Source organism: Haliotis rufescens, unplaced genomic scaffold (genome assembly GCF_023055435.1).
Source record: "Haliotis rufescens isolate VD_foot unplaced genomic scaffold, xgHalRufe1.0.p SCAF_15, whole genome shotgun sequence".
In the NCBI taxonomy this organism is placed as follows: Eukaryota; Metazoa; Mollusca; class Gastropoda; order Lepetellida; family Haliotidae; genus Haliotis; species Haliotis rufescens.
Genome location: NW_025963835.1, coordinates 23,493,475 through 23,762,813, shown reverse-complemented (window position 1 = coordinate 23,762,813; position 269,339 = coordinate 23,493,475). Strand labels below are relative to the sequence as shown.

Here is a 269,339-nt window from a genome sequence, read left to right as displayed (position 1 = left end):
TCACCAGTAGATCAACTCCGGGATGGATATTCCAGGATATGGTATTTAGGTCCCCCAAACCTATGCTGGTCGTAAGAGTCAATTAATGGATCGAGTGGTACAGATCCGCGACTTGGTTGATGGTGGGTCATCGTATACCGACGGAGTAGACGGTTGCTTATTATATCAATCACTAGTTTTTCAGGCCTATTCGATTACTGACAGACCGCCGTCGTAAAGAAACAACTATAGTGGTACGTAAATACAGGGACACTGTATATCCAGTGATAACACTATCTTTTTTTAATTATATATACCTTTTATTCATGTTATCAATGCGATAAACGTTAAACTTGTAAATAGTCACCTAGCAGGAACTACTCTTGATCTCCATATACCGATTCAATGTCTGCTTGCTAAATAGACTATTGACTAACCTTATCGTTTCGATAAGTAGGCGTGGGTGAATAGTGGGTGATTAGTGATAGACGGTGAGATGCGTTGAAATGGGGTTTAACGTCGCGTTCAAGATTATTGCACTTATATAGCGACAACGTGCGTGTGTGTGTGCGCGCGCGTGCGTGCGTGTGTGTGTGTGTTCGCGTGCGTGAGTATCTGCTGGTGTTTCTCCGCCGTGATATTGCTAAAAGCGGTCTAAAACCATACTAACTCACTTACTAACTAACCACCCATGCACTCCATACGTCATCATAAAGAGAACCATACATTCCAAATTTCAGCTTCCTCATTCTGGTAATTTCAAAGACGTTTACAGATTCAAGACTGCGTTACTTATATAAAGATAATTTGATACCTAACATTACATTTTAGGCATAAATGATCCTTTTTTTCAATATGGCTGCTGTGGCCCTTTAAGTTTTTGAGAAAAAGATTTCTATTTTTGCTCTTGTTTTAACCAAAGATACCTGGATTACAATTCGAATATTTATGGCTTGAAGAAACTGCAACCTCCGTATAGTAACAAACATCCATACAATTTCAGCTGAATCTATCAAGCCGTTTCGGAGTAGTCGAAAAAGTCAAATGTTTGTGGACGACAACGACGGTCGGCTTGTGACGCCACTAGCTTACGTTGCCTATTTTTGGCAGGTGAGCTAATAAGTAGCGATTAGCCCAAAACCTTTGGAACAAGCGCCAGTGACATCTGTAAAGTTGGAAAATGCAAGCTTCATTGGTCTTGTTGTTTAAGAGAAGAATATGTTAAATGGCTTTTTGAATATTTATAATTTTTAATTCAGTTTAGGAAAAGCGCAACGATTATATCTAAATAATTTCAATAAATGGTAAGATCCAAAAACACAAGAGTTGAAAAAAATGAATTTAAACATACTGCATAAAATCACACTGTGATCGATAATATTTACATTGACACCTGTAAAGATAGGTGAGTAATAGTCCATTGTTATTTAAAATAACAATGCAGTTGTAATACCTTCATTGATCCATGCATACAATAAGCCCCAGAGGCTTCACGTGCGGTCGCTGAACCGTTCAGGTGAGCTAAGAAAATCATAACCGCGAGGGACCTAGAAATCAACCGTATAGACTCTATTAAGAGGCGAGGGCACGGGTCGCCCAGTTGTCTAAGCCGCTCAATTCGGTGTGCAGAGTCACGTCCCTTGGCACACCAGAAACCTTTGATCGTAAAAGAGGAAATACGGTAATGATAACGCCCGGGTGCTTATCACGACGGCGATCTTGTCAATATAGTACAGTGACACGTTTGCCGACAAACATGCTACATCCTCCATTTTATAATTATTACTGCTTAATATCTTTTTATTTCTGAAGCGTATATTGCATTCACAGATAAAAACTGGCTTATAAACTGTATGTTGGTTATAACCATGCTCTGAAACACTCTTCCCAAAAGCTCAATACTGTTCACGTTAGAACAAGCTCGACAGGTTTTGAATGGCGCTGTATTGGTAATATTCTGTCAAAATCACGACCGGGGTACACCAGAAATGTCCTTTACCTTCTTACATCAAACCCGGGCGTGACATATAAATATAAAAATGAGATTTCAATATCTATATAACGTACTGATGCTTAACAAAGGACACAGATGGTGCAAGTGGTTTTTTATGTTACATTATTTGCTCGCATTAATCCAGGAAAATCAATTACTCGCAGCTATGTTACTTTAACACTAATGGAGTCTTTGATGGGCATTTAGAAGTTGCATGGGAGAACATGAATACATGACACGTTTTTTTATGGGTAGCAACTTCTTTTATTCTTTATAATATGGATAGCAACTCCCTCATATACATTGTATTATACATATCTTAATATTTTATTCTTTATATTCTATATAAAGGATGCAAGAAGTTGCTATCCATAACAAAAGTGTCGTGTATTTAACATTAATGCTCTATTATATAACATGCTAAACCTGAGCAGTTGTATGATCTGCAATTCCTCTAATATTTCACATAAATTTCACCCGTGAGGTTCAGTTTGAACTAATATTCACCAACCCATGTTTGTCGGGGGCGACTAATGGCTCACTGATTCATGCATGTTGTCGTATCCGAATTGAGTAGATCGATGGCAATCACTGGATTGTCCGTTCCAGGCTCGTTTAACTTATTTCAAGACCGTCGTCTAATGAATCTCATAGAGTTGGAATATTTCTGAGTGCGGCTGTAACAAAAAACAAAACAAAACAAAAAACAAAAAACAAATACATACATTGTACTTCAAAACGTCGACGCTGAGGATTGTATAATGTCACGGTCAGTGTATACACATCTCAGTCAATTTACAAATTCTTTGATTCACTCATTCGCACTGCAAATTGCCTGAAAATGACACTGATGTACTGTATATTGACTGATTTCACGACTAACATTATCACGAATGAGTAAATCTCTATTTGTTTCAGAAATATGGGTAGAAATATCCAGGGATCGGACAAATAAAACGAGAAAAAATTAATGTTAGAGAAAACAATACCATATTTTCGACAAAAAGACAAACTAATAATATTGATTTCATTTATTTTAAGCACAAATTGTTTCCCGAATTATGCGGTAGTGTTTTGTCTCTCAAGTTCAAAATTTTGCTCAAACACGTCGAAATTTAGACAATTTGAAGGTTTCTTTATGTTTTCATTTTTATTTTATGAGCGCTTATGTCGTATCAGAAACGAAAACCAATGATACCGGGATATGTGAAGCAACAGAAGAATCGCCCTACGTGGATCGTCTGCTAGCGAGCACTTGTCAAGAGAGTTATCTCCTCTTGTTTATTTATGGACCAATCAAATCAACAGAAATCCGTCAAGCCCGATCCGATTCAGCATGGTTACAGGACGCTATTCAAGTTCCAGGTGACGTTAAGAAGTTTCCCAGGAAAGATATTATCGGACAACATGGGTTCTCGGATATTACATTCACAATAGCATGAGGTAAGCGGCATTCAGGCTTAACATTTTCACTTATTTCGCTATTCTTCTTCTGAGTTTAAATGTATAAAGAGAAGACTGAGAACTTCAAACAGTGCCTCGGTGGACGGTTTTGATCCGGTGGAGTACTAAATGTAAGGACAGCACATACTGGGGTAGACACTCGTAGATTAGGAAGGAAATCTGCTCCTTGAAAATGACTTCTATTGACCATTTTCGAAGGCAAGGGTATATTGCTCCAAACAAGTGAGCCCAAAATTCCAAAATCAACAATTAGTTTAAGTTCTGTCAGAATATTCTGAACAATAAATTAAAAGAAATACAAACACAATTGTCGAGTCTCTTAAGTTACCAAGTCATATTACAAAGTACCACTTACCAAATCTGGTGATAAGACGTGTTGACTGTACATCTGGCTTAATTTTTTTTATAATCTATTTTATTCGTTTTATTCAAATTTAATTAGATCTAAATAGTGTATATTGTTAACATAAAACATGAATGATATTATCATATTTTCTTGTGTATAATGTACTCATTTTTAAACAAATATTACAGAGCTCCAGATAAGCTTTTGGTGTTGTGGGTATTTTACCCATGCATTTTAAAATCATTGGGTATCAGTAATTCTATCTGGGTATTCAAATTTCTGTTACCCACTAGTTTTTACACATGTGGGTATTTAAGTAAAATATTTAAAAACACTATTCATCTAGTCCCTGCAAACTGGTGTCGTGTTGGTTTGAGAGCTTTATAGGACTCAAAAATATCACGATACTTCCACAAGAAAGTGTGATGGCAAATGATCATGATGTGACTGTCATCGTGGAGTTTGGCAAGGTTGACGGAATGCCCGTTTATAATTTCAAAATAAGTTGCTGATTTGCTAATCAAATACGCAGGGTTACTTCACAATATTTTGATGATACGCACAAGTTTTATTTTTGTAGCGTATCTGTAATGTTCGTTGCGTATTTGATACGCTTGGGTTTTATTTTACAGCGTATTTCTGCATTTCTGATGCGTATTTTATGCAGATACGCAGCTTATCTTGAGCTCTGATATTACCGTTGTGTAGAGTGGAATATGCCTCATACATGCAGACAATACGTTTTGATTACTGTCCCCAAGGAAAGACAGTTTTATAATAACCGCTAGCATAAAACATGGAAAATAGCATGTCAACAAATTTGTATTAAAGCACACAAATTTGTCCTGTTATTACACTATCTGGTGTTCACTGTACATCTGGATTTATGTTTTTTATCTTTTTTATTGATTTCATTTAAATTTAATTCAGTATTGGTGATGTTAATTATTCTAACCCAGATCTTTACGGGTGTATTCATTATACCAGTTATGGCAGCAATTTCAGTTGAGAAGAAGAGAAGAAATATTAAAAATCCACTTAATGTCAGCATTAACGTCAGCAATAATTATTGATATTTGTTTTAGCAACTTTTAAGTCAGTATTACAAATACACATATTCATGTATATTCTTCTGTTTTACAGCTGACTGAATACCACCATGTCTCGAACAGGAAATAAAGGCAAGGCAACTCGGCCTCTTGGATCACTCCGACACAATATCTCGGCACCAGACAAAATACTACACATCCCTCGACTGACAAGCAAGATAGATGGGACGTATCAGGGTATCCAAGGCAACGCAATGTCTGTACCCCCGCCAACATCGCGGGAATCAACTCAGCGGGAAAGTTCTGGAGATGCAGACAAGGGGAAGAATTCTGCCCGATCTACTGGATCATCCAGTGTCAAGTCACAGGACCTTGTGGATAGAAAGGAACTGAAAGATGCTTTAGTAAGTTCTGAAACCAGTATAGATGTATCACAGTATGAAAGATGGGATACAGTTTGTGGCACTTCTTATTCAGACTCGATTATCCAGTGTATTATTTTCCACTAAGCTTTGTTATCAAATGACATCTTCAATGATTCGTCCATGATTCAAACAAGCAATGATATCACCAGTGACACTTCTTATTCAGACTCGATTATCCAGTGATTTATATCTCCATTTTATTGTGATAAATACCTCAGACAAATTCTACACTAAGCTTTGTTATCAAATGATACTAAATTCTTAATTAGACCTGATTATCCGGTGTATTTCTTTTATGATGTCCCGGTTGGGTAGCCTAATGGTTAAAGCGTTCGCTCATCACTCCGAAGACCTGGGTTTGAATCTGGACATGGGTACAATGTGTGATGCCCATTTCTGGTGTCCCCCGCCGTGATATTGCTGGAATATTGCTAAAAGCGGGGTAAAACCATACTCACTCACACAAAAATGCAGGTATGGGAAATATTGAATGGTTGTTGATTGAGTGGGCGAAGGTCGGTGGGTTTTTTTGACGGTAAGCAAGTGAGATGGAGATGTTGATGTCATTTTCAAAGCCAAACTATTATTGATGAATGGGTCCAGGGTATTGATCATTATTGAATGGAGAAGAGTATGAGACCTGTTTAGTGTTGTCATCATCATGTTAACAATGTACTGGTATGCTGAAATGCAATTACTTTAAAATCAAGCCTTTTTCTCCAAATTGATACTTTTCTCTATGAAGATCTGACAGATCCTCCATAAGAGCACAAGTTCGGTGAATCCCTAGCTAACTGAAGGGTGCATAGCCAATCAGATGTCAACTCTCTAAAATTGGCATGCCAGACACCTATGATCCTGGGTTTGAATGCTGGTTCGTCCTGATTAATTTATGTTTCTAGGTTTGTCAGCAGCATTCCCATGCTCCTGGGTTTCCCCGAAGTGGTAAACGTCTCTGACCAGCATCACATCAGGCTTTCCTGCCACTTTAAGCTGACACGCTCTGATATAACAGGAATACTGTTTTAAGCTGTGTTAAATCCAACACACTCTTTTTGGAGAGGGGTTTTGAATTGGACTAAATTTGAATTGCATTGTGTTCTGTTCAACAACAAACACAAACACTCCATATCAACCAACATAGTTTACAACTTGTTTTGAATTGTGTTATGTCGATGAAATTGTTGACACAACTTGTTTATGAAAAAGACACAAGAAAGAAAAATACCCAAATCATATCTATTTTGCTCTGTGTGAAATGTCTTGGTGTATTGTTAGGCAAGAGAGAAGGAACTAAAGCTGATGATTGCAGACCTAGAAAAAATCATTGAGGAGTTACGGGCCCTGCTGGCCTTGCGAGACCAGGAGATAGCTGATCTTCAGGACAAGATCCGGACACAGGTTAGACATTATCAGATGATATAGCATTGATTAGAAGGCTTATAAGGGTCTACTGGAGTCAAATGATTTTATAAGTTTTTGTTTTCCTTTAATCTATTTTTGTATTCAGCTAAAATTTACAATTTTAAATGCTTTGGCTGACAATGGTGTGTTTTCAAGTCCTAAGTGTATCAAGTGAGACTGAATATGCCCCCTTCTGGATCTGTTGCTGGACTTTTGCAAATAATACCTGCATCACTCATTATGAAAATAATGTGATAGGAAAGTTGCTGTGCAGAGTTGCATCCCTTTAGTGAGTCCAGGATCCTATGAATGTAGTTTCAAATCACAGATTTGTCCTGATTATGATCCTTGGTTTGACAGCACCATAGTCATGCTTTTCGGATTCTTCAAGGTGATAAATATCTGAGACTTTCATCATCTAGGGCTTAAATCCCACACAAAGCTGATGTACTGTCAAACAAATAAAATATTTTTCATGGCGACGCAAAACGCAACTCGCACACCAACTACACAGTATCAAGTAACACTGCGCATCACAGTAAAGTGAAACGCTCTCAGTCACTGTGATAACCGTTCAGTCATTCGAGTGAAAAACAATGAAGTTTGCACTCAAGTATATGAAAGTACTTGGGTGACTTCATTGAAAACTTTGAGCCACTTTGAAAATATTTGTTATTGCATAATTTGGGGAATAATTTCAGACATGTTACGGAACCCAGATGTTGATTTTGTAAAATGCTCTCTGATTTGACTATTGATATGTGCGGTAATCCTCTCATATTTTAGCACAGAAAAGATGACTTCAGATGGCAAGGATGGAAACTAGACTTTGATGTAGGATAGTGTACATTCTTTCCTCAGGAAAATGGTTTTCAATAAAACAAAGGGCTTACTTACTTACCTACTTATTTGCTTGTTCAGGGGGAAGAGCACAAGGCTATCCTGCAAAAAGAGAAAAGTAGACACGCAGACACTCAAGCATTACTGGAGGAGACTCGCTCAGAATTGGAGGATGCACAGGATCGGGTAGATGCAATACGCAGAGACATGTCCCTCAAACTCAGTGAACAGAAGACAGAGGTGAGGATGTGTCCCATGTGGCTGTACAATACTCGCTCATCTGTACCTTGTGGGATAATAATAATGATACTGCATATTAATATTTCACCATGTCCACTCCTTATTACCCTGGTCAATGGATCTGTTCACATTTTAATTTTTTCTCAGTTCCCTGGGAAGTGTTCAATGTGTGTAGCTGTCAGGCAGGTTTAGTCATGCATTTGGGAGAGTTGGCAGTGTGGCATTGGTGAAACACTTGCAGAAAGTCAAACATTTGACAACAGCATGGATAGTTGCTCATGCGCCCAGTCTCATTAAAATCAGACCTTAGTTCTCGCTACCGCTAAACAAAGATCTGAGGACATCCCAGTAGAGGTCACGTCAGAACGACCTTTCATCCGACCAATCAGAACGTCGCTTACCAGATCATGAAAGTGACAGTCGGAATGTGATTTCATGCATCCTCGAAAACTTTAACACGGGGTATTCCGAACGACAGTTATAGGTTTAACGACTGAATCCATACAATCTGGACCATCTATTAGCGATTCCAGAATGTTCTTTTGTTCAGGTTTCAAATTTTTGATCGAAAATTTGTCAAAATATGTTTCGAAGCGTTGTCGCCAATTTGAAAATAGTGCCATCAAGCACAAGAAAGCTGCCTTCTGATTGGTCATTCCATTGGTCCGTCAAAGTTCGCGCAAGGTCGGTCTGACGTGACCTGTAATGGAATGTCCTCAGATCTTTGTTTAGCGGTAGAGAGAACTAAGATCTGATTTTAATGAGATTGCTCATGCGCCCAACCACTAGTTTGCCTCGTCCAGACTTGGTTAGTTACTCATGTTATAGCTAGTATACTGTTGACTGCAGCCTGTCATTCACTCACTAACTGGTAACAAAACATTACTGTCATGGTCAATTTATTCCATTATGTGATCTATTGTAGTTGGAGAAAAAATATGCAGAGATGTTGACAGAGAAAGACAAAGAGATCTCGATACGTGATGTCAAACTCAACAGGCTTAAGCAACAGATGGCTGACACTCTGAAGGGAAACTCCTGGTAAGTGGAGTGGACAGGGAGGGGTAAATTGGGCATGGAAGGGTGATGTGGACAGGAAAGGGTCTTTCAGACAGGAGGGGTGTTGTCAGGAGGACTGGGAGATGTCAAATGGGAGGTGAGGGGTCCAGTGGTCAGGGATGGTCAGATGGAAAAGGAGGGGTCAGGAGGACAGCAAGATGTCAGCTGGAAGGGGAGGGGTCAGGAGAACAGGGAGATTGAAGGGGAGCTTGTAAGAAGGAAGGGGAGGGGTCAGGAGGACAGGGAAGGATCAGATGGAAGGGGAGGGGTCAAGTGGACAGGGAAGGATCAGATGGAAGGGGAGGTGTCAGGTGTACAGGGAGATTGTCAGAAGGAAGGGGAGGGGTCAGGAGGACAGGAAAGGATCAGATGGAAGCGGAGGGGTCAAGTGGACAGGGAAGGATCAGATGGAAGGGGAGGTGTCAGGTGTACAGGGAGATTGTCAAAAGGAAGGGGAGGGGTCAGGAGGACAGGAAAGGATCAGATGGAAGCGGAGGAGTCAAGTGGACAGGGAAGGATCAGATGGAAGGGGAGGTGTCAGGTGTACAGGGAGATTGTCAGAAGGAAGGGGAGTGGTCAGGAGGACAGGGAAGGATCAGATGGAAGGGGAGGTGTCAGGTGTACAGGGAGATTGTCAGAAGGAAGGGGAGGGGTCAGGAGGACAGGGAAGGATCAGATGAAAGGGGAGGTTTCAAGTGGACAGGGAAAGATCAGATAGAAGGGGAGATGTCAGATGGAAGGGGAGGTGTCAAGTGGACAGGGAAGGATCAGATGGAAGGGGAGGTGTCAGGTGTACAGGAGATTGTCAGAAGGAAGGGGAGGGGTCAGGAGGACAGGGAAGGATCAGTAGAAGGGGAGGGGTCAGGAGGACAGGGACGAATGAGATGGAAGGGGAGGTGTCAGGTGGACAGGGGGATTGTCAGAAGGAATGGCAGGGGTCAGGAGGACAGGGAAGGATCAGATAGAAGGGGAGGGGTCAGGTGTGCAGGGGGATTGTCAGAAGGAAGGGGAGGGGTCAGGAGGACAGGGAAGGATCAGATGGAAGGGGAGGGGTCAGGAGGTCAGGGACGAATGAGATGGAAGGGGAGGTGTCAGACGGACAGGGAGATTGTCAGAAGGACAGGGTGATGTCAAGTGGGCAGGGAGGGTTCAGGGAGACTTTCAAGGAGTTAGAGTTGTCATTTGACAGCAGAAGGGACTTTTGACACAAACAATTCGTAGTCTACCATTATCCTGATTACATGGTAACAAATTCCCTATCACCATGGTTACATTGAATCTTGCTGTAGGGAACGGCAACAACAGCTGGAGGAGCTGACCAAGGAACTAGCGCGTATTCAGGACGAGGCCGACCTCCTGAGGATGAAACTCAAGGCTTATGCCAAGAACAAGGCGGTACAGTGATTACCCAGTTGTAAAATGAATGGAAGCATTTTGTGCAATCTGATTTGTTGATAGTTGTTGTTGGGATTTCTAACCCCCAATCTTCTGGACTGGGAATATTTTTCTTGATAAGCATCTTTTACTTCTCAACCTCAGATTTAGAAACATGGTAACAGCTTGGTGAAAAGAGTACCACATTCATCATATACTTATTTTCATCAGTATTGATCAAAAGCAATTTTGATTTAGCAGATTCTTCCCTGCATTATGATGACCGCCTCCATGGTCTAATGGTAGAGCGTCCGCCCTGCCGCGCATACAAAAAGACGTTAAAAGATTGTACTTGTTGTTACCCTGTCTGGCGCTCGGCATTAAGGGGCAACAGCAAGGACTGGTTCGCTCGGAGTCAGTATACTGTGTCTGAGTGGGGTATTCATGATAACCTGCTGCATGGTATCCCTGTGGCTTAGTAGCACTATAAATTGGCATCAGTCCGGACCAGTACAAGGAGCCACGCACTCGTGCATGCACGTTGCTATATAAGTGCAAAAAGCTTGGGTGCGACGTTAAACCCAATGTCACCTCACCTCACCTTCCCTGCATTATGCCAACCAGTCATGTTAAATAGTCACGGAAGCATATGATGTCATCCATTATAGCATTTGGTGGGGACATCAGTTTTGCATGGTGATAAACATTTTAGATTTGCCGTTATGAGTTATGAGTATTTGAAGCAAAGATGTGGGGTTTAACATTGCATTCAGGATTATTGCACTTATATAGCAATGTGTGTGTCTGTGCAGGGGGAGGGGCGGTCGGGTAGCCTAGTGGTTAAAGCGTTCGCTCGTCATGCCGAAGACCCGTGTTCGACATGGGTAAAATGTGTGAAGCCCATTTCTGGTGTCCCCCGCCGTGATATTGCTGGAATATTGCTAAAAAGTGGCGTAAAACCATACTCACTCACTCACTCACTGTGCAGGGGGATACTCTATTCTCTAGATCATGGAGGCAGTATAGGCCAGGAAATTTTATTTGCAACAGATTGTGTATGCTCCTACAGGGTTTAACCTTGACTTACAAAAGTAGGGGTCCAGGAGACCCCCAATAATTAATGTTAAGGGTCCTTGCAGGCAATATGAGGGTCCTGAAGTAGTTTAGTGAAATGGTAGTGTAATGTATGTTTAGATAATTACTCTAGAGCCTGGAATGAATGGAAGATCATGTGGACAGTGGTCATAATTGATGGATGAAATGATAGACATTCGTAACTGTTCTTTATTCATTCTACGTCCAATCTTAACATTTGAGCATACTGGACGTACATTTGTGTGTTGCATAAAACCCTGCTCCCAACTTCTACCTCCTGGCATGTAACACTTAACACTTTATGTACAGCTTAATCCCTCTGTGTTTTCATATCTCTGAATTTAACTTGAAACTAGGTTTCAAAATCAGAGCAAATTGGTTGAAACCTGTATTAAAAATCACTTGATCAAACCATCGTGACTTGATACCTTCAGCGATATATTGTATGAGAACTGTTAGTCTTTGATGCAAGTTTGTGATTCAGTGAATGTTTTTTCATGCCAGTCAGCGCTAAAATTGAAATATCATGTTTTGTGACATGCAGTTATCTCCCCTTGTAACTTCTACTACTTTCAGCCTAGTCACCAACAGTCCTCTGCAGAATAGGTTACCCAGTACTACTGCTATTCTTACTGCTACTGGTGCTATAGTGGCTTTACTGCTGCTACAATTTACTATAACTGCTGCTAATACTGCTGCTGCATCTTACTACTACTACTACTACTACTTCCACTATTATTATTATTATTTTTATTATTATTATTATTATACTGCAGCTATCCAGGTACTTATTTTATTTTCATTATTGCTGCTACTATTCCTGCAACTGTTAATATCTATTACCATGACTGCTTCTCTTCTCTTCTGCTTCTGCTTCTGCTTCTGCTCCAACAATGGATGCTGTCATTACAATTCATCAATCCCTTCACGGTAGTCTGCAGTGTGTTGTCTCCCCTTGCAGGGTAGCTGCTCTAACTGCCCCGACATGATGGCCAAGCTGGACCGTGCCCACCTGATGGTGAAGGACAGAGATCACACTGTGAAGGAGCTGAAGGCTGTGTGCAGCAAGATGGAGAAACAGCTGACTCAGCAGGACCAGCTCCTCAAGTCCTGGGCAGACAGCAAGGGCTATAAGGTGCCACCTCCAAAATGACCCACACTGAACTAGTGATTATCAACAGGGACTCATTGCCAGGGTTTGCTGCATGGCTGACAGCATGGAGATATCTTTTGCCTGTCAGCTTGACCAACTCTGCACCAAAGGGTATTACTCACATTGAGATATCATAAAAACATAATATGGACATATTAAGACATGATATTTCTTTCAGAAAGAAAGTGACTTTTATTGAGACAGCTAAGAGGTTCAATATTTCTGTCTGTTGTCTAAATAGATGAACAGAGGAATGCAGAGATTACGTTTTCTGACATTGGTGCATCTCAGATACGTTTAGCAATGGACAATCTTTGATGTCGTTCATTATGCAGATCGCATGCTATATTCTAGCAAGACGTGCCAGCAAAACATGATACATAGATTTGAAAACGAACATGCTCATTCAAGTGAAAATCCTTTGCTTCCCAGATTCATCAGATGAAAAATATTTCTGCCATTGTTGACTCTTGACATTGACAGCTCACCACAGCCAATACATGTAGGTCACATCTACTCATACTACATACCTCCAGGACAGCACAGGGAAGACTTGCCTCCAAGCATGGGACCCATGTGCAGCTCTGTTACACAGACTTTACATACATTGGTTCAGTTTGTTTTATGTTTTCAAGGATATTTTTCTGTCTGCTTGATTCATCTACTCACTGATAGTGAAAACTATTTGTTGATGAATATTTGTTGAGTAAATCAGTTGAGCATTACATTATAGCACAATCATAATTATGTTTCATATTATGTTGGAAGTGAAGTTGAAGGTAATTCTGAGTAAAGTAACATAACCGAGATAAGTGGTTTTGATTTTGTTTGAATCCCAGAATTTATCACATCTATGTTGTATGTAGCTCATTAAATTGCAATTGTTGTATTAATATGTATGCAGTTTGAACTGCAGACTCAACTTATTTGTCGATATCATTTTACATGCCAGTATTTTCTTTGTGCCACATGGTGAAAGAACATTTCATTGTAAACCACATATTTATATGAAGAATGGCTAATACAGCCAACCTCTCCGCCACATCCGTTGAAAACTGTGAAAGATTTTTCATCCAAACTTGGTTCATTTATTACAATGGGCTGAAGTGGTGCCTATTGCTATTGTGGTGGTCGGGGGAATTATTCTGTTATAATATTTTATTGAGATAATTTAACAACTGTTTTTTTTCTGTAAAATATGTTCATTTCAGAGACTAGATGTTAGTCTACCCTCCTCTTTCTCCCCATAAACATTCTTTGCCCCTGTATCCTACCCCTCCCTTTTCTCCACCCATCCCATATTTTATCTGAGAATCTGCAAATGAGGACAAGTCTGGTTCTGGAAACTGGTGTTGGAAATCACAGAAACCACATTATCATGTATCTTCCCTCTAGTCTACAATCTACACAATGTCATGTAGCTAAAGCATGGGATCAGTATTCATGTGATGTATTCAGTGTGTGCCTGTTTGTGAATGTCTTTAGCATAAGTGACACAATACATTACCGGGGTAGTTAATGAAGGTACTTTTTGAAAAGACAGTCTTTGTAAACCAGGCACTGAGGCATCGTGAGGCTGTTTTCACACATCACATATCATCAAATGTTTACATCAACATTGATGCATGCAGGAGTGAATTAAATGACTCAGAACTTCAAACATTCCTCATGCCAAAACAGTTTGATGTGTTTTCTTTGTCATTGACAAAATGTTATTGATTGTTGTATATACCACCATACGTTATACAATTCATTGCAAACCAGTGGTATACTTCCTGTTGTACTTTGTTATAGTTATTTTTGTAAATGTAGTTTCGTTGCTATATTTTTATTGGCCTGGCAAACCTGGAGTAGTAAATAACAGAAACACAAACACCTGGAATATAATCAAGCACTGCTAACTACAGCTTTCGATATTAAATAGGTGGCTCTTAGTCTGGTAGGCATATGATCTTTGAAGTAAGCTGTGATATTATAATAATAATAATTTGTACAGCACTCAAATGTCGTGAAGTGCTCATTGGCACTTTGAAATATACTAGGGTCATGATTAGCAATTGGATATGCATAGCAGGTGGGTTGTGCGGATTTGAAGGCTGGTATTTAATGCTGAGGTTCTGATAGAAAGAGGAAGGTTGTTCCAAGGCATAGATCTGCTGTTGTCCTGATAGAAAGAGGAAGGTTGTTCCAAGGCATAGATCTGCTGTTGTGCTGATAGAAAGAGCAAGGTTGTTCCAAGGCATAGATCTGCTGTTGTGCTGATAGAAATATCTGGATCCTGGATTGTTGCAATTTTGACAATGTTGTCCTCAGGCTCTCAATAGTTCCCATAGTAACCATAGTCACTATAGTACCAGTAAGTTGTAAAAACAGTACTAAATAGTTATGTTTTAATCATGTCTTCTTGATTTATCATATGGTAATACATTTAATATATAACATAAGTAATAATGTTGCATTAATGGCTATTCATTCAGTCACAGTTACCATGCAGAGTTGTCTCCTAAGGAGCTCCAGGATCTGCTGATGTCGGTTGAAATCCCAGATCTGTGTCACTATGGGTTTTTTTCTCCCATATTAAGTTGACGCACATTGGTTCTGACTGCTTTCCTGTATTCAGAGTATCTAACATTTTCAAAGCTATCTTTTTCATCTTAATGTCCTTATAAAGAAAGGAGAGAGTCATTGTGTATTCTAGTGCACTTGTTCTTATCTGGTATAACATAAGTTCATCATTCCCAATAGAGGTGTATAGGGAACTCACTTCCATTGTCAACAGTTTGGCATAAAAGAATAACAAATAATAACAAACTACTTAAAACATTTCAACCTCAATTATTGATAAAACTTTTATGTATAAGAAAACATCCAAATTTAAGTTGCAGTATGCTAATATTTTCATGCACTTTTGACAGCAGTAGAAACTAAGAGTTTTAGCCAACTAGTCCTTATAATGGTAACATAGCAAAACCCTGAAAAAGGACAAATTTCTACTTGTCCTTAGGATACCTTGACTATTGGGCAGTTTGGCAAGGACTATAGGACTAGTGCCAGTTTCTAACACTGCTTTAATATTTCCCTAAGTTCTAACATGCAGTGACATTTAGTTGATGACATCACTCAAAACACAATGCACTGACATCATTGTTTAGAACATTGTGGTCCTACTCGCATTCCATCTTCCCGAGGCAAGAAAGTTAGCTGACTATAAAAGTCAAGTTTCCACCCTTGCCGAACTAGGCTGGTATTATGAAGTTAGATTATGGCTGGACTAATGAGTCCATGCATAGTCCAATCAAAATCGTGCAATGAAAACAAAATCTGGTTCGTAAACTGAAATGCAGATTTCGGTTGATTGCAGGGTTTGCAAAGCATGTGCACCGCCAACTTGTAATAGCCACTGGTGGCGCTTTGATCGAGCCCAGGAATTCCAGCCTAGTTCGGCAAGGGTGGAAACTGGACTTTTAAAATCAGTTAACCTTCTTGCCTCAGGAAGGTGCTCGCATTCACCCTAAAATTGATCTAAAATTCAATGTAGGAGCTCGGAGAAAAATAAAATTAATTTTCAACTTACACATTAGTATGTTTATTTGTTGTTTAATGCCGCACTCAACAATATTCAAGCTATATCACGGCAGTCTGTAAAAAACAGTCTGGACCAGACAATCCAGTGATTGACATCATGAGCATCGATCTACGCAATTCAACATTACTACTGCGAATGAAAAACAAACTCGTAGGTCCATCACAGAAGTATGATTGTGAGATGATACAGAAAGATGAGATTGTTTTTTCTCTCTTTAGAATAAACTTTTTAATACATATTAATCACCATTTCTTACAAATAGTAGTGTTAGAATTTATTCATTTCACTTATTTGTAAAATAGTGTACAACAAATAAAATTGAGTCATGTTATTTATATTTTCAGGAATTTTTGTCAGCTGGTCTTGTAAACCTACGACAAAATAACATAAGGCCTAAAAAGGTATTTTTACAAGTAAAATGATGAACAACACACTTTGTATGGAGACCAATGCATCCTTTACAGACTGCCAAGCACTGACATAAGCAGGCACTGTATCCAGATATAACTGAATACTGCAGAGGTTGTGTATGCTATATACTGCAGAGGTTGTGTATGCTATATACTGCAGGACTACATGAGCTAACGCTACTGGTGTCTTTAATTGGAAAATTTAGTATCGATTTATTGACTCAAAAGTATCACAATATATTGACTAATAAGTTTCATTATTCTGCATGTGCATAAATAAACATTACAAACATAGACCTACAAGTTAATTCTAAATATAAACCAAAATATTGCCTTCTTGTTGTCCATTTCAACAATGGTAATCATGAAGGTGAAAGTTTTCATGGCAGTGAATGATTAGTTTTTTATATCTATACATATATGAGGGCACGGGTTGCCCAGTCGTCTAAGGCGCCGCGATTTGCTGTGCAGAGTTGCGTCCCTTGGGCATGCCAGAAACCTATGCTCATGAGTCCGAATCCCGTTTCACCCCGATTATGTTTCTAGGTTTGTCTGCACCATACTCGTGCTCGTGGGTTTCTCCGAAGTGGTAAACGTCCGAGACCTGCATCACTTCGGGCTTTCCTCCCACATTAAGCTGATCACCACGATATAACTGAAATACTGTTAAAAGCTGCATGAAACCAAACTCACTCACTATTCATAAATTTGTATGGATACAGTATTAACATAATACCGAAAAAAATTGATATGATATACAATGACACTGTTACCTATGTTGTACTGTCATCATTCTGTGTAATGTACTGAAGTTGGTTCCACAAATTTGTGATGTTGTCAATTTTCCATTGCTTGCTTTTTATTTTATGGCCATCATAAACAATAGATTTTCATCCTCATATCACCACCCCATACCATTTTATTGTCCCCAAGTAGCGAAAGTCTTGACTCTTGACATGTTGTCTTTAGTCATTGGATGAAAATATTCAAATATGGTGTACACATAATTATGTCTTGATTATTTTGCTAACAAAAATAAATGCCTTAAAATTAAATAAAAAGGCTGCTACTACCGGTATATGTTGTGTTTCACTGAAAAGACACAGGCAGTAATTGGAAATTGAAAACATCACAACCACTAGCCAGTAATTGAACTGCTGTCCATCCGTCCATCCTAACAATTGGTACGTGGGTGTGCCTAACTGTGATAAATGTTGATCTTGTGTTCCTTAATCAGGAATTAACATGGTAAAGGATTGAACATATTTTAAGAATATTTACATTTTTACATTTACTTTTATTCATTTAATGATTCATTATTTCTGATTTCAACCATTTCTTAATTCATGAAATAAAGAAATACAGACTACAGGTACAGTGTTTTAATATCATATTTACAACCATATATACAGTGAATCATGTTACAGATGGCAATATGATAGGCCAGGACTCTGCAGGCTCCATATCCTGGCAAACCAGCGGCTCCAGTTCAACATCTGTTCTGTAGGAGTTATGTGGGACTCTTCGGGCGGACTGTCTCAATTGTGGCTGAATTAAAAAGCCATTGCTACATGGCATCATTTAGACAATAATTTCATGTAGGATATGACACCATGCCGACAGTGACATCATCAGGATAAATAGATGTACAGAGAAAACTAACAGTTTCAGTCTGGACATGTAGTAGTTTGGTAACGTGTCATACATTTGAGAATCTGCACTTGATATCTAAATGACATCATACAATTGACATGCTTTGCTTGTCTTAAGAGGTGACTAACGGGATTAGGTGGTCAGACTCGCTGACTTGGTTGAAGCATGTCATCGATCTCAATTGCATGGATCGAGGCTTATGATATCAATCACTGGATTGTCTGGTCCAGACTTGATTATTTACAGACTGCTGTCATATAGCTGGAATATTGCTGAGTGCGGTGTAAAACAACAAACCAAACCAAAATCATACAATTGACTTCAAAATCGGCCATGACAACGCGCTTTCTGAGTCTGGCAAATAAAAATAAAAATAACCACATGAGCCGACACTTGCAGCAAACATGCCCAACCTCTGTACAGGCATCATTCCTGAAGACCAGAAGAGCCGACACTTCAAGAAACATATCCATCCTGTTGTACTAGCTTCACTCCAGAAGAGCAAACCATTCCAGCAAGGATGTCCATCTTCTTGTACTAGCATCACTGCTGTAGACCAGAAGAGCCACCTCTCTTTCAACCTCATGCTGCTTGAGACACCATGCTCCAACTCACATCAAAATAGACACACACAAGAGAGCTTCTATTCTCCTTGGTCATACCCACTGTCCACATTCTCCTCCGCTGGGTCAAGGTCTTCTGGGTCCTGAAAGTAAAACAAGGAGCGAGTGAGTGCTGTTTTACGCCAAAGTCAGCAATATTCCAGCTATAACCCAGTGAACTGTAAACTAACAAGCCTGGACCAGAAAACCAGTGGTTGTAATGGAGAAACATCACACATCATCAGGATTATCACAAGCAACTAATCGGTTACTTAACATGAAATGGAATATGACTAGTGGAATTCTGTAAAGAACTCTGCATGGAGTGTAATAGCACACTGTCCAAACAAGCAACCCTGTCTCCAGCTTGTCCCTATACCATAAAATCAGCATCAACCTACAGACCTGGAACCTACAGACCGGTACCTTCAGACTGCCCACCTGCAGACCGGTACCTTAAGACTGGCCACCTACAGACTGGTACCTTCAGATTGGGCACCTACAGACCAGTACCTTCAGACTGGCCACCTACAGACCGGTACCTTCAGACTGGGCACCTACAGACCAGTACCTTCAGACTGGCCACCTACAGATTGGGCACCTACAGACCGGTACCTTCAGACTGGCCACCTTCAGACAGGTACCTTCAGACTGGCCACCTACAGATTGGGCACCTACAGACCGGTACCTTCAGACTGGCCACCTACAGACCGGTACCTTCAGATTGGGCACTTACAGACCGGTACCTACCCTGGGTTCTCGAGGCTCCAGCTCATCCCCGTACTGTATGGCCAGGTCTATCTGCAACAGGATGTCGTTGATGCTCTCCTCATCCGTGATGTCCAGGGGCAGGAACTTCACCAGGCTGTAGTCGTCCACCTGGTCAGTGAGTGAATGTTGTGTTACATCACAGTCAGCAATCTCACAGTTCTATCACAGCCTGCAATATTTGAGCCACAGCCAGGCAAACGAGAGACTGTCAGCAGTGAAGTGAATGTGTTGTTTTATGCCACACTCAGGAATAGTTTAGCAATATCACAGCAGTTTGTACAACAAACTCCAGGCTTGTTTGTTAGCATAAGCAAAGAACCATTGGTGGTATGATGACACATAACCAGCCTTGCCGTACTGTGATCCTTATAAACTTGTGAAACTAAATCACACTCAAATCAGATTTGATACCTCTCTCTGTCGAGATCTGACAAGACTCCCATAGGAGGTCATTTTGGGTGAACTTTTCATTCATCCAGTCAAGGCTTCGAAACTCCTTGCACATGCAAGCGAAGCATTCAGAGCAGTAAATCTTGCTTTTGTAGTTAAAGAAATTTAAGGAAACGGGCAGTTCAGAATGGATAATAATTGTAGAATTTTCCTATTCGGAATATTCTATAAGTAATACGTTACCACTGTTATACCGAGGCTGTTGTCTCCCACAACTGCTGCTATAGCGAAATCTACCACAGAGATCTCAATTACCTCATGCAGCACGTGCGTAGCCACCTAGCTGCCATGTGACACCCTTCACTCTTGTCTCCTGCGAGAGCAAGTGCTCGGGGGACGGACGGGCGGGCAGCAGCCCAGTGGTAACGTATTACTTATAGAATATTCCGAATAGGAAAATTCTACAAATTACATTAAGTAATACGTTACCACTGTTATACCGAGGCTGACTACCACAGTAGGCGGTGGGGAGCACCTACAACCCGAATCCTGACTGCTAGCGTTCCTTCCGACCAGCGGAAGTAAACACCAAGGCGGAAGCACTCGATGCGCATGCACCTAGCTAGGCGTTACCCTATAGGAATACCAAAGCACTGTCAAGCGCATACCGTAAGGCTCAATCGTCATTGCCAAAACGATTGGTGACTCCAAACGGCCCCACTGGATAGGTATTTCATCGCCGCAGCGGATGAGAACACTGTATCCGCGTGAGCTTAATCTTAGATCAGGTTAAACAGTCGAAAAGAGGGAAATTAATTTCATTCAGACCGTATATCCCAGAGCAAGCCTACTTAAAGTATGCATTAGGCGCGTGACCTAATTCCAGTATTTGTAAGCATGCATCACAAGGTTGGGATACACGACAGACAATTAAAGACATAATTGTCAAAATACAAATAAGGACAAAGCACACAAAAAGCCGCCCTCACCTGTGGTGTGAGTGCGCTGGTTTGCGGGACCCCAACTCCTGTACCCACGGCAGTGGGAACATTGGAGTAGACCCAGATTGACCACCGTGCAAGGTCAGACGCCTGAGGAGTTCGGAATTGCGCTGGGCACACCCCTTAGGTGCCCGCTTGCGCCGCGATCCGCGGGCCAAGACGGTGCACACTCTCCACGACGGCATCAGCGACCTGTTTGAGGTAATGATTGGCAAAAACCGAGTCAGAACGCCAGTAACAACCTCGTAATATTCTGCGAACAGAGATATTCGAGTGTAGGGCAAATGTTGCCGCTAGCGCCCTGATCTCGTGCGGGTTTGACCCCGCTACCGGTAACCCCCGAGACCGGTACGCCAGATTGATGACAGAACGAAGCCACAACGCAATCGAGTTGCGAGGTATGGCAACCGTGCGATTAGGGTTACACGATATGAACAGACGGTCACGCCCTTGTCTACGTTCATTCGAAGCCTTAAGATAATACTTAAGGGCCCTAACCGGACACAGCGCTCTGTCCTCAGTATCAGCAGGATGTAAGATTTCTTTGAGTGATCTTACAGTGAATTCTCTCTCCGTTTGCCCGACTCTCTGATTCTTGGCGACGAAGCCCATGAGCAGGCCCAGGCGGACCGCTCCTTCGTCACCCCTATCGAATCGTACCTTGGCGACATCGAGTGCATGAATTTTGGATACACGTGCCGCCGTGGCAAAGGAGAGGAGAAATGCTGTTTTCCAAGTCACATGCCGGAACGAAGCACTATGCAAGGGTTCATACGGAGCTTCCGTAAGTGATTGCAACACTAGGGAAAGATCCCAGGCCGGTGCCCGAAGGCGGCCCTTCTTAAGATCGTGCTGTTTGAAACCCTTGATAATACCCCGTATCACCGGCTCTTTGGAGAGACTGGTACCCATAGCAACGTCCCGTACCGTAGCAACGGACGAGACATAGTTGGCAATGGAACCCCCGGAGAGTTTCCGGGTCTCTCGCAAGTGAGACATGAAACGAGCAATATCCTGCACAGATACCTTATCTGGCGAATGAATGTGATGTTTACAACACCACTTCGTGAAAATAACCCAACGTGCATTATACACCTTCTGGGTAGAATCACGATGCATACTAACGTATGCCCGAGACGCCCGGCGAGAAAAAACTTTACTCCTCAGACGCTCGGTGACAACATCCACGCGTGCAGATTGAACTGCCCTGCGTTTGGATGAAGCTGACGGGTGTGAGGGTGGATCAAGAGATCCGGTCTCACAGGCAGTGGAAGTGGCGACTGCGTGACCTGGGTCAGCAAGTCGGGGTACCACGATCTGTTCGGCCACATGGGCGCGATCAGTAACATTCGACAGCGAACTCCTCGGAGCCGGCTTAGAATGTGTGGTATCAATGCTGTCGGCGGGTAAGCATAAGCGACCAAGCCCGTCCAGTCTAACGCGAGAGCATCGTGATCGATGGCCCTCGGGACCGGGACTGGTGATACAAACAACGGGAGTTGATTGTTGAACCGCGTTGCGAACAGGTCGACCATCGGACGACCCAAACGTTCGCACAGCCACTGAAACACTACTGGGTTCAGCATCCACTCTGTGGGGCTCGGATCCTGAGGCCTCGATAGAGCATCGGCCAGTACGTTCCGCACACCTGGGATGTGACGGGCGCGTATCTGGCACGGGACACTGTCCACCAGAGCGTAAAACTCGAACGTGAGATCGAGTAGCGAGTGACTGTGGGTTCCCCCCAGTTTGTTCACATAGGACACTACCGTCGTGTTGTCGGTCGCCAGCATGAGCCGGGCGTCGACGAGACGATGCTTCCAGTGATTGACTGCGTTGATCACTGCCTTGAACTCGAGACAAGTGATGTGAAGACCTAGTTCGTCTAAGCACCACAGCCCCGAGCTCACCTCCCCCTTTAGATGGGCGCCCCAGCCCACTAGAGAGGCGTCTGTATACAGGGTCAACGTGGCCCGGTAGGGCCGCATAGAGACTCCTGATAAGACAATGTAAGGGACCGTCCACCACTCCAGATGCGGTCGGAGCCGATCCGGGAGGGCGACGGTCGCACTGTTCACCTCCGTTGCTAACAACTGGATTAAAAACCGTTGCAGCGGGCGGAGTTGGAGACGACCCCGTGCGGTGCAGTCCTGGGCTGATACAAGTAGCCCTAACAGCAGTTCCCAAAAGTGAACAGTCTGTTGCACCGCTAAGACTTTGGCAATCATCGCCTGAATTTTGTGCCACCGGTCTGGGGGGACAAAGAGGCGATGGGACACCGTGTTGAACCGACCTCCGATGAACAGCAAGTTCTGAGAAGGGGTTAACTCGCTCTTGGGGAGATTGATAATCCACCCAAATTGCTCCAAGAGCCGACGTGCGAAATCGAGATGGCGTGACAGGGTGTCCGTCATTCGATTTGCTACTAGCGAGTCGTCCAGGTACGCGAAGTACCGGACACCCCTCCTGTGGAGGAACCCCACTATGGGGGTGGTTAACCGGGTGAACAGCCAGGGAGCGGACGTGTGAATCATTCTGAGTTCGGCACTGTCCTACTTGGGAACGAGAAATATCCTGGAGTAAAACCCCGGTGTTATTTCTGGTAGAGCTAACTCCCGTACTGCCCCTTCTCCACCAACCTGCCGATGGCATCGGCGAGGATGGGAAGATCGGTTTCCGAATCGAAACCTGCCAACGGGGCAACGGTGAGCGGCGGATTCGCTTTGAGATCAAGCCGATAGCCGTACCGAATCGTGTTGACCACCCACGGGTCGTCGAACACTTGTTCCCAATTCTCCCAGTAAGTCTGGAGTCTGGCTCCCACTGGGGAAGGAGAGGGGGCCCTGACAGGTTGCGACAGGCGCAACTGTCCAGGGCCAAGTGACTCGGGTTCGCCTAAGGGCCAACCGAAGTTGGCGCTGTCGGCATACGAACCCCTCCAATGAGAGTCACCTGGAGGGGCCCTTGCCGTCCGTCGACGACTTGGGCTTCCCCCAGTTCCCCGTCTTCCCGCGAAAGGGCAGCTGATTGCCCATACCGGAGCCCTCAGGGCGGGGCTACTTCCCAGAGGAAGAAGAACCCGACCCCTTAGACCTACAGGCCGCAGCAGCCTGGGGCGCGCTCCGGTTAGGAGCGGCACCCAGGCGCCTATGCAGGGACCTAACAAGAGCAAGTGTGTGCCGAGAGTCCTCGGCAACGTACTCCAGGGAAGCATTTAAACTGAGCAGGCAGTTGTAAAATGCGCTGGTCACGGTCCGTGGGAGAACCTTCGACCAGACGGGCCGCTGCAGCCAAGTAAGTGTCTCCGTGAGACATGGAGTGCCGAGCGAGGGCGTCCAGCTGGTGCAAGGTAGCTTGCGTTACCGTAGCAGCCGGTGGGGCACGGACACCCAACCGCTCAACATGGGCCTCCGCGGTAGGACCAGCCTCGGGAAAGGCAAGGTCATGTACCGGGAATAAACCCTTTCTCCACGACGTCGGAGGCAACGGGAGACCCCGACCGGAGGCCGCCGCGAAGGCGTTCTCCAAGGAAGGCTTGAAACCGCGCAGCAAGGTTGATGCGGGGAAAGCCGTGTCGGAAGACTCATCGTATACCTCGGAGGAACCCACAATCGTGGATTCCCCGCGGTACCGGCCGGGGCATGTCCTCAAAGAGGTCATAAACCATGGCCACGCGGTCCTAAACCGATAGCGGGAGCAACGGTTCGGGGGAAGGACCGGTGACCACGGGAGCCGCCGCCGTACCGGTGGACCCCGCGTCCGACCCCGCGGCCACCGAAGTGGCCGGGGACGGAACAGCCAGCGGCCTATCCTGAGATAAGGCCGCCAGCTTGGAGTCCACAAGTTATGCAAGTAATGCAGCGACGGAATCCCCGGACAGCACACGGGCCGCCAAGAGATCCGCCGCTTTACCGGTGGACCCCGCGTCCGACCCCGCGGCCACCGAAGAGGCCGGGGACGGAACAGCCAGCGGCCTATCTTGCGATAAGGCCGCCAGCTTGGAATCCACAAGTTTCGACAACAATGCGGCGACGGAATCCCCAGACAGCCCGAGGGCCGCAAGGGGATCCGCCGCAGCCGAGGAGGTGGTACCCGCACGGGGACCCCGACCGGACGAACCGGCCACCACAGGGGTGGAGACGGACTGTACGTACAGCCGGTACCGCTCAAAATCCGCAGGCCCCAGACCTTCGCACAGGATGCACCGGGTGTCCCCGCAAGGAACCCTGCACCGCGGGCAACGATCGTGGGGATCCCGGGACGACAAAAACTTTCTGCACACCCCATAACTCCGAGGAGCAGGGGTAGAGGGGGTGGATACTGGGGACATATCCATGTCAGACATTGATTGTTTGCTATAAACAAAGAACAAAACATGGTTACAACGCACGCACCACAATGATTCACAAACGAACATTTTCACAAGAAAATAAACGAGCAATGTGAACATATAACATACACATATAACTTTTATTAAAGAAATAAGTTATGTTAACCCCCAAAACATACAAGAACAGGGGAAACGTAAAACACAACGTGCATACGCGAACCCCGCAAGTATATAGAAAAAAGGGCGGGAAAAATTTTCCGTTTGGCGGGAAAATTATAACCAAGCGTAGCTACCGCAACGCCCCATAAAAGCACAGTTTATTAGAGAATAAACTATAATAAATATCACCAAATCTTCAAGGAACGCTTCAGCAGGAGAAAACACGTCTTGCTAAGCAGACGAAGGAGACAAGAGTGAAGGGTGTCACATGGCAGCTAGGTGGCTACGCACGTGCTGCATGAGGTAATTGAGATCTCTGTGGTAGATTTCGCTATAGCAGCAGTTGTGGGAGACAACAGCCTCGGTATAACAGTGGTAACGTATTACTTAATGTAATATAAGGCCACATTTTGCTGTGGATATTTTACACCCTGTCATTTCAGTTGCATCTTTCAATCATCAAAATTTCTTTTAGCTGTGAGTTTGATTTCCATACTCCCCAGGGAGCTGGGAATGAGTGCACACTGATCTACTAACTGGGGTAATAATGTATCGCTTTGAGCATGGTTTAGGGTGTGGACTTGGTGCATTATAAATATGCATATTATTAGTAGTATTACTCCAAACAGTAAACCTGCCCAAAGATGCTGTTCAGAGACAGATATCAAGGTATTTAATATCTGATTATGATGAGATTGATGAAACTAAAAGCTTTTCTTAGATATCAGATAAACTTTGTATCAGACAAAAATTGATAACATGGTTTGTTTAATGACTTCCATAAATTATTTTCTAATTTTCTTAAGTCTTGCAATTGGGATATCTGACAAACATCATCAGCAACTGGACAATATCCCTTATAACTCCCTATGTTAATCACCCTTACTCTTCGGCAATATCTTGGCGATGTATCACCAGATAGTACAGAAGATTACTCACCAGCTTCGCTACAGCTTGGTTGAGTTTCTTGAATCTGTGGCTGAATTTCTCGTCCATGAATTCTTCCTGAAGCAAGGTTTCCATGTCTGGGTCCAGGTACCTGCAGAATACACAGACTTGAACAACTAACAAAGAAATTACAATGAAGCTCTGAGGATTTGTGTTTGGGTCTTGTGACTTACAATCATGGGACTTGCTTAATTGTCTACTGTCTCAGTTTACTGTGCTCGTGGTAGAGACAACTAATGGGACTAGGTCGTCAAGCCCACTGACTTTATTGATCAACATCATCATTATCATATCCCAATTGTAGATCGATGCTCATGTCAATCACTGGATTGTCTGGTCCAGACTTGATTTTTTACAGACCGACGTCATATAGCTGGAATATTGCTGAATGCAGTGTTAAACAATAAAGAAGAACAACAATGCCCAACACTAAGGATGATATGTACCAAATTTCATTCCTCTGAACACATAAGCAGTTTGTAAATATTTTCAAGTCTGGACCAGACAATCCAGTGATTGACATCATGAGCATCGATCTATGCCATTGGGATATTATGACATCAATTAATCAAGTCAGCGAAACACAAGTCAAGTTCTCGCTAACATAATACAGTTTTTAGTGTATGAACTTGAGAGTGAATCTGATCTCACCTGTCCAAGTCTTTCTTGGCCTTCTTACTGAGCAGGTCCAGTTTTGTGAGGATATTGACGTGAGTGATCTCCATGTTCACCATCGTGGACAACGCCGTCAGCACACCTGATGTGAACTTGGACGCCTCTATCATGAACTGGGAGTCGATGAGGAACACGCCACACACACGGAAGTTCCAGTTCTGCAAGGCTTCCACCAACTGCTTCATGGCTGGGATGTGTGTGTACAATTCAATCTGACCTGAAAAGAATCAATGGATTGAAATTTTGATTCTCCAGGTACCTGGACCCCGATATAGAAATCTTGCTACACGAAGGATTCATTAACAAGTACACACCTCAAAGTTTGTTTGTTTTACTCTGATTTAGTTTGTTTGTTTGTTTGTTGTTTAATGTCGCACTTAGCAATATTTTAAGTATGTAACAGGGTTCAGTGAATAATCGAGTCTGGACCAGACAATCCCATGAAAACACAAATAACTGGCATGTTCTTAGTTACTTCTTCTGTAGCACAGTCCTGATAATATAAAAATTTATCCCATTAAAACAATCAATGCACAGAAGTCCAACACTGACTTAACACAGAGAAGATTGAGACACTAGAGTTGGACTTTTGAACATGAAGGGGTATAGACCACAATCTAGAGGTTAGAAAAGGAGGTGTCTCGTATTTGAATACGACTTTCTGGATTTGGACAATTTGGTTTGCGATTTCCAGGATATCTGAGCCTCTCACTTACCGGGACAGTCAAAGATGATGTAGTCGTCTTCGACGTCATCCAACTGTTCACGGAGCCAGTCCAGGTTCTGTACCAGGTACCTGAAGTACAGACATGTGCGATATAAACAGTCTTATCATACCTCCATGTCAGAATGATGAGATCTGATTGGTTCACGTTATCTTGATAAAATACTTTGTATCCTGCCTTGAAATGAAATAAATTTCTCGGTGTGAGAATAAATCCCTTATACTCCAACATGAGCAAGACAGGCTGCACATGGATTTCTGAGAGGATGAATAAATCCCTTATACCCCGCTTCGAAGCAAAAAGCTGCACACCTTTTCCATGTCAATGAAAGTCACGTGACATAGCACAAGCTAACCTCCGCTCAACCAAACAGCTGTTTTCTATCAATTTTGAATTTGTTTTAATTCTCTGTCCTATGAATACATGTCGGAAAGATAAATTCATTGTAGCAGGATCACTCAGGGTACATGGGGTTTTATGTGTCAATTGTTAGGTTAGAACATTGTTACAACATTGATCTACAATATACGAACGATTATAGTGAACAAGATATATCATATAGCATGTGACAGTCCATCTTCCCGAGGCAAGAGCGTTAACTGACTTTAAAAGTCCAGTTTCCACCCTTGCCGAACTAGGCTGGAATTCCTGGGCTCAATCGTAGCGCCACCAGTGGCTATTACGAGTTATGTCCTTTCTATGCCTCTCCTATTGACCAATCAGATTCAACCTCTTGTATCACTTGCATTTGCTTCAAACAAAACGGTGGCGCCCAGTCAAGACGATCTGGTCGATAATCAAGATCTATATTGTGATAAAACGCGTCTTACATCGCGAAGTGCATTAAATCAGGTGAGCACCTTGATTAAAAACATGAAAAGATTTAGAAAATATCTGTTGACAACGAGTTAGCGGTGCACATGCTTTGCAAATCCTGCAGTCGACCGAAATCTGCATGACACTTTACGAACCGGATTTCGATTTCGGTGCGGGATTTTGATTGGACTATGCATAGACTCGTTAGTCCAGCCAAAATGTAACTCCATAATACCAGCCTAGCTTGGCAAGGGTGGAAACTGGACTTTTATAGTCAGTTAACTCACTTGCCTCGGGAAGATGGTGACAGTCTAGATACAGAGGTGTACTTACTCCATACAGAAGATCAGGCCTCCATTTGGACCAAACTGGAGGGCTTCATCCTCCATGGCATCATCAATGTGAATTAGCTCACGCACATCTGCAAGGGGAGTAAAGACATTTAAAATTGTGTCAGCAATGTTGAAACTGATCAGAGATGACGAGCTGGGACTATGATCAGATGTTGTCTGAATGCAACTTAAAGGTAGCTCATTCAAAGTGCTGCTTAATCTCGTGATGGGAACCTATTGAATCAGTGCTATTTAGACCCGTTAATCCGACAGTCTCGCATTCCGCCTCCGACACACCGCATTTGCAACGAATTACCGAAACTTGCTTTACAATAAACAATTAATTCTTTAAATAAGAAAACAGGATTAATCACATACTTTGATTACCCCAATCTCATTAAAATAAGATACAAGTTCTCGCTATCGCCAAGGACAACACATTACAGGTCACATCAGAACAACCTTTCGTGAACTATGACCGAACGTTGATACTACTTAATTTCATATACTTGTTAATCCGACATAATCATATGCAACCAACATTGTCAGATTAACAGGACTTGACTGTATCTAGGTCACGTGTTACTGTTACTTTAGGTCTTCGATGCATTCTTTTAAGACATTGAGATAGTCACCTGCAAGGACTGGGTAGTCAAACTGTTCAGCAGCAGGGTCCAAGTTAACCACATGGACCGTCCGCCCCAACACCTCACAGTGCTTCACCATGTTGCTGCAGTACGTGGACTGGAACATAGGTTACAGGTTGCCATAGTTACTCCAGAGTTTCGACATCATAGCTATCAACATCAAAAACATATGTCAGTTTGGCTCAGCTCTTTGTTGTATACCATTGTTATTATATACAGATTCTCATTCCTCGATCCTTTGATAGGTGTTGCTTCGTGCAGCATAGTGAGAATAGTTTCTCTATCGACCTGAACTAGACGGTCTGCATATTCATGATGACAAACAAGGTAACGACGTGACGTTGTCAGCACAGTTTTCCCGCAATGTGGTCAAAAATGTTTAGGATATTTTAAGGGCCATAACGCCATACTTTGCAATACATACTTCAAAATACTTCATAAACAAATTTTATCAAGTTTTGTGGAGAAAATGATTACAGCGAATGCGACAAAAGGCAAACAATCAGGTGCTGATGACTTGGTAAACGAGAACTAGTTATTTATGATAGTGCGCATGGTCCCGTGGTACGGTGTTGACTAATTACACAAATTCATTAGACCAAATTAACTTTAAGCTGGTAACTTGAGGTCCATCCGCTACGCGGCGCTTATTGAAATCCGAAAGTTGTGCCCGGCAAAGTGCACTTCTCCCTTTATGTCTTGCTTACAGCATTTGTCATTGTGGTTTCGAATGATTTATAGTAAGCTATCTGAGGTTTGATAAAAAGGTAATAAAAATTAATATCTTCCAGTTCCACCTGTGTGGTCCAGAGGCCAGTGTAGATCTACATAGTTCTTACCTTACCACTTCCAGCCGGCCCCATTACCAGCTGAGCAAACCTTGTCATAATGGCGTGTTTGTCGTATAAAAAAATCTAAATATTCGATTCGATCATCACCATGTCTTCGTAAATTCGTCAACATCGGTTTCGACACACGCCTCGTTGTTTACTTGCTCGCGACATGTTCAACTTCCGTTCTCCATGCCCCATATATAATTCACAAACTATTGTTTTGGCATTGTACAATAACATTAGAGTTTTATTATTACAGATTATATACATGAATGATGTTATGAGCTTGTTCAACCATAATATCAATAACATTGTTTTCTTAACACATGGGCTTAAATCATTGAAAAATGTCACGTGATGAGCAGGAAGTAAGGTAAGCGGAAGGAAGAAGTGCTGCTTTGGGCGGAGGTGGGTCTCTGACTAATATTTCAACGTTTGTAGAAAGCAGATTTCAAGATGCCAGTAAGTATAAACATTCCATACAGGAACCAACTCTTTCTCTCATAAACTGAAGCGTATTCGTGTCCTGCCAATGATTGTGATCACTATTTCATTTCTCTGCAAATGGACGTTTACATGTTGTCCCAGGCCTACCAGGAAGACATTCATTCTTAATCTGTCAGTTTATCATGTTCATAATCATATTAACAAAGTTGAGTTTATCTTCCAACCATAATATTTGAATAAGCATATGAGGAATAATCGTCAAATATAATGATCAGTGAGTTATCGTATTCCGTGACATCTTTAGATATTGAAAGCATTTAAATAAATAAACTAACTGATAGGTTAGGAAACTTGAAGAATAATTGTATTAATAATGTCAGTTTACAGAGATTTCATATTTTCATGGAATACTGATATTTAGGACGGAAGAATTTGACTTAAGTTGAATTTATGTAATTGTAATCAACTGATGAAAAAAGTACCTTTCCCATATGACTTTTTGAATTGCATTAAGGTTGTCTTATAGCTTATGGTGCTTATTAGTATTTAAATGATATGTTACAACTTGATATGCATGATATAAAGCAAGTAACATTTGATATACTAAACTTGCGAAAGGGAGTGGGTCTGTAACTAAGGGAGAGAACTCATCACACCATAATGTCCCAACAGCAGAGCCTGCATGTCAAAGTATTCAAGTATTGTCTGCCCCTAGGATGCCTCATCTGGATTATTTGTCTCTGAAATAAAAAAAAAATTCTAACTTTTGAGCAATATATGGGTCTTCTCATGTCAGTGGAGGGAGCCTTGTCGTAACTCATTGGTAAAAGATTAATGAAGTCCATAGATTAGAATGTTATAAACAGTGAAGCAGTGAAGCAGTAAACCTCAGGGATCCATGGACCTCCTATTTTTTACACTGATGTATGCCTGAAACATGGTCAATTACCCCAATTATAGGTCACTTCAGTAGGTCAAAAGAGACAACATTGACTTTATTGTTCTTTTTGTTACAAATGGCTTTGTCTTAGCAGTCTATAATCTCCAAAATTTGTCCACATACCGGATTCGACGTAATAAGTGCCCAGGGCGCACTCAAAATTAGAAATAGGGGGCTATTATTAGAATATTATTTTGATGAAAAAAACAGAGTTGAAAGATAGATTTTGTGATTTATGCTGACAGCCTGAAATGTTTATATATGACAGCTATATTTTTCCAGAATTTAATTGCCCATAATCAAGGGTGCATAAACACACGAGTGCGTATTATACGTGAACTAATTAGTCTTGTGTACATTGATCAATCGGAAGAGGTGCTAATTGAGATTGTTCACCAGCCAATATATTTGCAAATATCGTGGGCGGTTATTAGAGCGGGGCGCTTATTACGTCGAATACAGTATGGGAAATATCCCTAAGTGACTGTTGAAGGGGAGGACAATCAGAGCTTCAGATAAGCTGAGTATCTGCGTAAAATACACATCAGAAATGCAAAAATATGCAGTAAATAAAATCCCAGCGTATCAAATACGCAACAAAAATTACAGATACGCTACAAAAATAAAACTTGTGCATATCATCAAAATATTGTGAAGTAACCCTGTGTATTCGATTAGCAAATCAGTAACTTAACAGGCATTCCGTCAACTCCATGATGACAGTTACATCATGATCATTTGCCATCACACTTTCTTGTGGAAGTATCGTGGTATTTTTGAGTCCTATGAAGCTCTCGAACGCACATGACACCAGTTTGCAGGGACTAGATGAATAGAGTTTTTAAATATTTTACTTAAATACCAACATGTGTAAAAACTAGTGGGTAACAGAAATTTGAATACTCAGATAGAATTACTGATACCCAATGATGTTAAAATGCATGGGTAAAATACCCTCAACACCAAAAGCTTATCTGGAGCTCTGGTAATACTGTTAAAAGCGGCGTTAAACCAGACTCACTCACTCAAATGGATGACTGCCTGATTATGGTTTCAAATAGTTTTTAAGATATTCATAAATTTTGACATCAAAGGATATCTGTAAAGTATGCAGAGGGATCCAACCACATTGTTCTCTGGAGAAAATGACGGTCCATTGTCGACAGATGTTTATGAACTCTAAATGTATTTACTTTTGATATATAAATTGGTCTTGTCACAAAATGGCTGAAAATTTGCCGATGTGACGTTAAATATTACCTCACTCACTCGGGAGATAATGTCAACTTCTAAGTTTAAAGCTTGCACACAGAGGAAGAGTTTGACATGTTTTTTGGGTGTTGCCAGGCATATCACTCCCAGTTCACCAACCCACCCAAGCTGATTGGGAACATGGCCCTACTCCCACTGAGGACGACATACAAGGGACCAGCACCCCGGGACAGTGAGTACACTCAAGTGTCTGTCCAGAAGGCTTTTATGATAATCGCAGTATTAACAATAATATCTTCAAGTCCATGATGTTGTAATTGGGTTTTATTTGGGTCAGAATAGGTTCCCAGCACCTGATGCTTATCTCAGAGGGGATTCCAGGTCTGAATAGGTCCACAGCACCTGATACTTATCTCAGAGGAGATTCCAGGTCAAAATAGGTTCACAAGATGTGATGTTTATCTCAGGAGATTCCAGGTCAACATAGGTCCACAGCACTGATGCTTATCTCAGAGGGGATTCCAGGTCAAAATAGGACCACAGCACCTGATGCTTATCCCAGAGGGGATTCCAGGTCAAAATAGGTCCACAACACCTGATATTTATCTCAGAGGAGATCCCAGGTCAAAATAGGTCCACAGCACCTGATGCTTATCTCAGAGGGGATTCCAGTTCAAAATAGGTCCACAGCACCTGAGGCTTATCTCAGAGGGGATTCCAGGTCAAAATAGGTCCACAGCACCTGATGCTTATCACATCATTAGCATTACCACTCCATGTTATAATTAATGTCTACTTACTTTGTATGTTGTCCTAATTAAGGCCTAACAGGAAGTAAAATTGATTGATTGAAACCCTTGTGTTTCAGCATCCGATATGGACATCATAGATGAAGCTATTTACTTCTTCAAAGCAAATATTTTCTTCAGAAATTATGAAATTAAGGTAAGTGGATGGTTTTGTTAGGAGATCAAAACATGTATTCAAGTTAAGTTGTTTCATCTGGATTCAATTCTGCATTGATATACAGAGTATGTGGACTGTATGATGTGAAATGTGTCCATTTCAAGTGACCTCTAAATGCCTATCTAGAGGAATGAGACCGCAGGGCTCTGCTATGATTTATATAATAGATCATGATAATAATTGATGTGAACTATTAATCTGGTCATGCAATAAGAAATTACTTTTTCGATTATCAACCCAGTCTCATTAAAATCAGATCTAAACAGCGGTAGCGAGAACTAAGATCTGAGGATACCCCATTACGGGTCACATCAGACCGACCTTGCACAAACTTTGGCCGACCAATGGAATGACTGACAATTAGTCGATATTAGCCAATCAAAAGGCAGCTTTCTCATGCTTTACTGCACCAATTTCGAATAAGCAACTACGCTTCGAAACAAATTTTGACAAATTCGCAATTAAAAAATTGAAACCTGAACAAAAGAACATTCTGGAATGGCTAATAGATGGTCTAGATTGTATGGATTCAGTTGTTAAGCCTGTAACTATCGTTTGGAATACCCAGTGTTAAAGTTTTTGAGGTTGCATGATTAGGAATCACATTCCGACTGTCACTTTCATGATCTGGTAAGTGACGCTCTGATTGGTCGGATGAAAGGTCGTTCAGACGTGACCCCAAATGAGATGTCCTCAGATCTTTGTTTAGCGGTAGCGAGAACTAAGATCTGATTTTAATGAGATTGATACCCCACCCAACTCTCATTGTGTTATTGAACTTTAAATCATGTTGTTTGTCACAGAGTGAGGCGGATCGGACTCTTATCTACATCACACTCTACATCAGCGAGTGTCTCAAGAAACTTCAGAAGGTAACAGTTGTTAGGAAGACATCATTAGCTGTCATATAAGAAGTGAAAGGAAAATAGTATTTGTTTTTATTTTAGTCACATCTGACTACTGGTTTAGTATACAGGTGTAGTTGCTAAAACAGTAAGATTCAATAAATAACTTGAGAAGTTGTGTAAATATTTGTATAGAAATACTATCAGATAAAGGAGAAAATATTTTTAGCAGTTTCAATCAAGGTACACCATACCACTGAAAGCTTTAGAAGTTGGGACCGCCTCCGTGGTCTAGTGGTAGAGCTTCCGCCTGGAGAGCGGAAGGTCTGGGGTTCGATCCCTGACCGCGTCATACCAAAAGACGTTAAAAGATGGTACTTGTTGTTACCCTGTCTGGCACTCGGCATTAAGGGGCTAAAACAAGGACTGGTCAGCTCGGAGTCAGTATACAATGTCTGAGTGGGGTATTCATGTTAAACTGCGGCATGGTATCTCAGTGAGCTAGCACTATAAATCGGCATCAGTCAGGACTTGTACAAGCAGCCACACAAACACACACAAGTACATGCACGTCGCCCTATAAGTTCAATAATCTTGGATGCGACGTTAAACCCCATTTCACCTCACCTTTAGAACTTGGTGATATTACTTTAGAAATCCATCAGAGAGCTACAAAACTTTGGAATATGTATACACTTTAATTAGAAATAGATACACAAATTACAAAGACACAATCCCGATAAAATTAACCGGCAGATTTTCAAAGTAATCGAATACAGTAAATCATGTAACCAGCTGTTGTGTTTGGATTCTTTGAAAATGTGCCAGGTTTGGGGATTGTGTCTTTGTTTGTAATTTGTGTGGCCATATCTGTTTCAATTAAATGTGTGTACATATTCCATAGTTTGTTAGCTCTCTGCTAGTTTTCTTTGGTAGGCCTGTGATTAATGCTCCACACAAAGCAGGCTTTTGGTTACACATGTAATATGATTGAACATATTGAAAGTTTACATTTTGATGTTCACATAAGTAGTTTCCTCAAGTGTAATTCATGTTCCTCAAGTTGTCCGTTCCCTCCACAGTGCACCTCCAGGAACCATGGAGAGAAGGAAATGTACACCCTTGGGATCTCCAACTTCCCCATCCCAGGGGAGCCCAAGTTCCCCCTCAACGCCATGTACACCAAGCCTGCCAACAGGGGAGAGGACGGTACATAGGGGCAGAGCGTGGGGAGGGGGTCTATTGAGGTGTCTATCACAGGATTGCAAGTGATTCTACGGCATTCTCTGATTCTCGGACTTGTTGATGATTGAATGGGCAGAGCTTGTCTCTCATTGTTGTGCAGATGATGTCGGATTTCTTATCGTGTACAGGTTTTTCTGTGTTAATGATCAAATAAGCATTCTGTGAAGTTTTTATTGTTGACATATTTATTTATATGAATTGACTTCAACATATTTTTGCACTTACGGAGTTATGAATGTATAAATGTGCACGCTTTGTGTAAATATGCCAAAGGATAGACATAGTATGTACACTGGTGTTTATGCAGTCTCATTAAAATCAGATCTTAGTTCTCGCCACCGCTAAACAAAAATCTGAGGACATCCCATTAGGGTTCACGTCAGAACGACCTTTCATCCGACCAATCAGAGCATTGCTTACCAGATCATGAAAGTGACAGTGGGTATGTGATTTCTAACCATGTAGCCTCCAAAAAATTTAAAACGGGGTATTCTGAACGATAGTTACGGGCTTAACGACTGAATCTATACAATCTAGACCATATATTACCCATTCAAGAATGTTCTTTTGTTTAGGTTTCAAATTTTTAAGCGAGAATTTGTCAAAATATGTTTCGAAGCGTAGTCGTCAATTTGAAATTAGTGCAGTAAAGCATGAGAAAGCTGCCCTCTGATTGGCTAATATCGACTTCTTGTCAGTAATTCCATTGGTCGGTCAGACTTCGCGAAAGGTTGGTCTGACGTGACCCGTAATGGGATGTCCTCAGATCTTTGTTTAGCGGCAGCGAGAACTAAGATCTGATTTTAATGAGATTGGTGTTTATACATCCAAAACGAAAAATATTGGAGTCTGTTCTTAAGTGATGTGTGCGGTGGGGATCTGTAGGTGTGGGTGGGATAGTGTGTGTTGTGGGGGTGTTGTATATTCTTAAGTCTATTTTAAGTGATTTATGTAGCTAACCATGCTAACGTAGGTATTCATGATTTGTGATTGTGTTTCTAGACACAATGCGAGCCTACTTGCAACAGATTCGCCAGGAGACGGGACTCCGGCTGTGTGAGAAGGTGTTTGATGCTGCCACAGACAAACCAAGCAAGGTGAGCGAACTGTCTACCATCGTTAGATATGTAGAGAATAACCTATGAGCTACAAGGAATTAGCGATATCTACTGACTGAAGGGATGCTGGTAGCCCTGAGGCTTTTGAGGGACTTGCAACATTCCTTCACGAGGGACAAACAATCCATCAGTCATTTTATTTTTTACTTATTGTCATTGAAGGTAGATATTTATGAGATAGAGATTCCCTATATCTATGCTGATTCTGGACTAGGATATATTACCAACAACATATGCTGGTCGTAAGAGGCGACCAAATAAATTGTGTGCTCAGACTCATTGACTTGGTTGATTGTATGTCATTGTACCAGATGGCATTAATCTTTGCTCACAATATCGATCACTGGATTGTCCGGTTCATACTCGATTTTTAACAGACAGCTGCCATATACCAGGATGTGAAATCTCTGCGGAAATGCGGAAAATCCCGGGGGGGGGGGGGGGGGGGGGGGGTAAAAATAGTCCTCGGAAAAAAATCTTCTTCCCCTTTGTGTAAGGGGGAGGGGGGGTGAAATTTATGGCAGTATTGCTCCCAGACCCGGCGGGTAGCTTGGTGCGCGAAAGCTATGCCTGATTTTTTCACTTTTACTGCTCCCGCCATCTTTGTTTATTTGACTTGACTTTTGCAATTGACTTATTACATTTCTTAGTGTGAATGTCTAAACTGCACGAAATTGCTTAAAATGCAATCACACACCCCTAGATTTTTCCTCATTTTGGGGCAAAACCTGCTCACATCCCTGCTTATAGCTGGAATTACAAGCCTCTACTAAACAAACAAAACATGTCGTGGCCATTGGTCACAACCAAGATTCACCTTGATTATGAGCCTTGGGTTGTCAGCACCATTTTGGACCGCCTCCGTGGTCTAATGGTAGAGCATCCGCCTGGAGAGCGGAATGTCCGGGGTTCGATCCCCGAACAACGTCATACCAAAAGAAGTTAAAAGATGGTACTTGTTGTTACGCTGTCTGGCGCTCGGCATTAAGGGGCTAAAACAAGGACTGGTCTGCTCAGAGTCAGTATACTGTGTCTGAGTGGGGTATTCATGTTAAACTGCGGCATGATATCTCAGTGAGCTAGCACTATAAATAGGCATCAGTCCGGACTAGTACAAGAAGCCACACAAACACACACACGTACCGGTACATGCACGTTGCTTTATAAGTGCAATAATCTTGAACATGACGTTAAACCCCATTTCACCTCATCTCAAAGCACCATATTGTATCCCTCCACCTGTTCATTGTTAATTATATTTGTCTGTCACTGAACTGGGGGCAATGGAGTGATCCGTCTAAAAAGAGTGCCAGTGTAGAATTTACAGTGCACTGTTTATTTAGTAAACCTATATACATGTACTAATCTCTTGCTCACTCACCTCCAAATACCTATACATTGGAGGTGAACTTTTTTAAGGATTTAATATCAAGAACAAAAATGCTGTGAGTGCTTTCATAGAGGTTCTCTTCTTGTTTTCCATCCTGGAATCCTTGTTCAAAGGAAGATTAAGCGAGGGACTAGTTTGAACAGTTTGAAAATATGTTTGTATCCAAATGTAAATGTGTGCTGTAGGTAGGGCTGGGACGAGTCCAAATTGACTACCCGGGTACCCACATCGATATAACCCGACCCTACCCGGGTACCCGCTACAGGGCTCAAAAGTTTGGTACAAAATGTCCGATTGGAAATAGTTTGAGTGTAGCTCTGGTAGAATGTATTTAAATATATGTATAAAACGATCTGGTCATGCATACACTGAAGTTGACTGAAGTGTTATTTTTATTCAAACCTATAAGGTCAGAAGCAATGGTGCTTAGGCTGAAAGAAATGCGAACATTAGTGACTTGTAGTGTAACCATAGAGTTCTAGATATTTTTTTATGTTTAAATAATATATCACGAAACTAACCACGAGTCCGGGTAGTCCTGTGGGTACCCAGGTCCTACTCAGAACCGGCCAACCCGAGTACCCGAGTTACCCATCCCAGCCCTAGCTGTCACAACATAAGTTTGTACGCTTTTCTAATTGGTCGACCTGGAACCTCCAGTATACACATAGAACGACTGATAAAAATGATGAAGGGATGCAGCAACTGCAGCTGCAGCAGCCCCGTGCTTGTGGGTTTCACCCAAGTCATAACAATCTGCAACATCATCACTTAAGGCTTTCCCTACGCAGTAGGCTGATAAGCCGTGATATAACTGACAATACTGTTGAAAGCGGCATTAATCCCAACTCACTCACTCACCCAATTACATGCTAAGTCCCTGATAATGACTATCACACAAATCCATGTGTAACATTAATTCCTCCATTAAGGGGGTGGTACGGTAGCCTAGTGGTTAAGGCGTTTGCTCATCATGCTGAAGGCCTAGGTTCTATTCCCCACAAAGGTGCAATGTGTGAAACCAGTTTCTGGTGTCATCCGCCGTGATATCGCTGGAATATTGGTAAAAACGGCAAAAAAACAACTCACTCACTCCTTAATTCACAATGTTGATATCTTTCTTTCCAGTGGTGGCTGTGCTTTGCCAAGAGGAAGTTTATGGACAAGAGTCTATCCGCTCCAGGATACTAAGACAACAACCAGACTATAATATGCCTTGACTAATGTATATCTGCTGTCACTCATTATTGTCACTGCCTCTTCCACTGCATCAGTTGCCATGGCAACATGCTTAATCCTTAATAGTCACAATTACTTTAACCAAATTAAGAAAATATATCATTGAAAGAAAATTATGGGAAATAATATTAGGTTATTTCATGTGGTTTTAGAAGGAAAATGTTTCTATATTATATAAACGATCCATGAAACGGTTATTTATGGGACTTGACAGAAGCAAGAACACAAGATGGAAATGTCTTTCATTCCTTGCATGTTTGTATCATACATGAGGTGTTTATGTCACATTAAACATTATTTGTAATGAAGCATTGTTGTTTTGTCATGTCAACATGGACATCAGAACTTCTGGTAGCTGGTCGGAGTTTTGTCACAGCATGGATTCTGCCCCTTGGTACAAGACAGATTAACTATAGTAATATGAAAGAATTGGGTGTTCTTTTATATTTCTTTTAAGTAGTACATGACTCATATGACACAGAAAAACACAAGGGTAATAATGTCTTTAACATATAATGTCATGCTTAAAATAATTGAAGTTTAAGACACATTGCTATTCACTGTAGTCACTTAAGTCAACAATAGTCTTGGTTCTCAGGCACCGCCCGCATCATCATAAAGTTTGCCGCACGTTCCGTTTTTATTTCAATCTTAAAAAAAGTAAAAAATCCTAATACTACAGTTGGATCCACACAGTCACTTCCCTTTACATGCACGCTGCTTTACTGCGCATCTAGAGTTATGGTCATGGTGGCAATAGGAGTTAGTATGCTTATTAATGTAGGGAGGCCCATTCCCAGGTTGAGGATACACAACTGTTTATTTGGTTACATGCTAGTTATTGCCTGAGTACCAATTCTTTTATTTTTTTAAACCCGGGAGAACAGCCCCAAATCATTGGAAGCGATGCCGGTCTACATAAACTCTCACACATGGGGAACCCATCGTCTAATGATTCAGGGAATGTAATGCAATAGTTTTTGAGCCGTTGAACACAGAATCAATGTACAGAGCCCACTAAAAGTACTTCCTCCTTGGTGTGGGGCGGTTGGGTAGCCTAGTGGTTAAAGCGTTCACTCGTCACGCCGAAGACCTGGGTTCGAATCCCGACATGGGTACAATGTGTGAAGCCCATTTCTGGTGTCCCCCGCCGTGATATTGCTGGAATATTGCTAAAAGCGGCGTAAAACCAAACTCACTCACTCACTCCTCCTTGGTGTCCTCATTTGCATATTTACAGGATTGAGGATTGCGCTCCCTATGTTAGTGGGCTCGAATCCCAGTTCACCCCGATTTTGTTTCTAGGTTTGGCAGCACCATACCCGTGCTCGTGGGTTTCACCAAAGTGGTTAACATCTAAGACCTGCATCACTTCAGGCTTTCCTCCCACATTAAGCTGACTCACTGTGATATAACTGGAATACTGTTAAAAGCAGCATGAAACCCAACTCACCCAAACCTTACTCTGTCAGAGATTGATGTGCAGGGTCTTCCTGGAAGCAAACTGCTGCATCCTATGTGCATACAAATAAAGAATGGACACAAATTATATCCACTGTAAGTCTCACACGATGCGGGCTGCCTCCATGGTCTAGTGGTAGAGCGTCTGTCCAGAGAGTGGAAGGTCCGGGGTTTGATCCCCGGCTGCAACATACCAAAAATGAAAAGACGATAAAAGATGGTACTTGTTATCCTGCCTGGCGCTCGGCATTAAAGCACTAAAACAAAAACTGGTCGACTCGGAGTCAATATACTATGTCTGAGTGGAGTATTCATGTTAAACTGCATGGTATCTCAGTGGGCTAGCACTATAAAGATTAGCCTGTACTAGTACAAGCAGCCACGCACGCAGCCACGCACGCAGCCACGCACACACAAATAAGTATGGATAGTGGAATGACATCTTCCCAGGGCAAGGGCGTTAACTGACTATAAAAGTCCTGTTTCTACTCTTGCAAAACCAGGCTTGAGTTTCCGAGTTACATTTTGGAAAGGAGTTTATGCATAGTCTAATGAAAATCACATAATGAACTAGACATCCAGATCATAAAACAACATGGACTTCAATGTACAGATTTCGGTCGACTGCAGGATTTGTAGAGTGTGTTTACCGCCAACTGGGCATCAACAAATATTTTCAAATCCTTTCATGTTTTTAATCAAGGTGCTCTTGAAAGTGATTTGATGCACTTCGTGGGGCAAGACCCATTTTATGACAATATAGATCTTGATTATCCATCAGATCATCTTGACTGGGTGCCACCATTTTTCTGATTGGTCAATAATATGGACATAGAAGGGACATAACTCATAATAGCCACAGGTGGTGCTACGATCAAGCAGAGACCATATAATAGAATTATATGGTCTCTGGATCAAGTCTGGAAATTCCAATCTTGTTCGGCAAGGGTGGAATCTGGACTTTAATAGTCCGTTAACTCCCTGGCCCCGGGAAGATGTGGAATGATTGAAGAAGAATACAGTCGATGCTCTGATGCTCTGTTAACTCCCTTGCCTCGGGAAGATGTGGAATGATTGAAGAAGAATACAGTCGATGCTCTGATGCTCTGTTAACTCCCTTGCCTCGGGGAGATGTGGAATGATTGAAGAAGAATACAGTCGATGCTCTGATGCTCTGTTAACTCCCTTGCCTCGGGAAGATGTGGAATGATTGAAGAAGAATACAGTCGATGCTCTGATCCTCTGTTAACTCCCTTGCCTCGGGGAGATGTGGAATGATTGAAGAAGAATACAGTCGATGCTCTGATGCTCTGTTAACTCCCTTGCCTCGGGGAGATGTGGAATGATTGAAGAAGAATACAGTCGATGCTCTGATGCTCTGTTAACTGCCTTGCCTCGGGAAGATGTGGAATGATTGAAGAAGAATACAGTCGATGCTCTGATGTTCTGTTAACTCTCTTGCCTCGGGAAGATGTGGAATGATTGAAGAAGAATACAGTCGATGCTCTGATGCTCTGTTAACTCCCTTGCCTCGGGAAGATGTGGAATGATTGAAGAAGAATACAGTCGATGCTTTGATGCTCTGTTAACTCCCTTGCCTCGGGAAGATGTGGAATGATTGAAGAAGAATACAGTCGATGCTCTGATGCTCTGTTAACTGCCTTGCCTCGGGAAGATGTGGAATGATTGAAGAAGAATACAGTCGATGCTCTGATGTTCTGTGAACTCCCTTGACGGGAAGATGTGGAATGATTGAAGAAGAATACAGTCGATGCTCTGATCCTCTGTTAACTGCCTTGCCTCGGGAAGATGTGGAATGATTGAAGAAGAATACAGTCGATGCTCTGATGCTCTGTTAACTGCCTTGCCTCGGGAAGATGTGGAATGATTGAAGAAGAATACAGTCGATGCTCTGATGCTCTGTTAACTCCCTTGCCTCGGGAAGATGTGGAATGATTGAAGAAGAATACAGTCGATGCTCTGATCCTCTGTTAACTCCCTTGCCTCGGGAAGATGTGGAATGATTGAAGAAGAATACAGTCGATGCTCTGATGCTCTGTTAACTCCCTTGCTTGGGAAGATGTGGAATGATTGAAGAAGAATACAGTCGATGCTCTGATGCTCTGTTAACTGCCTTGCCTCGGGAAAATGTGGAATGATTGTAGAAGAATACAGTCGATGCTCTGATGCTCTGTTAACTCCCTTGCCTCGGGGAGATGTGGAATGATTGAAGAAGAATACAGTCGATGCTCTGATGGTCCATGTCAGATATTCCAAGCTCAATCACCAAGTTTCCATTCAAACAACGAAATCCTTTTCTTTCTTCAGCATAAGATATCACACATTTGTTTAGTTTGCTGTTGGTATAGTGGTTCAGTGGTTATCCTGACGATATAAAGACCCAAGGAAAATCCCTGGATGTGATGGACAGAATAAACAAGTAGTTCGAGTAGCCAAACCTGTTGTGAGACATCCTCTTCAGTAGATGCCACACAGTCAAAGAAGAAAGATGCCTTGAACAGATTGTTAAATAAATAAAAGTATAGAAAAAGTACAATGTCTCCTGCCTGAGGTGTTTTTATCCCCCGCCCAACAAAGTTGGCGGGGGATATAGAAACGGGCTCCGTCCGCCCGTCCGTCCGTCACGTTTCGTTTCCGGAGCATAACTCATACACCGTTCAATATCTTTTCATCAAACTTTGCAGGTCTGTCAGGTACATGCTGAACTGGTGCCTTTTGCTATTTAGAAATTTTAGAATTTTTTATTTTTTTACGTTTCCATGGCAGCAAGATGGACTTAGGTTCCAAACTCTTCTTTTTTTTACAATTTCCATGACAAGTTCCACCTCGGTTAAAAAAGGTTAGGGTTTGTTTAGATTTAATTATGTCATAAATTCTGCAACATGGGCGGGGGATATAGCCACGTTAGTGGCAAACTCTTGTTAATGTTAGCATGAATATCGTGAAAATCTTGCAATTAATTTGTTGTGGCCTTGTGTTTTTTTGTTTGTTGTTTAATGCTGCACTTCACATTATTCCAGATATATGATGGAAGCTTGTAATAATCGACCAAACAATCCAGTGACTGAAGATGATGAGATGAGATGAGATGAGATTAGATAAAATAAGACTTTATTATCTCGAGGGAAATTCATATTGCACAGTTGATTAGCACTGAAATATGAAAAAGAAAATATATGATATTAGAATATGTACATAAGAAAATAGGACCTTTACTAATATATCCACGAGTAAAAACGTAGAAAATTGAACACTATCACAGTGACGACAAGGAAGGGTATTTTAAAATATATGTATTTATATCCCAGGAAGAGTAAACTTTGATAAAAGGGATAATGACAGGATAAAATTTGAGTACAGACAACTGTTAAAACGTATCAAACAGATTAACATTTCAAAGACTAATACTGGCTGGCATGAATGATATATGAGTGATAATCCACGCCATCACGTACAAGACCCTTTTGATCCGTTTGGTCACCTAAAGACCTAACATCTGATATGCCATGACATAACTGAAATACGATTAAGAGCAGCATTAAATTCAACTCACTCACTCACCCTCTTACACACTATTTAATATTCAAAATTTGTGAGAAAAGAAATTGATGATTTTGTACCACAGAACTAATACTATTTACATACCATTACATACATGAAATAATCAAGGTCATCTTAGTGCAATCTGTGAATCCTTGATTTAATTGTATGAGCCGCCATTTTAAACAAATGCAAAACATCAACAAAGCATGCTTTTCCAGAAAAAAATTGATTTACAGATCAGAATATTTTCAGAAAGAAACAAATACTAGAAACTCGATAGATCTAAGACTAGAATTATACATGAGTTCAGGTACAAAATGGCAAAGAATTATGTTTTGAAATTTAAACTAAAGGAAACATAAGCACATTGATGAAAAAAGTTTCTTTTCAATGATGGAGCTATCTTTCATTGTCTGTTCACTGTACTAAGATAAAAATAATAATATTGCTTTTCAAAAGTAAATAGGCATCATTAGTGTAGTGTTTGATTAGATTTAGGAAACTACACTTTCTTACATATGAATGTATACATGTAATTCTTTTTATGACTAGTGTCCAGTCTATATATTAAATTAAGTGTGTCTAGTAGTTCACGCATTCAAACAGGAAACCAGTTTAACATTTGCCGTTCAGCTCGCGTATTGTACTACACGAGCTTAGTTTTTACAAAAATTGCAACTCGTGTGTGGAAAATACACACAAATCCGTGCGTGACAATATATGTACCTTTGCATATATCTCGATCATTTGGCAACTGTAACATGTAATTGAATTTCAAAATGGCAGTGCAAGATGAAAACGCAGAGAACAATGATGACTTTGGGGGGAACAAAACTTTAGGAAATATGCGTTCCTGCAAAAGTAACAGTTTCAGTTTTTGTAAGAGAATATTATTGCACAAGTTGTCAACGTGGGGCCATCAGCTGGACGACAAGGGAACAAGATATATTCACCAAAAAACATCTAGTGACCAGTGACGGTAGGTAATGTTACTCGGGCGTTAGTGACCGCTGATTCAACGCTTTTAGTTCTGATTTATGAATTGTGTCCACAGAAGATCTGTTTCGTGGGGAGCAAATGCGAAGCCTACCATGCCGCGAAAGCAGACGAATCATTTCTGTTTGTTTGTTTATTTACGCCGCACTCAGAAATGTTACTGCAAAATGATCGAGTCCGGATCAGACAAACCATTGCTGATGTTGTGAACGACGGACTCGGAGTAAGATGACGGGCGATCAACCAAGTAATCAACCGGAGGTCCGATCAATTTGTAATTTGAAGCATGGGCAATATCAGCCTGAATATTGTTAATCGGCATCAAAAACATTATACACGATGTTGTACGCTTGAATAATACGATTTTTAAATGCTTTTGTTTTAAAGGTATTCGACATAATAAGCGCCCAGGGCGCTCTCAAAATTAGAAATAGGGAGGCTCTTATTAGAATATTATTTTGGTGAAAAACAACAGAGTTGAAAGATTGTCAATTTTGTGGTTTATGATGACAGCCTGAAATGTTTATATACGACGGATATATTTTTCCAGAATTTAATTTCCCATAATTAAGGATGCATATAGCACACATATTATACATGAATAAATAAGTCTTGTGTACATTGATCAATCGGAAGGTGTGCTGATTGGGATTGTTCACTAGCCATTATTACGTCGAATATGTTATGTTGGATAAGAAAGGGAGAAGACAGAGAAAATAGACAGTCATTTCACTGTTAAACTCTTAATAACATAGGATTTTATAAATAAAAGAGTACTGTGGCAATTGTTGATAAATAATTAGTCGATTAATCTTAGTCAATTTATTCTTTTTCACATCTTCATGAAATTATTGCCTGCCTTTCCCCAGTTCCTTATGTTGAGCCCATGAAAGCATATTTATTTTCAACATATTCTTGTTTTCAATGTCAGCTTAATATTCATGAATCTAATGGGATCATAAATTGGAACAAATATAAATATTATTTTTTCATTTATTCGTTTTCATTATTATGCAGTCAATTAGATATTTATTTATTCAGTTATGCTGCACTCAACCAATCATCACCAATCTGAACACTATCTATCTACTATGGTTCTGTTTGTAAGGACCAGGATGGATAAGAGCTGTTTAGGGGGTCTAAGGGACAGCATGGGAGCCTAAATGTTAAAAGCTTGCAAATAAATGTACTTGTCAGAGTATTCTTGTTCAATTTATTGTTTTCAAATTTTCGCTTGTATACATATTACTTACAGATTGGTATAGAAGTTGACTGGAGGGTGGTTATAGGAGCAGGGCGCTTAATCAGGCGAATAATATAGAATAAAATATCCTGTATCATATGTTTTAACTGCTCCCTAACAATAACAGTGTGCGACATTTGGAACTTTTGTACCTAGACTTCCTTGTCTGTGTCTGATGCATGCTCCCACTTGGTGACAAGGATTACCAGTACCTGTCTTTGTTATGACTTACTGTAGCATATAGTAGGGCAAGGACAGGTAACTCAGATACTCAGGTCGGGTTGGTACTGCGCAGGACCCGGGTACCCACAGGACTACCCGGACCCGTGGTTAGTCATGTGATATATTGTTTAATGATAGAAATTATCTGGGACTCTATGGTTACAATACAAGTCACTAATGTTCTCATTTCTTTCTGACTATGCACACACTGAAACATTGTGTATGTCTAGTAAGGACTTTATTATCCATAATGCCCGTAAAGGCTATGCTTGCTGTAAGAGGTGACTATGCTTGTCATAAGAAGTGACTAGCAGGACCAGACCACCATCATATAGCTGGAATATTGCTGTGTGCGGCGATAAACAACAAACAAATGAAATAATAAATGTTATCCATAATATTCCTTGTCATTAATAGAGATGCCCTTATTGACTACAGCATAAAACAACACCCACCCACTAATTTATGGGACTGCCTCCGTGGTCTTGTGGTAGAGCGTCTGTCCAGAGAGTGGAAGGTCAGGGGTTCGATCCCCAGCCATGTCATACCAAATGACGTGAAAGATGGTACTTGTTGTTATCCTGCCTGGCGCTGATCATTAAGGGGCTAAGGCAAGAACTGGTTGGCTCGTAGTCAGTATACTGTGTCTGAGTGGGGTATTCATGTTAAACTGCACTATGGTATCTCAGTGGGCTAGCACTATTAAATCAGCATTAGTTTGGACTAGTAAAGCATCCACACACACACACAAACACACAAACACACACACACATGCATGCATGCATGTCGCTATTATAAGTGCCATAATCTTGGATGCCATGTTAAACCTCATTTCACCTCACCTCACTAATTTATGTTTCCTTTCTATGAAAACTGTAAACAGCGTAAATTATCAGGCACATGTTTCATAAACTCATATTAATGCTGGCCCACACCAGCGACCGCCTCCGTGGTCTAGTGGTAGAGCGTCATACCAAAAGACGTTAAAAGATTGTACTTGTTGTTACCCTGTCTGGCGCTCGGCATTAAGGGGCTAAAACAAGGACTGGTCAAGCTCAGAGTCAGTATACTGTGTCTGAGTGGGGTATTCATGTTAAACTGCGGCATGATATCTCAGTGTGCTAGCACTATAAATCGGCATCAGTCCGGACTAGTACAAGCAGCCACACACACACACACACACACACACACACACACACACAAGCACGTCGCTATGTAAGTGCAATAATCTTGGACACAATGTGTAACCCCATTTCACCTCACCACATACACCAGCTGATGTTGTCAGTATTGTGTATCAGCTGGTAATGAGCACCCGTGTATCTGCAGACTGGGATGGCTGCACAGCTGCCGCCAACACTCATCACAACCAGGATGGGATGTTAATATTTTACATGTTGTGGAACAGATTGAGACCTTTGTTCTGTCTGATTGCCAAGTTAGATTATCATCAGTTTTATAATTCATTGGGCTTGACAAGGAACTAGTGATTTAAGAGTAATCAATAATCTGAAAGCATTTTCCTGTAGTGACGTTGACAGTCATACCTGGACATGCTGTTAATATCACTGATTCTTACAAAGTGGGCCTGCTACCACGTAAGTCTTTTTCAAGCAATTTATACCATAAAGTCGTGACACTGAGACTTCTTTATTGTTTGTAACAATGTTTCAGGGCTATGCTTGGGACTTTTTATCCCCCACCCCAACAAAGTTCGCAGGGGATATTGAAATGGGTTCAATCCATCTGTGCGTCGTGTGTGCGTCCCGAAATCCTTTCTGGTGCATAACTCAGAAACCTCTAAATATTTCTCTACGAAACTTTGCATGTCTATCAGACTAAACTGGTCTCTATTGCTATTTTGGAATTTTAGAAATGTTTTATTTTTTACGTTTCCATGGCAACAAGTTGGACTTAGGGTGGTGTTGGTTGCCGGAGCGTAATTAAAAAAACGTTAAATACTTTCTTACAAAACTTTGCATGTCTACCAGGTGCATACTGAACTAGGGTCAGTTACCTGGTTTGGGACAATAACGTGTTAAAATGGGCAGGGGATATAGATGACTTTGTTGACTCTACGCTTGTTGCTTTGATTTTTGCAGGGGGGCTGTCACCTAGCTGGCTTCAATTTGCCCTTTGCTATGTCCATTATTTCACCTATCAGTGCTAATTAGTGCTACATGTACATAGATGTCTCTCTGCCTCATGGCATTCATTCACCTGATGAAGGAGTAAGCATATACTCCAAAACATTGTGTTCCTCATAATAAAGAAGTTGACATCCATGTATTTTTCTTCCTTATATAGACAATATTAACAAAAACTTCTTCTTTTTCTCACTTTTTCACTGACTGACCCAAACAATTTCATGCCAAACTTTTAAAATATTGAGCTAGCCTTCCCAAATCTATTTGTTTTTGTATTTTTAATTTAGTAGTCTCAGGCTAGTGGACTAGCGTGAATTTCAAAGCCTGACATAGTAACTCAGCAGTATACTGACAATAATTCATGGCCGAAGTGTCGAAAATCTTTTATATGGTAGGACCCAACTATCTAATGGTGAAATTGTTACATTGTTATGTTCAGTACCGGATTATCAAAAAGCCAAGTTTCGCTCATTAGTGCCCAGAACCCAACTGTCGAAAATGTGAAGGGCTTAGTTGATTAACAAAGGTGAGGTGGTGAGGTGAAATTGGGTTTAACGTCGCGTCCAAGATTATTGCACTTATATAGCGACGTGCATGCACGTGTATGTGTGTGTGTGGCTGCTTGTACTAGTCCGGACTGATGCCGATTTATAGTGCTAGCTCACTGAGATACCATGCCGCAGTTTAACATGAATACCCCACTCAGACACAGTATACTGACTCCGAGCCGACCAGTCCTTGTTTTAGCCCCTTAATGCCAAGCGCCAGACAGGGTAACAACAAGTATAATCTTTTAACGTCTTTTTGTATGACGCGGCCCGGGATCGAACCCTGGACCTTCCGCTCTCCGGGCGGACGCTCTACCACAAGACCACGGAGGCGGTCGATTAACAAAGCAATTAGTGATCAGCTGATAATGTTTTCTGAGATGGGGGCCATGCTTTACTACTCTCTATAACCGAGCTGGCGCTTTATTGAAGAGCGCAGCAACGAGGGAACACTGTACCTAATTAACTTACGGCCTCGTCAGCATTTCTTTTCTTGATACTTCTCCCTACTAGATTATTAAAGTCAAAATATACATGGTTTTAAGATCAAAGTGATCAAAGTTACTTGCAGACAGGACAGAGGAGACCTACACTCATGTCCGGTTAGATTTAGAGAAAACTACTCACAAAACTATCCAATCTCATTAAAATCAGATCTTAGTTCTTGCTACCGCTAAACAAAGATCTGAGGACATCCCATTATGGGTCACGTCAGACCGACCTTGCGCGAACTTTGACTGACCAATGGAATGACCAATCAGAAGGCAGCTTTCTTGTGCTTTACGGCACTAATTTCAAATTGTGACTACGCTTCGAAACATATTTGGACAAATTCTCGATTACAAATTTGAAACCTGAACAAAAGAACATTCTGGAATCGCTAACAGATGGTCTAGATTGTATGGATTCAGTCGTTAAACCCGTAACTATCGTTCGGAAAACCCCGTGTTAAACTTTTCGAGGTTGTATGATTAGAAATCACATTCCGACTGTCACTTTCATGATCTGGTAAGCGACGCTCTGATTGGTCGGATGAAAGGTCGTTCTGACGTGACCCCTAATGGGATGTCTACAGATCTTTGTTTAGCGGTAGCGAGAACTAAGGTCTGATTTTAATGAGATTGAAAACTATCGGAACTGTGTTCCCAAACTCACACTGGTGCATCGTAAGTTTTCATGCCATGATACAGTTCCAGACACATTTTTTTCTGTATCTAAACAAGACGATATACATACTAAAATGAATTACTTACTCCTCCTTTCATGACCCCCAGAGTTTTTTTTGTCAAATATCGCAGAATGTGTTGTAATTTAGCGTTTCAAGTTCATTACTAAAAATATCCCCTACGAACATGCTTTTCATAGTGAACCTGCTCTGAAATATTTTCCATGAGATTTGACGTAAATATGCATTTCGTGATATGTATTGTATTGTGACCTATGTATTGTGATACTATCATATCGTGACCTTGCTATATCATTTCATCCTGAATTTCTCAATCATTTTACATTTCAGCTTCATTTCCAACGCCAGCCATGAGGAGACGTATATCTGTTCCAATCTGTGCATTCCTGTCTCTGTCCGACCTTGCCATCACAACCGTCATCTTTTCCCACGGAACAGACTTTCGCTATCACTTCCTAGTTGAGACTTATGAGTACAACATCAGCCGTTCCCTGTTCGATCTCTGGGCACTGACCCTAATCCGTGTTTCGTTCATTCTGGGACTGGTCACCGCAATAATACGAAATCCGTCCCCTTCAGTGTCCCGCAGTAAATATGTCAGTAAATACATCGCAGGGCTGTGTATAGCGATGTGTATGTGGACTGTCATCCGACTCCTCACCCTCGCGGACAGCAGCAGCAACCTGCACAACCCCTGGATGTGGGGCATGCTGGCCTGGGCCTTTGTGGCGGCCATCTTGTTTTATATACAATGGCGTATTCTGTGTCAAACAAAAGTCTGTGATAAACCAAACTTGCTTGGGGACGATGAAGAGAGAGAGCCATTGATTAATGACTCAAAGACTAAAGATAAGGATGATTCAAAGGAAGAGGACAAAGAGAAAAATGTTAAATTAACCAGAAAAAAAGTATTTCGGTTGTTTTCCTACATGCGACCTGATTGGCTCCTGTTATGCACAGGGTTCACATTTCTCATCTTAGCTGCCGTAGGTGAGAACTGGGTTATTTATTCATCCAAAAAACTAAGCCAGAGTTCAAATTCGATTTAGGCCTGACCAATTTTTTGTTCTTGTATTACAAATTCTTTCGAATAAATTGGTTGGATGGAAGAACGAAAATACTTTTAAAAATAGGCAGAAATGAATGTTTTTTATGTTGTGTTATGGTTTTATGAGGCCAAATTTTGTGGATAGAGGACCGAATAAACTTGACCAGGTTCAACGGTCTCTGCTTTTATTGTGTTTTGAGGTAACTACCCAATTCAGCTATGTTTTTATTTCAGTTTCATTTTTATTATTATTTTTAAAATCTGGAAAATACAGGAACAAAATTTGGGCTGGTCTGACTGATAAAAGCATTTCATTGTTATTATCATTTTTCAGACAAAATATAGTGTTGTAGCTTTTAGTCCATTTGATGATTTAACATTTGTTTACAGGATCTGCTTGTGTTGATGAATTCTTTTCATAATAACATTGTATTATTGAGGTGGTATGCCTCTGTAAGGCATCGCTGCTGCCACAGTTGGCTGCTCAACCACTTATGACAGATGTTAGAGAGTTCTTACCTGGTATCCTTCATTTTATTGTTTATTTCTTGTTTAACGCCTCACTCAGCAATATTACACACACACACACACACACACACACACACACACACACACACACACACACACACACACACACACACACACACACACACACACACACACACACTCCCATTAGTCGCCTTACATACACGCGCGCACGCACGCACGAACACACACACACACACGCACGCACGCACGCACGCACGCACGCACATACACACACACACACACACACACACACACACACACACACACACACACACACACACACACACACTCCCATTAGTCGCCTTACATACACGCGCGCACACACACACACGCACGCACACGCACACACACACACACACACACACACACACACAGAGCTTTATAAATGCAATAATCTTGGATGTTGCGTTGAACCCCATTCCCCCTCACCTATTAAGGTGACTAGAGGCATGGAGTTTTCTGTTTTAGAGTTTCACTGTGTTTTGACTTTTTCTGTTTCATAGTTTCACTGTGTTTTGACTTGTTATTAAGGTAGGACCATGTTGTAGTGCACTAAACAACATTAGGGATCAAAGATAAATAGAGATAGATATTGGTGAGGTAAACTGTCAACCGATTTGGGAAAGTGAAAATGGTTGATGATGCAGGTTTCTGGTGACAAAGTTTGGGGGCATTCAGGAAGTAGTGGGATGGGGCTGCTACTATGTTCTTGTTCCTAATTGTGAATGGTCATACAGGGTTGTGTACTACTGATGTATATATTCCAGCGAATGTCTTCATTCCATACTACACGGGTCTTGTGATTGATGGAATCGCCATCGAGAAGTCTCGGGAAAAGTTCACCCATGCCATCATCATCATGGCCTTAATTTCAGTCGGCAGGTAAGTTAATAAGAATAGTCATTATTTACTTGACCCGTGAAGATTCCGGGGTAGAATAGGTCTTCAGCAACCCATGCTTACCGTAAAAGGTGACTATGCTTGTCGTAAAAGGCAACTAACGGGATCGGGTGGTCAGGCTGCTGACTTGGTTGATGCATGCCATCGTATCCCAATTGCGTGGATCGATGCTCATGATGTCAATCACTGGATTGTCTGGTCCAGACTCGATTATTTTACAGACCGCCGTCATATAGCTGGAATATTGCTGAGTGTGGCCTTAAACAACAAACAAACAAACAAACAAACAAATAAACATTATTCACCTCAATTAAAACAAATAGACTGATAGGTAATTTATTGTAAACCACATTTATTGTAAACAGCAATTAATTAGCATAAGGTTACATTAATAATGTTATTTAAATAGATCAGGTAAACAGTTTAGTATACTGATTTCTAAGTAACATAAATTAGTTAGCAAGGAAGCAACAGTGTCTGTAGAATGTATAACCATGGTAGCAACCATTTCAGCCTATAGCAACGGGTGTGCAGGAAGGCTGCAGTATTTCTATACTGTATAACCATAGTAATGGAACCGATTCTCAAGGGCAATAGCAACAGGTGTGCAGGGAGGCTGCGGTGTGTCTCAATACTGTGTAACCATGGTAACAGAACTGATTATTCTGTGTCATAGCAACAGGTGTGCAGGGAGGCTGCGGTGTGTCTCAATACTGTGTAACCATGGTAACAAAACTGATTATTCTGTGTCATAGCAACAGGTGTGCAGGGAGGCTGCAGTGAATCTCTATATTGTGTAACCATGGTAACATAACTGATTATCAAGTGCCATAGCAACAGGTGTGCTGGGAGGCTGAAGTGTATCTCTATACTGTGTCACCATGGTAACGAAACTGATTATTCTGTGTCAGAGCAACAGGTGTGCAGGGAGGCCGCAGTGTCTCCATACTGTGTCACCATGGTAACAGAACTGATTATTCTGTGTCATAGCAACAGGTGTGCAGGGAGGCTGCAGTGTGTCTCTATACTGTGTCACCATGGTAACAGAACTGATTATTCTGTGCCTTAGCAACGGGTGTGCATGAAGGCTGCAGTGTTTCTATACTGTGTAATGAGCTAGAAACTAACATTTTCAGTCCACTAGTCTTTATAATGATACCATACAGCAAATTAAACCCTTAAAAAAGGCAAATTTCTGCTAGTCCTTGTGATACCCGAAATATTGGGCAGTTTGGCAAGGACTACAGGTCTAGTGCCAATTTCTAATGCTAGTAATCATGGTGACACAACTTTTTCTTCAGTGCCATAGCAACGGGTGTGAGGGGAGGCTGTCTGTTCCTGGCGCTGCAGAGACTCAACATCCGCATCAGGAACATTCTGTTCTCCTCCATCATGACGCAGGAGGTCGGTTTCTTCGACACTGTCAGGACAGGTGAGGCGCCGTCAAGTAATACAACCTAGTCTGTCACTGTGTCACATGACATACACTCACCTGTCGGGAGCTACCGTAATGTGCTCATAGGTTTCCATCATGACAAAGGAGGTCGGCTTCTCTGACACTGCCAAGACAGGTGAGGCGCCGTCAAGTAATACAACCTAGTCTGTCACTGTGTCACATGACATACACTCACCTGTCGGGAGCTACCGTAATGTGCTCATAGGTTTCCATCATGACAAAGGAGGTCGGCTTCTCTGACACTGCCAAGACAGGTGAGGCGCTGTCAAGTAATACAACCTGGGAACTAATGGTCTGTCACTGTGTCACATGACATACACTCACCTGTCGGGATCTACCGTAAGGTGCTCGTAGGTTTCCATTATGACGCAGGAGGTGGGCTTCTTCGACACTGTCAGGACAGGTGAGGCGCTGTCAAGTAATACAACCTGGTCTGTCACTGTGTCACATGACATACACTCACCTGTCGGGATCTACTGTAATGTGCTGGTTGGTGTCACCAATCTCATTAATATCAGATTTCGCTACAGCTAAACAAAGATCTGAGGCCTGCTTTCTGATTGGCTAATGCCCACTTCTTGTTAGTCACTTCATTGGTCGGTAGAAGTTCACGGAAATGTTGTTTTTACATGACCCGTAATGGGATGTCCTGTAGCGGTAGCGAGAACTAAGATCTGATGTTAATGAGATTTAGGTTTCACCAAAGTGGTAACCAACTGACATTATTTCCTCCCACATAAGCTGACATCATAGGCGGATCCAGTTGGGGAAGTCCAGGGAGTCCACACATTTTGAAAACCAAATGTAGTGTTGTAGGCAGTAAAATTATCTGAGAGAGAATTTTGATATATTGGACCCCTCCCTTTTAAAAATGCTGGATGCTGTAAAAGCCAGCTTACTCACTCATACAATATGTTAAGAGTTGTGTATTTTTATTAATGTATGGAACTGATGTTTTAGGTGACATCACATCAAGGCTGACATCGGACACGACGACCACAAGTGATGCCATCACACTCAACGTTAACATCTTTCTCAGGAGCCTCATCACAGCATGTAAGCCTCTAGTTTAAAACTGATGTATCACTGATTCATGAAGATAGCATATGTCTATAGTGAGTGAGGGACCAGGCACACCAAAGGGCTCACTCGACTCGACTCGACCTGACTAAATCACCCACCCACCCACCCACCCACCCACCCACCCACTCGACTCGACTCGACTAAATCCACCCACTGATTGTCATGTGCCATAACAACGGGTGTGCAGGGAGGCTGCAAGTCTCCATACTGTATAACCATGGTAACAGAACAGATTATCCAGTGCCATAGCAACGGGCGTGCAGGGTGGCTGCAAGTCTCTATACTGTATAACCATGGTAACAGAACTGATTATCCAGTGCCATAGCAACAGGTGTGCAGGAAGGTTGCTGTGTCTCTATACTGTGTAACCATGGTAACAGAACAGATTATCCAGTGCCATAGCAACAGGCGTGCAGGAAGGCTGCTGTGTCTCTACACCGTTTAACAATGGTTAAACTCATTCACTCACTCTCGACTCACTCAACCACTTACTCAACCACTTACTCAACCATTTACTCAACCACTCACTCAACCACTCAACCACTCACTCAACCACTCACTCAACCACTTGCTCAACCACTTACTCAACCACTCAACCACCCCCTCATGAGCCCAAAACATGGGTAACAGGCGATTACTCCTGACAACTATGTGTGTATCCATGGTAACTGTTTCCATGACAGGTGGGACAGTGTTCTTCATGATCAAGCTGTCCTGGAGGATGAGCCTTGTCACCTTTATTGGTCTCCCCATCGTCATCGGCGTTGCTCAAGTCTACGGTGACTACTATGAGGTAGGCAACATTACAGGGTGTCCCTACTGCTACCAGGCCAATTTAATGTCCTGTTTTGCAGCTTTCTTTGTCATTTGCAAATTCTAGGCAAATAAATAAGATATAGCTTACGGTGTCAGGAGATAAGAACTTTTAGCTTAGTGTTCGGTCAATCGCAAAAAAAAGAAACAAGAAACAACATACAATGTATTTGATCAATTATTTTTTAAATCGTTTGATAAATTATTATTTAAGAACTTAATAGTTGATTTTGTTGGAGTGTTGTTATTTTTGTGGCTTTTGGTACCCATCTCACAAATCCATTAACCAAACAATGAAAAAAAGTGTTACCTTGATACTAATACATAATCAAAACATAACATATTTTCATTTATACATTTATATTCATATTATACTTTTTTCAAAACTTAGAGTAGGCCTATCCATGGTATCCAGATTTCTATTAGTCCTAGCTTGATTACACTTGAGCAGTGACATATTTGCTGGTGAATTATGGGACTGAACTATGTATATGGTTCGCCACGTATCAGGGGTGTTCCCAACATACGTCATCACTTACTACACTTATCACACACGATGCACAGCCAAAAGATGAAATAACAACAAAGAGAGAAACAAAGATGTTTTCAGGGTAACAATGCACCCAATGACCAGTAGAATACAAAATTAATCTGTTGTGTTATTGTAACAGTAGTGGATAGCATGAAGTGCACCCCCACCTAATGTAAGTCACTACACCTATGTTAATCTAGACACCTATGTTAATCAAGACGCCTAATGATAATCTAGACACCTAATGATAATCTAGACACCTATGTTAATCTAGACACCTATGTTAATCAAGACGCCTAATGATAATATAGACACCTTATGTTAATCAAGACGCCTAATGATAATCTAGACACCTTATGTTAATCAAGACACCTAATGATAATCTAGACACCTTATGTTAATCAAGACGCCTAATGATAATCTAGACACCTTATGTTAATCAAGACACCTAATGATAATCTAGACACCTTATGTTAATCAAGACGCCTAATGATAATCTAGACACCTTATGTTAATCAAGACACCTAATGTAAATCAAGACACCTAATGTTAATCAAGACACCTAATGTAAATCAAGACACCTAATGTAAATCTTGACACCTTATGTTAATCAAGACACCTAATGTAAATCAAGACACCTAATGTTAATCTTGACACCTAATGTAAATCTTGACACCTAATGTCAGTTAAGACACCTAATGTCATTCAAGACACCTAATGTCAATCAAGACACCTAATGTTAATCAAGACACCTAATGTTAATCAAGACACCTAATGTAAATCTTGACACCTAATGTTAATCAAGACACCTAATGTAAATCAAGACACCTAATGTTAATCTTGACACCTAATGTAAATCTTGACACCTAATGTCAATCAAGACACCTAATGTTAATCAAGACACCTAATGTTAATCAAGACACCTAATGTTAATCAAGACACCTAATGTCAATCAAGACACCTAAAGTATATAATGACACCTAATATTAATCTCAACACCTTAAGTTTATCATGACACCTAATATTACTCTTGACACCTAATGTTAATCTGACACCACATGTTACTCTCGACACCTAGTGTTAATCATGACACCTAATATTACTCTCGACACCTGATGTTAATCTGGACACCCTGGTTTTCCTCCCCACCAGGTGCTGGCGAAGCAGGTCCAAGACAGCCTGGCTAAGGCCAACGAGATAGCAGAGGAGGCCTGTTCGTCACTGAGGACGGTCCGCAGTTTCGCCAACGAACGGAGCGAGGTGTCAAGATATAAGGTGTCACTGGGGGACACCTACAAGCTGTACAAGAAGGAGGCTATAGTGTATGCGGGCTACCTGTGGTCCAACCAGGTAACAAGATTTTTGTTTGTTGTTTTATGCCGCATTCAGCAATATTCCAGCTATATGATGGCAGGCTGTAAATAATTGAGTCTTGACCAGATAATCCAGTGATTGACATCATGAGCATTGATTCACGCAACTGGGATACAATGACATGCATTAACCAAATCAGCGAGCCTGACCACCTGATCCCATTAGTGGCCTCTTACGACAAGTATAGTCGCCTTTTACGGAAAGCATGGGTTCTACCCTGGATCTTCACGGGTCAACAAGATGCTGGGGATACAGTAGAATGCCATCTGACCCCGGAAGTCCCAGCATTTGTGAATTGAGAAAGGATACGGATCCTTTTTGGCCCGTTGTAAATGCCATTTAAAGGTCTTTGAGATATTGGTTTGAAAACTATCAGATATATATAGCTGGCAAATAATGTACTTTTATCCCCTAAACTTGTACCGGTATGTAATTTTGGAGGGAAAGTGGATTATTTAGGAAAAAGCAGTACCTGTGAATTTGATACAGGTGTTGATATGAAGTCAAATTCTTTTTCATATGGACCCGTAATGATTTCTGTGTATTTTAGGCATTTCTTAAATTTTGTTGACCCTGTGTTTGTAAAATGCCCTTATCTTGCCCATTGTTAATCCAGACGATGTGACAGGGAACTATCAGGGAAGTCCATTGTGTCTTGCAGGTGCTTGTTTTGATGACATTTGTTTTGTATGGCCTGTGTACCTATGTCAGGCTGGGAAATATTTGGGGGGCAATTTTCTGAGGTGTGTTCCTAAGGTGTGCCAGAAACGTCTAATCTTGGGTTCGAATTAGGTTTGCATCATGTGCATCATACCTGTTTTCTTGGGTTTGACCAAAATGGTGAACATCTGGGACTTGCATTACTTGATCTTTCTACATCATGCTGACACGCCGGGATATAACTGAAATACTGTTCAAGCAGTGTTAAACCAAGCCGACACATTAATTCAATCACTCAATCAATTTTCAACTAGTGTCCTCAATCATACCCGCTTGCGAACTAAAGCAGTGTCTGTATTTCAAAGAGTTTGTCAATAGTTGTGATTTAATTTAATTATTAGCTGCAATTCATAATGTGTAAGACATCATTGTTTATGCATTTACTGAGAAAATTAACAGTTTGGGGTGGTGCATGGGCTTAAATTTTTTTAAAGAATTGTTCCTCAGGCATTGGCTTTTGAAAATATAGTGTGGGCTGGCGGCCATTTGTTTTTTAACTAGTATGTTACCAAATAGACAGTTGTGTACAATCAACCAAAGAAGTGGCCTCCCTACATAAATGTATTCCTTGATGAGTAAAATACTGGAATACAGTATTTGACTATCGTCGAACTACCGGCAAATGCATAATACTCGCATACAATGAGCTTGATTCTATTTCACAATGCAAAAAAACGTTATCATGAGCACATAACACCAGAGGAAGCATGTCTGTTCTGAATCACGCAAGTTACTCCTATTATTACACATCTGGCTATAAAAGTGTTCATTGTGTATCTGGACTTGCGGGGGGCGGTCGGGTAGCCTAATGGTTAACTCGTTCGCTCGTCACGCTGAAGACCCGGGTTTAGATTCCCGACATGGGTACAATATGTGAAGCCCATTTCTGGTGTCCCCCGCCGTGATATTGCTGGAATATTGCTAAAAGCGGAGTAAAACCATACTCACTCACTCACTCACTCACTCACTCACTCACTCACTCACTCACTCACTCACTCACTCACTCACTCACTCACTCTTGACTTACGTTGTAATCCATTATATTACTTTTCTGCAAGATTTCCTTCAATTTCGGCGAAATCGTGTATGATCTGTTTGGCAGATCACCTCAACTCACTGTGAATGTGCCTTGAAATGAACATTAGTTGTTAGAGATGCAAACTTTTTGGCCTTCCTATCAATTTTCAATTTTCTTTTCAGTTGTGATATTGGCCATGACATGAAGCTGGTTACTATTTCTGGCTTAATTTTCAAGACAAATACACATGTAACCATATTCTCTGCCTATGAAACATTGTACACAGTACATAAATACGATTGAATTTGTAAATCATCATATCTAGTGATGTTTTATTAAGAATCCATACCGTATTCGACGTAATAAGCGTCCACGGCGATATTTGCTAATATATTGCCTAGTGAACAATACCAATTAGCACCCCTTCCGATTGATCAATGTACACAACACTTATTTACTCGTGTATAATATGCACTCGTGTGTTATATGCACCCTTAACTATGGGACATTAAATTCTGGAAAAAGGTACCTCTCGTATATAAACATTTCAGGCTGTCAGTATAAACCACGAAATTTATCTTTCAACTTTCTTTTTTTTTTCACCAAAATAATATTCTAATAAGAGCCCCCTATTTCTAATTTTGAGAGCGCCCTGGGCGCTTATTATGTCGAATACAGTATATATTTTTCATTGACCAAATTTGCAGGGCAATACAAGCACACAACTATTGTGATGCGAAGTGCATCAGTGTGCTTGTAAAGGGAAGTAACTCCACGCTGTATTGTTTCGTGTTGTTTAAAAGTAATATAGCACTTCACTGCCAGGGTTGTGTGTTAAAGACGTGGAATAGTTAAGGATTTTTATTTGTTTTGAAAATGGAAATATTAACGAAATTAACTTTGAAATGATGCGGCGTTGCCTGAGAACCAAGAATATCTTTTCTTTTAGCCTTATGCAATGAATACAGTATATGTATGAATAGGATGGTAGATGTTTGGCAGCATGTAAAGAATCTGTCTGCTGTTTCCTCCCCAGTTGTTTGAGCTGGCTCTCACTGTCGGGGTGCTGTACTATGGCGGCCATCTTGTGATAGCCAACTTGATCAGTGGTGGCAACCTTGTGTCTTTCATCCTGTACCAGATAGAGCTGGGCCAGTGTCTGGAGGTGAGTAGTGAATTAGTGTTACGAGGTGACTTCCAAATTGAAATGCAAAGGTTAACCACAAATCAGTGCGAATTGTGAAATCAGTAAACAACCATACAAGATCAATGTGCAATCAGTAAATGATAATCAAACACACAGTTTTAGGTTTACAATGAAAATAGGCAATACAGTAGGTCAAGTAAGAGGCAGCCGCAATAAGTAATGACCCTAGAGTATATATATCAGAGCACTCATGAATGTCTATTATTGCTGTCTCTGTTGAATGGGGGGAAGGGTGGCCCAGTCGTCTAAGGCACCGCTATTCGCTGTGCAGAGTTGTGTCCCTTGGGCAAGCCAGAAACCTATGATTGTGGGTTCGAATCCTGGTTCGGCCCGATTATGTTTCTAGGTTTGTCAGCACCATACCCGTGCTCATGGGTTTCCCCGAAGTGGTAAATGTCTGACACACCGTGATATAACTGGAATACTGTTAAAAGCGGTGTTAAACCCAACTCACTCACTCACTCTGTTGAATGCCTTGAAACAGGCCTGTCTCAATTGTTTCATCCAGAATAAAGCTGGCAGGAATTCAGTGTTGTAAGAAAGGTAACCAATCTGAACTTTGCAAGTAGGTAAGATGCAAGTCAGGTCAAAAAGGCCTTGAATCATCCATGTGTCACTCTTGGCACAGCCAGGCTTCTAGAAAGTATCCTATCACGAAACTTCTCAAACCATCAAGCTTCCCCTTGTTTGTCAACAAGCTCCTCCCAGCGATAGCCTATTCACGGAGCTCTCCATACTATCGGGAGTGTGAATTAAATGCGATAAAATGCGAGTGGTCTTTGCTCGCATTATTAAATATCGCATTTATATCAACAATAAGACATTTTGGATAGCAGAAATACCAACTTAGACATACGCTGAAAACAAACAACTATGTATTCCACATCACTGTTTATTGAGCAGCACTTGTAACAAATATATGAACAATGTCATTCAAACACTAATTATATCCTGTCAATTGTCACTGCTGGGGTCAAGACAAGAGTTTTACTCACTTATGTCATCACTGATCACACTTGCAAGTCCAGACAGACGCCACCCATGCAACATGCGACTGTGTCAAAGGCCAACACTAGCCAGCGCGCATGTATTGTTTTAGCGGAAGTACTCTACTCAGCGCTAATAAGCTGTGGTATTTGGTGTGTGATTGGATTAATGTAAGATTGGATGGTGAGGATTCTCCTGTAAACCTGACAGAATACAATTTGTTTAGATATAAATCCACTGATGCTTGAGAGGAGGGGGGTGTCGCATTCATATTGAGTCGCATTAATTTCACGATTTACAGTATCATGTAATTGACATAGTAAGAATGTAAGGTGGGAGTTGGTTGATTTACTGTTGCCTGCTCTCTCGAACCAATCTGATTAAACAAACAAAAAGATAAATTTATCCGGGAAATATGTTCAGTCATAAACTTTATCAAAATTCACTTTGATGGCATACCCAAAGATATAAACAAGAGTATAAACATTAATACATTTGCGGTTAGAGGGCATAACAGGTATTTCAATATTCTTGTAATGGCTGCGCCTATTCTGGTAGCAGCGATGTTACTGAGAGCGTAACGAAGGTGTCACGTGCTGGGAAGGAGCTTGGTGTGTCAATAACCAAGGGAGGTAATTCTAATTTCCTGTTAAATATGACCATGACATTACCAGACATATTACCAGCGTGTCTTTACCAATCATCTGCTGCCATTGCTCACTACAAATAAATCTACAATAATTTCCACATAACAAAAAAGAGCAGGGCCCACTTGCACAAAGCGATCTTAGCGCTAAGACTATCGTAAGCCTATGTTAAAGTATGGGAGTTATGATCATCTTAGCGCTAAGATAAGGTAAGTCCTCTTCCAGGTAGAGTTGGTTCAGTGTCTAGAGGGGAAAGCAGTTAGTGCTGAGCATTACTGTAATTTCTTTGTTTCTTGTATTTTTAGCATAATCAAAGTTACAAACTACCGAATGATATCACCTAATGAAATGTCCCACATGTGATGTCTGTTCTAGAGTATTGGTTCCGTGTATACTGGCCTGATGCAGGCTATCGGGGCCTCTGAGAAAGTGTTCGAGTACATGGACAGGAAACCAGTGATCACAAACACAGGAAGCTACGCGCCAGACAAGATGGAAGGTCATCTAGAGTTCCGGAATGTCAGCTTCTCCTACCCATCCCGCCCTGACTCTCTGGTGTTGAAGGTAGGTGGCGCTGTCTTTGTGTACTGATGAAGGCAAGTAAGGGAATAATGATTTTATATTCCGGGTGTAGGGGCTGGTATTTTTGTTACTCCTTCTATTCATAATATATGTGCTTTGGAATAATGACTAAAACAATTAGCATTTTCTACCCAAACTTTTTTCTGGGCAAAAAATAATTTTATTTTATATCTTTTAAATCTCCAAAATTACATTACCTTCAATTTAACCTCAGCACCTATAACTTTCTTAAAAGTCAGACATTTTTTAAAAGTTTGGACGAAATGGATGATTCAGTGTCATCTTCCACTTTCTGATTGGTCAGTCATAATGTTTGTTTGACTGGTGCTGATAGGTTAATTCTGTACTATATTATGTTTTGGGGTCTAGAATGTGTCGTTCAGTGTGCGTCCAGGGGAGGTGGTGGCACTGGTTGGTCCAAGTGGAGGCGGCAAGAGCTCCTGTGTCAACCTACTGGAACACTTCTACGAGACAGTTACTGGGGACGTCCTGCTGGACGACGTGCCGATACACCAGTATGACCACAAGTACCTGCACAGAAAGGTGAGGGACACAATATATTTTACTGTCTCTATGTTCTCAACACAGTTCCAAGTCCGAGGTCCCCTATGAAGTACTTTTTGGCCGAGTTCCAAGTTGAAAACCTATCATGAGGAGCTCTAAAGTAACAGAGAAATAGAGAGTCTCACCCGTGTGTCTTTTGATATCAAATATATTAACACGAGTTGTTTAAAGTGGAAAAACTCTGAGGCTTGCCGAGGTTTTTTTCCACTTTTATCAACGAGTGTTGATATATTTGATATCAAAAGACACTCAGGTAAGATTTTATTTATTATCCAACATCCTTCTTCCAACTTTTTTGTTTGTAGACAGTAATAAGCAGTGTCTTAAGTGTAAAAAGTACTGCTAACAGCTTCATTAGCAGAGCCATTAGTGATGTCATTTGACTGTGATGTCATGGTAACCAATGACATCACAATGGTCCGCAAAGCATTATGATGCAGTTTCATTGCAGTGATATCTACAATTTAGATATGATATGATACACAGTTTGGCGAAAAGGGGACTCACCTCTCAGGAAGGGGGAGTAACTCTTATTAAAGCTGTTTGTCACTGTTTGATGCTGTAGGTATCCCTGGTGGGCCAGGAACCGGTGCTGTATGCTCGGAGTATCCGGGAGAACATCGGGTATGGTTTGGACGATTGCACGAATCAGGAGGTCGAGCAGGCCGCCATCATGGCCAATGCTCACCAGTTCATTATTGAAATGTCGGACAAATATGATACACAGACTGGAGAGAAGGGGACACAACTCTCAGGTAGGGGAAGTCACTCCGATGAAGCTACATAAAACAGTTGTATGGTATGCATTCTAAGGGTAGTGGACCGCCTTCATGGTCTGGTGGTAGAGCTTCTTGCCAGAGAGCTGAAGGTCAGGGGTTCGGTCCACGGTTGTGTGATACCAAAAGATGTTAGACCATGATGCTACACACTTCGTCTTGGAGAAGTCACACAAAGTTAACAATATTATGCACATTCTATAGTTAGAAGAGTTAGAATGAATGTTTCAGGTGTTTTGAATTGTGCAGGAACTGGAGGGTTATAATTTGCCCAAAAGGTTTGCACATAGCAAACACATTTTAAGTAGACTATTGCAGATGCAATGTTTGGGCAAGGTGAATAACTACCAGATATTTATCATACATGATTCCACTTCTCTTAAACAATCAAATTCTGCCGATAAGGTCTAGTCATGGGGTACACATTCTGAGGATAGATGTTCAAACAGGGGAAATAACTGTCAGATAACCCTTTATCTGAATTACCTCCCCTGTTTTAGCGGCACAACCTGCTTACGCAAACAAAACGTTTTGATACAAATCTTAGAGTTCAATCGTTCTTGCTTTGATGGATAAATCTGAATAGAGTTTTTCAACCATGTTTAATGTGCAGGGGGACAGAAGCAGAGGATTGCTATTGCGCGGGCGCTGATCCGGAACCCGGTGGTCCTACTGTTGGACGAGGCGACGAGTGCTCTGGACTCGGAGTCAGAACATGTGGTTAGTGATGAGTTGCTGTGTTGGGGAGAAAAAGGCTGACATTTGATAAAGTGTAACATTTCAGTGTCTGCATCACAATCCTATGTTGAACTCTCAGTGTTCATACTCATTATGATATGGTTATGGGCAGTCTTGATTTTTCTAATGCTTTGTTGATTATGTTTGTCAGCACCATACCTGTGCTCGTGGGTATCACCGAAGTGGTAAACGCCTGAGATCTGCGTCACTTCGGGCTTTCCTCCCACATTAAGCTGACACGCCGCGATATAACTGGAATACTGTTAAAAGCGGCGTTAAACACAACTCACTCACTCACTCACTGACAGACTCACTCACTCACTCACTCACTCACTCACTCACTCTTACCATGGAATGACTTGTAATTTATTTATCTCTGTATGTTTCTGGTTGAAGTGTTTGTCCTTCTTTCCTCCAGGTCCAGCAAGCCCTGTACAGTAACGTGAAAGGCCGGACTGTGTTGATCATAGCTCACCGGCTCAGCACAGTTGAGCGAGCTCACCGTATCGTCGTCATCAACAAGGGTGCCATCGTGGAACAAGGAACTCACATGGAGCTACTCGCCAATAGAGGCATGTACGCCAACCTCGTCAAGAGACAGATGCTTGGTTTTGATGAGATGTCTTCTAAAAATGATACTCATTATCATTCCCCTCCACGAACTATGACGTCGCACGTGTCTGTCCATGCAGGGTCAGTGTCCCCGGACTTCCGATCGTGTAGCAGCACCCCTCCCCGAGCCTCCTTCCATGTTGGCTCAACTCTCTGACCCTTGACCTGTGTAGCAGACGCCAGTTTTACTAGTTGAGTTCGGATCTCAAAGGACCTGTGAAGAGCTTCAGGAATCAGTGAAGAGGATGCAGATGAGCTCAAGGTCGTTTTGGATACAGAAGGTTCAAGTTAACCTTGTGGAATTATAGCCAGGTTTAAGAAATATGGGATCACAGGACCTACTCAGGACCACACGACCCATTCAGAAGTGGAGAGTTATTTGTTTTATTCAAACCTCCTTGCAATCAGAGTGAGTGAGAGATTATGAACTTTTTGTGGCAACAACTTGAAATCCAGATGCCATCTGCCCATGTATCCATCCATGAAACCATTTCTGGTGTCCCCTGCCGTGATATTGCTGGAATATTGCTAAAAGCAGCGCAAAACCATACTCACTCACTCACTCTATCCATGAAGTGTCCCGGTATTGACTCTCACTGTGGATTCTGTGGAGGTTCCAAATGATTTTAAACTCCTGGTTCTCAGAATTGCCATTGTCTTTCAGTTTACCTACATATGCATCATGAGTACATGATAGTTATAAGCTACTGTTCAGGGAATGTTACAGCTTCAGGGTTTTACCTTGACCTTCACAGGTAGGGGCCCAGGGGATCCCAGTAATAAATTGTAACGGTTCTGTAAAGTCGTGGCAACTTCCAAACTTTTGGGAAGTTGTAATCAATCGGACCGTCATTCAGGCGATGTTTCTGACAGATCACAATCTGAAAAATAGTATCATGAAAGTGTATCCCGTGGATAAGCCGACCCCTTTATACAGAATTGTTTTTCTGATACTCAAAATTCGGCTTATACGTGGTCATATACGGTAATAAAATGGTGTAGTGTACTGTACTGTAAGATTTGATAATTATTTGATTACAGGACCTTTATATTCCTTGTCAAAAAATGGGTACAATTAATATTACTTCCTCGGGATATTTTTTGTTGATGCATCCATTATATACATTTGTGTGTTCTGGATGCACAGTTCTGTGCCGTGTAAGACCCTGAAGTTATAATTTTCTGTATTACATATTCAGCCCCAGAGTTGTATGCTGCCTGGTGCCAGGTGTTGCTATGGTGATTGTAGATAAAGACTTTTGTAGATATACAACTGATGATACACCCTTGTCGATATAGAGATACACTATAACTGTCGCTATTGTGTTTGATATTTAACAGTGTTCTCAGGTATATTCCATCTGTATCAGTGCAGCTTGTAGATAATCAATCTGGACCAGACAGTCCAGTGATTGATATTATGTGTAACATCCTGCGATGTGTTTGTGAGCCTTGTCTCACATGAAGAATATGTGTGTCATGATATTTGGAAAGTAACGTTATGTTGTTAAGATGTGTCACAATATTGCTGAGTGCGGTGTTAAACAACATGAAACATGTTGTCTCACATGAAGAATATGTGTGTCATGATATTTGGAAAGTAACGTTATGTTGTTAGGGTGTGTTTGTGAACCTTGTCTCACATGAAGAATATGTGTGTCATGATATTTGGAAAGTAACGTTATGTTGTTAAGATGTGTCACAATATTGCTGAGTGCGGTGTTAAACAACATGAAACATGTTGTCTCACATGAAGAATATGTGTGTCATGATATTTGGAAAGTAACGTCGTGTTGTTAAGATGTGTTTGTAAGCCTTGTCTCACATAAAGAATATGTGTGTCATGATATTTGGAAAGTAACGTCGTGTTGTTAAGATGTGTTTGTAAGCCTTGTCTCACATAAAGAATATGTGTGTCATGATATTTGGAAAGTAACGTCGTGTTGTTAAGATGTGTTTGTAAGCCTTGTCTCACATGAAGAATATGTGTGTCATGATATTTGGAAAGTAACGTTATGTTGTTAAGGTGAGTTTGTGAACCTTGTCTCACATGAAGAATATGTGTGTCATGATATTTGGAAAGTAACGTTATGTTGTTAAGATGTTTCACAATATTGCTGAGTGCGGTGTTAAACAACATGAAACATGTTGTCTCACATGAAGAATATGTGTGTCATGATATTTGGGAAGTAACGCCATGTTGTTAGGGTGTGTTTGTGAGCCTTGTCTCACATGAAGAATATGTGTGTCATGATATTTGGGAAGTAACGCCATGTTGTTAGGGTGTGTTTGTGAGCCTTGTCTCACATGAAGAATATGTGTGTCATGATATTTGGAAAGTAACGTTATGTTGTTAAGGTGTGTTTGTGAGCCTTGTCCCACATGAAGAATATGTGTGTCATGATATTTGGAAAGTATGGCTATATTGTTATTGGATATGAAATAAATAAAATCAGATCTTAGTTCTCACTACTGCTAAACAAAGATCTGAGGACATCCCATTAGGGGTCACGTCAGAACGACCTTTCATCCGGCCAATCAGAGCGTCGCTTACCAGATCATGAAAGTGACAGTCGGAATGTGATTCCTGATCATGAAGCCTCGAAAACTTTAACACGGGTTTTTTTTACCGAACGATAGTTACGGGCTTTACGACTGAATCCATACAATCTAGACCATCTATTAGCCATCCCAGAATGTTCTTTTGTTCAGGTTTCAATTTTTTAATTGAGAATTTGTCAAAATCTGTTTCGAAGTGTAGTCGCCAATTAGACATTAGTGCCTTAAAGCAAGAGAAAGCTGCTTTCTGATTGGCTAATGTCAACTTCTTGTCAGTCATTCCAATGGTCGGTCAAAGTTTGCAAAAGGTCGGTCTGACGTGACCCGTATTAGGGTGTCCTCAGATTTTTGTTTAGCAGTAGTGAGAACTAAGATCTGATTTTATTTATTTACAGATCACCGCCGTATAGCTGGAATATTGCTGAGTGCGGTGTTAAACAACATGAAACAAACCAAACACTGATATGACTCACAAATTCTTAAATTGGATGCCAGGGCAAATTAAGTGGTAAGCCAGGTTAGCAAATAAATATTTGAAAGCCTTCAAAGAATTTGGCCAGGACAGCCAATTTGCCTGAGGTCAGTACCTCTTTAATATCAGCTTGCCAAAGAAAATAACCCACTTTATCTCCACATGTAAAGCTCTACAGGATTTATGAGATTTATCATATATGTTCATCATTTGGTTACCATCATGTGTTCATTGTCCATTCTGGGGTCACAGGAGTCCCAGTGGTCTAAGCTGCTGCAATTGTTGTGCAGAGTGGTGTCCCTTTAATGTACCAGGATCTACAGATCATAGCTGACACATTTGCCTTGTTTGTGATCATTGTACTGTACTCATATTTGTAAGTTTCATTAAAATGTAATCATCATCAACTTCTATCATTTTGGGCTTTCGGGGTTTCCTACCATATTAACCCGTCAGTGATACAACTTAATTACTGTTCAAAGTGGTCTTGAAATCAACTTAGTCCGGCAGAATTATTTTTGCTGAACATTGTGTGTCAGAGGCAACCAGCATTTTTCTCTGAGCACATCTGAGTTCTTCTTACACTCAAGGTGAAGCCCATTTCTGGTGTCTCCCCTCCCCCCATGGTCAAACCCAACTCGGGGCGGTCGGGTAGCCTAGTGGTTAAAGCGTTCGCTCGTCACGCCGAAGACCCAGGTTCGATTCCCGACATGGGTACAATGTGTGAAGCCCATTTCTGGTGTCCCCCGCCGTGATATTGCTGGAATATTGCTAAAAGCGGTGTACTCACTCACTCACTCAAACCCAACTCACTCAGTCAGTCTTCCTACTTATTATATCAGCATTTTTACCAGATTTAGCTTGTCTCAACTATACAACTATCCCGAATAAAAAAACTGTTTATTTTCTACACTGATGGCAGTTTGTGCTATCTTGTTATTTGTTAGAAAAGTGTATACTACTCAACTTTTGTAAGAGATAATGAAATAAAAAATTGGATTTAAATATACACTTGACATATCATGAGAATCATTTTTGTTTATCATGGAAAGATTTTGATTTGTTTGATTTTCCTTTAAGGCCACTATGATATTCCAGCTATATGATTGCATTCTGTAAATAATCAAGTCTGGACCAGACAATACAGTTATTGATATCATGAGCATCAATCCATGCAATTGGGATACGATTACATGAATAAATCAAGTCAGCGAGTCTGACCACCGGGTCCAGTTAGTCGCCTCTTACGACAAGCATAGTCACCTTTTACAGCAAGCATGGGTTTCTTAAGACCTATTCTACCCCGGATCTCCACGGGTCTCATGGAAAGATGAAAACATCCCTATCAAAAGTGGAGTAGTATATTATAATGTGATAATACTGTATTCGACGTAATAAGTGCCCACGGCGATATTTGCTGATATATTGGCTAGTGAACAATCCCAATTAGCACTCCTTCTGATTGATCAATGTACACAAGACTTATTTATTCGCGTATAATACGCACTCTTGTGTTATATGCATTCTTTATTATGGGCAATTAAATTCTGGAAAAGTTTATCTGTCGCATATAAACATTCCAGTGTGTCAGCATAAACCACAAAATTTATCTTTCAACTCTCTTTTTTCCACCAAAATAATATTCTAATAAGAGCCCCCTATTTCTAATTTTGAGAGCGCCCTGGGTGCTTATTACGTTGAATATGGTAGTAATGTTTTTGCAATGTTTATGTATGTACATTTTGTAATTAATTTCTTGGCTGCTAACAACTTCGTTTAAAACAAGGTCACCAGGTACTTGGTGTTCACATCTTCATGGAACATCGCTATGGTAACCTACTGCTCAGTTTTTGTGAAACCACATAGATCTAAAAATAACCAGCCAATCGAAACTCTACTTTTGAAGATCTTAATCTATTAAATGTTGTTTATATATGTTTTACCATTTAAACGGAAATGTGTGCAAGATGTAAACTTTACTCCGTCAGTCAGTAGATCTGAATGTTTGTATGTACAGGGAGAGTAGCCTGTCTGTGATAAGGGTGTGTGTACATTGTTCAACCAACAATAAAAGTCTAAATCACTGCAGTTGTTTGTTACATGAGGTGACGGGCATTGACCCCCTCCCAGCATTTATAATTCTCCCACCATGTTTATGGCAATCTCATTGAAATCAGATCTTAGTTCTCGCTACTGCTAAACAAAGATCTGAGGACATCCCATTACGGGTCACGTTAGACCAACCTTGCGCGAACTTTGACCGTACAATGGAATGACCAATCAGAAGGCAGCTTTCTCGTGCTTTTTCGGCACTAATACCAAATTGGCTTCGAAACATATTTTGACAAATTCTCGATTACAAATTTGAAACCTGAACAAAAGAACATTCTGGAATGGCTAATAGATGGTCTAGATTGTAAGGATTCAGTCCTTAAACCCGTAACTATCGTTCGGAGTTAAAGTTTTGGAGGTTGCATGGTTAGAAATCACATTCCGACTGTCACTTTCATAATCTGGTAAGCGATGCTCTGGTTGGTTGGATGAAAGGTCGTTCTGACGTGACCCCTAATGGGATGTCCTCAGATCTTTGTTTAGCGGAAGCGAAAACTGAGGTCTGATTTTAATGAGATTGTGTTTATGGGTATTTCTAACACTGCACCCCAATGCCACACTTTTTTAATTTTATGTTTCACAGATTTATTCCAGCTTTTCCACACAAGGTCGGTTGAAATAAAAGTAAATAGCTATTTTTTATTTCTTCATTCATTCATTCATTCATTCAGTCTGCCGTGGAGTTAAAACTGCAGGTGGCCTCTTGAATCACTGATAGTGATGTAGATGTTAGAAAAATAATTATATTTATATTTATTTTTTTCCTGGATCGGCTGCTCTTGAGTAAGGGGGGCGGGCTCGTAAAACAAACAAAAAAATTGTGGCCTAATGCCATTTCTTGTATCTCCACAACAAATATGCCTGACTGCTGCCATCGATCATAATCTCATTTTGACACTTTCTCAGAGTTCATATGTGTATGTATATTTGTCACAAAACATTAATTGGAAGTATGGGTTATGAGTTTTTAAGTTTTCTTGATGTTTTGGGATTATTTTTCTCCAAATGTACATAAACAAGACAACATAGTGTTAAAATATTCAGTGGCAGCTTGATATCTCTTTGGATTGGTTTCTTGTATACAAGTGTTTCTCCAAAATATACTACTGAAGAGAAGTTAAAGCACACCTGATTCTTTCACTTCACTATAGTTAATCTGTCATGCCAGGTGTTCTTGAACTTCATTTCAGTAGTATACATTCATATACCCTGGGGGGGCACAGGTGGCCCAGTCTTCTAAGGTGCAGCGATTCGCTGTTCAGAGTTGCGTCCCTTGGGCACGCCAGAAACCTATGATTGTGGGTTCGAATCCAGGTTCGCCCCGATTATGTTTCTAGGTTTGTCAGCACCATACCTGTGCTCGTGGGTTTCACCGAAGTGGTAAACGTCTGAGACCTGCATCACTTCGGGCTTTCCTCCCACATTAAGCTGACACGCCTCGATACTGGAATACTGTTAAAAGCGGCGTTAAACACAACTCACTCACTCACTCACTATACCCTGGATTTTGGTCATAAAAAATCTCAGCTTATACCATGGCAGGTTTCCAGTACCTCGTACACTGTGTGTGTGCGCAAATTTTAACCAAAACTTTTATTAAAAGGGCCAAACACACAAAAAATTGAATATTTTCTTGTGACCTTGACCTGTTCACACTATGCACCAAGAGAATTCTCTAGGTCCTTTTGGAAGAATAATCTTGGAAGACCTTAATCTTTCTGTAGTAGTTTCTAGAAAGACCCGTAAGGTTATTGGCGGCAGTTAAATTCAAACCAAACTTTAAAGCAGGCCCATGCCATAGAGCTGCTAATAAGGTTACCCAGGCCGAAAAGGCCACTTTGGCCACATAGTTACATACAGAGTTGTATCCAATTACCCTTTCTTAAATATATGCATGTTTTTACGCAAAGATTTGGTTTTATCGAGAAACCTGTTTCTAAAAGGGGCATTCCCACAGATTTACGTCTGTTTTCAACATGAAGACAATATTTCCAGAATACTAAAGAGTGGTGTTCCTGAGTGAGTGAGATTTTGATTTTAAGTGTGCTTTTAACAGTATTCCTGTAATATTACGGCTTGTCAGCTTAATGTGGGAGGGGGTGGTCGGGTAGCCTATTGGTTAAAGCGTTCGCTCATCACGCCGAAGATCCGAGTTCGATTCCCGACATGGGTACAATGTGTGAAGCCCATTTCTGGTGTCCCCTGCCATGATATTGCTGGAATATTGCTAAAAGCAGCATTAAACCATACTTGCTGGAATATTGCTAAAAGCAGCATTAAACCATACTCACTCACTTAATGTGGGAGAAAAACCCAAAGTGATACAGGTCTCAAATGTTTACCACATCAATGAAACCCATGTGCATGGGTACTGGTGCTGACAAACCTAGAAACATAATTTGGGCAGATCAGGATTCGAACCCATAATCAGGGATGAGAACCGTATGCAAATTGTAGTGACCACAAATTTGTTAAAATCTGATGGCTTCCCACATAAACACCCCCAAATTATGGACCACTCTTCATTGCAAAGAAGTTTTAGCAGAAAAGGTGAGGTGAGGTGAGGTGAAATTGGGTTTAACGTCACGTCCAAGATTATTGCACTTATATAGCGACGTGCATGCACATGTGTGTGTGTGTGTGTGTGTGTGGTTGCTTGTACTAGTCCGGACTGATGCCGATTTATAGTGCTAGCTCACTGAGATACCATGCCGCAGTTTAACATGAATACCCCACTCAGACACAGTATACTGACTCCGAGCCGACCAGTCCTTGTTTTAGCCCCTTAATGCTGAGCGCCAGACAGGGTAACAACAAGTACCATCTTTTAACGTCTTTTGGTATGATGCGGTCGGGGATCGAACCCCGGACCTTCCGCTCCCTGGGGGGACGCTCTACCACTAGACCACGGAGGCGGTCCTCAGCAGAAAAGGAAAATATCCATTCTCATCCCTGCATAATACGTATCTTTCTGGCGTGTCCAAGGGAGCAAATCTGTACAGCAAATTGCAGCACCTTAGACGACTGGGGCCCCCGTGTTTCAACAGGAGCAAATAGAACATAACACAATATCACAAATAGATTTTTAATTTGAATGTAAAAGTTAATTAATTAGTTTGTAATTAAAAAGGACAACATTATACATGATTGTTGTCAGCCACGCTAGTAGTACATGTGACTAAATCATTTGTAAAAACTGTACAGCTGCGATCTAACTCATTGAGCAGAGAGGTTGGTTCACATGCCTTGAAAAATCGAAAATGATTACATCACGTATAAAACAAAATAAAACCACTAGTAAATCAACAGTCACATTTGTTTTAAGAATAAACTAAGAGATGAAATCCCTTGCATTATAAACATGACTAATGTCTACAGATATTGATGGACGATAATACTGATTACATCAACTTTCTTGATCAAATCATGCAGTAGGAACTGTTTTATACGAAAATCTTGAATACTCTTTAACATGCTAAGTTCTAGTTCATTGTAGTAAATCATGTCAAAGTCCTGTCACAATTGTGATAACATTCTGAATTCATTAGAATTATTTTTTTCAGCTACATGAATACTTAAGCTATATTTGATATAGGACAGATTCTTGTATTCACTGACTAGTAGAAATGATAAATGAACACGAGAGAGAACATGCAGGGTATCTGAATGATATCCATAAAATAATCTCAATTAAATGTTGACCTCCATAACTATCAACTACATCCAACAGCTCTACTGGTCCAAGGTGTGACTTAATGTTTCAATATTTTTCCAACAATATCTTCCACAAAAGAAAAGGCCTGCTCTACTTCAGAAATGTTTTGTATTTTACATGCACATTTAGCATGAGGATAGTTCACTTTTAGTATGTGACTAAGTCTGTGCTAAAAACTAGTCTACTTGCACAAACTTGTCTCTGAGCATCATTTTCAGTTGACTTATATGTTAAATGAACAATCATTAGTTGAGCTTACTAGACCGAACAGAATGTTCCTTGACTGGGGCTTCGGAATAGTCACTAAGGCTTAAAAAAAATAAAAGAATTGGTTCTCAGGCAATGACTTTTAAAAAATATAGTGCAGGCGGAAGGTGTTTTTTTTTTAGTATGTAACTAAATAAACAGTTGTGTGCACATGTTAAGGTAAGTAACTGTGTGGCTTCGACAATATTGGATTGCACTGTTTTTGAGTATTAGGATTTTTTTATTTTTTGAAGATGGAAATAAAAACGTAACGTGCAGCGGACACTTACACGATGCGGGCAGTGCCTGAGAAGAACGTCTATTATTTTTTTTAGTCTAAGACTTAAAAGGGGCCAATTGTCATACATGAGAATCAGGAGAGGACAAGTAAATATGAATACTTTCATAGCCAATATTGATATATATACAAAGAACTAGCTTTAAATAGGCTTACTAGTGACATAAAACAATAAAAAGCCAGTATATATCGTCATAAATGCTAATGGTTGACAGCACATGCTTGTGACCATGGTAACAGTGTATGCTCGTAACCATAGTAACAACTGCAACATGGAAAGTTGAGTATATGTGTCAAGTGAAGCCTCTGTGTGTCACACAGCTAAGTATCTTGTGTAAAGTTGATATAAGATGGATTCAACCTGGGTAGTGTCAGCTATAAGGATACAAACTGGATACATCATGTGGGGGTCCTGTTGCTTTTTTTCCCTATCCGACCAGCCAGTCCAAGTGTTCTAACCGACCAGCCAGTCCAAGTGTTCTAACCGACCAGCCAGTCCAAGTGTTCTAACCGACCAGCCAGTCCAAGTGTTCTAACCGACCAGCCAGTCCAAGTGTTCTAACCAACCAGCCAGTCCAAGTGTTCTAACCGACCAGCCAGTCCAAGTGTTCTAACCGACCAGCCAGTCTAAGTGTCCTAAACGACCAGCCAGTCCAAGTGTTCTAACCGACCAGCCAGTCTAAGTGTCCTAAACGACCAGCCAGTCCAAGTGTCCTAAACGACCAGCCAGTCCAAGTGTTCTAACCAACCAGCCAGTCTAAGTGTCCTAAACGACCAGTCAGTCCAAGTGTTCTAACCGACCAGCCAGTCCAAGTGTTCTAACCGACCAGTCAGTCCATGTGTTCTAACCGACCAGCCAGTGAACCTGTGGTTTGTAAACTAGCTTTACTGACCAACCCTTAAAAGGCAATAGGTTGGAGCCATTCTTTAATTCATCGCTAGTCATGTGTCCTGTTAAAAATATAAAATCTCACTGTTGAACAGACTGCCATGTAAATGATGGTCCAGAACAATACAGATGACGCATCTCCAGGCAAGACACATGAAGAATTCAACGTTGAAGCATAATCATAAATTATGAAATCATAAATAGTTTGTTCAACCAATAAACATTCATATGGCGACAACAAAGATTATCTCACAACATACTAACACACAAACTGATTCCATCTTTTCTAAAAAATTCACCTACAGCTGAGGCAAAATCACAACATGCAGAACTTCATCAAAAAGTTCAGACACTAATAGTATATCTCACAATTCAGAATATAAAACAAAAGTCGCAACCTGTATAAGTATCCAGTTACTTTGCTTGAATTTCTTGGATAAGATCCAATATATAAAATGTAGGAATAAACGTTCCTTCTTTCTCATCCGGTCTGGCAAGTGTCATCAGAAAGTCTCTCTTTGCGAAACAAAGAAGGAAACAGCTGTATTGCAAATTCAGATTGTCTCAATTCACTTCCTACTAGAACTCTTAAATTGTGGAGTTAATTCTAGCTTGTTAGACAATTGACCATTATAGTATTTGATGGTTGTTGTACAGCCCAATCTCATTAAAATCAGATCTTAGTCCTCGCTACCGCTAAACAAAGATCTGAGAACATCCCATTATGGGTCACGTCAGACCGACCTTGTGCGAATCAGAAGGCAGCTTTCTCGTGCTTTACGGCACTAATTTCAAATTGGCGACTACGCTTCGAAACATATTTTGACAAATTCTCGATTACAAATTTGAAACCTGAACAAAAGAACATTCTGGAATGGCTAATAGATGGATTGTATGGATACAGTCATTAAACCCGCAACTATCGTTCGGAGTTTAAGTTTTCGAGGCTGCATGATCATAAATTACATTCCGACTATCACTTTCATAATCTGGTAAGCGATGCCTTTGATTAGTCGGATGAAAGGTCGTTCTGATGTGACCCATAATGGGATGTCCTCAGATCTTTGTTTAGCGGTAGTGAGAACTGAGGTCTGATTTGATTGAGATTGTTATACAGCCATGCAGTGTCAGGCTGTCAGGGGAGGTAACTACGACTAACACAGATAATGAATGTCTGATGAAGAGGCAACACTGACGATGTATTGCGCTAGGATGAAGCTGACAATGTCGTCTCAGCAGGGCACCTAGGAACTCACGGTTGCTCCAGGAATCTTCGTCAGTACCTGAAACAAACAAGGAGAGAGTGAGTTCAAACTTTCTGTATATATGTTGATGGAAAGGGCGTCACAAGCTGGGCATCATTTTCCCAATCCATTTGACCTCTGAATGTCAATGAAATATGTTTGACAAAAACATACAGAAGAAGTAAATATCAACACACTTGAATTTGCTTGCATATTGTGTCTGTGGCAACGTCCAACTAAGGGCAAGGTCACAACCAGAATAAGTAAAAACAACCCTGATCTTCACACAGCATTTTACGCTAGACATCAATGGGGAATGTTATTGTTCACACCTGTGATATTTTGGACTACCACAAAAATCAGAAGAGAGTGTGTGTGATGACGCCCCCTGCAAAATGGGGTGTCAAGAATAAACAGACCTATAGGTGGGGCGTGGGGGCATGCAGAAATAAGCATTTCTGATTAAATGCAATGTTTTTATACTTACCTGACGCTACACCTAAAGCACTGTGTAGCGTCAGGTAAAGTAAAAACATGAGCATTTCTGATTAAATGCAATGTTTTTATACTTACCTGACGCTACACCTAAAGCACTGTGTAGCGTCAGGTAAGGTAAAACATGAGCATTTCTGATTAAATGCAATGTTTTTATACTTACCTGACGCTACACCTATAGCACTGTGTAGCGTCAGGTAAGGTAAAACATGAGCATTTCTGATTAAATGCAATGTTTTTATACTTACCTGACGCTACACCTAAAGCACTGTGTAGCATCAGGTAATAAAAACATGAGATTTCTGATTAAATGCAATTTTTTTATACTTACCTAATGCTACACAGTGCTATAGGTGTAGCTTCAGGTAAGGTAAAACATGACAGTTGTATTGATAAAATAATATTACATATTAAATGGGTGGTGGGGGTGGGGAGTGTGTGAGCAAAACATGATACAGTCCGAAGACCAATCCCAATGAACAGCTCTCCCCCTCCACCCCATCTCCCTACAATAAATAATTAATTGCAATTTGAGTAAGTAGTCTGACTAATAAAGAGGTGTTTGAGATGTCAGTTGGTCTAAACCCCAACACTCCAACCCTTGTAATGTTGGTTTTGTTCTGACCTTTGACAGATCGACCCCTGTAAGGGCCTGGACGGCTGGGGGCAGCTGGCTGACCAATCGGTTCACTTCGCTAGTGGTGCGGTCATCACCCACCATCACGATCTCGTCCGTCTTCGACAGTGGTGCAGATACCTCGGCTGCAATCTGTTAAAAGGAAGGAATGATCAAGAACATGGGAAGAAACATGTGCATGACATCTCATAAGTTCACATGAACCTCTGATTCAGGTGAGCTACTACAATTCAGGTTAAGATTTTGCAGAGAGTTTGGGTGAGAAGCTGTGGATTATCACGAAAACACTGCATAAATCCTACTTCAGGGAGAAGTTAGTTATGTACACCAATCTAAAGTTACAACACCAAATCGAAAATAATATTGATTCATTACAGATATAAATGTGTTCTTGATATTGTGTTTTGACAAAATTAGAAAAAGATTCTGGTCGCAGACAACAGCATATCCATGAAAACACACAGCATGAAGCTGTTTTAATGGGAAGAGAGCTGCACACACAAATCTAAAGCATCAATACATGAACATAACACTCAATAACATTCAGCTTCTAATAGAACCCTGCCACACTTCTGGTCTCTGAGGGGGGCACAGGTGGCCCCGTCGTCTAAGGCGCCACGATCCGCTGTGCAGAGTTGCGTCACTTGGGCACGCCAGAAACCTATGATTGTGGGTTCGAATCCAGGTTCGCCCAAATTATGTTTCTAGGTTTGTCAGCACCATACCCGTGTTGTGGGTTTCACCGAAGTGGTAAACGTCTGAGACCTGCATCACTTCAGGCTTTCCTCCCACATTAAGCTGACACGCCGCGATATAACTGGAATACTGTTAAAAGCAGCATTAAACCCAACTCACTCACTCACTCACTCTGGTCTCTGACCAGGAGACAAACGCTCTGAAATTCCATCAGTAACCAACAGCTTCAGGTCTTCCTTTCAGAGATGCTAACCCCATTTGAACTTTGGAGTAATCAGTGGGTTATAAAAGAGTTATTCCATGGGAAAAAGAGAAAATTTAACAGTACGAGTAGCTCTGTTTGCGAAAAAAATTGATCGATAAAATGACTTGAGTTTGTACTAATATAACAATCACAGATCTCATATCACTAGGTAATGGATATTGAACACTATGTGAACTGAAACTATGGCTCTAATTGGTCAGCATAGGCTCACTGTAGAATGCTAAATATGTCAATTGTGCTTTTACAATTACCTCTCCATGATATTTTATGTGATATGTTGAAAAAAATGACAAAAAGCATAATTTGGAGGACAAGCATAACAGTGTAATTTTAGGTTCAAGATTACGCCAAAATCGAAAAGGTGGGCATCTCTGACTTTCCCCCTTTCCCTTTCCTTAACTTAGGCTTTACAATTCCGAGCATAACCATGTCTTAACCTTCATGTAATCTACCCATTTGACTATTGACTACCTACATCTGTGAACAAATGCAGAGAGGCAACCAACCTTTGGTAGAGTCTCCAGAACAAGGTTCAACATGGCAGCCTCTCCGTACTGCTTGTACGCAGCAGCCTTCAGCCTCATTCTCTCAGCCTCAGCCTTGCCCACAGCCTCGATAGCCTCAGCCTCTGCTCCTCCAATCAGTTTGATCTTCTCTGATTCTCCTCTTGCAACCTCCACAGTCTGAGTCCTGGTGAGAAAGATATTTGAAATCAAGATATGACCGTGGTGCTTGCCGATCTACTATTGTAATAGTGTTTGTTTAATACAAGCCACTGTCATGTAACTGGTATAATTGTGCGAAGCATTATTAATTAGTATGATTCTCTAACTCTTAATTGATAGGACCCCACAGTATTACCTGTATACTGGTGTACTGCAATACGCTTTTCAAACTATACATATTGCAATATTTTTAACAGTGTCTTGGTTTATTAGGCAAAAAATACAAAACAAGTTTCATTATTTCTTCTATCATTTAACCTAAAATCGACACAGAAATATATTCACAAATGATGTTTCCCTTTGAATTGAAAGACAAAACGCCAGAAATGCAGAAGTGATTTCACTCTCACATTGTTATCTCCCCTGTATCCATGACTACAAAATAGCAGGGACTGATGATGCTGAGTAATATCTACTTCATTAGAAAATAGAATCTGTTTGTATAATAAGTGTCAATCACTTTACCTCTCATTTTATCGCAATAACAATTGTCTTGCCAATACACAGCCCTTGTAATTAACTGTGATGTACAGAATTTCTTTACTCACCTGGAACCCTCTGCCAGCTGTCCCATCTTATAGGCTTGAGCCTCGGCAGGGCGCTTCACGGTAGCAATCAGCTCCTTCTCCTTTCTCAGAATCTCCTTCTCTTCAACATCGATCTGCTTACGTCTCTCTACAACCTCGATCTCGATCTCCTCACTACGGATCTTCTGCTTCTCCTTAGCCCCTTGTAGCTCATAGGCCAGCTCTGCTTCAGCTTTCTGCAACAAACATGGCAGTCTATTACAACCTGAATATCCAGCTTGGAATTGGTCTTCAGTAACCTATGCTAGTCGAACGAGGAGTTCGTGTTCGTGTTCCTGTGCGTGTGCGTGTGCGTGTGTGTGTTTAATATAATTCTCACGCTCCTCATGACAATCATTATCACAGTCGTTACTACATGATCAAATATTGACTTGTCTCAAGCTACAGGTAGTTTAATATAATTCTCACGCTCCTCATGACAATCATTATCACAGTCTGGAGCAAAACATTGTAAAAAGGCTCTTGACTGTAAGCCCTGACAATACATACCCTTGCATTGACTTCCATGTCAAAGTTGCCCTTTTGCATCTGGTAGGCTCTGGAGGAGTCCGCGACCTTGGTGTCAGCCTGGAACTTGGCATCCATACGAGCCTTCTCACACTCGGCTTCCTGTAACATAGACAGGGGGTTAGAAACAACTACACCCAAACTGATCTGGGACAAAGGGGACAAACATGAAAATAAACACACAGAGCAAGGAGAAGTTGGATCGGAAACAAACACACCGACACAGAGCACTGTGTAAGGACACATAGGAGAACCTGCATTAGAAAGAAAAACACACTGACACTGCACACTGCTGAACTGGGACACAATGGATAAGTTAGATAAGAAAAAAACACGGACACTCAACAGGGACATAGGAGAAGTTGGATCAGAAACAAACACACCGACACTGACCTGACATGGAAAATGTTGGATCAGAAACAAACTCATCCACACTTTGTTGATTAATGCCACACCCAGCAATATTCCAGCTATATGATGGCAGTCTGTAACTAATCAAGTCTTTAATCCAGTGATTGACATTATGAGCATCGATCTACACAATTGGGATACGATGACATGCACCAACCAAGTCAGCGAGTCTGACCACCCAATCCTGTTAGTTGCCTCTTATGACAAGCATAGAAGCCTCTTATGGCAAGCATGGGTTGCTGAAGACTATTCTCTAGCCTGATCCAGACTGAGCTGGGGAAATATTGCCTCATTTGAGTAAAACTGAATGTAGTGACTGCTTTGGGCTTCTGCATAACCTTCCGCGGCTGAGTGGGTTATAGATCGCTGACTTTGTGTGCTGGCGATTAGGTGCCTCATTCTGGCAAGTGTGGTTTCGAATCCCGGACGGGACTCAACCCAAAAAAAGAACTAGAATCTGTACTTTACTAAGAAATTGTTATCCCAAATATAACATTTGTTACATTTGACCACTTTCTAAATGGCATTGTGTATTCATCTCTTTCGTCCATGGGAGCCGTGCCAATTTACACTTGTCAGAGGGGTGCTCAAAGTACGTTATCTAGACTACCAGTTGTCGGACTTTCATTTTTGTGGAAGCCTCCGTGGCTGAGTGGGTTAGATCGCTGACTTTGTGTGCTGGCGATTAGGTGCCTCACTCTGGCAAGTGTGGGTTCGAATCCCGGACGGGACTCAACCAAAAAAAAGTACTAGAATCTGTACTTTACTAAGAAAGTGTTATCCCAAATATAACATTTGTTACATTTGACCACTTTCTAAATGGCAACGTGTTTTCAATGTCAGTCTACTTTGAGCTGCTCTCTGTTCCCTTATGGTCATGGTGTACAGATCAAGAATAATCACGCAGTTCAATATTTCTACCCATTATTTCACTAATACCAACCCTGATGCCAGCATCTCTATTAGCCTCTGCCACGCCAATGTCAGCGTCTCTCTTGACGTTGGCAGTCTGGGCACGGCCGAGCGAGGACAGGTACTCCACATTGTCGAAGATGTCCTTGATGGTGAAGCTGAGGACCTCTATGCCCATCTTACCCACGTCAGGGGAGGCAACTTCACGCACCAGCTGGGCAAACTGATCCCTGTCCTGGTAGATAGCCTCCACGCTGAGGGTTCCTGAAACACAGCAAACACATGGTCAGTGTGGGTCAAGCATGACACACTAGAGGTCAGGCTTAAGACACTGGAGGTCAGGCATGACACACAGGAGGTCAGGCTTAAGACACTGGAGGTCAGGCTTGACACACTGGAGGGCAGGCTTGACACACTGGAGGTCAGGCTTGACACACTGGAGGTCAGGCTTGACACACTGGAGGTCAAGCTTAATCATGGCTTGTACCAAACTTCAGCCATCACATTTAGGGCAATGATCACACTTCTTAAGCCTGTACAAACCCTGTCAACACACTTGGAATCATGATAACACTGTTTGCTAAAACATGGAAGTCACATTTGCTTCAATACCCAAAGATTCTTCAGAAATACATATATTGCAGTAAAATCATACCAACATTTTCATTTCCAAAATTCTCACTTTTTGTAAATTTCTAAATAATTTAAATGTCTCAGCCATATACAGGGATGTGAAATCTCCACGGAAACGCAGAAAATCAATTGATCTAGATGTCATTGATTTATAGCAGTTGGTGTGATGAACAAGAACAAGTTCTGATGGGTAAACAACTTTTACAGGACATGAATAGGAATCTTTATTTCAGTTGCAGTGTAAAGCTCATCTTCCCCTGGTGAGGGAGTTGACTGACTGTAAAAGGTCCAGTTTGCACCCTTGCCGAACTAGACTGGAATTTCTGGGCTATTACGAGTTATGTCCTTTCTATGTCCCTTGTATTGACCAATCAGATTCCTCCTCTCATATCACTTTATAAGAAATGGCGGCACCAAGTGAAGACAATCTGACCAAAATCTGTATTGTAATAAAACGGGTCTTACTCTGCGAAGTGCATTAAATAACGTGAGCACCTTGATCATAAACATGAAGAGATCTGGAAAATATCTGTTTATATAAGTTGATGGTATGCATGCTTTGCAAACCTTGCAATTGACCCAAATCTGCACGGCAGTTTTACAAACCGGAAGTTGATTTCACGACGTGATTTTAATTGGACTATGCATAGACTCGTTTGTCCAGCCAAAATATATTCCATAATTCCAGTCAAGTTCGACAAGGGTGGAAGTGGACTTTCAGTCAGTTAACTCCCTTCCCTCGAGAAGATGTGCACAGCTATACTGAAAGCTTGCTTCAGTTGCAATAAAGAAGTTATTCATCCTTAAGCACATGTCCTTGTTCATCACACCAACTTCTAAATGACTCTCAAAGAAGAACCTATGGCAGTAAATGGGTCTACTGAATTTATACACTGGGTAATCGAGGATAAGTTCTTAGTGCTGGTTGAAGATAGGTTACCAAGGATAGCTCTCAGGTGGCCCTCCATTGTCTGCAGGATGACGCTCTGAATCTCCCGAGGATCTTTGCCGAGAAACTGTTCACAGGCATTCTTCAGGATGTCTGGCTCTCGAATGATCTTGCACTGTGCCACTCCGGTCACCGTGACTGGGACACCCTCTGAGGTTTCCACGCTCTCGCACACAGGGTTCAAGGTCATCACCTCCAGGGAGATCCTGGAAGAGGGTCAACATGTAGTCCCCAAGGTCTACATACGCATCACAATGAGTGAGGGAACATTGAATTATATTTAACTCCACAGTCAGCCCTAACACACTGGTCTGGAAATAATCAGAGCCAGGTTAACGAGTGATGGAAAACAAGTCATGTCATCGGGTCACAATGACACACAATTACAACCAGTAATAGAGTGCTGGCGACCTCTTTTATCACAGGTCCAGAGAAGTGCCCTTGGCACTATGGCAGGCAAATTGGGGAAAACTTGTGATATTGTTCAAAACTGGATTTATTCAGTTCTTTTTTTAGATATTTCTTAGGAATTAAGAAATTTTTCGTTCAAATTAAGAATTTTACTATGTTTACTGGCATTTGCTAAAGATTGGCCTTGGGGTCCATATAATAAAATCACAACATTATGATCAGATATCAGACTGAAGTCCAAAATGATGTACCGACATTTGGGTGTCTTGTCACGAACCCTCTTCCCAAGCCTACGGTGATGTACCTACTTTTGGGTGTCGGTCACCAGCCACCATGCCCATCCCCAGCCTCCAATGATGTATTTTCTGCCCTCGGCACCACAACAGCCACCTGAAACAAACACATCAAACACCAGATAACACAGTGTTGGAAAAATAATTGGCATACATGTTGCACACATATGAATGAGCATAAGGCTTAAAACAATAAAAGAATTGTTTCTCGGGCAATGCTTTTTTTAAATATATTGCGAATGGGTAGTGTCATTTATTTTATCTATTAATTCAAACAAGTATGTAACCAAATAAACAGTTTTGTGACAAAATAAACAGTTGTGTAACCAGATATACAATTGTAATAAACCTGGGAAAGGGCCCCGACATAAATGTATTCCTTGATCATGTTGATGTAAATGTATTCCTTGATGAGTAAAATACTGGAATACAGTATTTGACTAACGTTAGACTTGGAATATTTAAGGATTTTTTAATATTTTTTTGATAATAGAAATCAAAATGATGCGGGCGGTGCTTGAGAACCAAGACAATTTTTTTTAGCCTAATAGGTGTTTGTGAGAATCCTAGTAATTGATGTTGGTTGAATATTGATATGCCCCATACAAATCATAAAGTGGCACTAATGTAAACATTACTTGGTCTACATGTTGATGTCACTTTCATGTGTTAGTATGGTTGTCACACGCCATCATCAAACTTATATTTTTGCTCCTTCAATCACTATTGCACATGTCAAACTGAGAACTTTCAATGTTGTTTATCATCTGTTTATAAAATGCCTCAATATTTCATCATGTTCACTTCAATTGAAATAAGTAAAACAAAAAAAGGCATGCTGAAATGGTCAGCTACTTTTGCATTTGGTGCACCCACCTAGCGTTGATGTATGTAAGCTATCAAGTATCATGTGCCATGATACACATGTATTTGGAGCATCAAACAGACATAACAGATAGGTATCTGGCAAAGTGCATGTGTACATTGGACTGATGTGAGATGTATGTGTTCATTGCACAGTACATAACAGCTACACCTACAACCTGAACCCTAAGTCAGGACTAAACATACCATTCTAAGGGGAATGTTTACATTACAACATAGGCCAATATATTCATATATTAGAATGTTGTTGATGCAGTTGCATTATGCTTGCTAGGTCTCGGAACTGTATTTTATGCATGAAATACGCTTGAAAACATGAAATTAGGGAATTAATGATCGTAATCGGTGCACTGGCGTCGCATTTCGTGCAATTATCGTGACATATTTCAACATAACGTATGCAGGTTTCGCAATCAAAATTCCGCCGAAACATAAAAATCATAAGTAAATTTACGATTCAACAAGGAACTAGAACAATCAAGATACATACATGATGATTAACAAGATGTTCTTTGCATCATAAAAAGGAAAAACAATACATCAGATAATTAATGAGACTGGTTCATATTGTGAAATACTTAGAATATTTCCAGGAACCTCTGTCGAACGGGGAGGGTGTCGGCTGCAGCTGCATTCCTGACGATTCTGTTACAAAACTACGATTTCCAAGTAATGTCATTGCATAAAAAATACCCACCTGAAATAACAAGGGCTTCGTTGGGTCCTGTCGTGTATATATTCCCCATGATGAGTTAAAATGCCAACAGTTTGTTGCTGTTTTGCAGCTTTGTTTGGGAACTTCGCTTATCCAGGTCAATATGGCCGACCTTGAAATGTCACTCTCGGGATATCGAGAATTTGTTAATAATCAAAACAAATTAGCAAAATTTTATCCCCTCTTTTTTTATACATACAGAGTGCTGTCTCGCTGTGAATTATGAATAATTACAGAATATTAGTGTTTTTAAATGAAAATTTCGTATACCATATTGGTCGTACAACTAATCATATTTGGATATACTTCTGCTGGTTGGACGCACGAAATTCAAAGTGACACTGTTACATCATGATATAATCAAGTAATCAATTTTGTCCTCTGATAGGGAATATTTTCCCACTGTCATGAAATAAATACTCTAGATCAATACCTTTCTGTGGAGGAAATATTACGTGAGTTTTGGACAAGATGTGAGATCATTTTTTGTTTGGGAAGAATTGTTTGGTATGGAATAGTTTAGATGTGTGGTATCTTAACTTCACGTCTATACGGCTGCAATTGGTTACATATGGACAAGGTGATCCGGTCGTTTAGGGTGCCTCATTTAAGTACACAAAATTACGTCCCTTAGGCGTGCCAGCATCCTATGATCTTGGGTTTCACCAAATGGTACATACCTAGTTAACTAACACGCCGGGAAATAACTTAATTACCGTTCAAAGATCCGTTAAAGCACACTCACTTATTATCATAATGACAAAAATAGTTACAGGGGATTATATAAGTAGAATGGCGCGAAGAAGAAAATGCTACTTTTACTCTTGGGAGTACATTACCATCAGAAATCATCCCTATCTGCATCCGTGCGTGACGGGAATCGGCTTGTGTTCGATCAGACAGTTGGATGGTGAGGCTGCTATGTTGTCATTTAAGGTTTACATGGTTGACAGATTTTGACCAATTAGTTTGGTTCGATCGAAAAAAGGGAATTGAAAAAAGGTCATGTATTTCAATATGATTTTAATTTTATATAGCATGCAAATATCTTTATATAGCATGTAAAGATAAATGCTTATTCTCAGGATGTTTATATTATTCTTACGGTAACAAGTATCCTAAGCGCATTTGATTCTGATGAGGCATTGTTCTCCTTTACAGTGACCACAAAACATACAATGTACTGATCGGTTATTATCTAACAAGTTGATAGTTAGTTTTTGTAAGATTTCGGTGGTCGTGTGTTTTATTCAAACATAGAGCGGCCGAAAAAAATACAAAAAAATTTAAACAATATTATTTCAGTTATTGTTCCGATGTGGAATTTTGCGCCTATTAGTCGAACCCTCTCTTCCTATCATCTGACCCATACTTATGTTTATCATGATTCATAGGTATAGCCTCTTCTGAGTCAGGGTAGCGCGGGCGTATGGTGACTGATTTCTGCCATTTCGCACCTTCACGTTCTACTGAGACTTGCGATGCGGTGCGGTACGGTGCGGTGCGGTGCGGTGCGGTGCGGCGCGGCGCGGCGCGGCGCGGTGTGACATTGGCAGAAATCAGCCAGCATACGTACTTGTACTTCTGACAAAGCTGTCTCAGAGCAAAGTGATATTCGAACTAGCGTCTCTATCTTACTTTTTTTATTTTGTGTGTTCACATCAGTAGGTGTCACGACGTAGATGCCAAAGTCTTATTCAGTATACACTGTGAGACAAACAATCAAAAGTAAAGCATATGATGTTTTATGAAATCTTGGCCACGAGGTCTTTAATACTGAAATATCTCTCGTATCTTGTATTTGGAGTAGATAGAAATTACTCAATTATATAAGTAGGAATGGGTTTAGTATTTTAATCTTTGTCCGTAATTCAGACGCGTTTGTAATCTGTTTGTCTCATCACTGACACCTGTGAGAGTGACACCTGTGAGAGTGACACCTGTGAGAGTGACAGCAGGGTTTGTGACAGTCATATAATTTTATAATTATTTTACAAGACTGTATTATGCTATGATGATAGTGCAAAGAAAGGGATGTATGCGATTTTGTACCCAAGAATATACAACAATATATATTTCAGTATATAATAATGTATGACTTTACACGTATATTGTAATCAAGCAGAATATAGGGACACATTGTTACAATAAGTAAGTCACAAGCACTAAGCACCATATAAGCACTAAATTCAACACTTTTCTACACAGTTAAGCGGTCTGGCAGCTGAATCGCAGGCTCAGGTTTGGGTACAAAATCATGAGAGGTGTGGTGAAATGGTGTTTAACGTCGCGTTCAAGATTATTGCACTTATAAAGCAACGTGTATGCGCGCGTGTGTCCGTGTGTGTGCGTGCGCGCGCGTACGTGTGTGTGTGTGTGTGTGTGGGGGGGGGGGGGGGGGGGGGGGGGCTGCTTGCAACCCATGTTGATTTTATAGTGCTAGCTCATTGAAATACCATGCTGCAGTTTAACATGAATACCCCACTCAGACACAGTATACTGACACCGAGCTGACCAGTCCTTGTTTTAGCCCCTTAATGCGAGCGGCAGACAGGGTAACAACAAGTACCATCTTTTAACGTCTTTTCGTATGGCATGGCCGGGGATCGAACATAGGGCCTTCCGCTCTCTGGTCGGGCGCCCTGAACAACGCATTTTAAGACGTCAGAGCGAAATGTACTAATTCTATTTACATTGTCAGTACACAAAGAATACTATATAAAGGAACGTTAAAACTCAAACTTCACCGATAATGCTTTTCCACACACTTAGCGCAAAATGTGTGTCAAGTTCATCTCAGATAACTGACGCCTGCATTATGAACATTATTAGTTGTTAGGAATATACGGACAAAGCACGCGACTGCCAGGAACGGGGTTAGTCGTCCATTCAGGACTTGTTTCGACAGTAACCGGAGGGGGAAAATCGGTGATTCTTACGATCGGGATATCATATTTATCTGTAAGTGTTTTCTATTATGATACTAAAGATGATTTTATTTATCTGATGATTATTTCATAAAAATCTCACCACCTGTTGAAAATCTTGACCCGAGAATAGTTCCAGTTCACACAGGCGATGAGATATCGTCGACAGGAGCGCAGACACTTTGTCACCGTTTGACTTTTCAAGTGTTATGTGATGTCCAGTGTTTATGAAAACCGTAGGCTTAGTCTATGTTTTCATCGGTTAATTGCAATGGTTTAAGGTGCCTTGTTTGTTTAATTTTGCTGTTTGAAAGGCGTATGTGTGTTACGTGAGTGATCGCAGTGAAGATAAATGAATGAACTAGGTTACTCTTGACATGAACTTGATTTGGTGAAAGGGACGTCATCTCAAATCACAACAAAGTTCGCTTCCAACATTATCAGTGGATCAAGCCATACCGCAACCCCACAGACACTCACATGGTACAGTTGTTAGCTTGGAAGTCTAGAGTATAGCTTTGTTAATCCAAGACTTAATCCAAATCTTGAGGACTAGTTGTTTGGATTACTCTCAACATCATGAACATGCTCAAAATCTAGTTATTTTACATAGCCTTAACTAAAACTCCAAAATGAGTTGTGAATTAGTGGAGTGTTCAAATTTGAGTGGGATCCTGGGGACACTGATGTTTGCTCCTACAGTATTTGAATCAAGAACCCCCTCCCTCTCCTTACACAGTATATATTTTAAAACTCAACAAGACAGTTAGGCAGATGGCCTATAAGTGTTGCCTGCCCATCTTCAAAGTTATCTGCCTGCATTCCGACATTATAAATATTGAAAAATTGCATCTTGCTTCAGTTGAGATAATGCTAACAATCACTTGAGAATCTACAAGAAGTTGTAATAAAACTAAAAACATAAGTAGTCTTATCTGCAGTCTGATTAGTCTGCATCTGTGTCAAGTATGGCACAATGGATGAAAATATTTATGGTTTCACTACTAATTTTCACTACTACTTAGTATTTGGTGTAAAGAAAGAATATCAACTTATGATATCCAAGTACTGTATCGGAATATGAATCATATCGCACCTATAATCATGATAATATCTGGATACCTATATATCGCGTCCCAACTGTATCTTTACGCCTCTAAGCTGCGACTGTGATCGATACTTGTATCAACAAGTAAAAAATCACGATCCACCGATGCATCAGTGTATCGTCTTAGCACTAGTGTCTACCCCTGTGGACCTACCTAGGACTGGTTCCCAGTAACCAATGCTTACCTTAAGCAGTGTTTAAATGGATTGGGCGGTCAGGCTTGGTGACCTGGTTGACTGTGTAACATTGTGTGGTGTTGATGTAGAACTCTGTTCAGGGCCTGTTGCTCATAATATCAGCCTCTGGTTTGCCTTAGGTATTTGCAGACAGCTGCCACTGTGATATAGTTGTAATATTGCTGACTGCAGTGTAATACAACATTCAGTCCTGAAGAAAGAAACCCAGTTTGCCCAGTTTGCTCAGTTTGCTGAAGTGTGAGTGTTTGTTGTTTGATGCTGCTCTCGGCAATATTCCAGCGCTAAGACGGTGGTCTCTTCGAGTCTGGACCAGACAATCCAGGGATTGACACCATGGGCATCAATCTATACAATCGCAATACGATGACATGCATTGAGCAAGTCAACGAGCCTGAACACCTATCCTGCTAGTCGCCTCTTATGACAAGCATTGCTGAAAACCGAGTCAGAATCTTCACCATGTTCACTGGACTGAAATGACATGTGTATCAACAAGATCAAATCAGGTCAATGTAGACTTTGTAATGAACATGATGAAAGCTTGTTCATTGCAAACACTGCCTTATCATCATATTTCCTTTACTTATGCTACAACATAATCATGATAATGTATATCTCATGTTTTAAAATCCCACAAATTCTGTTTTGTATCAGTTGGGCTAAAAGTAGGAAATGTTCCTCTGGCATCATCGTGCCACTTCAGGTCCTGTGTGTCAGTCATTTTTGTTGCCTATAAAAAAATAGTTTTTATAATTCCATCCATAGCATACAACTGACATTGTACTGAAGGCCGAATTCAATGTGTGCATAGTTTTTGGCAGTTAGTGTTGGTTGGTATTGTTGGTTGGGGAAAAAATAGAAAGTATTCCTCATTTTCGCTTCTATATGCCATAATAAATAAAACTCAAGTCCTATCACTTTCCTCAATTTGGAGAAAAATGTGCCGAAGAAACATTTAATTTGTTTGATCATGTTGATAGGCATTACTTAGAAGTTGACAGATGACAAAGTAGACATAATTTATGGATAACAACTTCTTTCATACTGTAAAGGTGATGGTTCGGTACAGATCCTTACACCGTTATCAAGCAAGACTGTAAATACTGCTTAATCTATGCCAAAACATCACCTTTACAGTATGAAAGAAGTTGTTATCCATAAATTGTCTACCCCGGTACTTTAACATTTAATTTTTGTTTGTTTAGCCTTAGACCTGATCATGCTGATAGATTATGAAAAATATTATGGTAATTATTCTGAGTGTCCAGGCAAAACTGTGGACAAAACTTTAGATTTATCATTCCAAGGTAGACTCATTATATCATGAAGTCCTTCCACTCTTTCAACATGTTTAACTTTTGTTTAACATAGCTTGGGTTGTTTAGACAAAACACAATCCTTAAGACATGTGCAATATTTTCTCATTTTGCATCTTAATACTAATAATAGCTGGACACCTGTAAAAATATTTCAAGTCATGATGATATTATGATATCCTAATTTGACATTCCTGTGCAGCATGCTGAGACAATATGAGACCTATCACATGGATACATAGTATGACTTACTGTATTGGTACTGAGCAACTCACCATGCTCAGATCATACTGCATTGTCAGTGTTACTGTCAAAATCAGATTCTTGAAGGATATTTGTATGTTTGAAAAATATTGTGATTAACATGTCAGTCAAGGATTATCATGTTTGTTTTTATCACGATTAACTGGCAACTGTTGGACATTAGTAGATTTTTATCCAAATTAAAAAAAAATAAAGGCAGAAGGCAATTATGTTTATTTTTTCTAACTGTAAAAGCAACATCCCACACTATATCAGGTCTCCAGATAGATTTTTGAACCATTGAGAATTTACTCACCATTGTCACTAGTTAACGTTCATGTATTGATAGTTTTCTTTGTGTTTTCAATATATTTTTACTTTCTTGGGTTGAGTCTTTTGGGTATTTTTTCACCATTGAGTAGACAATGGGATATTCTGGCAGCATGAGAGATGGTTGACATTATCTAGTCATATTTCTTCCCATGTAATTTAAAGAGTCTATTTCACTGATACATTGATGTGGCTGCGCCATCTTGCTTGACAGTAATGAATTAATGTGGTTACCAAGGATATATGAGATCACAGGGGAGGTAATTTGAACGTTGCTTTGACATCAGCTCATTAGGACGTAACTCAAAAAGTGTACTTTATCCAGTTGGCGCCCTTGATCTTTTAGCAAAGCATGTTAGAATACATAAGATATGGGCTGTCCTGGGGTAGACACCAATGTTTGTATCCACCAAGTCCACAGCTCATTTCAGAATAGTGAGTTTGGGGAAATTACTTGATTTTGGGAGAAGACAACTTGTCCCTCTAGATTTTCATTAGTCGTGGGCTAAGAGACTTTTGGCTATGTCTATACTTGCTGTACCTTTTTTGGTCTTTGTTGGGCATTGGTATATATGTGAATAATTATAAGGATGTGGTCATTGGACATGTTTCAGGAAGAGTGAGTGAGTGAGTTTGGTTTAACGCCGCTTTAAGCAATATTCCAGCAATATCACGACGGGGGACACCAGAAATGGGCTTCACACATTGAACCCATGTCGGGATTCGAACCTGGGTCTTCGGCGTGACGAGCGAACGCTTTAACCACTAGGCTACCGGACTGCCCCGTTTCAGGAAGATGATGATGATGGATGAGTATGTGTTTTAGGTCACTTTTAGAAATATTCCAGCAATATCACGGCAGGGGACACCAGAAATGGGCTTCACACATTGAAGCCATGTGGGGAATCGAACCTGGGTCTTCAGCGTGACAAGCTAACACATGAACACCAAGGCTACCCCACCACCCCTCAGGAAGATAAATGGATAATTTATGTTAACCACAGACTGTCACTTGAGCTCAGGATAAAGGATGAAGTCATCCCTTTTGTTGTCATGGGAAACGGGTTGTAATATTACATATTGATTAGAATGCATTTATTTATTAATGCTCAAAACATACAAGGAATTCTATTGAATTCAATCAAGATTAAGCCAACTTTAGTGTTAGAAATTAGGGCTGGTTCTAGTTGAGTGAGTTAAAATTTAACATCAGATCAGCATTATTACAGCCATATAGTGAAGAAGACTGGTTCTGGGATAGGTTTCATCCTGTAGTATCTTAATATAGCTGTATGGGGGACACTCTGAACATGATGGTTATGACAAGGACACTCTGATTTTCATGCTTAGTTTTGAGCACTGTTAGTCTACAACTCATTTCAACCATATTAAACATGTTAAGACTAAAGCTTGATATGGAAATTGCAATTATTATGATTATATATTATGTCAGGTTCACATTCTTTGCATTCTAGTGCCCAAGGCACAGTTCAAATCACAATTTCAGGGTTGTTGTACAGTCGTAGAAGGGCACAAGACTAAACAGCCTTGTGGTGGGGTTTATTGTATGTAGCAGGTGATAGTTTACTTCATCACATGAACACTGCCTCCGTGGTCTAGTGGTAGAGCGTCCACCAGGAGAGCTGAAGGTCCGGGGTTCGATCCCCGGCTGCGTCATACCAAAACGGCAAAAGACGTTGAAAGATCGTAGTTGTTGTTACCCTGTCTGGCGCTTGGCATTAGGGGGCTAAAACAAGGACATGTCAGCCTTAGAAACTAACAGTTTTAGACCACTAGTCCTTATAATGATAACATATAGCAAAACCTTTAAAGAGGGCAAATTTCTAGTAGTCATTATGATACCTTAAGTATTGGGCAGTTTGGCAAGGATTATAGGACTAGTGCCAATTTCTAACACTGCATGTCAGCTCAAAGTCAGTATACTGTGTCTGAGTGGGGTATTCATGTTAAACTGAGGCATGGTATCTCAGTGGGCTAGCACTATAGATCGGCATCAGTTCGGACTGGTACAAGCAGCCACACACATGCATGCACGTCGCTATATAAGTGCAATAATCTTGGACGCGACGTTAAACCCCATTTCACCTCACCTCATCACATGAATAGTGTGATTAACAAAATATGCCTGGGCATTCAGAAATGAAAAGGAATCTCCATGTCAATGAAAGGCAAGGGAAAAACATTGTGTTATACAACCTCCTATATCTAGCTCTTGGTGATATCACATTCACAGAGTACAAAAGAAGAATCTTTAGATCCCAAAGGGCAGACCAAAACATCTCTATGAGTGCCCTATGGCACGCTTGATAAAAATACATTTATATCCCAATGATATCTTATATTGATCTTCTGATAACAAGCTTACAGCCCACCCTTTGTTGATGCAGTGATTGATTGGAAATAATCATCTTTTGGCGTGGAGAAGAAATAGTGCTGTATATTTTGGTTTATTATTTCAAATTCTGAATTGTTGATTACTTTATCAATGTTTATACTTTGAATTATTACACAAATGAACAGCGTTAGAAGTTCGCACTAGTCCTGTAGTCCTTGCAAAACTGTCCAATAGTTAAGAACAAGGACTTGTAGAAATCTGCTATTTTTGAGGGTTTTGTCATATGTTAATATCATTGTAAGGACTAGTGGACTAAAAATGTTAGTTTCTACCGCTGATGAACATGATTATCATGACTAATATGCAATCACTTCGGACTTTACTCCCACATCAGGGGTAGACACTGCCACTAGTCCGTTAGTCGGAGACAAGTGAAAAAATTCAGGGATTTGTTGATTTCTACAAAAATCTATCTTTCACATAAACTACTCATTCAAAATTAGCTGCAGACTAGTGGGATTTGACCAATGGTGTTTATCCTGTTACAATAAGCTGACAGTAACCATGGTAACATAATGGAAAATGTAGCAGAAGTAATGTCAAAAGCAGCGTGTAACCATGCTTGCTCACTAATATGCAACCAATATTAGACACCGTCAATGTCATTTAACAATTTATTAGATTTATAATTTATAAACTTTGACATGCAGTTTCTAGAAAGTACGCAAAATGTTAGCATGGTTAAGAGCCGAGTCTGATTATGTTCAGTGATTGGTACAAGTTGATGAATTATGCAGGTTACGAGCAAAAGATGAGAGCGTTTCAATATTTTCAATCTACAACATTCTCAAGAAGTTATGATACCTGATCCATTTCCTGGCAGTGGTACAGACTTTGCCTACACAAGACTGTTCCCCGTGTATGAAGTGTTGGGAGGGACTGTAGCTTCAGCCTGGGGTTACAGGCATGCTACATGGCTCTTGCAGAACATGCTGGAGTGGAGACTCAGCATGGGATCTCAGTTGGCTGCCACTAGACGTACATCTAGTCTCTGAAATGGACATATCGTACAGAAAAAAAAACAACAGTTGTTAAATTATCTTTAAAAAAATTAATAAAAAGGGGCCCAAAGACTCTTCATTTTCAGATACTGCAGAAATCTAGACTAGCCAAACATTATAGACTTGCATGGGCTGTATTTGATATATTTGTATCAGGGTCTGTAAGACAGACTAGGCTGGCATTATAAAGTCGGCATTAGACTGGAGTAGTACCAGTGCGCACATACGCACGCACACATGTGCATGAACGTCGCTCTATAAGTGCAATAATCTGGATGTGATGTTAAACCCCATTTCACCTCACCTTACCTGTACGTAGAATGTGGTTGATATAGCTATCAGCAAGTCAAAGTTTGTGAATTTCAATCCAACCACCTGACCAGGGCCCAGTGCCATAAAGCCATCTTAGCGCTGTGTGGGAGTTGTGATTGTCTTTGCACTAAGATCGCTTTGTGGAACTGGGCCCTGACAGACCACTACCGTATTCGACGTAATAAGCGCCCTGCTCTAATAAGCGCCCATAATATAGTGGCTAGTGAACAATCTCAATTAGCACCCCTTCCAATTGATTAATGTACACAAGACTTATTTATTTGTGTATAATACGCACTCATATGTTATATGCACCCTTAATCATGGGCAATTTAATCCTGGACAAATATATATGTCATATATAAACATTTCAGGCTGTCAGCATAAACCTCAAAATTTACAATCTTTCAAATTCAACTCAAAATAATATTCTAATAAGAGCCCCCTATTTCTAAATTTGAGAGCGCCCTTGGCGCTTATTACTTTGAATACGGTATGCTGCGCAGCTATCGTGTCACTTGTGTTGACATTTAAACAGTTACTATCCTACCTACCAATTAGTCAGTGATGCATCTATATGGCATGACTTCTACAGTTCCAGGAGGGTGTGTTGGGGTGAACCCTGCTTCCCCTTTCTGATGCATATGTTACATTTATCATCGTGATCATGTTAATACATTTGGAACTTACACCAATGAATGGACATTGTAAGTGTTATCATATTACTATAACAATAACAATAAAGATAACATGTCTTCCAAGCACAAATTGCTACATGAATATTGCAGGCGTCAACAGGTGTTGTGTTAACTTATGATCACAACATGAACCCTGCCTTTTACAAAAAGCTGTATCAATGAGTGTGTGAAACCCTCAATTTCATGCCTGAGTGCACCACAGAACATAAATATGGTGTTGTGGCTGTGCTTAGTGACCCAACTGATTTGTGATATATATATGTACCGGGTATGTGAGAGATTATTAGTTAACATGGTTATTAGCCAAGAGTGTTTTCATATAGAAAATATAAGGAATAAAAAGTGTAGTTTGTGATCTTGTGGCAAGTGTACATACTTTGTTTCCTAATGCATGACAATAAGAAAACACACATGGCTAATAATCTCTTTATCATATCATGTAATTCTTAAGCTTATCAGGGGGCGGTCGGGTAGCCTAGTGGTTTAAGCGTTTGCTCGTCACGCCGAAGACCTGGGTTCGATTCCCGACATGGGTACAATGTGTGAAGCCCATTTCTGATGTCCCCCGCCGCGATATTGCTGGAATATTGCATAAAGCGGCGTAAAACCATACTCATTCACTTGTGCTTATCAAAGACACATTTTGTTTCACCAGAGTAACTTTAGAATTTATACAGGAATACGAATGAGTTTACTAAAGGTAGTACCTCAGCGATAGACACGAGAGGTTTTTGTCCACTACTCCGTATAATGATAACATCAGGGTTTTACCTTGACCTACAAAATTAGGGGCCGAAAAACAGTCACTAATTTTCAGGTTCCTTACAGGAAATAAAGTAATGAAATGGTGTAGTTTACTGTACAGTAATATTTTATGTAATTACTTTATTTACAGGAACTATACATTTGTGCGTACTGGACGCACATTTCTGCGTTGTGTAAAACCCTGAAACATATAGCAAAACACTTAAAAGGGGCAAATTTCTACTAAACCTGATGATACCTTAATTATTGGTCAGTTTGGCAAGGACTATAGGACCAGTGCCAATTTCTTCTGCTGTACCTGCCTGCGACATTATTTGTATTGGTTTGCATCAATAGTCATGATAGTAAACATTATGTGATCAGGATGAATACGGTAAAGGTATTGTTTTGAAATTGTACATATAAGGAAACGAAATGTGTTATTTTGACATATTCTACTTAAAACTGAATAAAGAAGAAACCAAATAATGTTGAAATTTAACGGTTTTTAACCTTAAATTACTCAAAAATAAAATATGTTGTTTTTGTGCGAAATGGTCTGTTGTCAAACAAAATTAGGATACTCATGCTCACTGAGGAAGACTAGCTCCTTACATATATCACGTACATGTTGGCAGCAGATATATCTGGCTATGTGGAGTGTGGATTACATGGCGTTACTTTCTAAGTAGCCTAAGCCAGTCTGGCAGCCACAGCCCAATCAGTACATGAAATCATGCAATTAGTTACTGGCTCAGGTGAGGCATAATTGCTTACAAGGTGAATGTATACACTGGGGCATGAAGTTAGTTTCAATGTTTTGGAGATTACTGATATTAAATGATGCAAATCTGTGCTTAACAATTTTAAGTTGGTGTCTTTTGGCATCATTTTCTGCAGATTTTGGCATGTTTGGTGGGAGTATGTGGAATTACAGTATTATTGGCTGATCTTACTAGAATAGACAATTATTTTACAGGTCTCTGACCTCGGGCTAAAATCTAGGGATGTCACTGTATATTGCGATATTGATGTAATTGTTTTGTTGCTGCTGTATCGATACAAATTAATGAATATTTCTAAATTCAAAATTCTCTGCTGCAGAAATGTTTCAGTTTGTCAAGATTACCCTGGTTAAGAAGGACAATGAAGGTTGAAAAATCAATTTTTAGCATTTATTGGATCAGCCAAATTAACTTTTGGCCTTAATTTCCAGGTTTACATGGGAAACTTTTCTTTTCAGGTATATTTTCTAAATAAATTTTTGATTAATTGATATATTGTGATACTTTTGAGCTGTTGAGTATAAATAGTATTATTTCCAATCAATGACAGCCGTTTTAAAGTGGCAGATGATGTACTCCAAACTATGGCCTACAATATCATGCTTCTTCATGAGTCAATGATATATAATTGGCATCTGAGTCATTAAGTTAACCATGTTAGCTTGATGTAATCTTTCAAGTTATCTATGTGTTATCAAGCACATCTAGGTTATCAGCATGGTGTAGTATACAACGGACCAGCATTATATATGTATATGACATGCCTCTAGAATTTAGGTCAAACGTGATCTGGAACAAGTAAATATTGCTGTGACTAGAGAGTGAGTTGTCACTTTGGAGTGTCAGATATCAGCTACTATAAGCCTTTGTGAAGGGGTCAGTGGGCCAGTCTGCCTATCCCAGGTGTATTACTCAGTCAGTGATTACAGGTGTAGCTCCCCGTGGCCAGGTATAAATACACACACATCCATGTGGCCAGCAGTTGTCTGTTGACAGCCTGGGTACGAACACATTGCAAGAGGCTCGCCGGTTTCACACATTATCAAATTAGCCAATATTTACAGAGCATATACAGAGTGGGACGTCTCTAGGTGCTGCTTGGATCATACTTCTGGAAGTGTCGGTGTGTGAGCTTACGTGCTGTATCTGCGTTTACAGCAGGGATATCAGAGTTACATACCTTGTCTGACAATACCAAGTCATCTCGGAGTGGAAACTCCTAATAGCTTTTGTTGGAAAGCTGACAAGTAACGGAGTAAGAATAACAAATTTTAATATTTTTTCTGAGATAATCGTGTTGAACTGGTTAAAGGCATACATGTCATTGTTTACTCTTTTTCTGAGAACATTTCAAGAATGAAGTGATGGGTATGAGTTGCGTAAAATGTTTTTCGGTGTAAGATTTGAAGTGTTTGAAATGTAAAGTTTTCATTGTTATTTCTGAGGATACCCGTGGCTTTTGTTCTGACTACAATTTATTGACTGTTCATGTTGTAATCTGAATAATGGTGCATAATGATGATGCTACTGTATTGATAGTCACGACACAACAATATATTGGAATATAGGGCAGTAGGGTAGCCTAGCAGTTATGTGTTCACTCATGCTGAATGGGCCAGGTTCTATTCTGGATGTGTTCCTTCATAGGATACTGTAAATCTGGAAAGTTTTGCGAGCAGGAAAGTACTGCGAAAACTGCGAGTAACACACTCACAATCGTTTCATGATGCACTTTTTGTGGATCTAAAACAAGCAAAAAACGTAAGGAGGTATATTTCTTCTACTTCCACATATTTTTTTAACCAGCCAGTTGCATAATTAAATCAATAATCCATCACTTCCTGTTTCCCTAATTACACATGGTCACTCAGTGTCAGTGGTCTAATCAGGAAAATTCACTGACCTGCCACATTTCGTCAAGTTGCTTACTTAATCCAGAAATACCCAAGCCAATCTATACTGTTAGATAAACACGCTTCCGCAACCTTCCGTGCCAACTACAAAAACACATGTATACATAGTTAAAAAACCCACTGACTGACACTTAAGATACAATTTCATCATGCTGTTTTCTGCTTATAAAAACTAACATGTGCAGAAGTAGCTTTGATCTTTGGTCGTCTCATCAACAGAGTCTCGCAAAACTTTCCAGACACAATTAAGGTTAGTGGTACATACCTCCAGGAATTTCATGGTGCACAATTTTCCATATTAACTGTATTGTAAGAATTTTAGCAAGGTAGACACAATTTATGGATAACAACTTCTTTATTTCAGTTAATACTGTATTCTACACAATCATAATTAGAAATAGGGGGATCTTATTTGAATATTATTTTGGTTAGAAAAGAAACGGAGTTGAAAGATTTCGTGGTTTATGCTGACAGCCGTAAATGATACAAAAGAAAAGTCGGTGCATACTATACACGACAGATATATTTTCCAGAATTTGATTGCCCATAATTAAGGGTGTATATACACATGAGTGCGTATTATACACAAATAAATGTCTTGTCTACATAGATCAATCAGAAGGGGTGATAATTGGGATCGTTCACTAGCCAATATATTAGCAAATATCGCCGTGGGTGCTTGTTACGTCGAATACGGTATGCATAATTGTGTCTACCTTGTCATCCAACAATGCCTGTCAAACAATTCAAGAATTTTTGCACATAGCCACTCCCTCTTACTCCCTGATCCCTGGCCACAAAAAACATTAAATGATGGTACTTGTTGTTTTCCTGTCGATGTCATGGGTGGGTACCCGGTAGGATGAGATGGTAATGTGGCTGTTAACCTTCTAGCGCCTTACGGGCAGCTTGGGTTGTACACTTCCCAGGGAGCTGAGAATGAAAATCGAATGCTCGCCTCGGAGTCAGAATACTGTGTCTGAGTGGAGTATACATGTTAAACTTTGGCTCTTGTCTTGACCTCTGTCAAGACCAAGGTAGAGCACTCTGAGAATACAGTGATCCACTCCCCATGATGTTGCATGTCTGACAGTGCCCTTGCCCCCTGTTTGTACAAATGCATGACATGAAGTCCAGGTGATTGACAGCTGGAAGTCGGTCAGTAGGTCAAATGAGAGGCTCATGTTTACATCATGACATCAGGAGCATCATTTGATTTGCATGAGTGCGTGGGATATGGAGGCAGAGTACAAGCTGTCAAGTGCACGTTTGTCTCGCAGTACCAGCTGTGGATGTGGTGGGTGGAATACCAGCAGGGAAATACTTAAATATTTATCTATGCATTATGTTGGTGATATTGTATCTCTAGTGTCTGCATTCTGCAGGTCCACTGACAGCTGTTTGTGGAATACTGGTATACATGGATGCAATGTGTTCTAGCTTACAACCATGTCCTATGTCCTTACAACCTATGAGTCCTATATTCAACAGTAGGCTGTACCTGTCATATCACTTGTGTGTATTCTTTACCAAGGGTGTTTACCAAGGGTGCCAGTTTGGACCAATGCTGGCATGATTTGGGCCAATTTTCATATTGTGATTTATTACTATTTGATAAGGCCTTTCATGAGAATCTCTACTGCCGTAGTACATGATTTGGGTCAATTTTCATATTGTGTTTTACCGGTATTAGTATTTGGTAAGGCCTTTCATTAGAAAATCTATTTCCATGGTACATGATTTGGGTCAAGTTTCATATTTGTGATTTATTAGTATTTGGTAAGCATGGTAAGGACTTTCATTAGAATCACTACTGCCATGGTGTTATGTTATTATGGTCATCGTTCTGCCTTGATTCATTATGATGTAGATTTGCCAGTCATCCATTTCCTGGTTCATGTACATGTTGTAGTAAGGGAAAACTGTGTCACAAGACACACAGACTCTGGCAGTGGAGTATCTACAGTCATGACTAATAAGATGTTCAAGTACATCCGTGTGTTGCCTGTTACTATGTATCAGACTTTGTGGGATCTGGTTAGAGTGAGTCCCCAGTGAATGCTTGTCATAACAGGCGACCTAGTTTGATCACGTGGTCAGGCTCTGTGACTTAGTGATTACATGTACAGGGGTAGACACCGTGGGAGAAACCAACTAGTCCTTAGCTTACATCAGACTAATGGTTTATGCAAATTAATTAGATATAGGTTGAAAACATAGTTCCTCTGGATTTTCTCTGGCCCTGGACTAACAGACTATTGGCCGTGTCTGCATGTGTCATACGTCAAGATGGTATGTTGTATGTTATTTCAGTGACGGGTTTGCCGGGGGGCATGGGTGGCCCAGTCGTCTAAGGCACCGCATTTTGCTGTGCAGGGTTGCGTCACTTGGGCACACCAGAAACCTATGATTTTGGGTTTGAATCCCGGTTCGCCCCGATTATGTTTCTAGGTTTGTCAGCACCATACCCGTGCTCGTGGGTTTCACCGAAGTGGTAAACTTCCGAGACCTGCATCACTTCGGTCTTTCCTCCCACATTAAGCTGACACGCCGTGATATAACTGGAATACTGTTAAAAGCGGCATTAAACCCAACTAACTCACTTGTACGTTTTTTCAGTCACTGGTTTGCCTAGCCCATGCTTGATTACTTGGAGGCTTACATGATTATTGCTTACTATGGCTAAAACAACAAACAAATATTGATCAGATTCTATATTTTATGTTGTTTGTTTCAGGTCAAGATGAGTGACATGAGTGACCTTGACAGGTGAGTGTTAACCAGGGTTAGAGATCAACTCGATGTTAGTATGAAGAAATGCCCTGAGACATGAAATATTATGCTATCCCTTAGAATAATCTTGCCCTGTTCATTGGACAGGGATTTATCGAAACCTGCTCTGAACGATAATCAAACCCATATCTGCAAGAATTGTCAGTAAAAATTAAAAACATCTAATTCATGTTCATATAATTATTACTAATGTCATGGGTGGGTACCCGATAGGATGAGATGGTAATGTTGCTGTGAACCTTCTAGCGCCCTACAGGCAGCTTGGGTTGTAAGATCCCCAGGGAGCTGAGAATGAAAATCAAGTGCTCACTGATCCATTAACCGGGGTAATAATGGTATAGCGCCATGAGCATCCACTTGGTGAATGGAATCTGGCACATTATAAATGCACTTATTATTTATGAGGTGACTTCTATTTTGCTGAAAACAGGACAAATAAAGAGGGAGGTTTTAATGCACGGTTTCACATTAATGCATGAAATGCAATGTTACGATATACCTATGAATTTTAGAAAATTATGAGTTTGGAAAAAGCCAATTTTGAACAGGATTCTTCTTTCGTAGTATGTCCATGACCAAGTGTGTCGGTTGGTGCTGGAGATGAAGTGTCTTTGGTCAGTAGCCTGTAATGTTGTATTTCTCTGACAGACAAATTGAGCAGCTGCGTCGCTGCGAGGTGATCAAGGAGAGTGAGGTGAAGGCCTTGTGTGCCAAAGCGCGGGAAATCCTGGTGGAAGAGAGCAACGTGCAGAGAGTTGACTCCCCTGTCACGGTAAGGACTGTCGGGGTGGGGGTAGTTTTATTTTGGAAAGTGACTTAAACATGTTACAACCCATGTGATCGTTTGTCATTTTATATTATCATGATTAAAGCCACGTTAGCATAGGTCGACAGTAAGAGTGTTTATAACTGATGTGTCAGATACTGCTTGGTGTAAGAGGCGACTAGTGGGATCAGTTGGTCAGTCTCGCTGACTTGGTTGATGTATGTCATCGTATCCCAACTCGTAGATCAGTGCTCATGATATCAATCACTGAATTGTCTGGTTCAGCCTCGACTGTTTACAGACCTCGTTCATATAGCTAGAATATTGCTTAGTGTGGCGAACAAGAAACAAACGTTGAACTAAAGCTATTGCCACATCTATTTCAAAGCATTCAATACAGCTACACACTGTGATACCTTGTCCCCTGTGCTCTAGTCTGGGAGGTGAATCATTTGTTACTAAAGGTGTCATGTCTTGGTATGGCGCTTACTTCGACATGTGCCTCTGCTCACCAGCAAGTGGAGTACTTTGACAAATGTTTTATGATGTGATATTCCACACTCCAGAACAAATACGGAGGCATGGGTGGCCCAGTCGTCAAGGCGATACAATTTGCTGTGCAGAATTGCTTCCCTTTGTCACGCTAGAAACCTGTATCGTGGGTTTGAATCCCAGTTTTCCCTATTTCTGTTTCTAGGTTTGTGCTTGTGGGTTTCACCAACATGGTTAACATGTGAGACCTGCATCACTTCAGACTTTCCTCTCACATCAAGCTGACACGCCGGGATATAACTGAAACATTGTTCAAAGCAGCATTAAACCCAACTCACTCAATCACTAGAACAAATAAAGAATGATTTGGTTGGTTGGTTTGTTGTTAAATATCGCACTCAGCAATATTCCAGCTATATGATATATGATGGCGGTCTGTAAATAAGCGAGTCTGGACCTGACAATCCAGTGATTGATATCATGAGCATCGATCCATGCAATTGGGATCAATGACATGCATCAACCAAGTCAGTGAGCCTGACCACCCGATCCCGTTAGTCGCCTCTTACGACAAGCATAGTCGCCTTTTACGGCAAGCATGGGTTGCTGAAGACCTATGAACACTGTGATCCATAATAGAAATGTACTTTCATCTTGCATTCATTTAACAAGCAAGGAATCTGTCATGATCCTTTATGACCATCATTTTTATTGATGTTGCAGGTATGTGGAGACATTCACGGTCAATTCTATGACCTCAAGGAACTGTTCAAAGTTGGAGGTGATGTCCCCGACACAAACTACCTATTCATGGGGGACTTCGTAGACAGGGGTTTTTACAGTGTGGAGACATTCCTACTACTTCTAGCTCTTAAGGTATGTAACCATCAAGTCCAAATCTTTTCCCTTGCAAACCACTAAACTCACGCTTTTGATGTTCCAATTTCCTAACCAACTCGCCCAGGTTTATGAAACGGGTAATCACAATGCTATGTTGTTTAAGCAGCCTGTTTTGTCAGTGTTAAAGCTGACTCTTAATTGCCTGTCAAATCATTTTATTATTCGTCCAGGCAACATCTCAACAGCCCTGTTTGATTCCCAACAAGGGTACAATGTGTGAAGCTCTTTTCTGGTGTCCCGTGATATTGCTGGTATATTGCTAAAAGCGGCGTGAGACCATACTCACTCACTCACTCAACTGTCCTGAATTCAAAACACTTATTCAAGAATAAAAAAACAGTTACAGCAGGCACCCTTATTAGACTTGCTGTATTACTCTTATGACTTTCATGGTGAAAAGAAGTGTTCAGTGAAGAGAGTTTATGATATTCAGGCCGATCCCAGCAATGGATAGTGTCTGGAATTCATGTTCTTACTTGTATTTTACTGATTAACATGGGTATGTGGTAGTTTAGCTCTGCAACAGGTCTAACATTGATGTGCTCTGTTGCCAGGTCCGATACCCAGACAGGATAACCCTGATCCGTGGCAACCACGAGAGTCGGCAGATCACGCAGGTGTACGGCTTCTACGATGAGTGTCTCCGCAAGTACGGCTCCATCACCGTTTGGAGATATTGCACAGAGATCTTTGACTATCTCAGCTTGTCAGCAATTATTGATGGGAAGGTAGGTGTCTACCACCTGTATATTGTTTGTTTGTTTGTCTGTCAGCAATATCTCGGCTGTATGACAGTGGTCTGTAAATAACCAAGTCTGGACCAGACAATCCCGTGATTAACATCATGACCATCAACCTTGTCTGGAATCCCCACATGTTTTCAGCCTGCGTAGGTCTGAATAATTGTATCTCTGTCTGGAAAGAACGGTGTAGCTTGCTGCTGCACTTGGCTGCCATGTCAACCTGTTCTGATGTTGTAAGAGGCATTTGAGAACAGGATCTCATCCTGGATTCTGCTGAGAATGGGTCTTCCATAGGCTGTGTCACAAGAGCCCCCTACGGTGATGATCAGGTGGTTATTGTGTATGACCTGTCTGAATGTGTGTCATTAGACCCTGAAACCGTGAAGGTCCTGGCTAGAATAGGTCTTCAGCAACCCATGCTTGCCGTAAAAGGTGATTATGCTTGTCGTAACAACGACTAACGGGAATGGGTGGTCAGACTCGCTGACTTGGTTGATGCATGTCATCATATCCCAAATGGTGGATCGATGCTCATGTTGTCAATCACTCGATTGTCAGGTCCAGATTTGATTATTTACAGACTGCCGTCATACATCTGGAATATTGCTGAGTGTAGTGTTAGATAAAAAAAAAGATTGGACCCAGATGGTGTTGATCGTTTTTCCATGTTATCTGGTTTCCTGGCTCAGAGTGATGGTGGGGTAGCCTAGTTGTTTAAATGTTTGCTTGGGACGCCAAAGGTCCAGGTTTGATTCCCTTCATAGGTTCAATGTTTGAAGCCCATGTCTTGTTGAGTATTGATAAAAGACGCATAAAACTCTACTCACTCATTCCAGGCTCTGATCTGATTTTTTACCAGCAGAAATGATTATCAGATATATCTGGAGTAGAGTCAACTCTAAAATAACATTCCCTCACTCACTCAAGAGCATCATGTCACAACAGGATTTCATAATAAGCCATTGACCTCAAATGCTTAACAGATCTATCAGGCTGTGTTGCTAAAGAATTGTGAACTGTGGACCTGTGATTATCCGGGGTAGAATAGGTCTTCAGGAACCCATGCTTGCCGTAAAAGAGGCGACTAACGGGATCGGGTGATCAGGCTCGCTGACCTGGTTGATACATGTCATTGTATCCCAAATGCGTGGATCGATGCTCATGATGTCAATCACTGGATTGTCTGGTCCAGACTCGATTATTTACAGACCGCCGTCATATAGCTGAAATATTGCTGAGTGCGGCGTTAAACAACAAACAAACAAACAAAACACCAGCAAGTGGAGTACTTTGACAAATGTTTTATGATGTGATATTCCACACTCCAGAACAAATACGGAGTAGTGTATACAATCTTGTTTCCTATTTCAGATATTCTGCGTCCATGGTGGCCTCTCACCGTCTATTCAGACACTTGATCAAATCCGGGCTATTGATCGTAAACAGGAAGTGCCACACGACGGACCCATGTGTGACCTGTTGTGGTCGGATCCAGAAGGTAGGTCACAGATAGGATCACAGAAAAAAGCATGGTTTAATTCAACCACTTTTCAAATCTGTTCGAACCCTGTGTATAGTTGCAAAGGCTCGTAATGCTTCTAACACCTCGTGGATCGGGGCCCAGGTCCTTAACAACCATGTCTCTCAAACAGACTTCCTGGGTTATCTCATCTTGAAAATGATTCAACCAGTCTTAAGAAAAGCATTTCTGACTACCTTAAATTTGATTTTAAAATAATTAGTCAAATTAATGTTTTCTTGAAAACAATGAATATATTTAGTCTTTGAAAGGCATTTAGAAGTGATACATATAAGGAATATAATTTATGGATGTCAACTTCTTTATTATGACTAACACAACGTTTTGATGAATATACTTACTCCTTCAATATGTTCTGCTTCTGTCATTTTACCATCAAAGTGCTGGAAAAGTTCTTGAATTTTATTGACAGTTGTTGAAACGTCCTGGTCTAACTATAACAAAATTGCTACTGAAAAATATTAAACTATGAACAGTTTGTGGATTGGGACCCAGGTATGTTTAACGAATCAGTCTTTGTTTACACCACGTTTATTCATGAATGATTAGCTCTTGTATACAGAAAATGAAAGCTAGTTGTGCTGACCCAGTACTTTTTTCCCCCCAAGTTGTCACCTGGTTAAGGGCGGTTGGGTAGCCCAGTGGTTGAAGCGTTCGCTTGTCACGCCGAAGACCCGGGTTCGATTCTCGACATGGGTACAATGTGTGGGCCCATTTCTGGTGTCCCCTGCCGTGATATTGCTAGAATATTGCTAAAAGCGGCGTAAAACCATACTCACTCACTGTCACCTGGTTAGTGTATTAGGTACTGATGTGTCCCAAGAGTATTTGTCAACATGTTGAATGTCTCTCTTCAGACATGCAGGGCTGGGGGGTGAGTCCGCGGGGAGCAGGGTACCTGTTTGGCAGTGACGTTGTGGCACAGTTTAATGCTGCTAACGACATCGACTTGATCTGCCGAGCACATCAGCTGGTGATGGAGGGATACAAGTGGCATTTCAATGAAACAGTATTAACAGTGTGGTCCGCCCCCAACTACTGCTACAGGTACGTCTACAATAGTTAACTCTGTATGATCTAGATTTGGACTTATTTGGCTGCATTGGCCTTTAGAATTCACTTGGCAACAAATATTGATACCAGTCACTGCATGGACCTAAAGATGAAGTAACCTGCAGAAAACATCAATACATTATTTCCACATCATTAGGAATTGGCACTTGTCCTATAGTACTTGCAAAATTGTTCAATAGTTAAAGTATCCTAAGGACTAGTATAAATTTGGCCTTTTTAAGGGTTTTGCTATATGTTATCATTTTGAGGAATAGTGGACTAAAACTGTTAGTTTCTATTACTGTTTCCACCATCTATATGATAGTCAGTATTGATCATGACCTGTGAAGATCCGGGTTAGAAAAGGTCTTCAGCAACCAATGCTTGTAGTGACAGGCGCTGCTTGTCTTAAGAGGCAACTAACGGGATTGGGGGGGTCAGGCTCGCTGACTTGGTTGATGCATGTCATTGTATCCCAATTGCGAAGATCAATGCTCATGATATCAGTCACTGGATTGTCTGGTCCAGAATTGATTATTCACAGACCAACGTCATATAGCTTGAATATTGCTCTGTTACTTATATGTATTTTGTACATTTGGATCACTGTTGACTGATCGTTGGTGTGTTTGTTAGATGTGGGAATGTGGCTGCTATCCTGGAGCTAGACGAACACTTGCAGAGGGACTTCACAATCTTTGAGGCAGCACCACAGGTATGTCACAGTAACAGGCGACTATGCTCGCTGACTTGGTTAATGCATGTCATTGTATCCCAATAACATGGATCAATGCTCATGATGTCAATCACTGGATTGTCTGGTCCAGACTCGATTACTTACAGACCGCCGTCATATAGCTGGAATATTGCTGGGTGCGGCATTAAACAACAAACAAACAAAACAAACAAACATGACCATGCAGGATTTTGAATGTGGGGATGTTCTTGCAAGAGCTTGAAGTTGATGCAATCTATCAACTTTCCTTATCAACACATTTCATTTGGCAAAATAATTAATTAATTGTATCTTTCTGTTACATATGGCTTTATGGACAAACATGTTTTCATGAAATGTTCAGGGGTAGATTTAACAACAAATTTGTTTGTAGCCAGCATGGCTTGCTCCTTTTAAAGTTACTTGCCCTTCTCCAAACTTGCTGGCCTACAACTAAATGGTTGGGAATTGGCCGAACCTGTGGTAGCATAGCCACCAAGCGGGACTCTAAATTTTAGAACTCCTCAACGCTGAAACATTTTTTTCTGTTCTCTGAGATTAAATCTTGGCTTTCGTTTGCCTCATTTTGTGATGATTTATGAGCAAATAAAGAATTTCATGTACACAACATCACAAACTGGCAGCCGATTGTCATTCTACTGAGATGATCCAGTTTAAAAAATTAAGCATTCACGGAGAAGGGATGAAATTTTGACTTGCCAGAGAGGCCATCTTCTTTACGTTTCAGCAAGCTCTTTGTAATTTTAAGTGGCGATGGGCCAACTGGCCAGCAGTTAAATTGACCCCTGACTGTTTACAATTTAGAGGTATCCTCAAACTTCATATAACTATTTCACTGACATTGTGTGTGGTCACCTGTTCCAGGAATCACGAGGTATACCGTCGAAGAAACCACAGCCAGACTACTTCCTTTAACCAGCGTCATCTGTAGTCTCCATGTTCATCCCATTGTAAGATACTCATTTCACCGTCATCACATCATCAACACAGAGGACACAAGACAGTGTCAGCAGCCGAACTGGAGGTCTCTCCTGTCTCACAGTGTCATGACCTCCGAGACCGAGGTCAGGTCAAGTGCTGCGTGTTTGGGAGTCTGGATTCATGACAGCATCGCTGACACCTTGTACACTGCAGTCTGTGGAAACTGTGAAGAAATTGTGTGATTGTTTTCTGGCCTCTGTGGAGAAACACTTCAGTGTGTTCTCAGACTACTGAATCTAGCTACCTGTCATTTTACCTATATTTGTATTTTATTTTTTCTCCAAAATTGTTGATATTCATGTACAATAAAGAATTTGAACAAGTCCTGTTTACATTTTAGATGTACGAAATGATGACGATGATGAATTAGTGTATGTTTGATCATGTTGATGTCATTCCACATTGGAATGGAGACATAGTTACTAACATTGAAACAAGCTTGTGGAAGTGACTGTGTCGAACGCTGACATATATCACACTGATTTGGTCAGCAACACAGCCCCACTGTCCTCAGAGCTAGATTGAAGCTGACCCTTTGTGTGACATCAGGTGTGTGTGTGTCAGTTCTGTAAAGGATTTGTATTGTCTGTCAGTGTATGGCTGGGGGAGGGGTGGGGGGCTTCAGGTAGCAGGTATATAGCACTGTACCATGGCTTCAGATTGTTCAGATTGGTTGAATACTTGTGAACGATGGGCCCGGTATTCGACCCTCAGGCCATGGAGACCCTAGTTGCTCAGAAATAGAGGGTGATTTGTAATTTAAGGGATCAATGACCTGGTCTTTGGACAATCTGAAGCACTGCTGTGTTGTAGGTAAGATAGGACATATATCCTGATATTTTAGATTATATTTAATCTGTCTGCAGATAATAATATTTTGTTTGATTAGAGTGTGGATTTGTTGCAACATGCCAAGACAGAATAATATCCTAATATCTTCATTGGGTTTTGTCTTGATGTCCCAGGGTTCCAGCTACAAAATTTCACTTCTGATGTGTGATTTACTTAGTGTCTGAGATCAGGCTACAGTATGTTTCCACACCCTGGGTAAGACCAAAACAGGATTGGAATCTTGCCATTTCACACAGCTTTATTATTTTTGGATAAGACCCCTTTCATAGAACCTCCCGATTTTATGATAGGTGTGAGCTATTTCACTTACATGCCCCAGAATCGTCATTCTACCTGGTTCATATTGATGGGGCCAAGTCGTCTAAGGCTCCACAATTCACTGTGGGGAGTTTCATCCTTAAGGCATACCTTAAAATATTTTCTTGTGAGTTCATATCCAAGCTTAGCCCTGTTTCTAGGTTTTCAGCACCATACCATACTTGTGGGTAAATGTCAAGACATGCATCACTCCCACATCAACTGGCCCTCCGTTATGTAACTGACGGAAAACTGTTCAAGGTGATGTCAAACCCAGCCCACAGAGTTACTTCCTTGAACTGCCTGTTTACTGTGTGTTGAAGATATGAGCCCGTGTTAACTTCACCCTGTGTGTTTGTGCATCCTCGGTCATCCAGGGTGTTATATACTACTCAAAAGAAGTTCAGGAACACTGATTCTTTCATATTGCTATAGTGAATCTGTCAAACCATGACTGATTAACTATGTTAATATGAAAGAAACAGGTGTTCTTAAACTTCTTTTGAGTGCATATTTTGAACACAACATTTTGAATCTATAGCGGCAAAGGAGTGCCAGGTATGTATCCTGATACGGAGATATTATACCCTGGATAAATGAGGATGGTGTCTGTGTGAGTGTAGTCCACCAGCGGTACTTCCCAGCCGAGTTGCTTCACCTTGTCATATACCAGCACAGCATATCACTCATTGTAATATAATAGTTGACGCTCATCTCTTGTCATTGCTTCTGTGTTCTTGTGTTGACCATCTTTCCCCAGCTTGTATGTACATGTTTAAACTCTGCACATCATTGATGAGAGGTGTATATTTTTCTATGGCAATTTCATCAATATGTAACAATATTACAGGACCATTCTGTCCATGCATCTGTGAGTATCCCACAGTGCAACCCAACCTGTTGTATAGTTATCTCCCTTACATGTTCCTCTGGACACTGAATGGCAGTGGACTTTACCACACGGAATGTCATGTACTTGGACCAAACAGCCAGAAATGATTGTCAGTGCCTGCACAAAGGGGAGATAATTCATAGATTTTCCTGCCTCGGCTCAATAGGTTAGTTGATGACAGTGATGTGTGGATCGGCCCCCACTGTTGCTTCACACAGGACAATCATAGGAGCCGTCATTCAACAGCTACCTTTACAATAAGCATTACCACTGTGGAGGGGGAGCGTCAGGAGCTCCGTTCCCCACACTTGAATATACAAGGTCCCAGTGTTATGGAATATGGTATATCAGTTTCCATAGTTACAGGATATGGTATATCAGTTCCCATAGTTACAGGGTATGGTATATCAGTTTCCATAGTTACAGGGTATGGTATATCAGTTTCCATAGTTACAGGGTATGGTGTATCAGGTCCCATAGTTACAGGATATGGTATATCAGTTCCCATAGTTACAACATATGGTAAATCAGTTCCCATAGTTACAGGGTATGGTATATCAGGTTCCATTGTCACAGGATATGGTATATCGGGTCCCATAGTTACAGGATATGTTATATCAGGTCCCATGGTCACAGGATATGGTATATCAGTTCCCATGGTTACAGGATATGTATGGTTTATCAGGTCCCATAGTCGCAGCATATGGTATATCAGGTCCCATAGTTCTAGCATTTATCATATACAAGTCCCATGTGTGTGGAATACAAAATATACTCAGTTCAACAGATATGGGATAGGACTTATATCAAAACCCATGGGCATGAAACAGAGCTGTATGTCAGCACCAACAATATGGCACTTCTCAAAGTGTGGGCCCAGCAATGCACTGGGGAATACATGTAATGATTTTGCTGTTCACTATTTGAGTGCTGAAGGCTATAACTGGTTTAGAAGACGAGATACTTTTGGTATTTGTACAGCAGAATAATAATCATGTTTATAAACTTGTCAAACATGTACGTGGGTAAGTGGCGGACAATATGCATTTGGCTGACTGAGGCTCCTGTCATATTTTCATGTCTCAACATCAAAATATTTTTCTATTTTACACATAAGCCAATGTACACTTGTGTCCAAACTGTTTCATATTTACAGAATCAAATGACCTAATATATATGCTTCAACGTTTGCAAGGGATTGAGATATTTACATGCATATATATAATCAGTTTGGTGTAACATGGAAAAAATAAGATTGTCCCAACCAAATGATGAGTGTGCGAGAGTACAGTAGCATCATTCGCACTTTAGGCATCAGTTAGCTCATTAGATTAGCTTTACCTTCATCATCAAAGTGTCTATGGCTAGAAGTGGCGTATGTGTGTGTACCTTGTTTCTGGAGTGGCTTCAGCTGTCTTTCAGCAGTCTTTCAGCAGATCATACACAAGTGATGGAAGGACACCTGGACTTTCATGCCTAAGTAAAACATGGGTTCCCTTGATTCAATACTATAGCAGCACACTTCGAGGACCCCAGGGCCCCCTAAAGTTGGAATACTGCAGCAATATTGCTGAAACTAGTATTTGATAAACCATCATTTTTCTTTAACCTGCCAAGATCCTTTTACTTGATAGCCTTGTTGACAAAATCCAAAAGCTTCTGTTCATTTCCATCGTTGTTATACAAGGCTTTATAGGTAATCACTAGGATCTCGACAACAATTATGTCGCAGCTGTATCAGCAATAAGTGTATAGATCAGTCCCCTATTCCATATTCCAGAACTTGATCTGTTGTACATGGACCTGTGTTGGTCGTTGGTCTATGACAACCGTTTCACACTGAGGCCTCTCAGGTTTCCACCAGTTTCCTCTTGTACATATGTCATGCTGTACATTGCTGCCCTATTTTGATGCTGTGTCCAGTATGACTGTCTGTGCTCACACAAGTCTCTAACAATTGTATATTATTACATGAATGAATTATGACAATAAAACATGTCTGTTTCTTTGCTTGTTGTGTCATTACTGCAAGCTATGAGCTGTATCTGAAATGTTGGGAGTTTTGTAGTGAAGCCCAATGACATTGGACAGCAGTATTCACTGTATCAGGATCTGCGTGCAGAAGAAGGTGAAATGTGTGGATGCTTGTACAGATACTATGCCACAGGTTAACACTCAGACACTGACTCCGAGCCCACTTTCATGCTTAGCACCATCCAGGGATTGAACCACCAACTTTCTGCTCTCTGGGCCGACACTCCCTAGACCCTTGAGGCGATCCTGACAATATCATACAACTTGCAGATCCTCGCACTTCTGAAAAGTTAAATGTGCAAACTTCTGTCAGAATGTAGTAGTGTAGCTTCATGGTCGTTTCAGTTCATTGACAAGACGACGAAATATTTTTGTCATAATTTATTTGTGATGACTGGCATGAAGGTGGAGACACTTGATGTACAGGAATGTCACACACAATTCACTATATACATGGTGAACAGCTATTTCCATTGTCTCCTTTTTGATACAAATGTCAAAACACAGTACAAAACGTTGCATCCACTTTTTCATAAAGTTTGCAAATACGACCAGGCTGTATATGTGTATGTTTCTTAGCTAAACAGCTGCCGACACACACACTACTGGCAGCAACAAGCACCTGCTACCATTTACAGGGACACTAACTGAAATGTCACCCCGGGTATCTCTACTTATAAGAGTGCCAGTGGTCTAAATCCTAATAGTATGGTTAAAATAAACCTGGTGCCTAATCATCATTTTTATTTAAAACATTAAGACAGCTTATTGTATCGAGTATGTGACAAATGTACTTCTGCCATCCTCTGTGTCTCCAGGGCTAGCATTTCAGTAAACCTCCACTTACCCCTGGACCCATCCCCACGGTACTTGTAAATCACAAAATACCTGCCCCTTGATTTCCTTCGGCCAATTTGACTGGCTACGCTACTAGGTCTAACATACCAATCAGAATGCTAGTTACAAACCAGCCTCAATGTGGGGTTGGTGATATCAACAACATAGTGGGCAGTCTCACTGATTACGCTAGTGTTTGTAAGAAATTAAGAGCTGATACGCAAAAGAAAGCTCTCAAAAATATATTTGATGGAAAGGATGTCTTCATGTCCCTCAAAACTGGTTGTCTTTGGTGTCTTGGCAGTCTGAGTTGCCTCCCTTACCCATTTCCTTTTCTCAACGTTTGATTGGTCGATAAAATTTTAATGGAAATCAAGGACAGGTATTTTAAGATTGCGAGAACAACAGGGATGGGTCCAGGGGTTACTGTAGGTTTACCCAAATGCTAGTCCTGGAGAAAGAGGATGTTCTCAATAGAAGCAACATCAACAAACATATTATAAGTAAACACTGGAGTGTGAATGAGAGAGTTGGGTTTAACACAGCTTTTAACAGTATTCCAGTTATATCGCGGCATGTCAGGTTAATGTGGGGTGGGAGGAAAGTCCGAAGTGATGCAGGAGTCAGACGTTTACCACTTCAGTGAAACCCACGAGCACAGGTATGGTGCTGACAAACCTAGAAACATAATCGGGGATAACCGGGATTTGAACCCACAATCATAGGAAACTGAAAAGAGCAGGGTCATTCACTGAAAAGGTATGGGTGAACTTTTTCACCTAGTTTGAAGATAGGCTCCAGCCTATAGTTACCAGTAACAAGACAGTGTAATTCACCTGTACCCAAGTCAGGAGGTTAATACAAAAGCACATCATTGTGAAAATGCAAATGTGGCAGTTCTGACTTCAGTATGAACCCAAACGTTGTGTGCCGGTAAGAGGTCCACAGGTCTCCTTGAGGAACACGGGTCTACATGTCTACCTGTGACTGCATCTTTGGTTACTGTATCTACATCAGCAATTTGACATCGGTATGTAACCATGGTAACAAATAATAACGCTACAAACATGTAACATATTGAAATGATAAATATACAAATGTAAAAAATGTTAGTTAAAAAGTCAGTCAGATCATGAATCGGCCACTGGGTGACCACTGAGTGACACGGGTCATTGACAGTTCCGTCCAGCTGTCGTCATGGTTACTGAGATGACCCTTCTCCTCTTATGTCAGCCAACATGGAAGAGTCACCATGCATCTCCTTATTTACAATCATCCATACACAGGAATTTGTTAAAATTTGTCAAATATCACATTCTGTAGCAACCACAGAGGGTTTCAGCTTTCCTGTACCACTGTTCAGCCTGCTGACACTGACTGACACACAAGCCCACGGAGAGTGACATCATGGCGCTGCCTGATACACCCGGCTGGTACTATACTCCAGCAGTGATAGTGCAGTAACTAGAACACTTCTTCATCCAGGAACTTGTCTACCTGCTACCTTGTCTACGTGACTGGCGTGAGGTTTTAGAAGACCTTTGGGGTAAAAGCTGCCTACCTCCATGCTCAACATGGTGAACTTTCTCAGTGTTGGTTTCATTCTCTCATCTACATCTCTCACCATCCAGCTCGGTGTAACCTCAATGATGGTCACATCTCACAAGTCTGGAACTGTGAGTGCGACCATGTTGAGGAGTACTTCACTAAACAACACCCCACCCTACCCCATTGTCCCATCCCTGCTTTGACGTTCAGCATTTATGGTCGTCTCCTCACATCCCCGGTTTGGTGTACACCGTTCATAGTCGTTTCCTCCCATCCCCGGTGCGATGAACACCGTTCATAGTCGTCTCCTCGTATCCCCCCATTCCCCGGTGTGATGTACAGCCATGAAGGTCGTAACCCCCCATTCCCTGGTGTGATGTACACCGTTCATAGTCATCTCCTCACATCCATGCTTGTCTCCTCCCATGTTGCTGCAAGTGGAAGTAAAGCAAATATAATACATTATACAGTCGCCCATCGGTTGTGTCAATCTACTGAGGAATCTAAAGTATATTACCTCCCCTTGGGGTAATCTAATGTGTATATCCCCCCAATTACTTGTAACTGTGGTGTATATGTGCGATGTATATCACCTACCCATGGTGTATATGTGAAATGTATATCACCTACCCGTGGTGTATATGTGAGATGTATATCACCTACCCATGGTGTATATGTGAGATGTATATCACCTACCCGTGGTGTATATGTGAGATGTATATCACCTACCCATGGTGTATATGTGAGATGTATATCTCCTACCCGTGGTGTATTTGTGAGATGTATATCTCCTACCCGTGGTGTATATGTGAGATGTATATCTCCTACCCGTGGTGTATTTGTGAGATGTATATCTCCTACCCGTGGTGTATATGTGAGATGTATATCTCCAACCTGTGAAGAAATTTGTGAGATGTATATCACCTACCCGTGGTGTATATGTGAGATGTATATCACCTACCCATGGTGTATATGTGAGATGTATATCACCTACCCGTGGTGTATATGTGAGATGTATATCACCTACCCATGGTGTATATGTGAGATGTATATCACCTACCCATGATGTATATGTGAGATGTATATCACCTACCCATGGTGTATTTGTGTGATGTGTATCCCATCCCCCATGGTGTATATGTGAGATGTATATCACCTACCCGTGGTGTATATGTGAGATGTAGATCACCTACCCGTGGTGTATATCTGAGATGTATATCACCTACCCGTGGTGTATATCTGAGATGTATATCACCTACCCATGGTGTATATCTGAGATGTATATCACCTACCCGTGGTGTATATGTGAGATGTATATCACCTACCCGTGGTGTATATCCATGTATCTTCATCCTGTCAGTCTCATGACGAAGGATATCCTCGTAATTATCCACTGCTACCTTCTCTTCATTTAGTTCATCCTGGAGCCGATCTCTCGCTGACTCCTCACGATCTCGCCGAGCGGTTACCTGACAAATTACAAACATATCAGTTGTAACATAACGAGAGCTGTCATCTATTCACTGAACTATATAACTACATATCTCACCTGTTCAGCAAGTATTTAACTACATATCTCACCTGGTCAGCAAGTCTACATATCTCACTTGTTCAGCAAGTATATAACTACATATCTCACCTGTTCAGCAAGTATATAACTACATTTCTCACCTGTTCAGCAAGTATATAACTTTATATCTCACTTGTTCAGCAAGTATATAACTACATATCTCACCTGTTCAGCAAGTATATAACTACATATCTCACCTGTTCAGCAAGTATATAACTACATATCTCACATGTTCAGCATGTATATAACTACATATCTCACCTGTTCAGCAAGTATATAACTACATATCTCACATGTTCAGCATGTATATAACTACATATCTCACCTGTTCAGCAAGTATATAACTACATATCTCACATGTTCAGCAAGTATATAACCTACATATCTCACCTGTTCAGCAAGTATATAACTACATATCTCACCTGTTCAGCAAGGTTCAGCTTGAGCTCCTCCCGGGCTGCGTCCTGCTGCTCCAGGTCACGCCGAGTCAGCTGACTGGCGATCTCCATCTCCCTCACTAACTGCTCCCGCTGCTCCAGGATCTCCTCCTCCCGTTGCTGGATCACCAACATCTTATCTGAAATCTGGTCCTGCCTGCTCGCCAACACCTGCACAAAGCAACATAACACCAGTGAACCACAACACACCAGCAAGGCACAGTACACCAACATCATGGCAAGACACAACAGTCACAGTCTTTTTAGTTGGCACAGAAGAATCATCCATTAATTATCAATCTCATCAAACCAAGAAAGTTTGTGTGCCCAGGTAGTGACACATCTCCACAATAACTGACTGCATGCAGCTATCACCATGTAGCTATCACAAGCATACCGCAGGAAGTAACAGGATCCCTCCTCATTCATGTCCCTTCTCCACAGCCACCAGCGCCAACCTCCTTTATGAGAAAGGGGCACCCACCCCACACCAAGTTGCCACACATTCCCAACACATCCCCGTCACGTCTCTCACCCCAAGTCGGCCCCAACCCTACCCTGAGCCCCCACCAAGTCAGCACCTCACCCCACCCGACCCCAGCTCCCAGATTGTCGACACCCCACTCCATCACCCACCTCCTGCATGAGCCTCTCTCTGGCCTGCTTCTCCTTCTCCCAGTCCGCCTCCCGTTTCTGCCACATCCGTGCTGCCTCGTCCCTGCAACAGAACTGGCACTCAGTCTGCGTCTCCTAAAGCAGCTTGCACAAATGGTCTAAGTGCTATGTTTATACATTAATGCTCAGAACCCCCAAAATGTATTACTGAAAGTTCCTAGGACTGACCAGGAAAATCACAGAGCCTGATCACCCAATCCCATGTTCAGTCCACTACACAGGGGGACCTGCCCTAACCCAGGCACCCCACAGGGCCAACATGAAGCACTGGGGACCTGCCCTAATCCAGACTCCCTACAGGGCCAACATGAAACACTGGGGATCTGCCCTAATCCAGACTCCCTACAGGGCCAACATGAAACACTGGGGATCTGCCCTAACCCAGACTCCCCACAGGGCCAACATGAAACACTGGGGATCTGCCCTAACCCAGACTCCTCACAGGGCCAACATGAAGTAGTAGGGATCTGCCCCAACCCAGACTCCCCACAGGGCCAACATGAAACACTGGGGATCTGCCCTAACCCAGACTCCTCACAGGGCCAACATGAAACACTGGGGACCTGCTCTAACCCAGACTACCCATAGGGCCAACATGAAACACTGGGGACCTGCTACAGCCCAGACTCCCCATAGGGCCAACATGAAGTACTGGGGACCTACCCTCAACCAGACTCCCCATAGGGCCAACATGAAGTACTAGGGGACTGCTCTAAAACAGACTACCCATAGGGCCAACATGAAACACTGGGGACCTGTTACAGCCCAGACTCCCCATAGGGCCAACATGAAGTACTGGGGACCTGCCCTCAACCAGACTCCCCATAGGGCCAACATGAAGTACTAGGGGACCTGCGCCAGCCCAGACTCCCCACAGGGCCAACATGAAGTACTAGGGGACCTGCGCCAGCCCAGACTCCCCACAGGGCCAACATGAAGTACTAGGGGACCTGCGCAAGCCCAGACTCCCCATAGGGCCAACATGAAGTACTGGGGACCTGTCCTCACCCGACTCCCCATAGGGCCAACATGAAGTACTAGGGGATCTGCACTAACCCAGACTCCCCATAGGGCAAACATGAAGTACTGGGGACCTGTTCTTAACCCAGACTCCCCACAGGGGCCAACATGAAGTACTGGGGACCTGCTCTTAATCCAGACTCCCCACAGGGCCAACATGAAGTACTGGGGACCTGCCCTAACCCAGACTCCCCACAGGGCCAACATGAAACACTGGGGACCTGCCCTCACCCAGACTCCCTACAGGGCCAACATGAAACACTGGGGACCTGCTCTAGCCCAGACTCCAAACATGACCAAAATACAGAACAGAATAGAGTCCTATGCAGCCCCTGGCAACCTGCACCAACATACAGAGTCTCTTATTTTCAGTGAATTTTAGTCTTAGTACATGGACAAGTAGCAGCAGGACTTTTCTAGACTGGGGCTTTGGACAGAAGGCAGAACTCACTGGTACAGCATGTCCAGTTCCGCCTCTCTAGCCTTCTCCACTCTCAGCTGGTCCTCGATCACCTGAAATAACAAGTCAGAAAAATATATAAACTACATCATAACAAGTTGAAGATTTCAGATGCTGCCTTTGTGTATGTCCCTGATTTGTCATCTCCCAGTGGAATAGACTCTCATCATGGCAGGCAGTGATCAGAGTTGTTATCAGGCACAGCAACCAGTGAACAATGGTGACAGTTATTACACACATCTCCTCTTGTGCACTCTATATTTGAGTACATGTGTACCTGTTTCATCCAGGAAGCATCAGCTTTGGCCTTCTCCTTTCGGGCCGTGTGGAGGACGAGGTCAGCCTCCTCCTTCTCTAGCAGAGCCTCCAGCAGCTTATGGTCCTGTTCCTGAACACAGAAGAAACAGTCAGTCAACACACAGTATGTTACACCCTGTGTTATATCCCAGTATGTTACACCTTGTGTTATATCCCTCCCTGTATGGTAAACCCTGAGTTATATCCCCATCTGTTACACCCTGTGTTATATCCCTCCCTGTATGTTACAAACTGTGTTATATCCCTCCCTGTATGTTACACCCTGTGTTATATCCCTGTATGTTACACCCTGTGTTGTATCCCTGTATGTGACACCCTGTGTAATATCCCTGTATGTTACACCTTGTGTTATATCCCTCACTGTATGTTACACCCGGTGTTATATCCTTGTATGTTACACCCTGTGTCATATCCCTGTATGTTACACCCTGTGTCATATCCCTGTATGTTACAACCTGTGTCATATCCCTGTATGTTACACCCTGTGTCATATCCCTGTATGTTACACCCTGTGTTATATCCCTGTATGTTACACCCTGTGTCATATCCCTGTATGTTACACCCTGTGTCATATCCCTGTATGTTATACCCTGTGTTATATCCCTGTATGTTACACTCTGTGTTATATCCCTCCCTGTATGTTACACTCTGTGTTATATCCCTCCCTGTATGTTACACCCTGTGTTATATCCCTCCCTGTGTGTTACACCCTGTGTTATATCCCTGTATGTTACACCCTGTGTTATATCCCTGTATGTTACACCCTGTGTCATATCCTTGTATGTTACACCCTGTGTCATATCCCTGTATGTTACACCCTGTGTCATATCCCTGTATGTTACACCCTGTGTCATATCCTTGTATGTTACACCCTGTCATATCCCTGTATGTTACACCCTGTGTCATATCCCTGTATGTTACAACCTGTGTCATATCCCTGTATGTTACACCCTGTGTCATATCCCTGTATGTTACACCCTGTGTCATATCCCTGTATGTTACACCCTGTGTCATATCCTTGTATGTTACACCCTGTGTCATATCCCTGTATGTTACACCCTGCGTTATATCCCTGTATGTTACACCCTGTGTCATATCCCTTTGTGTTACACCCTGTGTCATATCCCTGTATGTTACACCCTGTGTTGTATCCCTGTATGTTACACCCTGTGTTATATCCCTGTATATTACACCGTGTCATATCCCTGTATGTTACACCCTGTGTCATATCCCTGTATGTTACACCCTGTGTTATATCCCTGTATGTTACACCCTGTGTTGTATCCCTGTATGTTACACCCTGTGTCATATCCCTGTATGTTACACCCTGTGTTGTATCCCTGTATGTTACACCCTGTGTTATATCCCTGTATATTACACCCTGTGTTATATCCCTGTATGTTACACCCTGTGTCATATCCCTGTATGTTATACCCTGTGTTATATCCCTGTATGTTACACCCTGTGTTATATCCCTGTATGTTACACTCTGTGTTATATCCCTCCCTGTATGTTACACTCTGTGTTATATCCCTCCCTGTATGTTACACCATGTGTTGTATCCCTCCCTGTATGTTACACCCTGTGCCATATCCCTGTATGTTACACCCTGTGTCATATCCCTGTATGAAACACCCTGTGTCATATCCCTGTATGTTACACCCTGTGTCATATCCCTGTATGTTACACCCTGTGTCATATCCCTGTATGTTACACCCTGTGTCATATCCCTGTATGTTACACCCTGTGTCATATCCCTGTATGTTACACCCTGTGTCATATCCCTGTATGTTATACCCTGTGTTATATCCCTCCCTGTATGTTACACCCTGTGTTATATCCCTGTATGTTACACCCTGTGTTATATCCCTGTATGTTACACCCTGTGTCATATCCTTGTATGTTACACCGTGTGTCATATCCCTGTATGTTACACCCTGTGTCATATCCCTGTGTGTTACACCCTGTGTCATATCCCTGTATGTTACACCCTGTGTTGTATCCCTGTATGTTACACCCTGTGTCATATCCCTGTATGTTACACCCTGTGTCATATCCCTGTATGTTACACCCTGTGTCATATCCCTGTATGTTACACCCTGTGTCATATCCCTGTATGTTACACCCTGTGTTGTATCCCTGTATGTTACACCCTGTGTCATATCCATGTATGTTACACCCTGTGTCATATCCCTGTATGTTACACCCTGTGTCATATCCCTGTATGTTACACCCTGTGTTATATCCCTGTGTCATATCCCTGTATGTTACACCCTGTGTTACACCCTGTGTCATATGCCTGTATGTTACCCCCTCTGTTACACCTGTGTCATATCCCTGTATGTTACACCCTGTGTTACACCCTGTGTCATATCCCTGTATGCAACTCACCAGCTCCTCCTGTATCTGCCGTGACCGCCGCATCAGCTGGGCCTTGTGTTGCCGCAACAGGATTCGCCTGAATCACATGACACACACAGTGCAAGAAATAACAACATTCTATTTCAGTGTTGCTACACAAGTTAGTTATACTGTATATCTCTATGTGAATTTGCTGTCGTAACTGCTTTCATTATTACCGAAATAGAATGTGAGTGCTCAATTGAACAAAATTATCAATCTTGTTTGTTATAACATGGTTATACAAAAACCAAAATACCAGCAAAACAGCATGAACCAGCCAGTGAACGCACCAGTGTGAACCAGCATGTGAACCCACCAGTGTGATCCAGCATGTGAACCCACCAGTGTGATCCAGCAAGTGAACGCACCAGTGTGATCCAGCATGTGAACCCACCAGTGTGATCCAGCATGTGAACCCACCAGTGTGATCCAGCCAGTGAACCCACCAGTGTGATCCAGCATGTGAACCCACCAGTGTGGTTCAGCCAGTGAACGCACCAGTGTGAACCAGCCAGTGAACCCACCAGTGTGATCCAGCATTTGAACCCACCAGTGTGATCCAGCCAGTGAACCCACCAGTGTGATCCAGCCAATGAACCCACCAGTGTGATCCAGCATGTGAATCAACCAGCGTGAACCAGCATTTGAACCCACCAGTGTGGTTCAGCCAGTGAACGCACCAGTGTGAACCAGCCTGTGAACCCACCAGTGTGATCCAGCATGTGAATGCACCAGTGTGATCCAGCATGTGAACCCACCAGTGTGATCCAGCATGTGAACCCACCAGTGTGATCCAGCTAGTTAACCCACCAGTGTGATCCAGCAAGTGCACCAACCAGTGTGATCCAGCATGTGAACCCATCAGTGTGATCCAGCATGTGAACCCACCAGTGTGATCCAGCATGTGAACCCACCAGTGTGATCCAGCATGTGAATCAACCAGCTAGTGAAGCAGCATGTGAACCCACCAGTGTGATCCAGCATGTGAACCCACCAGTGTGATCCAGCCAGTGAACCCACCAGTGTGATCCAGCATGTGAACCCACCAGTGTGATCCAGCATGTGAACCCACCAGTGTGATCCAGCCAGTGAACCCACCAGTGTGATCCAGCATGTGAATCAACCAGCGTGAACCAGCATGTGAACCCACCAGTGTGGTTCAGCCAGTGAACGCACCAGTGTGAACCAGCCTGTGAACCCACCAGTGTGATCCAGCATGTGAACCCACCAGTGTGATCCAGCAAGTGAACCCACCAGTGTGATCCAGCCAGTGAACCCACCAGTGTGATCCAGCATGTGAATCAACCAGCGTGAACCAGCATGTGAACCCACCAGTGTGGTTCAGCCAGTGAACCCACCAGTGTGAACCAGCCTGTGAACCCACCAGTGTGATCCAGAATGTGAATGCACCAGTGTGATCCAGCATGTGAACCCACCAGTGTGATCCAGCCAGTGAACCCACCAGTGTGATCCAGCATGTGAATCAACCAGCGTGAACCAGCTAGTGAACCCACCAGTGTGATCCAGCCAGTGAACCCACCAGTGTGATCCAGCATGTGAACCCACCAGTGTGATCCAGCATGTGAATCAAGCAGCGTGAACCAGCATGTGAACCCACCAGCGTGATCCAGCATGTGAACCCACCAGCGTGATCCAGCTAGTGATCCCACCAGCGTGATCCAGCATGTGAACCCACCAGTGTGATCCAGCTAGTTAACCCACCAGTGTGATCCAGCAAGTGCACCAACCAGTGTGATCCAGCATGTGAACCCACCAGTGTGATCCAGCATGTGAACCCACCAGTGTGATCCAGCATGTGAACCCACCAGTGTGATCCAGCATGTGAACCCACCAGTGTGATCCAGCCAGTGAACCCACCAGTGTGATCCAGCCAGTGAACCCACCAGTGTGATCCAGCATGTGAACCACCAGTGTGATCCAGCTAGTGAACCCACCAGTGTGAACCTTCCAGTGAACCCAGCAGTGTGATCCAGCCAGTGAACCCACCAGTGTGATCCAGCATGTGAATCAACCAACATGAACCAGCATGTGAATCAACCAGTGTGAAGCAGCAAGTTTACCCAACACTGTTTAGCCAGTGAACCCAGCAGTGTGATCCAGCCAGTGAACCCACCAGTGTGATCCAGCATGTGAACCACCAGTGTGATCCAGCTAGTGAACCCACCAGTGTGAACCTTCCAGTGAACCCAGCAGTGTGATCCAGCCAGTGAACCCACCAGTGTGATCCAGCATGTGAATCAACCAACATGAACCAGCATGTGAATCAACCAGTGTGAAGCAGCAAGTTTACCCAACACTGTACCCACACACTGAACAATCAAACCCAACGCAACCAGTCAGCTAAACTAGTGAACCTAACCACTGAACCAAACTGTTGAATCAAGTCAGTGAATGAGACAGTAACGCAGGACATGGATGGCGACTTACCCAAACTCCTGCTTCTTGCGAGCATCCTCTGTCCTCCTCCGAGTGTCCTCCAACTGCTCCAAATCCCACTGTTGTCGCTGAAGACTGTCTTGCTCCGACTTCAACATGGCTGTCTGTGGAGAGGACAGGCGCACTTACAGCTCTCTACACACACAGAATACATACAGCCTTCTTCATACCTCGACTGATAGATACTACCCCACTATCCTCAAACAATGTGACACAAGAGTGAATGAATGCCTTCAGCAATATAATGCTATATCACAGCCGTATCAAGCACCTCCCAGACAAAAACCACACCCTCAAAACCATCCACCTCCAGACACAAGCCCCTCCCACATTATCACTCACCTCCCAGACACAAACCACACCACATTATCATCCACCTCCAGACACAAGTCCCTCCCACATTATCATCCAACTCCCTGACACAAGCCCCTCCCACATTATCCTCCACCTCCCAGACACAAGCCCCTCCCACATTATCCTCCACCTCCCTGACACAAGCCCCAACCACAATATCATCTAACCGCCAGACACAAGTCGCAACCACAATATCATCCACCTCCAAACACAAGCCCTTCCCACTTTATCATCCATATCCCAGACACAAGCCCCTCCAACTATATCATCCGACTCCAGAAACAAACCCCTCCCACATTATCATCCACCTACTGAAACAATCACCTCCCACCTCCCAGACACAAGCCCCAACCACAATATCATCCACCTCCCTGACACAAGCCCCTCCCACTTTATTATCCACCTCCCTGAGACAAACCCCAACCACATTATCATCCACCTCCCTGACACAAGCCCCTCCCACATTTTCATCCACCTCCCTGACACAAGCCCCTCCCACATTTTCATCCACCTCCCTGACACAAGCCCCTCCCACTTTATCATCCACCTCCCTGACACAAGCCCCTCCCACTTTATCATCCACCTCCCAGACACAAGCCCAAACCAGATTACTATCCACCTCCCTGACACAAGCCCCTCCCACTTTATCATCCACCTCCCAGACACAAGCCCAAACCAGATTACTATCCACCTCCCTGACACAAGCCCAAACCAGATTACTATCCACCTCCCTGAAACAAGCCCCTCCCACTTTATCATCCACCTCCCAGACACAAGCCCAAACCAGATTATTATCCACCTCCCTGAAACAAGCCCCTCCCACTTTATCATCCACCTCCCAGACACAAGTCCCTCCCACATTATCATCCACCTCCCTGACACAAGCCCAAACCAGATTACTATCCACCTCCCTGAAACAAGCCCCTCCCACTTTATCATCCACCTCCCAGACACAAGCCCCTCCCCTACTCACCTCTTCCTCCCTCTTCCTCAGCTCCATCATCTGCTCCTTCAGGACGTCCTTCAACCTCTTCTCCTCCACCAGCTTCTCCTCGGCACGTCGTTTCTCTGCTTCCACAGCAGCCTGTCTTTCTAGCTCCATTTCCTCCTCATACTCCTCCTTCTCTCGCCGAGCACTCTCCATCCTCTGTCAACAGCCAGCCAGCCAGTGTAACTCACAGTACTCACCACGGCTCTTGCACCAAGCCATACAATACATACAGAGTTCTGTGATGCAGTTCGTATGTCACGTTATACAAATAACTACAGCCATATTTGCCACATTCCCACAACATATAAGACAGTAACATATCACTTTAAGAATGAAATCAAGGCTAGTATTATTTGACTGCAGCTACAGTTCAGGATAGTAAAAAACATGTGTTATTGCTTAAAATGTAATTACAGTATTCGACGTAATAAGCACCAAGGGTACTCTCAACATTAGAAATAGGGGGCTCTTATTAGAATATAATTTTGGTAAGGAAAAAAAACAGAGTTGAAAGATCATAAATTTTGTGGTTTATGCTAACAGCCTGAAATGATACAAAAGAAAAGTAAATTTTCCAGAATTTAATTGCCCATAATTAAGGGTGCATATAACACACAAGTGCGGATTATACACGAATAAATAAGTCTTGTGTTCATTGATCAATCTGAAGGGGTGCTAATTGGGATTGTTCACAAGCCAATATATTAGCGCTTATTACGTCAAATACGGTAACACATAAAAGCACAGGCCTGTACTGTGAAAACCTGTCAGTCCAATCTTGCAGGGGCAGTGTACACATATTACAGTCAGTGTCTAAATTCAGTCAGTTTACAAATTGTCTTAAAATGTTGTCATATTACAACTCTGACTGAAATTTCTTGGACTTACATGCAGATTGATCGAATTCAATTATTGTTATTTACAAATTGACTGAATTACACACTGAAACATGAAACAGATATCAGTTTGTACCCATGTTTTGTCACCAAATTTGTTAATTTGGACAATTCCACTTGGTAGGGTATATAGTCCAGGGATCAATTCCACAAAAGCAATCTAAGGGCTAAGACAATCATAACTCCCATACTCTTACGACAATCGTAGCTCTAAAAAATGAGGCCTAGATCACCACTGTTGTCCAGGGATCAATTCCACAAAAGTGATCTAAGGGCTAAGACAATCATAAGTTAACTCCAATACTCTTACGACAATCGTAGCTCTAAGAAATGAAGCCTAGATCACCAATGTTGTCCAGGAATCAATTCCACAAAAGCGATCTAAGGGCTAAGACAATCATAACTCCAATACTCTTACGACAATCGTAGCTCTAAGAAATGAAGCCTAGATCACCACAGCTTCCCTAACTATGACTTTGATGCTGTGGATGACCCTGAAGAAGGATGACCGGCTGACTGACCCACCTCTCTCTGCTCCTTGACCTGGTCCGGCCACGAGCTGACCACGTGCTCCTGCAGCAGGTTCTCTTCCACCTGAACAAAGAAAACAACATCTTACGTACTGGAGAAAACACGCTTACGAGGTTTTGGTAGACAGAGCATGCCCTGGGGAGGGGGAAAAACCAAGAGGGCGAAGCCCCCGCGGTTTTTCCTGACCCCCAGGGCATGCTCTGTCTACCAAAACCGAGGGAAAGTGTTTTTCCATACTTATACACCGTCTAAATTGATTAAATGTTATAACGAGCATCTATACATGAGGCGCTTCATTATAGCGCTTCCTTGAAGATGTGATATCATAACTTGCACATGAAATTCGCTGGCTTGCCAGGCGTTCAAGAGCACTTGGATGTGTCAACAACAAAACACAACTAAAATACTTACTTTTAAATGAAAGCGAAATCTTCGGTTTCTAAATGTTTGTGTTGCAATATTCCACTTCTTTCAAACAGAAAATTCGCAAATTTTAAAGGTGTTTTTTGCTTTACAAGATTTTCGACTTTAAACAATCCAACTGTTAAGTTGGTAGAGGTAGTTGTGACGTAACGGCAAGCAGTTACTGCACGTGCAAATTGTGCAGCATTGATAAGCACTTGTTTAAAAGCACGTGTTTTGAAACCTTGCTGTCCTTTCACCAGAGACTCTGAAATGATGTCGCTTTTAAATGTCCACGTGGAACTGTACACATTACATTCAATTTTAATTGAATTAAAATTTTGAATTGCTACTGGTTGTCATTTTTTCAGTTACTTGGTTAAACCTGGGATTTGAGGTTTTACATTCAAAGTAAAACCTCCCGAACGAAAATTAAACCTCATAATAGGTTTTACTTTGAAAGTAAAACCTCAAATCCCAGGTTTTACTTTGAAAGAAAAATCTCGCAATAGGTTTTAATGCCTATAGAAAGAACTTTCTTACTTAATAGAGATCCGTGAAGATTCCGGGGCAGAAAAGATCTTCAGCAACCCATGCTTGCCGTAAAAGGTGACTATGCTTGTCGTAAAAGGCGACTAACGGGATCGGGTGGTCAGGCACGCTGACTTGGTTGATGCATGTCATCGATCCCAATTGCGTGGATCGATGCTCATGACATTAATCACTGGATTGTCTGGTCCAGACTCGATTATTACAGACCGCCGTCATATAGCTGGAATATTGCTGAGTGCGGCGTTAAACAACAAACCAACCGAATGAATAGGTGTATAACTAGAGACCACAACCTTGTCAATTTACTATTCTTCTCACTTAAACATGCACCCATCAATGTCCTTGGTTATCCAGGTATTAAACATGACATTAGCAGAAACATCCTGGATTCATTTGCTATCATGCCTTCATTTTGAGTCGGGTTCGAAAAACACAACGCTTTCAAATTCAAAGTATGCTCTTCTTTACTGAATGAAATGATCAACTGGACTTTTGTGTGTATTTTCAAATACATCTGTCTTGTAGCGTAAGTATTTCCCTACTCCTGTCTTAGTAGTTTGTTTGTTGTATAACTATTGGTAACGCCACACTCAACATTTCAGCTCTATGACGTCACTTCCCTCCTCCGGCCTAAATATTCTGGATTGTAATTTCACTGAATATATCAAGGGGTGGCTTGGCTGCTGGTGATATTTTGAAAGATGTAGATCTTTGATGAACTCACATCAATAAGAAGCATTTTGATGGAGCCGGTTTTATCACAAGAATCATTTCCATAACCAGCGTCCAAAATAACTGCCTGCCTGCTTGCCCGTGGCTGGTAACTTTTCTGGCTGGCTGCATGAAATTTTCCTTTATCTTCTTGACTTTCTGGCAGATAATTTTAAGACTACTTACGTATTCAGTTTTATCATAACTCCTCGTACATTCTCAAGTAATTGTTAGCATTATTTCAACGGAATCAAGACATTATTTGTCTATTATTTTTAACAATTTTTCAATGTATATAATGTCTAAATGTGGCCGGTAACTTTGAAGATGGGCAGGCAACATTTATGAGTCAGCTGACCGACTGTTTTGTTGGGATTTAAAATTGTTTCAATCACTGTAACAAAACTAAGGTGGTGGATGGCCTCTAGATATATATCATAACAGATTGGTTGGTTGGTTTGTTGTTGAACACCGCACTCAGCAATAATCCAGCTATATGACGGTCTGTAAATAATCGAGTCTGGACCAGACAATCCAGTGATTATTATCATGAGCATCGATCCACGCAATTGGGACCGATGGCCCACCCGATCCCGTTAGTCGCCTTTTACGACAAGCATAGTCGCCTTTTACGGCAAGCATGGGTCATAACAGATTGGACATATAAAACACTGGAAAAATGAGGAGGACCTGTTCCTAACACGTGTTGGCTCACCTTCCTAATGTCAGGGTTGTTCTGCCTCCAGTGTTCATACAGCTTCTCCTCTGCCACCTGCACAGAACACCAATCATCACGTTTGTGTATCAACCCAGTTGTAGTGAGTCTTACTACAGGGCTACAGGTTGTATTGAGTCTGACTACAGGGGTACAAGCCAATCAGACACCTGCACAGAACACCACATCATCACGTTTGTGTATCAACACAGTTGTCGTGAGTCTTACAACAGGGCTACTAGCCAATCAGACACCTGCACAGAACACCACAATATCACGTTTGTGTATCAACCCAGCTGTAGTTAGTCTTACAACGGGGCTACTAGCCAATCAGACATCTGCACAGAACACCACATCATCACGTTTGTGTATCAACCCAGCTGTAGTTAGTCTTACAACAGGGGTACTAGCCAATCAGACACCTGCACAGAACACCACATCATCATGTTTGTGTATCAACACAGTTGCAGTTAGTCTTACAACAGGGGTACTAGCCAATCAGATACCTGCACAGAACACCACATCATTATGTTTGTGTATCAACCCAGCTGTAGTTAGTCTTACAACAGGGGTACTAGCCAATCAGACACCTGCACAGAACACCACATCATCATGTTTGTGTATCAACACAGTTGCAGTTAGTCTTACAACAGCGGTACTTGCCAATCAGACACCTGCACAGAACACCACATCATCACGTTTGTGTATCAACACAGTTGTAGTGAGTCTTACAACGGGGCTACTAGCCAATCAGACACCTGCACAGAACACCACATCATCACGTTTGTGTATCAACCCAGCTGCAGTCAGTCTTACAACGGGGCTACTAGCCAATCAGACACCTGCACAGAACACCACATCATCACGTTTGTGTATCAACCTAGTTGTAGTGAGTCTTACTACAGGGCTACTAGCCAATCAGACACCTGCACAGAACACCACATCATCACGTTTGTGTATCAACCCAGCTGCAGTCAGTCTTACAACGGGGCTACTAGCCAATCAGACACCTGCACAGAACACCACATCATCACGTTTGTGTATCAACCTAGTTGTAGTGAGTCTTACTACAGGGCTACTAGCCAATCAGACACCTGCACAGAACGCCACATCATCACGTTTGTGTATCAACACAGTTGTAGTGAGTCTTACAACAGGGCTACTAGCCAATCAGACACCTGCACAGAACACCACATCATCACGTTTGTGTATCAACACAGTTGTAGTGAGTCTTACTAGAGGGCTACTAGCCAATCAGACACCTGCACAGAACACCACATCATCACGTTTGTGTATCAACACAGTTGCAGTCAGTCTTACAACGGGGCTACTAGCCAATCAGACACCTGCACAGAACACCACATCATTACGTTTGTGTATCAACCCAGTTGTAGTGAGTCTTACAACAGGGGTACTAGCCCAAAATACCCCCTGGACCCCCCTTCTGGATCCACCTATGGTATTATGAGGTATCATGGATAATTCTGTCCTCAATGAATTAAGTCCCAAGTCTTGGCAACATTTCACAAGGGACAGATAATCTGTCATTCTGATTTGCGAGTAGGTTACATTACATCATTTGGCATGAAATCTTGAAACATGTGGAGAAAAAGTTCAGCCATATTAAAAGAAAATGTCTTACAATTTTTCTTTTCTCCTCACGAGCACTCTTCAGTCCATCTGCTCGACTCCTCATGTCCTCCATACGACTGTAGTTATCTCGCGAATACCCCCGCAGCTCGGCCTGAAGTAGCAGAGAAACAGACTGAGTGTATGAGTGAGAGAATGCATGAGAGAGTGCATGAGAGAGAATCCATGAGTGAGTGCATGCGTGAGAGTGCCGAAGTGAGAGAGAGAGTGCAGAAGTGAGAGAGATAGTGCCGAATGAGAGTGCATGAGAAAGAGTGCATGAGAGATAGAATTATGAGCGGGAGTGCATGAGAGACAGAATGTATGAGTGAGAGAGTGCATGAGTGAGAGAGTGCCGAAGTGAGAGTGCATGAGAGAGAGAATGTATATGTGAAAGTGCATCAGAGAGTGCATGAGTGAGAGAGTGCATGAGAGCTGTCTTTACAAGGCTTTTTCCAGTCATTCCTGAGGTAGCAGTCAAATAACAAGCATCAGAGAGAGAGAGAGAGAGAGAGAGAGAGAGAGAGAGCGTGAGCAAGTGCATGAGTAAGAGCATAAAGCTGATTTTCTTCAGTCAAGTCACAGCATGCCAGCTTAATGTGGGAGGAAAGACAGGGCACATCTCTATTCTATTACGATAAACATCCTGGATCTATTCGCTACCATAGCTTCATTTGAGAAGTGACACCTTCCATCTCAACTTCTCTTATCACTATCTTCCCATAGTATATCTCTCACACAACACTTTTTCTTCTCATCAGCTGGACCAATCACAACCACCTTTTCTGCTTTTGTAAGCAGTGAATGCATTAAGGCGTAATGCAGGATAAGTAAAAAAATGTGTATTTTTATATTCCCAGCAATTTTTTGGCATATTGCGAATCAAAATGAAGGTAAGCATGGTAAGGCAGTGCCTGGCTTGTAAAGTTTTATCCTAATTGAGTGTATATAAATCAACTGGATAATCGGGGATGAGCTGAGCTGTTTCTAAAACTGATCGAGAACCTGAGTGAGATAGTGAGTTTGGTTTTACACTGCTGTTAAAAATAATAGCATGGCAACAGACAGACACATTGTACCCAGGCCTAGCGTGACAAGGGATAAATCTCAATAGAATCAGATCTAAGTTCTCGCTGCCGCTAAACAAACATCTGAGGACATGGAGGGTCATGTCAGAACAACCTTTCACAGCTTTGACCAACCACTGAAATGACTAACAGGCTGCATGATCAGAAACACTTTCCGACTGTCACTTTCACGATCTGGTAAGCGATGCTCTGATTGGTCTGATGACCTGATGAAAGGTTGTTCTGACGTGACACATAATGGGATTTCCTCCAATCTCATTAAAATCAGACCTTGTCCAATCTCATTAAAATCAGATCTTAGTTCTCGCTTCCGCTAAACAAAGATCTGAGGACATCCCATTACGGGTCACGTCAGACCGACCTTGCACAAACTTTGACCGACCAATAGAATTACCAATCAGAAGGCAGCTTTCTCGTGCTTTACGGCACTAATTTCAAATTGGTGACTACGCTTCGAAACATATTTGGACAAATTCTCGATTACAAATTTGAAACCTGAACAAAAGAACATTCTGGAATGGCAAATAGATGGTCTAGATTGTATGGATACACTCGTTAAACCAGTAACTATCGTTCGGAATACCCCGTGTTAAAGTTTTCGAGGTTGTATGATTAGAAATCACATTCCGACTGTCACTTTCATGATCTGGTAAGCGGCACTCTCATTGGTCGGATGAAAGGTCATTCTGACGTGACCCCTTATGGGATGTCTTCAGATCTTTGTTTAGCGGTAGCGAGAACTAAGGTCTGATTTTAATGAGATTGGATGTCCTCAGATCTTTGTTTAGCGATAGCGAGAACTAAGATCTGATTTTAATGAGATTGGACAAGGGATTGACTTATGACCCCTTATGGGATGTCTTCAGATCTTTGTTTAGCGGTAGCGAGAACTAAGGTCTGATTTTAATGAGATTGGATGTCCTCAGATCTTTGTTTAGCGATAGCGAGAACTAAGATCTGATTTTAATGAGATTGGACAAGGGATTGACTTAACAACTTGACTACCTGCTGCTCAGTGAGATCCAGAAGTGATTCAGTCCCAGATCATGTACATGTAATACAGCAGTAACACTCTTCACCACGGTGTGGTACTGACAAATCAGCAGTGTCCAACATCATGGGAGCTGCGCATGCTGTTGCCAACAACATACCCAAGGCTAAAAAAAACAGTCTTGGTTCTCAAGCACTGCCCGCATCATCATAAAGTTCGCTGCACATTTCGTTTTTATTTCCAGTTTTAAAAAATATAAAAAATCCTTAAATATTCCAAGTCCAACGGTAGTCAAATACTATATTCCAGCATTTTACTCAAGGAATTCATTTCTGTAGGGAGGTCCTTTCCCAGGTTGATGGTACACAACTGTTTATTGGTTACATATTAGTTTGAAAAAAAAAACTATAAAAAAAAATCCCTTACTGCCATATTGGAATAAATGCTTATCTTGCTTTACCTCAAACTGGAGATTCTCTTGGTGTATGAGCTCTGCTAGTTTGGATCGGCGCCGCTTCAAGCTGAGAGCTTTGATATCCTTCTCTGTCCGTGACTTGTAGGCGTCCATGCTGCAATCAGGGATAGGATGACCACATTACATACACAGAGTTTCATAGCAGATAATCTGGCATTGAACTCATAGCTAAAGCCATCTTCCTGAGGCAAGAGAGTTAACTGACTATAAAAGTCCAGTTTCCACCCTTGCCGAACTAGGCTGGTATTATGGAGTTAAATTTTGGCTGGACTTAAAGAGTCTATGCATAGTCCAATCAAAATCGCGCACCGAAATCGAAATCCGTTTCGTAAACTGTCTTGCAGATTTCGGTTGATTGCAGGATTTGAAAAGCATGTGCACCGCCAACTCGTTGTCAGCAGATATTTTCCAAATCTTCTCATGTTTTAAATCAAGGTGCTCACATGATTTGATGCATTTCGCGATGTAAGACCCGTTTTATCACAATATAGATCTTGATTATCGATCAGATCCTCCTGACTTGGCGCCACCATTTTGTGCGAAGCAAACGCAAGTGATTCGAGAGGTGGAATCTGATTGGTCCATAGGAGAGGCTTAGAAGGTACATAACTGGTAATAGCCACTGGTGGCGCTACAATCGAGGCCAGTAATTCCAGCCTAGTTCGGCAAGGGTGGAAACTGGACTTTTAAAGTCAGTTAACTCTCTTGCCTCGGGAAGATGAGCGAAAGCAGGTGCCCAAAGAAGGTGCTGATTTATATCCAGTGGGAAAATTCAGATGGCACTATCTAATAGATTTATTTGTTTGTTTGTTGTTTAACGTCGCACTCAGCAGTATTCCAGCTATGTGACCATGGTCCGGGAAATAATCGAGTCTGGACCAGACAATCCAGTTTGACATCATGAGCATCAATCCACACAATTGGGATACAATGACATGCATCAACCAAGTCAGCGAACTTGATTCACTGATTCCGTTAGTCGCCTTTTACGACAAGCATAGTCACCTTTAAGGGCAGGCATGGGTTGCTGAAGACCTATTCTACCCCGGATCTTCACAGGTGAACTCATCAGTCACCTCTTACGACGATTCAGCCAAAATGTAACTCTGGAATTCAAGCCTAGTTCAGCAAGGGTGGATGCTGGACATATATAGTCAGTTAATGCCCTTGCCTCGGGAAGATGGGCACCGCTAAGGGAGTCAACTCTGGATAGTGACTTGTGATGCTTTCAACCACACAGCCACCTGTGGCCCCTGGATTCACAAAAACTCCTATAACATTTGAGTGAGATGGGATTTTACCCTGCTCTGAACAGTATTCCAGTTATATCACGGCGTGTCAGATTAATGTGGGATGAAAGCCCGAAGTGATGCAGGTCTCAGACATTTACCGCTTTGGTGAAAACTACGAGCACAGGTATGGTGCTGACAAACCTAGAAACATAATCGGGGTGAACCGGGATTCCAACCCACAATCAAAGGTTTCTGGCGTGCCCAAGGGATGCAACACTGCACAACTCCCCCATAACATTTGAATGCAGTATAAGCACTGGTAAGCAATATCAATCAGCTTTTACATTTCTTTAGAAATATTCCTGCTACTGGTAAACACCAAGAATTGCCTTAACACATAATATCCAAGTTGGAATTGAACCTGGGTCTTGGCGTGACAAGCCAATGTACAACCACTGAGCTACCCCGCCCCCTGAAGACAACTAGTTATGTACCACCTGTCTTGAAATGACTGATCAGACATCCATGTCTTCTTCTTGGAGGCATCGATGTCCATCTTGTTGAAGTGGTCAGATGTTTCAGACCACTTCTGTCTGAAATCTGTCTCATGATTCCGACGACTTACGATCGCCTGCTCGTAGATATTGCGTCTGCTTGTCCAGTAGCCAGGGATTGTGGGTAATGCCATATTTAAAATCTGAAATTTGTTTGAAAATACAATCACAATGAATCTATAAATAGACAAGTCATGCATGATAATATGATGAACTGCCCACGAACATTGTGCAGGACTCTTATGCCTGAATGAAATTTCCAGAGCCTTTCGTAATCTCTTTAACAATATGACTATGAGGCCATCAGTCCATGACACAAGTTTGAGTACCGTATATGACCGCGTATAAGCCGAATTCTGGGGACCAGAAAAAAGATTCTGTAGAAAGGGGTCGGCTTATCCACGGGATACACTTTCATGATAGTATTTTTCAGATCGTGATCTGTCAGAAACATCGCCTGAATGACGGTCCGATAGATCACAACTTCCCGAAAGTTTGGAAGTTGCCACGACTAGAGCAATTATTGTTATAAATTATCAATAAAGTTATTATTATACACCAATGTTGTCATTATTAAAAAAATGTTATGCATGTTACCACTTCCGATAATAAGTTTTCAATTGAATGTTCAAAGTTTATCGTTCTTCGTAAACTCCACAATCTTTACATGGGTAGTTCCTCCTGAAAATGCATGCTGTCACATGTGTACATCAACTTTGGGACAGTATGAATTGTATTGAGCTTTCTGTTGTTATTTGAGTGAAACCATATGTTCAGAGACATTCTGATGATATCTGATTTCTATACTATCTCCCTTTTGCCGGGAATCTGAGGTGAAATTTGCACATAAATATATCTTGAAGTTTTGACTTGTCTTGAGTCAGGGCTTGACTAATATGCTGGCAACAAAACAAGAGGTTGGGAAATTTTATTATTTTATATTTCTACTGGCCCAGATAGTCAATCTGTGGATAACTAGACGCGAGTGATAACTGCTGACTGTCAATAAATGTGATTAACTAGTTACTTCTTTGGAAATATTATCTGTAAATAATACCTTAAAATAATAAATACATTTTCAACTATGGTAACTAGTGCATATCATATATCATATCTAACAACAGTAATGTTTCACATTTGGCAAGCAGTGCTCAGACTTGGCTAGTAGATTCTTTACATATACAGTACTGGATAGTGTGACTTGTGCCTATGAATGTCAATCCCTGGAAGTGGAAGCTTAGTTGCTGTGAAGTTTATAAAAGGCAACCTTAAGCCATTGAGCTGGTGCATAACAAGGCAGAGAAAACACTGCTAGATTTGGCCATTATGTTAAATATCTCACTTCAGAGGTGGGATATAGGCCCATTCAAATGGCACATTTTGTCTGTATTTTCTGTAATTTTTTATAATACTCGTGTGTAAATCTCTCAATTCAGTCTTTCTTATTGTTATTAATTACTAGGGCTGTTACGATTCACTTGCGTATTCGGTGAATCGAACCGTAACATTCATGAATTGAATTCATTATTCATGGCCACTAGAATCGAATATTTATGAATATGCTATCATGTATATTTACATACCCTGTACCTAAAAATATCCATAACAACATATTATATGCATAGACTTCTTTCAATGACAACACTCTAATAATATTTAATTTTGATAGTATTGTTTTCACTGGTCATTGTCGCATTTGAGCGGGTACTAGTACCTGGATAAGTGCAGTAAATAAATGTATAATTTATTGATAATAAACAAACCATGTCAAATAAATTATGATGTTATTGTTTCACTGAATATAAATATAATAAATAATACATAAACTGCTGACTTGTTATTGTAATTCGCCTCATAGTGTATTCGTTGCAGCCCTATGTGTGTCTAACAGACCATTAAGTGACTCAGATTGAACAGAAACACTAGGGCAGTTTTGAGAATATAAAAAAGGTTCCAGGTCATTTAGAAACAATGAAAACAATATCGATGTCACAGCACTGGCATTACTTGAAACCCTACAAGACTGATCATGTTCTCAAACTATCCCCAAATCCCTAGGGCAAATATATCACACTTTACAACGTTACTTACATTTTTTTATTTACTGCCACGTAGTTAGATATTCCACGGATATATAACTTGTACTTAAACTTCCCTCACTTAACGCCCGAATATCGTAACATTATAATATTTTGGAGCATAAATTTCGTTTCGAATGACAACAACTCATTCATGGCGGTCGTGCGACGCATGCGCATATGTACTTCAAACAGTATTATTTGACAGACAAAATTCGGTTCTATTCAGGGTCGTATTCTACGAAGCAATCAAAATGCATTAAGGGTAAGTCCGGTGATGGACTTGGAATGGGCGGAAATGAAACCACGCGTAAGGACTTGTCTGGTTCAAAGACGTATATCCGTGTCTGGTTGTAGTAATATTGGAAAACGACTACTGACGTAGATTTGCGAAAAGAGACATAACATGTATGTTTGGGGCCTTTTTTAGTTTTTGTACATTTGTTTTAAACTACATAAGTCCTATGAATTTTATTATTTAATTTATTTGTCATTTTGTCATTCAAATTTGAAAAAAACAGGCTCTAACTTTTTTTTGCTGTAGCACCTCCGTTCCATCACAGACATGAAGGTCTTATTAAAATGAAATTCGACCATGAATTTGGTAAATATATTTGCTTCCGATGGGTCAATCAGAGTTTTCAAATCACAATAAACACCTGTGATTGAAGCAGCTGATTTGACGGCGTATATCAACGCGGTACCTATTATTGATAGAAATGTTCTTTCTCAGTCATAATCCACATCCATTTAGGGAATACATGTAATGTGCTGTCAATAAAACGCGTTTTAATTCTATCATAACATATCAAAATTAAACGCCAAACTCGTCGGGGTGAACGAAAATATTGGTGAAGCGGCATTGGTTGCGTCCAACAGAGCTCCAGATAAGCTTTTGGTATTGTGGGTATTTTACCCATGCATTTTGAAATCATTGGGTATTCAAATTTCTGTTAGCCACTAGTTTTTACACATGTGAGTATTTAAGTTAAATATTTAAAAACTCTATTCATCTAGTCCCTGCAAACTGGTGTCGTGTGGGTTCGAGAGCTTTATAGGACTCCAAAATACCACGATACTTCCACAAGAAAGTGTGATGGTAAATGATCATGATGTAACTGTCATCGTGGAGTTTGGCAAGGTTGACGGAATGTCCGTTTATAATTTCAAAATAAGTTGCTAATCGAATACGCAGGGTTACTTCACAATATTTAGATGATACGCACAAGTTTTATTTTTGTAGCGTATCTGTAATGTTCGTTGCGTATTTGATACGCTTGGATTTTATTTTACTGCGTATTTCTGCAATTCTGATGCATATTTTACGCAGATACGCAGCTTATCTGGAGCTCTGGTTCAACGTTTCTCCCACTGTGCCAACAGTAAGAACATGAGTGAGTGAGTGAGTGAGTAGGGTTTAACGCCACTTTTAACAGTATTCCAGTTATATCACGGCATGCCAGCTTAATGATGGAGGAAAGCCCGAAGTGATGCAGGTCTCAGACGTTTACCATTTCGGTGAAACCCACGAGCACGGGTATGGTGCTGACAAAACTAGAAATATAATCGGGGCGAAAACAGTATTCAACGTTGGAACATGTGTAATATAGAAGCGGCTAGGGGTTTCCGGAGCTTCTCACATTGCACTATAAATATAAATATGAGATAAAGTTATAAACTAGTCCATATTGAACGAAACAAGCAAGACACAATGGAAAACACTTGGGAAATAAAAAGCAAATATAATACACAATGAAAGTCACGGGTTTGTTATATATTTATAATGTGAAACAGACATTATGATAACAATAGTTTTGTTGATGGGAGTACTTTAACATTCAATCAAGTTGCAAATTTCCATAATAATTAATATTAATTAATAAAATTTCAATTTCGAATAATGAACTCAAAATACCAAACAAAACCAATGAACAAACATGCAAACAAAACACGTCTTGTGTAAAGAAAGAACAATATGTAGTGAAAAAAATCTTGTTCGAATAACGTTTATACCTTGTTTATGAGCGATATTGTTATACAGTACTAAACTTGTTTGTTATTACTTCCGTTTCCACACGCACCGACAGCTGTGTACGTATCTCCTGGAGGAATTGACATCAACTCAAAATGACATTCTTCGGCAAATGTGACCCCAAATTCCTACCTGTTCCAGAGGATAAACGTATCCTGACACAAGCATTTTTAGACGCTTCACGGCAGCTGTTGATATTCTTTGGTAAGTTTTGTCTAAACCAGCCTGACTACTGATTACAGGTGTGACACAGGTAGGCAATAACATCGTCTCCAGGTCGATAATAAATTCTAGGCTGTTGCTCCTTGTCGGGCACATTCCTTTCCCAAAACATGCAATTGTGATTTTGTTAAAGATGATAATAAGGAATATTTACCGGCAAACTTTTTGTGATGTAATCATTTATTTTGAAGAGCCGAGCCAATGTAGAATATGCTCGCCACTAGATCTATTTCTATTCAATGATCCAATGGTTATAGATAGATTTGGGGCTAATACCAATTTATGACACCAATTGGTGTCAAACAGATTCTATGATCGCACCAATATTGATGCTCCAATTAGAAGATACCTACCCCATAAATAGTTAATGATTTATCCTTATCCTGAAGGAGTAAATGTCTGATGAAGGGGTCCTACTCCTAAAGAGGTATACTTAGAGATGGATAAAGTAATGTATGGCCAAGATCTATGGAAGCTCTTTGATCAGTGGCAAGCATGATCACTGAGGCGTGAATCAATAATTGCTGTGACAGTAAGGTCGTCTTGCAAGTCTTATTATAGTAAAATTCATGTTGAAACAAAAAATGAGTTATTGGTTGTTACCAAAAGCTAATACCGTATTCGACGTAATAAGCGCCCCGCTTTAATTAGCGCCCACGGCGATATTTGCTAATATACTGGCTAGTGAACAATCCCAATTAGCACCCCTTCCGATTGATAAATGTACACAAGGCTATTTATTCGTGCATAATACGTTTGTTATATGCACCCTTAATTATGGGCAATTAAATTCTGGAAAAATATATCTGTCGTTTATAAACATTTCAGCATAAACCACGAAATTTACGCTCTTTGAACTCCAAAAATATGTTCTAATAAGAGCCCCCTAATTCTAATTTTGAGAGCGCCCTGGGCGCTTATTATGTCGAATACGGTAATATGCAAAAGTTGTTTCTGTTAACTTATATAAAGAATGAAAAACAGAAATTTGTTTATCTTAATTTCTTGTGTTTTTGTTTGCAGACAAGATGGGCAAAACCTTCATACTTGTGAAGAATGATGTTGCCGGGAATATTGAGGTAGAACCATCAACATTGTTAGAAATCTGAAGTGAACATTTGTACCATAACTTCATACAATGTGAATTTTATTGTAGCTATATTGGATTGTTGTTTGAATGATGTTATTGATATGGATTTGATCTTGCATTGTTATCGTTGCCAAAGTAAAATTAAATCAAAGGATCTGATTTACAAAAAAATAATTATTTGTAAATCTGTAAAAGTCATCCTCAAAGACATTAAAGGGTGAACTTGTTGTTACCCTGCCTGGTGCTTGGTGTTAAGGGGATAAAACAAGGACTGGCCAGCTTTAAGTAAAAATACTGTGTCAAAGTGGGGTATCCATCAGGGATGTGAAATCTCCGCGGAAACGCGGAAAATCGCGTTTTTTTAAACAGTTGTCCTCGGGAAAAATCATCTTCCGCGTAAAAAAAAATTAATCAAAAATTAAAAAAAGAACACTCCGAAAAATATGATCGAAAACCGGACAACCATCGCGGATTATCCTGTTTTCGATCAGAGCTTTCACCAGCATAGGTTTTCGGACATTATACGTTTTCTATCACAAATACTTGCACTATAACGTTGGGTGTGGCGTCACACAGAAATTGTAAATACTCAGAGTCAGCTGATGGTTTGTTTTTAAGATAAAGTTGTCTTTTAGCCTGTATGAGATGTTTTACAGTTGTTCATGTGATTAGCGAGAAAACTATGAATGTTTCTTCAGCGTCCAAAACCCCATGTCATGGGGATATATGTTGTATTGATGTCTTATGTTTGCAATAGAGTTTTGTTTTTTTCATCAAAAGGTAAGTACAAGGTAATTTTTTTTCAATATGCTTCAACATGGGGAAAGGGTCAGACATTGCACGCTTGTGACAGTTGTCCTTGTGTCTGGGGGATTGGGGTTGAAGTTTATGGCAGTATTGCTCCCAGACCTGCCGGGTAGCGAGGTGCGCGGAAGCTATGCCCGATTTTTTAAAAGTACTGATTTAACTTCGAAATTTTACTGCATCTGCCTTAATTGACTTTTGCCATTGACTTATTACATTTCTTGGTGTGAATGTTGTCAAAACTGCACGAAATTGCTTAAAATGCAATCAAATGTTTAAAAAATTCCTCCAGACCCCCCTACACTTTTCCTCTTTTTTTCGGAAAAACCTGCTCACATCCCTGATCCATGTTAAAAATGCGTCATGGTATTTCAGTGGGCTAGCACTATAAAACTGGAAAACACAGACACACACACACGCGTGTAGCTATGTCAGTGCAATGTGTCTTAAACGCAACGTTAAATCCCATTTCAACGCACCTCACCTGTAAACGATGTTATGTATATGAATCTCTCAGAGGAAAGAACCAAGTCGTTGAAGAGTTTCTTTATTTGTTTCAGAAAATTGACAAGAAGTTCCAGCAGGACACAGTCAAGTACAGCACACTGAATGCCATTTTGGAAGAGAGCAAAACTGGGGGGGATAAAGTCTTAGTGAATGCCCATATAGGTGCCATCTGGTTAGCTCAGTGAGTGAAAGTCACCTGGTATACATTTTCTTAGCATAGTTAGTCGTTAAGTGGTGGAGCCATCATGTCAGTATGGATAGTGGTGAGTAGTGGAGCCATCATGTCAGTATGGATAGTGGTGAGGAGTGGAGCCATCATGTCAGCATGGATAGTCAGTGAGTGGTGGAGCCATCATGTCAGCATGGATAGTGGTGAGTGGTGGAGTCAGCATGGTGAGTGGTGAGTAGTGGAGCCATCATGTTAGCATGGATAGTGGTGAGTAGGGGAGCCATCATGTCAGCATGGATAGTGGTGAGTGGTGGAGTCAGCATGGTGAGTGGTGAGTAGTGGAGCCATCATGTCAGCATGGATAGTGGTGAGTAGGGGAGCCATCATGTTAGCATGGATAGTCAGTGAGTGGTGGAGCCATCATGTCAGCATGGATAGTGATGCATGGTGGAGCCATCATGTCAGCATGGATAGTGGTGAGTAGGGGAGCCATCATGTCAGCATGGATAGTGGTGAGTGGTGGAGCCATCATGTCAATATGGATAGTCAGTAAGTGGTGGAGCCATCATGTCAGCATGGATAGTCAGTAAGTGGTGGAGCCATCATGTCAGCATGGATAGTGATGCATGGTGGAGCCATCATGTCAGCATGGATAGTGGTGAGTAGTGGAGCCATCATGTCAGCATGGATAGTGGTGAGTGGTGGAGCCATCATGTCAATATGGATAGTCAGTAAGTGGTGGAGCCATCATGTCAGCATGGATGGTCAGTAAGTGGTGGAGCCATCATGTCAGCATGGATAGTGATGCATGATGGAGCCATCATGTCAGCATGGATAGTGGTGAGTGGTGGAGCCATCATGTCAGCATGGATAGTGGTGAGTAGTGGAGCCAGCATGGATAGTGGTGAGTGACAGTCATCTGTTTGTTGTGAGTTATAGAGCCATCTGGTTAGTATATGAGATTGAAAACTTTGCTAATATCTTATGTGTTTGCTGATTACTTGTATCTATATGTGAGTGAGTGAGTGAGTTGGGTTAAACGTTGGTTTTAACAGTATTCCAGTTACATCACGGCTTGTCAGCTTAATGTGGGAGGAAAGTCCGAAGTGATGCAGGTCTCATACGTTTTCCACTTCAGTGAAACCCTGGAGCACGGGTATGGTGCTGACAAACCTAGAAACATAATCGGGGCGAACCAGGATTTCGAACCCACAATCACAGGTTTCTGGCGTGCCCAAGGGACGCAACTCACTGAATCATAGCGCCTTAGATGACTGGGCCACCCGTGCACCCAATATGTTATGTGAGAACTGATTGTTAGGTATGGGTTTATGTTAACATCTTCAGGTGTTCTGTTGCAGTGGGTTGGACTTTATACACGAAATGCTGAGGCTACTCATTGAAGATCATGAAAATGGAACTAAAAGTGAAAACGTCCGTGACTTTGTGATGGGAGCCTACAAACTTACATTGGATAAATATCACAACATCATCATGAGGACCCTTTTCAAGGTAAACCACTGTCAGATTGATGGAATGTTGCTGGGCGCGGCGTTAGACGGAAAACAAACAAACACATGCCCAATATGCCGTAGGACTGCGCAGCATGTACAAAATTACCGATATACCGGTATACTGCAATACACTTTTCAAACGATATGTATTGCAATATGTTTTCTGTATACCGGTATATTAGGTCAAAAATATGTTTTGTTATTGTTTGTATTAGGGCTGGGACAGGTACTTGGGTTAGATGGTTCCTGAGCAGGACCCGGGTACCCACAGGACTACCCTGACCCATATTTAGTCATGTGGTACGTTGTTTAATGACAATATTATCTGGAACTTCCACGGTTACACTATAAGTGACTGATGGTCGCATTTCTTTCTGACTTTATATGTTTGAATAAAGATAAAACTTCAGTCAACTTCAGTGTATGCATGACCAGATCATTTAATACGAGAATCTAAATACATTTTGCCGGGGCTATGGTCAAACTATTCCCAGTCGGACATTTGTACCTATCTCTGGAGACCTAAAGCGGGTACCCGGGTAGTAAATTTGGACTCTTCCCAGTCCTAATTTGTATCATTTAATCTAAAATGTACCTAGAAATTCTTTCACAAATGTTCCCTTCAAAATTGATTGAGAAATCAACGGAAACATGGCAGTGATTTTCTCTCACATTGTTATCTCCCCTGTATCCATGACTACAAAATGGCAGCGACTGACCATGCAAAGGCCTGGTTACAGTGTTATCGATGGCAGCTCAGACCAATGAGCACGCAGGATACATCACACAAATGAAAATGGTTTTCTTGACATGTGCCACATATTCAATAGCATTGTGATAGGAGGGTTTTTGATGCTCATCCTCACCGAGAATGAATTCTTAAATAGAGAAATCTCTTGTTGTGGACATTAGGTACATGATGTCATAGAGATAGATCCATAAAACCATGAGCAAATTACTTCGCTGTGACTTGACAGTAAAATATGCTGGGGTCCTAGACCTTTGGAAAATGGAGAGACATATGGACCGTGCAGTGATCGTGGTCTGTGTTTGCTTCAGCCACTATCTGCTGCTGCCCCATACAGGAGGGATCTGTTCAAAGTGCTGCGAGACTCTGACGACATCACAGACGACATGGTGAGTCAGTGACGTGTGTGCCCACCCACCCACTCATCCCCTGACACAACACACACCCTCTCACACAACACGTCTCTTTCCCCTCACACCCACCCACTCAACCCCTCACACAACACACACCCTCTCACACAACACAACTTCTCTTTCCCCTCACACCCACCCACTCATCCCCTCACACAACACACACCCTCTCACACAACACAACGTCTCTTTCCCCTCACACACACCCTCTCACACAACACAACGTCTCTTTCCCCTCACACCCACCCACTCACACAACACAGCGTCTCTTTCCCCTCACACCCACCCACTCAATCCCTCACACAACACACACCCTCTCACACAACACAACGTCTCTTTCCCCTCACACCCACCCACTCACACAACACAACGTCTCTTTCCCCTCACACCCACCCACTCAATCCCTCACACAACACACACCCTCTCACACAACACGTCTCTTTCCCCTCACACCCACCCACTCAATCCCTCACACAACACACACCCTCTCACACAACACAACGTCTCTTTCCCCTCACACCCACCCACTCAATCCCTCACACAACACACACCCTCTCACACAACACAACGTCTCTTTCCCCTCACACCCACCCACTCATCCCCTCACACAACACAACGTCTCTTTCCCCTCACACCCACCCACCTACTAAACCCCTCACACAACACACACCCTCTCACACAACACAACGTCTCTTTCCCCTCACACCCACCCACCTACTAAACCCCTCACACAACACAACGTCTCTTTCCCCTCACACCCACCCACTCAATCCCTCACACAACACACACCCTCTCACACAACACAACGTCTCTTTCCCCTCACACCCACCCACTCAATCCCCTCACACAGCACAAAGTCTCTTTCCCCTCACACCCACCCACTCATTCCCTCACACAACACAACGTCTCTTTCCCCTCACACCCACCCACTCAATCCCTCACACAACACACACCCTCTCACACAACACAACGTCTCTTTCCCCTCACACCCACCCACTCAATCCCCTCACACAGCACAAAGTCTCTTTCCCCTCACACCCACCCACTCAATCCCTCACACAACACACACCCTCTCACACAACACAACGTCTCTTTCCCCTCACACCCACCCACCTACTAAACCCCTCACACAACACAACGTCTCTTTCCCCTCACACCCACCCACTCATCCCCTCACACAACACAACGTCTCTTTCCCCTCACACCCACCCACCTACTAAACCCCTCACACAACACACACCCTCTCACACAACACAACGTCTCTTTCCCCTCACACCCACCCACCTACTAAACCCCTCACACAACACAACGTCTCTTTCCCCTCACACCCACCCACTCAATCCCTCACACAACACACACCCTCTCACACAACACAACGTCTCTTTCCCCTCACACCCACCCACTCAATCCCCTCACACAGCACAAAGTCTCTTTCCCCTCACACCCACCCACTCATTCCCTCACACAACACAACGTCTCTTTCCCCTCACACCCACCCACTCAATCCCTCACACAACACACACCCTCTCACACAACACACACCCTCTCACACAACACAACGTCTCTTTCCCCTCACACCCACCCACTCAATCCCCTCACACAGCACAAAGTCTCTTTCCCCTCACACCCACCCACTCATCCCCTCACACAACACACACCCTCTCACACAACACACACCCTCTCACACAACACAACGTCTCTTTCCCCTCACACCCACCCACTCAACCCCTCACACAACACAACGTCTCTTTCCCCTCACACCCACCCACTCATCCCCTCACACAACACAACGTCTCTTTCCCCTCACACCCACCCACTCATCCCCTCACACAACACAATGTCTCTTTCCCCTCACACCCACCCACTCAACTCCTAACACTACACAACACGCACACGCACACACTGACATGAGGATAAAGGTCTGGTATATACAATTTTTTTTCTATTTTTCAGATAATAGCAGATGCCAAGGAATACATTGTATCATTGGGAGACAATGTTAAGACTCTAGAGGCCACTATCAAAGACCTCGGAGTCAAGGAATAAACATACCTGTGTCACATGACCAACACATGCTCTCTGTCACAAATATACAATAGGAATACAAAAAGTGGCAGCTATATCCTAATCATGTAATACCCATGCTCATGGGTTTCACCAACGTGGTAAATGTCTAAGACCTGCATCACTTCGGGCTTTCTACCCACATTAAGCTGACACTTCGTGATATAACTGGAATGCTGTTCAAAGTGACGTTAAACCCAACTCACTCACTCAGTGTTTATCTGTGTGTCTTTGGAACTTAAATAAAACGTTTTTCGTATTCTGACCATTAATGTATAAGCCTAGCGCTGAGATCATTTTGTGAAAGTTGATTCAGGATGCCGAGACTAAGTGTCAGTTGTGTTACAGAGACGAGTCAGCGCGGATGTGAACTCACTCACTCACTCACTCAAGCACGCAATCACTCACTCACTCAATCACTCAAGCATGTAATCACTCAAACCTTACAATGGGGCGCTAACTTTCAGCCGCTTGCAATCGTACCAATCACTGACTGTGGTCGCTTCGCTCTCAAACCAAAATGGTAGCTATGTTCGATAGCGAAACAAGAAATTCTTGACTGCATTTTCTTTTCAAAATGGGCAAAGGCAGCAAACACTCCATCCTCCTCAGTCTGCTCCACATCTTCAAAGTAGTCATAACTTCATCAGCTCATCATAGAGCCTCTTCTGTAACATTCTTCATTAGGGCAAGGCAACCAAGCGGAAGTTGCGCCGCCATTTTGAAAGAGTGCACAAGCGCTTCGAACTGTTGCAGACCCAAGTATTAGCGAATAATTTGCTTACTCTAAGCGATTCGTGGCTTGCAAAACGCCCCTACTGTGAGTGATGTCATGTGACAGGTTTGGGCTCGTAGACTCAGGTTTGGGCACAGTCTTCAAACGCGTCTTTATTGCACACAAGGCACTGAATACAAAGATTAGATCTGCACTGCATAGGCGCAAGACCACAGAGCCGTGTCTCCCTTGAATTAAGAAAATGTTTTTGCAGGTAACTTGAATACTTAGATGTTTGTAGACGTGAGTGTCCTGACACTACACTGGCAGTATGTGGCTTATTGTTATCTGTGTAGAGAGAGTGCTTGTGGTCAGTGTGATGTGGTCAATTTGGGTGACACACTCTAATAGACATATTATGTTTGGGTGATTCTTTCTTATTGGGTTTATTTCAGTACAAAAAGAGTTAGACAAAACTATTTTTTATATTCCTGTGTACAGTTCGACCACTAATTTAACTGATGCAAATAACTTCTTCCTCATAAAATTTAAAAAATCAAGCTATACAATTGTTTTTTTAAATTATTTTGACTGGCCCAAGCTAAATATTTGACCATAAAAATGAAAATGAAAAAAGGGTTTTGTAAGTCTTTAAACCTTCATTAATAAAAGAAAGTGTATTGAGTTGAGTACATTTTTTAAATATACATGAATATTTTTGGGGTTATTTTTTTGTAGTGAAGACTGATATTTTATAAAACATCCCCCAAAAACTTTTTGGTTCAGTATATGATTAAATTCATGTTTACTTAGCTGTTACAATTCCATGTTTTCAGAACATGTCACCCAAATACATCCTTAGCTTTAGATATGGACTTCCACTACTCATCAGGTATATTTGCATCAAACAATGTACACTACTTGCAGCGCTGTCCAGGAAACTGGCCTTCACACTTATTAATCAACTGAATGATATTTGTTTGAGAGTATATCTTTATATTTGCTACTATTTGCATGGCCACTGTTTCAAATATTCTACAGAAAATATAATGTTTAGGGACTGGTCACTTGAGGGGGGTAGGACACTATCATATTTTGCTGCTGCTGCCATTTATTCATGGACACCCCCACCCTGCACCCAAAAATGACCAGTCCCTGAAGGATTGTGAATTCTTCTGTACGTTACTTGTTTTTTTTTGCAAATATATGTTAGTTACTATTTATGATCATGTGCACAATTTCTTCACTGCAGTGAAAACCTGTTATTCTGGACTCGACTTTTCCCAAAATAATTACTGTATTCTACATAATAAGCGCCCCGCTCTAATAAGTGCCCACAGCGATATTTGCTAATATATTGGCTAGTGAACAATCTCAATTAGCACCCCTTCCTATTGATCGATGTACACAAAACTTATTTATTCGTGTATAATACGCACTCATGTGTTATATGCACCCTAAATTATAGGCAATTAAATTCTGGAAAAATATATCTGTCGTATATAAACATTTCAGGCTATCAACATAAACCACGAAATTTATGGTCTTTCAACTCTGTTTTTCTTCACCAAAATATTATTCTAATAAGAGCCCCCTATTTCTAATTTTGAGAGCACCCTGGGCGCTTATTACGTCGAATACGGTATTGTCTGGATCATCAAATTTCCTGATTACAGAATCATTTGTATGACTTAATCCGGGTTCCAGATAAATTGTTATCATTCACATCAGGTAATATAAATATTTATTGTTTTCTTTGGGAATTCGGTATCTTGTTCCTCCCTTGGGTCCAGCCTATAGGCTATTTTTTCAACACTGAGTAGACATTCTTTCAAAAATAATTCTGCTAATGGTGATTAATATGCATTTTTAGCAAGTTCACAGTTTATCTGGAGCAAAAACCTATATACAGTCGTCTCGTTAATCCGTCCCTCGTTAATCCGACAATCGGCTATTTCAACTATTATGGGAAATGGTCAAATCAGTGCTATTTAGACCTGTTAATCCGACAGTCTCGCACTCTGACTCTGCCACACCTAATTTGCAACGAATTACCGAAATACTCATTAATGTCACGTTAATCTGACACAGTGATCAGCGTACTCCGTGGTCATACGCCCGTGAGTACACAACCCCATGTTTTGATGCAAGACAAGTCAGCTAGTATCGGCATATTACAACAGCTGCAGAGATAAACTTGCTTAACAATCAACAATTAATGCTTTGAATTAACAAAACAGGATTTTTCACATGCTTAGATTACCTCAATCTCTTTAAAATCAATACAAGTTCTCTCTACCCCTTTGGCAGGAGCTCTGCATAATTTTAGTTGTGTTGATATCAACAGAGAAAAGGAGGGTCTGTACCAACAGGGTTTTTACTGTAGATGATGACGTAGAGACAAGTCATCAGTGGGGCCAAGCAGCTGGTGTTTCACACAGAACTGTGTCCAGCTTTGTATATATATTTGATAACTTTGTGCTTGTACTGTTTGACAATGAATTGTATTTTACAGGGGTGTCACGATCCACTGATGTATCGATACACCCGATGATATGATACACAATATGCTGTCCACACAATGATGTACGTGTATTGATTAATATTGTAGTTTTGTAACTATTGTCATAAAGTATGATGTTATTCATTAACTCCATCTTCCCGAAGCAAGGGAGTTAACTGACTATAAAAGTCCAGTTTCCACTCTTGCTGAACTAGGCTGGTATTATGGAGTTTTGGCTGGACTAACGAGTCTATGCATTGTCCAATCAAAATCGTGCAACGAAATCCAAATCCGGTTCATAAACTGTCATGCAGATTTTGGTCGATTGCAGGATTTGCAAAGCATGTGCACCGCCAACTTGTCAACAGATATTTTCGAAATCTTTTCATGTTTTTAATGAAGGTGCTCATGTGATTTGATGCACTTCGCGATGTAAGACTCGTTTTATCGCAGTATAGATCTTGATCTCAGTCAGATCGTCTTGACTGGGTGCCGCCATTTTGTTTAGCAAATGCAAGTGATACGAGAGGTGGAATCCATAGAAGGGACATAACTTGTAATAGCCACAGCTAACTCTTTTGCCTCGGGAAGATGATTAACTCGGATTGATGGATACCGGGGGTACCGGGGGTACTCGGGCTACCATCAACCTTAGGCCAGACTTTATAAAAATTGGTTATGAATTCGACTCCAAATAATAGAAATGCGAAAAAATAAAACAATCACTTTATGAAAGCTTAAGTTTTTCTATTCCACCAACCAGAAGTTAGTACGATGTTAAAAAACCCAACTAGTATGCTGTTGCTATCCTGATAAATAAATTATTTTTGTTATAATTAAAACCTGTGGAAAATGTTTAAAAAACTATAAAAAAGCAACAAATTAGTGCAGATGAAAATACTGACGTGGAGTTTTGGGCCCAAATAATCTGTATTCATGGGTGATAGAGACACAAACCTGGAAATTATTGATGCTGCAAGTATTGCAATAAGTATCTATGGTTTGGAAGCTGGATCGTGATACCCCGAAGTGTTCTATCAATGTGTTTTATCTGAGAGTACATCTCACTATATCACAGAAGCTGAGTTATTATTGACATGAAATCTCCTATACTACTCAAAAGAAGTTAAGGACCGCCCGATTCTTTCACATTGCTATAGTTAATCTGGCATGGCATGGCACCCCTGATTAACTGTACTAATGTAGCAGAGTTGAGAATAATGTTATTTGGTGGTGGATTGTAAGTTCAACATGATTAATTTAGTACTTCCAAGATTAATGAATTCTTCCCACTACCCATTAAGGGCCCCTAGGCCATAGAGAGCCTCATTTTTTTACGAGAAATGTGTCATCACATTTGATTGGCTACAAGTTTCTGTAAACCAAGTAGAACCAGTTTGATTGGTTTGGTAATGAACTTGGGAGTGGGAACACCTTTTTCATGGATGGATGCATCCAGTACATAAATAAGAAGGAATTAGGTGGTCCTTACCTTAACACAAAAGAGCAGTATATTTATCATTACATGTGCTGTTTTATAATCTATTCTGAAGAGAATGAGGAGTAACTGGTTTTAACTTATGTATGTGCAGTTTAAATTACAGTTTAATGAAGTTGTAAAAAGATAAATTCATTATGTTATTATCACCCTGTAAATGTCAGGTACAGTAAACTATGGTTATAATGAACTCAAAGGGACCCCTTATTTCAGTTTGTTATAACAGTTGTTTGTCATAAGCATTTTGACTGTCAGACATCTTGGATCAAGTCATGTGACTACGTCATGCACAGTAAACTTTGATTACAACAACACGCTTATAACGAACTGACCGATGATCCATAAATATGCTTATAACGAGCTATGGTTATTACGAACTAAAATTAGTGGTCCCTTCGAGTTCGTTATAACCGTAGTTTACTGTAGTTGGAATTCATGTAAGTATCAATCCAAAGAGGCTTTAAAGTCTTAAGTCATTGAATGTTTATTCTGTATCTTGTTTATTCTGTTTTTTGCAAGGAATTCTTGTTTTACCAAATTGCTTGGAATGATCAAAACTGCCTCAAAGCTATAAATCACAGTATGGTGTTAAAACACTGTGGTCCTAGAACAAGTCTTTGGTCGCTTATTTTGTAATGACATGAAATTGATAAACTAATAATGAATTTATATCATCCATATTTTGTGTCAGCTTGTATCAATTCACATTTGTCCTGCTTATAATATGTTAAAAAAATGTTTACATTTTTTGGAAGAAATAATTTCATATTTGCTCATTCTGTAAAAGTCAATTATTTAGAACGGCTGTGATAGTAATCAAATTGCTTTAATCAGTATTCCTGGAAATTAATGAATTGTACATACAGAGATTAAAATCAGATCATGTACTTGAGTGATATCCTGTTGACTTTCTAGGGGACAGATGTGGCCCTAGGTGCTGTTGTACAAACCAACATTAGCACTACGCCTGTCGTATGTCTTGTTAAGGTATTAGAGTTACGATCACCTTAGTGCTAACATCGCTTTGTACAATGGCATCCTGTTATGTAAGGCATTGTAAGTGTCTTCGCAGAGTTGTGTCATTTCAAATTAGATTTGCCATGTATATGTTCATTATTTTATCAGCACACATGTTCATGGGTTTCCTGAAGATTTATGACTTATGTTACTATGGGCTTTTCATCTAACTTCATGAGGGGCTGTCGGGTAGCCTTGTGATTAAAGCGTTCGCTCGTCACGCTGAAGACCCAGGTTTGATTCCCGACATGGGTACAATGAGTGAAGCCCATTTCAGGTGTCCCCGCAGTGATATTGCTGGAATATTGCTAAAAGCGGTGTAAAACCATACTCACTTACTCTAAATTCATGCCGACACAAAGGACTACAATGACTGAAAACCCAACTTCATTCTACAATTATTTCTGACCAACATGCTGACCTCATGAGCTTACTAATCCTAAGGATGTGCACATGTTCAGTCTTTGTACTGGTATATTAAACAAGCCTGAATTAGTGTTACCCAAGATAATGACTGTCAAATCATACTTGTTCAAATCTTATCTCATTTGTCTGATATGCATGATCCACAGCAACCTGTGCTGTTCATAAGAGGTGTCGGGGCGGTCGGGTAGCCTAGTGGTTAAAGCGTTCGCTCGTCACGCCGAAGACCCGGGTTGGATTCCCGACATGGGTACAATGTGTGAAGCCCATTTCTGGTGTCCCCCGCCATGATATTGCTGAAATATTGCTAAAAGCGGCGTAAAATCAAACTCACTCTCTCTCATAAGAGGTGTCCGCATGGATCAGGTGCTCAGGCTTGATGACTTGGCTGGTTTGGGTGTCATACCTGAAGGTGTGGATCGTTGCTCACATTAATCACTGAATTGTCTGGTCTAGACTAAGTTATCTATAGGCCAGCCTCCTACAGCTGGAATGTTTCCAGGTGCTGCGTTAAACAACAAACAAACATTTGTCTGAGCTGACATGTTTATTTTCAGATTTGATCAAGATGTATCAGTTCTGAAATAGAAATCACAAAATTCTATATGCAGTAGGCTTATCTTCGAAATCCTGTGTTTTTGTCCAGAATGGTTTTGAAAGTCAAATACAGTAGATACATCATTGCCTTATTAGATAGACTTCATAATCTTGGCTAGGTAGTTTGTTTGTCAAATGAGGGTTCCTGTTGCCATTATGTGTTGGTTTTCTTTTTCTTTGTGGAGCATTTCTTCCTTTCATTCCAGTACACTGTTACTAGCTTGGTAGCACACTGCAGAGCTCCAAATAACTTTTTTTACTCTAGGGTTTCTATAAAATTGGGTTATAACATTTTTCATTGGGTAACCAATACTATTTCACTCATCGATTGATCACTCTTTTAGGTTTTTCCCAAAATTAGTGAACATTTTAAGATTTAAAAACAATGAAATCATGTTTCAGATGTGTATAACTGTTCTAAATATATAGACTCAGAAAGTAAATTAGTTCATAACTTCTTTAGTGTTAGAAATTAGCTCTGTTGTATGCATGCTGAAAAAGCTTCACTGGGTATTTAGGCATGCTGTTTTATACATTTGAGTTTTTCCTTTAATGCATGTGTTCTTGTACGCAAATTAATTGAAAGTAATTGGGTTTTGAATATTTTTGGGGAGTATTTTACGCAAATATGCAGCTAATCTGTAGCTCTGCACTGTAACTAGCATGGTAGCAGACACACAACACCATCCAATAAAGGGGATACTGATTTGCCTGGTGTTGTGTTATTTATGTACCCCACATCTTCCTTTGCTGATGAGCAGTGGCATCGAGCTCTAAGGTGCTGCCACTCGCTGTGCAGGGTTATGTCCCTTTGCTGGAGCTGGGTTGCCTGGTGAAATATGGTTGGAATCAAAGTTTTATCCTTGAGTCATAATTTTTAGCTCACCAGATTGAAAGTCATGTGAGCTTATGTCATGGTCTGCTTGTCAGGTGTCTGCGTCTGTAAACATCTGAAACATGCTTTTTCCCCAAAAATTATGACACCTGCCTTTGTTCAAGATTAAATCCGATTTCAAAAATGGCAGTCATGATGATGTCATGACATCATATTTCGTGAGTGTTAGTTTGTTCGTATTTATGCAGAAACTATTTGAATATAAAACGGTGACGGCAACTTTTGTTCAGTTGATGTATGGTTCTTTTACAATAATTTACTAAATATCTAGGTGAGCTACAGTGCGCTACTACTTGTGTCCAATATACCACAAATTGGAACTTAATGTCCGTGTGACCTGTGTAGATTCGGGGAAGAATAGGTCTTCAGCAACCCATGCTTGCCGTTAAAGGCTACTATGCTTGTCGTAAGAGGCGACTAACTGAATCGGGTGGTCAGGCTCAATGACTTGGTTGATGCATGTCATCGATCACAAATGCATGGATTGATGCTCATGATATTAATCACTGGATTGTCTGGTCCAGACTCGATTATTTACAGACCGCCGTCATATAGCTGGAATATTGCTGAGTGCGGCGTTAAACAACAAACCAACCAACCAATGTCCGTGTTTGTCACAATCATGGGGTTTTGTTTCATTAAAGGCATCAAACGTTGATCAATTATAAACGATGTGAAAAAAATGTATGACATAAGAAAGATACTTTCCCTTTAGAAGTCATAGTTTACAGAATCCAAGTTGAAATTTGTGTAGCATAAATATATCCATCTCAATATAGGCATATTCTCCAGTAGACGTCATACAAACGTTGCATTAATGAACAACCGCACACCACAGATGTCCAATATATACTCACACGCAAAAGAAACACAAGTAGAGTAGAGTATGCAGTATACATGTTATTTATTTTCAACATTAAAGACAAGAAATACTAATAGGGCAAGATTGACAAAAATTTGACTGAAGACAGTTTAATGGATTAAAAGGCAGATGACAATATTTTTTTCAAATGTTAAGGGCTTACAGAGTTTCGGGTCAATACCCAAAATGTCAGTCAATACCTGGTGTGGCCACCATTAGCATTGATCACTGCAACAATTGTTGACCAAGGAGTGGTAGGTCCAAGAATCGGCCACAGTTTTATACCCACAACAGTTTGTGACAGTTCGTGCATTTTCGAATTCGCAAGAAATGGGTGCATGATACCCACATATTCATTGAAATGGTGCGTTTTGGCGATTCGTTTTTTATGTTGCGTTTTAACACGGGGCTTCCAAAATGCAACCAAAAATATTGATACCACCATCAGGCTTCACTACATGCTAAAACTCGTATCAATTTAATGTTCCGTGTTTGTTACCTTTTTGCTTAAAACCACTTGCTTTTCTTTTGCGTGTGAGGATAGCTAAGTTATATAGAGATTACAGCTATATAATCAGAAAATACACAGCGTGCATGGCGAAGGCTACTCATGAAAGGAATTTTAAAGTGTTAAATAATTGCAACGCCTCTTGTTGTAAAAACAAATTTCCATCTGTACGCCAAAGCTGTATTTAACTATATTAACAATAAAAAGTAATTGTGCTTCATACAAAGTGGTGTAAATGTTATGTTTTTAAAATAACAATCCAATCGTCTGATCCATGTTTTATCTGACACAACCCATACCAGGTAACGGGAGACAGAGAGACACGACCTAAAAGAGGGGTAGTGAAACAACTCAATAAACAATGTCAATATCGGGTGTGAAGACCATTTGCGTTGATACATGCGAGGTAGCGGTGGATACATTGACGTCACCAGATGATTGAAAACTGCCTGTTGTTCCAAATGTCAACCAAAGATTGACCCCACTGAGCTAACGTTACCGGCTGGTTCTGGTTTTGTCGTAGGCGACGTTCCATCTCATCCCAGGCGTGTTTTATATGGGAGAGGTCTGGAGAAACAGTACAGCAATGTTATGCTGCCTCAAAAAGTAGCGTACACCATTCACGTTGCTATTAACAATGGTGGGCTATGGTCTCCCATGACTAGTGATGCCACCCCATACCATTACACTTCCAACCAACAAACTGACGAGGTTCAGTAACGCTAGCGTCGCTAAAACGTTGTCTTGGCCGCCTGTAGACCATTGCACGACCAACTGTGCAGTATACTGTCCCCATGTCTTGACTGTAAAACCCAATCGCTGCTCTCGGCTACACCAAGCTAGGCGTGCCTAGGTGTCTGACCGTCACATGGAAGCAAAAGTGGTGTATCTCTGGACGTCGGGGCCGAATGTTGTGCTCCCTCAACGGAGCCGTACGGTTTTGACACTAATTGGGCTCAAATCAGGAATTGTTTGAGCTGTTAATGTTGTAGTTTGGTATCGATTCCGTAGATGCTCCCAACCGAATATGGTTGTCTTGTTGACGTGACATTACACGTGCATGGACGACATGACCGTGGCAAGACACGAATCCTGCCCTGCTGAAGATAATCTCACCAAAGGTATGATATCGTGTTTCGAAGAACATTAAATGTCTGGCAGCCAATGTCCGTTTTGCGCCATTCCTGTTTGCAGCATATCCACGACGCCTATACGTTGATTTTCAGCAAGCCTTGGCATTGCCTATGGGTTATTTACGGTTAAACAAAAGTGTTTTTTATGAGAAACTGTATCATTGTGTGCTGTTCACTTTATAAAACACGTGTCTGAGTATCATGTTTCCAACAAACACACAAACATCCAAGTTGTGCGCGGTGCATAAACATGCACGTGCAAGTTGTGAATCACGACTCTTTTTTAAAGTCGAGGTTTCTTCATGAATATTTACATTTATTCTTATAAACGTTGTATTAAATGCTGGTATAAAATTTTATGTATAACAGATTCATGTTTACAAAAACAAATGGGATAATATAAGATAGCTACGCAATAAATCGCAAAGAACAATGCTGAACGAAGCGTATCTTACGAAGCGTGGTTTATTGCATGATGAAACATTGTTCTATCATGACGTCATTTCTGGAGATTCGAATTTGCGCTCGTAACAAAGCCACACAAACAACAAAATGGTGGGCGAAAAAGAAAGAAATCCCAAATTCTTACTGACACGTACGCCTGTCAAACGAATCTTGTTAGAAAAAAATACTAAATAAAATGAAAAGAAGAAACCAAAAACAAAAACAAAACGTCTGGCGTTTAAACAAAGGAAGAATTTTAAACCCTTTAACTGCGATTCTGACAGTGATTCTGATTCTGAAATGAACATTTGCTTGGTTTGTTTATAAGTTTTCTAATAGTCGTCCAGGTGAAGAATGGGTACAATGTTCTTCATGCAAGTATTGGACTCATGAAGAGTTAACACCAAAACAAAGATTTGTTGCGTTGTGGGATCTGTCCTCTACCATAATTATTCTTGTGAACTATTTCTTGATAACACAGACAACTAAACGCAGACGTCATTTTCTTACCGCCATTTTTATTCTCTCCAACCTTCACCTCTGCCCAAGGGCAGATAATCCCAAACGTCTTTTCATTGCAAACCATAAGAAATACACTATAGTATGGTTTTCCCAATGTGATATTTTACATTGAAATCTTCTTCAAAATGTACACAGTTTTGCTACGTCAATCAGATGACGATGAATGACGAATGTACAGTTGTTTCCAGTTCAAACAAAGTTATTCACATTCATAGTTCTATTTTAGAGTATTTTCAATATAAAACAGTTTGTTACATTTGACCCTTGTGTGTTACATTTGATCCATCCATCCGTTACAATTGAACCATGATTGGGTAGGATTGTAACACTTGCTAGCATCGCCTTTCATCCGAAATAATTATGTATCGACGGGACATGGAACCTCAAATGATACTGAATTTTAAAGCTACGATGATGATGTTTCATTTGGCACAAAAGAACTTGGCGAGAGTTGTTGTTTTTTTTATATTGATTTGCATTAATATAAGTTGCCCGTGTTAGTTTTGCCCCCGGTACACACGGTCTCCCTTATGCTATCTCCTAACTGTAGCTGATAGGGTCATTCTCGATCTGGGTACCATCGAAGTGTACCCTGGGTACAAATCGATATATTAAATTGTACCCAGACTTCGGTAACCATGTCGTTTTGTACCCTGTCCATATCTATTTGTACCAAGATTTCCAAAATCTCGCGACAGGCTATGTCGTAAACTCATACACGTCCGGTCTACGGCATTGTCCATCATGGCAGCTCCCGCACGTGTAAGACAAGAACTTGAAAAAAAAGACAATGGATTAAATACGACGAGTAACTCAGTAATATCCATTTTACACGTGACAAAAAGCCAAGGATACTAAATAATTAATCACAAGGACACGTGCAACACATGTACCATTACTATATATTAAATCAGTGCAGCCATGCTTTTTACGTGAATCCCATTCCTCCGCCATAAAAGAAGTTCGTCACTGATCAGCGGAAATCAAAGAAAATTGAAATCAGTCAGTGCACCAATGAAATGATAATGCAAATAGAATTTGGGACGGCACAGCAGGCAATGAATATTGATTTGAATTTCGCGCTTTTCTAATATGGAGTCGTTCCCGCGAGGGTACAGGGGAGATAACTCCATTTGCACGCTCAGATTTCGCGTATTCCGGTTCACATACAATAATGTCGAAAGAATTAGACGTAAAGGATAAGAAGAAGAAGCGGCTCTTGAAACCAGAGATTACATCTAGCAGCCCAGACATGAAGAAGACAAAGTCGATCGACAGCCTGGCGTCTAAGGTTGGATAGCTAAACGATTTTTATCAAAATTGCACAAAAGATAGTGTTCGGCATGAGTTGTCCTGTTTTCGTTCAACTTCATTGGAAGTGATGGAATGGCAGCAGTTATTATTGGACAATCTAAAAAACGGAACAACGAATTCTGGTCTCAACGGAACATGACATATATTATATCTTTTTTAATTAATTTGTATGACAAAAAAAAGTATTGATATCATGATTGGCATAATTTGGTCGGATGAACTACCCTCTAAGTGGAAGTTGTATTTTCACCTCATGTTATCACTAAAAAAAAAAAAGATTTACAAAAATATCAAGCAAACCTCACAATCAAGATCTTAAACATGTTAAATTACTGAATCAATGATTGTCAAAATGTTTTATCCATGGTGAGATCTATCATCATGGTATTGTAAAATTGTGTTGTAAGTTATGTGTCTAATTGTGTTTTAGCACAGGACCATGTAACTACTACTACTAATAATAATAACAAACTCGCAAATGAGGCCATCTACATGTTTTTGTGAGTTTGTTTATTATTATCATTAGTTACATGGTCCTGTGCTTGAGGTATGTAGATATGATATATGTTAAGCTGTTGAACAAGAAGCTATGTTGACAAGGCTGGTTGAGAGAACTCATGAAAATGATCCTTTGTGTAGACATATTAATGTGTTAGCACATCGGTGGCCATGTTACAGCTGTGGTTATCCTCTTGTCATGCTCCTCCCTTTATCATTTAGTGTCAGTTTTTATTGTGTCACTACCTGGAGCTACAAACCATCCCATAAGAAGTCTGCCAATGTGTAGAATTTACAGTGTACTTGAACTTCTCTGAGCACTCAATAAGGTGCCCTTGTCAGCAAATTGGGAGTTGTTTTGTTTTTCTTTCTTCCAAATTCAGGGATGTGAAATCTCCACGGAAACGGGGAAAATCACGTTTTTTAAAACAGTAGTTCTTGGAAAAAATCATCTTCCTCGTCAAAATATAATCAAAGATTTTAAAAAAATACTCCAAAAAAATATTATCGTGATTCCGGACAACCGTTGCGGATTGTCCTGTTTTCGATCTTTCAGCATCATATATGCCTTGATTATTAGTCTCTTTTTTTTACAGTTTTTGTTTTCCAAAATTCAGAGGTACTTTAGCATTGCATACAATTGCATACAATGCAATAATGTTTAAAACTGTACCCCTGTATTGGTCCTGTTATATGCATGATTAGTGAAATGCAAGTCACCCCTCCAAAGCCATAACATTATTACCATAAGAGTATGGACTGGGAAATGTTTAATTACAATTTAGGAATGTGTACTGACATTTGCTTCAGACGTGTGGACAAATATTGGCCTCTGAGCAGATCTAGATAAATTCCAGGCCTATAAGTATTTTAAACAATGCTTAAGATCCACATATCAATCTCTCCCTGAATCACTTGCCTCAGAATGTGTGTACTTATTTTCATCGGCACTGAACTTTAAACATGTTAAGTTATAAGGATCAAGATAAAAAAACAGTACAGGTTTTGGAAAACAAGATGAAAACAGCACTGGTTTTTGGTTTCAGTGTGGAATCTTTATTCAAAGACCCCAACTCACTCACTCAACATGTTCTAATGTTACCATGGTTACGTATATACCTGCAGGAGCCGATACTGTTCCACATGGAGGAGGAGGAGGAGGTGGACAGCCATGACCCACACGATGACCTCGGAGTCTTCAAGACCTCCTGTGACATCATGAGAGCTTCAGTCTCGGACATAAACAAACTGAAGCAGAACAAAGAGGCTGTAAGTTAGCCACTGGTAAACACCATGTGTTTGTTTGAATCCTGTGTTCAAAATTGCAATGTATTATGGTTGTAATGTCCTTTTTTTTCCCCATCATAGTTTGGATTTATTGATTTATATGGTGTATTTCCAATTTGTCTCAGGATTTCATACTATTTTATGTCTGGGAGCGTGGAATAGGTCTTAAGCAACCCATTCTTGCCATAAAAGGTGACTATGCTTGTCGTAAGAACGGGATCAGGTAGTCAGGCTCGCTGACTTGGTTGATGCATGTCATTGTATCCAATTGAGTGGATCGATGCTCGTGATTTCTATCACTGGATTGTATTTACAGACTGCCATCAAAGAGCTGGATTATTGCTGAGTGCGGCGTTAAACAAACCAACAAACAAACAAACACTATACTCACTATACAGATTCTTCAAAGCCTTAACTTTAGTATTACTGCATAAAATGAACATGATCTTGACAATGTGTTAGGAAATTTGTAATTCCTTTTCAAGTTTTTACGGACATTTGCTGCAGACTTATAAGCCTCTGATCAGGTCCCGATAAATCCCTGCTATATTTCATGCGTGACAGATGTTGCCATGACAACACAATGATAAATAGGTGTAAAGATATCAGCAAAGGAATAGCCATTAGACTCATACCCACATTAACACTACAGAACTCATCCACAAGACAGGCCACAGTTGTCTAAGGTGCCTCAATTTGTTGCACATGTGGCATCCCTTGTAGCATGCTATTATCCTGGGTTGGAATGCTAGATCCATCCTGTATATAATTCTTGTTTGTTGGTTTTCACCAAAGCCAAGGAGTAAACATCAAGACTGGGCTTTCTTCCCACATTAACATGGGGGAGGTCGGGTGGCCTAGTGGTTAAAGCGTTCACTCGTCACGCCAAAGACCCGGGTTCGATTCCCGACATGGGTACATTGTGTGAAGCCTATTTCTGGTGTCCCCCAGCCGTGATATTGCTGGAATGTTGCTAAGAGCGGCGTAAAACCCTACTCACGTTAACATGATTCAGCTGGCAACCATGCTATCTATTACTGAATTACTGTTCAAAATATCATTGTAAAACCGTTTGTGTTTTGCCTAGTTTATAATACCTGGCAAAAGAAAGTACATACATGTTTGATGGTGGCTAAAATGCAACAGAAAAGAAACGGTTATTCAATGGTGTTGTGTTTGATATGGGTATCATAGTTGTGTTTCCTTTACTCACTTTACAGATTCTATAAAGCCTTAACTTTAGTATTACTGCACAAAATGAAAATGAACATGATCATGACAATGTGTTAGGAAATTTGTAATTCCATTTTTCAAGTTTTTACTGACATTTGCTGCAGATTTAGGGCTGAATAAGAGCCTCTGATCAGGTCCAGATAAATCCCTGCATGACAGATGTTGCCATGGGTATCATATTTGTGTTTGTATCTTAAGTTTGCAGTGTTTCAGTGACTGTTACCAGCCTAGTATTGTTTTGATAATATTTGTAATGTTTTGGTCGAATCTGATTTTCAAGAATATGCTTTCTTTTGCCCAGCAGTTTATTTTGATTGTCTGGATATTTACAGAATGCAGAAGAATTAGAGGAGAAGAGAATCAATGCAAGTCTGCAGTTTGTTGTCCTGAAGAAACTGAACCGTCTTGCTCACTTCCGTTGTCGCAAGGTCCGAGAGGGGACCAGTGAGGTCAGTTCTCATAGAACACAGGATAGTTTCTCAATGTTTGCGTTATTTGATATATACTGATTATTGACCTGTACACTATGACTTGGACTGGTAAATTCAACATCTGTCGGTCCCTGTGTCTTTGCCTCAGGGACTAATGCTTGCTGTGAGGTCGGTTGGTCACAATCGGTGAATTGGTTGATTTTGAGCGGGTGGATGATTGCTCATTATGTCAATCACTGGATTGTCTGGACCGGACTTGATTGTTTACAGGCTGCCTTCATATTGTTGGTCTAGTGGTAGAGCGTCACACCAAAAGACGTTAAAAGATGGTACTTGTTGTTACCCTGTCTGGCGCTCGGCATTAAGGGGCTAAAACAAGGACTGGTCGGCTCGGAGTCAGTATACTGTGTTTGAGTGGGGTATTCATGTTAAACTGCGGCATGATATCTCAGTGAGCAGGCAGTTATTTCAGACACTGCTTCAACCCCAGGATTGTCCTGGATGCATCTTGTCTGTGTTTGCGGGTTGCACAGGACATTATACCTGGGCCTTGTTCGTCTTTCCTGTCACATTATGCTGACATAATTTAAAACTATCTCAAGCAATATTATAAGTGGCGTTAACTCCATATTTGCTGTTGTGTGTGTGGCAGGCCAAGCAGAGGATCGACCAGTACCACCTGCAGCTGCAGAACTTGCTGTATGAAGCCATGCACCTCCAGAAGGAGATCACCAAGTGTCTCGAGTTCAAGTAAGTCACCACCTCCAGAAGGAGATCACCAAGTGTCTCGAGTTCAAGTAAGTCACACCTCAAGAAGGAGATCACCAAGTGTCTGGAGTTCAAGTAAGTCACCACCTCCAGAAGGAGATCACCAAGTGTCTCGAGTTCAAGTAAGTCACACCTCCAGAAGGAGATCACCAAGTGTCTCGAGTTCAAGTAAGTCACACCTCCAGAAGGAGATCACCAAGTGTCTCGAGTTCAAGTAAGTCACACCTCCAGAAGGAGATCACCAAGTGTCTTGAGTTCAAGTAAGTCACCTCCAGAAGTTGATCACCAAGTGTCTCGAGTTCAAGTAAGTCACACCTCCAGAAGGAGATCACCAAGTGTCTCGAGTTCAAGTAAGTCACACCTCCAGAAGGAGATCACCAAGTGTCTGGAGTTCAAGTAAGTCATCTCCAGAAGGAGATCACCGAGTGTCTGGAGTTCCTGTGTTGAAAGGTGCAGACTGACAATTGTAGATACATGCCAGCGTAATTTACTATAATCATTAAAATGTTTCACAGATTTACTTTATTGTGTCAGTTTGAAATGAAATTTTTAATTGGGCAGGTAAGAATAAATTTTAACAGAAATGTCAGCCAAGGGATAGTCATGATAGTGGGCAGGCAGCTATTTTGGACACTGGGATGTGATCACCAAGTGAATTTGAGTTAAAAAAATAAGGGTTGGTTAGGGATATAGTGGATATGTCAAAGCCGACATTGTATTTTACACATTGTGTGCACCTGTACTTCAACATAGGCCTGCATTGATACTCATACTTGGCTCACATTGTGTGCTCCTGTACTTCAACATAGGCCTGCATTGATACTCATACTTCGCTCACATTGTGGAGCAGGAGTTTTGTTGGAGGTTATTGTTTTGCTTCAAGACATACTCTTTTCATTTGTAGACACAACACATTTTGTTAAAGGTCATCCATTAAATGTCCAGTGAATAATTGTGTTGTTTTTGTGGAACTGGAAGCCAAATTATTATTTGTTCGTGTCCATGTTACACGGCTACTTTGTCTTGTACAGGTCAAAGGACGAGGAGATTGAGCTGGTATCAGTGGGAGACTTCTACAAGGAGGCGCCTGCAGACATCTCCAAACCAGTCAGTAGCTTATGTCCTGCGTTCAAAATATTTGATTGTTTAACACTGCACTTGGCAAAATTCCAGCTATATGACATCAGTCTGTAAATAATTGGGTCTTAACCAGAAAGTGCTGTGATTGTGAAAAACAATGATCCACACCATCAGGGTACGATGTCACGCCATCAACCATGTCACCAATTCTGACCACCCGATCGTTTTTGTTGCCTCTTGCCTCATAGCCCGTGATGCCTTTGATGACGATGAAATAACTTGTATTGGATGATTATTATATAAAGCCAGTGAAAATCCACCCTTGCACAAATAAATTAGAAAATGAGTATGAGTATGCTTCGTGTACAGTTCAGAAATTGAAAATGGTTTTGTCATTGTGTTTCTAGGAGCTGACTAAGAAGGACAAACATCAACGGACCCTGGCCAGGCTAGACTGGGAGCTGGAACAGAGGAAACAGTCAGTGTTCTGTTTATATGTGTGTCTAGTTGTCAGGAAACACTCAGTGTTCTGTTTATATGTGTGTCTAGTTGTCAGGAAACACTCAGTGTTCTGTTTATATGTGTTCTAGTTGTCAGGAAACTGTGTTCTGTTTATATGTGTGTCTAGTTGTCAGGAAACACTCAGTGTTCTGTTTATATGTGTTCTAGTTGTCAGGAAACACTCAGTGTTCTGTTTATATGTGTTCTAGTTGTCAGGAAACTGTGTTCTGTTTATATGTGTTCTAGTTGTCAGGAAACAGTTAGTGTTCTGTTTATACATGTGTCTAGTTGTCAGGAAACACTCAGTGTTCTGTTTATATGTGTTCTATATGTGTGTCTAGTTGTCAGGAAACACTCAGTGTTCTCTTTATATGTGTGTCTAGTTGTCAGGAAACACTCAGTGTTCTGTTTATATGTGTTCTAGTTGTCAGGAAACTGTGTTCTGTTTATATGTGTGTCTAGTTGTCAGGAAACACTCAGTGTTCTGTTTATATGTGTTCTAGTTGTCAGGAAACAGTTAGTGTTCTGTTTATACATGTGTCTAGTTGTCAGGAAACTGTGTTCTGTTTATATATGTGTCTAGTTGTCAGGAAACTGTGTTCTGTTTATATATGTGTCTAGTTGTCAGGAAACTGTGTTCTGTTTATATGTGTTCTAGTTGTCAGGAAACTGTGTTCTGTTTATATGTGTTCTAGTTGTCAGGAAACAGTTAGTGTTCTGTTTATACATGTGTCTAGTTGTCAGGAAACACTCAGTGTTCTGTTTATATGTGTTCTAGTTGTCAGGAAACTGTGTTCTGTTTATATGTGTTCTAGTTGTCAGGAAACAGTTAGTGTTCTGTTTATACATGTGTCTAGTTGTCAGGAAACTGTGTTCTGTTTATATATGTGTCTAGTTGTCAGGAAACTGTGTTCTGTTTATATATGTGTCTAGTTGTCAGGAAACTGTGTTCTGTTTATATGTGTTCTGTTGTCAGGAAACTGTGTTCTGTTTATATGTGTTCTAGTTGTCAGGAAACTGTGTTCTGTTTATATGTGTTCTAGTTGTCAGGAAACTGTGTTCTGTTTATATATGTGTCTAGTTGTCAGGAAACTGTGTTCTGTTTATATGTGTTCTAGTTGTCAGGAAACTGTGTTCTGTTTATATATGTGTCTAGTTGTCAGGAAACTGTGTTCTGTTTATATGTGTGTCTAATTGTCAGGAAACTGTGTTCTGTTTATATATGTGTCTAGTTGTCAGGAAACAGTGTTCTGTTTATATATGTGTCTAGTTGTCAGGAAACAGTCAGTGTTCTGTTTATATATGTGTATAGTTGTCAGGAAACACTCAGTGTTCTGTTTATATGTGTGCCTAGTTGTCAGGAAACTGTGTTCTGTTTATATGTGTGTCTAGTTGTCAGGAAACAGTGTTCTGTTTATATATGTGTCTAGTTGTCAGGAAACAGTCAGTGTTCTGTTTATATATGTGTCTAGTTGTCAAGAAACACTCAGTGTTCTGTTTATATATGTGTCTAGTTGTCAGAAAAACAGTGTTCTGTTTCTGTGTGTGTCTAGTTGTCTGGAAACAGTGTTCTGTGTATATATGTGTCTAGTTGTCAGAAAAACAGTGTTCTGTTTATGTGTGTGCCTAGTTGTCAGGAAACTGTGTTCTGTTTATATATGTGTCTAGTTATCAGGAAACAGTGTTCTGTTTATGTGTGTGTCTAGTTGTCAGGAAACAGTGTTCTGTTTATTCATGTGTCTAGTTGTCCGTTTACTGCTGTGTCTAGTTCTGTTAGACAACTGTTCTGTACACTCAGAGTTGAAGTATGTTGTGTGTTGTCAAAGCTGTTGCAGGGGTGTATTCTTGTTTTTTGTTAAGCCTTTTGTACATGCATGTTGTTGAGCTGTGTCTGTGTGTAATGTGTTACAAGCATGTATGTTTATGTGTTGTTGAGTGTTGTTGAACTGTGCCATTGAGCCTGTTGTGTTGTTGAATCTGTCTTGTGTTGTTGTTGCATGTTGTTGTATGTTGTTGATCAGTATTGATGACGTATGTTTTGTTGTTTAAATTGTGTTTTGTTGTTTAGACTATTGTGTTGTTGATCCATGTAGGGTGTTGTTTAGCATGTTGCTAAATGTTGTTTAGCATGTTGTTATGTGTTGTTTAAACTGGTATTGTGTGTTGTTTAACCTAGTATTATGTGTTGTTTAACTTGTTGTTGTGTTGTTGCTGCAGACTGGCCTCCAAGTTGAAGGAGGCTCAGACTCAGAGAGAGGACATCACGCAGGAGATCAAGACCAAGCAGGACCACCTCGAGAGTCTCCAGCCCAAGCTGCAGTCCATACTACAGGTAACCATGGCTACACATGAGCTGTTTGACAAGTTGGGACCCACCTTGGAGACTACTAGCCAAGGCCCTGTTCCACAAAGCGATCGTAGCGCTAAGATGATCGTAACTCCCATTCTTTAACATAGACTTACTGCAGTCGTAGCACTACAATTGCTTCGTGGAACAGGGCCCAGGGGCCTGTATCATGAAGCAATCTTAGTGACTGTCACAAGCCTTTGTTTGAGTATGGGAGTTATGATCATCGTAGCGCTGTGATTGCTGTGGAAGAAAGCCCTCAGCATCAGTCTTTTGTCATCTTTTTCTGAAGACTTTAAGTGTTGTTAGGGAGCGGCTATTTATTATATCGGGTTGGTGGGTGAGAGGGAATCAGGGCTGGTATCCGAACAATATGACAATCTCTAGGTGAGGGTCATTAAAAATAGTACATATATTTATGGAGGGTAATGAAAAATATATATAGTGCTTTTGCATTTTGTCTTTTAAGGACTTTGGGAGGGCCATCCAAAACTATGACTACTATTAGTGGAGGGTAACTAATACAGCAGTGCATCAACACCTCTGGGAACCACCTCTCTGTAATAAATGACCGGTCCCTTATATGAACTATTATTCCCTGACCTACTACACTGAAATGGATCTTACTGCACTTGGACTTCTGACTCAAGTTATGGAGTGTTTACTTATAACTACATCATAAACTCTTTGTGCATGCTTAATCATGTGATGATTATCATGATCATTGTCCAGTGTGAACATGAGGAATTATAGAGGTAGATTGAGGCTGATGATGTTGGATGCTGTTCCTGTTGTAGGCCACAAAGCCAGTGCAGGGCTACCTTGGGATGCAGTACGATGAAGTGTGCGAGCAGCACGAGACAGCATACCACCTTCCCCGACCACTGTATGTCTTGTACATGCAGGCCAGCGCCTACAAGGAGGCTTGTGGTGAGTATGGGTGTTATCTCCCTGTACATGCAGGCCAGCGCCTACAAGGAGGCTTGTGGTGAGTATGGGTGTTATCTCCCTGTGCATAAAGGCCAGTGTCTACAAGGAGACTTGTGGTGAGTATAAGTGTTATCTCCCTGTACATACAGGCCAGTGTCTACAAGGAGGCTTGTGGTGAGTATAAGTGTTATCTCCCTGTACATACAGGCCAGTGTCTACAAGGAGACTTGTGGTGAGTATAAGTGTTATCTCCCTGTACATACAGGCCAGTGTCTACAAGGAGGCTTGTGGTGAGTATGTGTGTTATCTCCCTGTACATACAGGCCAGTGTCTACAAGGAGGCTTGTGGTGAGTATGGGTGTTATCTCCCTGTACATACAGGCCAGTGTCTACAAGGAGGCTTGTGGTGAGTATGGGTGTTATCTCCCTGTACATGCAGGCCAGTGTCTACAAGGAGGCTTGTGGTGAGTATGGGTGTTATCTCCCAGTTCATACAGGCCAGTGTCTACAAGGAGGCTTGTGGTGAGTATGGGTGTTATCTCCCTGTACATACAGGCCAGTGTCTACAAGGAGGCTTGTGGTGAGTATGGGTGTTATCTCCCTGTACATACAGGCCAGTGCCTACAAGGAGGCTTGTGGTGAGTATGGGTGTTATCTCCCTGTACATACAGGCCAGTGTCTACAAGGAGCCCTGTGGTGAATATAGGTGTTATCTCTCTGAACATACAGGCCAGTGTGTACAAGGAGGCTTGTGGTGAGTATGAGTGTTATCTCCCTGTACATACAGGCAAGTGTGTACAAGGAGGCTTGTGGTGAGTATGAGTGTTATCTCCCTGTACATACAGGCAAGTGTGTACAAGGAGGCTTGTGGTGAGTATGAGTGTTATCTCCCTGTACATACAGGCAAGTGTGTACAAGGAGGCTTGTGGTGAGTAGAGGTGTTATCTCCCTGTACATACAGGCCAGTGTCTACAAGGAGCCCTGTGGTGAATATAGGTGTTATCTCTCTGAACATACAGGCCAGTGTCTACAAGGAGGCTTGTGGTGAGTATAGGTGTTATCTCCCTGTACATACAGGCCAGTGTGTACAAGGAGGCTTGTGGTGAGTAAGAGTGTTATCTGCCTGTACATACAGGCAAGTGTGTACAAGGAGGCTTGTGGTGAGTATGAGTGTTATCTGCCTGTACATACAGGCCAGTGTGTACAAGGAGGCTTGTGGTGAGTATGAGTGTTATCTGCCTGTACATACAGGCAAGTGTGTACAAGGAGGCTTGTGGTGAGTATGGGTGTTATCTCCCTGTACATACAGGCCAGTGTCTACAAGGAGGATTGTGGTGAGTATGGGTGTTATCTCCCTGTACCTACAGGCCAGTGTCTACAAGGAGGCTTGTGGTGAGTATGGGTGTTATCTCCCTGTACATACAGGCCAGTGTCTACAAGGAGGATTGTGGTGAGTATGGGTGTTATCTCCCTGTACATACAGGCCAGTTTTTACAAGGAGGCTTGTGGTGAGTATAGGTGTTATCTCCCTGTACATGCAGGCCAGTGTCTACAAGGAGACTTGTGGGTTTGAATCCCGGTGTGGCTCCAATTCTGTTACTAGTTTTAGCACCACCTCATGGGTTTCTCCAAAGTGATAAACGTCTCAGACCTGCATCACTTCGGGCTTTCCTCCCACATTAAGCTGACACACTGTGATATAACTGCAATACTTAAAAAGTGGTGTTAAACCCATCTCACTCTCCCTCCTGTTTAGAAAACTTGAGATTATTGTGTCTTTATCATCTTCTTTCTGTTGCCAGACACACAGCTGAAAGTGACCATAGAAGGAGATATTGATGCTGCAAGGTCTCTTGTTACCACGGCGACACCAGACCTAGGTATGTCACACTACTTATGTTGATAATGTGTGAAAGCGGCATCATTAGTTGATGAAGAAAGGTGTCTTTGTTTCTGAAGTTTCACATCTTTTTTGGTGCTTTTATCGTGTTAAAAGTATATTCTAAGCCAGGTATGTTTGTTACATTTAAGTGTTTGACCTTGTCCTTTAGATGAGGAGAGTGACAGCGATCAAGAGGAGCAGGAGACATCGAAATCGGTGAGTTCAATGTCAAGTACATTCAAGGTCAACTATATGTAAGGTTTTTCTTGATGTATGTTTGTTTGTGTTTGTTGTTTAATATCACACTCGGCAGCGATCTGTAAATAATTAAATCTCGACCAGACAATCCAGTGACTGACATGAGCATCAATCTACACAGTTGGGATACGATGACATGCATCAACCATGTCAGTGACCACCTGATCCCATTGGTCGCCTCTTTCGACAAGCATTGGTTGCTGAAGACCGGTTCTAACCCCGATCTTCATGGGGAGGTTCAACTTAAACTCAATTTGGGGCTTTGTGATAAGTTGGCTACAAGACAATATTACTCATAAGCTTGGAATGAGCATGTGTAATGAACTTTCCGATATTTGCGCATGTGCATTTTCGTGATTCTGAATGTTGATTTGCCGATTGAAGCCATGTACGTTTTCATGATTCTGAATGTTGATTGGCTGATGGAAGCCATGTGACATCACAGTGATTCATTGTTGAGAAAAATACAATATCACATGATTCATTGATTGTGTCATCACTGATTACGTGACGTCATCTGAACAATTGGCTGCCTTCACTGAAGTTTCTCTGTAGGGTTGACATTTCTTATGTTTTGTTCATTTTCTCTTTTAAAATGTCAACGAGTTTGTATAGAATAACTCAGAATTTAAAATGTCAACAAGTCATATATAGAATAATTTGGAATTTAAAATGTCAATGAGTCATATATAGAATAACTCATAATTTAAAATGTCAACGAGTCATATATAGAATACTCGTAATTTAAAATGTAAACAAGCAATATATAGAATAGCTTGGAATTATAGATAATCTGCCCCTTGTAAATGAATGCTGTAAGTCACTCGCCAAGGGCTCGGGATTAAATACCATTCATTCACTCAGGACAGATAATCCTTAATTCCTCATAGGTCATGGGTTCTTCTCTGAGTGTAATCCGAAACCTGCATATGTGTTGTCAAACCATCAGCCACATTCAGACTGTCGACAAGTCAAAGTCCACTGTAAAGTATAGGCGTCCCCCTATGGTGACAGTCTTAGACTTCGACTTCGGAAAAAATTTACTGAGATCGTTTCATGCTCCAGTCTGAATCTGAACTGAATTTTCCTTGAAATCTTCATAACCAAGCACGAATGTTGGTCCATCAAACTGTTTGATATGGATGTTGCGGCCAATGTTGCAGAAGCGGAGGAGGAAGACGGTGGAAGCAAGGCAGACAGACAAGAAGGCGAAAGTTCTCCGCAAACACCCGCTGTCTGTCATACTGGATGTCACAACAAGAGGTTGGTGGATCCACATAACCAAGTTCATAAAAATTGTATTTGCAAATATTCACTTCATGTGAACCAGTGTGTTGTTGACGTCATCCGGACAGGATTGTTGACGTCATTCCAAATTTGTTGTGACATAATGTTAGAATGACGCCACGCTAGAAACGACATTATAGCTGAAGACTGATAAAGGGAAATCCCGACAGAATTAAGAAATAATTGGTAATAAAGAAATGATTACACTCACATGTGTGTCAAATTGATTTTATGAAACTCATGTAAGAATTCATGTATTACCCTTCCTCCCGCCTGGGAAATACAGAAGTTCTGACACTCATTTTGTAAAATCGGAATGACACACCTGCTTGTATAAAAAACTTGAAATGAATGTTTAAGATGTAATTAGACTCACTGATGTATCTTTAGAGAGTGCTGATGAATGCAATGCTGGGATTTAACCACACAATATATCACATAGTACCAAATATTGTGTAGCCATGTTTAGAAGGGTGGGAGTGAGTGAGTATGGTTTTATGCCGCTTTTAGCAATATTCCAGCAATATCACGGCGGGGACACCAGAAATGGGCTTCACACACTGTACCCATGTGGGGACATGAACCCGGGTCTTCGGCGTGAGAGGTGAACGCCTTAACTACACCACCGTCCTTCCATGTTTAGTGACAGAAATGCACACAACAAGAAACCCTTGTGCAAACTGGGAACATGAGGCAGCAGTATAGTGAGTTAGCAGATATTGTATCTATGTCTGGTGCTTAGTAAAAGTTGTTCCTGGTAGTGTTTTTGTTCACTGTGACTGGGGCCGTGTGCTGCCCCTATTTTCCAAGAGCATGGAGTTCTTCTCCATGGTCTATTGGATAGAGCATCTGCCCGGAGCCTAGGCAAGTGGTTCAGTCCCCGGCCACTTCATACTTAAAGACTCTAAAAGATGGTACTTGTTGTTACACTGCCTGGCGCTTGGCATTAGGGGGATAAAACAACGAATGGTTTTCTCGGAGTCAGTACACTGTGGTTTATCCAAGTTAAACTGCGGTATGGTATCTTAGTGGACTAACACTGTAGGACTGACATTTGTCCGGACTAGTACAAGCAGGCACGCATGCACTATGTAAGTATATGTCAAGAACCTGACCCCATTTACACCTCACCTCACCTCTCCACCCCTCCCATCCCGTCATCTCACCTCACCTCACCTCACCTCACCCCCCACATAACATCACATTACCTCACCTGCCTCTGCAAGGTGTTGCTGTGTGAGGATTGTGTCATGTATATACCTGTTTACCTCCCTTGTCTCCCACCAGATGGCAGCAGTCTCCACCTGACCTTCCACTACCTACTGGTCCTCCAGATCATCACTGTCAATGTCAAGGTCAACTGTGGTCCGGACACCATCACCAACTCCATATCAGGAGGGTAAGCCGGACATATGTCACCTCTCAACAATACTTCTATTTCAGTTGAAACACACGAGAAGGCTTATGCTGGCTTTTATGAAATCACATGGCCAACATGACATTACTCAATGAGTCATTTGTCTAGGGGGGTCCCCTCTCTTAAGCTGACTCAAATTTGAAGCTTGATTTCCCATTGAATGGCGATGTTTCCAACTTGGTTATGGGGCAGTGTAGTAGCCTAGTGGTCTGCCCAGAGAGTAGAAGGTCGGGGGTACTATCCCCGGCCAGGTCATACCAAAAGACCTTAAAAGATGTTACTTGTTGTTACCCTGCCTGTTGCTTGGCATTAAGAGGCTAAAACAAGGACTGGTCGGCTTGGAGTCAGTATACTGTGTCTCAGTGGGGTATTCATGTTAAACTGTGGCGTGTAACTGTGGCCTGTGGACTTGCATGCACGTCACTATATATGTGTTATAATCTTCAACGTGGTGTTAAACCACATTTCCCCTCACCACCTATTGAGGTCATTTTTACTCTGCAAAGTTGTACATTTTGTTTCTTCAGGGACCTGCTGTCTCTGGACTCCATCTTAAATGAACTCTACCCTGGTGACCATGGCAAAACCACGCCCAATCAGGCCAACCAGTATGAACTGGTCAAACAAGGGTAAGTCACAATTAATAGTTACATGGATAATTCATCAAGAAGCCGTTGGGGCGGTTTGGTAGCCTAGTGGTTAAAGCGTTCGCTTGTCACGCCTAAGACCCGGGTTCGATTCCCGACATGGGTACAATGTGTGAAGCCCAATTCTGGTGTCCCCCGCCGTGATATTGCTGGAATATTGCTAAAAGCAGCGTACAACCATACTCACTCACTCACTCAAGAAGCCGTTTTAACAGTGTCTCATCCAAGGAGAAGGGGCACAGGCGGCCCATTGGTCAAAGGTGATGGAATTCACTAAGACCTGTGATCATGGGTTCGAAATTCACCCTGATTATGTTTCTTACTCTATTTGCACCAAGCCTGTGCCTGTGGGTTTCACCAAGGTGGTAAACATCAACAACTGACTGACCGACTGACTATACTGAACCAAACATGTTTGGGGCTATCTTTTTTAAATTGTGTGGTCAGTGTTCACTACTGTTTTTGTTCAAGACTGCCTCCGTGGTGTAGTGGTAGAGTTCCACCCGGAGAGTGGAAGGTTTGATCTCTGGCTGCGTCAAACCAAATGGGGGCGGTCGGGTAGCCTAGTGGTTAATGCGTTCGCTCGTCACGCCGAAGACCCGGGTTTGAGGCTACCTCTGTAAATCAGTATCAGTCCAGACTAGGACAAGCAGCCACACATGCATGCACGCCGCTATATAAGTGCAATAATCTTGGACATGACATTAAACCCCATGTCACCTCACCTCACATTTTTTGTTCAGAAAATGTACTGCTGAAGGATATATCTCATTATAATCAGGTCTTTTACTACATCTTTCTGTGACAAGATTTGAAGTGAAACCTGGTCAAATTATGACCGTGCCAAGGGGGTGGTGGGGTAGCCTAGTGGTTAAAGCGTTCGCTCATCACGCTGAAGACCCGGGTTCAATTTCCGACGTGGGTACAATGTGTGAGTCCCATTTTATATGTCCTCTACTGTGATGTTGCTGGTATATTACTAAAAAGCGACGTAAAAACGTACTCACTCACTCACAATGACCGCCCAATCTAAATGAAGGATGCATGGGTTGTCAGGCCAATCATATGTCAGTTTCTAAAACAATTCAGCTTCATTTCGCTGCCACCTCGATTTGGAAATTTTCATCTTGGCAAAAAGAAAAATGTCACAGTTCTTACATGCAGAATTGTATCGGAGTAAAAGATCCCTTTGTAATTATATTGTGTGACAACCCTACAAGTTGGCGCAGTGGCTGGGGGGTCTGTAACATTAGGGTACATCACTGACTATGTTGCAGGATGCATGAGTTCAGTGAGTACCTGTGTGAGGTGGGGCGGCCCTACATGTGGGCGCAGTGGCTGGGGGGTCTGTAACATTAGGGTACATCACTGACTATGTTGCAGGATGCATGAGTTCAGTGAATACCTGTGTGAGATGGGACGGCCCTACATGTGGGCGCAGTGGCTGGGGGGGCTGTAACATCACTGACTATGTTGCAGGATGCACGAGTTCAGTGAATACCTGTGTTAGGTGGGACGGCCCTACATGTGGGTGCAGTGGCTGGTGGGTCTGTAACATCACTGACTATGTTGCAGGATGCACGAGTTCAGTGAATACCTGTGTGAGGTGGGACGGCCCTACATGTGGGTGCAGTGGCTGGTGGGTCTGTAACGTCACTGACTATGTTGCAGGATGCATGAGTTCAGTGAGTACCTGTGCGAGGTGGGACGGCCCTACATGTGGGCGCAGTGGCTGGGGGGTCTGCAGTTCCTGGGAGACAACGGCTTGGAGAAGGCCAAGAGTTCTGTGAGTGCCAGCTACATGCAGCAGACCATCAAGAAGCTACGGCGTCGGATCAAGTCACGTTTGTCACTGCTGCAACAGCTGGCTTCCCTCGGTGAGTACCAGCATGTTCCTCTAGGGTTGCAAACATTTGTTGGTGCCTTGGTAACTAAACAATCCAGTCTAACTCAACTCACATATTTTACTCCTATGCAATACCTATGCAATACTTCTCTCCCCTGTGAAGTCAACCGATGTTAGTAAGAGGCGACTAATGGGATGGGGGGTCTGGTTCGATGATGTCAAACACTTGATTGTCTGGCCCAGACTCTATTTATTACAGACCGCTGTCATATAGCATAGAGGCATATATAGGATTATTGCCTTGTGCAGCGTTTAACAAACAAACAAACAAAAAATAAATCTACAAAAGGGTCTTAGCTGACAAAGGGTCATGAAGATCTGACAAGCCTTCCCTTGATCACATCATGTGGACACTAGTTATCTGGTTTTAAGTAAACGAGGTTTGACTCCATGTATGGTGACAAAATGAATCACAATAGTCCTCATTTCTAAATGGTTTCAATCGTAACTGGCCACTACTTTTATAAGACCCCAACAAACATTTTAAGTGGTTGCAGTGGTTCAGTGGTTATCCTTACAGAGCCTATTCTACATGGCTGTCATGTTCTTGTGTTCTTTGTGTCAGAGCGGAACTCTATCCCAGTCAGCAGTGATGTCTTGAAGAACTTTCCTGCCAAGATTCTGTCCCATGTGACGTCATGGCAACGGTCGACATTCGAGGACTTTGCATCCTTGCCATATACACGGTCAGCTATTTCTACCGACATGGCGCGAGAGACGGACATGTTCTTCACCCTGACTATGGAGCGGGGATCAGGTTAGTACTGGTTGTTTTGTGTGGAATATTCACATTTATAATCCCCCCTAGGGACAGTTTCCAAAATAACTGCCTGTCTGCCTGCCGTGGCTGGTCACATTTCTGTCTGGCTGCATGAAATTTTCCTCCACCTGCCCAACTGTCTGGCAGACAATTTTAAGACTACTTACGTATTCAGTTATATTATTATGCCTTGTAGATTCTCAAGTAATTGTTTGCATTATTTCAACTTAATCAAGACGTTATTCGTCTCTTAGTTTTTGTTATTTTTCAATATTTATGATGCCTGAATGCGGGCAGGTAACTTGGAAGGTGGGCAGGCAACACTTAAATTTTTTTCAAACACTGCCTAGTCAACCAAGTCAGCAAGACTGACTGCACAATATCGTTAGTCGCCCCTTACGACAAGCATTGGTTGCTGAAGACTAATTCTAACGGGGATGTTCATGGGTCAGTCAATATTATAGGCTGGACTTGTGAGTGTGTGGATTGGACTCAAAATTACGCCATGCTATGGAGGTAAATTGATCCGAGATAAGAAGCACAACAGAATAGAGTGAGTGAGTTGGGTTTAACGCCGCTTTAAACAGTATTCCAGTTATATCACAGCGTGTCAGCTTAATGTGGGAGGAAAGCCCGAAGTGATCATGGTGATGCAGGTCTAAGACCACTTTAGTGAAACTCATGAGCACGGGTATGGTGCTGACAAACCTAGAAACATAATCGGGGCGAACCGGGATTCGAACCCACAATCATAGGTTTCTGGCATGCCCAAGGGACACAACTCTGCACAGCAAATCGCGGTGCCTTAGACAACAGGACCACCCTGAATAGACACAATAGATAATTGAGGACCTTGAAGCATCCCCAACATATTTCTGTCAGCACTACTGACCGAGATAAAAAGTTTCTGCTTCTTGGAGTTTATGTGTTTTTCGAGTCCATTTTGTTGTTGAATGTTTTCAGTTTTTATTGTGAAATGCTTACAGCCAAGCTGACTTCGCAAGTGATCATCACGCCCGACTACCCCGCTGTGGCACCCATGTTTGTTGTCAACATCACCTGGCAGACGGACCGCAATGCTGGCAATGACATTCATGTCAAGGTAACATCCCACAGAGATCCAGATAAGCTGCGTATCTGCGTAAAATAAGCATCAGAAATGCAGAAATACACAGTAAAATAAAATCCAAGCGTATCAAATAAAATACCCACAACACCAAAAGCTTATCTGGAGCTCTGATCCCAACCACATCAGTAATCAAGGGGAAATACCATATATGTAGCTGTGTGTTGATAGGCTTGTCTTTCTTACTTGTAAGTCCCTGTTGGGATACTCCCTTGGGCACGCCAGAAACCTATAATTGTGGGTTCGAATCCCAGTTCGCCCCAATTACGTTTCTAGGTTTGTCAGCACCATACCCGTTCCTGTGGGTCTCACCGAAGTGGTAAACGTCTGAAACCTGCTTCACTTCGGGCTTTCCTTCCACATTAAGCTGACACGCCGTGATATAACTGGAATGATGTTAAAAGTTGCGTTAAACCCATCACACCATGCTTGTCTAGGAACTGATTATATGAGGATTGGGTGTATGTAATATCGCTGTCATTGTCCTCAACAGATTGCCAATCAAAGTAATCAAAGTATGGAAGTTACGATTGTCTTAGCGCAAAGCTTGCTTTATGGAACAGGGCCCAGGTGGTCAGGCTCGCTGACTTGCTTCATGCATGTCAGTGTATGCAAATTGTGTGGATTGACGCTGATGATGTCGATCACTAGATTGTCTGGTCCAGACTCAATTATGTACAGACGGCAATCATATAGCTGGAATATTGCTAGTGTGGAGTTAAACAATAAACAAACACTTAGTAACCCACCCAAGGTCTCACTCACTCACTCACTCACTCACTCACCGTGTCTAGGAGCTGGAGGAGGAGGTCAACATCCACTACGAGGAGCTGGTGGGAAGGAAGTCACAAGGTCAGCTGCTGTCCAATCAGCTTCAGCGTCTCCTCATGTGTTTTGACGTCTACCTGGAGACCGAGTCACATGATGTGTCCTCACCTGTGGAGATCCCCAAGGAGAAGGTGTTCCCCCGGACAGCTAGGTGAGATATTTCATGGGATTGAGACAGGCATGGCTCTGGACAACAACATGAGAGACTCGAGGATACCTTTGGGTTGTCCAAAGATGATTTCCGGGGGTGAGCATGGCTAAGGCTTGCCCCCAATGAAGTCAAAAATCGCAAAAATGGCCATGAGGGGGCCATGAATCGCTATTCGGCTTGTCCCGGAATAACACGAGTTGGTCACGATTGGAGTCAATAGGGACCAAATTTGAACATGGTTAGAATGAACAGGCAATGACTACAGATTTGTCTAATGACATATTTTCTGCTTATCTTTTCACAGAGGCCCCAACAGGAAGAAGCCCTATCGCTACATGCCGGATCTCAGCATTTTTATACAGCGGTAGCTTTCCAGCCAATTCCACTGCAGGCTGAACCAGAAACACCGCAGGGTGTCACAAGACACAGAAACTGCTAATACAGTTCAGCAGAGACATGGAGATTGTTTAGACCAATGAGGTCAAAGCCTACAACCAACAACCCTTTTAATACTGCAGCTGCAACTGTCGGATGTATTCAATTTGTTTCTTTCATATTATGTTTGTGACATGAGTGGTATTACAAGAGAATGATGTCTGGAATCTTGTACAGACTATTTTGTAACCATGTAACCATGGTATCGGACCGTGCTTATTTGATGTGAAATATGTCTGGAAAATAAAACTTACCAAAAGAGATGTGAGTTTTTTTAATACTCATTTAAAATCAAAAGTGTACGTGATACCGATTCTCCGAAATGAGACAACGACATGTGAAGCAAGTGATGATGTCATGTGATGTCATTTGGTACCACCTTAATAATTTGCCATTGTTGGAATCAACAAAAAGCAGCAACGTCCAATTGTGTTTGTTTGTTGTTTAACGCCGCACTCAGCTATATTCCTGCTATATGGTGGCGGTATCTAACTAATAGTCTGGACCAGACAATCCAGTGATTGACATCATGAGCTTAGATCCATGCATTTGGGATACGATGCCATGCATCAACCAAGTCAGCGAGCCTGATCACGTGATTCCCTAAGTTGCCTCTTATGACAAGCACAGTCACCTTTTAGGGCAAGTATGATTTGCTGAAGACCCCTGATCTTCACAGGTGTCATGTTATGACACCACGTGAGGACCACAGATCTGCACATGTACATATTCTGCATGTGAGGCACATAAATGGGTCGACTCTACAAAACTGATGGGTCTATCAGCAGCGGAGAAACTGATACACAATGGAAAAACTTCAGCACACGATTGGAAGCAGGCGAATGTCATTTGGCTTTGGTGGCAGCGTAATGGTGTGTGCGGTAATCACCTACACTGGTTGAACAAACCTGCTTCAACCAGGGATATAAATTTGTTGCAGGGCAACAAAAGCTCGGGGACATCGAGTGACGGGCTGCCTGGGATGCTTCATACGGCTGTGCCTTTTGCAACAGCATCCTCTACAACAGCAGTAATTTCTGTATTGTGAAGGAAATAATACCACACAGGGAGGGACTGCCATCATGAGGAGGATGTCCGAGCCAGACATCCTGTTAGAGGTGTTGTTATGATGCAAGAACATGGTCAGCTTGTTTCACCTGAAAAGGATGTACAGAAAATGTCCTTGAATAAAAAAACAATTACTGTGCAATTGTCAAAGCTGATGATATAAAGCTCTCTTCTTGTCCAACATTTAGAACGGCAATGATCCATGTGCTCACATTTTGATTACTTTGTAACCTGTGGAACAGAAGTTGTAAATCCCACTGCATTCAGGGTCGTCGGACAACGAACTTTGCTTTGATTTCTCGAACTCTACTTTACTTACTCTACTTTACTTTACCGACAGTGTTTAGTGTTCCACTGATTGTTCAATATTGAGTGTGTAATAATGTTTGTAATAGTCATTTATTACATAACATGCTATGATTATGCTGTCAAGAATAAATCTCTTCACTTACTTTACATTTTCTTTGTGCTGTCAGCCTTGAGTCTGATTATAGTATTCCTACTTTCACTTTTGCAAACCTTGCTTTACACGTGACCGGTTTTCCAGTGTATCTTTACAATATTTTTTAGGCATTGTTTACAGCAACAGGGACAGATACTAGCCCGAATAGTGATAACATGTAGCATCTCTCTCTCTGTTCAAGCATAATCTGTATAATAAATGTGCTAGACCCCTGTAGACTGCAGTACATGGTCATCAGATGTACACACGTTTACATCAACTTTGACAGTACTTGTTAGACATTGGTTAAACAGCGTTAGGTGATTATATATTGTACACACACCAGTACCAGTAGAAACTAAGCTATTGTTCGTCAGATGACCGACGACACTTTGAACCACAGACTTATAAGCCCTCTTTACCGACGAATGTATGCGCTTTTCTAATCGTTATGACTGAGTTGAGTCCTGAGCTCATTCATCTAATAAACTAAAGATTGTGCTTTGAAAATAAGCTGTAATTATATAAGAACGACAATGCGACATAGCGATATTTCATCAAAATGTCGGGCTTTAGTTCATTTTGACACTTTATGCTTGTTTTTGTAAGGGCGACAACATTCCTTCTAGTATTCCATAAGTTCCAGGATGTTTGCAGGTTTGCAATTTAAAGGGGCAAATATCTCTGGCTTCTTCTCGGCTGTGGGGGCACGGGTGGCCCAGTCGTCTAAGGCGCCGCGATTCCCTGTGCAGAGTTGCGTCCCTTGGGCACGCCAGAAACCTATGATTGTGGGTTGGAATCCCGGTTCGCCCCGATTATGTTTCTAGGTTTGTCAGCACCATACCCGTGCTCGTGGGTTTCCCCGAAGTGGTAAACGTCTGAGACCTGCATCACTTCGGGCTTTCCTCCCACATTAAGCTGACACGCCGCGATATAACTGGAATACTGTTAAAAGCGGCGTTAAACCCAACTTACTCACTCACTCTTCTCGGCTGTCTGACACTGGCCGCTGGGGCTTACCAGCTGCCGTGAGTCGATTTGCAACTGAGCGTGACAAGAGACTGGGCTACCGCCTGCAAGGACAGCTAAATAAACTTGGAGGCAATATTTGTTGTTTTTTTTAACACTGATTGGTTCGTGATCTATGAAGATTTCGACAAAGGGCGCATGTTAATTACTTTCTTCAGCCTAAACAAACAGACAAAAAGAACGTCGGAAGCTCATCGGATGTCGTTATTTGGAAATACCCCTGATGTTTTTTTTGCACACTCGTAAATCCAGCCAAAATGTAACTCCATAATACCAGCCTAGTTCGGCAAGCGTAGAAACTGGACTTTAAAAGTCAGTTAACTCTCTTGCCTCGGGAAGATGTAAGACAAACTCTCTCGAAATGTCTGACAGTAGTTTTCTGCCATTAATGTCTTCCTGCGTACTTCTAAACCACACGTGTGCATTCGAGTCACAGACCCCTTGCTGCATTGAACCAGTGTTATTCTATTCATCTTACGCGTATTATTTAATATACATGATTTATCCGCCGCCTCAAAATCTCACAGGGGTAAGGGTGGCCCAGTCGTCAAAGGCGCCGCGATTCGCTGTGCAGAGTTGCGTCCCTTGGGCACGCCAGAAACCTATGATTGTGGGTTCGAATCCCGGTTCGCCCCGATTATTTTTTTTGGTTTGTCAGCACCATACCCGTGCTCGTGGGTTTCACCGAAGTGGTAAACGTCTGAGACCAGCATCACTTCGGGTTTTCCTCCCACGTTAAGCTGACACGCCGTGATATAACTGGAATACTGTTAAAAGCGGCGTTAACCCAAACTCACACTCAAAATCTCACAATTGTGGAATAAAACATATGTTTAACAAAACACGTATGTTTTCTCGCATGTACGCAAAGTACATCTAACCCATTAAACTCTTCAGTTTTCTGTCGTCATAATTATTTGTATGATATATTTTGGGTTTCGAAAATATCAAACAACTTGTGAATATCTAGTTGTGATACCTATGTCCACCCTAGCAGACAAGCCCCCTTAGTACGCGTATAAAGAGGCGTTGCTTCGTCTAAAATGGGGGCGGTCGGGTAGCCTAGTGGTTAAAGCGTTCGTTCGTCACGCCGAAGACCCGGGTTCGATTCCCGACATGGGTACAATGTGTGAAGCCTATTTCTGGTGTCCCCCGACGTGATATTGCTGGAATATTGCTAAAAGCGGCGTAAAACCATACTCACTCGTCTCAAATACATTGATTGTGTACAAACTCCCATTTGTTTTTGAACGAGGCGCCAATTAACTTATCAATGGACAAGGAACATGACTGGGATCCTCACAACGCAGATCAGCAAGAGAACCAGTACAATTCTACCATGACAGTCTCGCGAGATTTATGACGTCGTCATGACGACAGTTCACTCTTGATATCGCCATTTTGTGTGACTATCATACTGCTATCATATTGCTACATTTTGCTGCTGTTTGCTTCGTATTTTACTCAACTGCGCTTCTAATCACTATGAGCTCATACACCCAAGGTATTTCTTTATTTCTAAGTTAGTTATTTTGGCTTTTTATGGTTTCATTTCTGATTATTTAATTTCAATCTAGGCTAGATCTATGGAAAAGAAGAAACTTCTAGAAAAAATTGCCATCAAATATGACCATTTGTCATACGTTAAGGTCTTTTTCACGTTAATCGAGGCGTTTTCAATTTCTTAGTCTTTTTATTAATAACATATTAATGTTTTAGCGTGTTTTTTTCGATGTATCTTTTCAATTTCAAACAACGAGCAACCAAACAAACACAAAAGAAACATCTTCAGCTGATAATCTAAGGCTGATATAGGCCTACCTATTTTCGGGTGGAATATTTTTAGTACTCGTAGGTCAGCTGGTTAGGTTGGTGATTCTTGATTACCTCGATTAAAAATTTGTATTCACTTCTCAAAAACATTTATGTTTTTTTTAATTATCAGCAGGATAGCCCCCTTTTCTTGTAATTGATTAGATCTAGTAGCCTTACAGTTACATATTAGTACTTAGTAAGTAGTATTAGTGATTTGTTTGCCTGTTCAAAATGTAATTTAGCCCTTACTACCAGTTAGTAGTGTCGGTTACTGGCCACTTTTTAAACTCTATAGCCATGTTTATGCTCAGGTATTGTAACAGTTAGTGTCAGTAATTGTATGTTAGCCAGCAGGCGAGTGATCAACTATTTGTAGTTATATTTAATGGTAAATTGGTACAATGACAGAGTAAGCAATTCGTGCTTGAATAACTAAGATTCCACAATACTGAACCAAAGTAACTAACTTTGGGTTCCACCCCAATCCCACACCCATTCCATTGCCCACATTTATAATGGTCAACTGTTTTCAGAAAAAGGGCCTTTGACACATAATTGGTGCTTCTTGGATATCTGTCCTAGGACAAATTTGAAGTTACCTCAATGTTATCATCAGTTATAATTGGGAGGCAGCCGTCACCAGTAATAATATCTGAACAGTGATCACTGTGTCATGATGTATTTTTGACTGCTTGCCTGCCTTGGTTGGAACATTCAACAGTCTACGACTAGGACATTAGAATAATCTATGAATATCTGGAATAAAATCTCTATAGTTACCACTTCTACCAAATATTATGCTGTGACTGTACACCATACGGTCCATTTAAACAAATATACTTTTTGAGTATTAATCCCAGGAAGACAATACATATATAACGGTGTATATAGACTCCCTGGTGTAGCATTAGGGGACGAGTATATTGTTTCCAACGTTAGAAATTGGCACTAGTCCTGTCGTCCTTGCCAAACTGCCCAATAGTTAGGGTATCATAAGGACTTGTAGAAATTTGCCTTTTTTAAGGGTTTTGCTATTATCATTATAAGGACAAGTGGACTAAAACATGTTAGTTCTAACGCTGGTTTCGGGCGAGTGACAAGTATTTTCCCAACAAAACCCCTCAAAACTACATATCATTGTAGTCCACGTCTGAAAGAAAACATGGTTCTTTTTATTGAATAAAGAATACTTTCATTTAAAGCACTTTCCTTCATTTTTCACGTTCCCCTGTGTAAGATAGACCTGTGGGAATACGGGTAAGAATATAGGTCCCCACCAACCTGTGCTTGTGGTAAGAGGCGACTAAATGGATGGGTGGCCAGGATGGGTGACTTAGTTGACTGCATGTGGTGGTATCCCAATATTGCATTGGTCACCTGCCCATGGTGTCAATCGCTAGATTGTCTGGTCTTGACTCATTTATTTAGAGACAACCGTGGTATAGCTAAAGTATTACCGATTGTGACATTAAACAACTAACAAGCATATAATCGTATACCATAACTTCTTTTTATGTAATGCGTTATATTACTAAGGTAAAGCAAATCCCAATGCTTCAAAGATTTATCGAATAATAAAATCTGTGTGTATTATCTACCAAGTGGTTGTGTAAGTTTGTGTAAGTTTACCTCAGCACTGGGAGTGTATCTTTTGTCTATCACCTGTATATCCTGTTTTGTTTTTCTTCAAATCAATACTTTCAGTAATTCGTATTGATGATCACTCACATTTCTTCGAGGTATTAATAATTCATTCAAGGTAGCCCATCACTTTTTACAAATATGTTTTTAACACATGGATCAGCAGGATGACTTAAAACGTTTTCAAACTCGTTTACATAATGTCCAGTATACTGCAGGGCTGCAACGAATACACTATGAGGCGAATAAGATTCGTATCATGAATATAGGGCAACGAATACGAATATATATTAACTAATACAATAACAAGTCGGCAGTTAATGTATTTTTTATGATATAGAGTGAAACAATAACAACATAAATTATTTGACATGGTTTGTTAATTATTAATTTATTATACATTTATATACTTCTCTTATCCAGGTACTAGTATCTGCCCAAATGCGACAATGACCAGTGACTACAATACTATCAAATTAAATATAAAAGAGTGTTGTCTTTGATGAAATCTATGCATATAATATGTTCTCATGGATATTATAATGGTCAGGGTATGTAAATGCACATGACTGCATATTCATAAATATTCGATTCTAGTGACCACGAATAACGAATTCAATTCATGAATGGATACGGTTCGATTCACCGAATACGCGAGTGAATCATAACAGCCCTAGTATACTGTCTCTATATCACTTTTTAAGACTCTCCTTCTTTCTTTCCTGACAGCTGTTGACCTCGTGATCAGGTTCCCCTTGAACTTTGACATCTGGGCCCCTCCTCGCCAAGTGGGTGTCTTAGACAATCAGTAATTAACTGGAGTTATTGTGACACTGTAATTGTGTGGCTTGTGTTCCACGAGAATATTACAACCACTGAATCAGTTTCTAACACAGCGCCCTGCCAACACATCATGCTTGTCGTAAAACGCGACTAACGGGATCGGGTGGTCAGGCTCGATGACTTGGTTGAAACATGTCATCGTGGATCGATGCTCATGATATTAATCACTGGATTGTCTGGTCCAGACTCGATTATTTACAGAACGCCGTCATATAGCTGGAATATTGCTGAGTGCGGCGTTAAACAACAAACCAACCAACCAAAGCCAACACATCTACTACTGACTTGGACATTAATGCACGCCGGCAGTAATAGACACTTATCTTATTATCAACGTTCTACTGAGTTACTAACGTGATAATAATAGCTTTATCAATTAATTAAGTAAGTAATCCATTTCAAACAACTACCCTCCTCTTTCTTTACTTGCCTCTTCTGTCACTCTCTACATGTCCTTCTCTCCCTCCCTGCCAGCGTCCTACTGGGAGATACATGACCATCCTTGAACCCTTGTCAGAGCTGCCCATCCCTCCCACCTCTGTCCCCGCCCCTTTCTCTACCCCGGTCCTCCGCGATGCCCCTCACTTCGTCGATATCAACCTCGATGATGACAACGCCCCTACCCAGTCCCTAGTTCGAGTCCTCCTGTCACGTGTGTCTGGATTCCTGAGGAGAGTGTTCCGTGTCAAGATGGACGCTTAGAGTGACTTCTTGCTACCACTTGGAACTTGTGTTTCGTAATAATTAATTTCATAATACGTTTTAAATCCAAATTATATGGTGCTTTTTGGACATTTGGGACATTTTTTTAGTTTTCGGACATTTTGATATTTTTTTTAATCCTTAGAATAAATGCGTTCATGAATACTTCCGGTTTATCTATTTGGACCCTTTCATAGATTTAGGCCATTTTGGATAACCTTTAAAAGGTGTGATATGCCGTTTACTTTTTGGCCTTTTCGGACCATTTTTGGCTTTTAATTTTCCCTTTATTAAACAATAATGAATCTTTATGGTTGTTTTCTTTCTACCGTTTTTCTTTTCTTTATATGGTCACGTTATTACATACACTGTCCTTGGTTTGTCAGTACCATACCATTATTAATCGTTCTCGTGGGTTTCACCGAACTTGTGAACATATACTGGGAAACACAGTTTGAATGAGTGAGTATGATTTTACGGCTCTTTTAGCAATATACCCGCAATTTCACAGCGGGGGACACCAGAAAAATGGGCTCGCACTTTGTACTCATGTGGGGAATCGAACCCAGGGCCTTCCGCGCGACGAGCGAACACTTTACCAGTAGGCTACACCACCACCTCCGGTAAATACAGAAGAGATTGCAAGTGTGAGTGAGTGAGTTGGGTTTAACGCCGCTTTTAACAGTATTCCAGTTATATCACGGCGTGTCAGCTTAATGTGGGTGGAAAGCCCCAAGTGATGCAGGTCTCAGACGTTTACCACTTCGGTGAAACCCACGAGCACGGGTATGGTGCTGACAAACCTAGAAACATAATCGGGGCGAACCGAGATTCGAACCCACAATCATAGGTTTCAAGGGACGCAACTCTGCACAGCGAATCGCCGAGCCTTAGACGACTGGGCCACCCGTGCCCCCAGAGATGGCAAGACATGCATTGAGAGAATAATGAACAAGTCACATAAAGATTATTTATGTAAAAGTTAGGCGGATATACCCTGCCGGACTCGTCCGATCTGGATGTCCATATGTTTATGTCTGGAATTTTATATTCAATATTCCTACAGTTTGTGTTAAGTGTCAGGGGACGCCTTTCCTTTAACCTAGAATATGACATAGAAATTGGTAAGTTTCTTAAACTGAAGCTGCACTTTAATTTATATTCATATTTCTACATATTCTGAAGTATTTTTACTTCCTCCCAGTCAACTAAACTGCAATAATCAATGTCAACAATCAAGAGTGAGTGAGTGAGTATGGTTGTACGCCGCTTTTGGCAATATTCCAGCAATTTCACGTCGGGGGAGACCGGAAAATGGGCTTCACACATTGTACCCAAGTGGGAATCGAACCCGGGTCTTCGGCGTGAGCCAAAGCTTTAACCACGAGGCTACCCCAACGCCCCTCAACAAACAAGAACAAGTATGGCCAGAAATAGAAAGAACATGTTTGGGGGCTGTTCTTTGATTAAAATGAACATTGGTATGTTGGTATGCGGACAAAATCATTAATATTTACTCCAAATCGTTGGAATATTGCTGAGTCTTGCGTTAAACAACAAACAAGAAACCTATTTTGCCGGTGGACTGACGACAGTGTCTGTCTCTGAACTATATATGTCGGTAACTAAAATTATACGAAGATTGTATTCCTAGGTCCCGCTCTTAATCGTGTATTGAACAGGCACATTGCGCGTATTATCACACTGTTGTTAAAACTATCTGCATTTAATTTTTAAATTCTCAATTTTCCCTTTTGATTTAAGGCCTCAGCAAGATTTCAAAACGTTTTATGGTACAAATGTGGTTTAATAAAAAACACCAGGTGTACGCAAAAAGGTGAGCGTATCTTGCTCCACAGGTGGCATGATATTAATCACTGTATTGTCTGGTCCAGACTCGATTATTTGCAGACCGCCGTCATACAGTTGGAATATTGATGAGTTCGGCGTTAAACAACCAACCAACCACAGGTGGCAAAGTCAAGTGTTCACCCCAACAAACACAGGGGGCACGGGGGGCACGGGGGGCACGGGGGGCACGGGGGGCCCAGTCGACTAAGGCGCCGATATTCGCTGTGCAGAGTTGCGTCCCTTGGGCACGCCAGAAATCTTTGATCGTGGGTTCGAATCCCGGTTCGCGAGGATTATGTTTCTAGGTTTGTCAGCACCATACCCGTGCTCGTGGGTTTCACTGAAGTGGTAAACGTCTGAGACCTGCATCACTTCAGGCTTTCCTCCCACATTAAGCTGACACGCCGCGATATAACTGGAATACTGTTAAAAGCGGCGTTAAACCCAACTCACTCACTCACTCACCCAACAAACACGGGAACATCTGGTACGTAAATGTAGGAAATGGCATCGGATATAATTTTTGCCACTGGTGTCCTCCACACTTCTACCCCAAAACGTTTGGAAATCTTGATTGGCCTTGGATGTTGTAACCCTGATCAAACAGCTTTTAAGTCGTATGGCGTTCTTTGAAATCTTGGTAGAACGAGCATGTTCGATGGTTCCTCAAAAGTGAAAGGTGGACACCAACGGCTGGAGCTGCTGGAATAATGCTCGCCATAAAATTGGGAAATTAAAGTCATCGCTCTTGTCATACAGACTTGTGGACTTCTTTCTTTTATTTCTCCTCACAAAAGCATGGCGCAAGTTATATTTGAATTCAGACTGTTCGCATGGTGATTCCAGGTAAGGATATAGGTCCCCAGCAACCTATATCGTGCAAGAGGCGACTAAATAGACAGGGTGGTCAGGCTCGGTGACTACGTTGATTTCATGTCATCGTACCCCAATATCACTTGATTGTCAACTTGGATATTTACTAACGGTATACGGGCTCATATGGGGTCAGTGGTTCTGCTCTCTGATTGGTCAGTCTTACTTGAGTCATAATAATAATAAAAAAAATTACTGACCAATAACGAGTTACTGTGTTCCCACGTCTTCACCTAGATAGGTAAAGCCTGTCTTTCAGAGATTTGTACCTTGAAGCGCCTGGAACAATGTTTCTGCCGCAAGTTAATATCTGTAAACAAGTCAAGCACTCTATACCTATATAAACTAACGAATTTGTCAAGCGCTGGGGCGGAATGTACACAACCAAGGGAGGTCACTACCATAGCATAACGTTTTACGAGCGCCTCAATCAATTTGCCACTTATCATCATCAGAATACTGATATAAAGTTACAATATATAGTACCACAAAACATTTGTGTTTCCTTCTTCGTACACAATGGCTCTACTGGAATTCAACCCAAGAGGATGTAGGATTGAGAATTATGAATAGTATGACCCCGTGGATGTTCTGAGTCAGGCTATACTCCACCAGCAACCTCTGTTTGTCGAAGATGCAATCTAAACTATCAAGTGTTTGGCAATGGGTCACTGTTGACATTTCTGTCGCCTAAAACTTGACATCTTTAGATTGTATTAATGTTTGCACCCATGATGATCCAGGTTAGAGCAGGTCTTCAGCAACCCATGCTTGTCGTAAGAGGCGACTAACGGGATCGGGTTGTCAGGTTCGCTGACTTGGTTGATGCATATCATCGTATACCAATTGCTTGGGTCGATGCTGATGATATCAATCACTGGATTGTCTGGTACGGACTCGATTATTTACAGATCGCCGTCATATAGCTGAAATATGTCTGATATGCGTTAAACAAGAAACAAAACAAACAACCGAACAAACCAGGAGGGGGGTCAGGGATGTATGCTTTAAAAAAATACGGATTTCCCCAATTTTTTAAGAACCATCATCGATGAAATCAACAGTAGTAATTCACAAAGATACACGTGGTTGTTAAGACTCTAATGTCGGGTCTAAACACCAATTGGAATATATCAGACTTTATAGAATTTACAATAAACAGCGAAACCTCGATATTTCAAACTCGATGATAAATCACTTACGACGATACAGCTTTATCGTCCCGGCAGAAACTTTAAGCCACTTGGATAAAAAGAAGTAGGGAAAGTATAACGTTCCGCATTCGTGGTGAAGTGTAAGAATGTGTTGGGATGCTGTCCACACCCAATGTGACCAGTTTATTAACCAGAAAGGCAGTTGTAGCGTCAGCTGAGGCCGTCTTGAAGTCTGGTCTGTGTGTGCTCATTTAACTGCACATACGAGATAGCTATTTGCCTTAGGTATATTTTGCAATGAGTGCAATTCAATCTCGGGTTGCCCGTAAAGTTTGCTCAGTAGTCAGTGCAAAGACAGTGAAACCTCGTTAACTCGATACATATTTACTCTGCATAAAAAGAAATTCAAAAAGTGATTTTAGATGCATCTTTTATATATCATATAAATAATCATCAGGTGGTAATCGATTGTTCAAAATTGGCACACTCCATTGTCATCTACTCAGGTTCCTTATGGCACACATGGAACAGTAGACTTTCAAGGTCAAGGTCATCTGTTCTCAATATCTTGTATGACCACCATTAGAGTCCAAAACTGACTCGTCGTCCCATGGAAGCAATCAGATCCCGAACTGTGGCTTGGGGAATGTTTATCCACTCTGCCTGCAGCGCTTGTGCCAAATGTCGGAGGTTCTGTGGTTGTTGCTGACGTGCTCGCAGTCGTTGGTCCAGTGCAGGCTGTTGTCAGTCTTTCTGTGTGAGGTCGGGCGTTGTCTTGTTGGAAAATGACGTTAGCTTGTTGTATAATAGGAAGGACATGTGGCCGAAGAATCTCATCCGTGTAACGTTGTGCTGTTAAATTCCCTAGAACTTGCACCAGACTAGAACTTGTCTGTTTCACCAGTTTAAGACATGGCTGCCCACATCATCACACTTCCACTACTAAATCTGTCCACTTCCTGTCTTCAGATTTTGCATAACGTTCCCCGAGACGCCTGTAAACACGACGTCCACCATCCGCGCCGCGAAGCATAAAACGTGACTCGTCCACACTTGCCGCCATCGCAGTTGTGGCCATAGTGTGTGACCTTGACATGATATTGACGTCGCAGCCGACGATGCAGGACCGTCAATATGACACCAGGAACTGGTCGTCAAGCGCGAATACCTTCAGCGCATAAACGGTTCCTCACTGTCTTGGCTGATATCCTACAATCCTGGTATTGGCGTAGGTGGCCGCATGAATCGGTCCTGTGCTCCAGTAGTGATACATCGTCGACAGGATCTGTGTTGTCCCTTGTGTCTGGTAACAGTTCCACATCCGTATGATAGTGCTTGGTGCTAAGGCGGAAAATCCTGGTTAGAGCTGAAGATGCTGAAGATGCTGATGATGATGATGACAAGTCCCCAATAGAACCAAACCAAGACCCTTTAAAAAGAATGGCGACGTTTCCCACGTGACTCGTCGGACTGACTTTTACTGTGTGCCTGAGACTTTTTGCGCGTCTTGTAGCAATGGGTGGTCATACACGCTATTAATGTGAAGTGTCATTGAACTTGAGCGATTTTAGATGTGTATGCACTTTGTACATTACGTTGAAAGCTTGTTTTTGCTACCCAGCCTCATTTCGGGCAACTGTCATATCAATATGGGATGCTGTGTGAGTCATTTTCAATGTTGATTTCGTTGAGGTTGTGATCGTTTCAATACATTTTACTTTATCCATATATTTTTTTGTGTTTTTTAAACTGGAGTGATTTAAAACTATGGTTAAATTTCTTTTGGTCTTCAGTTTATGTTGTTTTTTTATATTTTTGCAGTACTTTGATTTTAAATAGCACCCTTTTATGACCAAGTAACGTGTTCTATAGGTTTTCGTCTGCTTCCGGCATACGTCATTGCATTCTTGACTCATTCGTGACCAACTCGTGTCATTCCGGGACATGCAGATGCGACGTTAAATTTAACTCACTCTCTAATTCCGTAAGACGTGCCCCTCTTGAATGTTTCCATATTGGCCTATGAACACAAGAACTGCTTCAAACCCTTATTCTACCCACACCTACAGTAAAATTTATCGAACCTCTCTGATTTAAATATAGATTTTATCATTTTGGATTTTTTTTTATTTATCAAGTCATTTATTCTCAGGTGTCTTGAAGGACAACATTTGTCCTTTCATGGACTACGTTAACAACTACTATACCCATTCTAAGTGTTCATTACAATAGCTTTATAAAGGAATGTCAGATTCGCCATTTCTAGAGTTGTATAGAAGTATTTCTAAATACACACAAACATCATGGTGTGACCATTTTAATATTCAAACCCTTTGGGGATTCCCAAGTAGCCTTTGTTTGCCGTTATGGGTGGGGTGATCAGGTCTGTTGAAATGGTTGATTGTGTGCCATCGTACCCGGACGGCCTTGATAGTTGCTTACAGAATCAATTACTTGTTGGCCTGGTCAAGACTCGATTATGTACTCAAGTAAGCTGAATACAAAATATATACTCAACAACAAACGTTCCTGTGACACTAATATTTGTATTTTTGTATTTTTCAAACAAGTAAAGTTTGGTTTTCAATATTGTAGTACATGTATGGAATCAAGTCACAAAAACGCAACTGCTATAGAAAAGCATGCATTCCATGCAAAAGTTGACTTTTATGCAAGCCCCATGCATTTCACTACCCAAAATGGGTACAAAACATATGCGTTAACGGGATTCCATATGCATTGTGTAGCATCGTGCTGACAACAACCACTCAGAAAAACAACAAGATTACGCAATTACTCAATATTACGAAATGCCACGCCTGTCCGAAAATGAGCGTCTGCGAGCCATTGGTATGCTTGAAGCAGGATCGAGTCAACGTGATGTTGCAAGACAATTTAACGTCCACAGAAATACCATTTGGTGTTTATGGCAACGTTGGGAACAGACGAATGCAGTCAGAGGCCATCCTCGGAGTGGCAGGCCACGCGTAACCAATAATCGACAAGACAACTGGATTCGAACAACACACCTACGAAATCGATTCCAGCCAGAACATTGACAGCGCCAGACGTCCCATTTTGACAGGAAACCACCGTCAAGCACGTCTACAGTGGTGCAGACGGCCATGCAGTGGGGACAAGTTCTATTCACTGACGAGTCTCGTTTTCACCTCAGCCTCAGCGATGGACGGATTCGAGTGTACCGACGTCGAGGTGAACGTTACGTCAATCATTGTGTCATAGAAGAAGATCGGTTCGGGGGACGGCAGCGTTATTGTATGGGGTGGGTTTACAGCAAGACAGAGGACCCGTTTGATAGTGTTGAAGGGAAATCTCAATGGACGGCGCTCCCGCGACGAGATCATCGCCCCCGTTGCTCTACCGTTTTTGCGTCGTCATGGCCCAGGTATTACCTTTCAACATGACAACGCCAGGCCTCATATTGCTCGACTTGTTCAGGATTCTCTTCAACAAAACAACGTGAATGTCACCCCCTGGACGGCTCGCTCCCCCGATCTCTCACCAATCGAGCACATGTGGGATGAGCTTGGCAAAACTGATCATCAGCTGACTCCCTCTCTGCCATCTGCTGTTGAGAAACAGTAACGGCTCTCGTCTGAGAAGTGTACTCCTCTCCACTGCTGGTGGCGCCAATGCTGGTGACGGTCCCGGCGGTGACGTGGTGTCAGAATGGGTCCTCGGTGTGGTCTGTGACAGTGGAGGTGTCTGCTCGTCAATCGTCGACGCACGGTGTCCGCACTAATGTGTCTGTCGAGCAGTTTCCGCAGCAGTAAAAAAGCGATTGAACAAAGCGATTGAAGATGCTGTCGCACAATCTGACGAACCTGACGTCGGGTGATAACCCTTGGTCTTCCACTACGTGGTCGGTCATCGGTAGTTATGGTGGTCTGGTACCGTTGCTGGAGCCTGTATATGGGCCTTACGTGGCCTTGAAAGGCATTGGTTACTTGCCGGGCAGTTTGTCTAGCCTTCAATCGCCCAAGGGCTTGGTGTCGCTGATTTCTTGTCAATCTTGGAATGTGGTAGCAATTCAATAACGAATGAATGTTATCCGATCTGGGTGGATATTTATAGGGCAAGAATTGGGGGAACGCATGTGCATTTCAATTTGCACGGAACTCACGTGCATCGGGCGATCGGTTTTATTGTCATCTGCTTTGTTTTTTATCATCAAATTTCATTTTTCCGGACATGGAACTGTTAAATTTGAGAAACTTTGACAAAATTATCCAGATATTTAAATGACAACTTTTCATGCAGTGTTACTTGGGGTGACGTTTCTTTTGCGGTTCAGTATAAAATAGCAAGTAAATCTGTTTTAAAGAAATCTTTCATATCACTAAATTTGATACTTAGAATCCATCCACAGAAATCCACCCATTAACAGGCTAATATAGCATCATTGCTAACATGCCTGTTATAGAAAAATGGATTGTTTCTATCCATGGTTGATTTCATGACCTTTTTATCGTGTTCTTGGAGGCAACACAAGTATAACCAGTTAAGGGGGTATGTGAGGTCAAGTTTGTAGCTTGATTAAAATCAAAATATGGCAAATGACATCATATTTTGCACACTACGCACTTGCTGCATAAGAAATGACATAACGATACAAGTATAAAAAATGCCTGATATATGGCACCATGGCAGCCATTTTAATTTCTTTTGTTTGTTTGTTGTTTGTTGTTTAACGCCGCACTCAGCAATATTCCAGCTATACGGTCTGTAAATAATCGAGTCTGGACCAGAATCCAGTGATTGAAATCGTGAGCATCGATGTACGCAGTTGTCAAAGTCAACGAGCTTGACCACCTGGTCCCGTTAGTCGCTTCTTACGACAACCACCGTCACCTTTTACAGGAAGCATGGGTTGCTGAAGACCTATTCTAACCTGGCAGTGGATCAAATGTACTACTAAATATCTTGATTGTATTAAAATACAAAATGAAATTTACCGCATGTAAACTTTGTCATAAGAAGAGCCCCTTCTCCCTTCCCTTTATATGTGCTGTGTTTGCTATTTGAAGTGAAGTTCTGATGTCGTAGATACTGGAGCGTCCATCATGGAAGAGCCTCTCCCCACAGGTGAAAGGGCAGTTATTGTCTTGCAGTGAAACAAACACTGAGTGAGTTAGTGAGTGAGTGAGTTGGGTTTAACGCCGCTTTTAACAGTGTTCCTGTTATATCACGGTGTGTCAGCTTAATGTGAGAGGAAAGCCCGAAGTGATGCAGGTCTCCACATTTACCACATTGCAATGGTGAAACCCACGAACACGGGTATGGTGCCGACAAACCTAGAAACATAATCGGGGCGAACCGTGTTTCAAACCCATAATCATATGTTTCTGGCGTGCCCAAGGGACGCTACTCTGCACAGCGAATCGCGGCGCCTTAGACGACTGGGCCAACCGTGCCCCCGCACACCGCAAGAAAGAACCGCCCCAGAAAAAGGGGAATCCCTATACCCTTTACACACTACAGGATAAATTGTCGTTCAGGAACATTGTCATTATATACAGCATAGTTATAGGGATCATATTCTGGAGACAAAGTATAGTTAGAAGCAGATTAACATCGTCTCAGGTTCAGAAACAACTGTATGACTTTGACATGAATATTTGTATTTGAACGGTCGTGGAACAATAAACAAATAAACGTCAAATATCTGGCCCTATGTCCTTGACCTTGCATGTTTTCAAAAAGCAGCGACTGACGTCGATGTAGATTCTATCAAAACCTTCTCCAGTCCAGACGTCTTCCCCTGAACTTGCTCCCCGTTCCAAGGTGTCCCCTACTCCCCCTCCTCATTCGGGACATCCTCCTCACTCCCAGCACTATCCAGATTTCGAACTTTCCGGTCGACGGGTCGGCGTACCCTCTTATAGGAGTCCCAAAGCACAATGGGCAGCGTTTGCCAACTTTCAAGATCCTCGGTCGCTTCTTTTTCGGTAATTGTCTCAATGAACTCTGCCACTGTATGATTTGATGACTGATTCTGTAACGCCTCCACGTGAGGCTGCTGATCACATATGTCCTCAAACTCGGTTCCCAGATTGCCATACGGCGGAGAAGAATTGTCTCTTCTTTTCTCCAGCTTCCCCCCTGCGTTTTGGGATGAGTCGGATTTTTCTTGAAGCAACGTCGGATCATCAGGGTCTGGTATTAAGCGTATGTCGACAGAAGAGTCTTCTGAGAACGCGCTTCTCTTTGAGGACTTGTTCGACGCTTGTTGGCGTTTGCGGGGAGACGGCGTTTGGTTCGTTTCACGATTCTCCCTCTCATCGCTGAGTTCGCCTCGTTTGAAACACCGATCCTCAGCCGAGTTCATCTTGTTGATATGCTCAAGAGACATCCTAGCAACGGATCTAGCCGTCTTCGTCAGGCTGTGGGCGATTTGCCCCACTGATTCCGCCTCCGCAGCGGCCCGGTCCGCCATGTTGATCGCGTAGTTCGCCCTCATGTCAGCTTCCTGGGCCTGACATCTCGCGAAGTGAGCGAGAGCGTTCATCTCCTTCACGTGACTGAACAGTTCCTCGGCATCAACCTCATCTTCTTCATCTTCTCTCTTCATCCTGCACATTGAGAGAATGCTAATGTCACGGTTTTCTACATGTTCGATATCATTACCAAGATGGTTAACGGTATGACGTCATCGGGTTCTGACGTCATAGATTTCGATAATCGTGTGTGACGTCACACCCTGGCTTTCGGGTTATTTTTCTAACGCTTCTGTGTATTTCTCTTAGTTCTGTAATTTGTCAAGTGTCGCCTTTCGCGATAATCTCACCGTTTCCCCTGTCATTCGATGAGAGGAACGTGATGTTTCACTCGACACATGGAATATCCTATTTTATTGTATACGTTTTATGTAGTTGTCAACCAGAAATAATAATAATAAAATTATTTCATTACCAATGAAAATGTAAAAGCTTGATCCGTAAGTTCTCCCTACCTAACACACAGGAACGGTTCGCCATCCCTTGTATTTGCGACTTCAAAAGTAGTTTCGTGTTTGCAAAATCTTAAAAATCTTACAAAAGTAGACCTATCAAAAATTATTTAGGCTCACGAAAATTCTTCATCATACAAAAAAATATGCTTGAAATCAACGAGACCACTGTGAAAGAATACACGCTGGTCAAGCAATAAAAAATTGCGCTTTGCGAAACGAAGAGTCTCGATTGACGGTTAAATGAGAATTTTACAGTGTATAACGAAACATTGAATAACAGAGAGTAACAAACGGCAAAAAGCGATACTAACTCTTTAAATGATCATCTGTCATTGTTTTGCCTTGTCAATTTGAAACACGTGACAAGCCGGGCGTCAACAGTTTGTGTTCGGGCTAGACACTTACGATAAAGGGAGACAATTTGCAGGGAGGTAACTCTTGTATGACGTGCAATCTAAACATGTTAAAGGGGAAGTGTACACGCAAAAATCACTTTCTTTCTTTTTCTAAACAAAACGCAATTTTAGAATTAGTTAGTATCTGTGTTTGAAAATATACGCTCATTTTTTTCACAGTGAAAGTAGGAAGCTCACAATAGTGTTAAAATGATATGTCGTTATGAGGCCTTCGTTTTACGAGCGAAATAGGCCTGAGTTATCCCCCTTAGATTATGACGTAATTGGTGCCAATTCAACTGGGTCCCTGTCTATTCTCAACGCAAAAGATATCAAGGACCAGTTTGCCGTAAAACAACATGGTCTACGACACACTCCGGCGCAGTGGTGACTCAGCATAACACAATTCTGGCTGGCATCTGAGACGCTAGAATCACAAAACTGTACCTACACCACGTGAAGCGGCTCTAACAAAGCATGATGACGTCATAATGTTTATCAATTGGCACCAATGACGTCATATTGCAAGGGGCATAAGCCATGGTGTTTTTGTTATGGAAATAGAACACTTGGTAAATGTGAAAAATATAAATCGTTTTAATGCAAAAAATATGTTAATTAAATATGATGTTTTTATATTTTTGTCTATGACACTTCTATGTTAACACTTTTAATGTGGAAAAAGTACAAGAAAAATTGGTTCATTTCCGTGTGAACTTGCCCTTTAAATGTTTTAATCATAAGTACATTAAGTCCAACATGGAAAATATATCTTTAAATTTGATGTGCCAAGTTCACGGGCATTGGCATAACGATACGCCACGGGGACTTACAACGACTTCAGTATTAACATAAATATGTTCGAGTGAGTGAGTGAGTATGGTTTTACGCCGCTTTTAGCAATATTCCAGCAGAAATAGGCTTCACCACAGTGTACCCATGACGGGAATCGAACCCGGGTCTTCGGCGTGACGAGCGAACGCTTTAACCACTAGGCTACCCGACCGCCCCTAAATATGTTCGAACAAATGAAGCTAATGGTGACTAAGGAAATTGACATTTGTGACGACAGCAGCCTCCGTAGCAGAGGACCCGGAGCTCAGAAGGTATCAAAACCACTGTTTGGTAAATATATACACACTGTAAAATAGTTGCACGCTGAAGAAATAGCATACAAAATATTAACTTCAGATATATATTTATTTTAAATAATATAAATATCAATTTTTGTTTGTTAAGATTACGTCAAAATATGTATTTACGGTATGCCGTCAAAGCATTTGACGCTGTGTAAATGAAGCGTTAAAAATGTTTTATCAAAGGAATACCTTTGAGCTGTTATCCATTCGATATTTTATCTTGAACATAAGGCCTTTTAATTGTTGACGGGTAAGAAGTGTCTGATATTCATTAAAATGCCGTTGCCGTTGCTACGCTAGCGTTTGTAGTGATATATTATTTTCCTAAATACTTTCTTTGTATGCAAAATATCAAGCGGACCCTCTGTTGGATCCGAATTCACACTTCTGGTTTTTTTCACCTATGTAAACTCTTACATTTAAATGTAGTAATAATTTGGATTGATTAGTTATTTATATTTACACATTAGTAATAGAATGATATAATTAATCTTAGATTTTATCAGATTTGCAGTTGCCAAAATCCGCTCATCTTTAGCACAACAATGCCCTAGACACACCTTTATAGGTAATTATTGGGTTTTATTTATTAAATGTTTCAATGTCATGAAAAAACCTCTTGATTATTCAGTGAATTATATTGAAACATTGTGATTTTAGTATCAATGAATTATCATTTCTTTTCAGATTTGTTGTTGCAAAAAGCTACTCATCTTTAAATTAGCGCAACAATGTCGTAGACACAGCTTTGTAGGTAATTATGTTTATTAAACATGTACATGTAATTATGTAATAAAAACCATTTTTGATGAATAAGTTAATAATATCTAAACATTATTATTTAGAATAAAAGAAAGATATGGCACAGCCTTTTTTCATAAATCTATAAATTATATCATTATCATTTCAGAGTAAAATAAATTAAATGTGAACAAAATTAGAAGGAAATCAATAATCTTTTGTAATGAAGATGAATACATTACAAAACGTTTAATTGAATATGATGTTTATGTTCGGCTAAGATTTTAATATTTATGAATTATTTCTTTTCAGATTTGCTGTTGAAATAAGCCACTCTTAAACGGCACAATGCCTTAGACACACCTTTGTGATTTATTTATTTAGTTATTTGAAGAAAAATTTGAAGTTCCGAGCGAATTTTAATAAAGCTTCATAAATATATATACAATGATATTTCCTGTTGGGAAATTGTCTTACAGTTTTGGGTTTACAAGGAAACACCTCTAGCCATCTACATTGTGTTTGTTCTTCATAAACAGACAAGACACCGAGATCTTGTTGACAAGATTTATCAACTTGGCCTGTGCATCTCCTATGACAGATTGATGCAGTTATCAGCTGACAGTGGCAACAGTTTGTGTAATAGGTCTTTGAAAGGCATTTAGAAGTGATTAACATAACGAAGAGAATATATGGATGTCAACTTCTTTAATATGAGGAACACAACGTTTTGGTGTATATGCTTATGGCATTCATTCACCTGATGAAGGAGTAAGCATATACTCCGAAACGTTGTGTTCCTCATAATAAAGAAGTTGACATCCATATATTCTCTTCCTTAGTTTGTGTAGGTATGAGGAAGATGAATGTGTTTGTTCACCATAGGCTGTGTTGATAATATCGATCACAATCCAAGCTCAAGAACCTCAAAAGACTAATTTCATGGCACAGCAATAACTTTAATGCAGCAGGCAAATCAGAATGATGACTCCATTTCAAGGGAACCTTTTCACATAGAGTCAAACTGTCAAGGTACAAAATGGATGGTTACAGCACTTCCTCGTTCATGCAGTTGTGTGAAACCTGTTGCTATGAAGACCAGGGACATATTTGTTCCAGTTTCTAACTCTCAAACTGACCTCATTACCTCAGGAATGGAGACAGAGAATGACTGGTTGACAACAGATGCCCGTGAAGATTCCGGGGTAGAATAGGTCTTCAGCAACCCGATACTTGCCGTAAAAGGCGACTATGCTTGTCGTAATAGGCGACTAACGGGATCGTGTGGTCAGGCTCGCTGACTTGGTTGATACATGTCATCGATCCCAATTGCGTGGATCGATGTTCATGCTGTCACTCACTGGATTGTCTGGTCCAGACTCGATTATTTACAGACCGCCATCATATAGCTGGAATATTGCTGAGTGTGGCGTTAAACAACAAACAAACAAACAAACAGATGCAAACTGTATGAAGAAACCTCATCTTGATCCTAATGACAACAATCACTGGTCTGCCTACTACGCTGCTCTGATGCCGAACACCTACCAACATCTAGCTGTTACATCACCGCTTCCCTTGTTCTATGAACATGCTCATTCATCAGCCATGATCCAACATATTCCATGAGCGTCACTAGAAGATCAGTTACATTTCTGAATCAAGGACAAACAACAATTATATGCATGGATCAACCATTATTTGCAATTGCTAAACAGATCCAATGGTGTAAGCTAGTTGACTTTGGAGAGTTTGTTGTGATGATGGGCAGTCTTCACATTGAAATGGCTGTCCTTAGCGTACTAGGTGACTTTCTAGCAAACAGTGGATGGACCACTTCACTAGTTGATGCTGAGATTACAACGTCTTGGAAGGCTGAAGCAATGCTAAGGGCATCTCATGTACCACGGATCCGTGACAGCATGTGCACTGTATTGCATGAAAAGAAATGCTTTTCTCAGTCATGTTGGCAGCAGACATGATGATATCATCAATCAATTTGAGTTCAATATTTGGTCTTCAGAGATGTGTGAAAAATGTCCGCAAGTCCTGCTTTGGAATACAGTTCTTGACATGGAAATAACAATGCTGGAATATGTGAGATCGTTACGAAGTGGAAACTTCCTCCTTTATGTTTAGACAATGGAGCAGTTGGTACCATGGATGTGTGCCTTCGATCACAACAACTATGCAAGATGGATCCGTGATATGAAGATGCTCAAAGAAAAACATCCACTACTTTTTGAGGAATTCATGTCTGGCAAGTTTGTTGTCAAGAAATCACAGCGTTTATTCTCCAGTATAGCATTGGATCACAACAATGAACAAGAAAATGCTTCTATCAAAGGTGAAGGTGGTGCTATTGGGCTAACTGAAAACCATACTGCTCTGAGGCGTTCGATGATTTCAGGACCTGAAATTGCAAGAATTGTAAAGGAATTCGATGCAACTTTCACTGTAAAAAACACAACAGAATTGAAACACCATGACCAAACTCCTCGTGTCCACACTGTTTTTGTCAAGGATGTGAAATGACTTCATCAGATCCCTCTTAGATTAGGTAATCCATTTGAGGAAAGCGACATGGGTACATTGTGTGAAGCCCATTTCTGGTGTCCCCCGCCGTGATATGGCCGGAATATTGCTAAAAGCAGCGTAAAACCATACTCACTCACTCACTCACTCATTTGCGGAAAGGACAGAAGACCTGTTCTCACTTGACACAAAGGAAATTATGCCAAAATGTGTTGTTTCATCAATACAAAAAACATATGATATTGGAAAGACACAGTACATGTCATTTGTTGAAGAAATACTTGTGAAGTGCGCAACTGCTATAACAGATACCATTCACAAGAATAAATTATCGCATTTCAGTGGATTTCAAAAGTAACAACAAACAACACCAAGCAAGTTAGCAACAATGCGGAATGACTGTCACTTGTTTTCAAGACTTTACATTGCTTGTCAAGCGAGAGACGGGGATCTTCATGAATTATTTAAACATGAAAACCATCTTTACCCACCATCATTGTCCATGCTTGGTAGGCTGAAACAAACCAGATCTGCTGACATGTTTTGGAAAGGAAGAAGTTTTGGTTCATCCAGAAGTGGAAGTAAAGCTACTTGATGGTGCTGCAATATTAACCATGTTGAAGCCAGGAGCAGCAAAAACCTTTGATGAATATTCAAAGAATGTATTTCTACCATACATTGAAGGACAGATGGTTGGTGTGCACAGACTTGGCGTCGTCTGGGATTTGTATGTTGACAACAGTTTGAAAGAGCGCACTCGCGTGGTCAAGGGTCAAGGGTCAAGGTGACATGATGTCATGACAACAAACTGGCAAAGCTTCCTTAGGATGAATGAGAACAAGAAACTGTTCCTATTTTTTGCTGCAAACATCAAGAAACTTCATTGCTTTGAACAGACTGTAGTCACCACCATCAGTGACGACATCTGAGAAAGCCAGCATTTCTCCTTGCAACCACGAGGAAGCTGATACCTGCCTTCTTCTCCATGCATCAAAACCTGGACACAGAAATATTCTAATACGAACAGTTGACACAGACGTCGTTGTTCTAGCAATTGCGAATGTTCACAAGCTAGATGTTGATGAACTCTGGATTGCATTTGGCGTTGGGAAAAGCTTCACGTGCATTGCAGCTCACAAAACTGCGGAGGAAATAGGACAGATTGCTTGTAAAGCCCACCCTTCTTCCACGCATTCACTGGATGTGATACTGTATCCTACTTCTGTGGACGTGGGAAGAAAACAGCTTTTGAAACATTGGTTTCTTTTCCTCAGGTAACAGAAGCATTTACTTGTCTGTCACAGACACTTACAACACTTGACACAGACACATTGGATGTCATAGAACACTTCACTGTTCTTCTCTACAGCCGGACATGTTCACAGACAACAGTCAACGGTGCCAGACATGGCACATGGAAACGGGAACATACAGAACATTCCACCATCACAAGCTGCCCTTCATGAGCACATTAAGAGATCAGCTTTTCAAACTGGACATGTGTGGGGACACTCTCCTACCCAGAGTTCCATGCGGCCGGCAGCCAGCTAGCATAGTACCTCTGCCACAGGCCAGCGCCATGTGACGATTCGTCACATCTTTCACAGTCCATTCAAGATATTGCATATGCTTTTCATCCGTTTCATGTTTGACAAGTCTACACATTTTCATAAACAAATGTCAAAGAATGGTTAACTTTCATTGAGAAAGTATGCAAATACGTTAAAATCTACTTGTTTTTGCGTAGTTATCCTATGTTTACATTGGTTGTACGGCTCCACGTGCTGTCATCGAAGCCCAACGGAGAGCTGGCGATACGGCCACTTTCAGGCATAAATATATATTGACATGCAACTCACTGTCGCAGTTCTAGTAGCATATCTATATAATTATGCCAAACAATATGTAAAGGGCCCCCAAATACTTGCATTAGTCCGTTCTACACTGATTTCTGAAAAAGCGCGTTTGTTTACAAACAAGAGAAAAGTCCGGTCACGTGATATGCAAATTAGCCTGTGGCAGTGGTGTTATGCTGAGTCACCACTGCGACGGAGTGTGGTGTGGGGACAGACATTAATATGCTACCAGGATCTCCGCAACCCAACAGAATGGGGCTGGTGCAATACACCTGGATGCTGGTTACCACACATCTTCACGGGGCAAGGGAGTTAACTGACTACAAAAGTCCCGTTTCCACTCTTGCCGAACTAGGCTGGTGTTATGGAGTTAAATTTTGGCATGACTAATGAGTCTATGCATAGTCCAATAAAATTCGTGCTCCGAAATCAAAACCCGGTTCGTAAACTGTCATGCAGATTTCAGTCGATTGCAGGATTTGCAAAGCATTTGCACCGCTTACTCGTTGTCAGCAGATATTTTCTAAATCTTTTCTTGTTTTTAATCAAGGTGTTCACTTGTTTTAATGCACATCGTGATGTAAGACTTGTTTTATCACACTATATAGATCTTGATTATCGATCAGATCGTCTTGACTGGGCACCGCCGTTTTGTTTGAAGCAAATGCAAGTGATACGAGAGTTTGAATCTGATTGGTCCATATGAGAGGCATAGAAGGGACATAACTCGTAAAACTGGACTTTTAAACTCAGTTAACTCTCTTGCCTCGGGAAGATGGTTACCAAAATGGACAACTCCAACAGAGGCATCTCAAGCCTGTCAGGAACTAATCCACTGCAATTGTAAACAAGCATGTTGAGGACAATGCAAATGCTCAAAAGCCGATTTGCCATGCACGGCGCTGTTTATGTGCGGGAAGCTGTCAGCAAGAAACAGTCTAAACTTTTATTGATATTTCAATAGTAAGGATTTTAGGAACTCATTGGTAAAATTAAAGTTTTAAAATGAATTAATATTTGTAAAGTTTCTGTTCTGCTATCATTTTTGAGACATATGAACTAAAAGAAGGTCAACGCTGCTAGATTTACTCAATATTTCATAAAAACAGTTGATGTAACTTTTTCAAAGTTAAATATCATTAAATATTCTTTTGAATACAAACCTTGTTTCTTATTTGTAAGATTGGGCAATAAATTCAATTTCAAATAAACTCAATTTTTCATCAAAGGAAATTTTAATCACCGAATAGGAGGAATTCAAACACTTAATGAAAGTTTCAGAAGACGCCATTTGAAAACAAATATGGCCGCCATATAAATAGAAATAACAAAACAAAGCACAAATATAATAGAATATACTAACAATATCAATTTGAAATATATTTTTAAAAAGTATTTAATTTAATGATTATTCAGGTACATTACACAAGACAATTTACAAAACAAAAGCAAATTTCAATGGCGACCCTCTTGAAATTCAAGATGGGTCTTGCTTTTATTTTAACTAGGGTTACAAAATGGACCTATATACCAAATTTCATGCTTTTATCACGATTTGAACTATTTTGATGTTTATCCGCTGGACTATAACGGGATCGTGTGTGGTCAGGCTCATTGACTTGGTTGATGCATGTCATCGTATTCCAATTGCGTAGATCGTTAGTTATTCTCTTTGTTTGTTAGTTGTTTGACGCCGCACCCAACAATACTCCAGCTAAATGACGGTGGTCTGTAGGAACAATCCAGTCTGGACGAGACAATCCAGTGATTGACATCATGAACATCGATCAAGAAATTGGGATACGACGACATGCATCAACCAAGTCAGCGTGCCTGACAGGGTGCCGTTCCTCAAAGCCACCTGAGCGCTACGACTGTGTTAAAATGTCGGAGTTAGCGCGAAGTAGCTTTCGTGAAACGGCACCCTGGGAGGCCGGAATGTGACGTCATATCGCTTCAACTGACCCACCACCGAGAATCGCTGAAATACACATGTGCATTTACCGGAAATTTATTACACTCGATCTGTCGATCTTGTCTACACTAATGGGTACTACACTGACGGGAAAAAGAAAGCAAACACTTGACAATTGGATTTGAGCAAGAAATAGACAAACGTTATAAAAACATTACTTGGCTGACCTGTTGTTTGACTTACTGATGCGATGCCTGTTGTGTCTCCTGTGCTACCCGTATCAAATACATTACCATCGAATAATAATAATAATAATAATAATAATAATAATAATAATAATAATAATAATAATTTCTTATTTGTTTTATTTTTAGCCATCGTCAAACATTTGACCATCAGTCCCCGAACTAAAAGTTACATATACGGCCAATGAACTAATATCATCATGGAACCCTAGATTTGGCTCAGACCTGAGAAGGGGGCGCGGATAAGAGTGAGATGAGGATGTGACTGTTTATAATTAAGACTTTAAGAGGGACTAACGTTTCTCGTCTCAGCGACTAGATCAACCATGGAGAGACTTACAGTAAGTAGCCTTAGCGCTAAGCTCGCTTTGTGGAACGGGGCTCAAGGAATATAGGGAAAGACAATGCGAATTAACAGTTAATACACACCATGGAAACAGTGAATTAACAAATCCCGAATCAAGAACGAAATAAGGGCTCTGTATCCATGTTAAGGAAGATATGTGTAAGTATATAGAAAATAGCTTCGCGATAAATCGCAAAGAACAAAGAAGAACGAGGCGTAATTTATTAAAAAAGAAGTTTGCCCTACTACATTTGTACTGTAATAAAGTATAGTTTTGCCCTGAACTATCATACCTAAAGCACGAGGTCACTGCCCCCCCCTCGATCTATTCTCCCTGCGGTGTTTCATTGGACGATAAACAACTGTCCCTCTTCGTTCGTGTCTTTAAAGGGGCGGTGGGGTAGCCTAGTGGTTAAAGCGTTCGCTCGCCACGGCGAAGACCCGGGTTCGATTCCCGACTTGGGTACAATGTGTGAAGCCCATTTTGGTGTCCCCCGCCGTTATATTGCTGGAATATTGCTAAAAGTGGCATAAAACAATACTCACTCACTCATGTCTTAAACACCAAATAAACTTACAGACGACCCTCTCTCGCCAAACAGCACTTGGCAGTGGGGACAGGCGTGTCTATATAGCTGTTGTATGTCGTGAGTTGCAGTTATGGACAGTTTGACAAGAAAGTTGGAAGTACAGTCATAAAAAAACACTTTAATCCCAACATCCCCCACGCCCTTTTCGATCATCATCATAACACACCGCATGCTGTCGTATACTGTGTTGCCGTTGAACACTTATGTTTTGTTTTGTTTGTTTGCTTTTAAACTCGGCAATATTCCAGCTATATCACGGCGGTCTGTTGATAATCGAATGTGGACCAGACAATGCAGTGATTGATATCATGAGCATCGATCCACGCTAGGGTTGGGACGAGTCCAAATTTACTACCCGGGTACCCAGCCCCCTATTACCCGACCCTTCCCGGGTACCCGCTTTAGGTCTCAAGAGATATGTACAAATGTCCGATTGGGAAACGTTTGACCGTACTCCTGTCAACATGTATTTAGATACAGATAGATTTAGATACAGGTATAAAATGATATGGTCATGCATACACTGAAGTTGACTGAAATTTTATCTTTATGCAAACATATAAATTCAGAAGGAATGTTTGCATAGTCGGAAAGATATGTGAACATTTGTCACTTATAGTGTAACCATAGAGTTCTAGATAATTTTTGCCATTAAACAATATAACCACGTGACTAACCACGGGTCCGGGTAGTCCTTGGGGTAATCCAAGGGGTCCACACACACAAACACAGCTAGAGTGGGTATACCGAAAAATCATATCAGCGTTCGTTAAACGTAAGGCGAAATACATGGGTGATATTCGGTCATGACGACCTGCTGCGCCTACGGTAATTAATATATCTGAAGGGGAAATGCTATGGTTAATTCCGACCAGTTATGACTGTAATGTTTAGCAAATACCAATATATTTCTAAAATACAGGAACCATTATGAATCTGCAGTAGAACGCATGCACAGCTCTTGTTCATTCAGACAAGAAATGTCGGCCGATTTGTGGGTCATCTCAAGATCACGCAGTGCTGTTAGATTGTGACCTCAACAAGGGCTGGTAGATAAAGAGGCATGGCCCTAAATGTGTTTGTATAGCACCGATGATTACGTATGACTATACCTGTACTGTTAGTCAGCCAATCAAATTGCTCGTTGAGACACACCTTCACTGAAGGCCCGGAAGGCATTTATAGCCTAGTTCAACATTGTAGAGAAATCAATGCCAGGTTGATGCCAATAGAGAGATTCTTGTGGTGGCTTTTTTTCTTAGATACATAAATGGTGATAAAAAACCCCAACAACATAGGGTCGAGCAGGGATGGGACTGAAAACACGGCTGTCAAATTTGTTGAAGCAAAAAATTATTTTTCATGCTCAAATCAGGTTCAGGGAAAAACAAAAACACACAACAGACTTTTGTCTTGCATAATATATGTATAAAACTCATGGATGACGTTATGTAATTGTACCATTTATGTACAGATGAAATATTGAAATTGTTACATGACTGGCTGTAATACTGAGTATCAATCAATATCAAACAAGTATCCGAATTTTGGTATTTCACGAGATAGACAACACATAAATGTCCACATGAGTCTGGTAAAATCAGCCAGACACAAACGCGAGGCATACTCTCTTTGTTATTAATATTAATTAATACTGCGGTGAAAAAACATGTACGAGAAGTTAACATTGCCCAAAGGACGTCTACATTGATACGCGGTGACGTCATTTACTCGCTCTATAACAAGGGGTGTGGCGTCACACAGACATTGTAAATATTCAGATGATGACCAGTTTTTAAGATAAAGCCGTCTTTTCTAAGTGGGTGGGATGCTTTAAGTTGTTCTTGTGATTAACGCGAAAAGTTTCTTAAGCGTCCGAAAACCCATTACACGGGGATAAAAATATTTCTGAATCTTCTTTCTTTAATAATACATCCCCGTGGGAATTCTCTACAAATTAGATTTTACATTTGTTTGTCAAAGGACCTTTACTTATACATGATGTCTTTACTCATGGCTTATTCACATTTCACAGCAGTTTTGTCAGTAAAAAAATGGAAGCAGTTTTTATTTTCGTGACCCAGTGAAAAGCCCAATGCGATGGCAGAGGCACAAGCCGAGTGGATCCGAGAGCCCAAGTGATATGAAACAGACTTTATTACGTACTACATAAACAAGCTGGTTACCTCCCTTGGCAGTGTTGACTAGTGAATGGTGATGAAATGGCGTTGAGGTATATATCGCTACTCTCTAAATTTCGACCAGGAAAATGGAACGTACGAACAAATGTGACCAAATCCGGGGTGGACCTAAAACCAGCCTCATCAACGCAAATATTAGAAAAAAATGGCAACGTAGAAAAGCCGACTGAATCATATAACGACGGTCACCCTGTCGTAGATTTGACTTTCGAAAATGCAAGAGAGGCCTACAGAAGTAAAACGACATCGGAACTCGCGCGGGCCCTGCTTGTATTCAAGCTCTGCTCCGTCAATTATCTCGTTGATAATCAAATAGTAGTGAGTATGCTTCCTTAATTGTTTATTTATAATTAATAGTATATTGCCGACAGCACTAGATCTATGACTTAGTTAGTATCTGTGAGCCGGTCGGTAAGTCCCAACTCCAAGAAAACATGACGAGTCATATTATTGAAACAAGCTTAATTAGGCCTAATGATGAAAGAATTTAATTTCACCACGAATTTCGTAAACAATTGATTGATCAATCAGGGGTATCAATTCACAATAACCCCCCTCTGATTGAAACAGTCGATTTGACGGCCAAGTCATCACGGAACCAAATATTTTTAAAATAATAGATCTAGAATCTACTTCTTTTACAGTAACTGCAGGCAGGCAGGTATACATTGTCATATGTACAGTTATAGACAACAAAATGCAAAGTTGCAGTTCAATATTCAAAGGATGTCTGGCAATACATTTTGTGCAGAAAACATGACAGAAATCTACAAAGAGAATGTATTTCAAGTTTTGAGGACCACAGAGACCTTCATATATGACACTTATCTTTATTATATACTTCAGTGTGAAAGACTGAGTTTTCTGAAGTTGAGAAAAGTGATATTTTCATGGCAGTGAACATAACAGTTGATATTTAACTGCAGTGAACATAACACTTTCACTGGGGAAAAGGAGACATTTTCACTCGAGGCTACGCCATACGTAAAAATATCTCCTCCTCCCCCCCCCCCCCCCCCCCCCCCCCAGTCACTCAATGAGAGAAACATGATATTTCACTTGACACATGAAATATCCTCTATATATATCATGTGTATATGACTGTGCAGTGTTCCCGGTTACCGTAATTACCAGTTTTTTACCGGTAAAAATTAGGCTTGGACCGGTAATTCATGTTACTGCCAGTCCCTGTGGACCGGCAACTGTAGCATCTTATAAATCTTTGTTGTTGAACAAAACATTGACGATATTCATATAAGTATATATTTCGAACAAAGTCAACTTGCAGTTGACTTCTTGGTTCCCCTTGTGTTTTTAGTGCTATTAAATAGCATTTCGCTTCAAGGTTAAATATATATTTGCAGTGATTTGCACCATAACTTGTTTAAAGCAAGTTTAAAGTCTGTTGAGGTGAATCCGTCAATTCTGATCAACAACCCACTCAAAACATTGGCATCAACCCATGCGCTTCACTAAATATATTTGCAAACACTAACAAGTTTGTTTTATTAAGTCATGGTAGAATGGAGATAAACTTATTGTGTTTTCAATGTAGAGCTTATTTACTTGTAGATTTTACCGCTCTAAATTGAATTTGGAACCAACTGCATTTTCTGATAACATTCATCTTCCCGAGGCAAGAGAGTTAACTGACTTTAATAGTCCAGTTTCCACCCTTGCCAAACTAGGCTGGAATTCCTGGGCTCGATTGTAGCGCCACCAGTGGTTATTACGAGTTATGTCCCTTTTAAGCCTCTCCTATGGACCAATCAGATACAATCACTTGCATTTGTTTCAAACAAAACAGTGGCGCCCAGTCAAGACTATGTGATCGATAATCAAGATCTATGTTGTGATAATACGGGTCTTACATCGCAAAGTGCATCAAATCGTGCGGGCACCTTGATTAAAAACATGAAAAGGTTTGGAAAATATTTGTTGACAACGAGTTGGCGGTGTACATTATTTTCAAATACTGCAACTGACCGAAATCTGCACGACGGTTCAGAACCGAATTTTGTTGCTCGATTTTGATTGGACTATGCATAGACTCGTTAGTCCGGTCAAAATGTAACTCCATAATACCAGCCTAGTTTGGCAAGGGTGGAAACTGGACTTTTATAGTCAGTTAACTCTCTTGCCTCGGGAAGATGGATATCATTTTGATCATGTACTTCTGTAGGTCATTGCGTACAGCTGTTCTGCTTTGCTACTCTGGGTGGATGATTTATTAGTTTGTTGTTTAACGCCGCAATCAGCAATATTCCAGCTATATGACATTTGATGATGTTGGTGTAACAGTTGGCAACATCTGTTTCAGATTAACAGTTAGTTTATTTCCCAATTCTTCCTAGCTTAGAATATTGTTTTAATAGTTTGATTAAGGTCTTTTTGAAAAAAATAAAATATGTTCAGCTAAATGCTTCACACAACATAAATTTGAAAATAATAACAAGAAATATAGTCTAGTTAATTATGTACAGAAATGTTTTTTGGTTTGTAATTGAAAATCATTTAACCCTTTCATACATATATCTTGACTGCTTTATCAGGCTGTACATATTAGCCTTGAAATTACTAAAACAGCAGGGGTCAAAACCAACCAACTACAATGAACTAGTCTACAGCTACATTTGTCAATTCCTATCATGGGTACAATGTGTGAATCCCTTTTCTGGTATTGCTGGAATATTGCTAAAAGAGGCGTAAAACAATACTCACTCTTTCACTCACTATGTCTTAATTCAGACTAGTTATATATGTGTCATTTGGTGAGAAATCGTCTCGTCCTCTTAAATTTCAGAAGTCTCGGACTAACAGACTTGTGTCCGTGCCTAACCCTGAAATATGAAATAATATTTGTGTGGCTTTAACGAATAATGTCATGTGATAATACGGTGATATTCTTTCATCTTACAGTAGCAATGTTAAGTCACTAAACATTGGTGAAATTCTATTTTTTAAGAATAATGAAAAATTAGAGTATTGTCATAAATTTTGTCCCACTGATTTGCTTCATCGAATGATAGACGGAAATACAGTTTGTATGTGTGGTGTCTCAACCATGTTGATATGTAATAGGCACGGCACACAGGTCACAAAATCAGGTGAAGTTAACCAATGTCTGTTGCGGAGAGTCTTTCGATGGGTGAGACTGTCTCCGCGGTCTAGTGGTAGAGTGTCCGCCCGGGGAGCGGAAGGTCATGGGTTCGATCCCCGGCCACGTCATACCAAAAGACGTTAAAAGATGGTACTTGTTGTTACCCTGTCTGGCGCTCGGCATTAAGGGGCTAAAACAAGGACTGGTCGGCTCGGAGTCAGTATACTGTGTCTTAGTGGGGTATTCACGTTAAACTGCGGCATGGTATCTCAGTGAGCTAGCACTATAAATCGGCATCAGTCCGGACTAGTACAAGCAGCCACACAAACACGCACATGTACATGCACGTCGCTATATAAGTGCAATAATCTTGGACGCAACGTTAAACCCCATTTCACCTCACCTCACCTCACCTTCGATGGGTGACAGTGTTCGACAGCTTGGCTCCTGAGAGTGTCTAGGGCTTTGGTCCTGCCCCACACTGTAGCACATGTGGTGTCTCCTTGGGCGAGTGACCTTGTTCGATTTGTGCCTCTGTTCACCCAGCAGTGAATGAGTACCAGGGAGGGTGAGATGGCAATGTGGTTGTTAACCTTCTACTGCCTAACAGGCAGCTTGGGTTGTATACTCCCCAGGGAGCTGAGAATGATTGTTGAGTGCACACTGATCCACTGACCGGGGTAATGAATGTCTAAGCGCTTTGAGTTTGCTTATGCAGGGAATACGTCATATAAGTGGACTATTATTATTATTATTAATAGCAAAAACAATGACGTTTATCATGTATTGACCATGATAGCTGATAAATATATATATCATATGTAGTTGCCTGTTTTTTGTCCAAACAAGTCATTCAATACCAGGCACATTATTTTGAGTGAAACTATGTATTATAGTGTTGAAATGCATTGTGTTGCACAAATATGTTATTGTATGTATAGGGAGCGTACAGTATCATCATTTACCTGTGAAAATCCCGGGTAGATTTTATCGTCAGCAACCTATGAGGCGACTAATGGGATTGGGTGGTTAGCCTCGGTTGATGCATGTCATCTTATCCCAATTGTTTAGATCTATATCATTGTATACCAGTGGTAGAAACCAACTGTTTAAGTCCACTAGTCCTTATAATGCATATAATAATAACATATAGCAAACCCCTTAAAAATGGCAAATTTTTTCTAGTCCTTATGATACCTTAACTATTGGGCAGTTTGGCAAGGACAACAGGACTAGTGCCAATTTCTAACGCTGTATGCTCATGATGTCAATCACTGGATTGTCACCCCACCAAACATCAAATATTGGCCCAGCCTGCACCCCACCAAACATCAAATATTGGCCCAGCCCGCACCCCACCAAACATCAAATATTGGCCCACCCTGCACCCCACCAAACATCAAATATTGGCCCACCCTGCACCCCACCAAACATCAAATATTGGCCCACCCCGCATCCCAGCAAACATCAAATATTGGCCCACCCAGCACCCCACCAAACATCAAATATTGGCCCACCCCTCACCCCAGCAAACATCAAATATTGGCCCACCCAGCACCCCACCAAACATCAAATATTGGCCCACCCCTCACCCCAGCAAACATCAAATATTGGCCCACCCAGCACCCCAGCAAACATCAAATATTGGCCCACCCCAAACCCCACCAAACATCAAATATTGGCCCACCCCAAACCCCACCAAACATCAAATGATTGTCACCTTAGATGTTCAGCTCCAGGACAAAATTATCAATTTCAATCACAATTAGGAAAATCCTAATATTAGCTTGTGTTTAGGTTGGCAAAATGGACTTGCATTTCAAAGATAATAAGACCAATAAAAAAGAAAAGTCCATATGGAACTTTGAAGTATTTATTGGGGAATATTATGTTTCTTGCCTGTATGGGCACATTGTTCAGCTTCCTGGAGTGCCCTAGGGTAAGATATTGTCCTTGACACTCTATTTTTATCCATTGTCACCTTGAGTTGAATGTCTAATGGATCAGGAACAGCTTAGAAATTACTGGAGTGGAAAAATGGGTCAGCCTTTGTTACCTCAGATTGTATAAAAAATATCAAGAACAGTGTGGTGTGCATGGACACAACGATGTGGTCCCACTCCCACTCATGGTGAACACTGGTTGCATTGCTGTTTGGGGGGATTCAGGATTTAGCCTTACAGGGCCTGAGAATATTAAATAGTCAGTCCCAAACATGCCAAACAACTGGTAACAATTACTACAAATTGTTTTATGATAATAATAATAATAATAATAATAATAATAATAAAAATAATGATGTCCTTATTTATTATGTGCAAATTCACACCCTCAAGTATGATCAAAATGCTACATTATTACCCAGATTAAACGATCAATGTGCACTCGATTTTCATTCTCAGCTCCATGGGGAGTATACAACCCAAGCTGCATAAACATGGCTGCCTCTCCATCATTGTTTTTTCCCACTGTGTATATTTTCATTAGTCCTGATGGGTAGGCAGTGATAATCTTACTTAATTTTGATGCAACAAATCATGCAAATAGGTGTCAAAAATATATTTGTCCATTAATGGAGAACTCAGTAATCATGGTAATATTATTTGTTCTATTTTTTTTCTTTTATGGTATTTTTGTTTTACAAAACAATATCATTATGTAACATTTTTACTAATTTTTATAATAATTAGATCCACAGCAGGTGCTTTTATCAGTTATCATGGTGTAACATTTATACAAATTTTCATATAATTATAGAACAGTAAGTAATATATTTTAGGATCCAGGTAAAATGCAGATACAAAATATTAATAGTTTCAATTTACACTTGTCAAAGGGGTACTCAGAGTACGTGATCTAGACTACCAGTTGTCGGACTTTCATTTTTGTGGAAGCCTCGGTGGCTGAGTGGGCTAGATCGCTGACTTTGTGTGCTGGCGATTAGGTGCCTCACTCTGGCAAGTGTGGGTTCGAATCCCAGACAGGACGCACCCAAAAAAAGTACTAGAATCTGTACTTTACTAAGAAAGTGTAATCCCAAATATAACATCGGTTACATTTGACCACTTTCTAAATGGCATTGTGTATTCATATGTCTAAATAGTTTAATAGATTTAAAGCTTTTAGATAAATACTTGCCTAAGGTAACAAGAACCCATCTCCCACACATACTATTCAAGACGACAGAAGTACTTACTTTCTTAGGGGATTTAACGTGCGCTTTCCGACTGATGCGTATTTTGCACACGGGCCCGGCCAGGCCATTTAATGTGTTTCCGAAAGGGGCAAACAGAAGTTATGTCTACATAGTTTTATAGATGCCTTGAACTATTTTATTTAAGTAAATCTGTCATCACCTATAGTAGAATAACATTCAGCAAATACTTCAATTAAGACTCATTAAGATTTAGCCCCCATACAACCTTGTCTATTGTGATATCATAATCTCTTTCCAAGCGCCCAGTAAATATATCAACAAGATTAGTGCCAGTCCAACAAGATTAAGTATTCCCATTTGTCTAGCCATTAAGTAACCATAGAGCACACCCCATCATATATCAACAAACAATTATATTTCTTTTATTGTTTTAATTTTTGTTAAATACATACAGAAGCAAGATGTTAGGCAGTAGGCGTTTGCTGCTCTAATCAAGCAGACCTCTCACCCACAGCCCAGAGGGCTGTACCAACTCTCTGTGGCACCCTCAGGTATATTTTAAAATATTGTTCATTGTTTTTGTAAATAAAATTGTAATTAGTCTCGTGTGACTCAGGCTCTTTGCTGACTAATTCCCCACGAAAACCAGCACGCCATTTGGAAGGTTTTGTACATCAGACACAGAACCATAATAACAACTTGGACTGTTTTGTTTGTTTGTTTGTTTGTTGCTTAATACCTCACTCTGTAATATTCCAGATATATGATGGCGGTCTGTAAACAATCTCATTAAAATCAGATCTTAGTTTTCACTACCGCTAAACAAAGACCTGAGGACATCCCATTACGGGTCACGTCAGAACGACCTCTCGCGAACTTTGACCGATCGATGAAATGACTGACAAGAAATCGACATTAGCCAATCAGAAGGCAGCTTTCTCGAGCTTTCACTAGTTTCAAACTGGCGACTACGCTTCAAAACATATTTTGACATATTCTCGGTTAAAAAATTTAAAACTACTCGTAAAAAGAAGAACATTCTGGAATGGCTTACAGATGGCCTAGATTGTATGAATAAGATCATAAAACCCGTAACTCGTTTGGAATACCCTCTGATAAATATTTCGTGGTTGCATGATCAGAAAACATATTCCGTCTGTCACTTTCATGATCTGGTAAGCGACGCTCTGATTGGTTGGATGAAAGGTCGTTCTGATATGACCCGTAATGTGATGTCCTCAGATCTTTGTTAAGCGATAGCGAGAACTAAGATCTGATTTTAATGAGATTGGTCTGTACATAATCGAGTCTGTACCAGACAATCCTGTGATTGGCATCATGAGCATCGATCCACGAAATTGGGATACGATGTCATGCATCACCCAAGTCAGCGAGCTTGACCACCAGATCCCGTTAGTCGCCTCTTACGACAAGCATAATCACTTTTTTAATTTTAGGCAAGCTTGGGTTGCAGAAAACCTATTTTACTCCGGATCTTCACGGGTTCAACTTGGACTGACCCCCATTTCAAAGTTATTAATAGCAGTGCACTATTACTCATTCACTGCACTATAGTCATGATAATGTGCTATATCATCATCATCATCATCATCATCATCATATCTAGACCTGAATCAGAATATATGTCATGTTCACCTCACATGAAAATATCTGTATAGAATATATATATGGTCATCAGAAATCTTAGTGTCATGAAATATGCCACCTTAATATGATTATAAATGATATCAGTTGCGAATGATATTAGTATTTCCAATTATCACAAACACTTTACTATGCTGGCAGGTGTTTTCAGATTGTCACAGTTCTCTAAGCAGGTACACTTGGGAGATATAGAGTCAGTTTCACAACAAATTTAGTCATTTGTCTTGTATTACACAGGGCGTCAAAACTCACTGCATAATTGTTTGTGTGCCCTCAACACAATTGTGTATATTGTGTGTTTAACTTTAAGTCTACACGATATTTATAACAAACAGTAATTACTAGCAAACATGTGGGGGCACGGGTGGCCCAGTCGTCTAAGGCGCCGCGATTCTCTGTGCAGAGTTGCGTCCCTTGGGCACGCCTGAAACCTATGATTGTGGGTTGGAATCCCGGTTCGCCCCGATTATGTTTCTAGGTTTGTCAGCACCATACCCGTGCTCGTGGGTTTCACCGAAGTGGTAAACGTCTGGGACCTGCATCACTTCGGGCTTTCCTCCCACATTAAGCTGACACGCCGTGATATAACTAGAATACTGTTAAAAGCGGCGTAAAACCCAACTCACTCACTCACTCACTAGCAAACATGTGAGTCATTGCCAACATGGAATTTCTTAAATAAAAATGTGTAATAATGCAAAATTAATCATTTCTCTTGTCATGGTTACAGTCCATAAAACAAATGATCCGGAGTATTTGGATTAAAAACGTGTCTAAAATATCATCTTTCAAGATAACTTCAACATATTCAATGTCACTGGTTCTTTTTATCTGATTTTATCATCAATTATCAACTGTTTAGACTGGTGGTAGCAGAGAGCATAACTGTCTAGACTGGTGGTAGCAGAGAGCGTAACTGTCTAGACTGGTGGAAGCAGAGAGCGTAACTGTCTAGACTGGTGGAAGCAGAGAGCGTAACTGTTTAGACTGGTGGTAGCAGAGAGCATTACTGTCTAGACTGGTGGTAGCAGAGAGTGTAACTGTTTAGACTGGTGGGAGCAGAGAGCGTAACTGTCTAGACTGGTGGTAGCAGAGAGCATAACTGTCTAGACTGGTGGTAGCAGAGAGCATAACTGTCTAGACTGGTGGTAGCAGAGAGCGTAACTGTTTAGACTTGTGGTAGCAGAGAGCATAACTGTCTAGACTGGTGGTAGCAGAGAGTGTAACTGTCTAGACTGGTGGTAGCAGAGTACGTAACTGTCTAGACTGGTGGTAGCAGAGAGCGTAACTGTTTAGACTGGTGGTAGCAGAGTACGTAACTGTCTAGACTGGTGGTAGCAGAGAGCGTAACTGTTTAGACTGGTGGTAGCAGAGTACGTAACTGTCTAGACTGGTGGTAGCAGAGAGCGTAACTGTTTAGACTGGTGGTAGCAGAGAGCGTAACTGTTCAGACTGGTGGTAGCAGAGAGCGTAACTGTTTAGACTGGTGGTAGCAGAGTACGTAACTGTCTAGACTGGTGGTAGCAGAGAGCGTAACTGTTTAGACTTGTGGTAGCAGAGAGCGTAACTGTCTAGAATGGCGGTGGTAAAACTGGTTTAACACCATGAACACTATTATATATTCGACTACAGCTAGCACAGAGTGTAACTGTTTAGACTGGCGGTAGCAGAAAGCATAACTGTTTAGACTGATGGTAGCAGAGAGTGTAACTGTTTAGACTGGCAGTAGCAGAAAGCATAACTGTTTAGACTGATGGTAGCAGAGAGCGTAACTGTTTAGACTGATGGTAGCAGAGAGTGTAACTGTCTAGAATGGCAGTGGTAAAACTGGTTTAACACCATGAACACTATTATATATTCGACTACAGCTAGCACAGAGTGTAACTGTTTAGACTGGCGGTAGCAGAAAGCATAACTGTTTAGACTGATGGTAGCAGAGAGTGTAACTGTTTAGACTGGCCGTAGCAGAAAGCATAACTGTTTAGACTGATGGTAGCAGAGAGCGTAACTGTTTAGACTGGTGGTAGCAGAGTACGTAACTGTCTAGACTGGTGGTAGCAGAGAGCGTAACTGTTTAGACTTGTGGTAGCAGAGAGTGTAACTGTCTAGAATGGCGGTGGTAAAACTGGTTTAACACCATGAACACTATTATATATTCGACTACAGCTAGCACAGAGTGTAACTGTTTAGACTGGCGGTAGCAGAAGGCATAACTGTTTAGACTGATGGTAGCAGAGAGTGTAACTGTCTAGAATGGCGGTGGTAAAACTGGTTTAACACCATGAACACTATTATATATTCGACTACAGCTAACACAGAGTGTAACTGTTTAGACTGGCGGTAGCAGAAAGCATAACTGTTTAGACTGATGGTAGCAGAGAGTGTAACTGTCTAGAATGGCGGTGGTAAAACTGGTTTAACACCATGAACACTATTATATATTCGACTACAGCTAACACAGAGTGTAACTGTTTAGACTGGCGGTAGCAGAAAGCATAACTGTTTAGACTGATGGTAGCAGAGAGCGTAACTGTCTAGAATGGCGGTGGTAAAACTGGTTTAACACCATGAACACTATTATATATTCGACTACAGCTAACACAGAGTGTAACTGTTTAGACTGGCGGTAGCAGAAAGCATAACTGTTTAGACTGATGGTAGCAGAGAGCGTAACTGTCTAGAATGGCGGTGGTAAAACTGGTTTAACACCATGAACACTATTATATATTCGACTACAGCTAACACAGAGTGTAACTGTTTATAATTGTAATAGCTGAAAGGGTTACTGTTTTAATTTGTAGTAGCACAGGATATGAGTGCACTGTGTCTGTCGTTAAGTTGATAGTTTCAACATCACCTGCCATACATCACTTGGCAGGAATGTTGGCGTATGTTGAATGGTATGTGGTCACATGCTGTATTCAGACAGCATAGATCATGCTGTCATTAGGTAACTGGGCCATCTAACTCACAGAGTCACTGTGTCTGAGTGGGGTAAAGCTAGCACTATAAATTTGCATCAGTCCGGACTAGTACAAGCACGCACACACGCACGCACGCACGCACGCACACGTGCAACCCCATTTCACCTCACCTCACCTGTGTGTCCTGCTTGTAGCAGAAGATGCTTACTACTCATACATACTTTTGAGCCTAGTAACTTGCCCAAGGCATGGAGATCCAAGGCATGCTATATGCAACTGGATGTCATGTTGTTGCACCTGCTCAGAAGCCTGTAGCCTGTTATGGATGGGGATTGCAGCTTTAGACTGATGAAAATCTACCTGTGACAAATATGTTTGATCGGAATACTGTATTAATCTACAACTCTGGGAACAATAAATATTAAAAAAGAAATGACCGAGAGCTGAAAGGTATGTGAGGTTGCAGGTTCGATTTTCGTCGTGGGATATTTTTGCATGTAAAAATTGTTACTTTTAACCACTCAAAAATCATCATTAGATGCATATTAAATACAAAACTTTGGTGATGTAACACTCTTCAGTTAAGTTAGAAAGTCTCTGAGAATGCCTGGGGCATGGATTCTAGCAACTGAGTTTGTGAGCTTTCCACTCTTTGCGGAAACCTAACAATAGGATGACGTCACTGTTGGTTTATAAGTAGCATGTAGTCTTCAGTTTTAATTACATTTATTTGATTCAAACAGCCAATTATTTTTTAAAAACCCTGGTCTGTAAATAATAGAGTCTTGACCAGACAATCCAGTGTTTGACAACAAGAGCATTGATCTACGCAATGTGATACGATGACATGTATCAACCAAGTCAGCGAGCCTGACCACCCGATCCCGCTAGTCGCCTCTTACGACAAGCATAAATTTCGTGGTTTATGCTGACAGCCTGAAATGTTTATATACGACAGATATATTTTTACAGAATTCAATTGCCCATAATTAAGGGTGCATATAACATACGAGTGCGTATTATACACAAATAAATAAGTATTGTGTACATTAATCAATTGGAAGGGGTGCTATTTGAGATTGTTCACTGGTCAATATATTAACAAATATCGCCGTGGGCGCTTATTAGAGCAGGGCGCTTATTACGTCGAATACGGTATAACAGTTTAAGTTTCAATGGTTGTTGTTTTTAATTTAGTGTCTACTTAAATGAAAGTAGACATGTATGCCGAAATGTTTCGAAATGGTTGTATTACATTATGAACTAACGAGAACAAAATAGGATATTTTCATGATTTTTGTACAATCCACACACATGGCAATTTTTACGGAAGTCGATGTCAAAAGTCTTTTTTTTATGACAGCACAAGTGTATCCTATAGAATTGTAAAGGTCATTTTTCTCCCGGGATGGTCATAAATATGAAATAATAGACACATGACAATGTGTGTTTCAGCTGCTGAAATGGTCGCGGAAGCTTCTGGGTGGGCCATTGTTCAGGAAGATGATGAAGTCTACCTTCTACGGTCACTTTGTTGCTGGGGAGGACCACGACGCCATCAAGCCGCTGATTAGCCGGAACCGTGAGTTTGGGGTGAAGTCCATCCTGGATTACAGTGTGGAGGAGGACCTGAGTAGTGACGAGGCCAAGGAGGCAGAGATGATGTGAGCCAATCCCGTTGTTTGTAGGGCTGTGTATTGGCCATTGCTTGTTTGTTTGTTTGTTTGTTTGTTGTGTAACGCCGCACTCAGCAATATTCCAGCTTTATGATGGCAGTCTGTATATAATGGAGTCTGGACCAGACAATCCAGTGAATAACATCATGAGTATCAATCCAGGCAATTGGGATCGATGACATGCTTCAACCAAGTCAGTGAGCCTGACCATACGAACCTGTTAGTCGCCTCTTACAGCAAGCATAGTCGCCTTTTATGGCACGCATAGGTTGCTTAAGACCTATTCTACCACGGATCTTCATGGGTCTGTATTGCGATATGTATTGTGATATATTGGGAACTAAAGTGTTTGACAGTGATTGACACCGATTAAACATGTAGATTCAATTTTCTAAGTACTGAAGTAAGCATGGTCAGTCGTGGCCATTTTGTAGTCATGGATACAGGGGAGGTAACAACATGAGGGAAATATCACTTTGCTGTTGTGTCAATCAGTTTTGAAGGGCACCATGATTTGTGAACACGATTTGTGTAGATTTTAGGTTAGCTATACAAAAATAATAATGAAACTTGTTATATTTGTTTTACCCAATATCCGGAACACAGAATAATAATAGATATTTTTTAAAAGCGTATTGCAGTATTGCAGCATACTGGTGATACTGTTGTACAGTCCTACTTGTTTGTTGTTCACACTGCACTCTGCAATATTCGCTGTGTGGCGGTTGCCTGGAAATAATTGGATTTGGTCCAGAAAATGCAGTGTGATATGTTCCAGTGAATGTTTCTTTGATTACAGTTTGTTAACTCTTTCAACACCGTAGGCCGGTTATCCGGCCAAGAAGCATTGAGTCCCCAGACACCGCAGGCCGGTTATCCGGCCAAGCCGTAGTCACGTCAAAATAGTATATATTTTTATGGACCTACCTGTAATGTCATTCATTTATTAAATCTATCACATTTCACAATGTCTGAAATACATATTCCATATCAATTTAACATTTTTTATCGTTAAATTAAAAAATTATTCACTATTTCTCGCGATGTTATTGAAAATAAAATTCTCGGACACACATTTCGACAACGGGTCCACATCGAACACGTCAAAGAAGAAAATAAAGACGTTTTAAACAAATCTTTAAATATATTATACAAAGTAATAAATAAAATCAACAAAAATATATCTTAAAGTAATCAAACTTACATCTAAGTTATTATTTCCATCTTTTCGTGCGATCGCGTGTAATGTGAGTCAAATGACATCTCGGCTTTCGTCGCCTTGAATTCTCGGCTCGGACACGATGTTTAATGCAAAAATATATGCATGAAAAATCTTTGTCACAGCTCGTAACCTAGCACGATACATTCACGAAGTTCTATATTTTTAATATATATCGTGATTTCCTGCTAAAAACGTTCAGAATAACACGATTTAACAAAATTCTTTCGCAAACTTCTGTAATTTGTCGACCACGAGCTTGGTATCACAGCTGTAATTTGATTGGCTGCCTTAGGTCACGTGCTCAAAATTGACCAATCACGAAACTTGTAGCAGATTTCAGCAAGAAAGCGTCATTAGAAACCAATTTTAATCCAATGAAATCGCTTGTTATAACTACGAAAAAAAACCAGTCGATGTTACGTGCGTGTAGATGAAGGAATAAGCTTTCCAGCGATGTGTCATATGCCATTCTTCGACGAACGTGTTATTCATACGAAACCTCGAAAACGGGGGTATTTCTTCATTTTACTGAGCGGACAGTCGCTGTTATCGGGAAATGGGTGATGACAGAAACTGTCTATAATTCTTTTTAAAATGATTTTCCAATTACGTAAACAATGAAAATTAAACAGAAATAGGTACGTGGATATTTTGAAATCATATATTTGCCGAAAATCGTCAAGTTTTCGCTTCCTTGGTCCTTAATCTGGATGTTAACAACGTGTTAGCGTACATTATTTTATTTACAACGAATTTAATTAAGTTGTAAATGCATTATTTTAAATAATGTGAAAAACATAACTTTCATATTTATAAACCATAGGATCAGACCTTTCAAATGGTGTATAACATGTAGTACCAAATATATTTTACAAGCAGGTATTTTCTTTGATAAATGTTGGCTTCATCTATCACACAAGAGTCTCTGGGAACTCGGTGTCCCAGCAGTAAACACTTCTGGTTGACTGGTGTTGAAAGAGTTAAGAAAGTTCATTCCATGCTGTAAAAATCTTTTTTCATTTTTGTTTCTCATGTTTGACTGAACACTGATTGCCTGGAAATAATTGGATTTGGTACAGAAAATGCAGTGTGATATGTTCCAGTGAATGTTTCTTTGATTACAGTCTGTTAAGAAAGATCATTCCGTGCTGAAAAATCTTTTTTCATTTTTGTTTCTCATGTTTGACTGAACACTAATCATATATGCTGATGAAAGACTAAAAATAAACATGTAATCAGCAACTTGGCCTGACACGCATTGACAGTGTAAACATCTGGATGAAATATGGTGTTCCCTTATCATGCCATTTTTTGTTTGTTTGTTTGTTTGTTTGTTGTTTAACGCCACTCTCAGCAATATTTCAACTATATAATGGCTGTCTGTAAATTATCAAGTCTGGACCAGACGATCCAATAATTGACATCATGAACATTGATCTATGCAATTGGGATATGATGACATGCATCAACTGCCCACCTGATCCCGTTTGTCACTTCTCACGACAAGCATGGGTTGCTGAAGACCTATTCTAACTTAGATCTGCATGGGATTTATCATACGACAGAATCATGGAAAAGAGTGGTTATTTCTGTTGTGCTGTTGAAGTTGACCTGTGCTTCTCTCTGTTGTGCTGTTGAAGTTGACCTGTGCTTCTCTCTGTTATGCTGTTGAGGTTGACCTGTGCTTCTCTCTGTTGTGCTGTTGAGATTGACCTTTGCTTCTCTTTGTTATGCTGTTGAGGTTGACCTGTGCTTCTCTCTGTTGTGCAGGAGCTGTGTGTCAGAAACCGAGACTGAAGCTGCGGCAGGTGAGAGCAAACCTCGTATACTCACGGATGGATGGATGGAAGGGTGGATAGATGGATGGATGGATGGATAGATTATGGGTGGATGGATGGATGGGTGGATGGATGGATGGATTATGGGTGGATGGATGGATGGGTGGAAGGGTGGGTGGGTGGGTGGATGGATGGATGGATGGGTGGATGGATGGATGGATTATGGGTGGATGGATGGATGGATGGGTGGATGGATGGATTATGGGTGGGTGGATGGATGGATTATGGGTGGGTGGATGGATGGATTATGGGTGGGTGGATGGATGGATGGATGGATTATGGGTGGGTGGATGGATGGATGGATTATGGGTGGATGGATGGATGGGTGGATGGATGGATGGGTCGATGGATGGATGGATGGGTTATGGGTGGATGGATGGATGGATTATGGGTGGATGGATGGATGGATGGATGGATTATGGGTGGATGGATGGATGGATTATGGATGGATGGATGGATTATGGGTGGATGGATGGATGGATTATGGGTGGGTGGATGGATGGATTATGGGTGGATGGATGGATGGATGGATTATGGGTGGGTGGATGGATGGATGGATGGATTATGGGTGGGTGGATGGACTGATTATGGGTGGGTGGATGGATGGATGGATGGATTATGGGTGGGTGGATGGATGGATGGATGGATGGATTATGGATGGATGGATGGATGGATTATGGGTTGATGGATGGATGGATGGATGGATGGATTATTGGGGGGTGGATGGATGGATGGATTATTGGTGAATGGATGGATGGATGGGTGGATGGGTGGATGGATGGATTATGAGTGGGTGGATGGATGGATGGATGGATTATGGGTGGATGGATGTATGGATGGATGGATTATGGGTGGGTGGATTGATGGATTATGAGTGGGTGGATGGATGGATGGATGGATTATCGGTGGGTGGATGGATGGATGGATTATGGGTGGGTGGATGGATGGATGGATGGATTATCGGTGGGTGGATGGATGGATGGATGGGTTATGGGTGGATGGTCGGATGGATGGATGGATGGATGGTCAGATGGATGGATGGGTGGATGGATGGATGGATGGGTGGATGGATGGGTGGATGGATGGATGGATGGATGGATGGATTATGGGTGGATGGATGGATGGATGGATGGATTATGGGTGGATGGATGGATGGATGGATGGATGGGTGGATGGGTGGATGGATGGATGGATGGATTATGGGTGGGTGGATGGATGGATGGATGGGCAGTTTAATTAAATGATTGATGAATGTTTAGAATTTCAGATGTGAAATTTTGTATGCCAAAATCTTATTTTTGGTGAACATGTTGACATATATTCTCTATTTGCTTATTCTGTTTTTCCTGCAGGAGGGGGTAAGTGTTTTATCCTCCATGTAATGTGTAATTCTGTATCTCTCCTGAAGACAGCACAGAAGGCAGTCAATAACTAATCTGGCACCAGGGCTAAGTAGGCAAGCGGAGTTTTCTATTGCTTTGGTGGAACTTGATTTGGGGAATATCAGACTGTTGTTTATCACTATTATAGCGGTCAAGTCAACCATCAGGTCTGTGCTAACACTGACACTTAGAGTGAGTCTGTGAGTTGTGTTAAACAGAAATACTTTAATAGTATTTCAGTTATGTCAGTTCATATCCCTTAATGTCGGAGGAAAGCCCCAAGGGATGCAGATCTTATACATTTACCACTTACCCATGTCGTTATATTGTGTGAGCTACAGAGAGTCCCAATCGCTGATTGTTACGAAGTAATATTCTTCCCAGCTGTTAGAAAAACGTAATGTGAGTGTAGAGGTTGGCAAAGGGTTGGTGAATATTTATGAGTCGGTTATTGTATCCTCCAGAATTCATAGCATGACACGTTGCAATAAGCCTAATACTTTTATTTCAGCAATTGACGTGACCTCGAAAATTATGTTTTTAGTTTACCTTTGCATAATATATTTACTGAAATGGTTCATAATTTACCATCACGCTGTTGTTTGCGGAGAAACAAATACGAATATCATCTCAGTTAAATTTTAGATTTTGGAGATATGATTATTGAAATCAGTTAGCACAAATTTAATGATTTAAACACGTTCCTCATATGAAACACATTTCATATTCAATCCCGTAATTGGATATGTTCAAGAAATTAAAAAAAAATTATGTTCGCTTTGCTCTCAACTTCTGTATGGTGGAAAATATCAGGATATCTTTACATAGCAATCAATCTCATTAAAATCAGACCTTAGCTCTTACTACCGCTAAACAAAGATCTGAAGACATCCCATTAGGGGTCACGTCAGAACGACCTTTCATCCGACTAATCAAAGCAGTGCTTACCAGATTATGAAAGTGACAGTCGGAATGTGATTTCTAATCATGCAAAACTTTAACACGGGGTATTCCGAACAATAGTTACGGTTTTAACGACTGAATCCATACAATCTGTTAGACATTCCAGAATGTTCTTTTGTTCAGGTTTCAAATTGGTAATCGATAATTTATCAAAATATGTTTCGAAGCGTGGTCGCCAATTTGAAATTAGTGCCGTAAAGCACGAGAAAGCTCCCTTCTGATTGGTCAATCCATTGGTCGGTCAAAGTTCGCGCAAGGTCGGTCTGATGTGACCCGTAATGGGATGTCCTCAAATCTTTGTTTAGCGGTAGTGAGAACTAAGATCTGATTTCCATAGCAATGTGTATTTTTTTATCAGTAATAAATGTGCGAAATATTGATTCATTCGTCCCATGTTTAATGAAACCACGACTGTTTGAATTCACCCACCCTCTTTAGAGCGCCTTATGCTAAAATTAATCAAGCAGGCAGGGGTAAGAGTGAGTGAGTGAGTTGAGTTTACACCGCTTTTAACAGTATTACAGTTATATTGTGGTGTGTCAGCTTAATGTTGGAGGAAAGCCCAAAGTGATGCAGGTCTCAGACGTTTACCACTTCGCTGAAACCCACGAGCACGGGTATGGTGCTGACAAACCTAGAATCATAATCGGGTCAAACCGGAATTCAAACCCACGATCATAGGTTTCTGGCGAGCCAAGGGACGCAACTCTGCACAGCGAATCACAGCGCCTTAGACGACTGGGTCACTTGTAAAAACAATTCAGCAGGCTAAAGGTTAAACTGGCCCAGGCAGCCTTACCATGATCAATACATATTAAAATGGGTTACCAATGTTATTTTTTAATCATTTGTTTATTGTTAAATTCATTTGATAAATGGAAAATTAAATAGAATCTGTGATGCTTGTCATACTGTCAGCTAATGGTTGCACTATGGTGGAGGGTCGGTGGGATAGCCATGTGGTTAAAGTGTTAGCTTGTCATTGCAAAGGCCTGGATTTGATTGGATACAGTGTGTGAATATTGCTGCGACCTGTGAAGATCCGGGATAGAATAGGTCTTCAGCAACTCATGCTTGCTGTAAAAGGCGACTATGCTTGTCGTAAGAGGCGACTAATGGGATCGGGTGGTCAGGCTCGCTGACTTGGTTGATGCATGACATCGTATCCCAATCCGTGAATCAAAACTCATGATGTCAATCACTGGATTGCATGGTCCAGACTTGATTATTTACAGACCGCCGTCATTTTCCTGGAATATTGCTGTGTGCGGCTATAAACAACAAACAAACAACACAGAATATTGCTGGAGTTTTGATGAGAGTGGTGTAAAACCATGCTCTCTCACAACACAGTGGTGGGTGCAGAATTTACGAAATGGGGTTTAACGTCACGTCCAAGATTATTGCACTTATACAGCGACATGCATGTACATGTGTGTGTTTGTGTGGCTGCTTGTACTAGTCCGGACTGATGCCGATTTGTAGTGCTAGCACACTGAGATACCATGCTGCAGTTTAAAATGAATACCCCATTCAGACACAGTAAACTGACTCCGAGCCGACCAGTCCTTGTTTTAGCCCCTTAATGCCGAGCGCCAGGCAGGGTAACAACAAGTACCATCTTTTAACGTTTTTTGGTATGACACGGCCGGGGTTCGAACCCCAGACATTCCACTCTCCGGGCGGACGCTCTACCACTAGACCACGGAGGCGGTCCCAGTGAGCAACTGAAACATGGTTCGGGTTGACATACAGTGTAATGAGTACACCGTGCACCATCCCACCTCTGACCCGTGAAGATTCCGGGGTAGAATAGGTCTTCAGCAACCCATACTTGCCGTAAAAGGCGACTATGCTTGTCGTAAAAGGCGACTAACCGGATCGGGTGGTCAGGCTCGCTGACTTGGTTGATGCATGTCATCGATCCCAACTGCGTGGATCGATGCTTATGATATCAATCACTGGATTGTCTGGTCCAGACTCTATTATTCACAGACCGCCGTCATATAGCTGAATATTGCTGAGTGTGGTGTTAAACAACAAACCAACAAACCAACCAACCATCCCACCTCTGGATGCTCCAGTGATCGCACTGTGTCATTGTTAACATGCATGATTGTTCAAGCTACAAACATCTGCCTCACCCAGATTTATTGCTGTTTGATATGCTGGAATAATCCTCACAACTACAGCAGTAAGTGATCGAGTATAGGTTAACATTTACACCGCTTTTAGCACTATTCAAGCAATATCACGGCGGGGATACCAGAAATGGGCTTCACACATTGTACCCAGGTGGGGAATCGAACCCGGGTCTTCAGTGCAATGAGCAAACTCTTTATCCACTGGGCTACCCCACCACCCACAACAACAACAAACAACAACAACAAACAATAACAACAAACAATAACAACAAACAATAACAACAAACAACAACAAACAATAACAACAAACAATAACAACAAACAACAACAACAAACAATAACAACAAACAACAACAACAAACAACAACAAACAACAACAAACAATAACAACAAACAACAACAACAAACAATAACAACAAACAATAACAACAAACAATAACAACAAACAATAACAACAAACAACAACAACAAACAATAACAACAAACAACAACAAACAACAACAACAAACAATAACAACAAACAATAACAACAAACAACAACAACAAACAATAACAACAAACAATAACAACAAACAATAACAACAAACAATAACAGCGGGATATATGACTAATAAAGGCCTTGAGCTTTTCAAATATTATGTAGCTATTCTGCCATTTTGTTGATTCAGGAGAAATACAGAAGTAAGATTGTACAGGATTGTTTCATCTTTTTCACATTTTGGCACTATTTCCCTCTTTTATTTAGTCAATTTTAGCAGTTAATTACAGAAGCCTTAAAGGGCCATTTGTTTTTTTTGTTTTTTTTCGATACTATCTTGAAATTTCAAGATACTAACTTGAAATTTCAAGTTATTAAAAAATAAAAATACCAAATGGCCCTAAAAGGCTTAAGTAGTTTATACTTAATGCAGGAGGTTTATTATAGATTTGACACTAATTTTTATTTTCCTAGACGTGAAACTGATGACAGTGTGCACACACAGCTGGTAGTCACACTTTCTAATACTTAGCTTGCTGCACATCTCACCACTTTTTAAAAAATGTATTGTTATATATGTTATATATGTCGGTAAGTAGTTTCACTTTTTTACATAAAAATTATATTTTTGTATTCATTGTATGCCATTGGAATATTCATTGTCATAAATAAATAATATTAGCATACTATGTATAAATTTACAATGTGCTGATAAGAAGCTGATAAAGTATATGTTACATTTTATTAATCATGAAAGTCATGCACAGACCTTTGTATGAAAGCCATAGCCCTAACACATGAACTGCATATAATACAGTACAGGTCAATTTAGATATAGATTTACAAGTTCCATTTCAGTACATTTCTGCTCTTGAAGGCATATTTGTAATATGCCATACTGTATATGACCATGAAAAGCCAAATTTTGAGGACCAGAAAAAAGATTCTGTAGAAAGTGGTCGGCTTATGTTACACTTTCATCAAACTCTTTTTCTGTTGGTACAAAAACTACATTGCATCGCTTCAGGTGAATGAACAACGCTATGACAAACTTTGTCAATGAAAATCACTACTGGGGATGATTTACCATTTCGATTGTATTTCTTGTCATGCTAGGCATTGTTTTATAGATAGGGATAAAGATTACCGTGTGTAATCACGGGTCATAAAGTGATAGATGGGAGGTCAAATTATATATTTATTTGGTATGTATTTCTGTAGGATGTCATTTAAAGATTGAAATATAAAGGTGAAATGATACAGACTGACTTTATTGGAATAGAGTCTATGTTTTTTTTAATATGATACATATATTTTCACAGTTCTAGTCTGATATAATTTAGCTGTGGAATTTTGTAAGAAAAGTTATCTTGGCACTGCAATTATCATAAATCTAAGTATGGGATGTACTTTAGTCCACGGAGCTGCGAGACATGGCCCATTACATAAAGTGAGCCGTAGTCAGTGGTAGAAATTGGCACTAGTCCTTTACTCCTTGCCAAACTGCCCAATAGTTAAGGTATTATAGGGACTAGTAGAAGAGACATGACCCATTACATATAGTGAATTAGCATGGCATCAAATGTAAGTCAATGTTAGAGTATGGGACGTTGCCCATTACATAAAGTGAGCCGTAGTCAGAGGTAGAAATTGGCACTAGTCCTTTAGTCCTTGCCAAACTGCCCAATAGTTGAGGTATTATAGGGACTAGTAGAAATTTGCAATTATTAAGCATTTTGCTGTATGTTATCATTAGAGAAATAGTCTACTAAAACAGTTTCTAAAACTGGTAGTGCTGTCATGGTATCATCTATCTATTTTGTGACCGCTATCAGGAGCAAATAAGATATAAAGTATTTGTGAAGCTTTATGCTTATGATAGATGGCAATTTCCTTGTTGGAAGCATAACTTAGATGAGACAGTCTGAGCGGGATTCTCCGAACTGTCATTCTATCACTTAACAGAATATAACAATTTAGTCTCACCTGCATGCTACAATTGAATCAGTGTCTGTGATTCAAATGCGCCGTTGTATTGCATTGATTCAGTAGTGCATACTGTATTCGATGTAATAAGCACCCCACTCTAATAAGCACCCACGGCGATATTTGCTAATATATTGGTGAGTGAACAATCCCAATTAGCACCCCTGTCAAATGATTAATGTACACAAGACTTATTTATTTGTGTATAATACACACTCGTATGTTATATGCACCCTTAATTATGGGCAATTACATTCTGGAAAATATATCTGTCGTGTATAATACGCACTGACTTTTCTTTTGTATCATTTCAGGCTGTCAGCATAAACCACAAAATTTAGGATCTTTCAACTTTTCACCAAAATTTTATTCAAAATAAGAGCCCCCCTATTTCTAATTTGAGAGTGCCCTGGGCGCTTATTGCGTTGAATATGGTACTATATGTTTACATTCTCTGTTTTTATGAGTATTGGATATAATTTTTCCTTTGATAAAACCAAGTTATTAATATTATTATGGAACATCAGGGTCAGAATTGGTATTCAGTAACTCATGCTTGTCTTAGGAGGCGACTGACGGGATCAGGTGGTCAGGCTTGCTGACTTGGTTGATACATGTCATCTCATCCGAATTGCGTAGATCGATGCTATTGATATCAATCACTGGCTTGTCTTGTGCAGACTCGATTATTTACAGCCCGCTGCATATAGCTGAAATATTGCTGAGTTCAGCGTTAAACAATTGTCACTCCCATGGATTAACATACCCGTGAAGATTCTGGGGTAGAATAGGTCTTCAGCAAGCCATACTTGCCGTAAAAGGCGACTATGCTTGTTGTAAAAGGCGACTAACGGGATCGGGCGGTCAGGCTTGCTGACTTGGTTGATGCATGTCATCGTATCCCAATTGCGTGGATCGATGCTCATGATGTCAATCACTGGATTGTCTGGTCCAGGTTCGATTATTTTACAGACCGCCGTCATATAGCTGGAATATTGCTGAGTGCGGTGTTAAACAACAAACAAACAAATAAACAAATAACAACAGTGTAGAACACAAATATGCAAGAGTTCTCTGGTCCAGACTTGATTATTTGCAGATTGCTGTCATATAGCTGGAATATTGCTGAGTTCAGCATTAAACAATTGTCACTCCCATGGATTAACATACACTGACAACAGTGTAGAACACAAATATGCAAGTGTTCTCTGGTCCAGGAAACAAGGAAACATGTGACAGCAGGATCAGCAGGACTCACGACTTTGTTTCCTTTGTCAGACTGATCCTGCTGTGTGACTCGTCATGAATCTCCCTTGTCATGGGTCACATCGTCCTTGGTTGGTATACCATTACCAGCGATAGACCTTACACTTCAGACCAATCTAAACACTTGTTTTACATACTGTAACCCATTCTTGAAGGGAGCAACCATTTGATTGTCAGGGGGGTCCGGGATATGGTCTGAGGTAGCCTTTTTTATTTTTAGGAACTCAGTTATTTTTAGCAACAGGTACTCAATTATCCGATTTTTTAATGAATGATAGTAACAAACTGCATTCAATGGACACTTTGATTAGGTTTAACGTGTCTAGGTATTTGGGTTGTTTACCATTTCTTATATCTGTGGTTTAACACACACGCACGCGCACGCGCATTACTTTCTAATACCTTTGATGTTGGAGCAAGTTCGGTAGGAATGTAATGGAAGGCATCTATGTTTGATGAACATTAATAATTGTAAATAAACAACACAAGGCTGCTGTGAATGAGGTGGTCGTTCAAGAATCTTACGCCATCATTATAACTAGGCCTTTTGGTGGTCATATCAAGCCATGAATGATACCAGCATAGCATGAGATATATTTTCTTGTTATTATGTTGATAAAACTGCCCTGGAGGGTTGTGTAATTTCATGCTTAAGATTCAGTTCATGCATACATAACACTCGCTGAAAAGTTAAGGATTATGTAAACACAGAATTGGTGAAACGCTTCCAGTATTTTAAGTTACCATGTGTGACTTTGTGTGTTGTCAGCTGAGCGGGACATCCGGTATCGAGCACACAAGGAGTTCGGTGACCGGCGCGAGAAGGTGATCAGTGCCAGGACGTACTTCTATGAGGACGAGGCCCACTGTGATGAGAACCTGGAGACCTTCATGAAATGTATAGATGCTGTGTCAGGTAAACACTCACCTGTAACACACCTGTAACATACCTGTAACTGTATAGATGCTGTGTCAGGTAAACACTCACCTGTAACACACCTGTAACATACCTGTCACTGTATAGATGCTGTGTCAGGTAAACACTCACCTGTAACACACCTGTAACATACCTGTCACTGTATAGATGCTGTGTCAGGTAAACACTCACCTGTAACACACCTGTAACATACCTGTCACTGTATAGATGCTGTGTCAGGTAAACACTCACCTGTAACCTACCTGTCACTGTATAGATGCTGTGTCAGGTAAACACTCACCTGTAACCTACCTGTCACTGTATAGATGCTGTGTCAGGTAAACACTCACCTGTAACACACCTGTAACATACCTGTAACTGTATAGATGCTGTGTCAGGTAAACACTCACCTGTAACCTACCTGTCACTGTATAGATGCTGTGTCAGGTAAACACTCACCTGTAACCTACCTGTCACTGTATAGATGCTGTGTCAGGTAAACACTCACCTGTAACATACCTGTAACATACCTGTAACTGTATAGATGATGTGTCAGGTAAACACTCACCTGTAACTGTATAGATGCTGTCTCAGGTAAACACTCAGGTAAACACTCACCTGTAACTTACCTGTAACTGTATAGATGCTGTCTCAGGTAAACACTCAGGTAAACACTCACCTTTAACCTACCTGTAACTGTATAGATGCTGTGTCAGGTAAACACTCACCTGTATTCTACCTGTCACTGTATAGATGTAACTTACCTGTAACTGTATAGATGCTGTGTCAGGTAAACACTCGCCTGTAACACACCTGTAACTGTATAGATGCTGTGTCAGGTAAACACTCACCTTTAACTTACCTGTTTGAGTGCTATGTAAGATAGATGTTAGTCCAACTGTTAGGTTAACTAATTTCTCTGGGCCCCATTTTACGAAGCTACATTAGCATTCCGACTGTCATGACTGCCAAATTTAGACATAGATTTACTACTGTTGTGACTACCACATTTAGACATAGATTGATGACTGTTGTGACTACCACATTTAAACATAAATTTATGTTTGTTGTTGTTAAACGCCGCAATCAGTATTCCAGCTATGTGACGGCGGTCTGTAAATAATCAAGTCTGGACCAGACACTTTAGTGATTGACGTCATGAGCATTGATCCACGCAGTTAGAATACGATAACATGCATCAGCCAGGTCAGCGAGCCTGACTACCTGATCCCGTTAGTCGCCTCTTACGACAAGCATAGTGGCCTTTAACGGCAAGCAAAGGTTGCTGAAGACCTATTCAAACCTGGATTTTCACGGGTCCATAGATTTACGTCTGTCGTAGAGCTAAGGTCACCTTGTAAAATGGGACCTGGCTTTAAAATGATTCTGATTAAGGTGAATAATGGCAATATCAGATAACTGTGATGTTAAATTTATGTCGTAGATGCAACGGAAAAATCTGGTCTGGCAGCAGTGAAGCTGACAGCTCTAGGTCGACCACAGCTTCTGGTAGGTCAAGGTCTTCATGTGGCCGCTGTATTGTCAGCGTAAACAATATGATGGGTAGTAATATATCAGTGTGTCAGTTTAATTATTTTTTGGGATTAGCCCCTAAAAAAAACGCACACAAATTATAAACAAGATGTCAAGTTGAATCTAAAATGCGAAATCATCTCTATGCAAATCCAGATCTACAGTCATGGGGACAGCTTATTCTGTTTTTTGTTTCATTACAGCAATTAATTTTTTGAAAATACACTGACCGTTTTTTTTTGTGTTGTTAAATCTAGTTTTATTCAACTTTTATTAGATTTTAGTGTGATTGCAATAAACAGTAAAGGTTTAAATTATGCTGCGCAATTATTTATGAATTTAAATATAATATATCCCATGAGGAATATAGGATAACACTAGGAATACTTGTGTGTTTCTGTTTGCAGCTGCAGATGACGGAAGTGTTGGTGTCAATCCGCAACATCTTCGACAGCATCTGTGGGGTGGAGGGGGACATCTGCACGAAGAGTGTGAAGGAGGAAAATTTCTTAGAAGCATTGCAGAAGATGAACATCCGTATCAGTCAAAACGAGTCTAAGAAGTGGTTCTCTGTGCTCGACGTCACCAAGGATGGGTGAGACATAGATACCGCGTGGCTGGAAACTTTGTGGGATATGGGAATCTTGTTTGTGTTTGTCATCCCAGAGTCTTCAGGTTCAATGAGCATGATAAATGTTGCTGCGAACAAGTCTCAGACCATATTGCAACAATTATTGCCTCAAGTGGAAAGATTGGGAAAGGGAGTAACTCTATGACATGTCAGTAATGGAAATTAGCTCTAGCCCACCAGCGAGGACCAGTTTTGTCAATGTCAAGGAATTTCAAACATTTTGGGTGTTATTGCTGCATGTGTGGGCTTCTGGACTTCCTTGGTTAATTTCCATCCCTGGATAAAAGCAATGTTTCTTTCTGTTATCAATTCTTAAAGAGAATTATTATAGAAATATATATATTTAGTTCATATTCTGTTAAGTAGTGGATAATTCCATCACAATAGATCAATTGATGGAAAACTGATGTAAATGACTGATCTCTTTATAGTGAAGTGGATCTGCTGGACTGGGAGAATCTTCTTGAGATGAACATGGGACTGTCCAAACTCCTCATGGTGTCAAACATCAAAGTAAGTCATTCAAGGCTTCAACGGCAAATGGCAAAAAACACACACTCCCTTCTCTGTAATTAGTTGATTGAGTTTACAGTAAAGTGTCAATGAAACTGGGAGAATATGTGTCAGATGGGAGTGTCCACTATTAAACAAGGTTGTTGTGTGTTCAAGATGGGAAAGTCCACTATTAGCCATCTTCCCGAGGTAAGGGAGTTAACTGACTATAAAAGTCCCGTTTCTACCCTTGCCAGACTAGGCTAGAATTCCTGGGCTGGAACGTCCCATGGACCTCCTATTAGCCAATCAGATTCCACCTTTCATATCACTTGCCTTTTGCTTCAAATAAAATGGTGACGCCCAGTGAAGACGATCTGTTCGATAATCACGATCTATATTGTAATATAACGGGTCTTACTTTGTGCAGTGCATCAAATCACATGAGCTCCTGGATTAAAACATAAAACCATTTGGAAACAAAAGTACACATACTTTTCAAATCCTTCAATCGACCGTAATCTGCACGGCAATTTACGACCGGATGTCAGTTTCGTTATGCTATTCTGACTGGACTATGCATAGACTCAGTAGTCCAGCCGAAATATAACTCTGTAATTCCAGCCTACTTCCAGACATCTTCCCGAGGCAAGAGAGTTAACTGACTTTAAAAGTCCAGTTTCCACCCTTGCTGAACTAGACTGGAATTACTGGCCTCGATCGTAGAGCCACCAGTGGCTGTTACCAGTTATGTCCATTCTAAGCCTCTTCTATGGACCAATCAGATTCCACCTCTTGTACCACTTGCATTTGCTTCAAACCAAATGGCAGCGCCCAGTCAGGACGATCTGATCGATAATCAAGATCTATATTGTGATAAAACGGGTCTTACATGGTGAAATGCATCAAATCACATGAACATTTTGATTAAAACATGAAAAGATTTGGAAAATACCTGCTGACAATGAGCTGGTGGTGCACATGCTTCACAAATCCTGCAATCGACCGAAATCCACACAACAGTTTATGAACCGGATTGTACCGAATTTTGATTGTACTATGCATAGACTCTTTAGCCAAAACGTAACTCTATAATACCAGCCTAGTTCAGCAAGGGTGGAAACTGGACTTTCATATAGTCAGTTAACTCTCTTGACTCGGGAAGGTGACTTCCAGATGGGAGAGTCCACTATTAAACAGGGATGTTGTTTTGTTCAAGATGGGAGAGTCCACTATTAAAAAGGGTTGTGTGTTCTAGATGGGAGAGTCCACTATTTAACAGGGCTGTTGTTTTGTTCCAGATGGGAGAGTCTACTATTAAAAAGGGTTGTGTGTTCTAGATGGGAGAGTCCACTATTTAACAGGGCTGTTGTTTTGTTCCAGATGGGAGAGTCTACTATTAAAAAGGGTTGTGTGTTCTGGATAGGAGAGTCGACGTTAAACCCAATTTCACCTCACCTCTAGATGGGAGAGTCCGCAATTAAACAGGGTTGTTGTTTTGTTTCAGATGGGAGAGGCTACTATTAAAAAGGGTTGTTGTGTTCTAGATGGGAGAGTCCACTATTAAACAGGGTTGTTGTTTTGTTCCAGATTGGAGTCTACTATAAGACAGGGTTGTTGTGTTCTAGATGGGAGAGTCCACTATTAGACAGGGTTGTTGTGTTCTAGATGAAAGAGTTCAGTATAAAAAAGGGTTGTGTCACCTAGATGGGAGTTCTCCATTGAACAGATTCGTATTTTTAGACATGGAGAGTCCACTATTAAACAGGGTTGTTGTGTGTACTATATGGGAAAGCCCACTATCAAAAAGGGTTGTGTGTTCTAGACGGGAGAGTCCAAGTCCCTGGTGATGGCGCTGAGTGCAGAGGAAGAGAACCAGATGAAGAACATGCTGCGCAGGATCAACACCCTTGTACAGGTGGGCCAGACACTCGTGTTACATTCACATCACAACACGAACGGGTTCAACACCCTTGTGCAGGTGGGCCAGACACTCGTGTTACATTCACATCACAACACGAACAGGTTCAACACCCTTGTGCAGGTGGGCCAGACACTCGTGTTACATTCACATCACAACACGAACAGGTTCAACACCCTTGTGCAGGTGGGCCAGACACTCGTGTTACATTCACATCACAACACGAACAGGTTCAACACCCTTGTGCAGGTGGGCCTGACACTTGTGTTACATTCACATCACAACACGAAAGGGGTTCAACACCCTTGTGCAGGTGGGCCAGACACTCGTGTTACATTCACATCACAACACTAATGGGTTCAACACCCTTGTCCAGGTGGGCCAGACACTCGTGTTACATTCACATCACAACAAGAACAGGTTCAACACCCTTGTGCAGATGGGCCAGACACTCGTGTTACATTCACATCACAACACGAATGGGGTTCAACACCCTTGTGCAGGTGGGCCAGACACTTGTGTTACATTCACATCACAACACGAACGGGTTCAACACCCTTGTGCAGGTGGGCCAGACACTCGTGTTACATTCACATCACAACACGAATGGGGTTCAACACCCTTGTGCAGGTGGGCCAGACACTCGTGTTACATTCACATCACAACACGAACAGGTTCAACACCCTTGTGCAGGTGGGCCAGACACTTGTGTTACATTCACATCACAACACGAACGGGTTCAACACCCTTGTGCAGGTGGGCCAGACACTCGTGTTACATTCACATCACAACACGAACACCCTTGTACAGGTGGGCCAGACACTTGTGTTACATTCACATCACAACACGAACACCCTTGTGCAGGTGGGCCAGACACTCGTGTTACATTCACATCACAACACGAACGGGTTCAACACCCTTGTCCAGGTGGGCCAGACACTCGTGTTACATTCACATCACAACACAACGGGGTTCAACACCCTTGTCCAGGGGGGCCAGACACTCGTGTTACATTCACATCACAACACGAACAGGTTCAACACCCTTGTGCAGGTGGGCCAGACACTCGTGTTACATTCACATCACAACACGAACGGGTTCAACACCCTTGTGCAGGTCGGCCAGACACTCGTGTTACATTCACATCACAACATGAACGGGTTCAACACCCTTGTGCAGGTGGGCCAGACACTCGTGTTACATTCACATCACAACACGAACGGGTTCAACACCCTTGTGCAGGTGGGCCAGACACTTGTGTTACATTCAGATCACAACACGAACGGGTTCAACACCCTTGTGCAGGTGGGCCAGACACTCGTGTTACATTCACATCACAACATGAACAGGTTCAACACCCTTGTGCAGGTGGGCCAGACACTCCTGTTAAATTCACATCACAACACTAATGGGTTCAACACCCTTGTGCAGGTGGGCCAGACACTCCTGTTACATTCACATCACAACATGAACAGGTTCAACACCCTTGTGCAGGTGGGCCAGACACTCGTGTTACATTCACATCACAACATGAACGGGTCCAACACCCTTGTGCAGGTGGGCCAGACACTCGTGTTACATTCATATCACAACACGAACAGGTTCAACACCCTTGTGCAGGTGGGCCAGACACTCCTGTTACATTCACATCACAACATGAACGGGTCCAACACCCTTGTCCAGGTGGGCCAGACACTCGTGTTACATTCATATCACAACACGAACAGGATCAACACCCTTGTCCAGGTGGGCCAGACACTCGTGTTACATTCACATCACAACACAACGGGGTTCAACACCCTTGTGCAGGTGGGCCAGACACTCGTGTTACATTCACATCACAACACGAACAGGTTCAACACCCTTGTGCAGATGGGCCAGACACTCGTGTTACATTCATATCACAACACGAACGGGTTCAACACCCTTGTGCAGGTGGGCCAGACACTCCTGTTACATTCACATCACAACATGAACGGGTTCAACACCCTTGTGCAGGTGGGCCAGACACTCGTGTTACATTCACATCACAACACGAACGGGTTCAACACCCTTGTGCAGGTGGGCCAGACACTCGTGTTACATTCACATCACAACACGAACGGGTTCAACACCCTTGTGCAGGTGGGCCAGACACTCGTGTTACATTCACATCACAACACTAACGGGTTCAACACCCTTGTGCAGGTGGGCCAGACACTCGTGTTACATTCACATCACAACACGAACGGGTTCAACACCCTTGTGCAGGTGGGCCAGACACTCGTGTTACATTCACATCACAACACGAACGGGTTCAACACCCTTGTGCAGGTGGGCCAGACACTCGTGTTACATTCACATCACAACACGAACGGGTTCAACACCCTTGTGCAGGTGGGCCAGACACTCGTGTTACATTCACATCACAACATGAACAGGTTCAACACCCTTGTGCAGGTGGGCCAGACACTCCTGTTAAATTCACATCACAACACTAATGGGTTCAACACCCTTGTGCAGGTGGGCCAGACACTCCTGTTACATTCACATCACAACATGAACAGGTTCAACACCCTTGTGCAGGTGGGCCAGACACTCGTGTTACATTCACATCACAACATGAACGGGTCCAACACCCTTGTGCAGGTGGGCCAGACACTCGTGTTACATTCATATCACAACACGAACAGGTTCAACACCCTTGTGCAGGTGGGCCAGACACTCCTGTTACATTCACATCACAACATGAACGGGTCCAAAACCCTTGTCCAGGTGGGCCAGACACTCGTGTTACATTCATATCACAACACGAACAGGATCAACACCCTTGTCCAGGTGGGCCAGACACTCGTGTTACATTCACATCACAACACAACGGGGTTCAACACCCTTGTGCAGGTGGGCCAGACACTCGTGTTACATTCACATCACAACACGAACAGGTTCAACACCCTTGTGCAGATGGGCCAGACACTCGTGTTACATTCATATCACAACACGAACGGGTTCAACACCCTTGTGCAGGTGGGCCAGACACTCCTGTTACATTCACATCACAACATGAACGGGTTCAACACCCTTGTGCAGGTGGGCCAGACACTCGTGTTACATTCACATCACAACACGAACGGGTTCAACACCCTTGTGCAGGTGGGCCAGACACTCGTGTTACATTCACATCACAACACGAACGGGTTCAACACCCTTGTGCAGGTGGGCCAGACACTCGTGTTACATTCACATCACAACACTAACGGGTTCAACACCCTTGTGCAGGTGGGCCAGACACTCGTGTTACATTCACATCACAACACGAACGGGTTCAACACCCTTGTGCAGGTGGGCCAGACACTCGTGTTACATTCACATCACAACACGAACGGGTTCAACACCCTTGTGCAGGTGGGCCAGACACTCGTGTTACATTCACATCACAACATGAACGGGTTCAACACACACACACAGTTTTTCGTGTTATTGCATTGCCATTGATGATCAATTGATGTCAGTTCCCTCTGATTTTGCTAAATGTTAGGCTTAAAAAAATAAAAGAATTGGACTTGGGCAATGGCTTTTGAAAATATTTTGTGGTCAGGTAGTGTTTTTTTGTTTATTTTAGGTGGGGTGGGCGATTGTTCAAATTAGTATGTAACCAAATAAACGGCCATGAAACCAACTAAACAGTTGGTTTGTATGTATTGTCCTATGTATGCCAGACGTCTCTGAACTGTGTGATATGCATCTCTCAACTATGTTACAGTATGCAACAGAGAAGGAGGTTCGAGTGATGATTGACGCAGAGCAGACGTACTTCCAGCCAGCCATCAGTCGTCTGACAATGGAGATGATGCGCAAGTTCAACAGAGAGAGGGCCGTCATCTTCAACACATACCAGTGCTATCTGAAGGTAAGCAACACTAGAGTCAGGCTTCAACACATACCAGTGCTACCTAAAGGTAAGCAACACTAGAGTCAGGCTTCAACACATACCAGTGCTATCTGAAGGTAAGCAACACTAGAGTCAGGCTTCAACACATACCAGTGTTATCTGAATGTAAGCAACACTAGAGTCAGGCTTCAACACATACCAGTGCTACCTAAAGGTAAGCAACAGTAGAGTCAGACTTCAACACATACCAGTGCTATCTTAAGGTAAGCAACATGAAAGGCAGGCTTCTCAGGTAATATGGACAGCAAGGAGATTTGTTCCATCTGTCACATCTGGTGTCCTGACTTTGGCGTACCCAACTGAGAATGCCTCCCTCCAGTCCACCAAGTGATTTTGACACATTGACTGATGGAACTCCCATATGTGGACATAAACTCACTGGAGCCTTCCTTGCAACCGTCCACTTTATGTAGATACAGTGAATCTGAATTCGAGGTTTTGTTGAACATCCTTTTACTTCATTTATAGGATTGTTTTCTCAATGTATCTCCTTTTTGACATAAAATGTTTTTCTTACTGTGTTTTTTTTAGGTATATTGGTGTTAGGGTGACTCATACAATGAAAAAAAAAAGATGTTTCTTGAAAATTGCTTCATCGCTACTATTAATGTACCCTTACCAAGAGTTCTTTAAACTTTTTTTATTACTGAAAAAAGTTAATTGAAAATACTTGGGTCATGACATGTAATAATTAAAATATACCTTCCCGATCTCATTATGATAATGTTCATAGTGACAGTATCACACACATGCCAACCAGTATGATTATGGTGTGATAGTTATGATTTTGAAATTAAAATTAACTATTTATAGGCTTGTCCTCCCCAAAATTCTGATTATTTTTATCAAATTATTTACCTGCATCAAATATCACAGAGAGCAAGTTGTTAATGCACTGGTGATGTGAAGCATTCTACACTAAGACCATGCTGACCAATGAGAGCCATGCTTTCAATTCACTTAGTGTTAAAGTATCCATTACTCAGTAAACCAATATCTCTGATTGGTTGTTATATTAAAACATACTCAAGTGAACTCTTATAGTCATGAGTGAGTTTGGGGGCTTGGGATGCCCAGTCGTCTAAGGAGCTGCGATTCGCTATGCAGAGTTGCGTCCCTTGGGCACGCCAGAAACCGATGATTGTTGTTTCGAATCCCGGTTCGCCCGAATGTTTCTAAGTTTGTCAGCACCATCCCCATGCTCGTGGGTTTCACCGAAGTGGCAAACGTCTGAGACCTGCATTACTTCGGACTTTCCTCCCACATTAAGCTGACACGCCGCGATAAAAGCGTCGTTAAACCTAACTCACTCACTAACTCACGTTCCATCAGCTTTATTTCCACCTTATACTCATATGGCCACTGTGGTAATGATTACAGTCATAAAATTGTTTGTATCATGTTATAATGAAACTTGAATACAGTAGACATTATTTGAGTATTGATAGGATTCTGTTTCTTTCCAGTCGGCATTCAGCAATATTTTCATTGACCTTGACCTTTCACGAAGAGAAAACTTTTACTTTGGTGCAAAGCTGGTCCGAGGTGCTTACTTGGAACAGGTAAGTCTGGCATGCACTAGCTGTAATATCAGTGTAACTGACCTATCAGTGTTATTGGGGAATGATGGAATATTGCTAAAATTGTCATGTGTCCTTGATAGACGCCCTCAACTTTAATTTCCCCAAATTAAAACGTGTAAAGTCCATTGCATGAATATTGGTAAAGGGAACATGAAGCTCTTGGTATATGCATTGTGAAGTCCTACTATGGACATTTTGTGATAGGAACGAGAGAGAGCTGCTACCCTGAACTATGAGGACCCCATCAACGATGACTACGAGGCGACGACGGCAATGTACCACTGCGTCCTGGAGGAGGTGTTCCGTCAGATCCAGTCCCGCGATCGCGGCAAGATCGCTGTGATGGTGGCAAGTCACAACGAAGGAACAGTCAAGTTCGCTGTCGAGAAGTGAGTTGGGCTCACTCGAACTTGTGAAACAGTCTCTTTAATTGTGAGGGTGAGATCAACAATGTTCAATGAATGAAATGTCACTCGGTATTAGCAGTGTGGATAAAGGGCCAACTTGAGACACAGGTAGGCCTTTTATGCCAGGTGAAGAAATTTAATGCTTGGAGTTAAAAATTTATTCACTTTTTTTAAATTATAGAATTGCAAGTTGGTGGGAAGAAATATAAAACAATGCTGTTCAACATTTGTGGAAATTGGCATCAGTGTATCGGCAAACCCATTAAAAACGCCTCATTAGGCAGTATTTATACATCCGTCCATCTGATTGGTTTATCCAGACATTGCCCTTAGTGACATCACAGACAGTAATGAGTTGCATGTGTTGCCAGGATGAAAGAGTGGGGTGTGAGGCCGGAGGATCGACTCATCTGTTTCGGACAACTTCTCGGCATGTGTGATCAAATCAGCTTCCCTCTAGGTAAGTGGGCCAACTACAGCCAACCAATTCAAGGATGTCATATGATCACAGCAGTTAGTCAGCATCATGTTCGTGCACACAGGTTTCCTGAGAGTGAGTGAGTATGGTTTTACGCCGCTTTTAGCAATATTCCAGCAATATCACGGCAGGGGACACCAGAAATGGGCTTTACACATTGTACCCATGTCGGCAATCGAACCCGGGTCTTCGGCATGATGAGCGAACGCTTTAACCACTGGGCTACCTGACCGCCCCTCCTGAAAGTGGTAACAGCACAAAACCTGTGACACTTGGGCTTTCTTCCTTCACAGAAATGGAAGTTCACACAATCCTGAAGCTTATCTACTTTCATTGTTTGACGATGAAACAGATTAACCTCTTTGACATAATGTGTAAAATATGTAAGTACAGTTATAACTTAAGTGACTTTAGGCAGTAATAAATTAATTGCTATATTATCATCTGCTTATTTTTCAAAAGTGGGGAGGGAGGCTTTTTATCTTTTATTTTTTTATTTTCTATCAAAGTCGTCAAGTTATGGACTAGACACCTTGGTATGAACAATAGATGACTGAAAAAACAAAGACAATAAATAAAAATTGATTTCAACGGAAGCAGTCGGATGTATCTGTGTCAAACCCTATTTTCGTTTTCCCTGTCCCAACTTGTACACGTGCGTTTATGAATTTATCCTCAATTGACGTTAACTTGTCAAGTTCCTCACATGCAAACTTGTTGAAGATTTCCGTAGGAGTCATAGACTCTGACAAAGGACAGGCATACCAGTCTTTAATGGTTTGCACACCCTCTCATATTTTCAAATTGGCGAGCACCATCTTGACAGTTGACAGCAAGCAGACGATAGGCAGGCAGCACCGAGAGTCAGTTGTAGATCAGTTTACGACATGTTGTAAACATGAAATAGCCGTTTGACAGCCGATGTTGTTACAGTGCTTTAAAATTTCACCCGGGCAAATATAATTTCATATGTCAGGGGTTTAGTCTCTAGTTGGATGGGGCGATAACCTAACAATTAATTTATTATGGCCTTATAGATTTCATTTATTAAAGGAGACTTTTGTTAGCCAAGTGGTTTAAGTTTTGCTCCTCATGCTAAGACTGGATTTGATTCCCATATGGGTACAATGCATAAAGCCCATTTCTGGTGTCCCCTGCTGTGATATTGCTTAAATATTGCTTAAAAGAGTGTGAAACCCAAATCACTCAATCGTATTTTGCAAGAATTTGAACTAAATAAAAAAAGTACCCTGGCTTGTTATCTCCCTTTATTAATGACGTAATTTATGGTGTCAACTGTGCTCAAAAACAGCATTTTTACACGTGAGTAGTGTCTGTCCTGCGCCGCTCAAGGAATTTTGTGTTGTCAGGTTTCAGCAGCTGTGTGCCCACTTTCAGAAATAATGTATGTAGATGTTGTGCGGCATTGAGAGCTTAACAGGGGACATCACTCTCAAATTATTTTGTGTTTGACTTTTCTACATACCACATTACAGACCATGCTATAACTGAAATACTGACCATGTGATAACTCCCTCACTCACTCCATGTTCTGCAGGTCAGGCGGGTTACTCCGTGTACAAGTACGTTCCGTTCGGCCCAGTGGAGGAGGTTCTCCCTTATCTGTCCCGCCGCGGCATGGAGAACAGAGGTGTCCTCAAGAAGGTCGTGAAGGAGAAGCGCCTCCTGGCGGCCGAACTATCTCGGAGAATCAGGAGCGGACAACTCTTCTACAACCCTCAGACCAACATACCTTCGACTGCAGGTGTGCGGTCGTCGTGAGTGGGAGACGGATGTGAGAGTTGAGGACTAGATCGCCATCACGTCAGATGGCCCTCACGTGTAGATAACACTGCAGTATAGACTATCGTATCATCACTCACAAGAACAATTTTAAGTTTTAATTTATTTATAAGAGAACAAAATGAGCCTGTGAACATTATTTAAGCCAAACTGTTGTCATGACTACTGATGTATGTGTCATCCAGTTGTGTAACGAGACAGATAATTAACTTTCATTGTCAAAAAATATTTTGTTGAAATATTTTTTATATGAGCAACAAAATGACTTGTTTCTGCTGGAAATCATTGATGTGATATCAAGGATATACTAAATTGCATGTCGAATTAATATATTTTTAAAGAATCGAATAATTAAAAAAAAATTTAATAAAATTTTAATATTTGCAATTGTATTGAGTATCAGGCTGTTCTGAATTTATGTACCATCACTTCATAATCTTTATGTCCAAACTTGAAAGTTTGTCCGTGCACTTTCCTAGAACAAAGCACTGATTGTAATGGTGCAGTGATATGTTGTTTTTATGTGTATGCTACTCGAAATTTGACACGGATAACCAGGTTTTTAGCGTTTGTCCAAATGGAAAAATGTTCTGTACAAATATTCTGTACAAATGTTCTGTACAAATTTGTCATCTTGGTGCAAGTGTATATCCCTATCAATCGTAGAGCTGTTGTTTGTACATAGACCAAGTTCAACATTGTGAATCTCATTTCTTTGGTTGTTTGTTAAAGAAATGTGTAGTTTGCCATGTTTTGTCATGCATATTTCTTTATCTGGCACCTTGTTTTTGTGAGTGAGTGAGTGAGTTGGGTTTAACGCCGCTTTTAACAGTATTCCAGTTATATCACGGCGTGTCAGGTTAATGTGGGAGGAAAGTCCGAAGTGATGCAGGTCTCGGACGTTTACCACTTCGGTGAAACCCACGAGCACGGGTATGGTGCTGACAAACCTAGAAACATAATCAGGGCGAAGTGGGATTCGAACCCACGATCATAGGTTTCTGGCGTCCCCAAGGGATGCAACTCTGCACAGCGAATCACTGCGCCTTAGACGACTGGATGTGTCACTGTCTTACAACACCCAGCACTCACTGTGCTGAGCTGCCACAACATGCTGTGCAGAGTTGCGTCCCTTGAAGCCAGGATACACAGGTAGTGGGTTCAGATCCAATATTCGATAGATTGTTATGTTTGTATTGTCAGCGCCATTCTTGTGCATACTGGTTTCACGTATGGGATCAATGTGGACATGGATCACCTTTGACTTTCCTCTCACTTGGAGGTTAAATGTCTGTTGATCACATCGATTGTTCCAGCCTGGTGAATGTGCTGTTTTATACATGACAAACATGGAGGACTCACTTGTTTTGTACAGCAGCTGTTCCCGGTATATCTCGTTTTACTTATAAGCCTTGTGTGATGTCATCTTATTGTACTCCAGTGGTATTAAATCTCATACACTGGGATGTTATAATATCCCTGTGATTATATATAATATCCCAGGGATATTTGCTATATAATATGTTATAATATCCCCATGATTTTATATAATATCCTAGGGATATTTGCTATATAATATGTCATAATATCCCTGTGATTATATATAATATCCCAGGGATATTTGCTCTATAATATGTTATTATATCCTTGTGATTATATATAATATCCCAGGGATATTTGCTATATAATATGTTATAATATCCCCATGATTTTATATAATATCCTAGGGATATTTGCTATATAATATGTCATAATATCCCTGTGATTATATATAATATCCCAGGGATATTTGCTCTATAATATGTTATTATATCCTTGTGATTATATATAATATCCCAGGGATATTTGCTATATAATATGTTATAATATCCCCATGATTTTATATAATATTCCGGGGATATTTGCTATATAATATGTTATAATATCCCTGTGATTATATATAATATCCCAGGCATATTTGCTGTATAATATGTTATAATATCCCTGATTATATATAATATCCCAGGGATATTTGCCATATAATATGTTATAATATCCCTGGGATTTTATTAATACAACTTCTGTTTAGATTGTTACATATATATGTTTCTCATGAGAAATTTATTTTGCATTTGAACACAATCTAATGAAATGTAAAATCAATGACAAATACTTTCTTTTTATTCTTGAGAATCGAACACACAACCTTTGTTTCTGCTGCCCGGTGAGTGGGCTGATGAATCACAATTCTTTTAAGAATGTCTTTTTCAAGTTCTGTACCCCAGCAACAGATATTTTATGCAATGTAGATAAATGTTGTTTTAAGTTTCTTTTTTCGTTTTTTAATTTGGATAAAACACTTCCCCTCATGTTTTTATGATATTTAAAACCCTTATCCTTGGTATAAAACCTCAGGGCTAACGCACCTCCATTTTATCTTGCGGATGGGGTTTTAAATATCATAAAACCCCTCGGACGTGTTTTATCCTACACTTCCTGATAAGACATTACACAGCACAAAGGGGTAATTACTTGGGTAGATCATCATTGAGCATATCCCAGCACACTCGGGCAGTGTTGCTTATCTAGGATGAGGTGAGGTGAGGTGAAATAGAATTTAGTGTCATCTTTGAGATTATTGCACTTATATAGTGATGTGCATCCATTCATGTGTGTGTGCGTGTGAGTGCTTGTGTGCTTATACTAATGCCGAGTTAATAGTACTAGCTCACTGAGATACCATTCTGCAGTTTCCACTCAGACACTGTGTACTACTTAGCTGACCAGTCTGTTTTATGCCATTCATGGCCGGGAATCCAAAACGACCTTCTGTTCAAGGCACTATCTCAATCCACTAGACGACAGAGGCGGTCCTGACATTGGTGAATATACTGGCGATGGAGAGTAGGTTGATGGGTGACATTGCTTGGCAAGCATGACTCTCGAGTGTCCAGTTTTGTCTTCGGTCATGTGAAAAATTGTGTTTCCAAAGATGAATGACTTTGTTCTATGTTCCTCCAGCAGTGAATGGGTACCCGGTAGGATGTAATGTCAATGCCTTCTTTCTATTGCTTTTAGGACAGCTTTGGTTGTGGCCTCCTCAGGGAGCTGAGTTTGTATTATCACTGTACCATGGTCCCATGAGCAGGGTATTGTGTAGCTTTGGCTGTACACTCCTCAGGGAGCTGAGATTGTTTTAGGACTGTACACCAATCTCGTGACCAGGGTAATTTGTATTACCACTGTAAACTGATCCTATGACCAGGGTATTGTGTAGCTTTGGCTGTACACTCCTCAGGGAGCTGAGATTGTTTTAGGACTGTACACCAATCTCGTGACCAGGGTAATTTGTATTACCACTGTAAACTGATCCTATGACCAGGGTATTGTGTAGCTTTGTCTGTACACTCCTCAGGGAGCTGAGATTGTTTTAGGACTGTACACCAATCTCGTGACCAGGGTAATTTGTATTATCACTGTACACCGATCCCATGAGCAGGGTATTGTGTTGCTTTGGCTGTATACTCCTCAGGGAGCTGAGATTGTATTATCACTGTACACCCACCTCAAAATATATATATGCATTTTTATTGTTGTTATTATTGCTGTCCTTATCTGCGGAGTATCATAGTTAGCTGATGGCTGTGCAAGCTTCATACTGGACAAGTAGATGTCCCCAGAAGCTGAATTTGAAGGGGAAATGTTTTAATTTTCAACAAATTTTTATGAAGTTGCATGCAGTCACTTTCTTTGGTGATATGGTTCTTGCTCTTGATATGTCAAACCACCTGCAAATCAGACCCGCGAAAGATCCGGGGTAGAATCGGTCTTCAGCAACCCATGCTTGCCATAAAAGGCGACCAACAGCATCTTGGGTCAGACTCGCTGACATCATTGTATCCCAATTTTATGGATCAATGCTCGTAATGTCAATCACAGGATTGTCTGGTGAGGATTGTCTGGTCTAGATCTGATTATTTACAGACCGCAGTCATATAGCTGGAATATTGCTGTGTGCGACTTTAGACAACAAACAAACAACACAGAATATTGCTGGAGTTTTGCTGAGTGGTGTAAAACCATGCCCACTCAAAACACAGTGGTGGGTGCAGAATTAGGAAAAGTGGGAGGTGCTCTGTAGGACTGGGACGGATAACTTGGGGACTCGGGTACATATATCTACTGCTACTATGGTCTTCATATTGATGCAAATAGTGTATAAAGGTGCTATATCATTCAGTTCAAATTATGTGAAAATACTCAATTTCAAAAGTTGCCACTCTTTGATTAGGATGTGAATCTTGTGTGAAGAATGATACAGACTTTTAAGCTGAACAATATATATTTCTTTATGTTTCTTTTCCTATGGCGTTCATATGTTGTTTTGAAATGTGCAGCCACAAGACAGGTCTCAAAACCTCATTCTATATGTACGTGAAAAAAACATTAAGCACCACTGCTTCAATCTCATTAAAATCAGACCTTAGTTCTCGCTACCGCTATACAAAGATCAGAAGACATCCCATTAGGGGTCACGTCAGAACGACCTTTCATCCGTCCAATGAGAGCGTCGCTTACCAGATCATGAAAGTGACACTCGGAATGTGATCTCTAATCATACAACCTCGAAAACTTCAACACGGGGTATTCCGAACGATAGTTATTGGTTTAACGACTGTATCCATACAATCTAGACCATCCATTAGCCATTCCAGAATGTTCTTTTGTTTAGGTATCAAATTTGTAATGGAGAATTTGTCAAAATATGTTTCGAAGCGTAGTCTCCAGTTTGAAATTAGTGACATAAAGCACGAGAAAGCTGCCTTCTGATTGGTCATTCTATTGGTCGGTCAAAGTTCGCGCAAGGTCGGTCTGACGTGACCCGTAATGGGATGTCCTTAGATCTTTGTTTAGTGGTAACGAGAACTAAGATCGGATTTTAATGAGATTGCCACTGCTTTAACTTTTGGAATATCTATATACAGCATTAACCTCATTTGTATCAATATCTAAGATACAACAGACTCAATAAAACACTGCTACAAGAACACTATGTACCCTCAGATGGTCTCAAGGACTGGGTCATATAAAACAGGTTAACGAACACTCACAATTGGAAGGCTGTGTGTTTTAATACACACCTTCCATGACCAATTAAATACAGTCAAGTCTCCTTAATCAGCCAATCGTTAATGTGACAATCTGCTTTATCCGACACAATTGATCGGAACCGATTTAATCGGTGCTATTTAGACCCGTTAAGCTTAGTCTTGCACTCCAACTCTGACACACCTAATTTGCAACAAATTACCGAAATCAGTCACTAATCTGTTTCCTTAATCCAAAGCAGTAATGATGTGTTGGTATCATTGTCTATCGTGTAGTCTGATTTTCAATCACAAACGTTGATACGACTTAGTTTCGTTAATCCAACATAATCATATGCAACCAACCATGTTGGATTAACGGGACTTGACTGTATAGTCATATGATAAAAATGGTGTTCTTTAACTTTTTTTGAGTAGTGTATGATGTGAAGAAGTACCATCTTCCTGAGGCAAGGCAGTTTACTGACTGTTAAAGTCCAGTTTCAACCCTTGCCGAACTAGACTGGATTTTCTGGGCTCAAACGTAGCCCCACCAGTAGTTATTACAAGTTATGTCCCTTCCATGTCCGTCCTATTGACCAATCAGATTCCAAATCTCATATCACTTGCGTCAAATTAGATGGCATCCCCCAGTGAAGACGATCAAATTGATAATCAAGATCTGTAAAGTGCATCAAATCATGTAAGCACTTGATTAAAAACATGACAAATTTTGAAAATATCTGTTGATGCTAAGTTGCCTGCATGCTTTGCAAATCCTGCAATCGACCGTAATCTACACAGCAGTTTACAAACTGGTTGTCGATTTCGTTACGCGATTTTGATTGGACTATGCATAGACTTGTTAGTCTAACCAAAACATCACTCCATAATTCCAGCCTAGTTTGGCAAGGGTGGAAATTGGACTCTGTTAACTCCCTTGACTTATGAGGATGGAGTACAGGAAGCAGCTCAATGGGTTGTCAAATAATTACTGGCATTGAATTGTTACAAAATACGTCACTACATAATCAATTTCCCACTTTGTACTTCAGTATTTCACTTTATAAATAAAATCTAATGTGTTTTGTCAGAAAATACAGTAAAATATGTTTATAACGAATACGCTTATAATGAACTGACGATTATCACAAACTTAAGTTTTGGTCCTTGACATTTGCTGTATAGATGTTCTATATATGCTTATAACGAACTATGGTTATAACAAACTAGAATTAGTGGTCCATTTGAGTTTGTTATAACCATAGTTTACTGTAAATATAAGGCACATTTTTTTAATATATGCTACTTTTTATGCTAATATAAAGTAAGTAGTGGTTAATTATTTTCGAGGTGTATTTATGATGCAATGACCTGGCTGTTCGCTCCAACAGGTGCTGTTTGTTGATGCTATGTGTAAGCGTTGTTGTAGAACCACTAAAGGTCAAAATAGATGTACATATGCACATTTTAAGCCAAGAAAACAAAGTGACAGTCTTCAGTTTGTGCTATATAAATATTCCTTATTCAGGGTGGTCAATCTCTGTACTTAATTTTTGTTTTGTCTTGAGATATGGTTTACATGGCTCTCTCTGGGGTTATATTGTTTCAACATAGTGTAACAGTATCTGACCTATGGTATTGGGCAACAAATCCGGTGCCGACATGTTGTGTCATGAGAAGCCCCATCTTCCCGAGGTAAGCGTGTCCACTAGCCCATATCAAAGCCTAGTTTCTAACCTTGCCACATCAAGGCCACTTTTCTTGGCTCGACACTGGTGCCACCTCGTGTAGATCACAAGTTGTGTCCCTTGTAATGAAAATGTGATATCCAATCAGCTTGCTGTTCATATCTTGTATAGCTTCACAAAGATAGCGACTACCATAGGCGTTGACCTAGTCGAATAGATAACGAAAACATTCGCGATTTCATCCATGACACAAAAACACAGGCAATCGTCGGGGGGTGTAAAAGATGAAAAAGACATATTCGTGTCAACAAAGACAGGCAACGGTAAATTACCGTATTCGACGTAATAAGTGCCCAGGGCGCTCTCAAAATTAGAAATAGGGGGCTCTTATTAGAATATTATTTAGGTGAAAAAAAGCCAGAGTTCCAAGACCTTAAATTTCGTGGTTTATGCTAACAGCCTGAAATGTTTATATACAACAGATATATTTTTCCAGAATTTAATTTGTTTTAATTAAGACACATATAACACACGAGTGCGTACACGAATAAATAAGTCGTGTGTACATAGTTCAGTCGGAAAGGGGTTGTTCACTAGCAAATATATTAGCAAATATCGCTGTGGGCGCTTATTAGAGCAGGGTGCTTATTACGTCGTATACTGTACTTTCATAAGGTGTACCAGTCATGGATGATTTTGTGAAACATTCTCTGATTGGACTATCGATATGTGGGATAGTCCAATCATATTTAGCACAAGAATGTGGTTTTGATGTGACAAGGGTGGAAACAAGACTTTGATAAAAGGCTAGCGGAAGCTCTTGCCTCGGGAAGATGGAGACGCCTATGCTTAAAGCTGTATTGGAAGAGGAATACCATTTCACTCAAAGCTGCATATGTTTGAGTTGCACACACCTCATCCCTCTGGTAATGTTTTAATCCCATGCCCGCTACCAATCCTCTCACACTGCTATGAGCCTAATGCTCTATGCCACTCCTCCACCAATATTAAAGGGAAAGTATATCGACCATTCCAAAGCATTGTTTGTAAACAATAGCTTACTTGGCTCTGCAAGACTTTTTCCGTGAGAAGAAGTTTCTGCTCCAGTGATCACACCGCTGATGTAGGCTTATCACGTGACCAGACTTATCTCTTGTTTGTAAACAAACACACTTATTCTGAAATAAGAACAGATGGGACTAATGCAAGCATTTTTTGTGGGGCTTCGATGACAGCATGTGGAGGCCAAAAATGCAAATGGAAATAGTTTCTCATGTTTTACGATATTTCGTCCATGAAAGTTAAACATATTTTACATGTTTATCTAATTGAGTAGACTAGTCCAAAGTGAAACCGATGGAAAACGCAAGAAAGGAGTATTTTGTAACTCATCCGTAAGAAAACCACACAAACTTTCTCTTCAATTTGCCTTTAATAAAACACATGACTGAAGCCTGTTTACTCTGTGCAGCGCTTGCGTTGTTAGCTTCGCTGTATGGAGCTGTAATTGTTTGAGAACTGAATCGGACGTGAACTAAAGGTGTTATGTCATACTTGGAAATTATTTCATGCATGATTTAAAAATTCACCAGACCATCAACGTACTGTCCCTTTCTATATTACATATTAAATATCAGTCTATAGTGCCCTCTCAAGCCCAACCCTACCGCACCAGTGTCAGTTGGGGTATATGTAGTATTACAATGTTTGAGATGACCCCCAGGTTTGACCGACATGTGTCAGAGCTGCTGCTTACAGTGATACTTAGAGTTTGACCATTTCATCAATTTTATCACAGATTATCTTTATTATTTTCTTAATAATTTTTGTCATATTTTCCTTTTGGTGATATTTTGTTTTGTTGTCTTAGTCAAATAAAATTTATTATGATATACATGGATTTTGTGTTCAGGTCTTTGTTGCCATGAAGACACATCCAAATGAATTTGGCATCACCTATGGAGCACCATACTAACTACACATACCGTATTCGACGTAATAAGCGCCCTGCTCTATTAAGCGCCCATGGTAGTATTTGCTGATATTTTCAGCTTAACCTTGTGATAACCGGTACTTCCTGTTTAGAACAATGGGCAATGACGATGATTTTTACTCATTGTTTATGTGGACTTTGGTTGTCACAAATACGTAGATGTGTAAGTCAATATGTGCAAGCATGCACGCGGATATTATTTGTAAGAGACATATACATTGTATATCTAAAGGGGTAAAATACTGAGGGTGATTGTTTTCTGTGTTCAACAAACCCACGAAATTTACGATCTTCCAATTCTGTTTTTTTTCACCAAAATGATATTCTAATAAGTTCCCTCTATTTCTAATTTTGAGAACGCCCTGGGCGCTTATTACGCCGAATACAGTATTCCAAATTTCATTACATTTTGAAAAAAATGGCCATAAACAAGTTTTTTCAATATGTCTACCATGGCATCATTGGTTGGATGATGCAGGCCAAGTTCCAGCTTCATCAGTGAAGGCCATAAACTCAGGTGAGCTAAAAAAGTAAATTCCTCACTTGTGGTTGAACTTTTTATCCACTGACATGATTGAACATGGTTTCTCTGTTGCATGGACTTATATTAGTGTAATGATAATTTGTTGTGCTCTTGTCGGGCCTTGTACTGTTTTTTAGTTGGAAAACAAACAATTTGGCCTAAAATTCAATGTAAGTGGTTGGAAATAAATCAATAATAACATTCAAATTCAAGATTAGTACTGCAGCTAACAAATGAAAAACAAACAAGTTTCAACATGGCAAGATACCATTACAGTGAGTGGGTGAGTCTGGTGTTACGACGCTTTTAGCAATATTCCAGCAATGGACACCAGAAATGGGCTTTGCACATTGTACCCATGTCGGGAATCGAAACTTGGTCTTCAATGTGACGAGCAAACGCTTTAAACACTAGGCTACCCGACCACCCCAGATACCATGAGAAAATTGATTTTTGTTGTTGTTAGTATAAAGATTTTATGCAGATTATCCATGATTTCTTGTGAACAGTTGTGATAAAATCTTGTGATTTTTTCATTTCACCTTATTGCAAAACAGAGTCATAAAAAAAACCCTCAAAGTATGTTTTCCCCTAATGATTTTGTTGTTGGTCAGTCTTGTAAACCAACTAAAAAAACATACAAGGCCTAATGCCTAGTGCAGATGACAGAAGCTTCCCTACAATATGGAAACACTGATTGATGTAGAGGAATGTCTGACAAAATATTTATCATGACGACAGGAGAGGTGGTGGGGTAGCCTAGTGGCTAAAGCGTTTGCTCGTCCTGCTGATGGCCCTGGTTTGATTCCCCACATGGGTAGAAATGTGTGAAGCCCATTTCTGGTGTCCCCTGCCATGATATTGCTGCGTTAAGTCAAACTCACTTGCTTACTCACTTACTTGATGTTGGGAATCCACACCACACTATAAAGCTATAGACTAACGCCTAGTCTCTGAAAATAAATAATTTTGATAGAAACAAATAACTCCATTTAGATTCAAAAGGAGCCCGAGTGGAGAAATCCTAGACTTGCTTGAAAATGGATCAATCATCACAAGTAATAATATTCTTTCATTTATGATATTTAATAGGATTTGTTCTTTAACAACTAAAACTATATCTATTACAAATGTCCAAATGTTTAAAGTATTATAACTAATTAAAATATAGTTATTGAACTGACCAATTTCATGTTAATACATTTAGTATCCATGTTAATATTCATAAAAAAACAACAAACAAATTTCAGTCATCACCTCAAGTCTCAATCAGATCATTTCCAATACTTTCTATTCAACACGTTTTAGGTAAACAGAGCGCTACTGATGCTAAAAGTTTTACAGACAAGCCAAAAATAAAGGGTATCTGGCAAGAAACATACAAGCGAAGCAAACCCAGGCATAAACCAGGCTGATCCAAAGCTTGCATAGCAACTCAATGATTTCTCCCTAAGACTCTCTAATAATGGAGGAAGAATTTCTAAATGAGTGGTTCGGCTGTAGACATACGCTCTAAAATATAGTTTTGTGTAAGTTATGTCCTTTACATTCAGATATAATATTTTATTTTTACCCGTTGTACATAAAGAAAATATAAAATATATTTTCCCATCATCTCCGTTTAAAGTAGACCATGAGCACACTCTTGGAAGTCGAACTACTTTCTACTTTTCACATATTCCTTCACTTCAAGCTTGTCGCAGCAAGGTCAAACGATCCGAAGCACGATGTCTCTCGTTTCGAATGTGTACCAGAGAGTTTTCCGGCGGACATCTACGTTCGCATTGTCAATTGTCGTAGGGGCATTCTTTTTCGAAAGGGCGTTTGATCAGGGAGGCGACTTTTTATTCAACTACATCAATAGGGGTGTAAGTATCACACGTCATTGACAAATTTCCTGTCACGTTCAGCAATAGCAGTGACCTATCGAACACTTCAAGTCGCCTGTGCCAGACTACATGGCAGCAAAATGTGCGATTTAGGTCCATTTAATAATTTTCATGGAAAAAACAGTTGAAGATTTACCCCTAACGACAAAGGTCAAACTTGACTAAAACTGAATTCAGGTTGTTGGGGTCGTTTTCGGCAGTTACTACAGAAATGTAGCCCATTGACATAATATCAGTGCTTACTTACTTGGCAATATGTTCATTAGAGTCACGAGGTGTGATATTGTTGACAATATGGAAAGTCAACAGATCTAATTTACTGTTTGCTGTCTTTGAGTCATCTGCTTTTGCAGAACTGTCAAATGTTTTGAGTTGACAAGTCATGCCATATCCACAAACACTGTGTTAGTGTGACTCTTTCAATGTTTACATTTGTCAGTGCAGTCTCTATCGTGTTGAAAAAATACAGATTTGGTGGTCTCTTAGGCTACTGATCAACGTGTTGGAATCAATGTCTGCCAGTGAAAATACGTGAACTAGTACAGTTTCTTAAGTAAATTTGTGGAGTCTTGTCTTAGATTGTATATAGCATGGTATGCTATATTATCGTGATAGTTAAATTGTAATGGCGAATGCTTACTAACACATTAACTATGTCATACGCAAAATGTTTCTTGTTCTTTATTCAACTTGAGTTTGGTAAACAAAGAACTTGTCATTCATTTGTGACTCAAGTGGGGTGGGGGGTCAACTCTTGTTATCTTATCACTATTTTGTGTGTGATAGGTGTGGATTATGTGGTTTACATCACTTCCTGTTTGGGATTATGCATAATCAGTATTCATACTCGTTTGGGTTGTGGTCAAAGAACATAGTCCAAACAAGTCTTTTCTACCTTTCGATTGGAGGTAGGGGTAATTCCACACAATCTTGTTTTTAGTTTTACCTAAGTCGACAGGGTATGTAGAATACAAGATTTGCCGTCATACTATATTATGGATGCTGCCATTGAGCATGTTGAGTTACCTTCTTGGGCTTGCCTGACTAACGTCCCGGGGTTCATGGATGGCAACCCCTCAAGCACCACATGCATTAGCACACTAGGTTTATAAATGCAATTCCCATCACTTTGTGATGGTGACAAAACACTACCCTCAGTGTTGTGCCACTGGGTCATACCTTTCTGAGTTAAACACATTTCTACATAACTATGTTTGTAGTAAGAGGCAACTAACATGATCAGGTGGTCACGCTCGCTGACATGGTGGTGCATTGCTGACTTGGTTGATGCATGTCATCATATCCCAATTGCGTAGATCGAAGCTCGTGTTGTCAATTACTGGATCGTCTGGTCCAGACTTGATTATTTACAGACCACTATCATATGCTGGAATATTGCTGAGTGCGGTGTTCACCAACAAGCAAACATTTCTGAAAAAGTGATTTTATTTTGCCCCATGCGTTCTAGGATGGTCAAGGTCAGATGCCAAATTGGTATCGGTAATAATGTTTCTTTGTTTCTATGTGATAGTAATCATTTTACCATGACTTCGGAAATACCCGAATCTGATCAGCTGATTGGTATTTATAGAAAAATACTTTTTTCCCAATAAGGTTTGGTAGGCATTTTGAAATAATGATAAGGATGATAAGGACAGTATTGTTTATATTTTGTTTCAAAATGCAGTGTTATGGTTACTATATGCATGTATAGCATGGTATAGTATTCAAAATATTTTTGGAAGATGGAAATACATTTTGTGCAAATGTGTGACAGAAATACACAAAGAGTTTATTACAAATCTCAGACAACAGAGCTTGAAATTTGGTGCTTTCGTATGACCAACAATGATACTATATCTGTTGCATCACAATAAATGTCCTGATGTCATAGTTCTGACTACTTTTGTAGTTTTCTTGTGACATGCCCAAACTGTAGTTATGTTTCATTAACTAGTCCAAATTGAATTGTCATTCAAACCTACGGTGTCACCCATGCTTTAAAAAAATCATATTCTAATCTGTTAGTTATTGTTGATTGCAGTGTTCATTCTAGAGCACAGCATTCCCTCATATGTTTCATTATTGACTCAAGAATTAGCGACGTGAGGCAGTTGCAAGGATGGTTTCTACTATTAAGGAATCCCATATACCTCACATGTTATTATATGACATTAAAATGTCATCATGCGACCTATTTATGCGGAAGTGAGCTGTGTGCAATGTTATGAAGCAAGCTCCTTTACAATGAGCGAGATCTTCATTACACTCTCATATCATCATGATCATAAGACAGGGAAGGAAGTATCACTGTTGGGATCTTTGTTGCTGTATCTGAGATGTAAAACAGGCTGTTTGATTGGCTTTCACATTTACAAACATAACTTGAATCTTAACAGCAAATTCTTAAGATTTGATTTTTGAAGATTAGGATATTTATCCATGTGGACATTATTTTCATTAATGATGATTCTGTTTTCTTCAGAAACTATATGACGACATTAAGGACAAATTCGCAGCTGCGGAGGAATAAACATCGTCCTGTAGGAATGTGTTATACAGACTTGTACATGCTAAACTGGGTCATGGTGACCTGACAGTGACACTGTGACCTTATCTTACCTTCTGCTTGGATGTACACACTGGATGCTGAAGAAAGTACCACCCGTTGCAAGACATGTTGCATCCTATCAACACCATGGCACATCTGACCAACTTGCTGTTCTCCATCTGAGCTGGAAGTGCTGACCAGTTCATCATTAATGCCTTGACGTAAGGACTGGTTCTTGATTGTCAGTTTGTGAAAACACCAGTCCTGATGATAATCACATATCTTCAGCAAACCCAGTGTGTATATTTGACCACTTGAATGAAAATGTGAATGAATGTTAGCATACAATTTTTTGAGTGCCACAGCTGAATAAATTATATAAAAGTTTGTCTTGCTTACTCTTGTTTGTGGTAGACATCTATGACCTGGATCACGTTGCACCTCCTTCACACAGGGGGGGCACGGGTAGCCCAGTCGTCTAAGGTACAGCGATTCGCTGTGCAGAGTTGCGTCCCCTGGACACGCCAGAAACCTATGATTGTTCGAATCCCAGTTAACCCTGGTTATGTTTCTAGGTTTGTCAGCACCATACCCGTGCTTGTGGGTTTCACCGAAGTGGTAAACATCTGAGACCGGCATCACTTCGGGCTTTCCTCCAACATTAAGCTGACACACCGTGATATAACTGGAATACTGTTAAAAGCAGCTTTAAACCCAACTCACTCATTCACACATACTGACATGAACATGATGAAATACATACCCACGCTTCATTTGATGGTAAAGTCTAGTGGTTACACCTTTTCATTGACTTGACTTTATCCCATAAGATTTGTTGAACAGAATCGTCTTGTGCTCTGGGGGCGGTTCGTGATCCTGTTGTTTAAAGCGTTCTCTTCTCACGCCAAAGACCCAGGTTCAATTCCCCACATGGGTACAATGTGAGAAGCTCATTTCTGGTGTTGCCTGTGATCTTGCTGGATTAATGCTAAAAGGGTCGTAAAACCATACTCACTACCCCACTCAGGCCCTGAACAACAAGGCTCTTGGCTAAATATCACCTGTGTATTGAACTTGGGGTGCATGCATGGGGTAGAGATTTCCAGTGGCTGTTCTTTTTCCACTGCAAGGTATCCAGTCAGGTGATGCTAACGGTTACTGCATGCAAGTTAGCCCATCAACCTACACTTGTTATAAGATGTGGATGGTATTGTCATTATTTTGACTTGGTTGCTGGTGTGTCATCGTACCTAACATGTTACAATGTCAATCACTGGTTTGTCAGGTCAAGGTTGATAACTTGCAGGCAGCCGTCACACCATGAAATATTACAGAGTTCGTTGTAAAACGCTTTCTGTTCAAATCGCCATATATTGAGAAGCACACGTAAAATACTAAGACGTTCTGCTATTCCTTATGTGATCATACAAATGTTGGTTGTCAACCGACCAGCTTTGTGAGAATTACATAACTGAACAGCTAACAAGTCAAATCCGACTACTCGTATATTAAATTTGTAGTGTGCACAGTCTATTTTTCTATTTTTAAACATTAAGTTGAATTCAAACTATTAAACCACTGTACCAAGTGGATGTGTATCTCCATTCTATTGTGATATGACCGCCTCCGTGGTCTAGTGGTAGAGTGTCCGCCCGAAGAGCGTCATTCCAAAAGACGTTGAAAGATGGTACTTATTGTTACCCTGTCTGGCGCTCGGTAGTTAGGGGCTAAAACAGGGACTGGTCACCCCGGTGTCTGTATACTGTGTCTGTGTGGGGTATTCATGTTATACTGCGGCATGGTATCTCGGTGGGCTAGCACTAAAAATCGGCATCGGTCAACATGAATAACCCACTCAGGCACAGTATACTGACGCTCTACCACTAGACCACGGAGGCGGCCTGCCTCACGTCGCTAGAATGAGTGGTAGTGCTTGGGGAGCGGTTAGCCAGGTTTACATTCACCTTTGTGTCCATGGTACAAACGTAAATGGTACTTAACTTTATATATACAGTGACAGTATGTTTGTTTGTTCATGTTCATGATTTCAATAACTGGATTATCTGGTCTAGATTCGGTTATTTACAGACCGCCGTCATATAGCAGGAATATTGCTGAGTGCCGCGTTAAACAAGAAGCAAACAAACAATACACAATATAAATTCTAATATGTCAAGTGTATAATTAATTATCCCTATCAAATGTTGAGTAGTATAATTAACACAATATCACTTTCCCATCTTACTGGTATCATTTATTGACAGTTTAAAGTTTATTTTGTTCGTAAGTAAGGCATATGTTCGGACACCTGGTTACTTACACATGTATTGAGTGATCACACATGACGTTGTGTTCGGTGTATTATCTATGTTACAAACCAGTTTTTCTTCAATACGGTTAACTACGTTTATAACGTACACGCCTATAACGAACAGACGGATATAACGAATTGTTTTTTTTTGTCCCGGCCACTTGCTGTATATATGCTTATGACGAATGAACTACGGTTATAACAAACTTAAATTAGTGGTCCCTTTGAGTTCGTTATAACCGTAGCTCACTGTGTTTCTTTCAGCCCCATATCAAGAAGTGTGTTTGTGTCTTCATCACTCAAGGGAACGTCACGGCCTCGACGTCTTCTGCATGTATTATTTTGCACAACCGATCGCCCCGAATGTACAAACGTAAATTTATAACATCCACCACACATTCACACCAGACACGTACTCTCCGCCAAAAGAAACGCGAACTATAGAAACACATAGTGAAGTATGTACGTTAAGAAGAGGTGTTTCCAATGTGTACCACTTAAAGACAAAATTAACAATCAGTCAAGTGTTACCACAGAGTGTCTTTATTCTTATCACGATATTTCAAAACAAGATTTCAAAACTTTATACGCTAATCCTGCACGAGACAAATGTGCATCTCGAGTCATGGATCTATGACGTCACATGTGATACTTTCATTAGCGTCGGTTCACAAAACATACCAGTATGTTCGTTTGTGCATCGAACCAAATTAATGTCTCTTAATATGAGTAATTCTTCATATTTTAACCAACATGTATGGTATTTGCGTTTCTTTTGTCGGTGAATATATAATAAATATTTCTCTAAACTGAACACATACTCACGTATTTATTTTTTCTGCGCATTCATATATGTGCAAGAACACATTTACACCACCTCTTGACTAGGTGTAAATGTACACACCTGGCAAATGTACTCACGTATGGAATTTCGTTCATATGTACCATTTACACACCTGTGTAATTTTACATACCGAAGTAAAATACATGTATGTATAAACGTGTTTCTTAAAACACTATTCTTAACTCTATCACCCCGAGAAATAAATCGCCCGAACGAACACAGGACAAGGATGTTGTATATCACAATGGAGGTCACCGATAACGGCATTTTGGAAATGGAAGCCGAGAGTTTCGAGTGAACACTTTCCCCTCGTCACCTGTGAAGATCCGGGGTAGAATAGATCTTCAGCAACCCATGCTTGCCGTAAAAGGTGACTATGAGGCCACTAACAGGACCGGGTGGTCAGGCTCCCTGACTTGCTTGATGCACGTCATCGATCCCAATTGCGTGGATCGATGCTCATGATGTCAATCACTGGATTGTATGGTTCAGACTCGATTATTTATAGACCGCTGTCATACAGCTGGAATATTGCTGAGTGCGGCGTTAAACAACAAACCAAACCCCTCGTGGACTCTACCGTTAAGTCTGTCCTCAGATTATCCAACCGTTAGTGTAGCGCGATAGGCAATAGGCAATGAGCTACGATTTCTTGAACAAACAAGACGCGAAGACACACAAACCGAGAGAAATGTAATTTTGTAAAATACTTATACACCGTTGTATCGAACCTTGGTGTGCCGAAATTGCGCTTGTCTCGAAGTAAAAGCTTGGCCCGTGCGTATTCCTTTTTTCTTTATCATTTTCGATTGTGTCGAATGGATAACTCGAAGTATTTACGTTTATTTATGTCAATTCAACTTCGACACAACGGCGTGTGATTGTAAAGTCGGACAAGAGAATCCGCGACAGTTGATAGTTGAGAATCCGCGACAGTAAATAAGGAAGAAAAGAATCTATACCACCCAGTTGATTTTATATGGTTGGTTTTCAAATGTAAATACCTTAAGTTAGCGATATTATATAAAAAACAAAACAACATATTTCCGCACAACACCCAGCTGCTGATGGGTATCATGGTATCTTAGGGGTCATTTCAAAAGTTCCATGTCGAATAAAACTTTATTTGTTAAGTTTTGAAACATACACCCCACCCCATCCACAACGACGTGTGTATTTTATAACGTAACGCGTGATGTTGTTTGTTTCTTTGTTGTTCAATGCCGCACTCAGCAATATTCCAGCTATATGACGACTGTCTGTAAATAATCGAGTCTGGACCAGACAATCCAGTGATTGACATCATGAGCAATTGGGATACGATGGCATGCATCAGCCAATCCAGCGAGCCTGACCACCCGATCCCGTAAGTCGTCTCTTACGACAAGCATAACGCGAGATGTATGTCTATGTTATCAAATCATGATGATTATTAATCAAGCAGGAGAATACACGACCGCATGCAGCCTGGTTCCCTGGGTATGCTGCGCTGGCGCTACACTGACCCAGGCAATGACTGCACAATGGCCGCCTCCTCTAGACGAACAGACATGGCGGACACATCTTCTCGAGGCAAAAAGTTGCTTGACACACATTATGTCATTGTTGTGAGACGTTAGGTCGTCTGCTCTCACTCCCCGCTACAAGGTCATGTCAAGGTCACAAATTTGTATGATAACAATGAAGAAAATATACATGATATATTACAAAACTGGTATTTGTAGTTAGGTCAATGATTATTAATCGATAATAACCAACTTTCGTTGCGTGATTGTGTGTTTAATGGGAAATATTTATGAAAAACCGGCTGCCAAAATGATGGTTGACGGACAATAGTTCATCTTCCCTAGGCAAGTGAGTTAACTGACTATAAAAGTCCAGTGGAAACTGGACTTTTAAAGTCAGTTGACGCTCTTGCCTCGGGAAGATGGGCGGACATGACATGTATTTACTATAGAAAAACGCTAGAACGGCTGGTTAAAATGGCGGACACGACACGTTGACCACCACAGCACTATACATGCACGTGTGAAAGTAGAGGAGTTGTGTAGAGTGTGTTGATATATACAAACATAAATCACAGTTTTTGTAATCAGTATTGGCAATTTTGGTCGAGCCTCTCCGTTGCTTTTTGCAGATAAAGCAATGAAAGTGTCCCTAGAAGCTTTCAGTTATTCTTCCCAGTTCAATATAAGACCTTGCTGAAATAGAACAAACTGGAAAACCACAATATCACTTCCTCACATATACGTTGATAGCGAACATGTACACTTCCGTCCCACCAGAACGAGACTACCTTCCTACAGCAATCGAGTCTGAAGTTGTTAAATATCAGCTATTAGTGCTGAAGTTGTTCAATATCAGCTGGTCACAAGCTCTGTCTCAAGACCACCCACGAAAACTCCAATTCAGTCATGTCAACAGTCGCAGATGAAATGTCAATGAAGCTTATTGTGTTAGTTCAAACGTCACACTGTTTCCACCCGGAAGTCTTTGAGCGAGGTTTTGATAAACACTGCAGACAGACACTCCGAGCCGACCAGTCCCTTAATGCCA

At 41.1% G+C, this 269,339-nt stretch overlaps 10 protein-coding genes across 14 annotated transcripts; 7 read left to right on the top strand and 3 right to left on the bottom strand.

Moving 5' to 3' along the window:
• The first annotated feature begins 3,291 nt into the window (after window positions 1–3,291).
• On the top strand, window positions 3,292–15,720 carry LOC124135222 (autophagy-related protein 23-like). The gene is made up of 7 exons (XM_046500482.2): window positions 3,292–3,415; window positions 4,926–5,235; window positions 6,535–6,657; window positions 7,582–7,740; window positions 8,666–8,781; window positions 10,089–10,194; window positions 12,230–15,720. Exons 2-7 carry the CDS (start codon window positions 4,942–4,944, stop codon window positions 12,419–12,421), a joined length of 990 nt encoding a protein of 329 aa, XP_046356438.2. The 5' UTR covers window positions 3,292–3,415; window positions 4,926–4,941; the 3' UTR covers window positions 12,422–15,720.
• A 2,064-nt stretch (window positions 15,721–17,784) lies between these two features.
• Window positions 17,785–30,495, bottom strand: LOC124135220 (GPN-loop GTPase 3-like). The gene is made up of 8 exons (XM_046500480.2): window positions 30,306–30,495; window positions 29,455–29,563; window positions 28,821–28,908; window positions 27,663–27,742; window positions 26,923–27,163; window positions 26,263–26,362; window positions 19,423–19,551; window positions 17,785–18,776 (listed from the first exon to the last, which is right to left on the bottom strand). Exons 1-8 carry the CDS (start codon window positions 30,351–30,353, stop codon window positions 18,714–18,716), a joined length of 858 nt encoding a protein of 285 aa, XP_046356436.1. The 5' UTR covers window positions 30,354–30,495; the 3' UTR covers window positions 17,785–18,713.
• Window positions 30,496–30,619: 124 nt separating this feature from the next.
• LOC124135221 (actin-related protein 2/3 complex subunit 3-A-like) lies at window positions 30,620–40,009 on the top strand. The gene is made up of 7 exons (XM_046500481.2): window positions 30,620–30,761; window positions 33,034–33,130; window positions 33,767–33,843; window positions 34,668–34,736; window positions 35,792–35,918; window positions 36,957–37,051; window positions 39,591–40,009. Exons 1-7 carry the CDS (start codon window positions 30,756–30,758, stop codon window positions 39,651–39,653), a joined length of 534 nt encoding a protein of 177 aa, XP_046356437.2. The 5' UTR covers window positions 30,620–30,755; the 3' UTR covers window positions 39,654–40,009.
• Window positions 40,010–48,733: 8,724 nt separating this feature from the next.
• Window positions 48,734–69,204, top strand: LOC124135219 (ABC-type oligopeptide transporter ABCB9-like). Its single transcript, XM_046500478.2, has 13 exons — window positions 48,734–48,785; window positions 51,399–52,058; window positions 53,412–53,526; window positions 54,846–54,976; window positions 55,961–56,056; window positions 56,767–56,876; window positions 58,581–58,778; window positions 61,577–61,705; window positions 63,757–63,945; window positions 64,333–64,506; window positions 65,093–65,282; window positions 65,917–66,023; window positions 66,460–69,204. The coding sequence occupies exons 2-13, from the start codon at window positions 51,419–51,421 to the stop codon at window positions 66,808–66,810; spliced, it is 2,430 nt and encodes an 809-aa protein (XP_046356434.1). The 5' UTR covers window positions 48,734–48,785; window positions 51,399–51,418; the 3' UTR covers window positions 66,811–69,204.
• A 5,663-nt stretch (window positions 69,205–74,867) lies between these two features.
• LOC124135218 (flotillin-2-like) lies at window positions 74,868–87,427 on the bottom strand. Its single transcript, XM_046500477.2, has 9 exons — window positions 87,292–87,427; window positions 85,725–85,806; window positions 84,997–85,211; window positions 83,455–83,687; window positions 82,083–82,202; window positions 81,555–81,769; window positions 80,788–80,971; window positions 79,309–79,452; window positions 74,868–78,227 (listed from the first exon to the last, which is right to left on the bottom strand). Exons 1-9 carry the CDS (start codon window positions 87,338–87,340, stop codon window positions 78,189–78,191), a joined length of 1,281 nt encoding a protein of 426 aa, XP_046356433.2. The 5' UTR covers window positions 87,341–87,427; the 3' UTR covers window positions 74,868–78,188.
• A 2,734-nt stretch (window positions 87,428–90,161) lies between these two features.
• Window positions 90,162–115,350, top strand: LOC124135216 (serine/threonine-protein phosphatase 4 catalytic subunit). Of its 2 annotated transcripts, none has more exons than XM_046500475.2 (9): window positions 90,162–90,270; window positions 104,037–104,068; window positions 104,741–104,864; window positions 106,074–106,226; window positions 106,805–106,978; window positions 108,365–108,491; window positions 109,391–109,580; window positions 110,223–110,301; window positions 111,187–115,350. In XM_046500475.2, the coding sequence occupies exons 2-9, from the start codon at window positions 104,043–104,045 to the stop codon at window positions 111,235–111,237; spliced, it is 924 nt and encodes a 307-aa protein (XP_046356431.1). In that variant the 5' UTR covers window positions 90,162–90,270; window positions 104,037–104,042; the 3' UTR covers window positions 111,238–115,350. The 2 variants fall into 2 exon arrangements, with proteins under 2 accessions (XP_046356431.1, XP_046356432.1); XM_046500476.2 differs by lacking the exon at window positions 90,162–90,270 and adding an exon at window positions 100,390–100,641.
• A 402-nt stretch (window positions 115,351–115,752) lies between these two features.
• LOC124135215 (trichoplein keratin filament-binding protein-like) lies at window positions 115,753–140,473 on the bottom strand. Of its 3 annotated transcripts, XM_048396337.1 has the most exons (16): window positions 140,316–140,473; window positions 138,165–138,367; window positions 136,424–136,532; window positions 133,898–133,999; window positions 132,256–132,312; window positions 129,870–129,938; window positions 128,431–128,604; window positions 127,095–127,207; window positions 124,635–124,701; window positions 122,203–122,313; window positions 121,917–121,978; window positions 120,407–120,488; window positions 119,756–119,941; window positions 119,089–119,232; window positions 118,161–118,194; window positions 115,753–118,118 (listed from the first exon to the last, which is right to left on the bottom strand). In XM_048396337.1, the coding sequence occupies exons 2-15, from the start codon at window positions 138,356–138,358 to the stop codon at window positions 118,165–118,167; spliced, it is 1,500 nt and encodes a 499-aa protein (XP_048252294.1). In that variant the 5' UTR covers window positions 138,359–138,367; window positions 140,316–140,473; the 3' UTR covers window positions 115,753–118,118; window positions 118,161–118,164. The 3 variants fall into 3 exon arrangements, with proteins under 3 accessions (XP_048252294.1, XP_046356429.1, XP_046356430.1); XM_046500473.2 differs by having other exon boundaries at window positions 115,753–118,194; XM_046500474.2 differs by having other exon boundaries at window positions 115,753–118,194; window positions 138,168–138,367.
• A 1,893-nt stretch (window positions 140,474–142,366) lies between these two features.
• On the top strand, window positions 142,367–152,012 carry LOC124135214 (glycolipid transfer protein-like). The gene is made up of 6 exons (XM_046500472.2): window positions 142,367–142,538; window positions 143,580–143,635; window positions 145,011–145,138; window positions 146,488–146,638; window positions 147,700–147,777; window positions 149,752–152,012. The coding sequence occupies exons 1-6, from the start codon at window positions 142,430–142,432 to the stop codon at window positions 149,842–149,844; spliced, it is 615 nt and encodes a 204-aa protein (XP_046356428.1). The 5' UTR covers window positions 142,367–142,429; the 3' UTR covers window positions 149,845–152,012.
• Window positions 152,013–162,104: 10,092 nt separating this feature from the next.
• On the top strand, window positions 162,105–182,326 carry LOC124135213 (THO complex subunit 5 homolog). Its single transcript, XM_046500470.2, has 18 exons — window positions 162,105–162,270; window positions 163,917–164,060; window positions 165,644–165,760; window positions 166,395–166,492; window positions 167,542–167,617; window positions 167,998–168,068; window positions 170,309–170,423; window positions 171,236–171,368; window positions 173,171–173,248; window positions 173,420–173,466; window positions 174,672–174,771; window positions 176,083–176,194; window positions 176,740–176,841; window positions 178,531–178,736; window positions 179,331–179,522; window positions 180,512–180,627; window positions 181,446–181,630; window positions 181,935–182,326. The coding sequence occupies exons 1-18, from the start codon at window positions 162,154–162,156 to the stop codon at window positions 181,996–181,998; spliced, it is 2,073 nt and encodes a 690-aa protein (XP_046356426.1). The 5' UTR covers window positions 162,105–162,153; the 3' UTR covers window positions 181,999–182,326.
• Window positions 182,327–212,421: 30,095 nt separating this feature from the next.
• Window positions 212,422–250,826, top strand: LOC124135212 (proline dehydrogenase 1, mitochondrial-like). 2 transcript variants are annotated; one of them, XM_048396335.1, is made up of 14 exons: window positions 212,422–212,737; window positions 224,721–224,929; window positions 227,934–227,971; window positions 229,354–229,359; window positions 236,990–237,136; window positions 238,581–238,645; window positions 239,077–239,264; window positions 239,732–239,813; window positions 241,618–241,710; window positions 245,456–245,602; window positions 247,111–247,206; window positions 247,432–247,616; window positions 248,006–248,094; window positions 249,671–250,826. In XM_048396335.1, exons 1-14 carry the CDS (start codon window positions 212,441–212,443, stop codon window positions 249,892–249,894), a joined length of 1,866 nt encoding a protein of 621 aa, XP_048252292.1. In that variant the 5' UTR covers window positions 212,422–212,440; the 3' UTR covers window positions 249,895–250,826. The 2 variants fall into 2 exon arrangements, with proteins under 2 accessions (XP_048252292.1, XP_048252293.1); XM_048396336.1 differs by lacking the exon at window positions 229,354–229,359.
• The last annotated feature ends 18,513 nt before the right edge of the window (window positions 250,827–269,339 follow it).

Excerpts from the sequence above, each read along its gene's own strand:
- LOC124135222 (XM_046500482.2), top strand. The coding sequence starts at position 4,942 with ATGTCTCGAACAGGAAATAAAGGCAAGGCAACTCGGCCTCTTGGATCA. Across the intron at positions 5,236-6,534 it reads AGGAACTGAAAGATGCTTTA|GCAAGAGAGAAGGAACTAAA; the intron begins GTAAGTTCTGAA and ends GTGTATTGTTAG. Across the intron at positions 8,782-10,088 it reads ACTCTGAAGGGAAACTCCTG|GGAACGGCAACAACAGCTGG; the intron begins GTAAGTGGAGTG and ends ATCTTGCTGTAG.
- LOC124135220 (XM_046500480.2), bottom strand. The coding sequence starts at position 30,353 with ATGACAAGGTTTGCTCAGCTGGTAATGGGGCCGGCTGGAAGTGGTAAG. Across the intron at positions 27,743-28,820 it reads GGCCTGATCTTCTGTATGGA|GTACCTGGTACAGAACCTGG; the intron begins GTAAGTACACCT and ends TCTGTACTTCAG. Across the intron at positions 27,164-27,662 it reads CATCATCTTTGACTGTCCCG|GTCAGATTGAATTGTACACA; the intron begins GTAAGTGAGAGG and ends GATTCTTTTCAG.
- LOC124135221 (XM_046500481.2), top strand. Across the intron at positions 34,737-35,791 it reads GTCTCAAGAAACTTCAGAAG|TGCACCTCCAGGAACCATGG; the intron begins GTAACAGTTGTT and ends TTCCCTCCACAG. Across the intron at positions 37,052-39,590 it reads CCACAGACAAACCAAGCAAG|TGGTGGCTGTGCTTTGCCAA; the intron begins GTGAGCGAACTG and ends CTTTCTTTCCAG.
- LOC124135219 (XM_046500478.2), top strand. The coding sequence starts at position 51,419 with ATGAGGAGACGTATATCTGTTCCAATCTGTGCATTCCTGTCTCTGTCC. Across the intron at positions 56,057-56,766 it reads CAGGAGCCTCATCACAGCAT|GTGGGACAGTGTTCTTCATG; the intron begins GTAAGCCTCTAG and ends TTTCCATGACAG. Across the intron at positions 58,779-61,576 it reads GCTACCTGTGGTCCAACCAG|TTGTTTGAGCTGGCTCTCAC; the intron begins GTAACAAGATTT and ends TTTCCTCCCCAG.
- LOC124135218 (XM_046500477.2), bottom strand. The coding sequence starts at position 87,340 with ATGGGGAATATATACACGACAGGACCCAACGAAGCCCTTGTTATTTCA. Across the intron at positions 80,972-81,554 it reads CAGCTGGCAGAGGGTTCCAG|GACTCAGACTGTGGAGGTTG; the intron begins GTGAGTAAAGAA and ends CTTTCTCACCAG. Across the intron at positions 78,228-79,308 it reads CAGGGGTCGATCTGTCAAAG|GTACTGACGAAGATTCCTGG; the intron begins GTCAGAACAAAA and ends TGTTTGTTTCAG.
- LOC124135216 (XM_046500475.2), top strand. The coding sequence starts at position 104,043 with ATGAGTGACATGAGTGACCTTGACAG. Across the intron at positions 104,865-106,073 it reads GAGTTGACTCCCCTGTCACG|GTATGTGGAGACATTCACGG; the intron begins GTAAGGACTGTC and ends TTGATGTTGCAG. Across the intron at positions 106,979-108,364 it reads CAGCAATTATTGATGGGAAG|ATATTCTGCGTCCATGGTGG; the intron begins GTAGGTGTCTAC and ends TTCCTATTTCAG.
- LOC124135215 (XM_046500473.2), bottom strand. The coding sequence starts at position 138,358 with ATGGCATTACCCACAATCCCTGGCTACTGGACAAGCAGACGCAATATC. Across the intron at positions 122,314-124,634 it reads GGCAGATACAGGAGGAGCTG|GAACAGGACCATAAGCTGCT; the intron begins GTGAGTTGCATA and ends TTCTGTGTTCAG. Across the intron at positions 118,195-119,088 it reads TACATGGATATACACCACGG|CAACATGGGAGGAGACAAGC; the intron begins GTAGGTGATATA and ends TTCCACTTGCAG.
- LOC124135214 (XM_046500472.2), top strand. The coding sequence starts at position 142,430 with ATGACATTCTTCGGCAAATGTGACCCCAAATTCCTACCTGTTCCAGAG. Across the intron at positions 142,539-143,579 it reads GCAGCTGTTGATATTCTTTG|ACAAGATGGGCAAAACCTTC; the intron begins GTAAGTTTTGTC and ends TTTTGTTTGCAG. Across the intron at positions 147,778-149,751 it reads ACGACATCACAGACGACATG|ATAATAGCAGATGCCAAGGA; the intron begins GTGAGTCAGTGA and ends TCTATTTTTCAG.
- LOC124135213 (XM_046500470.2), top strand. The coding sequence starts at position 162,154 with ATGTCGAAAGAATTAGACGTAAAGGATAAGAAGAAGAAGCGGCTCTTG. Across the intron at positions 166,493-167,541 it reads ACCAAGTGTCTCGAGTTCAA|GTCAAAGGACGAGGAGATTG; the intron begins GTAAGTCACCAC and ends TGTCTTGTACAG. Across the intron at positions 167,618-167,997 it reads CTGCAGACATCTCCAAACCA|GAGCTGACTAAGAAGGACAA; the intron begins GTCAGTAGCTTA and ends TTGTGTTTCTAG.
- LOC124135212 (XM_048396335.1), top strand. The coding sequence starts at position 212,441 with ATGGCGTTGAGGTATATATCGCTACTCTCTAAATTTCGACCAGGAAAA. Across the intron at positions 239,814-241,617 it reads TCATGGTGTCAAACATCAAA|ACGGGAGAGTCCAAGTCCCT; the intron begins GTAAGTCATTCA and ends TGTGTGTTCTAG. Across the intron at positions 241,711-245,455 it reads GGATCAACACCCTTGTACAG|TATGCAACAGAGAAGGAGGT; the intron begins GTGGGCCAGACA and ends ACTATGTTACAG.